The sequence below is a fragment of the Mobula birostris genome, chromosome 6 (assembly GCF_030028105.1).
Source record: "Mobula birostris isolate sMobBir1 chromosome 6, sMobBir1.hap1, whole genome shotgun sequence".
In the NCBI taxonomy this organism is placed as follows: domain Eukaryota; kingdom Metazoa; phylum Chordata; class Chondrichthyes; order Myliobatiformes; family Myliobatidae; genus Mobula; species Mobula birostris.
The window spans coordinates 137,221,303-137,458,353 of NC_092375.1; the positions used below are offsets into that span (position 1 = coordinate 137,221,303).

Consider the following 237,051-nt stretch of genomic DNA (forward strand, 5'->3'; position numbering starts at 1 on the left):
TTAATGCCTCCTTGCACCAGAAACCTGAGGTCATTTGTGATTTCAGGCGTTGTGTGTATGGGGTTTGAACTTTCTCCCTCTGATAATATGGGTTTCCCACGGGTGCTCCGGGTCCCCTGCACCCCAAAGATGTGCCAGTTTGTAGGGTAATTGACCACTGTAAGTTGCCTCTAGTGTGTGGGTGAGCGGGAGAGTCTGTGGGAGCTTGCTGAGAATGTGGGGCAAATAAAAAATGGATTAATGTAGGATTAGTCTAAGTTGCCCCTAGTGTAGGTGGGTGATAGAATTTGGGGGGTGAGCTGATGGGAATGTTGAGAGAATAGCTTAAGGGAAAATTAGTCTGCGAGCTAGTGCAGGGTCAATGAGCCAAAACAGACACCTTCAAGATCGCATAAGTGTGTGTTGGAGATTAGCCCTGATGGCATTGCGTGATGGAATGAAACAGAAAATGTTGTAAATGCTCAGCAGGTTAGACTGTATTATATGGAGAGGAAACATAATAAATATTTCAGGTGCATTATTAAAACCGAAGCAGTGAAAAATGCTTCAGGAATGTTCCAGGAAGGGGTGATGAGAACAGAGTGAATGTCTCTAATTGGATGGAGACTAAAGTTGTCCTAGTAACACAATGTCCATATGATATCGGAGCACAATTAAACCATTTGAGTCAGCTCCACTATTCAATCAGTATTTTTTCAACCACATTTCCTGTAACCTTTAACCCCTTTACTAATCAGGAACCATCAATCTCTGTCCAAAGTACACCCAATGACTTGGCCTCAATATGCCTTCCATAGCAACAAATCCCACAGGTTCATTAAATGGATGCCCCTTTATTCTGAGGCTGTGGCCTTGGCTCTTCAACTCTACCTGTCATGGGAACACCCTCTCGGCATTTACTCCATCCAGGCCTTCAATGAGTTCCTCGCTTATCATTTGAACTGCATCAAGAACAGTCCCAGAGGGTGTTAATCTTTTATGTCATATTTTAATATGATATTGAAGGAGCATAGTTAATCCCTTTAGGATTTTATACGTTTCAATCAGATCCCCCCTCAATCTTCTAAATTCCAATGAGTATAAGCCCAATTCATCCAGTCTTTCATCATATGAAAGTCCTGCCATCCCAGGAATCAATCTGGTGAACCTTCTTTGTACTCCCTCCATGGCAAGGATGTCTTTCCTCAGATTAGGGGACCAAAACTGCACACAATACTCCAGGTGTGGTCTCACCAAGGCCTTGTACAACTGCAGTAGTACCTCCCTGCTCCTGTACTCGAATCCTCTCGCTATAAATGCCAGCATACCATTCGCCTTTTTCACCGCCTGCTGTACCTGCATGCCCACTTTCAATGACTGGTGTACAATGACACCCAGGTCTCGTTGCACCTCCCCTTTTCCTAATCGGCCACCATTCAGATAATAATCTGTTTTCCTGTTCTTGCCACCAAAGTGGATAACTTCACATTTATCCACATTAAATTGCATCTGCCATGAATTTGCCCACTCACCCAACCTATCCAAGTCACCCTGCATCCTCTTAGCATCCTCCTCACAGCTAACACTGCCGCCCAGCTTCGTGTCATCTGCAAACTTGGAGATGCTGCATTTAATTCCCTCGTCTAAATCATTTATGTATATTGTAAACAACATGTTATTTCAGGCACGCCAGCCCTGGTGATTCTCCCTCCAGTCACTCAGGGAGGCCTTTGATCTCTCTTCCACATCCGCTTGCCCCTCCTGAGGTCTTCCAGCCTCTTCCAGGCCTCAACAACGTTCTTGATCTCCCCACTTTCCTTTTCCAGAGAAGCTGGATTGAAATTCAATGGCAGGGTCCAGACCTGGGAAATGGGAGAGTGTTAATCTATTGAGGGTGCCAATGTTACTAAAGCAGATTATTGGCCCTTCATCTCACTGCTGGTAGGTTTTCTATGTGACCCTACTTTTAAAGTACAGTACATAATTGCACTTAATACAAGTCCTATTATTTATTACGTTTGATCAGATTTAATGAATGTATTCAACATTGTCAGGGGAAAAAACCAGGATAGGAACAACTTTAAATTTTAAATAGTGAAATAGAACCTATTCTAATGGGAGGACTGAAGTAATCTTTTGTAAAATGTGGCCAGCTTCAGAAGAGGCTGCAGGAGAAAATCCATTGACCCCACTGAACAGTTTTCAGATAGATGCCAATCAGGTGTGCAGTGCTAATTTTTTAGGTGCCAGAGCTGACAAAATGCTTGCCGTTTCCTTTATCTTCTCTCTCTCTATCTCTCTCTCTCTATCTCTCTCTCTCTATCTCTCTCTCTATCTCTCTCTCTCTATCTCTCTCTCCCTATCTCTCTCTATCTATATATATATATATATATATATATACATGCCAGTCAGGTCACCTGTCTGAGTGCTACTGGTGCCATGTAACCCAGTACTACCTGTCGCATGGTCGGGCGGTCGGCGACTAAACTGGCTCCCCCACTAGGCTTGCCTGGTGAGGAGGGTGGCTAGACACCCTGCAGGATGAAAAACAAGACCGGTCAAAGGGCGGATGAACCCTTTCATAGGGTCAACGGCCATCTAGCAAACACGTGCGGTGAAGCGCGGGAAGGGCATACCTTGCATCGAAGCTTGGTCTGGCCATTCATTGCAACAGAACTTCCCTCAGCGGTCTTGGACCCCACCATGCAGCTGGATGGGGGAGGGGATGTCGAGAGGGTGGGTCTGGACCTGTGCAACCCCCTACTTACCTAAAATCCACTCACGCACACGCTGTTCCTTTCTGAGGAGTGGGGTACCACCCCACTAACTGACTGAAAGGAACCATCATCATCCTATGGGATGGATAGCCAGAGATGTATGTCACACCCAATTTGTGTACCTGCTCATTTCATGTACTGGGCAACTTCTTTGCCCCATTCATGTAATGAGCAGGTACACAAATTGGGTGTGACATATATATATGAATAGGGCTTCTTATAATGTCAAGCACTAAACCAAGATGAAAGAAATATATGAATTCCACAGCTCCACAGAAATATAGTGATAGTTAAGACTAACAAGATTATAGCCTATCACTACATTTCAGTGTATAACTGGTACAATAAAACATATAATACTTTAATAATATGACAAAGTATTGCACGGTTGCACTCACTAATTATCATAAAATATAATTATCAAGTGTGACAAAATACCAAGTTATCAGAAGATTGAGGCCGATAAGAAAGACAATGGGGGAACTTTCAGACATGTTAATGGGAGACGAGAGAGATTAACGAAAGGAGACACAGTTCCGAGACCCTGGAAGTTCGGTGTGCCCCCACAAGTTGGTGAGAGTTTTTGGAGGTCTGGTCGCGGGACCGACCATAGACGCACAGGGTGAGAAGGTATGATCGGTGGGAACCTGGTGTGCGTGTCCACCCTTGCCTGGGTGCCGGGTTCACCACAGAAGAACGATTGTATCCGGAATGGAGGGGTCACAGTCGGTGACCTCAGAAGACATTTAAAAGGGCTCGCGCCGAAAGCCAACTGCGAAGAACAAAGGTCGGTCTGAATCCGATTTGCATATCCATTCTCTCTCCCCAACGGCACAACAGTGATTACTGTGAACTGAGCTAAACTGAACTGAACTCTGTGTCACTTGAGACTGATCATTTTACCCCTAGACTGCGATAGAGCTTGATTGATTCCTATTATCCTAGTTCTGTGTACATGTGTGTTTTATCATTGCTAACTTGTTGCATTTATATCCTTATGTTTAGAGTACTGTGTTACTTATTTCTTTAATAAAACTTTCTTAGTTCCAGTAATCCAACTAAGTGGTCCATTTCTGCTGGTTTGGCAACCCAGTTACGGGGTACGTAACACAAGCAAGTAAAGAAAAAGACGATAATCATGTATTTTACCAATTTAAAAGTAATTACCTTCTTACTAAATGCCACCAATGAGAAGTCTCACAATAATTTCCACAAAGGGTCAGGCGTAATACGTGTTTGGGGGTCTGAAGCAACTCTTGACCTAGTGTCATCTGCTGATCTGTGGTACCGCAGCCATGATGTGACATATGGTTCAGGATTCCACTGAACTAGAGGAGGTCCGTGTAGTTTAACAAACATAAGTGCTGATACATGATTTATGAGAACTCTTGAGTGTGTTGTTGTTATTATCAGGTTCATGTGACTGAATCCTCTCTCACACTCAGCAGTACTAATAGGAATAACTTGTGAACAGCTCAGTAATGGGCGTAAATCTTGGGGGATGCAGCATCCACGATCCTCCACATAATCTCTGAAGGCATTTATTACAGAGGAAGAAGAAAGCTTAAACCTCTTACAGAGAGATGATATTGCAGCTTCTCCATAATTAGGCGGTATTTCAGCAGGCCAGTTATCTTTATCAAGGACACACATTTCATTTAGCATGGATTTATACATACTGAGGTTTAGAAGTTTGAGAACCTTTCAAGGATGTTGCCATGAACATACGGTGAGGCAATTTGTTTATAAGACTAGTAAGAAACTGTAGATAATTAATGGAGACAATTTTGTTGTTGCTTGTTAAGGTATTTCTCTGAACTTCCCCTTTCAACTGCCTCTTGAGCTTCTAGAGTTTTTGTACCCGGTTGCTCTTTCAGTCCATGCAGTGATCTGAAGCTCTGTTGGATCAGTTTATCTGTATAAGTAATCATAGTAGTGTGTTTCTGTAAATACTCTGACAGTAAACTAAGTTCATGCAATATGTCATACATTAGAGCTAAGTCCAATAGAAGCTGTTCTGAAGAGAGTTTTTTTCAACAGAGCTTTATAGGTTTTTCTGTCACTCCCAGATCTTGCTTAATCCTTCATTACTTTTTCAAAATGAAAACACAGCACCTCATAATTTTGCCATACTGCTGAAACTGTTCAAAACGAGTTAGCTACCCACCTGGTGCCCAGAACACGGCCTATTTTGCAAATTTGTTGTTCTAGTTGAGAGGCACATTCAGACAGTTCCTTTTGATTTAGAGGTGATCTACTGTAAACAGAGTATAATTTGTCCACAGATGATTGAAAATGATTTATTCCATGAACTTCTCTCACCGAATCACCTACTGCATATCCTAATCTGTGACTAAGACAGTGCTAAATTATCACATCAGGGTAATGTTCCTTAAGAATTGTAGCAACAACAGATTTGACACCAAGCATTACGCTCGCCCTATCACTAACAAATGCTACAAGGTTCTGTTTCAAGTAAGTGTCATCAAACCCATGGTTATTGAGACAGTTCAATAGATGATTAGCAATAGTTGCAGCTTTCTGATCAGGCAGTTAATTAGATCTAAAAACATAAAATGGGGATCACCTTCCTTATCACTTACACATTTCAAATAAACTGTTAGGGCAGTCTTAATGCTCAGGCTTGTTGATTCATCAATTAGAACAGAAAATTTGCCATTTATCTGTTTGATATGCTGGCAAATTTTCTTTTTCATATTAAGTGTTATGTGATTAATTATCTCTGTAGCACTAGTGCGGGAATGCAGTCCAATTCCAATGTCGATACCATTTTTTTAATATGCTTCTGTGACATGTCCTCTAGCCACACACTTAATGCTTTCTCAGTCTTTGCGAGCACTTTATCACAAACCAGAGAGACCATTTTTGCCGCTGTAGGGGTAGCACTAACACTTCCACGAATTTCAGCTTCTTTCTGCTTTATTGTGTGAATGCTCGATTCATTCTTACCGACCTTACGGCCCACTTCGGCAAGCGACATTCCACTTTTCAAAGGATCTAAAATTTTTATTTTCTTGGTGAACAATGCTCAAACAGGGAGAGAGACTGAGGATCTGTGAAACGGCAGGAGGTTACAGCAGGGTATGCTGGGACGACGGGTCAAGTGAGGAGGAATTTCACAAAACAGTCACAGCTCCAGGATTTCTCCAAAAACGATCAAATATTCTAATGTTATTAGTGGTATTTTTCCCACCAGCCACCAACCCTTCTCCCCAACCCCCGCTTCCATAAAATTCCCTTTATTTAATATGCAGTCGCTGTTAAATTCCCCGCTTGTTTATTTTGACTTTTTTTTACACAGGTGCCGGAGCACTGCTCCAGTGAGCTCCGGCAGCACTGCACCCCTGCATGAACTTTATCGTAAGAGTTATTTCAAATATTATTAGGTTGAATTGCATTCTAACTCTTTGTCTGTGTCTAGTTAATTTCCATTTAGCTCAAGTCTGCATCATCTGCTTTCAGATCAATCCAAGATACCCACCACCCTAGGTACTTGAAAGACAGATGGCACTAATCTTAATTTTCTGTCCCTGTAGTCCTAGCACCAGATTACAGAACTTCTACATAACAGGGAAGTCACCATGATCAATTCAGTCAGGAAATGAGCATACAAAATAGGAGTTGGTCTCCTGGCCCCTCAAGCCTGCTCTAACATGACTAATCTGACTGTATCCTTAATTGTGTTTTCTCATCTATGCACAGTATCCTTTATCCTAAATAAAAATTGGCAAAAAAAAATCAGAGAGTAACAGAAGACTCACATTTCAGGGAAAGTGGTTGGACTTGGTGACTAAAAACAACAGGAATTCTGCAGATGCTGGAAATTCAAGCAACACACATCAAAGTTGCTGGTGAACGCAGCAGGCCGAGAAACGTCGATGCTGCCTGGCCTGCTGCATTCACCAGCAACTTTTATGTGTGGGACTTGGTGACTAGTTGGAAAGGGGAAGTGGTTTATATTCCAATGTGTTTGGGATGGTCAAAGTGGGAATCCCAGGTTGAGGATATACAGATTGAGGGGAACTCAGCGATGATTTGTAAGGGGAAAGAGCGTATGCTAGTGAGAACTGGAAGTAATGGAGCAAGGTTAAACACACCTGTGCAAGGGTGAATAAAGGAACAGACTAACTTTGAATACAGTCTGTTCAACATCCCAATCCAACTCAAGATTTTAATCTGGTAGTGCATGAAGATGACAACAGTGCACACACATCTTGTCTCTTTCACCTAAGGAGGTTTGCCTGCTACTTGTCATTTTCACTCAGATGCTTGAGGAACTGAAGCTTCAGCAGACAAGATGCTGTTTTTTTTTTAACTTAACCAACCATTGTTTCTCCTTTATGCAAGTACAAAACAATATAGTGGTATGAAGAAAACCATATTTCCACTTTATTGCCACCAAGTAGGTTACAATAGTTCAATGTACTGTGAAGCACTCCAATAGACAGCATCAGTTCTAAACAGCTCTGTACATACTTCAGAATTAAATCTTTTTAAACAATTTTCACAATACAAAATATTAATCTTTATTAATAAACAGGATACTGTAAACCACTGAGGCATATTTTACAGAGATAAAGCACTTAAGACTCTCTGCAGGGTTCCTGTCCAACAGGCTTTGTAATGCTCTGCTTTTCATTTCCATCATTTATTTTTGGTTACTTGGTGCATCGGGTCATCCTCTCATTACCAAAAGTCTTTGTAAACAATGGAGTCATGTCAGGATCCAATTGTGTCATCTTAGAGTAATTGTCATTTTCTGGCAGTTGGGTGGAAGTGAGGCTACTTTTCACTATTGGGGAGGGAGAGGGGAATCAATGGAGAATACTATGATAGATTAATGTTATAATTCAGAGGTTAGCCAGTTTCCTGCAATACTTCATGCTCAATGCCAACAATACACAAAACAGCAAAAATTTTAAAAAGTAATTAAAATTCTTTGTAAACTCATGGTAAGAGAATAAAGCACATTCTACCCACCCATGCCTGTGTGTCAATTCTCCCTACAGCAATCAACACAGGCATTCAAGTAGGCAGAGTGTTATGGAGAGGAGACATCAGGCAGACTGCCCAAGGGAAGGCCCTGTGAAAATTGGAGCAGCCAGCTCGATAAGATGCTTGATCTGCTGCTGTGGGAGATCTCAGCCATCCTAGAAGGAGAAGCCCGTGGATCTAGCTGGGATGGAAAGGTTTCAATGACAAGGAACCAAGCGATGATTTCTAGGACAAGCACCCTGCAGAGTTAGAAGGACCAAGGGCGAGGGCATTCAAATGGTTTTCAGTCGAGATTAAAAGACACCAGCATTTATAGAACTTGTCAACACCAGGATACTCAAACAGGATGTCAGTCAATATTATGTTAAATATACATTCAAGGAAGCTTAGTCGTTTCAAATATGTTAAAAGTTGAAAGGTAACTCGGCTCAGTGAACTGCAACTCCCCAGGAGAAAACAGCAAAGTGGTAGAGACTTGAGGGTGGGGTGGGGTAAATGATGCTATGAGGGGGTAGACAAGAGAGGGTCATAATTGGGAACGTGCTGAAGATCCAGTGATGGTTAAGCACTCTTTGGCACTGCAAACAGGACAGATTGCCACCCCATCTGAGAAACAGATGGCAGGGAGAACTTCATCCTAGAGGGTGTGGTAAGAGGAATTTTGTACAGTGTTTAATATTCATAATCTACTTTCTCTGCAAGAGCTGTATCTGCTCATGGTTTAGAAGGGAACTAAACAAATAGCAATGGAGGTGATAAGGATGAAAAAGCAGGGAGACTAAATTAAATTCCTTCATCTGTTAAAAATGCCCAGCCTTGGGTTAAGATTGCTGTTACTGTAGTGTAATGTTGTAGGCAAGTTTTGCTAACCAGAAAAATAATGGTCAATTGCGCGCAGCAGCATTTTGGCAGATAAGCAAAATAAAGAAAACAGTTTGAGATTATTTGTTTAGCTCCTAAGTTTATTCTTTTCAAATTAAATATGTCTTAGAAATCCTCATTTATCTGAATGGTAGCATCAATTACATAATGAAATGCTAAAATTGACTCTTCAGAAACAGTGGGCTCCAAAAGGTAGTAAACTCTTCCTTTTTTTCCTTCTGTCCACTTGGTAAAAGAAGAACAATTCAACAAAATAAATTTCTCACACCTCTGGTCCAAAACCAGAGAGAAAAGTTTGAATTCTGCAGATGCCTTCACTACACCTGAAAGCATTAATCATCAGTTCATTAGTGTGAAGTATGGTCTCAGGTCTGAGGTCAGGAACCCAGCAGACAATCTGAATAGAAGTTCAGACAGACCAGTCCATGAGAACAAACCAGGTAAATCAGATTTTATGTTGACTGGGGGATGAACATTAACAAGAATATTGGAGAAAATGCTTCTGGTGGTTTTTGGTGCAATGCCACCAAAATTGTCCCACCAAAAAGGAGTTTACCATATCATCTTCACCTACAATCTACAAAATAGGTTCTTGATTGGACACGGCCTCAAAAGTTACGGGGAGAAGGCCGGGGAGTGGGGCTGAGGAAGGGGGTGGGGGGGCAGAAAAGGATCAACTATGATTGAATGGAGGAGCAGATAGATAGGTCAAATGGCCCAATTTTGCTCCTATGTTTTATGGTCTAACCCAAAACTTCCCAGACTAAGTGAAAGTGCCAATATGAGACATTGTGTGCTTAGACTTCTAGTGGGTTGAGGCCACAATCCTGCCTTAGAGCAAAGTGCAACTGACTGAGCACAAAAAAAGTGATACTTTGCTCCCGTGATCCAGTTTCTTCAATGGACTTGCAGAATTTACCCTTCCTAAGTTGGACAATGGAAGCACAGAGAAATAAAGAGTTACAGCATTATGAACCGCAAAGTATCTGGAAGTAGTTTGGGAAGACATGAGTAATCCATTCAGGAAGAATTAATTGCAAAGAATGATTACTAAGAATCAAACTCCTTTTTCCATTTCTACACGAAGTTGAGAATTCAATGCGCTTTAATCACTCCAAATCAGACATTTAAAAAGGGGGAGAGATGGGGGGGGGAATCATGCAAGGAAACAACAGGCCTGTGGATAGTGCTGAGGATATGAAAATCAGAAAATAGAACAGGAGGCCTTTCACTGTAGGGGAGAGTTTTCTTGCAGATATCTATTTCAGGGGCAGAGAAAGATGGCATCACTTGAACGTATCACCCCTTCCAGGATTGAGGAAACCAACAGTACTCTCACCCTCGCAAGACTCAGGGAGCCAGTAATTATTTTCCTCTTCAACATGGGGGTACCAGAATCAAACAGCATACCTTACTGAGACTACAGCAACTATCAAGCATCACTTTATGTTCATCCTCTTCTAATCCAATTCTATTTCTCACAGTTTGATTAACTCATCCCAGATTCTACCACTCTCTGACTCTACAGGCCAATTACCGACACACCACCATGGCCAATTAATCTACCAAACTGCACACTGATAGCAGAAAATCATGAGGAAACCCATGCAGTCACAGACAGCACCCAAGGTCAGGACTGAACCCAGACGAGCTAGCAACTTAATTGCGAATAAAAAGTAAGTGCTACAGCACACAAATATAAAAGTACAATATGGGTGCAATACAGCTTAGTGCTGGGATGTGAGGTTCAGCAGGGTCACAGCCTCAGGGAAGAAGCTCTTCCTGTGCCTGCTGGTGCGGGAGCGGAGGCTCCTGTAGCGCCTACCGGATGGGAGGAGAGTAAAAAGTCCATGGTTAGGGTGAGATGCATCCTTAATAATGCTTTTCACCCTACCCAGGCAGCATTTATGGTAGATGTTCTCAATGGTGGGCAATTGGGTGCCGATAATCCGCTGGGCAATTTTCACCATATGCTGGAGTGCTTTGCGGTCCGATACAGGACAATTGCCATACCACACTGAGATGCAGTTGGTGAGTATGCTCTCAATGGTACAGTGGTAAAAGTCAGTCAGTATCCTGGGACAGAGGTGAGCTTTCTTTATGCTCTGCAGGAAATAGAGGCGTTGTTGTGCCTTTTTGATCAGGATGGAGGAGTTCAGGGACCAGGTGAGTCCCTATTTCTCACCTAGAGGCAGTTCCTCAGCATCTTAAAATGATGTTAATTGCAAGCTGCTTTTTTTGGCCCCTCCATTCTCAAGTTATCACAACACTAGTGGGACTCTCTCTCCTGTCAGTGCTGCCCTCCAGTGTTCAATTGGTAGAATGACAAGTTGGATTGCACATGAATGTTTGTGCACTGCTGGGAATTGCACCATAAATTTGCAGCACTTGGGCTATACATTATTTTTTTTTGTATGACTACTTTTTTGCTTCTATTTTGAATATGCTTTGTATGTTTTGCACCTTGACCCCAAGAAACACTGTTTCATTCTGCTGTATTCATGTGTGGTTGAATGATAATTAAACTTGAATTTGATTTGAGATCAGTATCAGGCAGAAGCAGAGGATTTAACCCAGGGGTTCCTAACCTTTTTATGCCATGGACCCCTACCATATACAAGAGGTCTGTGGATCCTAGGTTTGGAACCCCTGGTTTAAACCCATTTGGCAGGGCAACAGGAACCAGACTGATAGGGCTGAGGATAGAGCAGTTGGTATACAAGTAGACGCACTGTATAGTGAGACTGAGGAAAGACAAAGCAAAGTTGCAGTTAGTGGCAGGAGTTGAATTATACCATTAGAGCAAAATCGAAAAGGGTGATGAATACAGGAATGAAGGCGTTCTACATGTTTACTGCAAACAGTTTACAAAATAAGGTAGATGATCTCGTAACACACATAAAAATTGCTGGTGAACGCAGCAGGCCAGGCAGCATCTATAGGAAGAGGTACAGTCGACATTTCGGGCCGAGACCCTTCATTGACTGTATCTCTTCCTATAGATGCTGCCTGGCCTGCTGCGTTCACCAGCAATTTTTAAGTGTATTGCTTGAAATGCCAGCATCTGCAGATTTCCTTGTGTTTGTGTAGATGATCTTGTAATGCAGTTAGAGATTGGCAGGTATGATGTTGTGGGCATCAATGTGTCATGGTTGAAAAAGATATTAGGGAGCTTAACATCCAAGGATACACATTGTATCAAAAGGACAGGGAGGTAGGTAGAGGAGGTGGGTGGCTCTGTTGGTAAAAAAAAAAAATGAAATCAAATCTGAAGGGAGGGGTGACATAGGATCAGAAGAATAGAATCTTTGTGGGCAGAGTTCAGAAAATGCAATGGTAAAAGACCCTTATGATAGGAGTTTATACACAGGCTTCTGAACAGAAGCCAGTATATGGGATACAAATTACAATGGGAGATACTTTGGTAAAGGCATGTAAAAAGGGCAATGTTATGATAGTCATGGGGGATTTCAAAATGCAGGTAGTAGACTGGGAAAATCAGGTTGGTGCAGGATCCCAAGAGAGGGAGTTTGCAGAAAGCCCATGAGTTGGCTTTCTCGATCACTAAAAGAAAAGTTGGATTGGGTGTTGTGTAATGAACCAGATTTGATGAAGGAGCTCAAGGTAAAGGGACCCTTAAGAGGCAGTGATCATAGCATGATCATCATCTCCCTCTGCAGGGTGAAATCCAAGTCAGATGTATCAGTATTACAGTGGAGTAAATGTAATTAGAGGCATGAGAGGGGAACTGGCCAAAATTAACTGGAAGGAGACACTAGCAGGGATGATAGCAGAACAGCAATAGTTGGGATTTCTGGGATCAATTCAGAAGGCACAAGATAGAAACACCCCAAAGATGAAGTAGTATTTTAAAAAGGAGAATGAGGCAACTGTAGCTGACAAGGGAAGTGAAAGACAGCAGAAAAGCAGAAGAGAAGGCATATAATAGAGCAAAAATTAGTGGGAGGTTAGAGGATTGGGAAGCTTTATATAAAAAAAACAATGGAAGACAACTAAAAAAGACAGTAAGGAAAGAAAAGATGAAGTATGAAGGCAAGCTAGCCAAAAATATAAAAGGATACCAAAGTTCTACCCCCACTTCCAGATATATAAAGAGTAAAACAAAGAGATGAGAGTGGATATTGGACTGCTGGAAAATGATGCTGGAGGGTAGTAATGTGGGACAAAGAAATAGCAGACAAGCAGAATAAGTGTTTTGCATCAGTCTTCACTGTGGAAGAACCCAGCAGCATGCCAGAAATTCAAGAGTGTCAGGGGCAGAAGCGAGAGAAGGTGCTATTACTAAAGAAAAGGTGCTTGGAAAGCTGAATGGTCTGAAGGTAGACAAGTCGCTTGGACCAGATGAATTACACCTCAGGGTTCTGAAAGAGGTAGCTGTGAAGGCATTAGTAATGATTAAGAATCAATGGATTCTGGAATGGTTTTGGAAGACTAGAAAATCGCAAATGTCACACCACTCTTCAAGAAGGGAAGAGCAGAAGAAAGGAAATTATAGGCCAGTTAGACCGACTCCAGTGGCTGGGAAGATGCTGGAGTCCATTAGTAACAATGAGGTTTCAGGGTATTTGGAGGCAAATGATAAAACAGGCCAGTGGTTTAAGGGGAAATCATGCCTGACAAATCTGTTGGAAATCTTTGAGGAAATGACAGGTGGAATATACAAAGGAGAGTCAATTGATGTTGTTTCCTGGGATTTTCAGAAGACTGTTGACAAGGTACTGGACACGAGGCTGCTTAACAGAAGAGCCCATGGTATTATAGGAAAGATACTAGCATGGATAGAAGATTAACTGACTTGTAGAGGCAAAGAGTGGGAATAAAGGGAGCCTTTTCTGGTTGGCTGCTAGTGACTAGTTCTGCAGAGGTTGCTATTGGAACCAGTTTTTTTTTTCCACTTTGTATTTCAGTAATTTAGATGATAGACTTGATGGCTTTGTGGTCAAGTTTGTGAATGATACAAAGTTAGATGGAGGGACAGGTAGGTGAGGAAGTAGGGAGTCTGCTGAAGGATTTAGATAGTTTGGGAGAATGGGCAAAGTAGTGGCAGATGGAACAAAGTGTAGGAAAGTGTATGATCATACACTTTGGTAGAAGGAATAAAGGTGTGGACTATTTTCTGAATGGGGAGCATATTCAAAAATCAGAGGTGCAAAGGGACTTGGGAGTTCTTGCATTGGATTCCCTAAAGGTTAACTTGCAGGCTGAGTCAGTGGCAAGGAAAGCAAATGCCTTCATTCCTTTCAAGAGGACTAAAATACAAGAGCAAGAATGTAATGCTAATGCTTTAAAAGACATTGGTGAGACCATAACTGGAATATTGAGGCCAGTTTTGGGCCCCTTATCCAAAAGATGTGCTGGCATTGGAGAGGGTCCAGAGGAGATTCATAACAATAATTCTGGGAATGAAAGGGTCATCTTTGAGGGCCAATTGAGGGCTCTGGGTCTGTACTCAATGGAGTTTAGAAAAATGAGGCGGGACAGGATCTCAATGAAACCTATTGAATATTGAAAGATCTAGATAGAGTGGATAAGGAGAGCAGGTTTCCTGTACTGGGGGAGTCTAGGACCAGAGGGCACAAGAGGAATGTCCATCTAGAAGAATGATGAGGAGAAATTTATTTAGCCAAGTGGTGGTGAATCTGTGGAACTTACTGCCACAGATGGCTGTGGAGGTCAAGTAATTGAGTATATTTAAAGCAGAGGTTCTTGATTAGTCAGGGTATCAAATGTTACAAAGGCGGCAGAAAAATGGGATTGAGAGGAATAAATCAAGGCAGACTGAATGGCCCAATTCTGCTCATGTCTTATGGTCTTATCAAATGATAGGCAATGTCTTCCAATGAACCACTCAGAAGATCAAAGTCATTCATCTTAGACACAATTCCTTCCTTGCCACTGGCTCCATCCCTCTGGAAATAAGCTGTATCAGATGAATCAAGCTGCAAACTGGAACCTAACATGAACTTTTGACTTTAGATGTAGATCCTTCTTTAGGCTACAAACTTCTACCTCCCCATCACTATTCCATTCTGCTCCACCTAAGCTCATCAGCTGCTATAACCTATCTTTGTTGTCTCTAGACTGAATCCCAACATACTCATCTTTGGCATTGTTCATTCTATTCCTTAAAAGAAACATCAATCGAAAGCACTGCAAAAATTCACCCATCACTTCTATGCTAACTGACCTACACTACTCTCAGTTGAGCAACACTTGGATTTTAAAATTTGCTCAAACCCCACTTATAGTTTCACACCTCCTATTCTGTTACCAAATCTTGTAGGCCTGAAATCTGTCAACGTTCAATTCTGGCTTCTTGAAAATACCTCAATGTGACTGATTCACTAAAAGGTACCCACGTCTTAAGTTACGAAATTTCCTACTTTAAAAACTCACCTTAAAAAAAAAAAGCAACTCAAACTCTATGTTTTTGGTGCACATTCTAAAGCCCCCACTCATTGGAGATGGCCTGTATCTGTCTACTTGGTTTCATTCCATCAACAGTCCTCCATTCTAATGAAAACAATCCCAATTCCTACAGAGCACGAACCACGCCGTCTCTGTAACACGTTTTCTATGATGTGAAGCTCAAAACTGCACAGCTCTCCAGATGTATTCTGTTTGATGGATTTTGTATAGATTAACTTAGTAATATCATGATTTTTATCTCCATTTGGGTCAGAGACACACACACACACACACACACACACACACACACACACCCGTATTATCCCAAACAGACAAGGAGTTAGGTGCTCATGAAATATTATTGGTCCAAGTGGCCAGGTAGTGACAGTACTTTCCATCCTTGAAGCACAATGTACTAGTGCAGAAAGTTTCTGACAAATGCTTAATTAATGTACTATTTCCAAAACAGTCCAGCATAATGTATATTTACAATACTTCAATCTAATGCATTTCCTTCTATACACCACTACATTCAGAACCTTTTATCCTAGAGTAACCATTTACCCTTTATTATTCAATTAAATACCAATTCCAAGTAAAACAAGATGTACATTCAAATATCCAGAATTAAAACACTGCAGAGCATGTCATCACTGGATTTTCATTTGTGAGACGGGTAGTTGCTGGCTGTTTAGATATGGAGAGGAGCAACGGTGTACAGGTATGATTTGGCTGAGAGTGGATGGGAATCAGGTATGAAATGGGGATGGGGGGGGAGAGAATGCTAAATGTGCAGGCTTATGTGAGCTAATACAAGAGTGTATGAGGTAATGTGTCTATGTTGGCCTGCACAGACCCGCTCTCCAAATTGTGCAAAGGACCATTCCATCAGCAAGAAGGGTTATTCTTCTATGTTAGCTTCTCATGCTGAATTTGATAATAACAGGCCTAGAAATTAAAAAAAAAAACTGTTAGTCATGGTTTTCTGTATTTCCTACTTAATTATTTGCACTTGTCTTGCACACACGACTTACCAGTAAATCATTACAGGCCGTAAAGGTGTGTATGCTTTACTCCTCCATCATCCTACACTTCAAACAAAACTGGCGAGCTGCCTTCCACTATCCTCCCCCGATTCTGCTTTCATGCTTCTCTCCTTTCACACCACCCAAATGAACAAATTCCCTTTCTCCTCCCCACCAGCATCTTGCTGTTGACTAGATTCCCTACCCCACTTAAATGCAACCGCTACCCCCCCCCATTCATCCTATTGATGCTGTCTCCATTCACCATGCAACCTCCCTTACAAACATGTGCAGATTCAGATGAGTTTATTGTCAGATACACATGAAACTCATAAATCAGTACACATGGTCATTACAAATACAGCTATTAGCACAAGCATGGTACAAAGTACGGCAGTGCAATAAGAAACGCTGTGAGACAGAAAAACCGAGAGGTGTCTCTACTTTTCCACTCCTTCCCCACTACATCACAAAAATGTGACTGGACTGTTGCTGTCACTCACCTTTAGTGTGGTGAACATAATGCCCTGTTCTCCATGTTGAACAGAAGGGTCCATCAGATCCTCAATAAGGTGAACTTCTGATCCCAGATTCCTGATCCTGCAAGACAATAATACAGGCTTAGGTTAGGAATTGGTGTTTGACATGGGTGATCAAACCAGCTTTCATTCACATAAGCAATTACAGGAGGTTTAAAAAGAGTATCACTTCAAGGTATGTATCAAACTATATTCCAACATCTGGAAAGAACTATTACAGGTAACCACAGTGAAAGGGGAAAGTACAGAAGAACCATTCCCTCACCTTGCCCGAAGCACCACATATAAAAAGACAGGGAACAGATCATCCATGGACCACAGGAAATCTTCCTGCAGCATTGTCAGCACCTCCTGTGTGATCTCCTCAAAGGTCTGCTGAATAACCTTCAGCTTGTCAGCTGGAGTGAAGGTAGTGCTGGTGGGGGAAGCATTGACACAATTATCTTACAATCTGATCCATGTCATCTCTTTATGGTACAGTCAAACACACACTTGCATGTGGGGGGGGGGCAGGGAAGAAGAGGAAAAAAAACACAGGATTAAATTACCTTGTTGGTATCTACATCAACATTGAGGTGCCTTCTCAGATTAAGGCATTGAAAAACAGGAACAGCACAGCTGTCTGTACCCCATGGACTGGGTGCAGCAGTTGATTTTGGCTAAATTCCAATTTACAAAATACTTCCCTGTCTGAAAACTATTCATTGCAAGTTGTTGCTTATTCTTTTAAGCAATGCAAAAATCATGCTACACATACCTCTAATCACACAAGCTTCAAGTTTTGCTCACAACTGCATTTATTTTCACTGTTCTAAAATATTTTGTACCCAAATTATCAACTCTGCTTTTCTTTCCTTAGATTCTGCTTGAACTGTTGAGTTTCCTGCATTGTGTTCAATTTCAGATTTCTAGCAAGTTTGTTTTTTTGCTTTTCTGTCATGTAACACTTTCTAAATGTCATTATACATGTTAAACCTCTGCATTTTTCTCCAAAGTATTGGCCTGTGTCTTGAACTGATGAAACACAGAGGGTCAAAAAGAGAAAAAAAAACACTAATAAGCCTGTGGTGTGTATTCTGCCAACTCATTTCAGCCAGTGCCTGCAAGGAGTTTGTATATTCTCCCCATGACTGTGTGGGTTTCCTCCAGGTGCTTAGGTTTCCTCCCACATGCCAAAGACATAGGGCTACAGTTAGTAAGTTGTGGGTATGCTATGTTGGCATCAGCTGTGTGGAGACACTTGCAGTCTGCCCAGCACAATCCACACTGATTTGATGCCAATGACGCATTTTACTCGATGTTTCAATGTTTTGACGTACATGTGACTAACAAAGCTAATCTTTTTTCATCTTGCAAACATACACACAACTGCAAGCATATCCTATTATACTCAGTGCTTCATACCCACAAGGGAAGCACATCAAACAATAAATCTGCAAAACAAGCCCCATTCCATCCTCCCTCCCACCCCCACACAAACAATTCTCCAACTCCAGGACAGGATTCCAGCCTTCAATGCCCGATCTAGTGAACAAAACTAAACTTTATTATGTGGACATTCATGTAAGGCCAAGGAAGGGGAACTGATAGCAGCCAGTAGAGACAGATGCAGAGGAAAATAAAGCAGATGTGGAACTTCCCCATTTGCTATTCTGCTTCTGAATGGTAAATGCTTTTCAATCTTCAGTACATTTCGCGCACCAATCTTCCTGTGCTCTAATAAACTTCACTGGCTTCATTGCTGAGACTGCCTTTGAGAGAGAGCTGCATTGCCTCGTTTGTGGGAGGACTAAACAGAGGCTGCTGTGTCGCCTGTTGCAGCTACCCAGGGGAGGAGAGCTGAGGCAGTGTGGGAGAGAGTTGGGTGTGCTGGAACCCACACTGGGTCGGGGCTGCCCCCCCCCCCCCACCCTACTGACGCTGCTCTCCGGAGTTCGCTCAGTAGAACAAACTGGACCAGGACAATGTACACTCATGCCACTCGGACTTCGGCTATTTTTTTCCCTGTGACTGTATGCTTTTATTTCTGAAATCTTAACCATATGTGCTGTGTACTGTCAGTACTGTGTTTTGCACCTCGGCCTGGATGAATGCTGCTTTGTTTGGCTATATTCATGCATGGTTGAATGATAATTAAACTTGAAAAGCAGAAGAGGAGTCATGAACCAAAAACTGCAAATCTGCAAGGGTTAGATTAAAAGGTGTCTGAAGATTTAAAAAGCACCCAGATTCTGAGTCTGCTTTTAAACTCAAGTAGATCCTTTGATCTGCTTTCTCAAACCTAAACAGCCTGGAATCAGCTAAAAATTAGCTGGCAGGAGAAGTAAAACTCATCTGGGACCAAGCTGCCTGCTCATATTAGATGAAAGTTGAGAGATACATATTAAGAGTTGGAGTAAACTGCATTTAACTACTTAAGGACCATTGTGGGTACAATGGTGATGGAATTTAAACACAGTTAATGCTCTGAATTTCAAAGAAACAAGTCATTAGCAAATGACGACCAATTGTTGAAAAATCAATCAGGTCTTCTATAGGAAGGAAATCTACCAACACGACATTGCCTGACCTTTATACAGATATGGGTGACCTCAAACTGGCCCAGTAAGCCAATTTGAGAAATTTATTATTTTTTTAAAATTTTATAGAGAAACAGCATGGTAAAAGGCCTTTCTGAACTACTGAGCCTGCGGTACCCAATTACACATGACCAATTAACCTACTAACCCCTGTGTCTTTGGAACATGGGAGGAAACCCGCACAGCCACACAAGCTGCTTACAGACAGTGGTGGAATTGACACAGGTCACTGACACTGTAATAGTGTTATACTACCATCTCACCCTGATTAAGGATAGGTGATAAATGCTGGCCTTGTCAACTGTAAAATATTTCATAAGAGTTTTAAAAATATCAACAAGGTCTCCCCAAAATCCCAGACGTTCTCCTTTCACTGAAATTAATATCAGGACAACAGTTGCTTTACCTGATCTGCTGTAAACATTCAACAGCGGAAGCATAGCAAACCTCCTTTGTGGTGGATTGAATCTGGAAGGATGAATCACACATTGAAAGAGATGAAAGGCTGATCTGTACAGATAACAACTTCCAGGTCATTGCTTCTCCCACCCTACTATTGTTGGGAGTTGGGAATAGACTCACAGGTAACAGGGATTGTTAAGTCCCAGAGTAATGGTGGGGCAAGGGTGGCCTTTGGTGGTTTTCAAATACTGATCCTACACTATGCCAACAGCATAAACTGCACCTTGGCCAAGTCTGGCATGAAACCATTTATGGAAACCTTGCTCCAAGATCCGTATCAATATGCAAAATTCAATCTCTCACTGGCCCACATTTGAAGATCTAGGAGACAGCCCCATGTTCTGTAGGCATAGCGTCCCTGCAGAGATCTAGATTTTAGATCCCAACAACCTTAGTCACTTGTAATTGAAAGGAAAAAAGAATGTCAGGCATTAAAATTAGTAACTTGTGGCATAGTGAAATTGTACCTACATTTTACAATTTAGCACCATATAGCAGAGTTGGCATTAAAAGGAAACATTGCAGGGATCAAATTACACCACTAGGTACTTGCAGTTGGCATTTTAGGCTGAAAGTTTAATACTGAAGACCAAGCTCCTAGTTTGCTTAGTACATTTCATATATTACTGCCAATGAATGCCACATTTCAGTAACATACTTATGTACAGAGTGACTAATAGAGCCAAAGCAATTGCAGATGTCTTAATCCACACCCAAGCTTAAAAGCACATCAGAGCACAGAAATTCGGAGTGCTATAGCTAACTTTGGAATTTTAGGACACAAGATTGGGCATGACTATTAAGAGATCTGCAGCACAGTAGTTTGCCACATGCATTATTTTTCTACAGGAAGAACATTTACTTGGCCAGACAACTGCAGGCTCTATGAACTCTCCTGGGCTCAGATGGAAGCTGAACAAATTTGGTGAAGGGAAAGAGTTTTGTTGGGTAAGTGGGTGGGTGGGTGGGAGGGATGGGATGGGATCAGTAGGGTAGATGGCGGGAGCAAGAAAATAGTAAAAGTGAAGAGGAGGGAACAATAAAAAAAGTGTGTACCTCAATCTTCTCTCCCAGCACAGAGACAGTAATAGGCCAGAACTTCCTGAAAGTCAAATCAAGAGACCAGTAAATGCTAACTTGATAAGGCAAAGATTAATGTGCATCTGATTCTGTGAGCACAAGCAGGCCAAAAAACTAGGCAGGTCAAGTAGCACCTGTGGAAAGAGAGTTAAATGTTTCAAGCTCACAACACTCCATCACAGGAAATGTTGATCTAAAATGTTAAACTCTTTCTCTCTGCACTAGTGTAACCTGCCAAGCACTTCTTGGGTTTTGTGTTTTTTTTTCATATTTCTAGCATATTCAAGATCTTGCTTTTAGATAAGCAGGAACAATGTCAGTGGGCTAGAGGATCTACAATAAACAAAGACAACCTCCGCAGAATCAGAAAACAAGCTTATTGTCATTGTCTTATATGATATGAAGTTTATTGTTTTGCAGCAGTACAGCAAAAAGGCAAAATTACTTAATTTACAAAATAAATAATGCAAAAAAAAAAAAAAGAAACAAATAGAGGTGGGATTCATGGACCATTAAGAAATCTGATGGAAGGGAAGAGGCTTATTATTGAGTGCGAGTCTTCAAGCTCTTCTACCTACTCCAGTATGGTATTGAAAACAGTGCACATCCTAAATGTGAAGATCCGTAATGATGGATGTTGCCTACTGAGGCACCACCTGTTGATGATGCCCTTAATAGTGGGTGAGTTTATGCCTACAATGGAGCTGGCCAAGTCTACAACCTTCTGTACTCTTGCAATTCTTTGCATTGGAGCCTCCATACCAGGCTGTGATGAAACCAGCCAGAAAGCTTTCCCCTGAACCTTTATAGAGATTTCCAATGTCTATGTTTGAGAAGATTTGTATCATCACTAAAGAGTCTTTAGTGACATACCAAATCTCTTAAGACTCCTAAGGAAGTAGAGCCGCTGGTGTGTCTTCTTTGAAATTGCAGCAATGTATTGAGACCAGGACAGATATGAGATGCTGACACCCAGGAAGGTGAAGATCCTAACCCTTTCCACCATTGACCTCAATTACCCTTTTGCCTCTTGCTGAAATCCACAATAAATTGCCTGGCCTTGATGACACAGAGTACAAGGTTGCTGTAACCACAACCCTCATCCAGCCACTGTCTTACTCCTACATGTGTTCTCACTGCTGCCTGAGATTTTACCAACTAATGTGTCATCTGCAAAATTAGAACCGGCATTTAAGCTGAGCTTAGCCACACTGCTGTAAGTGTAGAGGGAGTGTAGAGCAGTAGCCTAAGCATGCATCCTTGAGGTGCACCTGTGTTAGTTGTTAGTGAGGAGATGTTATCTCTGGCTGGACAGCCTGCAGTCTCCCAATGAGGAAGTTGAAAATCCAGTTGCAGAGGAAGGTACAGAGGACCAGGTTTTGAAGTTTGGTGATTAATAATGAGGGAATGATGGTATTAAACTCAGACAACAGCAAAACATACAGTGCACCAGGCTGCTGAATGTTATTGCAGTTCAATGTGCTCTAAAGCAGACCTGCGAGCCAGTAACACTGCACTTGCTATGACCCCATTGTGCTAGGCAAATTGTAGCAGGTCCAAAGTCCTTGTTCAGGTTAATTCTAGTTATGACCAACCTCTCAAGACACCTCCAAGGTAGATCTGAGTGCTACCATGTGATAGTCAGAGGCATTCACCCTGCTCTTTTTAGGCACTGGAATAATCGCTGCCATTTTGAAGCAGCAGTGAGAGAATGAATGCTCCAGCCAGTTGTTCAGCACACAACTGGGTACACCATCATGGTCTGACATTGCTCTCCAAGATGGAGATCACAAGTTGCCGGATGCTGCAAGTATTTGCATGGGTGTGGCGTTATTATCCCTTTTAAAGTGTATTCAAAGATGCTTAATTCATTGGGGAGTGAAGCATCACTGACACTTATGCTGTTGGTTTCAATTATAGAAAGTAACAGCATACAAAACTTGCCACAGCTTTTGTGCATCAGAACGGTGTTCTTAAATTCACATAAAAATTTCCCCCTTCCTTTCCTGTCCAGAAGATGGTCTGAAACATCGACTATTTATTTCAATAGATGCTGCCCGACCTACTGAGTTCCTCCAGCATTTTGTGTTTGTGCTTCACATTGAATTGCCTTTTTGCTCTCTCAATGGCCCTTCCATAGGTCATAGCTGGACTTGTAGGGTTTTGGGTCGCTGGTCTTGAACACCAAATCTAGCCCTCAGCAGACTGGACATCTCCTGCTTCATTCCAAGCTTCTGGCTTGAGAAAACTTGGTATGTTCTTAAAATGCTACTCACTCATCCGTGCAGATCTTGATGACATTGCTGACGACTGTGTATGTTCAAGCAGATCCAAAGATGAATCCCTAAATATAGTACAGTCCACCAATTCAAAATAAACCTGCAAGAACTCTTCTGCCTCCCTTGACTATACCTTTACTATCCTCCCCATTGCTGCTGTGGTCCTCAGTCTCTGCCGGTACGCCAGATGTACAGCTGATCAAACACTATAAACATTGTTGATGGTGGTGTAACAGTGATGATCTGGTTCCACAGTTGACACGCTGGTGCTTATTCTGGCCACTAGAAGCACGGTTCATTTTGTATGAACATCACTTCCTGCTGTTTTTTTAAAATATTATTTCCTGCATGGGTTAATTTTCATTTATTTTGTATTACATGGTGGAAAGATATCCATTTCCATTTGCTCTTGAAATAGCAATATCTGAGAGTCACGAGTTTTGTTAATATCGCTAAACATTTAGCAGGTATATTTTGAAATATTATGTTTATCACTTAACGTTGATATCGCTGCCCCACGAGTTTACACTTGTTTACAAGGGGTGTGAGTGGGGTGGGGTGTGGCACCTTGGTTAACAATGATTGCAGTAATTGACAGTAATAGTATCTTCAGGTGCACAACAACTCTGTATTGAATTTTATACATTTTATTTAACTTTCTGCAGTTTCACAAGTAAGATCACATTAAAAACTCTTTGAGAAGGTGTTTAACTCACTGCATAACTGTGTTTGTCTGCCTGCCCAGTTGGAAGTCCCTGCAGTGACTGGCAAGGCATCAGGGTGCACCGTTTCATGACTGCTGATCAGTGCCCAGTTCCTCCAGGGCCAGCTTGACTTTTGCCATTAGGATGCAGACTGCATCCAGGACTTTGACAGACAATTCCCTTGACAGATAGAGTGGATGACACTTGACAGCCAGATATTCCAGGTCAGGGGAGCAGGACTGAGACAGAACCGCCACATCTCTGCACAATGATGCATTCATCACAAGGCAAACGCTACCACTAGTGCCTTTACCTGACACCACTGTGGATGGTGAAGCTCTCAGGCTTCAGCACTGTGGGTGAGCCAGGTCTCTATAAAGCAGAGTACACTGAATTCCTTGTATCCCACTGGTATTGCAGTCTTGCTCTGACATCTTCAATTTTATTTTCCAAACACTGTATATTAGCCAGGACAATAATGGGGTGGGTTGGGTTGAGTTAGGGTTTGGGAACCTGTTTTATCCACAGTCTTCTCCCATAGCCACATTTTACAAGACAGGTGATGGTCTGAGCTTCCAGCTGCTGCTCTTGCATCAGACATCATGTGTTCCCCACAGGCAGTACAGCACGGCACAGTATTCACTGATATAGCTTAAATCCCAAAAACATGAATCAGAATAGCTCTGATTTCCACTAATTCGTTGAGTGGTAAGTAACTCTAAATAGATGATTAAATGTAATCTTATTTTTGTTAAGTAAGATGCAAGAATTTTTTTTTTTGCTTTAAGATGTCCAGTGTTATTAAACTCCCCTGGGCACAGGGCAGGAAAAGCACAATGAAGCCCCTTCTATGATGTTCTATTAGAAGCAGGGAACTGAATGGTGAGAAGGTCAATAGTCTATAACACTAAGGTCATCACATCACAGATGGTGCTCATGTTTCCCATTTTTATTTCAGGTTTTCTTGTACTATTTTTTCTTGCATTTGAGCTTTCTCCTGTTCAGTATCAGCTCTAACTTGGCTGCCTCAAAGCATTTGTAACAGGTAACATATGCTGCACCTTGGAAGGGGTTTGGTGCACAAAGCAACAATGAGGAGGAATGTACACAGAAGTACTTGGTGCCCTTTCTTTGGCTTCCTCTTAACAAACAGCTGTTAGGTCATCAATCACACCTTTCCACTGATGGAGTTAGTTTAGATTGGTCAGCACACAAGTTGTGGGCCACAGGGCTTGATCCCATATTGTCCTGTTCTATATCGCATGTGCAAATCCAACTGCACTGAACTCTGTATCTATCTATCTATCTTGGTGCAAAGATACTTTGTGGTAACACTCACTGCTGCACCCCAAGGAAGCCCAGTAACGCCAGGTCCGTTTGCTTGTTCAGTCGGAGCACACACTCCCAGTAAATGTCCTCTTCCCTCTCGTTGTCCAGAGCGTAGAGTGTGAAGAGAGGTGGGTAGAGCCGTGGTAAGAGAACTGGAAGGAGCAGACTGCAACTTGTGATCATTTGGCTCCTACAAGGATAAACAGAGGTAACCAATGGAGATCATTAGGGAGAGTTACCCTGCCATTTCTATTCACACTTGTAACCATCTCCACCCCAAATCATCTCTCCGCAACCTGAGTGCAAGGTACATCTGGTTAAACAAGCAGGAGACGTGGGAATGAGAATTCAGAAGAATGCAAGTCTACACTAATTGGCTCTGCAAACCTCTCTGATAATTCTGAAGGGCAAGCTGAGAATACCTCACTGGTGCATCCTTCCTTTGCAGGGGCTGGTGGCACTGGGGGCAATGTGGAATGACTTGGTGGCTGCTCCAGGGAAGCAACAGTCAATCTGAGGAGGGTGGGGAATGGCAAGACTATGCCCCACTGCACTCTGCTGCTGCACTAAAATTCCAACAAGGCCTGTCACAATACAAGTTTATTTGGAACAGGGGATGTTGAGCATGCTGCCAGTGCAAGATTTTCACTCTTGATCAACTGCGTTCATTGCTTAAACATTAAACATCTCATTCCCCACCCTTTCATTGCTTAAATTGCACTCCTCCTAGCTCCTTTGATATTCCATTCTACCAAACAAAGCTTGAAAAAGAGCAAATTATTATTTACCCAGCATCAGAGCATTCCCCTTCCTCACTGCCAGGAGCTTTCCTATCTTTTACTGGGATCAGACTGCCCCCATCTGGGAGATCTGGAAAAAGAAATCTGAAAGAAAGCAGAACCACATATCAACTATGCTATAACAAGTCTATAGCTTCAGAGCAGCTAAACTAGTTGAAGGCCACTGAATGGAGTTTTCCTTACCTGACCAGCTGAAAGATGCGAGTTAGGTATGACTTGATTTCGTTGACTGCTTGCTGGAGTAACCGCCGGTTAGCACCAACTCCCACATAAGTCATTCTATACACTGCTACCAATGTCTCCAGGAGATGCCCCAGTGGGTGTAAAGGTGTGTCACATGCCTGTCCAAGGGTACAAGTCAGGAACATGGGTCAGTCTGAAATAAGGTAGGTTTTATTTCTAAAATGTAGTGTATGCTGCTTTGGAATGATTGAAATCAAATGTTAGTATAAGAGGCAGGAGTTCACTTACACGCACACACGGAAAGAGAACTACAAAATTTATGTACAGGTAGTTCTGCTATAAATATCATAGTTGGGTTCTAAGAAAATTCACTTAAAAATTGTTACAGAAACAATTATGTCAATCAGATAAAAGGGTTTAGGGACTAGAGTTTCAGATTTGCAGTAACAAAGTTATCTTCTCTGCTTTTTTTTTTAAAAAGTAAAAAAGGTACTTTTAAATAGCAAACTTTATTCTGTTACTGCAGGCTAAAAATACTCAAGCCTGTACATTATATTGTTTAAGAGGATATCAATGCATGAAGTTCAATAGAAATAATTGCAAAGTCAATTTCCAATGGCTTCTCATGATGAAACTGGTAGCCTATGTTCTTAATGGATCAAAGTCAAATGTAACCAAGCTCCCTCCATCCCAAAACTGCATTTTTCTGCTTGTCAATTTTCAAAGTAACTTGCGAGGTCTCCAATTCGCAGTCAAAATCACATTATAATCAATTTGGCCCACATAATATATAGTGTTCTCTAATTTAACAACTACATTGTAACTAATTCACATCATAGCCAAGCTACCTGTACCCACTGCAATATTCTGTATTCTTAGGGAGATGAGTGTTAGGGTGGGAAGAGTGCTTTGGTATTTGCATTCTGTGTAGCTACCAGCATCAGATGCTTAATGTCTCAGAATTAGCTGCAAATTGACTGCACGATTGTGCCAATCCACAATTAATTTTAAAGCCTGACATTCAGTTGCTGCTTACACAGCTTGTACTTGTTCTGCTACTTATTTACTTCTCCTAAAAGCTTCACATAGTTTTGGACATCACACCCCAGTTTACCCGGGACTGTAATGTCATTAGGAGTCTCAACATTCAGTGGACTTCATTTGGTCTGTTTACCTCCAGGGAAGATGGGAAATTTGTGTTTAGTTATGCAAAAACAAGCTCAAATTTCAAGTTTCTTAGCCCATGTCAGCATTACAGAACCAGCTTAAACAGGTTCAGATTCAAAATGGAGTCTGAAGAACCTCAAGAGAATCTGAAACCATTCTACTTAGTCAGGATCAGTCAACACACTTGGCCTCCATTTTCTTCCCCATAAATTTCCTCATAACTTAATTTCCAAATAGGGCTGAATTTGCTTATATTCATTAATTCTGAAAAACAAACAACTGCGCATGCTGGAAATGTGAAATAAAACAGCCAATATTAAAATATTTAGGTCAGTAGTATCCATGGAGAAACAAAGCTGAGTTAGCCATTCAAATTAGTATTCTTTCATTGAAACTCTGATAAAAGATTAATTTATTTCTCTCTTAGGCTGCTGCCTTACCTGATTATTTTTAAACACCATTCACTTCATTCAATAATCTTTTTTATGCACATCTATCTTAATTTATTGCTGAAGGAAAAATAGCAAGTTTCAATACCTTCATTAAGTATTTTCTGATGGCTTCATACTTGTCCAGTGTGATAGGGCCAGTGATCTGAGGGATAATTTCCAAACTTTCCAGTGTTTGTGCATGAGATCGACTCCGGAAATCAGGGCTAAATGAGTCACAGTGTGGGGGGGGGGGGGGTGAAGAAGGGAAACAAGGAAACTGATTTAACAATGTTGTCATGTCAAATGCTGAGAACAAGATCCAATTGGAAGTTGCTTTAGATCACTCTCCAGGAGAGTGGCGTCAGAGTGGGAGAGCAGCAGTTTCCTGTCCTGAAGGAGAAAATTGAACATTTCATGAATTTATGGCAATCCTAAAAAAAAAAAAAAAAGTTATTTTCAGTGTTGTCAGGTCATAAGTTACCAAATTTGTTGAATATATTCCCATAGGCTGCGTGCTTAGCTCTCTGCTCTTCTTGCTTTATACTTAGGACTGTGAGGCCAAGTATAGCTTCAACGTCATATTTAAGCTTGCTGATGGCAACAGTTTTGTGGGAGAAACAAAGATGGTGATGAATCAGCATACAGGAGGGTGATTGAAAATCTGGCTGAATGGCGCCACAACAATGTCAGCAAAACCAAAGTGTTGATTATTGACTTCGGAGGAGATAACCTTAGGTCCATCAGACAGTCCTCACAGGGGATCAGAAGTGTAGAGAGTCAGCAACTTTACATTTCTCAGCATTATCATTTCAGAGCATCTGTCCTTGGTCCAGCACACTGCCATGCCATTACAAAGGTGGCACAGATAGCAGCTCTACCTTTTTAAATAAAGAATTTGCAAAGATGCGACATATTACCTAAACTCTGATAAACGTCCATAGATGTTTGGTGGAGCGTATACTGACAGGTTGCATCACAGCCTAGTATGGGAACACCAATGCCCTTGAATAGAACCACCACAAAAAGTAGCCCATCATGGTTAAAGTCCTCCCTACCAATGAGCACATCTACATGGAGTGCTGTCACAGGAAAGCAGTATCCATCAAGGACCCCACCATCCAGGCCATGCTCTCTTCTCGCTGCTGCCAGGAAGGTGGTACAGGAACCCCAGGACCCACAGATCCAAGTTCAGGAACAGTTATTACTCCTCACCATCAGACTCTTGAACCACTATGGATAATTTCACTCACCCCAACACTAAAATTGAGTCCATAGATTGTGGAATCAGTTCGAAGACTACAACTCATGTTCTCAACATTTGCTTTTTTTATGTATTTATAGAGCTTGTTGTCTTTTGCACATTGGTTGTTTGTTTGTCTTTGGAGTAAATGAAAAACTGCATACAACAATATGATTCTTTGTATTTAGTGTGAATGTCCACAAGAAAATGAATCTCAGGGACATACATGTACTTTGATAACAAATTGATCTTTTAAAAAAAGCATTAATATGCACTGAAATGCAACTTTTGAGATTGCAAGCATTAAACTGCTCAATAGGATTTACACATCAGTGTTCATGTTGTGACAAGAACCAAAGTATCCTTCAGCACATCAACCATCTTTGTAGTAAAAGCAACAGCCAGGTAATGCTGCAACCAAAATACACACCATAAGGCTCCACAAACAGTAATGTGGTAAACAACCACTTGGGTCTTGGGGGTAATGGCTGCAGAGGGAAACAGAAACAGAGGGGAAGGAAAGGGAACAAGACATGGACAATTGAGATTGAGTCAAACAGAAGGGATGTTAGGGCAGAAAGTGAGGACACATGAAAGGGATGATGGCACAAGTCAGAAGACCTTTAACTTCAGTGGAAACAATTAGAAAACTTCCTGAGGAGTTCAAGACATGCTTCAACAAGAATCTCTTTAAAATGGTGGCAGAGGCCATCAGTTCCTTTGGCTGTTAACACTCACCTATCCTTGTGCTGCCGTTTGCTTGCGGTGAGACACACTGCAATGTTCTCCCAGGCCCTGGGGACATCTCCCTGCCCAGCAGATTCACAACCAAGCTGACTCCAGCACTCCTCAAACACGGCCTTCCATTTCTCATCAGGATCAACTGCCAGTTGACCTAGCTTCCTGTAATTACAGCCATACAGCTCCATAAGCAACTAAATGTCAGGGATAGATAGCAAGGAAAAACAGTTTGTGCAAGGAGCACCGTTAATGGAACCTGGCACTTTATATCTCAGGAAAATATCAACCTCAATAAACACATGGGAATTCAGTGGTGTCAGATTAGCTTACATATTAATACTCCAACATACTTTTAATTCATTTTTTGTGTATACATTTTGAAAAACAGTAGAACAATAAACTTCACAGTAAAACTAGTAAACTCAGTAAGCTTCAAGGGAGCATGGGAACTAGGGCCCAGGTGAATGGAACAAGAGCTTGGCAAACTTTGCCTGGGAGATGGATACCAAACCATTGGGATTTTTGAATTGCCAGACAGTAGATTATCAGAGTTTTATTGTACAAGTTTTACTTCAGTCTAGACAATGTTGATAACGTTTTACTGTCCAATCTTTTGCAGTTTCTTTGTATTTAGTGTGAATGCCCACAAGAAAATGAATCTCAGGGTTGTATACAGTGACATACATGTACTGGCATAAGTAACATGGATGGCACAAGCCCAAGAACACTGAAATCACATTACAGAATGAGTGCAAAATAGGACAGTGCGAGTGAAGCATCGCTCTGTTACTCTGCTCACACATTTGGAGAGCAATGTGTTGATTCATGCCTGCCACGTCACTGCACAATACACATTTCACATCTCCGGGTTCATCTCAGACCAGACCAAAGAAACTGCTTCACAGCAACTGGAATGTGGTGACTCTTTGCAAGCTGCTTTCAGTAGATTTATTAAATCTATCATAATTGGTCTACTTTTAAACCTAAATTACACTATATTCTGCATTTCCCTTTATACTATCTCAATAAATGTATGTATTGAAATGATTTTTTTTTTAAAAGTATGAAAAATAAAGTTTTTCCACTCTATTTCAGTATGTGACAATAATAAATCAACGGTACCATGCATATTAATCAGCTGCAAGGCAAGGTGCTTGCAGGTTGATTTTAAATCAAACAGTCACGGGATAGAACATGGTAAATCCCCATTATAAATTAGTCTTCACTCTGGATGTTTGCACTGGTCTTGTGTTTCTGCTTTATTCCATTGGAAACTAATCATCAAGAGTTTCCCATTAAATAGTCATTCAATGGCATGATCTGGGGGTGTGAGATGGAGGCGGGGTCATAACAAAAGTTCCTGACGTGTGCAGAATTTGCTGGAACAGCCCCAGTAAAACTACCTCCAGAATGATAACAGAAAAATGAAATAGTTAATTAACAACACGATGCTCTTTAAATTAGTGAAACAGATACAAGGATGTTAACCTCATACATTTCTCTGGAATCACATTCAACATTTTGATCAGATGGGGAATTCATCTCGAGTGAGACAGCTTTGAAAGTTCCTATACTTTAGAGACTTCAAAGACAAGGTGAATATTGAGAACTGGGAACAAAAACAGAAATTGTTAAAAATAAACTCAGCATTTGTGGAGAGAGGAGTTAACTTTTCAGCTCTGCGACCTTTAGAATTGGAAAAGAAGAAGATGCAAGTTCAGTTCAAGTGGAAGAAAAGGGTGTGTCGAACAAAGAGTGTTTGTGATAGAATAAGCTTTTTGATTTTCATTTACTGGTGAAAATTGGGGCTGGCTATGACTATGCAATGAATAAATAAATAAATAGCTATCAAGGACATGATGCGCATGAACCCATTCCCTTTCCAAAAACTCATCAATTGGGGCAGCAGGAATTAGATTTGTCCTTGCATCCTCTTGTTATGGTAACTAGACAGAGTTTTGCTTAATTGACTCCCTTGTGTTACAGCATGGCAGCATTGAAATAGAACTTGAAAGGTTGCACAACGTGAAGAACCCCATTTGCTGGATCCATGTGGCTCGTAATAGAGTTGTGTACAGCTTGCTGCTCCTCAAAACCTGGCACCAAAAGTTAATATGAATGGCTATTTCGGAAAAATACCGCAGGAACTCCCACCAGGAGTTGATACTCTCTGATGGGGAAAGAGAAATTGATGGGAAAAGATTACTGTAGAGATGCTACTAAATGAGTTTTGTGCTACAAAATAATCACTCTTGTCACCACACGTCACTATCTGCAGCTGTTTCATCACTTAGTGAGAACTGAATAGATACACATGGCCTGCTCTGGGATTTATTGCAAGGCTTCAATTAAGACCTCAGGTCAACTTATCAGAAGAGAATCCAGACAGCGTCAGCTGGCCAATACAAGGCTTTTCCAAAACTGTTACTACTTACAATGCACGGGCTTTCTCTCTGTCACTGTCATATAAATTAGGTTTGAAGTACGTTCCAGCAACTTTAATTCCTGCTCCCCACTCTCCGCTGAAAGTTCCCTCAAAGTAATCACCATTTGCCATGGTCAGAACTCCCTGCAGGTAAAAAAAAACATTTTTTAGCACTAAAGAGGTCATGTTTATTTACAAGTAATCAGATTTTCAGGTACAAATCATAGTCTACCCTATATTTTCTCAGATTCGAGGAATAAAATCAAATATAGAATTTATTGGTAAGTTAATTCAATTGGTAAGGCAACATTCAGAAAAAGGAATGAGTTAAAATGTTCTGAAATGTTCAGAGACAAGAAGTTCTTGGTTCTGAAGTTTAACTTAGCCTTGAAATGTAATGGTTTCTTTTTCCACAGATAATGCCTAACCTGCTGAGTGAGCATTTCCTGGTTTTCATTTCTCAGACTCAAGTGACATCACTATGTGCACAAGTTAGGATTTCTTGCATTGAAATATTAATTAGACCTGGATTTAGCAGTCAGGTGTTTTGGATCAATGCAGACCTGCAAAATCCTTGCTTTTCTTTCCCTCCCATTCAGTATGGCACAATGCAAACTTAAGCATGTTCCACCATCATGTTTCAAAATTGCCCAAGCAAGGACAATGGTAATCTATCTCACCGAGTCAGAAGACTACCATATGTAGTCAAAAAAAAAATCACCCGGGGGCCTTACATACATACAGCTAGATCAATGTTAGGTCAGGAATACAAGTAATCTAATTTGCTTCTGGCCACTCAGCCCCTCAATCCCATTCCCACAGTTGTCATTTGCCTTCCATTGTGTTATCCATGTCGTGAACATAACGGAACACTGCAAGTCACTGCCTTCCATTTGGAGTTCATTGCCATTATCCTCAGTCTCTAGCCCTTAGTAAATGTCAACTCCTTTATATCTGCATCTATAGTTGATCATTTTACCTTTCCATTTAAGATCCAGTCATCGGAGAACTCTCCTTCAAAGCTGGTGTCATCCTCAGACAGCAGGATACCATTGCCCTGTGCAGGTAAAGTGAGCGTTCAATTATTGGTCAGTTTAAAATTTTAAAAAAAGAGAAACTCTCGATGGGCACTGGAATGTAGAACCATAAATATAGAATGAGAGAATTGTATCGCACAGAATTGGGCTGTTTTGATCAACTCCAATGCTGAACCCATTTGCTTCAGGCCCATATGCCTCTGAGCCCTTCCTATCCCTGTTTAAAAGCCTTTTACATGCTGCAATTGCCTCCACCACTTCCTTGGCAGCTTGTTTCAGATATCCACCACTATGTAAACTATACCCTCAAATTTCCTTCAAGTTTCTTCTCCCTCATCTTAAACCTGTGCCCTCTAGTTCCTCATTCCCCTCAGGTAGAAGTAGGTAACAACCCAAGAGAAAGGAGTGAAGCATAGATAGACTGACTGTCAAATACTCACTCATCCTGCCATGTTCTACCATAGAATCACATACATTTTTTGAGCTCAGATTAAAATATAGTTGTCAATGAATTGGCATGCTTCATCCCTCTGCTGTTTGCATCAAGAGGCAATGATAAAGCATGGGACCTACAGGCAACTTCAAACTTCATCAACCACAAGTCCCAAGAGCTCCTACTGCCACAGACTCCAGGCCGTTGGCTTAAATGTGATATTTGCACCACAAGGGGATCCTGTAATACTTAGTGGTGTGACTAACAGGGCAAATCATGGGTCAACATAAAAAAAACTTGACAGAGGAGTTTGACGGCACAGTCATTATATAGCTGACAATGGAGATATGATGCCAACTGAGCCAAGTCCAGTTTGGGTCAGGGTTCTATGCACCAAGGGTCACTTCCTCAGAATTCACTTCCAAATCTCAGACTAATTCCTCTCAAGAATAAGAAACTCTGCTTTAACTTTCCCGAAAGCTAAGATGTTTCCATCAATCTCTTCCTAACAGTGTGAAAAGATAATGATGAATCACAAATAATTTGTATTAATTTCAAAATTCTCTATCAATTTGAAACTGCTAAATAATCTTCAGTTTTTCCTACTCTATTGGAGATAACCCCAGTACCCACCTCAGCTTCCTTAATCTTGCAACCGATCCTGAAAATATTTTATACAATTTTCTCGTACTGCTTCAAGTTTTCAAAGTGGAGTACAAAAGTTCAAATATGCTAATGAGTTTCTTTGCAACTTTATCCATCTGCCCACATTTTCAGGAGAGTTTATATGTGAGCCCTTGCATTCTCCCTCACCCACACCTTTCAGAGAGTCAGAGATTAGTTTAATTGGCATCCTGGTTAGCACACAGTGGGCTGAAGCGCTTGTTCCTGCGCCATCATTTTTACCCCTCCATCAGACCCACAGACAAGGGGTGAGGGGAGGGGGAAAAGAGGCATTATTCTAGTCTAAAGGACTGACCTCTACTTTGCTGAGACTCTCAGACTCTTCTCTTACTTTCCCCACTGGACCCCACCAAAGAGTACCAGGCCATAGTCTCCTGCACTATCCCCACCCTCTGATTCTGCAGATTTCCCATCCACTGCCACAGTCCCACAGTTCCCATTCCCCAGACTCTTGTTTCTTTCTTACCCAAAGTCCAAAAACATGACTATCTGGATTGGCCCATTGTCCCTGGCCTGGATCACCTATTTCACAATGGATGTCCATCCCCTATACCATTTCTACCTGCCATCAGGAAGGCCTTCTTTCTGGACAACAGAGTTGACCTGTTCACCTGAACCACCACCACCACCCTTCTCCATTCTGGCAGAACTGGTCCTCACCCGCAACAGTTTAGACCATAAGATATAGGAGCAGAATTAGGCCATTTGGCCCATTGAGTCTGCTCTGCCATTTCATCATGGCTGAACCATTTTTCCTCTCAGCCCCAATCTCCTGCCTCCACCACCCCCCTCCAAATCCCCTCATGCCCTGACCAATCAAGAATTTAAATCAACATCTGCCTTAAATGTACATAAAGACTTGGCCTCCAGGCTGAAAGATTTTCCCTTTCAGCTCCTCCCACTTTCTCCAAACTGAAGGTGTAGCCACGGACTTTCACTTGGGCTACAGCTATGCCTGTTTTATCATTGGCTACATGGAAATAGAGGAGTCACTGCACAGGATTGGAAAATGCAGCAGAAAGTTGCAAACTCAATCAGCTCCACCGTGGGCAATAGCCTCCCCAGCATCAAAAGCATCTTCATCATCCTCAAGGGCATTACCTAGGGCATGCCGCCTGTTCATTGCTATCATCAGGGAGGTAGTGCAGGAGCCTGAAGACACAATGTTTTAATCAGCTTTTCCCCCCACCACGATCAGATTTCTGAATTGACACTGAACCCATTTAAGTTACTACCTCACTGAGACACATACTCACCACCCATAAGGGGTTTGGGGGGATGGGCTGATGAGTATTTTTCCCTCAATCGCAGGTCCTCTACCAGAGGCCTGCCAGCTTGAGGGTTTAGTGTAGTAACCTCATTGTTCCTAGTAGTTTGCTCTTCTGGACCGAGATCACAGATGTTCCCGCGATTTGTTGGAACCACTTTCCCAGTCCATGTGTCACAGCTCCAAGTGCTCCTATCACCACTAGGATTACTCTGGCTTTAACCTCCCATGTCCTTTCTATCTGCTCTTTCAAGCCCTGGTATTTCTCCAGCTTCTCCTATTCATCTTCCTGATGTTACTGTCATTTGAGACTGCCACATCTATTACTATTGCTTTCTTCTGGTCCTTGTCCAGTATTATGTCTGGTTGGTTGGCCAGTACCTGCATATCAGTCTGTATTTGGATGTCCCATCGGATCTTAGTTCTGTCATTCTCCACTACTTTCTCGGTGTTTCTCATTTGGATTTAGGAGTGCCCAATCCATACTCAGTGCAGATGTTCCTGTAACAATTCCTGCAACTTAGTTGTGCCATTCAGTGTATGCTGTCCCTGCCTGCATCTTGCATGCTGCTACTATGTGCTGGATAGTTTCAGCAGATTCCTTACAGTCTGCATCTTGGGTCTTGTCTGGTGTGATGGATCCCTGCTTCTATTGCTCGTGTGCTCAGCGCCCGTTCTTGTGCAGCCTCTGTGCTGTCCCTTGGTGCTGCCATTGATAGGACTTCCTTATGTCAGCTACCTCTGATACCTGGTGATGGTACATCCCATGCAATGGCCTGTCCTGCTATGACCTCTGGCTTCCCAACTTCACCCACTTCCATTTCCAGATCCCCCACCTGCTGTCTGAGGTATTTTCCCAGCAGGTCGTCCTTGGGGGCTATCTTCCTAACATACTCATGGATGTTTTATATTTCTTCCAGGACTGTGGCCTTGACACTTCCAGGTCCCTGTCCTCCTTTATTCGGGCAGGTGTACAGTGGCTCAACATTGGGCTTTGGATGGAATCCTCCATGTATTGTTAGTAGTTTTAATGTCAGTGGCTTCCAGTTTGTTCCTTGGCAAGAACACCATTCCAACTGGGTACCTGATGACTGATAGGGTGCATGTATTGATGGCTCTGATCCTATTTACTCAAACAGCTGGCTTTTTAGGACCTGTCTCACTCTTTGGAGGTACTTGGATGTTGCAGCCTTCCTTGTGTCCTCATCATGGCTTCCACATGACTGCAGGATCCCCAGGTATTGTATGTGGCCTTCAGGTAACTCGACTCCATCTGTCTCGACGAGTTTGCCTCTTTTCACTACCATCCGGCTGCACTTTTCCAGTCCAAATGACATCCTGATGTCTCTTCTGCACACCCTTGTCAGGTGGATTAGTGAGTCAATATCTCTCTCATTTCTGGCATACAGCTTGCTGTCATCCATGTATAGGAGGTGCCTGCTAGTCATTTCACTCTTGAAACTGTACCCATATCCACTCTGAGATAGTCTGCCTAAGAGGGTTCAAGCCTGTGTATATCAGCAGTGGAGATAGTGCATCACCCTGGTATGTGCTACATCTGATGGCCACCTGTGCTATTGGCTTTAACTTAACTTCTAGCATTGTCCTCCAATGGCCCATTGAGTTCTTGACAAAGGTCCTTAGTGTCTTGTTGACTGTCTACTGTATATATTTACCGCAATTCAGTCCTTTATTTATTGCACTGTACTGCTGCCGCAAAACATCATGACATATGCCAGTGATGTTAAACCGGATTCTGAACAGTCCTTGTTTCATGTTTTGTTACTATCACAAGATTAGAGTATGATATTCTCCCAAAGCATTTTCTATTGGTTGTACAAAGCTACCTCACAATTTTGACCCCTTTGCCACTTGAGATGGGACTTAATCCGTTAGGGTGAACTCCCTTAATGGAGAACGGCTTTGTGTGACTTTGTTGAATGTGGGCAGGCTGATGCACAGGCAGCCACCACAGACTTGACAGATTGGGCTAGGGTCCAGTGGCATGAAATGCAAGTCGACTGGATATCCTTCACTGTCACTGCCTTCCTCTACCTTCACTGGCATTGGGATGTATCAGCATCTTCTATCAGTTCCACCGGTGAGGTCTTTCCTGTTGGATCACTCCCATGACCTTACCACCATGGATGACCCCGTCAGGGGCTGGGCTCCGGATCGCATCAGTCTTGGGATCTCAGTAACTCACAATCCTTTCCACCATGACAAGGCGGCGGTCCTCAGAGAAGGTTCCAACTCTACAATGGCAACACTCTGACATTTTCTCTCCTATTGATGAATGCACCGATGCTGCTTCCTGCTGAGCTCAATTTTGCCTCCAACTTCTACTCCTTTCTCAATCTGTCTCCATCTCTGGATGGAGACTATCCACTGACATCTTCTACAAGCCTAGTGATACTCACAACTTCCTTGACTATATGCTCTTCCCATCCTGTTACTTGTTTTAAAAAAATGCTACTCCCTTCCCTTGGTTCCTCTGTCTCCACTGCATCTCTTCTCAAATGAAGCTTTCCATTTTAGAACATCTGAGATTCCCCCCCCCCAAAGAATGGGGTTTCCCTTCCACCATCATTGAAGCTGCCCTCATGCACATCTGCCTAAGCCCTACCCACCCGCTATCAAAAAAAGGGATAGAATTCCACTTGTCCTTGCTTACCATAAGACAAATGGCCTAATTCTCTCCTTTGGCACAATGAGTCTATTCCATCATTTCTCATGGCTAAATTTATTATCCCATTCAATCCCATTCACCTGCCTTCTCCCTGTAACCTTTGACACTTTTAGTAATCCAGAACCTATCAATTTTGCTTTAAGTATACCCAATGACTTGGCATTCACTGCCGTCTTTGTCAATTAATTCCACAGATTCACCACCCTCTGGCTAAAGATATTCCTTCTTACCCCTGTTCCAAAGGGACATCCTTGTATTCTCAGAATGTGCCCACTGGTCCTAGACTTACCCACTATAGGAAATATCCTCTGCACATCCACTCTATCTAGGCCTTTTAATATTCTTAGTCTTCAATGACGTTCCCCACCCCCCACCCCAAATTCTTCAACAATCCAGCAAGTACAGGATGCTCCTCATACATTAACCCCTTTATTCCCAGAATCATTTTTGTAAACCTCCTCTGAACCCCGCTCCAAATCTTTTCTTATACAAGGAACCCAAAATTGCTCACCATACTCCAAGTGCAGTCTGCCCAATGCTGTATAAAGCCTCAGAATTACATCCTTGCTTTTGTGCTCTAGTCCTCCCAAAATGAATGCTAATGTTGCATTTGCTTTCCTCATCACTGACTCAACCTGGAAGTTAACCTTTAGGGAATCCTGCATTTCCCTTTGCAACTCTGATTTCTGAATTTGCTCCCTATTTAGAAAATAGTCTGCACTTTTATTCCTTCTACGAAAATGCATGACCTTACCATTCCATCTGCCACTTCTTTGCCCATTCTTCTAATATGTCCAAATCCTTCTGCAGACTCCCTACCTCAACACAACCTGTCGTCATCCAAATCGTTGACAAAATGTGAAAAGCAGTCCCAACACTGACTGTAGAATATCACTAAGCACCAGTAGCCAACTAGAAGAGGCCCTTTATTCCCACTCTGTCTCCTGCCAGTCAGCCAATGCTCCATCCATTGTTACTATCTTTCCTGACATACCACGGGCTCCTATCTGTTTAGCAGCCTCATGTGCTTGTCAAAGACCTTCTGAAAATCCAAGCAAACAACATCACACTAACCATTCTGCCTGTTATTTCCTTAAAAAAGAGAATTGTCAAGCAAGATTTCCCCTTATGGAAACCACGCTGACTTCAACAGTTTTGTTTTTAATTATGTGCCTCGAAGTACTCCGAAATCCCATCTTTAATAATGGACTCCAATATCTTATCAACCACTTAAGTCAGGCTACGTGACCGATAATTTCCTGTCTTTTATCTCCCTCCCTTCTTAAAATCAGGACGTAACATTTGCGCCCTTCCAGCCTCCGGAACCATGCTAGAATCTAATGATTTGTGAAAGATAATTACTTACGCCTCCACAATCTCTTCAGCTACCTCTTTCAGAACTATGGGGCATAGTCCATTTAGTCCAGGTAATTTATCAACCTTCAAACTCTTCAGCATCCCAAGCACCTTCTTAGTAAAAGCAATTACACTTCTGCCCCTAACATTCTCAAATTTCTGGCATAATTCTTGTGGCTTCCACAGTGAAGACTGACTCAAAAGACTTATTCAGTTTGTCTGTCATTTCTTTGTCCCCCATTACTACCTCTCCAGTGTTATTTTCCAGCAGTCTGATATCCACTCCCTTCTGTTTTACCTCTTTATACATCTAAAACTTCTTATATCTTACCGTTAAATAGAGTAACATTGTTTTTAAATGAAATACAGAACAAATTACCAATACTAACAGTGCTATAAAACCGTATTAGTTCCCAATAGTTATTGATGGAATAATTCATCCAGTTTACACTGTGTTCTTTTGATTGACTGTAAATGAACATGATCAGTGCAGACATTTCGTTCAGATGATGGACTGCCTTCATACAATGTTTTCAATGATCACACTCTCCAAATTTTCATTTTCACTGTAACATTCAAGATGATTGTCGATAACTTCAAATTCTTCTTGGTTCCTAACTTGAAACTATTTCACTACCTCATTTTCACTTCTGTCCATTTCCAGCATCTCCAAGTCTGAATGTTTGAAACCAGTGAACTAAACAATTCTGAAGTGTCTTACTACGTAGTTCTCACCAACTATCAGTAACAAAAATCACTGCTTTTTGAAAATATGCACACGCAACTGACACCATTTTAAAAACTGCTCGCTTGAAGCACAATGTAGTGTCTAATGGCCACACAAGTGCACATGACTGACGCTAGTTAGAAACCATACAGCAACAGTCTCCTATCCCAATTAAGTGGCATCGTATCCCAAATAAACAAAGGGAAACCCGGCCATTTCCTCAATTGGTGATTGTCCTTTAAGAGTTGTCCCAAATAACCAGCTGGCCCAATTAACCAAAATCCACTGTATTATATGCCCTCCCTTTTGCCTTGATGCCATCTTTTGACTTCCCTTGTCAGCTGCAGTTGCCTCATCTTCCATTTAGAATATTACTTTGTCTTTGGAGTGTACCTACTCCGTGCCTTCCAAACTGCTCCCAGATCTACCACCTCTCGAGCCTCTGTATCTAGCAATAATTTATAACTTCCACAATCTCCAAAGGGGCCCTACTTCTAAGTACATCTTTCCCTGCCTTCTCCTCCTCCATTTTCCATAGGAATCACTCTATGTGACTCCCCTGACTACTCGTTCTTCCCCACTGATCTCCCTCCTTACACTGATCCCTGCAAGCATGGCAAGTACAACACTTGCCCCTGCTTTGGGGGTCTGCTTTGTCGAGCACCTTGGCATTATCCACCACAAAAGGCAGGATTTTCCAGTGGCTACCCGTTTCAATCCCACTTCCTCTTCCCCTTTTGACAAGTCTCTCGATGGCTTCCTCTAAAGATTAGCTTGATTTGTCAACATGTACATCAAAACATCCAGTGAAATGTGTGGTTTGTGTACTGGGGGCAGCCTGCAAGTGTCACCATGCTTCTGACACCAACATAGCATACCCACCACTTCCTCAACCTTACAGACATTGAAACCCGATCACCAGTGCTGCAAACTGTTAAGCTGGCTGCTGGGCTACCATGCCTCCCATACTGCCACGATGAGACTAAACTCAAGTTGGAGAAGCAACACATCATCTATTTGGGTAGCTTCCAACCAGATGGCATGAACATCAATTTTTCAAACTCCTCTAATTTTCCTCCCTCCATCCTTCTCTTTTCCATTCTCCATTCTGGTTACCCTCTCACCCCTCCAGTTCCACCCCCCCACCCCCTGCAACTCCCTTTTCTTCTATTGTCTACTGTCCTCTCCTATTTGATTCCTTTTTCCGGCCTTTACCCCTTCCACCTCCCACCTCTCAGCCCCTTACTTCATGGACCCCCTCTCCACTTCTGCCCTCACCTGGTCTCTGTACTCCTTCCCCTCACCCTATTCCGGTTTCTGCCCCTCTCCTTTCCAGTCCTGAAGGGTCACAGCCCGAAATGTTGACTGTTTATTTCCTCCCCCACACCCGAGGCTGACTGACTGTGTTGCTCAAGATTTCCAGCACCTGCAGAATCTCATGTTTTTGTATCATTCTGTTGTATATCTCATCCACTTCCCTTCCCCATTTTTCTTCCACAATGCATTACTACACACAATAAACTGTATCTGCCCCACCCCTGTTCATTGTACATTCTACTTTAGTTACTTTTGACATCAAATACACCCAACTTCAAATATTTATTAGAAGTATTGCAAATCAATTGACCATGCATAGCTACCCCATTGTTGGGGGTCAATGATCCAAATAATCTGTTCCTTCTCCACAGATACTTCCTTTTTATTGACCTCTGAGAATAAGAGCCTAAAAACTGAATCAAATATACCCCTTACTGAGATCAAGAATCTTTACCACATGGTTTGAGATGTGATGAGTTTATAATAAAAAAAAAAATAACAACTAGCTTGGATATCTGCTCTGGTAGGAATGATTAGGAATGGGTAGCTTGTTAACAGTGCACAAACTTTTGTCTATCCATGTAATACAAACAAATACTCACCATCATTTTGTTATTGCTGAAGGTGCCTTCATAGTACAGACCAAACTGAGTGACCACAACTCCATTCCCGTGGCGAGTGTCATCCAACCACATGCCCATGTACTTCTCCCCTCTGTAACCGGCGGGGGTGGGGGGGGTGGAATTTAAGCAAATTTGTGAATTGGAATTGAAGATGAACAAATTCTGGCAACATTCGGAAGGATTTCAATAGAACAGCACACAAGTCTATCAGCACATGAAAGAGGAAAGGTAGATGCACGTTTGGTTGAGTACTTTGAAAAGATTTAAACACTGAAAATCATGCAAAGAGAAGCAGGCAGCACAGGGGAAGCATGAACAAGCAATGCAAGCACAGAATTATAAGATCTATTTTATCTAGGTCTTCCTCTAATGCCAAAATCACCACACTTAGCAGTCCTTTACTACATAAAAACACGATTTCTAATTAGTGCGAGAATGAACCTACATTACCAAGGAAGCATCATTACATGGCCTGTTTTTACAATTTATTGCACTCCCCAATAATGAAAGTCTGATTTGGAACTCTAGCTGAGAAAAGCAGTGGTACATCATAATTCATTGTCACCCAAAGACTTGTAACTATAAATAGAACTTCTAGCATGAGAAAACATTCATCGTTACTTCACAAATTTGTAGCCTGCCAAATAAATGGACAGCAAGTCAAAAGAGGTCTGTCATAATTTAAAGCACAACTTCTAAAAAGGACGATCAGATCAGTGAATTTGAACTTTATGGTGAGTTCAGCAATGTCAGTGGCAGGGCAGAGGAAATTAGAGATGTTCAGTGATACAGAGTGACATCTGGGATAGGTGGTGGGTGTTGAGAGAGGGCAGAAAGGTAGGAAAAGTCTGAAATAAGCATTGCAGTGAGGGATCGGCTACAAAGAAAAAATACAAGTGTACTGACGGGAATTTTAGACAGGCAGAATTAAATGATAGAATAGGATTGTAGGTCAGTGAGGACAGGATGATAGAACATTGAGAATATACTTCGGACCTCTCTGGCACCAGAGTTTTGGGCAAACTGAAACTTCCAGAGCTTGGTAAATGAAATGACAGAATAGTATGAAATTGGAGATAACAACAACATGGATGACCTTCAGGAAGAGATCAGTTAATGATGAACAGATTACGAGCACTGTGAGGGTCATGTTTTTTTGACTTCTCCAGTGCTTTCAACACCATCCGCCCTGCTCCACTGGGGGAGAAGCCGACAGCGATGCAGGTGGATGCTTCCCTGGTATCATGGATTCTTGATTACCAGAGTGATCAGCAGCACTGGGGCTCCACAGGGACTGTCTTGTCTCTCTCTCACCACCATTTACACCTCGGACTTCAACTACTGCACAGAGTCTTGTCATCTTCAGAAGTTTTCGGATGACTCTGCCATAGTTGGATGCATCAGCAAGGGAGATGAGGCTGAGTACAGGGCTACGGTAGGAAACTTTAACACATGGTGTGAGCAGAATTATCTGCAGCTTAATGTAAAAAAGACTAAGGAGCTGGTGGTAGACCTGAGGAGAGCTAAGGTACCGGTGACCCCAGTTTCCATCCAGGGGGTTAGTGTGGACATGGTGGAGGATTACAAATACCTGGGGATACGAATTGACAATAGACTGGACTGGTCAAAGAACACTGAGGCTGTCTACAAGAAGGGTCAGAGCCATCTCTATTTCCTGAGGAGACTGAGGTCCTTTAACATCTGCCAGATGATGCTGAGGATGTTCTATGAGTCTGTGGTGGCCAGTGCGATCATGTTTGCTGTTGTGTGCTGGGGCAGCAGGCTGAGGGTAGCAGACACCAACAGAATCAACAAACTCATTCATAAGGCCAGTGATGTTGTGGGGATGGAACTGGACTCTCTCATGGTGGTGTCTCAAAAGAGGATGCTGTCTAAGTTGCATGCCGTCTTGGTCAATGTTTGCCATCCACTACATAATGTACTGGGTGGGCACAGGAGTACATTCAGCCAGAGACTCATTCCTCTGAGGTGCAGCACAGAGCGTCATAGGAAGTCATTCCTGTCTGTGGCCAACAAACTTTACAACTCCTCCCTTGGAGGGTCAGACACCCTGAGCCGATAGGCTGGTCCTGGACTTATTTCATAATTTACTGGCATAATTTACGTATTACTATTGAACTATTTATAATTCTACTACTATTTATTATTTATGCTGCAACTGTAACAAAAACCAATTTCCCCCAGGATCAATAAAGTATGACTATGACTATACTAAGGTCAAAATTTTGATCCTGAGTCTGGCAAGAATGGGGAAACTCAACACTGTGACTTGTTGGGATAACTAACACAAGTGAAGGAGAAAGGAATGCAAAGCTATGCTTGCAGAAATATTTGAACAGGAGGGGGAGAAGGCCAGCATGGAGCTTAGACAATAGTGTGGATAGCTGGTTGCTCTGCTATACTTCTATGCCCATCTATGATATTACTAAAGTGGGAGAATGTGATCTCTGTAATGGAGGGTCAATTGGTGCAGAAGGTGCAAATAATTAATCTCAAGAGGCAGTTGTCAGGAATGGGGTGCAATCGGATAAAAAGCCTATGTCACGGGTATTCTTTGCAATGAAGGCTCAAGATGCTGATGGGGAAAAACCCAGAACCAGATTTCAAATTGTGGCTTTCTAGAGCAAAGTAGAATTTATACTTGCTCCAAGTTGAAATTCCTATAAACGAAAGGGCATTTCTATTGCAAAGATAGCCTCTAGACCTCCCAAAGTGGAACCATTGCTGTAGGTTCTCAGACAGCAGTTGATACTCTGGGAAGATCCCACTCATCTGAACAATGAGTCTTACTGGTATGCTTCAAAAAAAGGGCAAGAAGATAATTTATCATGCTCAGAATGTCACATGTAACTTTGATTAGAGACATCTGTGTTTTGCTTAGAAACCCAATTAGCAGAGTCCCAAGAGGAAAGAAAAGATGGAGATGATTAGGTTGCCAGAATATTTTTAAGAGTACTTTTTAAAAAAAAAAAAAAAAAAAAGTTGAAAAGCTCTAGCTTCAAGTGCGTTTTCTTCCACCCTTGTGGGAATGCTTACAGTCAGCATCTCTTCCACTCCAAACTGTCAGCCAAAGAGATTCTTCAACGCATTGTACTTCCAGAGATGGTACAGTATTTTTGAGCAATGCTACCATCCACACCACCACTTCCTCATATTCTTGTTCCACTCCTTCTAAATATACTTCAAAGAATTTCAAATCCCCATTCACACTCAGTTTGGAGTCAGGACAATTAGCTAATACCCTCATGTGACAACTGATGCCAGAAGTTCACCAGTTTTCTATATTCCATTAATCTGGCATACTGGGATCTTTGTGGAACCAGGCTAGTAGATTTTATAAACTACTGGAATATTATTCATATCAAGATATTAACATTAAAAATGTTGCATTGCAAAATAATACATTTTCCAGTGACCTAAGTTTCAAAGGAGCAAGGGAACGGAGTGTTTAGGAGGTGAGCGATTAAGTGAAAGTAAGGACTTCTTTACTCTTTAGTTAGCCCAGTTTCATCCCACAACCAAGTAATTTAATTCCAACCACAAACTACTAGTTACATTCCCAAAGAGGACTTGTGTACTCAGGGCACCTTAATGTGAGAATTAAACTAATTGGGCCCAGCCAGCCGAGTGCAACTTATGTGAATGTTCTTCCTGCCCCAGGATGGTCCACGTGTGCATACACGTACGTACAAGTATGTACACATTACACCCCAAGAAATTCAATCCAATTTTTTCTCCTGCACCATCTCTCAACCACACAGCAACTTCCATTCATTTCCTGCCCCTCCCATACAAGATGCACCACTAGAAATAACTTGGAGATTCACATCTGTTGAGGTCATAGAATCACATTTTCAGGGCATCATGTCCAATCACTTTTTGGGAGATTCGTCCAAGTTAATTCCACAAAACCACATTTTCCTGTCACATTCCAGCAATTACCATTCCAATTTTACATGAGAAAAATAGAGTTACTGTAGAATTTGAAACATCTAACTTCTTATTCATTTGGTATCAGGATGAGTCCCCTCCTTAGAACCTCAACTCCTTTCCTTCCTGTAGCATTGGATCTTGACATCCCTCTCCCCTGTAAAAGGTTTTTCACTTGTTCATTAACATTGGCAACTCTGACATCAGTGTATCCCTAATCATTGAATGTGCTGTTGTGTGGTCTCCCATACCCACCCTTGGACTGTACATATAACTCAAGTTCAGACCTCCACAGTACAGGCATCCTCACCAGAACCAGTTTCTGCTCAAACTCCTGGAAAATCCCTCATTACTTCAAGATGCTCTCTTGCTGATTACACTACCAAATTTTGTTGTTGTAGTGCAGACACCACCTACAAAGCCAGACATGGAGACTTCAGTTGGCACACCAATAGATCCTCAAGCATGTGGGGAGCATTTCCTGTATGCAACTGTTCAGAATATAATAGGGGGTCACAGGCATCATACTGCTTACTCTGAACTCCTCTCTCACCCTCTTTTTCATTTCCAGCTCTTATTTCTGATTACTCCAAATCTCCATTTTAAAGCCTTCATTCAGTTTCCCATTCATTCCTTTAACCAGTTATACCCTCTCCATATACAAAGCATTACAGTAAATGTTTACAGGAGAATTTTTAATTTTAACTCTAATTTTATGTATTGCACTCTCTACAAAACAACTTTCACGACATACGATGATAATAAATCTCATTCTGATTAGTGCTTTTTTTTTTATTAAAAAAACAGTACTTGTACCAAAATAAATTAGAAAATTTGAAGCTGCATTTAAGCAGGTTCCATATGTATTTGCCTAATCAAGGGAGATGCAAATCTATGTTCCCAACAGCTTTCAAATGGTTTATATTTACAGACACCAGATAATAAACAGTGACCCATGGTACAGGTGATTAACATTGCCAGGAAGTTTAAGATATAGAAAATATCAATATAAAATGTTTCATTAAAAAAAACTATAACCTCTCAATACTCATTAGTAAATTTCCACTGATCATCCTCGCTTTAAAGTCATTACTCAGGATTGCAATTCAGTCCTCTCTGCACAAGAGCCATTTGGGAGTTCTTACATAAATTGGCTATGAGCTTTCTGAATCTACAACAATTACATTTCAAAATTACTTCATCACATATAAACTATACAAACACAACTTCATCTTCTATCCTTTGAGCACACTCAAGAAGTTAATGGACATGGGCTGGGAAGAACTAGCTTTGGCAATAATATTCCAGTTTTGTTAACATTCAACAGCAATTAATCTAGAACACAAGAGATGGACAGAGCTTCTTCCAACTCCCAGCAGTTCCTTAATGTTAAGCAAATACACTGGACAATAACATTAGATCAAGACAATCCTGCATATCAGGTATTTTCCACTGACCTGACATCATACTCTTTTTTTTTAATTTTATTTTTATTTGGATAAGGAATTCACAAATATCATGTACTTTTTTCACACATATAACCTTTTCCTTTTTTTATATGTATAAAACTATAATTATTTATACATTCTTAAGTACACATTGAGATGATATAAAAGGAAATTAGACACTTAAATAGATAATTATGTACTGTGGTAATTCTAATCGATTAGGCTAAGTAATGGAATTAGTTGTTAAGAAAAATGGTAATAATAGTTTCCATACAACTCTTCTGGACCATTTCCACTGGTCCAAAATGTTGTATATAAGCCTATGTAACAACCATTGTAGGTATTTATATCCTAATTTGTTCATGCTTGCTCCTGCCCGCAGACATAATTATCCAATCCCTATGTACTTATTTACTTAATTTTTTCATTTTTTATCCCTTTTCCAAATCTTTCCCTTTACTTGTGTTAATTCTCTATTTTCCAAAAGAAAACAAAAGACATTTAGACTAGGGGTGCTTACGTTAGCAATATTACTGTGTTGATGAGAAGAGCAGTATAAATCATTAGGAGAGTCATCTAAAGTCTGCTCGCATTGGGGTTATATATTCAATCCATTTATTCCAGATTTGATAAAACTTTTCTTTTTGAATTTTCAGAGAGTAAGTCAACTTTTCCATTTTAAATATTTCCAAGATAATTTCGTGCCAATCTTCTAATGTAGGTGGTATTGGATTTAGCCACTTTCTAGTGATTGATTTCTTACTTGGCGCTAAGAGGGCCTGCAGCAACTTTATATCTTCCTTCTGTTCAAGAAACAATACATGCCCCAAATAGAGCATCTCAAAGTTCAGAGGTATCTGGGACCTAAGTACCTTAACTAATGTTCTATGAATACCTTCCCAATATAGACTTAATTTAGGGCAATCCCAGAAAATATGAAAATGATTTGCCTCCTTGGAGCCGCACCTTCTCCAACACATCACATTTGTATCTTTATATTTTTCCTGATATGGGGTCTTGAAGTATCTTATAATGTTTTTCCAACAATGTTCTCTCCAAGACAAAGAATTAGTCGAGGACCATTGAAAGCTGCAGATTTTCCCCCAAGCCTCCTCTGAAAGTACCAACCCCGCTTCTTTCTCCCACTTCTCTTTAATATACAGTGTATTTACATTTTTAGCATGGGAGAGTGCATTATATAATCGAGAAACTGATTTACTAGGTATTGAACTGCAAGCCGAATTCAGAATCTTGAAAAATTCTAATTCTACTGTTGATAGGTCTGTATATCTACAACTCTGGTTAACATAGTTTCGTACTTGAAGGTACCTAAAAAAGTCATTATGTTCTAGGCCATGTTTGTCCTGCAGGATTTGGAAACTTTGTAATACTCTTTTATCTATAAATGAGAGGTAGGTTGTAAGACCTTTCTTTATCCATAGCTCAAATCTTTTATCTCCTCTGTTGGGAAGGAATTTGGTATCATATGCACACCATCTAAAGAGTTTTAACTTGTTATTAATTCCACATGAATTAACCACCTTCTGCCATACTTTTAATGTAAGATTTATCCAAGCGTTTTTAAATTTTTCCAACTGGGCCATCAATCCTTTGTCAGCTATTGAGGCCTGAAGAGGAAAACTGTCAACAAATCCAAATTCTATTTCCTTCCATCTAGCCTTATATTCCCTATTACACCAATATAACAGAGGGGTTATCTGTGAGGCATAAAAATAATTTCTCAGGCAAGGAAGAACCATACCTCCTCCTTCCTTCCCTAACTGCAAGGTGTTATATCGAATTCTAGGTTTCCTTCCTTGCCAAATGAAGCGGGAAACCCATTTGTCCCATTCCCTGAATTGATTATCATCCACCTCCACCAGTAAAGTACGGAAAAGATACAATAACCGAGGAAGAATATTCATTTTTATAGTATTTATCCTTGAATTTAAACTTAAAAAGGGGATAAGATTCCATCTATGCATATCTGCTTTTATCTCTGAGATTAATGGCCCATAATTTACCTGTGACAGTGTTGAAAGATCCTTTGGCAGGGTTATTCCTAAATATTTTAATGATTTAGCTTCCCACTTAAGATCGTATGTATCCTGCAATTTTTTGGATGGTGTATAATTTAGGGATATAACCTGCGTTTTCTTTACATTTATTTTATAACCTGATATTTTCCCAAAGTCATCCAACAGTGTAAACAATCCTATAAATGATTTTTCTGGTTCACTCAGATAGACCAAAACATCATCTGCGAATAACGCCACTTTCTGTTCAATCCCTGCCACCTTGATACCTTTTACGATTTCGCTCTGTCTTATTAGTTGGGCAAGCGGTTCAATATATAGCGCAAAAAGGAGAGGAGAAATTGGGCATCCCTGTCTAGTGCCTCTCTCTAAGATGAAGGAGTCAGAGAGGTCCCCATTTATCTTAATTCGGGCTGTAGGGCTGTCATATAGAGTCTGAATTACTTTAATAAACTTTTCTTGAAAGCCGAATCTTCCTAACACTCTGTATAGGAATGCCCAACTAACCGAATCAAAAGCTTTCTCAGCGTCCAATCCTACTACCATTGTCTCTGTCTCGTTCTTATTGACATCATACTCCTACACCAAATACCAAGTTTTCCTGCACGTGGGCAGGGAGATATCGACAATCACTGGATACAATTCTTTGGCTGCATGGGGTAGCAAAGATCAGAGTGTGGATATTCATACCGTTACTATTACCAAGAAAGAATAATCATATGTGAAGTGTATTCTATTTTAGGGAAGTTTCAGCTCAAGAGCACTGATTTTATTCTACACGAGATATTTGCAAATGAGCAAATTTTAACTCTTTGTCTGGCTCATGCATAAAGTGGCTGCTGACAGGGGAGTGAGTGAACTGGAAATATTACAATCATAGGAGAAGGATGGACGGTAAAAGAGATTTTACTGAGGAAAAATGAACATGTGCATTTTCTCCTCTTGACCAACAACTTTACCTGGTGTGGTGACAGACTGGGTTAGAACAGCAAAGATCACAACCATGTCCAGGATCCTGATTAGCATTGGATAAGGTTTCCACAAGACCTAGGAGCAGAATTAGGCCATTTTGCCCATTGAGTCTGCTCCACCATTCAATAATGGCTGAACCTTTATGCCCTCCTCACCTCTACTTCCCAGCCTTCTCCCTGTATTCTTTGTTGCTGTGTCCAATTAAAAAACTATCAAGCTCTGCCTTAAATACGCCAAATGACCTGGCCTTCACAGCTGCCTGCAGCAACAAATTCACCACTTTCTGCTTAAGAAATTTCTCCACAGCTCTGTTTTAAATGGACCCTCTTGTTCTAGGCTCCCCCACCATGGGAGACATCCTTTCCATATCTACTGTCTAGGCCTTTCAACATTCAAAAGGTTTCAATGAGATCCCCACACCCCCCCCCCATCCTTCTAAATTCCAGTGAGTACAGAGCCAGAGCTACCAAACGTTCCTCCTATGATAACCCTTTCATTCCCAAAATCATCTTTGTGAACCTCCTCTGAACCCTTTCCCAGCAAGTCTTCTTAGATAAGGAACCCAAAACTGTTCACATATTCAAGGTGAGGCCTCACCAGTGCCTTATAAAGCCTCAGCATCACATCCTTGCTCTTGTATTCTAGACCGCTTGAAATGAATACTAACATTACATTTGCCTTCCTCACCACTGATTCTACCTGCAAGTTAACCTTTAGGGTATTCTGCACAAGGACTCCCAAGCCCCTTTGCATCTCAGAGTTTTGGATTTTCTTCCCATTTAGAAAAAATAGTCTGCACATTTATTTATTCTACCAAAATGCATGACCATGCATTTTCCAACATTGTATTTCATTTCCCACTCTTGCCCATTCTCCTAATCTGTCTAAGTCCTTCTGCAGCCTACCTGTTTCCTCAACGCTACCTGCCCCTCCACCAACCTTCGTATCATCTGCAAACTTGGCAACAAAGCCATCTATTCCATCATCTAAATCATTGACAAACAGCATAAAAAGCAGTCCCAACACCGACTCCTGCAGAACACCACTAGTCACTGGCAGCCAACCAGAAAAGGATCCTTTTATTCCCACTCACTGCCTCCTACCAATCAGCCAATGCTCTAACCATGCCAATAACTTTCCTGTAATACCGTGGGCTCTTAACTTGGTAAGCAGCCTCATGCGTGGCACCTCGTCAAAGGCCTTCTGAAAGTCCAAATATACAACATCCACTGCATGCCCTTTATCTATCCTACTCAAAGAATTCCAACAGTCTCGTCAGGCAAGATTTTCCCTGAAGGAAACCATGCTGACTTTGTCCTATCTTGTCCTGTGTCACCAAGTTTCAGAAGGACTTTACCCACATCAAGATCAACCACAATGAATTGAGCAACCAGGAGACAATGCATTGTCCTGAACACACCTTCTGTTCATACAGTATTTTATGAAGAGGAGAGAAAGATTGGGTTTTTGCTTGTCACGTACATTGAAACATACAGTGAAATGCAGTGTCAAATCAAAAATCAGCAAGGACTGCACTGGGCAGCCCACAAGTGCCCTCATGCTTCCAGTGTCAACACAGCATGCCCCCGACTCAATAACGTTAACTGCACATCTTTGGAACATGGGAGGAAACCCACACAGTCACAGGGAGAACATACAGACTCCTTACAGGCAATGGCAGGAATTGAACTCCAATCTTCCAATTGTTGGTGTGTTGCTCTCAGACTGAATGCTTTAAAACTCAACCCAGTTGTCAGAGAATAAATTATGATTAAGTGTGGCTGTGAGATTCATTGTGAGATCAGGAACAAAGGATGTAAGAAAGGCACACTATTTCAAGTCTAGTTTAGCATTACAAAAATAGAGTCCTTCAAAAAGTGGCAATTATTCTGTAGAAAGGGGAGAAAGGTGGGAAGAAGTCAGTGACAAAGACCAGTGTGGATGCACTGTATAACAATATTGTTGTGTGCATTGTCAGGCAGTATCAATCTTTAACATGAAATGCAAATTTTAATAGCCATCAGTCAGTAGCAACTTCAGAGCCTGAGCTTTGTGGATTCAGGTCTACTCCAGCACTTCCTCAGTAAACGTTGCCTTGCATTCCAAGAATACACATGGTGGAGGAGCTTGTATGTTTAAATGATCAAGAGGTCACCTGAAGGCAATGCTTTTAGTGGTGTCTCCCACATTAGCAAGGTCAAGGGAGAGGCTGAAAACAGAATAATCCAAGAAGTGTTCACTGAAGAAGCAGAAAGAAGGTGGCTGTGACCCAGCTATGAAGGCGAGTGCAACGCAAGTAACATCAGTCATCAGTTTGCTCTGCCGCCAACCACGGTTGTGTGCAGTCAACTGTACGCTAGTGTTCCCACACTAAACCTGACTTATGTAGGCTTTTGTCAGATCCAAAGAGTCCAGATCAATGATGAGTTCAGGGCTCTGATACCTGGAGGCTCCTTGCCAAGTGTGCAGAAAGGCAAGTCTGTGATGGCTCTTGGGAACCAATTTAATGATAATTTCCAGTGCAATTTCCTCAGGAGCTGCATCAGAACTGAGTGGTCCTCTTCAAGAAACCTGGTTTGAGCAGCCTTTCTGCAGGTCCTGTCTCACCTGGAGTGAACATTGGCTGTCCTATTTTCCCTGGTTGGGAAACCGCATCAAGTTGCAGTAAAACATAGAAAGCTAAACATCAGGACTTGGTGTCAGAGGCTTGGCTGATTTCTCTTTCCAGAAATTGTACCCTCCACTGGTCTTTCTTGGCACACTGAGTTCTCTGAGATGTTAATGTTATTCTCACTAGCTCCTGGACCACAATGGCAATTTGTCTTTCCAGACGATAATTCTTCAGGTCATCAATGAACATTCACACACTCCAGGATGTGACTACCATGACAAACCCAGAAGGAATAAATAAGTAAAAAGATAGATAGAATTTCCACCCTGCCATCATGGGCAAGATCCTGAACCTCATCCTTCTTTGCCACCTTTGTTCCATCAGTGAGAAATCCAGTTCAGTTTCATTTATCCTGGTTTACAGAGGATATGGTTCCCCATTGCCAGGCAAATCCAAGCATCTAGAATTAAAAAAATAAGGATTGTTCCTTGTCTACATTGACTCAAACCAAGGCATCTAAAACTTTGTGGACCATCATCTACCCCTCCCCAGAAAACAGTATCAGAGCCCCAAGACCTCTGCACCATGATAAACATCCTAAATTGATGCCTTCCACAGCCAAACTTGGTGAAACAAGATTTATCATCTTCATTGTGTTCACTGACCATCACCATTCACCTGAACAGGGACGATCTACTGCCCGACTTCAGTCCTGGCATCAACGGGATGGGAAAATTTAAATCATTGACATGATTAAAAAAAAATCATAAAGACCCACCATAACCTCCAGCATGTAGATGATGGCTACGTAATGTCACCCGCTGCACAGGATCTGCAAGTAATATTAATTCTTCCATGTTGCCAAAAATTGTCTTGGTCCACCATTGAACAAAATGTCCTCCAATATCATCCCCAAAACAAGTTGGAAACTTCTCTTCCAATGCAGCATATCCTAGACTATTTACCAGGATCTGATTAAGACTTGAGCGCCTTCTCCAGGTGTTCAGGTCTAATCCTGGGGATCAAATAAGAGAATCTCTGGATGAATGAAGCTGTCCCCCATAAACTACGTCCAACAACATTTACGCCTTACTCTGGGGGTAATGCTCTAGCGGATAAAACCCTGTACTCTGATGCTCCCAAGATCCAGGTTCTCTTTTCCAGTTCTTGAGACAGCTTATAAAAACATTACAAAACTCACTCAAGTTTACATCAAGCAGAGAAGTATCAACACCAATGACAAGGAGAGCAATCTGCTAATTGATTAATGTCCACCCAACCATTGATTAGGAACCAGCAGCTCAGCACTGAGGTGGAACAACGAAGGTGGAGAAAGAAGGTTAAATCAAGGCTGCAAAACCCACCTCCCCAAACAGTTGCCAAAGAATGAATGCACCCAGACCTGGGCTCCCCAGCTGTCCAAAGGCAGACCGAGTCTGAAAGTTTCTTCTACCATTCTGAGAACTGTACAACTTGAAGTGCTTTTATTTGGGACTGATACTATACCCATGTTTTGCCAGTGCCCTATGATTAAGAAATTCAGCAGCTCTCAGAAAGCAATTCAAGGAGTGGTGTTCCCAACACATTCTCATTTGAATTATCAACATAACTAAAACAAAATATGCTGTAATTAACATAAAGTTGTTTCTGGGAGTTTACCATGTTGCATCCCTGACATAATCATGGCAAAAACTTCATTGTTCAAAAAGAACTTTGCAACAGCACGACAACCTAAAGGAACCTCCTTCCAACACGGTTATATATTGGGGATGATGGCTCTCCTTAGCGAGGCAGTGAGCCAGATTGATTCCTAAATCTGCAATAATAGTCAGCCCAGTTCAAACAGGCTGCCATTGGAGAACTTGATTGGCCCACTCACTTGAAGAGGATAACTGGTTCTTTTCTAATTTATTCTGGTGAGCTGTGATATTTTAAATGATTAAAGGGCTCACAATCACTTCTTAAGTTCAAGTGGTAAGATACTGGTTCTGGTGAGGGACAGAATGTCCATTCCAACAATGGGAATGAAAATGAGGTGGACTGCTGCTGCAGTTGTTGTGAATTGAACAGGATGTGCTCAAACCTGCGCTCAGTATTGAGGTTCTGGCTACACATGTAACCGCATCTATAATCACAGTGTGTAGAGTCAAGACCTATAAACTTAGTCACAATCCCTCCATGATTCCCTTGTCCATTCATCCCTCCTCACTAATCTCCCTCCTGGCATTTATCCCTGAAACCAGCCCAAGTGCTACATCTGCCCATTCACCTCCTCCCTCACCTCCATTCAGGGTCCTAAACAATCCTTCCAGGTGAGGCAACACTTCATCTGCGAATCTTTTTTTTTTGGGGGGGGGGTCTATTGTGTCTGATACTCCGATGTGGTCTCCTCTACAATGGTGAGACCCACTGTAAACTGGGGGACTGCTCTGTCGAGTACCTGCACTCCATCTGCCAAAGCTGGAACTTCCCAGTGGCCAACCACTTCAATTCCAATTCCCATTCTGACATATCATTCCATGGCCTCCTCTTGTACCACACGAGGCCAACATCAGGGTGGAGGAGCAACAACAACTTATATTCTGTCTGGGTAGCCCCAACCTGATGGCATGAATACAGATATCTCCTTCTAGTTAAAAACAAAAGTTGCCTCTTCTATTCTCCACTCTGGCCTCTTCTCATCCACCTATCACCTCCCAGGCCCCCTCCTCCTTCCCTTTCTCTACAGTCCACTCTCCTCCCCTAGCATCTTCCCCCTCCCTTTCCAATCCTGAAGATGGGTCTTAGCTTGAAATGTCAACTGTTTATTCATTTCTATAAATGCTGCCTGACCTGCTGAGTTCCCCCAACGTTTTGTGTGTGGTGCTTTAGCGGTTAGTTTTTCCAATCAGGACAGGCTGTTGGATGGGGTACCATGCAGGGGTGAGGTATTCCATGCATGGGGAAAGGGTAAAAGGAGATCATGGCTGGGCTCACCCTGTGCCTCCCACTGGCTGGTTATGGAGCTGCACTGATGATGACACCCGAGACGTCCATGGCCAGGACCATCCCACCCTCCTGGTGGAAGCAGGACACGAGAAGGCAGGTGTCCTGCAAGGGGACAAGAATAGTCAGAAATGTGGGCTAGAAATAAAACACAAAGAATGGATTCCTCCCATACTATCAAGTTCTCACTTTCCTAGCCTGCATCTTGATTTTTTTTTTTTTTTTTTTTTTTTTTTTTTTTTTTTTTGAGACAGGGGGAGGAGGGTGGTGGGGGATGTATTATACATGGCATAGGTTACAGCCCCACTGGTATCAACGTCCATTTCTTATCCCCAGCATCAGTGACCCTAAACATGCAAACGCAGAAGGACAATGTAGGAATTCCTTCTACAAGGAACACTGCAAGCAAGCTGGATCCTTTCCACACTAAATTCAGCAAGCATTTAGTTATAAGGAACCGATTTTTCACTATCCCTACATATCAAATACAGCCCTTTTGATCAAAACCACCGATGCCTCTGAAATAAAACAAGGGTCTTTGCTTCAATATTGTTGGATCCAACTGTTTAATTTTAATTGTTAAACTACTAAAGAAATAACAATCAATGATCTCCTTGTATTTTAAGTAGCCTTTATGTAGCTAATTTAATATGCCTCTAGTTGTTGTCTGAAGTAGAATTCTGGAAGCTTCTTTGTTCTGAATATTTTCTGATTGGCTGATTTTACTAGAGCATTAAATAAGTATAATCCAATTAGAAAATACTTATCTATGGAGTTTTCCTCAACTCCATATGGCATACGGGGAGGAAGGCAAATGCGATGTTAGCATTAATTTCAAGAGGATTAGAATATAAAAGCAAAGATGTAATGTTCAAGCTTTAAGCACTGGTGAGGCATCACCTGGAGTATTGTGAGCAGGTTTGGGTCGCTCATCTTAGAAAGGGTGTGCTGAAACTGGAGAGGGTTCAAAGGAGGTTCACGAAAATGATTCCAGAATTAAACTGCTTGTCATATGAAGAATGTTTGATGGCTCTGGGTCTGTATTCACTAGAATTTAGAAGAATGTGGGGTGACCCAATTGAAAACCTATTGAATGGAGAAATGGGTTGATAGAGTGGATGTGGAAAGGACATTTCCTATGATGGGAGTGTCTAGGACAAGAGGACACAGCCTCAAAATAGACCTCTTTTCAGAACAGAGATGAGGAATTTCTTTAGCTAGAATGGCTAGAGTGGAATTCGTTGTCACAGGCAGCTGTGGAGGCGAAGTCCTTTTGTATATTGAAAATAGAGGTTAATAGATTCCTGATTGGTCAGGGCATGAAGGTGGGGGGTGGGGGGAGGGGGGAAGGCAGGAGATAGAGGCTTAGGGGTAAAATAGATCATCCATGATGAAATGATGGAGCAGACTCTATGGGCTAAATGGCCTAATTCTAATCCTATATCTTATGGTCTTAAAAGTAGCTGTATTATGTTAGGCACCATCTTTTCCTTTGTAGTAGTAAGAACCCCATCACTGTTCTGTTTCTGTTCTATTAATTCTTAATAAACAAACAATCATTTAACGCCTCATCCCCAACTCCAAAAAGAACCTGGGATTCTAAATATACCAGAATCCTACAAAACCTATGACCTTTATGGCAAACTCGTGACTTTATACACTGGGACTCAGAACACTTTTACCACTCTACAAACACTCTTAGCTACTCTGCAGTGACTAAATTTTACCACAAATGTTGAAAGATTCCAGTCAGAAGCAAGGAGCAACGGACACTGACGGGGAATGAAAGAGAATTGGCCAGTATCTGATATGCCAAGGGCATGGCCTAAGAGTTCAGCTCTCCTTTGGAGGCCTACTATCTCGGGGCTCTGAAGGTGGGCAGATTGAAGGTCAGTGTCCCGGACCGGTGTATTGTGGGAGCTGTAAGATCTTTGGCTGAGATCTTTGGGCAGAGAGCTCAGAAAAAGCGATGCAACGGACTTTTAACGTCATAAGCCTGTAAGTTGTTTGTTTCTCCTCTCGCTATGAAACGGAGACATCTTTCTCCCTTACTGGGTGTGAGGGTGGGGATGAGAGAGAGAGAAAGCCTGTGGTATGTCGAACACCAGGTGAACACAGTGCTTGGAGTACTCCAAGTCTGTGTCTTTGCTGCTGCCTTGGTCACGCTTGAGTGTTCTGTGGTGAGTGCCAATGCCTTTCCACCCCCCCCCAGTGGGGGAAGGGGAGGAGGAAATCGTTTCTTGGTACTTACGCATGTGAGGGAGGGAAGCTGGTAGGACTAACATTTAACTGTCATTCATTTTTTGGGGCACTCCTCTGTTTTTGTGAATGGTTGCAAAGAAAAAGAATTTCAGGATGTATATCGTATACATTTCTCAGACATTAAACGTACCTTTGAAACATTAGAGGCTGTGTGTGATCTGTTTGGCATCAACTGCATCAAGTAGCAAAAAGACAGTGTGTCCAAGAGAAACAGATGCAAAAGTAGCTTGGGAGTTGGCAATATTGTTATGGGGAAGGTGCACGTGCAAAGTCAAAAATTAGGTCAATAGCTGCAGTTATTGACAGACACAAAAACTGCACAAATATCCTGTTTATCAAAAAATTGTTCAAAGAGACAAACTCCCCATTATACAGTGGACATAGTTCAGTGTGGCATGTAAATTTTCTCAAACAAACTTTAAGGGATGGGAATGCAGAGAGAACTGTTGCTGAAGGAGGAGAATTAATTATATATTTATAATGGATATTTCTGAATGGGCTTCATGTGATTAAGTTTGTTTTTCCTCCCATAGTGCAACTTCTACACAATCTCAAAAGATTTGTAAAATTGATGGGTCTGTTTAATTGTACATAGTTTGGAGACTCAAACTGGCTCAAGGACCACCAGACATTCCTTTGTGACAATTTGGGAAACATTAAGTACATCACTTAATGTAGATATCCAGAGCTGTAGATACACTGATTCTGACCACACTCTTCACAGATGCACAAACTCTCCAAGATATCCAACTCTTTTGCTCCGTTGTTTCACTTTTGCCATGGGAAGGTCAAGGTTCCAGCTTTACTTCAGAAACTTAAACTGCATAATTATAGCACAATGTCAAAATGGTATCAATTATAATCCGTTTTTAGATGAATATAGGGCACTATTCTTTTGTTTACTGGTGAATATTTACTTTCACCAGTGGGACAGGTAATTAATCCATTGTCACAATCTCTTTTTGGGTGATAGTCATATGAAAAGTTATCTTCTGTGAAGTTTACATCAGAAAAGAAAGTTACACTGCAGGAATATTTGATTGTTTGTAATTGGAGAGCACAATCAAGGTCCCATGGTTGCAGAGCACTGCCTAATTGTTGGAATTAATTAGAAGACTTCAAAAAGGAAATGCAAGAAACACCTATAAATAACAACTTGGGGATATGAACAAAGAATAAGAAATAGTAGATTGCTTTTCAATACTGACCCTGATTCAATAAATGAAATGCCTTACATCGTTTCACATCAATACACTTCAGAGTACTTAACCGGCTGTAAAATACTGAGTAATATCTCGAGAATGTCCAGAAAAGGTGGCAATATGACATTTATTCTGCAATATTGTCAAGTTAAGTTGCAAACTTCCAGAAAATAAATGAGTTAAACAGAAATATTGTTCATATTTTACTTTCTACTCCTGTGTAAACTTTTAATATTACACCATTTAACAATGTTTTCCAAAAATCCAATACACTCTAAACTGCACACTGGGTTGGTTTTGCTGTGATAGAGCTGACCCACCACATAAGAATTTGCTGTAACACACGTTGTATATTTTCATGTACAAAAATGTGTTACTTTGCTTTCCTCTCCCAAGGCTGCGTTTAGAGGTCAGACACAGGCTTGTAGTTGAGTGTTGGGTGGGGGGAGGGGGGAAATGTGCACAGGGTCAATGGTTTTGGAACTCATTTATGGGTGACAATGCATTCCAGAGAGTATGGCGAAGGATGGGAAAAGAATAGGACTATACATGCGGAAGGGACATGGGAGAAGTTGGCTCAGCATTTTAATGAGATAAGAGGGATTGGGAAATTGTAGTTTTAGTTGATATAGGGCATGTTTGAAAAACAAAGACTGTATTGCAGATTGGGGTATGCTGAACTGAAGGGATTTAAAGACAAGGATTCAGGTATTTACTTGCAACTCCCTAGTCAGTACTGCAGATCCAAAAATCACATCAACTTGAGAGTGGCCCAAGGTGGGCATCTGGGCCAAGTTCCCTTGCGATGTTCCAAAAGGTGCATTGTATCCAGAATGGTACTACTGCTTGGGTCCTCCAACACCAAAATGAAATGGGGATGTAAGACAGCTGAGGAGAGAAAACCCTCAGGTTGAATTTCACAATCAATGTATCGGCAAGTTGACAGTGCCTGGAGATTTATGGCAGGGAGTTTGTCCCCTTCTGCCGCCTGCTATCGGGGCTCGGGAGTTCGATCGACTCGGGGACTTTTGAGACTTTATTTACCGTGCCCGTGGTTTGTTCTTCATCAAATTATGGTATTGCTTTGCACTGCTGTAATTATATGTTATAATTATGTGGTTCTGTCAGTGTTAGTCTTTGGTTTGCCCTGTTTTCTGTGATATCACTCCAGAGAAACATTATAATTTCTTAATGCATGTATGCATTTCTAAATAACAATAAAAGAGGACTGAGTGTTCTCATAATCCAAACTAAACTTGGGTCACAAATACAGTTTATTTCATGTTCAGTCAATTATTATTTTTCTTTTTTTTTTAAAAAACAAAATCACATGCCACTGAAAAATCCTAGGGGCATCCAATTCAATTGCCAGGCAAGCACAAGAAACTTTACATACAGTGGCAGTGATGGAACACTGGGTGTTGTTACCTTAGTCAGCTACATTGTTCGGGTATTAATATATCGCTGCTTTTGGGAGTGAGCTTGCACAAACTGACAGCTGTATGCTCTGCCGCTCAAAAAGCGAATAAAATCCCTTCAGCCTAAAAGCACTTCAGAATATTCTGAAATGCTTACGACTGGTGCTATAGAAATTAATGTGTACCACTTCCAAAACTCACCTTTTGGTTTGATGTCCATTTATTTGGTCTGATTTTATTCATGAAGCACCGGGTCATATTTTGTAATGCAAATAGCAGTATTATATTAAAACCAATAGCTGTTGATGCTCCGCAACACAGACTGGTAAAAAGTGTTCTTTAAAAAAAAAGAACAAAAAATGGGGCGGGGGGGGGGGAAATGTGTTCAAAAACTATATGCACAAAGCAACAATCAATCTCCTTCTAGAAGGGTAGAACACCAGGAGGAAGCAGGGTCTTTGAATTAGCTTGAAGAGAATCCAACTGGCACTGGATGAATGGCCTCTGATCATTCCTGCTGAATACTTGAAGGTGGTTGGCTTGAACAAGTCCAAGATAAGAATGATACATGGATCTAACTGAACCGCTAAAGCAACCTGAAAAAAGCATGTGTCTAGGGAACAACATTGTTTTCAATTGGTTTCAGGACTCTATTCAACCTCTCTGGTTTCATTTAAATACGCCGTCTCCAGTGGATGACAGAATCAGCCTCTAAGTGTCAATGTCAAATGTTAGAGCTGTCAGCATTTTTCTAGTGTGAATATCAAAAGGCAGAGGAAATTGTACAGTTCAGAGCTCAATTTGCAAATTAGATAGAGCAAAGCACACATAAAACTGAGACAGAATCCAGACATTATTTCCAACATACTGTTGACTCACAAAGGGATTTCATGTTGCAAAAGAAAAGGAATCTATTACCTCGTGATATCATCGAATACACCATAGCCCATTTTTTTGTCTTGTGCCCACTGGCCAATGAACATGCTGGGACAGGATGATGTCAGCTTTCCACTTCGGAGCAAGCCATGCCCATGACGCATATTATCTTGAAAATTTCCCTCATACACCTCTCCTGTGGCATACCTGTGAGGAAAGTATGTTGGGGGGGGGGAGAAAAGGGGGAAGGAGTGGAAATTGTGGAGAAAGGGTGAGGTCAAGGTAGCCAAGAAAGGAAGATCAGAGATCACTCATTATAGAGCCACCACAGAAAAGCAATCAGGCGTATACAAGAGTAAAACATCACTAGACAGTCACCAATTTTTTTCTTCTTTCAGGTTTGGGATCTTCTTTTAAAATGTTGAATGTAGCAAATGAACATGAAGTTGCTATTTTATTATTTTAAGTTAATGGCTGAATGGATTCATTTACACTGTGGACATTGTGACAAAAGATCAATAGCCCAGGGAACTTCCACTGCTCCTAATCAGTACAAAAAGAGTACGCCATTCAGCTGTAATCTGAACCATATTTATGCTGTCCACAGTTGATCTGCATCTCTTGGTGCCTAAAGATCTGTCCAACCATATTATAACATTTATTATATTAAGGAACTAACGTTTTTTTTGCCAAGTGTTTCAAATTTTGAACACCAATCTCAATTCACAGACACTGGTAACAATGTTGCAGTTACACTACCCAATGTAGGGAAATATTTTTAAAAAGTGGACAAAAAGGGGCCATGAACTAGCATTAGCAGACAAGGTTAAAGACACGTGTATCAAGTGTAAAAAGGGTAACTAGGGAAAGAATGAGTCCCCTTATACATCACAGGGAACATCCATGTGTGGAGCCAGGAGATGTGAGCAAGGTTGTAAATGAAAATTAAAACAGGAAATACTTAACAGGTTAGGCAACATCTGTGGGAAGAGAAACACAGTAGTGTTTCAGATCGAAGTTCCTTCAGCAGAAATTAGAGGAATTAATATTTCTCATCTGTACTCACCAAGGAGAAAGATGTGGCAGATGGAAAATTCAAGGTGAGGTACTATAATATTATGGAGGATGTTAGCATTAAAGTGAAGTACTAGATGTCTTGCAGCATCTACTGTCTCCTTAATGCTGAGATGCTCCAAATCCACAGAGCCTGATGAACTGTGTCCCAGGCTGCTGAGGGAGACAAAATAGGAAATTGCTGGGGCTCTGTCATAGATTCTTGCATTTTCATTAGCAATAGGCGAGGTGACTGATGACTGAAAGACGGCAAGGAGGAAAGCAAGGAAACCAGGTGATGCAGGGGAGCAGGTCTTACATCGGTAGTAGGAAAACACACTGACAAAAGTAATGAAGGACAGGATTTATCTACATTTGGAAAGATAAGGTTTTATTAGGAATAGTTGGCATAGTTTTGTTCATGGGAAATGCTTCTTCAGTAATTTGATAATATTTTGTTTGGAGAGATAATCAAGCACATTGATGAATGCACAGCAGTTATTATCTACATGGATAGCCTTCAGCACAACTACTGACAAAGTTCTGCATGGTAACCTGATCCTCACATTGAATCCAAAGCAAGCTAGCAAAGTAGATCCAAAACTGGCTTATTATGAGGAAGGGAGTTGCTCATCTCATTAGAAGTCTATGATCAATGGTGTTGAGACCTTTGATAGTTGTGATGTATATTAATGATTTGGATGTGAACTCAGGAGGTTTGATTAATAAATTTGCAATTCACAAGCAAATTGATGGTGTGTGAAAACAAAAACACAACAGGGTCATCTAAGGCTACAGCAGGATACAGATTAGCTGGAAAGTTAGAGAGAGCCATGGCAACTGAAATTTAATCCTGACAGATGTGAGATAATGCATTTTGGGAGGGTATACAAGGGCAAGGCATATACAGTCAATGGCAAGGTCTTAGGGAGTATTTATTAAGAGGGGCATTGGAGTACAATGCCCCAAAGTCCCTGAAAGTGGCAGCACAGGTAGGAAGGGTGGTGAAGCCAGCATTCCGGACATTCGCCTATAATAAGACATGGGATAAAATACAAGAGCTGGAACCTCATGCTGCAACTATATGATACATTGGTTAAGCTACACAAAGTATCTTTGTATGTTCTGATCACCACACTGCAACAAGGGCGTGATTGCACTGGAGGAGATTCACAGGATGTTGCCTGGATTGGAGAATTAGGTTATGGAGAGATTGGATCCCTGAGGCAAAAGGTTAACTTGACAGGAGGTACAACATGTTTACTTCATTTTAAAAATTACATTCTGTATCATTTGCTCACTCATTTACTTAATGTCACTAGTTTGGAAACGCTTCCATCCACCCAACTCATACTGCTACCCAGGTTTGAAACATCACCAAATGTCGATTGATAACATTTACTCCCCTCATCCGAATCACTAACGTAGATTCTGAACAGCTAGGACCTGGTTCTCATCCCGAGATACAGCATCACATCTCAAAAATAACCTGTTTTTAATCCTACATGGTTTTATCAGACAAATAATTTTTAAATCTACACACATTCTCATTCAACAAAATTGGAGCATGTGGGATTAGTTTGTAACTACATTTTAAAATTCACATACAAGGCTTGTCTCCATCCATCCTTCTAGTTACAGCCTCAAAAAGAAAAAAATCAAACTCCAAACAATTTGTCAAAGACCTCACTTCCATAAATCCATGCTGACTCTGCCCAACGTTACAATAATGCCCTGTCACCACACTTATAGACTGATACTTCCCTATTACAGATACAGGTTAAATGGTCTTCAGCGTTTCCAGTTTTTTCTAGCCTTCCTGTTCCAGACTATGGAATTTTGGAAGATAATGACCAATATTTCCACTATGCCAAAAGCCACCTTTTTCAAATCCTTGCAGTGCAGGCCACTCAGTCATGAGGATTTTAAAAATTGACTTTCAAATCCACCAATTACTTCCACTTTTTCCAATCATGCTAATTTATTCTGGCTTATTTTCCTTTGGCTTGCTGTTCTTCACTATTTTGTTGCATCTTCTATGAAGACAGATGTGAAACATTTAACTTCCCTGTCATTTCCACTCTAGCTTCTTGCTGTTGCAATCTGTAAGGGACCCACGTTATCTATAGAAGAGTTCAGAGTATGATTTAATATTCTTACTAGATTCTTATATTTCACCTTCCCAGCCCAGATTTGCTAAATTTTCTTGTTTACTGCACCTTTGGTAATTTCTTTTCTCCCAAGACTTGTATTTAACTTTTCTTGATAGTCACATTTACACCATTTTTCAACTGGATTTTTATGCCTAAAGGGATGAATTATTTCTCTAAATATCTCTGCTTGCTTAGCTCTTAAAGAGCATTCTGTAATATTTAAATCCCAAATTTGATAACTTAAAAGAATCTCATCTCTATAATACCCTTTAGATCAGACCAATTTATTTCTATTTGCAGAGTTAATCTTGTCACAAATTCTTCACGCATTCCAATAAGGAGCATCCAATTTTTGTGTTCTTATCTTTCTTTCCTTGTACTGACCAAGATACAATCTGTTGTTTGTATGGGTTGTCTCTGACTCACATTGTCCATCATTATTCATTTCATTGCTCTACATTATTGTCTCATGCTTCATCCTCAACCTTCTAAATTTCACCTCACCCAACCCTCTCCTTCTACAGCTTAGTTCAGAGCACAATTATACAATTTGCTAGATCACTGGTTACAGCTCAATGCAGGTGAAGCCTGTCCAGCAGAATAGCTCTTTCTTTCCCCATCCCGGGTGCAAATGCCTCACAAGTTGGAACACAAAGTCAGCTAAGTTACTGGCCTAATAGCCTGGCTACAAATCCAGAAAAATAGAACATTTTTGATTTGGACTCCAATTGTTCAAATGCTTTTAGCAGAACCTTTTCATTCCTAGCAAGATCATTGGCTCCCAAATGGATCTTGACAATTGCTTCCCCTTCCTGTCCTGGTATCAAACAGGCAACACAGCATTTGGGACCTCAAGCACACTCTGCAGCAGGTAAACTTTCACTACATGGTACCCTATCACTAAATTATTCTTACTTACATGTTGAATGATTCCCAGGTACCATGGTGCTGTTCATCCTCCCTGCAGTCTTTGCTCTCACCCATACCAGCTTTAAGAATTTTGTACTGTTGGACAAGTGCAAGGCCAAGTTGCTCAGGATCCCCACGTTTGGCTCACTTGTGATCACACCAAACCAACCTTGAACACCGATGCTGCTACACATAATCTGGTGTGTGTGACTGCCTCTTGGATTGTTGTATCCAGGTAACTCTGCTCACCTCCGATGTATCATAACATCTCAATCTCAGGCTTACTCCTCAATTACTGCAAATGTGGTCACATTTAACTGCAGTGCTTTTCCATCAGTTCATGCATTACAGATGCAAGACCCAAGTTTTTTTAAACTAAAAAATTGTTAACAGGCTTTTTCTGCCTGTTAACTACAATAATTGAAGGCACCAAAGAGCTTCCCAAGCCTAGGACACTTCTTTCCCAAGGACCATCAGGTAAAGAAATGTAGACTAGCCAGCAGCAATTGTCTCTGTCAACGCTAAGGAACTGAGATTAAAGTTGGAATGGCGGAGTTGGGGGGGGGGGGGTACAACCATTATCAGTCTGCAGTTAACTCAAAATTCTCAGTGGAATTTTTAGTTGAAATCAGATGGAAGGTACACAAATTCAATCACCATGCTAAAGGCATACAAGGAACGAGTCAATTACTTAAGACATAACAAAGACTGAAACACCTCACAAAAACAGACAGCAGTCCAAATGTGACCAAACACCTTGCTAAACCGAGATATCAAATCAGGACCCTAACCATTCCCAGCTCACTACAGCAGCCAACGAAACAAATCAGATAATCCTTCCCCACATGAAACATATCAAACCAGACTCCAAAGCCAACTGGTGGTTGAACTGAGAACTGAGCTTACTTATAAATTCCATGGCCATGCATCTTGCCTTCTTTCCAGTGGCCCTGATAGTGGTTGTTCTTCTTGAGTGCTTTGCAGGGCACAATCAACTCTCCATACCTGATAAGGAAGAAATACATTTAAAACTTCATACTCATCAAGAAGTTTGTCCCAAATGTGAAGGGAACACTGCTCCACTTTGCAACACCTACTTGCTTTATAGACTGTAGAGTCCTTTCTATTGCACTCAGTCTAAACCAGCTTCTGCCTGGCAACAGCAGGACCATCATTCTCAACATTAGCACAGAACATCACCTGTACTACGCATTCCTCAGGGACATGACCAATCTAGTGTTAACAACCAAGCCCCCTTAAACAGAAACAAAAAACAAAAAGAAAATATGGACGCTTGGAGTCTGAAATCAGCACAGACAACATTGGAAATACTCAAGCAGGTCAGACTGCAACTATAAGGGAATATATTATTGTTGCAGGTTTGAAAACCCTTCATCAGAACTAGGAAGGAGACAGAAGATTGCAAGCTGCAAGGCAGCTGACACTACAACTAGCAAATAATAAAATTGCCCAGGAGAGCAGGTATAATTTCACAATAGCACCATCACTTGTATCAGAGAGGAGGCAGAACTTCAGTTTAATATTTCTTTCAAAGAACTGCTACTCCAATTGTATGGTACTGAAACAAAAACTTCTTTTGAGCTCCAATTTCTTCACAGTTGCCATCAAGTTGAAAAATGCTGTGACAAGGTGTCAGCATTTGTGATCAATAAGCACTTCTCTCTGCTCCTATTCAACAATCCATACGTGAACACATTTCGGAAAAAAAGGGAAGCAAGGACAACTCTGGCTGTTATTTTTCATCTTGCTCTTATCTACTGCCCTGCAGTTGCTGTGCCACATGAGGTCAGTAAACTGTACGATCACACAGAATTTTACGATACTCACCCATCCTCCAAACCATTTTTGAAATCGCCAGAATAGAATCTCTTATCAGGCCACCGCAATACACCCCTGCAATTAAAGGAACAAGGTTACAAAGTGCTGAGAATCAAACCAAAGTCTCAATCGTGGTGGTTACACTTTCTTCCCTGAATATTTCTAAGTTTTTTCTCCCAAAACCAACAGTTAGGATCTTTACAAATAATTCCTCAGGACTCTTGAAATGATGAGTGAGTGAGTGAGAATACACACACAGTAACACACAAGGCACATTGATAGTCCATGCACATTCTTTATATTTATATGGGAGGTGGGAGGTGGGAGGTGGAAAACAATGGAGCAGCATTTGGAGATGTGTAATGAAGGGGAAGGAGAGTGGTCTAGAGCGGCTCCCACTTTGAACCCTGAACTGTTTGAAGTGATGGACAGGCGATACCCCAGCAGGGGGATAAAAAGGGACAGGTTCGCTAAGGCAGGACACACACGACACCTGAGGTAACAAGACCCTGGAAGCGGTGCGTCTCTCACAAGTCGGTGGGAAGTACCGGGCCATAGGCGCACAGGGTGGAAAGGCACGATCGGCAGGAACCTGGTGTGTGTCCACCCTTGCCTGGGTGCCAGGTTCACCGCAGAGAAACGATCGTATCTGGAAACGGAGGGGTCACTTCGGTGACCTCAGGTGACATCACAAAGGACTCACCCGAAAGCTGACTGCGAAGGTCTGTGTGGAAGCCTTGAATATTCATTCGTTTTTGCTCTCTCTCTCTCTCTCCTTCCCCCACACTGTCCATCTCCCATGGCAGCGATTACTGCAAACTGAACTGAACTAAATTGAACTGAACTTTGCGTCACTTTGAAACTGGTCATTTACTCCTAGACAACGATACAGCTTGATTGATCCTGTTATCTGAATTCTGTGTACATGTATGTTTATCATTGCTGAACTGTTGCATTCATTATCCTTTTGATTAGAGTACTGTGTTGCTTGTTTCTTTAATAAAACTTTCTTAGTTCTAGTAATCCAGACTCCAACTGAGTGATCCATTTCTGCTGGTTTGGCAACCCAGTTACGGGGTACGTAACAATGTGTGCATACACAGAAGTAGGTGCATGCAAGCAAAACATGAAAATCTTTGCATTTACTGTAGACCTGCAGTATTGTGCCAATACTAACTTGCCATGCGGTCTTCCAGCCAACCAACGACCTTCATAGGTTGCCTCCTTCAGCCGTGGGTCCTTGTAGAAGGTGTAACTGGCAGTGCGAGAAATTGGAGGTTCTACTCGCATGACACCACCCAGTCCAAGAGCCACGTTATCTGAAGCTCCACTCAATGCCTGATCTACAGCTTGGTTAATTGCTCTTAGCCACTTTGTCTGCAATGGGATTACAATGAAACATTTTACAGTTTAACATTAGACAGTCTGAACACCCACCTACGTCAACCACTTTAGTCAGTTTCTTTGCTCCTGTGGACAACCCAACTCATCTTTCTAGTCTACGTTAACACAACTCAAGTTGGCAAGAGTCTGTTTGCAATTCATGATCTCAGATAATCTTTAACCTCTGCAGCTCTACATCTCTCAATTCCCTTATAGTTGAAAATTAATCGGTCTCCATTTTGAATGAACGTGACTAATCATCTGCAGCCCTGTTGGAGAATTTCAAAAAGTTCACCAACTTCCGTTCAAAGTAAATTTATTATCAAAGTACCTGTACGTCACCAGATACAACTGTGAGATTCACTTCCTTGTGGGATAGAATCAATGAAAGACTGCACTCAGAGTGGACAAACAACCAGTGTGCAAAAGACAACAAAATGTGCGAATACTAAAGAGAATGAGTGAAGCATGAGATTAAGAGTCCTTGAAAGTGAATCTATAGGTTTTTCAGTGATGGGGTGAGTGAAGTTATCTCCTCTTCAAGAGACAACTGTTCCTGAACCTGGTAGTGAGAGTCCTGAGGCTCCTGTACCTCCTTCCTGATGGCTGCAGCAAGAAGGGAGCACAACCTGGGTGATTGGGGGGTGGGGGGGGTCCCCACGATGGATGCTGCTTTCCTGCAATGGCAGGAGATAGGAAATGGGGAGTGAAGATTTCCCATTTGAGTCCTAAACAGGCATCCCCTTTTACTGCCTGGCCCTAAACTCCTTAGTTAGGGGAAGCAGCTTTGCAGCATCTCAATTAAATGCCTTTAGTGCTTAAAGAATGAGAGATCATCTCATTGAAACTTTCTGCAGAGTGAACACAGTTGTAATTTTCTCAGTCTTTTCTTACACAGCAAACCTGTAAGAACACCATGGAAAATACATCCTTTCTCAGGCAAGGAACCCAAAATCTGGGCACGATATTCCAGCAGTCTCTCACCAAGGCTCTGTACAGGACTTCCTCACTCCTGTAATCAAACCCTCCATGATAAAGGCTAACACACCACAAGTCCTCCTGGCTGCATTTCACACTTGCCTTCAGCCACTGACGTACAAGCACACCTGGATCCCTTTGAACATCAACAGTATTCAATCTCTCTCCATTTAACACATACTCTGCTTCATGCACCAAAGTGGACAACCTTAAACTTTTTCCATATTAGTGGGCATCAGTGGCAAATCAGTCCATCATTCCTTAACAAAATCACTGACTGCCGAAGCCCATCAAGTCCAAAGTGGCCATCAGAAAACGACTCTTTCAAAGCCAGGAAGTTTGGATGAATTTGAACAATGCTCACTATAAGAGTATAAAGTATAAATGTTTGGATGAATTTGAACAATGCTCACTTTACCTTCTCCTGTGGAGATGCCGCAGTGAGGATGAACTGTTCTTCAGGCGTAGTTATCTTCAGGGCATTCCTACACACAAAAGTATAAAGAGATAGCAGCTGGGGGCCGGGGCATTTTTGTTACTTAGAGATAAGTGATCTAGAGTATTAAGTAACCAGACACCAATACCAGTATTTTCAAGCAGTATCACTTGTACCCATTGACTTTCTAATATCTGCATCACTGCCTTACATGCCAATCTTTGCCTCAGCATGAATATTCATGAGGAAGCAGCTACAACCACCCTCCATAAATGTGATAAATATGCTCATTAAGCTCATATTTATCTTATTTCCACTACTTCTTTGATCGTCAGTTTGCTGCAAATGAAGTAGGTGGATCACTGTACCCTTAGATCTCTGGTGTGCCCAGGATAGATATCAACAAACATTAAAAAGGATAGTGGTGGTTTCCTTTCAATATAAAGATATCTTTCCAAAAGGAAATAAATAAAATAAAAGCACCTTAAATAAGTTGTTTTCAAACAGCTCAGAGCCATCAACAACCCATGACAAACAATCATTGTCCAAATCTAAGAAACTACTCAACTTCTGAGGCTGAAAAAAAAATGACAGAAGAAACCCTGGAGGATACTTGAACTGAATAATGTAGAGAAAATCCTAATAAATCACTATTAGAAGATTTCTTATATGAAAATGCCTACAAGGGATACAATCATTCCATACTCACGGGTTGCTGCTTTCTTCAAGTTGGGGTTCTATCCAGAGCGTGGTGAGGGGGAATATATGGTGAGTGGAAAACTGGGGAAACAGAAAGAGAATGAAAACTCACATTAGATGATGCTCATGGGAAGTAAAAAGCTCCAGGCACAACCAACTCCAACTAATCTGCGAAAACCAAGAGTTAAAAGACAAGACTCATCTTGAATGATGGAAAGAGGAACAAGTACAAGCACATATCAGCAAGACAATAACCCTTCTGTTGTGTTGGCAAGACACTGTGGAAAACGGGCTTCAGCTTGCGTTACCTATCTCTTTCATCATTGACCCAGAAATCACAAAGAAGTTAAAATAAAAATGTCCCACTTCCCACAAAGTTGATCTCTTAATAAATGGCCTTGGAGAGTACACATACGATCACTGAGGAAGGTGGGGTGGGAGGGAAGAAAGAGAACACCAAGCCAGGCTGAAAACAGAGGGAGGAGGCCCCTCCACCCACTGTCTTGTTTGCAAATGTGCAGTCACTGGAGAACAAAATTGAGGAAGTGAGGGCGAGACTGCTATATTGGAGGGAAATGAAAGATTGTTGTCTTCTACGTCTGAGCAAGATGTTGCTTTCTTCTGGCACGTTAGATATAGTGTTCCGACCCAAAAGGATTCTCAATTTATCGAATGGACCAAACTGCTGACTTGGAAAAGGCAAAATGTAGAAGCATTTCATAATGAACACTTGGTGGTACTCCAATATGGCAGTTTTGCTGAACTCATGCTCCCCTGATCTAGAACTCCCAACAGTCAAATGCCACCTATTCCATTTACCTAGGGAGTTCTCCTCCACAATTCTAACTGCAGCTTATATACTACCGGCAGCTGACTATAATCAAGCACTTCAGATGCTGCCGTCTCCAAACAAGAAACAGCCCTCTTCCACATGTCAAATCAACCAGACCTGTTTGAAGAAAACCCTGCCTAATTACCTGTGGCACCAGAGGTCCCAAGACACTAGACCACTGTTATACTAAGATAAGGAATGCCTACTATTCTATGCCTAGACAGCATTAAGGTAAATCAGATCACTTGACTGTCTTTGTCCTACCTGCATTCAGGTAGAGACTAAAAAGCAAGGCTCCAGAGATCAGAACAACAAAGAGGCGGTCATGGGAGGCACAGGAGCAGCAATGGGATTGCTTTCAGTCAGTGGACTGGGCCGTGTTCAAGGATTCATCTGTAGATCTGAATGAATACACCATGGTTGTCACAGACTTTCTTAAAACAGTCATAGATGATTGCGTCCCCACAAAATTATTCAGTCTTCCCCAACCAAAGGCTCTAGATGAATCATGAGATTCACAATCTCCTGAGGGCCAGATCAGAGGCATTCAAGTGTGGTGACCAAGAAAGTTACAAGAGGTCCAGGTACGATCTCCAGAAGGCCGCCTCACAGGTGAAGTGGTAACTCAGGACTAAACTTGAATCAACAAAGGATGATTGTGGCAGGGCTTGAATATTATCACCTCTCAAAATTAAATCATGTGACATAGGGGCTTTGCTTCAAGATGAGATTGATGCTTTGTATGCTCACTTTGACCATCAAAACATGGAGAAACCATCACAAATTAGAACAGCCCCTGATGATCCTATGATCATTGAGGCCAATGCACGAGCAGCCTTCAGGAGGGTGAACCCATGAAAACATCTGGCCCAGATGGGGTACCTGACCAAGTACGAAAGTCCCGTGCTGATCAACTGGCTGGAGTGTTCACTGAGATCTTCAACCTCTCACTTCAGCAGTGTGGGGTACCCACCTGCTTCAAGCATACCAGAGCCCAAGAAGAACATGGTAACCTGTCTCAATAACTATAATTGATAGCACTAACATCCACAGTGAAGTGTTTTGAGACGTTGGTGATGAAACAAATCAACTCCTGCCTAAGAAGTGACTTCAATCCGCTCCTATTTGCCTACTGGTGCAAAAGATCCACAGCAGATGCCATCTCATTGGCTCTTCACTTAATCCTGGAACATCTGGACAGCAAAGATGCGTACATCAGGATGCTCTTTATCAACTGCAGCTCAGCATTCAATACTATCATCCCCTTAAAACTAATCAATAAGCTTCAAGACCTTGGCCTTAATACCTACTTGTGCAAATGGATCTTTGATTTCCTCACTTGCAAACCCCAGTCAGTTTGGATTGGAAACATCTCCTCCACAATTTCCATCAGCACAGTTGCTCCACAAGACCATGTGCTTAGCCACTTGTTCCATTCACTTCACACTTATGACTGTGTGGCTAAGCACAGCTCCAATGCCATAATCATACAAGGGGTGATTGATAAATTCATGGCCTAAGGTAGGAGTCAATTTTAGAAAACCTAGCACATTTATTTTTCCTACATTTACACACTTAGTCCAATGGTCATCGAGCATATGGATCCCTTCTTTGTAGAAGTCGGTGTCTTGGACCTCCGGAAGTGGTCCACAGCAGGGGTGATTGATATGTTCGGGGTCTAAAGTAGAAGGAGATGAGTTATTAACTTCAAACTTTCTGCATTTTCACTCAAAGAGTTGAAGTGCACGTGCATGTAACAAGAGCGATATAACTCATCTCCTTCTTCCTTAGGCTACAAACTTATCAATCGTCCCTGCTGTGGACCACCTGGAGGTCCAAGACGCTCTCGTTACGTGCACGTGCTGCTCAACTCAGTGATTATGCAGAAAGTTTGAAGTTAATAACTCACCTCCTTCTACCTTACGCCACGAACTTACTAATCACCCCTGCTGTGGACCACTTCTACAAAGAAGGGATCCGTATGCTCCATGACCCCTGGACTAAGTGTGGGGAGGGAACTGCGCTGAAAAAATGTGCTAGGTTTTCTAAAATGGACTATCTTAGGCCACGAACTTATCAATCACCCCTCATATTTGTTGATGACGCCATTGTTGTTGGCCAAAACAAAGGTGGTGATGAGTCAGCATTTAGGAAAGAGATTGAAAATCTGGCTGACTGGAGCCACAACAGCAACCTCTTACTCAATGTCAACAAGACCAAGGAGCTAATTATTGACCAGGAGGAAACTAGAGGTCCGTGAGTCAATCGTCCGATTTCCCCAATGAGATTGAGAGGCTCTGCAATGTTAAATTCCTGGGTGTTATTACTTTGGAGGACATGTCCTTAGCCCAGCATGCAAGTGCAATTATGAAGCAAGGCAGTGCCTCTACTTCCTTAGGAGTTTATGAAGATTTGGCATGACATCTAAAACTTTGTCAAACTTCCATAGATTTCTAGTGGAGACTATACTGACCAGCTGCTTCTCAGCCTGGTATGGAAACACCAGTGCCCTTTGAACTGAAATTCCTACAAAAAAAAAAAAAAAAAAAAAAAATGGCCTAGTCCATCCCAGGTAAAGCCCTCCCTACCAGTGAGTGCTATTACACGGAGTGCTGTCACAGGACAGCAACATCCACCATCAGAGATCTCGCTGCCCATGTTATGTTCTCTTCTTGTTGCTGCTATCAGGTAGAAGGTACAAGAGCTCCAGTACTCACACCACCAGGTTCAGAACAGTTACTACCCCTGAACCATCAAGCTCTTGAACCAAAGGGGGATAACTTCGCTCAATTTCACGCCCCATCACTGAAATGTTCCCACAACCTATGGACTCACTTTCAAGGATAGTAGTAGTAGTCATACTTTATTGATCCCAGGCGAAATTGGTTTTTGTTACAGTTGCACAATAATAAATAGTAATAAAACCATAAATAGTTAAACAGAAATATGTAAATTATGCCAGGAAATAAGTCCAGGACCAGCCTATTGGCTCAGGGTGTCTGACCCTCCAAGGGAGGAGTTGTAAAGTTTGATGGCCACAGGCAGGAATGACTTCCTATGACGCTCTGTGTTGCATCTCAGTGGAATGAGTCTCTGTCTCATGCTCTCGAAATTTATTGCTTATTTATTCATTTTTGTATCTGCACACTGGTTAAACACCCAGCTGGTATGGTGTTTCATTGATTCTATGATGGTTATTAATCTATTATGGATTTATTGAGAATGCCGGCAAGAAAAAGAATTTCAGGTTTGTATATGGTGAGATGCGTACTTGGATAATAAATTTACTTTGAACTTTGAAATTTAAGACAAAAGGAGACCATGTAACCCATCATGAATGGATAACCAAAATAAGATCTATCTAGACTAACTACACTTAGTTCTTGGCCTTAGACATACTGAAATTTTAAAGTCTTCTGCTCATTCCACCTCAATTAAAGCTTCAAGTTCTAGAACTTCTTCAAACTTTGGATGCAAAAAGCCATTCAACTCTTCCACTATCATTCTTTCTGCTAACAATGACTTAAACATTTTACAGTTATGACCCCTCAGTTAAGGGCAATTCAGTTATATCCACTTTTTAGCTCGCTCTGTTTTTATATACCTTGATTGTAAGAGAAGAGGGCAGTTGCATTTGCAAGTCTGTTGATGGCCAGAAATCATCAAAAAGTGGGGAATATCACAGGTGGGAATAAGAGGACAAATGAAGTCAGTAAATGAAAGAAGTGATGTGAAAAGTATCCGGTCCAGTGGAGCCCCAGTTAAAAACTGGAATACGAACAGGATGTAATCAAAGTTAACTCAATATTGAAGACATCACAGCTTCAAACTCAGCTTTCTTTATTAACACAGAGAGGCTTGAAGTTAAGTGAACTAATCTGCAACAAGACCAAAAACTGGTACACTCAATTGCAGCTTATCAAGCAAAGGTGTTTCAAACTCACAAGTAATGACAGCTCACTAAAGAGATTTTCATTTGCAGAGCTAGAGAAACATATTGCAATCAGATATACAGTGTATCACCTACATTGGAACAGAGGTTGATTGACTACAGTCACCTGTTCAACCTCAAGCTTGTTTCACAGTTCAGATACATCATAGTTGCTCTCACCATCATTTTCAGACACCACTTCAAATACCTCAACATGTAGGCACAAAAGCTGATTACTTAAATTCCCAAGAGTTTAAAATGGATCCAGCAGCCACAACCATTTGGGTAAATTCCAAATCTACCACCCTTGAGATTAACTACTAAGTTTATGCAAGCTGAAATGTTTAGCCCTACTAGTCTTGACATCATTCCTCTGAATATTTGTGAGAAATCTTTTCCCAAACCACCCATATCCAAGGCCAATATATCTTTCCCCAAGATCTGAAATCAGTTGTAGTCTTCCAGATGGGGACTGGGCACAGAGAACCCTGCTGGTGACACAGCGGCACACTCTGCTGCAGTGGCCTCTCCAGGTCCAACCAATGTAATTGTCTGCCCTTTACGTCTTTCTTTTGATCACAAGGCACTACTGGATTTTAAGAACACTAAGTACCACACTCACTTCCAAGCTGCTGGATATCTATGGAGCTTCATAGCACAAGATTGTTGAGTACTGTGTCGTCACCTACAACAGCAACACAGGGAAGGTGGTGCAAATGATTGTTTTGGACTTCTTTTCGTGATTTCAAGACCTTGTTGGACATTGGTAATGCAGAATACTACAAGTCTGCTTCACAGGTGAGACCGATGGCGGGGGAGCTGTGCGACCTTGGTTGCTGCATTGACTATGCCCTCGTGAGGCAGCGTCATCTGTTGCAGACGCCCAGGGGATTGCACACCAGAGGTGGTATGGGAGAGTAGAAAGGCACGGTGGGTGTACTGGAGTCCATGCTGGATTACGGGGTTGTCCTTTCCCTGGGTGCTGCTCTCCAGTGTTTGCTCAGTGGAAGACAAGCTGAGTTATGATTGCTTGCCACTGCATTAGCACACGAGGAACTACTACACACTTGTTCTTGTAGAAACGTGGCTCCAGGACAACATCCCCATGCACCAATCTACAGGCCATGACACTTAGGGATTTGGCTAATATTACTTATTTGAGACTGTATGTGCTATCTTAATTATATGTGCTATTGATGTGTTGTGTATGTCTGCATGTACTATGTTTTGCACCTTGGCCCCAGGGGAACACTTTCATTTAGCTGTTACGTGCGTACAGTTGAATGACAATGAGACTTCATTACATTCCCTTACAATAAGGCCACTGGTGATTAACATGGGCATTAAACTCAATTTAACTGATTTTTGTGTTTGCCCAACCAATAGTTCTAGTCTTACAGTAGAAAAATATTTTGACTTATTTTTCTTGGATTCAAGGTGCTTCATCTTGTACTGGTTCTGATTCTGGGACTCAGCAACGGCATGAATTAGATATCTAGGTAGCTTGGCCACCAGTTGTTGTTACCACTTACAGGATGGCCAACAGCAATGAACGAAAGGGAATAGCCATTTCTGACTGACAACACCTGCAAGTACTGCAGTTCAGCACCACAACTGTAATCAATATTCCAGGTAGGCTATTTTAAGTAAATTGGAGATAGAAAATGACTATCCTTCTTCAAAAAGTGTTAGACAAAAGTAAACTGTACTCGGGCTCTAAAGATCCAACAGGTTGAACAGCCCACATCTGTGTTGGGACAGAATGAGAAAGGAGGACTCAGCTGAGAATTTTAAGTTTATTTAACTTTGCTTTAATTAATGTCATTTTGTATTTCATTTTTTACGTTTGTACTTTATCCCATTGTAAAGCATTTTTCATACAACATAGTACAAAGTGATCTATCAATAAGTTATTATTATACAAATATATTCCAAGTTCAGTAGGACCCTGTCTTCTCTACACAGAGAAATGATGAGATGACTGGGGACACCTTCCCACCAGTGAATGATCAAACCACTGCCATTCCCAACATGAATGAAGAGCTAATCTGCTCATTTGACTGACCTTTCCCTATTTGCATCAGATAGACTGACCTGAGCATGGACAAGTGCATCATTGAAGAGGATAAACCAGTTGATGGAAAATCTGCCAGCATGTTGCAGTGTCAAGCCCCGGTTACTGCTCTCACAGATGAGTCGACGTTCCGGTTTTCTCAGAGAATCCTTGGCAAAAAAGATTAAGAAAAAGTGATTGATACTACAGTCAAGTGTATTCATATTGTTGTAGTGTGGATGAAATAACTGGGGAGACAGAGTCACTGGTAGATACAAAGCAGCTTCTTTATTTGACACAAGGTACAGCAGGCATCATACAGACGGAGATGCTTTCGGTAGAAAGGTCTGCTAGCCCAATGTGGGCTCAATATTTATTTGCTAAACACCAAGGACAATTTTACAATGCTTCCTTTTGTATGTAGCTTCAAAATTTAACACCCAGTTACATTCATCCCACAGATGTCAGCAGGTCTGGGCTGGTATTCACAGTTTTTGGGAAATGCATTATTACAGAAGACTGGTGGCCCTAAGCCATTTGCTAAGTGTGAATGACCCAAACCCAAAAATTACTCTAACACATATCACCAGCGATCTCAACATAGCTAAGAGCAAAGATTGACTAATTACATCTCACACTAAATTGATGCAGTGAATGGTAATCATGGCCAATATCAGCTTGATGTTTTATCCTGGCATCTCGCCACCATTGTTAAAATGCTCTTTCTGTAATAAGGCAATTAATACCAAACATCGTAGTCAATCCAATTCAGTGATTGATCCTATTAAGAGACTACAGTCCAGAAAAGTTAACAACTGATTTCAGATTTTCAGCTTCTTGCTTTTTTAAAAACAATTCTTTTTGTTGCCATTAAGTTCCTATTAAACAGTGTTATTCTTGCCTTCATACTCCAAAATAATATTCACCAACTACAGCATTTCACTTCACTCTGCATAACAATCATATGAAAACAGACCTCCCAGTAGTTGCCTTTGGATAAGATTTATAAACAGAAAACCCTTCTCACACCCCAAACCAGCTGTGGAACAAGCAATCAAGAATGCCAAGAGTAGAGGGATCCAAAAGTCAAAACAATTCTCTGAAAGCAAAAAAGGACATAACTATAAAAACATTAGTAAGGGAAACGAATATAAGGAAATTATAAACTTGCACAAGGCAATGATGAGGCCAAAGTCAAAATACAGTGGATAGGAAAGTTATATTTGTTTGGAAATCCCAATGGTTCAGCAGCCCGCTTACTAGGAAATGTTCCCCATTCTCCCTTCCCACACTGGGGCACTGATTCACTGGTTCTTGATCAACTAATGTGGTTCACTGAAAAAAAATTGTTATAATTGACTGTAATCTCTAAAGATAGGCCAGTTAAAATTTTCTTGGTATATTAATAGAAATACCATCCAAAGGTCTAGAAAAATCTACAAGTCTCGCACTAAGTCCCAGGTGTTCTAGATTATTAGAGTTTTACAGTACTGGATTATTACCTACCATATGATATTAAAACAATTAAAGATTAACCAATTACCAAATCCCACTTTTGAACAGGTCACCTCTGGTAAATTCAACTGGACTAGCCACACAAATGCTACAGCTATAAGAGAATGTCAAAGGCTTTGATACAAGTCTTGCTGTGAGTGATCCACCTCCTGACACCAAGCCCTTTCCACCATCTGCAGGCCACAAGTCAGGAGCACAGGGCACCACTCGCCACTCGCCCAGACAGCAGTAGCTCCAACAACTCTCAAAAACCTTAAAATCACTTGTGGCGAAACAGCTCCTTTAAGTATACCCATCAACCACCCCGAACACTCACTCTCTCCCCTACACTGTAGATGATGCACACTGCTAAGTGCTTTGCACTTGCTGGACCAGGCTGCTATGGTAGTACTTCCCAGACATGACCTTTTCCACAAGGACAAGGGCAACAAGAACACTGAATACCATCATGTGCGGGTTTCCCCAAGGCAAGCAGCATCTTACTTTGAAACTATAATCTCTGGTCCTTCCCAATCATTGCATTAAAACAGTTGACCTTCCTACCCAACAGCACTTTGTCAGTACGTTCACTTGGAAAGACTGCAGCCATTCATGGCAGTGGTTTCAACACCAGAGAACAATAGGAATGAAAGCAAATTGCAGCTTTGCCAGTAAATGAATAGATTTAAAAATATCTAGGAATATATGCATTGAAGCAGAAGGAACTGAGAAAGTTAGTAATAGTTTCAATTTATTTTGATGCATCAGGGAAAATTTTTGGTTAACTGGCAAGAAGCAATTATCATATTAAAAATTAGCAATAGATCACGAAAATGTGAGAGGAAGAATAATTCTCAATAAGGAATGGAAACAGTCCTAGGTATGATTTATTCAGGAAACAAAGGGAAACTAGGTGTGGAGATGTTCAAGGGTTCCAAATCAGAATATTTTTGGTCAGTAATAAGTGAAATAGGAATTGTATTGCTAACAGATGCACACACTACTAAAAATCACAGAAAGCAAGTGGAACAACTCTGTAAACATACTTTAGAAATAGAGTGAGAGTGAAGGGCCTAATTACCCTAAATATGGGTGGAACAACACAAAGCATTGAAGTAGAAAATGGGGATTTCTAACATTTCCTAGATCAACACATTTCCAATCCATTGTAGGTATCAGTGCTATAATTCCAGGAGGGACACAAACTAACTGAGATCATATCTAATGTGAGGGTTAGGATAATTATTGAAGAAAAATGGTTAAAAGCAAAGTATTAAAATAGGTTAATGCCAGTCAGCTAAAATGTGATCAAGTCCAATACTGGAATCCAAGGTGAATGAATACTGTGAAGCCTTCCAAGAGGCAATGTTCAGGAATAGATGAGGTATAGTGAGGAAGTGACAAGGAATTGAAAGAGGCAGCACCTTGGATCACTAAAGTATGCTGATTAGAATGAGATAAATAACAAAGAAAGAAATTATTAGCGGGTGCCATAAAAGGAAACCATTACAAAAAAAGTTTTAAAGGAAAGGTGCAGTCAATTAGGGAAGAGAAAGTTACTGCCCCTGTGGAGGTAGAGGATGCTACACCACGTCCATCTTCAGCAGGGAAGTTACGATCAACGTATTAGTGAAAGAACAAGATCAAGAATTGTGTGTAATAACAATCGATGTGCAGTGCTGCAGCTGATGGAGCAAGCTGCCTCACCGCTCTAGCAGTCCAGGTTCCAATTTAACTCTCTGTGCAAAGCTTCCCTGTGAGGGTGAGAGTTTCTCCCTCGGATCTTCGGTTCCCTCCCACATCTCAAAAATTGTATTGGTTTGCTCATCGCCCTTAGTTTGTAGATGCAGGCTAGAATCAGACGAAGTGGATGACGGCATGGGGAGAACAGGGAAATTTAGTGGGAGAATGGGAATGCTCTACAAACTTCACAGAATGACTGGCCTCTATATTGCAAGAAAATAAAAGTAAAAACCACTTTAAACTTTATGCCAATACAAAATGTAAAAAGGCCTTATGTGGGATTCACTTGCTGTGGGGATGCACAAGAAACAAGTCACTTTGGATCTTCCTTGCAAACAGGCATGATTGTAGGGGGTCAGCAGAATTGCAAATTATATATAATCTTTTAAAAAATTGACTGCCGGCCAAGTGGATATTTTGGAAAGCTTAGAAGATCATACTTCATACAGTGGCAATTTAATATCCAAGAAACACCAGATTACCAAATGACAGCCCAAATGAACTTGTAAAAGGCAAAATAGTTTAATAAATGATAAAGTAGTAGAAAGTTAGAGAATTGTTCAATAGTGTTTTGTGTACAAATTTGAAGGTATGTGATAAAGTCAGATAATGAATGCTGGGGTGGGGCTGGGAAATAAAATAGAGCATAAAAATTTAAAGGGCCTGGTACAAAATAGGACAAAGGAACATAATGCAAAGTAGTGATGATTTATGGAAATATAGTGATAGTTCCCATTGTTCTTTTAATACCATCTCTTTAGTACAAGTTGAATATAATTTCACTTTACATTTCCTGTATATTCCTAGGTCAAAAACCAGAAGAAAAAAAGATCACAATTGAGTTCCTTCTTGTGGTGGATTGGGCTAATGCACAGCAGAAATAATAACTAGTTTCAGGGAAGAAAATGTGCAGGAAAGGCAGCCATTGTGGCTTTTACCAACTTCCTGACATTTACTGGAAAGTCTTGTAAATATCAGGTTAAAAGAGACCAGATATCTAGTCATGAGACCAAATCTCCACTGTTGAAGCTGCTGCAAGAAATAAAATTGAAGGGCATTTATGCTTGCTTAAAACAATTATCATAATATCTGTGTATAAATGAATCTATTAAACAGTTCCTAAACACAAGAATAGTTAAATCATAGAACATAGAAAACCTACAGCACAATACAGGCCCTTTGGCCCACAATACTGTGCCGAACATGTACTTACTTTAGAAGTTACCTAGGCTTATCCATAGCCCTCTATTTTTCTAAGCTCCATGTACTCCAGGAGCCTCTTAAAAGACCCTGTCGTATCCACCTCCACCACCGTCACTGGCAGCCTATTCCACACACTCATCACTCAGTGTAAAAAATCTACCCCAGACATCTCATCTCCAAGCACTTTAAAAACTGTGCCCTTTCATGTTGGCCATTTCAGCCCTGGGAAAAAGCCTCTGACTATCCAAACGATCAATGCCTCTCATCTTATGCACCTCTATCAGGTCACCTCACATCCTCTGCTGCTCCGAGAAAAGGCCGAGTTCACTCAACCTATTCTCACAAGGCATGCTCCCCAATCCAGGCAACATCCTTGTAAATCTTCTCTGCACCCTTTCTATAGTTTCCACATCCTTCCTGTAGTGAGGTGACCAGAATTGAGCACAGTATTCCAAGTGGGATCTGACCAGGGTCCTATATAGCTGTAACATTCTCTCAGCTCTTGAACTGAATCCCATGATTGATGAAGGCCAATGTACTGTATGCCTTCTTAACCACAAAGTCAACCTGCACAGTAGCTTTGAGTGTCCCAGGGACTCAGACCCAAGATTCCTCTGATCCTCCACAATGCCAGGAGTCTTACCATTAATACTTTTTATATTCTGCCATCATATTTGACCTGCTCTTGCAAAATCACTCTTTTACAAGAGCAGACCATGTATTAATAATCTGAATAGGTGAATGGAAACTAATTTCTCCAGTAGCTTTGCCAATTAGACTTTTGGATCAAGCAGGCTGATGGACATTGGGAGTAAAGAATGATACCCCTTTAACATTACTGAATAGTTGCTGCGGAATTTTTTTCCCCATTAATATGGGAAGTTTGGGTGAATCAGGCAAGTTTTGGTTTGCACAGCAAGACCATTACTACCAATCATTGTAACACCCTCACATTTTGTTACAATACAGTATAGTTATTTCTAAACAAAGAAAGGAGTTGAAGCACAAGACACTTTCTTCCAACATTCTGGTAGCAATGGAAAATCATCTTCTGATATGATAACCAGAACTGAGTCCAGTCCTGTAGCTTTAAATAAAGCTCTGGTTGAGCTTTAAGCAGCTGCTTTTGTACTCAATCCCTCATGAAATCCATGTACTTTGACCACAACTGTAACAATATCAATGCATTTTAATCCCAAAGTTCCTTTGTTCCTACACTTTTTATAACAAGAACTGCTAATCTTTAATCCATTTTGAAAAATTCTGACACCAATTCTCCTATTTCACAAGCCTCAATTTTGTTAAGATGTTGTTTATGTAGTACTTTATCAAATGCTTAAAAATCCATACATCTTCCGTTAATATTTGTCAATTTCTTTTCTCCTCCACTCCCTCCCCCACAATGACTCACAACTTTACCCATCTCCAATGTTTAATCAGCCAGCCAGTAATTATTGGGAACGTCCTTGCATCCTCCTTTGAACGATGGTATAATATTTGATCCTTTCCAATGCACTGGCAGTTCCCTCATGTTGGGGGACGATAGGAAGGTCAACTCCAACCCATTTCATTTAGTAGTTAAATCCACAGAGTCATGGAAACTGGCCCCTTGGCCTAACCCATCACGAGACAGATTTATTAAAAACATTAACCCAACCCCATTTTCCTGCATTAACCCACATCTCTATTTCTTTCCCACCCATACAATAGTCCAGATGTTTCTGCGATGATACATACTTCAACCACCTTCTGGGGCATCTTATTCCACATACTCTGTATCTAAAAAGACATGCCTTCATCACCATATTCTGCTCCTCATCACAAAGCCAACTTTGGGCCCAGTTTGCTAAAACACCTTGATCTCATATGCCCCAACTTTGACCTATTCAAAAGCCTTGCTCAAGTTCATGTACACCATCCGTCCCGGTCTCCACCTTTCTAGGTGATTATAAACCTATCCTCAAGAATGTTTCCCTACACTGGCACAAAGCTCACGGGCCTGCAGGCTCCTGCCTCATCTTTGTCACCCTTCATTAACTACACTCCATTCTTCTGCCACTGTTAGGGTGCAAGGAATGCAAACTGGAGGACACACCCACTCTAAGCACGTGTCAGATAAATCAACGCCCTGCCTTTAGCACTACAGGAGACCGGAGTACTGTCCCTGGAGGAAACCCAAGCAATGACGGGGAGAACATGCATACATCACACTGACAGCACCAGAATTCAGGGTTCAGAGTTTGATAGCCTTTTTTTTTAAAAACGTGGGTTCTTTGGGGCTTCTTTGGTTTGTGGCTGCCTGTAAGGAGACAAGTCTCAAGCTTGTATAGCGTGTACATACTTTTCAAAGTACATTTATTATCACTTTGATCCCGGGTTTCTGGAAGAGAGAAAGCACTGGTAATCTCTGTGCCTTTCATCATGATATTTTAAGTTAATATTGTTAACCATTTAGGGACTATTCCCATCCTTGCCTTCTAAGTAACTGGGCATATATCATCTTTGCCCTAATGAGTCCCAACCCATCTCTGACAGAACAAGAAAAACAACAGGAGGATGAGGTCATCAGCAGACCCTCCATTTCCCCTCCCCCACCCAAAAGCTCAATATTATCATGACTGATCTGTCCTGGGCCTCAATTCCTCCTCTGTACCCAGTTCTGAGCAAACACACTAATCTTCCCCCTTTCAAGCAGAGGAATTATATTGCCTCTTCCCAGCATTTCCCACTAACTTTAGACTCAAAAATGCCAACATATACTGTTGCTGTGAAATACGCAAAATCAGTGCCAGTTCGTTTCCCCGAGGCAGCATGCTTGGCAATGGCACGAGTTTGGAACTGTTATTTGTTTCCGTGTCAGTAATGGTCCAAGCCTCCTGTTGATTTACCAGAGGTTGGCATGTCAGATACTTTTCTGCAGCAGCAATACTCACTTGATAAACCGTGTACATTATAAGCAAGCTTCATGCACCATTCTCCCACTCTACCTCAACTCAATCCCACTATCAACATCCCAATGGCCCCTTTAGATTTACAAACTTTCCCCAGCCACAGAGCAGGAGTTGCTTCCTGGTTAGTGAGCAAGTTTCTGAGCCTAGCTTTGTCTTTGTAAGGTTGGTTCTTATATTTAAGGGAGATAGTAGACAGATTCACTCCTCAACTATTGTGGCTGGGGCTGACCCAAATCCAGAGAGCAAACAAAAACTCCCTTAAAGCCTTAAGTGCTTATATGACACAAGTTTTATTCTGTGGAATTTAAAATGGGAAGGTTACACAGAGCAAAGTATTCCTATTTCAAAAGCCAATTTTTTTTTTTTTTTTGGCAAAAACTTTAGTGAATCAAACCACAGCAACCATAGACAACTTCAGAACACACTATAGTGCAGTAAGTTACCAAACACAAGCATGTAAATGGAGCAACTGAATGGAATGCAGCTAATTTATTTGGTAGCAGTCAGCAAGGGAAGGGTCACCACTATGGAATCACTTGCAGAATAAACTAAATTTAGAACAGGGGCATTGCATTTTTATAAAGCACACATCCATTTCAGGCCAAACATCAAATACATACTTACACTCAGGGCAGTAATACATCTTGTCAGAAAACCCTAAAAAGAGTTAAACCCATATTAACCCTTCCGCTGCTGAGCAAGGAAACATCCAAAATGTTTCAAACAAACAGAATGTGAAACTTTAAACAGAGGTCTTTACACTCTGGCTTCATTTTACATTGAACAGAAGCACTGATGAGTCACTGCCATCTGTTGCTAAATGCGTTACTTCATGGGGTAATATATACCAAACAAATGCCATTGGCTTCTGTTTGTGCCCCTTCCTATGCACAGCACCATTAAATAAAAAAAATTTTCACAGCATAGTAAAGTGCTCCCTTTGCAAGTGCCATTGGTAGTTTGACAAGCTAACCTTTAATGTCACCATGGAGCAGAGATATACCCAATATAAAGAGACAATTCACATCATACACTGGACTTTTGCCATGTGTTGTAGGTCAATCAATTAATTCAGATTTGACAAATCATAACAAATGAGAGCCAGGAGAACTGATTAGAAACCACAACACTGCTCTGACAGCACTTCCACTGGCATCTCAAAGGAAGAGCAAACATGGCACACATGCTCAAATACACGCAGTCAGAATATTAGACAAAAGCAGCACAAAAGGCAGGGATGTCTACAAAACAAAGTAAAATAAGTTGCAGCAAAAAAACACAAGAAAATCTGTAGATGCTGGAGATCCAAAGCAACACACACAAAATGCTGGAGGAACTCAGCAGGCCAGGCAGCATCTATGGAAAAGAGAAGTTGCAGATTTGTTCTCCAACGAAAGGATTAATTAAGCAGCACCCAATTCATTAAATAGCATCAGGTACATTCTACAAAAGGCAAAGGCTTGTAATCCAAAGACAGTATAAAATATAATGGTCAACCTTATTAGTATCAAGCATACCGTCATTTTCCCTGGAAAAGTCTTCCAAAAGCTGTATGTGTATTCTGCTTCCTTCTGTTTCTTCTTCAAGTGTAGACCAAGAGCTTCACACTGGCAGCTGACTTCCTGCAATTTGTGGTATTCCTTGGAGGTCTACCACAGTTTAACAAACAGAATTGAATTATCCCATTCAGACCTGCTTCTCCTCTCTTTCATTACACTGACAAAGCTGATCAAATGGTATTCTACAGCTGCCAAGAATTCTGTCAGGTTGTTTCACACCGGGTGCAGAATACACATTTCAGCAGCATATTGATGGATATTTGGGAAAAGCAAGTCTCATCTTTTCAACCCACAAGGTGTGCAACAGTTTTCAACTCTGTTACACCTCAGTGCAAAAATTTATAGATCAGTTTTGGATTTGGGCATTTTTAGCAAGATTAATATTTATGGCTTAAACTCAAATAGATTTTTAATTAGATCATTTCAGAGGGCAATGAAGACTTAACCTTATCATAGATAGCCTTCTAAAATATAGTACAACCTTTTAAGATGTGTGAGGCATGGGTCAACTTTAATACCCAGGTTCTAAATGAAACTAATATTTACCCAAGTTCTATCTTGGATGTTGTTAACACAAGCTGTTTATCTCTAAAACCCTGACATAGCAAGATCGCGTAATGATTACCTGGTAATATCCTGGTCACCATGATCACCACTAACTTATTTGTAAATAGTGTTATTTTAGCAACACAATTGAAGTTTCCCAGTAGGTATGGTAGGAGCTGATCATGGTCAATAACCCAGAACTGAGGGTGCTTGACCGTTGTTCACAACATTGCCATACCCTCGAAATGACTGATGAGTTTCAGGTAAACAAGGCTTATGGCTACCTTACATGAAACTGAACCTTTGGAACAACTTCACCTTTCACACAGACCTCCAAAACTCCATACAAGTGACCAGCTTGACCTCATTACCCCAAACACTGACAATGACATCCATGATCTGCTGGTTCAAATCCAAAAATCGGGCTTCTTTCCAGCATCAATTTATAACTCTTTACTACTCTGTTGTCTGGACAACTATAATGAAGGCTTTAGTCAAGATCAGCTGATGTCATCAGATGCCCATTTCAATCTTGGGAGAAATTTATGATCTGATCTCATGACTCAGTGAATTAGGTCCCACGATTAGAGCAAGAAATATAGAAGGACATCACATGTGTGAGCTCCTACTTACCACTTCAAAACAGGTTGCAAGCTTTAGCAGCAAACGTGCATATTCATGCAAATGCCTGGTAGGTATGTAGAAGAGAATGTGCAAGAGATCAGCAGCTGAGACATTCTCATCCATCACTTCCGACAACTGCTGGAGGGTCTGAAGATTTCTGTTGAAGAGCTCCCTACGTAAGACAATAATTCATGAGTGAGCTGTGACACATTGTGAGCTTTACTTAAAGAATACTATTAACATGTTACTCAACCAAAGAAACGCACAGTGAAGAGGCATCTCATGCTGCCCATGAGAAGGTGCTTTCTGTACGCAGGATACTCACTGGAAGCCGACACCAACATTTCCTTCCTCCAAAACCATCACCAAGCAGGACAAGAAGTTCAATGTTCCAGAAATGGTGTCACCTGTAAGTACCCCCCACATGACCTTTTGACCTCGTCATTGCACCACTGTCTCTATTGCTACAGGATCAAAATACAAGAACTTTCCAATTGCCAGTATTGAAAGAAGCCTTTTGATGGTGGAGAAAGGCCTATTTACCATCTTCTAAGGGCAACTAGCTATGGAAATAAATGTAAGCTTTATCACCTTTGCCCATACACAAGATGAGATGAGATGTTCAGAATTGATACAAGGAAATAGGACTGGTTTGGAATAGACCCAGTGGGAAAAGTCACAGAGATTACATTATCAAAGAGAAAGCACAATAAGACATAAGACATATTTTAATATCCATGAGTGTAAGGTGCCAATTAGAAAATTGTTTTAAAGCATGCAGAAAGAAAATGAAGGATGGTGCTGAGCTCTAGGTGGAAACAGTCATGTTTACATCTCACAGAACATACATTCTCATGACTCTTCAGTATATCACCATCACCACTGGAGGTGATGTAGAGGAGGTTGATTCTGGAGATGAGGGGGTTAATCTGAGGAGAGATCGAGTCACCTGGGACAATACTCGCTAGAATTCAGAAGAATGATAGGGCATCTTACAGGAACATATAGAATTATGAAGAGGATAGATAGGCTCAAGAAATTCATTTCCACTGGTAAGTGAGTCAAGCACCAAGAGACATTAGCCTTCAGATTCAGGGAAACATTTAGGACAGATGAGGAGAAACTACTTTTCCCAGAGAGTAGTGAATCCATAGAATTTCTCTGCCCAAGGAAGCAGCGGAGGCTACCTCATTAAATATGGTTTAGACACAGTTAGTCATAGTCATAGATTTATGGGGAAAAGGCAGGTAGGTGGAGCTGTGTTCATGGTCAGATCAGCCAACATCTGCTCCAACTTCATACATTCTTATGTATCTCTACCCTCATTCTCTCACCATCGCTCCCTCACCAGAAATCAATTTAATCTTAGGGCTTATTCCACGATTGAACAAATTTCCCTTTACTACCCTTCTTATTCATAACTGGCTCGTCTAAGCCTTTCCCTAGGAAGCCAATTTTTCTGCATAGTGTCTTAATGTAACACAAGAGTATGCACTCATGGAAGCAGTGATTCTGAAGCTCAGAAAGATCCAGAACCCATGAATTTAATTGAAAATAAGTAACGTTTTACTTATTTAAATAACCTTCTCATTTTTCTCTGGCGTTTACCACTCCCTTCAGACAATTAAGGAATAGATGGACTGAAAGTGACAAACTAACCATCCAACTCACTATAGACAGATCTGTCGTCATCTATGTTTCCATCTATCCATTTGAAGCAGCATCCTTTACAGAAGATTGAGGACTTGTGCTGCTGGATAATATGGCCTTAGGGATACAAGATCGGGATATACTTACACTGTTGGTTTAGCTAATGCTTGGAAACCACCAACTACCACAAAGTTCCCCACCGAGCTGGAGTATCTGAAACCAGAGCAAAGCGCAATCATAAGAACTAATAGTACACAAGTGAACAGACACCTCCAATCAAAGATAGAATTGAGGTATTGGCACCCTCAAGATCTGACAACACTTAAGGATTCTGGAAGTATGGGGTAGTCTAACGTGTGCAGAAAGCAATTCAGTGGGTGCCTGCCTCTGGCAGGAAATGGGAGTCAAATTAGGCCACCCAACCTGCTGCTTGTCCTATCAAGCTGGACTGTACAAGATAAACATTGGAAGTGGATGGTGTTACAAACTAAAACATAGTCAGGTTGAGAAAAGTAAAAGGGATCATTAAGTCAGTTGGGGCGTCACATCTATTTGACTCTCACTATCTCAGAGTCATATTTTGGGAAGAAAACTTAATTGGAAATACCCAAACATGAAAGCACAAACTTGGAGTATGGCATGTGGAGAGGAGCTGGAATCAGAGTCAAGGACCAATGGGTACAGATGAAGCGTGCAAAGCTACAGCAAGCCTACCAAAGAATTACATACCTTCAGAAATGATGTGTCAAGTTGCATTATTGCTGGGGCTAGCCAAAGTATCTGGCAACTGTATCCTGAATATGGAGGGGTAAAGTGGAACATGCAGTCAAGAATTTAGTGCTAGGGTCTGTAGATTACATACACCTGGGAGGTGAAGCTCTGATGGGCACCAAACTAATACACATGTACTTTAGACTGACAACTGGTGAGGAGACAGGGTGTCAATCAGCTTCGGCATCACAGCATCAGAAAAGGAAAAATAGGACTGACAGGATATAGGGCAAGAATAGAGCTGATCAACTCAGCCCTCCTTTCCACACAAAACCAAGGATTCCATGAGTTATCATGGAGAATGACTCAAGTCTGGACCACTGAATGACATTACATTAAGAACTGGAAGTAGCAGAAAACTTGTTTAAAAAAAGTCATAGCCAGCATAGTAACACCAAGCAATGGCCAAGAAGATTTCCAGAACAAAACAGGCAAAAATCAACCTAGGGATTATTGTACTGATCGCAGATCTCCAGTCACGTACACCACGTGACCAATTTGAGACCAGAAACAATTAATCACAACACGCTTGGAAACGATACATTCCCTACTCCCCCCTAAATCCACCAGTCCAAACATGCGTGCCAACTGCCTTACTACTTTTTTTTTTAAAAAAAGTATCATGCTGTGCTAGGAACCCCTGCTACATGGGAAGCCTGGCACAAATCCCTGATGTTTGCCCACACTCTTGCAGCAATGAATTGCCCAGAGCCTGGGACAGAGGAACTACCCATGAAGGGCAGAATGAGTATTGCAGCCATTGAATATCACCATCACTGGGACAGGTAACAGGACCTCCCACCACTGGTAGCACTGCAACTCTAAATGCTACAATGATACCATGGGAATGCAGCTCAAAGGCTAATGTACCCGCATCCAAGTTAACATAGTAAACTTTTGTACCATTTCCCCTTTCAATGGGGTATCAAGTACACCCTTTCTAATTTGTATCCCTTGCAAACATTGGCACTACTCAAATAGTAACAGGGTTGTGTACTTGCTCTTTGAAAGTGTCCAGGAAGACCTTTGAATTCTCCAGCATGACAAGCGTCTTGACATCTTTTGAACTGTGAAGAAATTTATTCAAGGTGAAACTGTGTTGTCCAATCAGGTAGCACAGTTTACTAAATTTACTAGCAGCAGCCTGTAGTAATTGACTCAGTGCTGATCCCAAAGCAGAAGCCAAGTTATCTGTGGGGGGGGGGGGGGAGAGAAGAGAGGAAAAGTTGATAAATCAGTATTATTGACAATTTGCATTACAAAAAAAATCAAGATGATCAGCACATCACAAGATCCTCATTCACGCTTCACAGTTTTTAGTCTCACACATATATTGAAGGGTGACTTTGCAATGGTACTTCAGTCCACAAAGGATTTGTGGAAAATCAGATGAATAGGCTTCCAATTCCAAAAGATACCAGACAGTACAATGTTCCCAACAGATGAGCAACATTCAACTTATTTTCTTAGACCAAAAGATACTTTATTTTTAAATAAGTTCCTTAAGAAATCTCAAAACACAAGTTACCTCAATCTTTTGGACATGTTTAATGCATTAATGGTTGGTTACTTGATTTTATTTATTGTTTGTTTATTTTATTTGTTGTTTTATAGCAATGAATATGAGAGTTGCAAACTCATTTTCACTGTATTGGTGCATGACAAATTGTACTATGCAATGACAATATAGATATTTCATTACCTTACCCAGAACCTGGTTTCTTCAAAGAGTTTCTGGAGCTTCAACATCTCAGTGCCAAATACAACAGGAACTTTACTTCAGTTAGTTAAGGCAATGGTGTTGATAAGTCTCTATGACATACCCATTTCTTCACATATAGTATCAAGTCACTGTAGGTTATAGGGATTGTTTTTGGCTTATTTGTTATTTAATGGTGGGGCGCAGTACCAATGGACACAGCTCTATCATAGTATAACGCCAGGCTGCAACATTAGTGGTGCACATTTATTGGGATATAGTCGCAGTTGGTGCAGGTCTGACTGTGTGTAATACCAAGGCATACATTTCACTGTGTAATATTGCAAGAACAGTTCTACCATCATACAATATGATAAAGTCTAACATTATTCATCTCACACTATTCTATCTACAACCATTTTAATTTTCAGAACACACAATCTCTAATCATGTCATCGATTAGTTTTCCAGTTTAGATCAATATCCTACAAGTATTATCATCCTGCTGCATAAAATGTTAGTGAACAAGCAGTCAGCCATAAACAGTCAAAAGTATAGTTTTCCATACCTAAACCCAGCAGAGGTCTGAGAATCTGATTTTTCATATCATTTAGCTTGCAGTGGAATTTCCTCTCTGATGATGCTAATTCATGTAAGCTGGCGATATACCCCATGACATTCCTGTCTGCAAGAGCAAGGCACCTCTGCCCTCCAGCGAACAGACTGTTTATGTAGCCAAGCTGAAATCAGAGCACAGCATTACCACCATACCAGGAAAACAAGATCACAGGAAAGTAATAATCGCAACTTCGGACAGGACTTCAAGAATATTTGTGAACACCATACCCACAGCAAGAAAAAGAGCTTAAAAGACACAAAGACACACACACACACACTCCCTCTCTCTCTCTCCCTCCCCTAAGATTCATTCAGTTCTCAAGGAAATAAAGAAACTATTGTCCTTCATTCAGGGCACCAAGCTAGAAAAGAGTACATACGAAGTGCCATTCACGTTATTGAAATACTTCAGGTTTTTTTTCCTCTCCCGTTGGCACATTTTATTATTACTGTGTTTGCAATGTGCAAAGTAAGACTCTACAAGCAGTATGTTGGGATAACTAAATTACAGAAGGATTCAGCATCAGAATACCAAAGTTGCAACTGTAGCAGTAAACCACAAAAGGAACTGCTCCTCTCACATAGTTATTCATGACATACTATATACCTGAAAATGATTTTAGAAATCTTACCACTTTCATTTCTGTAACTCAGAACACACATAACACTCACCATCATACATACACAGCAACTTCCCATTAATGTTACCCAGTTGACAAAAACAAATCACTCCCAATAATTTCACAACAACAATCCTTTAACCTACTGCATGATCAAAATTCTGTAACTACATCAACACCCATAAACCTCCTGAATATTGCAATAGTATACAGTTACATAACAAGTATACTTACCAGCTACATAAACAGGAACCCATAAGAGTTTTAGAAAAGAGAGCAACTTTAAACATTTGCCTGTTCTTTATTAACTTGGTCTATAATTTCAAACTTCTGAAACAAGGTTTGTTTTAACACCAATCATTTTGTCATAAGCTTACATTGTTGTGAGAGTTAAAAAAATCAATTTAAAATACTGCAATTTTCTCATCCGATAAACTAACTTTTCTTCTCTAACTGTATATATTGAATAAGAGCCAGGTGATTAAGCAGTTGTAGCTTAAATATACTCAACTAACTCAACAAAATTTCATATTGGATAAATTAAAACTACCACCCAATGATTTAGGATACAGACCCAGATATTTTCAGTGAACTAAGCATACTATAAACACCAAACTCTTTTAATCAAGAAACACTTTTGCTCCTTCAACACATAATACAATAAATTATATAATTAAGAACATCCAAGTAGATTTAAAAAAAATGAACTTAACAGCAACAGAAAATAAGGAAGAAAAATTGATTCACAATTTAATGCATAACAAAGTTATGAGTCAAAATATCTATATGAAAGATAAAGGTTTGGGGAGTAATCAAAAGCATAACAACTATACGCAAATGAAAATAGAAACACTGCTGGTTCTTCAAAGAGGAAACCATTACAACGTTTCCAAATGCTTTCCTCAAAACATAACAAGTGATCAGGGCAAATCATGCTCAGAGACAGTCATCAATCCAATACAACAGCACAAACATCTTTAATACAACCAAAGATTATGTAGCTTATAAAATATCTAAATAGTTCTATGGTTCTAACTACTTTGAAAGGATGCGAGTTGAGATACTTCCATTCTCCCACCACTAGTGACATTGTAACTATGACATGATCCACTAAATGCCAATAAAAGGCTGATAGTTACCAAAAGTGGCTGCACCTGTGGCTGTATAGATATATCATTGGTAAACTCTAGCAAAGCAATCACTTAAGGTCAGAAGTAAGCATGCTTATTTGCTCTGGATGTGTATTTTTGTTGACAGCATCACCCAACCAGCTGGTCGTAATCTTTCAGGATTGAAGCAGCTATTTTTATTTAACATATAATTAGAGTGAAAGAATCCATTAACATTATGAGTTTAAATAGCTAAAGAGGACAAAGTGAAATGGGAAACAAATCTGGAAGTGAAAAGGAACTGTTTTAAGCAATAAGTACTTGAGAGTAGGTATCATGTTCCATGCTGAGTATGTAAACATGCTGTTTAGAGTTAGAGTTATAGAAAAGTACAGACAGAAACAGGCTATTTGGCCCATCTAGTCTGTGCTGAACCATTTAAAATGCCTATTCCCATCGACCTGCACCAGGGCCATAGCCCTCCATAACCCTACTACAGACATCCCACCCTGCAAAAACTCATTTCAGGGAGGTAGCACCATCAATTTGCGGGAGACTCCCGGAACTTCCGGGAGAGGTGGGATGTCTGCAATAGAGCAGCTCCTTAGCAGCTTGCCAGCTAGTTTAAATAATGTTAGCTATACTAATGAATGAATGACACCTGTTAAACTCACCTCAACATGTTTTTTACAGTCTTAACCCACCATGGGCAATAGAAAAGTCACTGTTGCAAACACTGCAGCGAGCAACACTGTCATTATTTTGACCCCTATTAGGCAGGGGTACACTTTAGTGTAGTCCGGGGTGACGTACGTTTTATATTTTCTTTTTTTGGAACACTCTGCCATGGCGCGCTCTCGCTTGCTTTCTCTCTCGTTCTCTCACTCGCTCGCTCTCAAAAAAATTGATTTCCCTGATATTGTATATAATTTGCGGGCATCAGGGAGCCACTATTAATATGCGGGAGACTCCTGGAACTTCCGGGAGAAGTGGGATATCTGCTACTATCCAAATGTCTCTTGAAATATGAAGCAGTACATCCATAGTCAAAGCCAGATCTGATTAAAGCAATATACATTTGTTCAAGTGAGCCCAGTCACACTCAACTGAACACCTTATCACACTCAGGGCTTTTTTACACTGCTCAAGAATTTTATTCACATGCACCTTCCATGTTAGCCTTGTGTCCATCCGCATACCTGGAAACCTTACTACTGATTATTGATTAAGATTTTTTACCATACAATTGTGGGTGCAATGTTCTTCCACCTACCCCCCCCCTCGCCATTTTATACTACTTTCTCTACAAGTACTTTTTTAAAGACATTGGTACCTTTTTTTCTCTAACCCAAGAAAATTCCCATTAAGTTTCTGAATCAACTACCATCTTTCATTAATCTTTCACAATATATGCATATTTATTTATACCGCTTCCCCTTGCTTTCTGTTTCAGTTTGTTTTGCCACTACTGATGAATTATTAACCCTAACTGACTTTAACTTAATTCTGTTTAATTTTAACATGTTTATCTTTTGTCACCTGGAGCATATTAACTTTGAAAGGAAATATATCCAGTCAATAACTATCATTTATAAGAAGGTCTTCCTTTAATCCTTTGATATTTCAATTCTCTACTCTATTCCATCTTGGTTGGATGCAACTTCACTGAAATGAAGTCTCCAGTAGTTTCTCTAGATAGGTGTCAGTCGTCCTCCCTGGTAAATTACTTTACAATGGTATATTAACTTTAAGTTCCTTTTAAAATTGGATTTCTACTTTAAAATCTTCGTTTATAACTTATATTTGATCATTTTAGTTTTTGAGTAAAAGCATTATAGTAAAATAATGTAATTTACCGAAAAATGAGGTAATGGGGATTTGTAAAATGAAATGACGACAACAGAATTTGGCTCGTAGTGTTGACTATGTCACACTGGCCCATTCCACTTTCCAACTGTCCCAGTTAAAAGTCCAATCCAGCCTCAAATGAATGTTGAATTTTCCCAACTTAGTCTGGCCCACTCACACATCTGAAATAAACGTAAGCATCTAACAGGCTTTCCCAGTGCAGGACTGAGCAACAGCAAACCCAGCTTGCCTTTTCCTTCATGTACCACTTTCTAAATGCAAACTGGCTCCAGTGATTCCAACATTAGAAATGTGAGCCAACCTCAAAATGTACTTCCTTTCCTTTCAAGAAGTTAATTTGTTTTAAAACTGGCATTCAATTACCATAACTTTCTTTTGACCAAAGTATGAGGTTCACTATTTCTAAGCTCATTGAATAATAAATAATATTAGCTTTACTTGCCTCATTGCATGCTGACAGAAGCACAGGTTGCTTGGTGTAAGTTGGACTGCAGTTAGTGTCCTTGGTGTCATGTACAACTTGCCGTCCACTGTAGTACACGTTAGGCTGGAAAAACTCCCCATCAGCCAAAAAGATCGTATGTCCCTGTCCTGCTGCCACATCCCACACGCACAGACCTTCAGGAAGCTGCACCAGAAATGCATTTATGATGTTGGGTGTCATGGTTTATTCAGTAATCAATAATCAGAATCTGTTTAATTCTTTCAAAATGGTTGTGATTTCTGTATCCAGACACAAATGTTTCTCAGCAGCATCACCTCCATCAAATCTATTTAAAGCTTTCTTCCTCCTGAAGCTGATCTAGATGTCCAATTCCATGAGTTATAAAGAGAATATGTTTAAACCTTCACTAGGTGAAAGGCAGGAGAACAGCCACTCAGCATCCCAATGGAGTTTAAAGGCATCCGTTAGTCTTGCGAGACCATGGATCTGCGCCTGGAAAGTCTTCAACCAGGCCTGGGCAAGGTTGTATGGAAGACCAGCAGTTTGCCCATGCTGCAAGTCTCCCCTCTCCACGACACCAATGTTATCCAAGGGAAGGGCATTAGGACCCATACAGCTTGGCACCAGTGTTGTCGCAGAGCAATGTGTGATTAAGTGCCTCGCTCAAGGACGCAACATGTTACCTTGGCTGGGGCTCGAACTCACGACCTTCAGTTCGCTAGTCCATTGCCTTAACCACTTGGCCACGTGCCCACACACCCAATGGAGTACTGGAAAAGTTATCAGCAGTTTGCTTGTGAATTTGTGAGGGGTACAGACAGGGTAGACCACGGGAATTTTTGCCCTTCTCAGAAGTGAATGAAACTAGAGAACACAGACTTAAGATAATGGAAAAGAGATCTAGAGGGGATCTGATGAGAGTGGTGAGGAACTGGAAGGCATTGCTTAAGGGAGTGGTGGAAGGAGAGTCACTGTATTTAGGAAATGTCTAGACAAACACTTGAAATGCCTAAACATTGAAAACTATGGACCAACAGCTGATTTATGGGATTAGTAGTGTAGGTAAGAGGAAGGATACTGGGTGTATTTTTTTGGATCATTTGGCAATCGAAGGATGAGGTTTAGACAACTGAAGCTATGAATATGCCCGTGTCCTTTCTCTCTTGTATCTTGAGTTAGAAGACGGGTAAGTTCAAGCTTCTGAGTTTGGAATTGAGGTTGAAGTCTTAAGTACTTATGGCGTACAAATGAGGGAATGCTGAACTCGCAAAGAGACTGTTTATCAGATGTGGTGTCAGACTACCACCATATCTGGCCTTACAAAATTCTGCCTAATGTTAATTCCTCAACTAACCAGTTCATACATCACTTAGTTTACAACCCATTCCGTGGGAGCTTAAATTTGAAATTAGTCTAAAAATACAAAGTTGATACCAACGACCGATGCTGAACTTTCAATAAAAAAGTAACTAGTTTGTTATTTTCAGAGAACCTGTTGTTCTTGTTTTATGTTTTATCCAGTGCCTAAATCTCCACAATCTCCACAGTCTAGAGAGAGCCTCTAGAGCACTGACACATTCACAGAACCTTCCTACAAGTTGCTTACATTATCCTGAGGAGTTTTGTTTTGTAAAGTTAAAACCAACCGAGTCAAAGATGTTTCCACAACTTGTGCAGATTGTCAATGCAAATAGTCTTTTTAAAATGAGCCTTGAAGTTGAAAACAAGTTTTCAGTTAAACTCCTGACCAATTAATACATCTTCATGCTTAATAGTTCTTGCCTCACTAATCTCCTCAAGTATCATCATTTTCTGGAATAATCTCTTCCCTGGATACTTATTTGGGTCGAGCCTTTCAACTGCTCTTGTATTTCCCAGAGTAATAAGACAATGAAAATATTTTCCCTTTCAATGTGCTCCTGATTTTTCTTTCCTTAAGGAGTTGATTTTGTTGAGTGAAGTTTCATGGATACCAACAGTTAATCCTCTGGGAACAAGGTGGTCAGCTTTGGAAGCTTGGTCAATTCTGACAGGTGAGAGCAGAAGCAAAGTCTGATCTTCCTTCCCCAACATCTGCACATGAACTTTCCAGCTGAGGAAGTATAACTCTGACTGATATTACTTTCTCTTGTCCAATATCTATTAAAGTCAACTGATTCAAAACTGTCTAATGCTTATTTCGGGGCCTTTTATGATCTCTGTGTAACTTGCTTCTTGTGTATTGAACAAGGTGATCCTCAAAGTAGGAGGACGATGGTTTACCTGGTTCACCTATGTTAGTAGTTTCTATGCATAGCTTTATAACTGAGTATTTTTTAAATTGTATTAAAGTTAGGTATCCTGTACCTTGACAAGACGAGGGACAACAGTTGGTGACTCTGTGTGGCCAAGTTGTCCAGAAGTATTACTGCCCCATGAATAGACCTGTGGGAAGAAATTTGGAGTCAACAGATACATCAATTTTATCCATTATGCGCTTATACCAGTACATATGATAAATTAGCTTTCGAAAAGGGAGGCCATTGAGATCTGTGCTCTTGAAACCAATGGTTGGAAAACAAAATCTTACCATACCACTGGTATGCTCTTCTGTCCTATCGCTCCCAAACTTTGATCATGTGGACTCTTCCGTGCATTCTGTGCCCGTGCTAAATTTGTGGCATGGGAATGGAGGAATTTTTTGTTTCAATTTCTATTTGTGATCTCCAGAGCATTCAATCTTCCAGGATCTCCTGTTTATTGAACATGTATTGTGGAAAAGAAGCACAAGTTTGCTTGGGTCTTACCTGTGACCTGGCAGTTAAGGCCAGTGAGTGATATGCGCCAGCAACTACTTGGACAACTTCTTTATTGTTCAGACTCTTGATGCACAAGGGTTGAAGCCTAGGAACAGTATTAAAATTTTGTTCAGCCCATGAGTAAGCAGCATTCATGTCATTCGATACTAATCATTACTAGTTAGTGATCCTAGATTGGTTGTTGAGTCACGGTAACTAAATACCCCTCACAATGCAGCCTCATCCCTGGTCAGAGTTATGTGAGCAGACTCAAACAGGACATTCACAAATTTTATAACTGGCCAGGGTACTTGGACTAAGGAATGCAGGTCGAATGCTGGTCTAAATTATTCGTTAATACTAGCCCTTTTTGTAATTATATATATTTTTAAAATAGACCTAAATGTAGATAACCTAAACGAAATCTGCAAATGGCATAAAAAACTGGCTATGCCATTGAGCATAAGAGGAAATCTTTGGATGGCAAGAAAAAATGATGATCTAGTCAATTGGAGGGAGTGGGGACACTGGAAAATTAAATTTAATCCAGAGAAGAGTTAGGTAATGCACTTTGGAAAGTGTAACATAGCAAGGGGATACGTAGCTAAAAAAAAACATAAATGGGAGGGTAATGAGAAGTGTGTAAGAACAGAGGGGCCTTGACATGTATCCCAACAGAAACAGCATGATGGGTCAATAAATTGATTAAAATTGCATAATTGACTACAGAATATAAGAACAAGGAAACTATGGTAGAACTGGATACAACTGTAGTTGAACCACAGGTTGAATACTTCATCCACCTCTAGTTACTACAGTACAACCAAAATACCAAAATATGACCACACTGGAGAGGGTTGGAATTGAGCAAGTACCAGAGCTGGAAAACTGGAGCTATAAGGAAGGATGGGATAAACTAGGATCATATGCTTCAGGGCAACGGAGGCTCAGAGGGAACTCAGTTGAGAGGCATAAAATTATGAGCCCTACAATAATTAGAAGAATAATTTCCCTGAGCAAAAGGGTCAAAACCCAGGAGGCATTAGTGGAATAAGAACTAGAGAGTATATAAGGAAAATATTTTCAACCAGAGGGGTGGTAGAGGTCTGGAAGTCATGACTTAAAAGGATGGCAAGTCCAAGCACAGTCACATTTAAAAAGTGCCTGGATGCTCGAGCCTGCAATTTTACAAACACAGTACTGGAAAGTGGGGTTACACTGAGTAATTCTTGAGTGGCACACTGCACTGGTCTGAATAGCCTCTTTCGGAGTCATGAATATTTGAATATAATGACAAAAGACAATTGACCAAAAGTAGATCAAGAGAAAAACAAGGTTATACAGAAAATGTTTAGGATTCAAACAAGCTTTAGGAAGATACAAGAGGAGTGGCACAAACTGCTTTGAACCATTATGAACCCAAAGGGCCAAATGGCCTCTTTCTGTATGTGTTTCTGATTTCTGACCGTTTGGGAAATACTTTCTTCAGTCCAAATTGGACACCCTGAAATTTCCCTAGCTGAGCTCTGTCTGTCAGTTTTCCCACTCCATTAACGCTCTTAACAGTTTTGGCTCCCTTCCCTCAAACTTATTGTGGTTTCTTTCTTGACCTCAGTAGCAAATTAAAAATATACATTTCACCTCCATTAAACTAAGTCATCATTGAATTTGGCGGAAATCTGAATGTGATGTTTTTGGGATGCATCAATACCGGAAAGCTTTGAGATTTGTAATACCTGGGAAGCACATCTCCATGACCCAGCTGGCCCTCTTTACCTCGTCCCCAGCTCCATAGCTCGGTCTGTAAGGAAGGAAGGTTTGTATCAGTGTCGGTTCCTGGCGTAGGAGTTAGGCTCACTCGTTTGATTCTGCCATGTCCTGCTTTTCTGAGAAGCCTGGGTGAAACTGGAAGGAAAAGATACAATGAAGCAAACGAGTTGAGTACCATTCGTTACCTGGCAACTTCAATATTGTCCAAGTATATTTGTGACTTTAATCCAGATATTTTGCTTAGTTTAAGTCCCATAGTCCAACTTCCATCTCTAGTATATAGAGTCTTCCTTTCCCAATCCAATGTCCAGATAAATATACACTGAACTAAACAGGCATTCTGAAATATTTCACCCTATCATCTTGTTTGTAGCAGTATACATATCCTAACAGGCTGATGGTAGTTCATTGTACAGTACCTAATAGGTGAACAGTCCACCTATTTTCCCCATCCCATCATAGCTATGTCCCTTCTGTAACAACCCAACATGATCATTCTTCAGTGTAGCACAATTCCCTTCACATGCTGACTGTCCATCAGTGGGGCTGAATTATGTTACCAACAAGTGTAACGTTATGGCAGAGTTTTATTCTGTAAGCTGCACGCTCACTTAGAACACTATTAAGAACGCTCAGCATGGTGAACTATTAATTCTATTGATGTGATGGAGAAAAATTGCAGCATGCTTCACAGATATATATTTGGACAAAACTGGTTGTTACACTCAAATAAAGAGGTTATAAACTAGATGGGAAAGAAATGGATTTAAGGTGATTAACTCCAGATCACAAGGACAACACAGCCAGAGATATGACCATCATATGTGAGACAGGAGTTTGCAAAAGGACCAGTGGCTGAAGTTAAAGTTCCTTCAAGTTGCCATGAGCAAAGACATGATCATCTGTCCTTCCCGTCACTGATTTATGAGGTGGAAAAGATCAGAAGCATTTGTAGGGCTGGGCAAAGTTAGGAGATATTATAAAAGTAAGTCACAAGATGCTTTAGAAATCATTATTGATGAACAAGAGCCTGGTATGAGACAGGATACAAGCAACAAAGTTTTGGATGAGTTTATGAATGTAGGATGAAAAGTACAGGGCCTCCGGAGCATCTGTTACATTACTTTAGAATACAGCAATTATACTGAGCTGAAGTGATTATGGCCCAGAGAGCTATGAGACTGCTGCTCGGGTTTGGGACGCTGCCTTCAGATCATGGGATAAGACGACTCTAAAGTCAGTAAGACCCGCACTCTCCCATGCCATCAGAAAGGCAGAGCAAGAGTACTTAGATAGATATACTTTATTGATCCTGAGGGAAATTGGGTTTCGTTACGGCTGCACCAACCAAGAATAGAGCGTAAATATAGCAATATAAAAACCACAAACAATCAAACAACAAAATGTAAACTATGCCAGATGGAAAATAAGTCCACGACCAGTCTATTGGCTCAGGGTGTCTGACCCTCCATGGGAGGAGCTGCAAGTTCGATGGCCACAGGCAGGAACGACCTCCCGTGCTGCCCAGTGTTGTATCTCGGTGGAGTGTGGCCGAAGTCCAACAGAAAATTTACAGCCACCTTTGCAACACCAGGCACATATGGCAGAGTACAAATCATAAAAGTTTACAAGTCCACCCTGCACGCCAATGGCAGTGACATCTCCCTTCCTGATAGGCTGAATGCATGATTTAATGCAATGAATGATGGACAGTGAGGAAAACCTCCTCTTCCCCCTGAGGAATTGGTACTCTGTCTGGCCGGAGCTGAGCGGAGGTGTTTCCTAACCAGGGTAAACCCACTAAAAGCCATGGGACAGGACAACATGCCTGGTCATGTGCTGAAGGATTGTGCGGCTCAGCTAATGGAGGTCTTAACGGACATCTTTAACATCTCTTTGCAACAGTCCACCGTCCCTACAGGCTTCAAGGTAGACATCATCGTTCTGGTGCCCAAGGGAGCGACTGTAACTGGCCTAAACGATTACTGCTTATTGTCATTATTCTCAACAATCATGAAGTGGTTTGAGCGACTGGTTATGGATCATATAAAATTCCACCTTCCGGCTACATTGGACCCTTTCCAGCTTGCCTACCACACAGAATGGTCCACTGATGATGCCATAGTCTCGGCCCTCCACTCCGTCCTGTGCCAGCTAGAGGACGAAGTCTCAAACACCAGGATGTTGTTTGTCAACTTCAGCTAAAGTGTTTAATATGAACATCTATCAAAGGCTGATGGGTAAACTGTCCTCTATGGGACTCAACATCCTGCTCTGCAGCTGAATCTTGGACTTCTTGACAGAAGGATCCCAGTCAGTCCAAGTTGGCAGCAACAGCTCAGGCTCCATCATGCTGAGCACTGGTGCCCCAGGTGCTGACTCACAACTGCACTACCAGATCCGCTCAGCAGCAGCATTGGTAAGTCAGCATACTGATGTAGGTAGAGATTCTTGCCAAATGGTGTGAGAACAACAGCCTTAGTCTCAATGTGAACAAAACAAAAGAGATGATTGTGGACTTCTTGAAAAGTGCAGGTTGACATCTCCCCATTATCAATGGCTCTGCCATGGAGAGAGCGAAGAGCACAAAGTTCCTTGGTGTGCACATAACAGACGATCTAACATGGACCCATGACACCTCCTCCTTAGTCAAGAAGGCACAGCAACATTTACACTTCCAGAGGAGACCAAGGGGTTGCAAAGCCTCCCGCCCCCATTCTAACAACTTTTTACAGGTACACCATCGAGGGTATCCTATCTGGCTACGTCATTGTTTGCTATGGAAACTGCAAGGCATCAGACTACAAGACCCTACAGAGAGTAGTAAAAACTGCCAAGTGAATCACTAGGGTCTCCTTCCCTCCCTATTTGTGACATTTACTCGGGGCACCCAGAGCATTGTTGAGAATCCCTATTGTTGTTGTGTGAATGAAATTGCCAGAGAGAATTACTGGTAGATTCAAAGCAGTTTCTTTACTTGACAAAACAAGGTACAGGAGGCATCGTATGGAGACGGTTTCAGTCAAAAAATCTTGCTGGCCTAACTTGGGCCTCAATATTATACGTGCCAAACATCAAAGGACAACCCCATATTTACGATGTATGAACAATGCTTTCTTTGAAACTACATACAACCTTCACACCTGCTGATTCACCTCCCAACCACAGACATCCAAATGAATTTTAGGCTACGTCCACACTACGCCAGATAATTTTGAAAACGAAGCTTTTTCTTTTCGTTTTGACCCTCTGTCCACACTAAAACGGCGTTTTCATCCCTCAAAAACGGAGATTTTCAGAAACGGTCTCCAGAGTGAATAAATCTGAAAACGCTCAATATCCATTGTAGCATGTACGGGGTAAATGGAGAGATTTAAAAACACTGTCATGACAACACCACAACACCAATGCTTTTTCTGCTTCTGCTTGGTACTGCACAAGCACTGCCGTACGGCTGTTATAACGCGCAGTCGGTGTGGACTGTGTGAGAGTCAAATTGTAAAGTGAGCTTTTTAGACTATTTAAAAACACTGTCATGACGTGCCAGAACAGATGGCGGCAGCGCGGCATTTCGTTGTTTTCTTGAACGCAGCCCCCCACATAACCTAACAATTTCAGAACAGACGGCAATGAGACTGGAGCCAGAAGAGTTAGAAATATACTCACCAAATACTTTGACCCATAGCTTACTGAATAAATAAGTATACTCACTTTGCCCTGTTTTCTGTCCCTGCTTGTATGAAGGTGGTTTACCTATTTATGCAAGTACTTCTCTGACAATAGATGTGTAACAGCCTAATGTAACATTGTATGGAAATACAAGATAACACTGATGCAGACATGTTTTATACATTTAACAAGGTGCTTTATTAATGCAACAGAGTTAGTCAGTTTTTCAATGTTCGTCGTCAGCCGGGTCATACTGTCCGTAAACTCCCTGTCGGTTGCCTCCATACGCTCCAGTATTTGTTTTTTTTTTAGTTTTAAGTCCTCCTGCGCGAGAGCCAAGAGCAATTCCTTTTAAATTTTTCTAGTCTGTAACTAGACAAATGCGCACCAAGTATACCTTTCCTCTTCACTTGTTTTCTGTGTGTCCTGCGCATGCCCAGTAGGAGGAGATTCGCCCAAATATCCATTTAATGTGGAGAGAGGTATTTTGAAAAACGCTTAGTGTGGACACCTGTCGTTTTTGCTCAAAACCGGCGTTTTCAGAATTATCCGGTGTAGTGTGGACGTAGTGTTAATCAACATTGTCTGGAATGAGGTTCACAGCTTTTAGGAACCCACTGTTCAGTGCTGCACTCCAAATTAAATGCACAATACATATTCAGATGTGAAGACTGGGAGCCAAAGTCAACGCTTTGGGCTGAAACCTTCGACTGTACTCTTTTCAATAGACGCTGCCTGGTCTGCTGAGTTCCTTCAGCATTTTGTGTGTGTTGCTTAGATTCCCAGCATCTGCAAATTTTCTCTTGTGCACAATCTCTTTGACCCATTACAGTCAGGAAGGAAGAATAGGAGTATCAGGACTCGCACTGCCAGACTGGGTAGCAGCTTCTTCCCTCAGGCTGTGAGACTACTGAATACCTTGCCAACACCAAGGTCTCATCACTAGGACAGCGAGTGGTTAACTATACTGTTTACCGTTTTCCTGTGCTGTGGACATCACAGACATTTTGAATTATATTGTATTAAATTATTTGTGGTAATATTTTGTTTTATGAGCTATGCCTGATTTATGTATTGTAGGTGTATTGTATTGTTGTACATAGGTACAGTCAGATTACAGTAAAATTGAACTTGAACTGGAGTTGGAAAATACTGACATGTACTACTAAAATTAGTTGAGAATGAAGGTCTGTAGTAGTGGCTTCACTTCGAGTCACACAGCACTGAAACAAGCTCTCTGGCCCATCATAAGCGCGAGAAAGTGTGGCCCATCATTGCCAGGCTGATAGTCAAGTAACCAACTACACTAATCCTATTCTCCAGTACTTGGCCCAGAGTCTTCTAAGGCTGGGCATTTCAAATGCTTGTCCTGATATTTCGTAAAAAGAATGATCGTTCCTGCTTCCATCAACCATTCAGGCCTGCATTCTAGATTCTAACCACTCTCTGGATGGAAAAAAATCTTCTTTAAATCTGCCCTAAATCTTTGCCCTCCAGTCTTGGGAAATTCTGTTATGGGGAAAAAAAAAATCTCTGCTTACCCTACCTATGCCCCTCATAATTTCATACACTTACAATAATTCTGAGTCCCCCTTAGCTTCTCTACTCCAAGATGGTTAAATCCAATTTCCTTCCTGAACTCAAATGCCTTGGGCCAGGCAAAATGTCCTGAGCACTTTTTCAGGGCAATCGTATCTTCCAGAAGGTGTAGTGACTAGCACTGCACACAGTACTGTAGCTGTGGCCTATGCAATATTTTATCAAGTTGTACCATAACCTCTGTGCCCTAATCTATGCCCTAGTTGAAGGCAAGTATCTAGTGTTTGTAATGGGGGGAGATTTCAAGTTCAGAACCCTAACTTTCACTGTGTACCTGAAACCCAGGTTTCCTTGGACTGTGTAAGTCTAGGGTATACACACTCCAGTTCCGCCAAATCCGTGAGATTGGAATGGCTCACCTGGTACAACTCGGTGCCAAGAAATCACAGACAGCACATGGCATACCATTGAAGGAATTATATTTATGAATGGTAACTTAACTAAAGGGATAGTAAAGAAAAAAAAAACAAGAAGGGCCCATTACAATTAAACAGTGCACAAGTTGGAGCTCAACTCTTCCAAAAGTCACATTCACCGATCCTGAGTAGACCTTCGCTTGCTCCATCAAGTCACGGTCCCCCACTGGGTTCAAATCCTACAACTGGTTCTCTCCGGCGTCTTCTCTCTTCATCGCCCACCAAACCAAGACCCCAGCTCACACTGACATCAGGCACACAAAAAAACCCACTCCCCCAATTGGATGGCTCACATTCCAAAGTACCTGCTATCTCTGACCATAACCCAAACACTACTTTGACAGAAAGACCGTTACATGAGCAGTCAAACCTTTATCAGGGCGTTACATACATTATAACCCTATTATTTCTCCCAAGACAAATCACCTCCAACTTATCAAGATTAAGTTCCATATGCTGTGACTTTTCTCTTTTTATCAACTTGTCCATTCGTTGAGCTTTTCTCATTATCAATGACTATCAATTTCTTGCCACCTGAAAACCTACTAGTCATACCTCCTACATTCCCATCCAAACCATTCAAATAGACTGTCTATTAGTAAAGGCAATTTCGATTATATTCAACTTTGTGATAGGAAGCAGAGGGCGACGTAGGAGGGTTATTTTTTGTAATAGGAAGCCCATGACCCAGGGTGAACCCTCTGTTTCCTATCACAAAATTGATTAAAATCAAAATTGCCTTGGGATCCCAAGGACTCTAGCCCGTATGAGAAGTCTCTCAAAAGTTTAAAAAAGGTCAAAGTGAATTTATTATCAAAGTAGATGTATGTCACGATATACTACCTGGAGATTCATTTTCTTGCAGGCACTCATAGTAGAACAAAGAAGTACAACAGAATCAATGAAAAACTACACACAAAGACTGACAAACAACTCATGAGCAAAAGATTGTCTATCTGTGTAAATGCAAGAAAACCTAACAACAATAATAAACACTGAGAACATGAGTTGTAGAGTCTTTGGAAGTGAGTCCATTGGTTGTGGAATCAGTTCAGAGTTGAGGTGAGACCTTGTCAATAGCCTTGCTGAAGTTCATGTGGATCAGATCAACTGCAGCTCCTCTCCACCACATTCTATTACATCTTTGAAAACTGAAGTCAAGTTAATCAGGCACCATCTCCAACCCTCCCCCCCAACAATACCACGTTGGGTATCTCTGACTAATCCTCACTTTTGTGTAATCCTCACTTAAGTGTAGATTAATCCTATCCTCCTGATTCTTTTCAATAACTCCCTATAATTAACATTAGACTCAAGTCTATATTTACCTGGCTTATCCCTACAAAGAGTATCATATTTGCTATCCTCCAGTCATGTGGCCAGTGAAGATTTTGAAAATCTGTCAGACCCAAAGCAATATCCTCCCTTGCCCATTAAAGCACCCTGGTTTATGTTTCATGCGGCCTTGGCAATAGTAGTTACTAACTATTAGGCCAACCACAACACCTAATACTACCTTTTTAATGATGACTTGTTCTAGAATCCCCCTTCTGAATTCTCCAATTATAGTGCTTAACTCCTTTCCAAATTGAGATGCAAAGTATTAATTTAAGACTGTGACTAAATACTCTGGCTCCACATACAGCTTGCTGGTGTCTGTAATAGGCCCTATTTTTTCTCTAGGTAACTTCTTGCTCTTAAAATGTTTATAAAATGCCTGGAGTTTTTTTAAATTGTATCTACTCATGATTTCATGTCCCCAATGCCATCCTAATTTCTTTAATTACCCCCTATACGTTCCAAATTCTTACGGGCTTCCACAATTCTCAGTTCTCTCTACTTGTCATATACTTCTTTTTGTTTTCTTTATCTAATGTTGATGTCCTTTAACATCCATAGTTGTTTGATTAGTTCCTGCTCTCATGGGAACACACTGACACCGAACTCCCATTACTTTATGCAAATTTACCTGCTTCCGATCTATTTTTGCCAGGTCCTGTCATATGGTACTGAAATCTCTCTTTCCCCAATTCAGGACCTTAACTTCCTGCCTTTTTCTTTGCTACGTTGAAATTTAGAGTATAATCAGTATCTTCAAAAGATCCAATCACTTGCCTAATTACATCCCCTAAAATTAGGTCAGGTCCAGGATCTATCAGTACACTGGCTTAAAACGTTCTCCTGGGCACAGATTTAGAAATCCAATCCCCTCCATGTCTTTCACATTAAAATGGGCAAGTTGAAATTGCCGACTAATGTAAGACCAGTAATCTTGCACCTCCTGGGATTTGCTTGTACATCTGCTATTCTACCTTAAACTGACTTTCAGGAGCCTTACTTGAAGAGATATCAAGATACCAAGTTCTACATTTATGGATTGAACTATGGACTTCTTCAGTCTTATGCTTTTTATATTCTGTGTTTTTGCCTGTTCTTTCTCATTTTTGTGTGGGGGAAGAGGATCAATGTTCTTATTGCGTTTTGAGTGGGGGAGGGGGTTTGGGGGGGTCGATGTTCTTGTATTTTGTTAGTTTTTTTGTGGGGGGAGGGGGTTGATGACTGTGTTGCCATTCTTTTTTTGTGCGGTGGGGATAGGTTTGCTGTTCCTCTTTAAACGACTTCCATGGTTTTCTTTGTTTCGTGGCTATCTGGAGACGATGAATCTCAGAGTTGTGTACTGCATACATACTTCGAAAATAAAGGAACCTTTGAACAACTTCCTTTTTTGCTGTAGTAAAGGACTTCTCTTTTTCATCCCTCACAGCACACCTGAAGATTCTACACTTTGAAAGGTTGAGCTCCGACACTGCCCTTTTTTCAAACAAGTCTCTGTGAAAGTATCAGACAGTGAACTACCATTCCCATGTGCCATTTGATATTCCAAATTCAGCTGCTTTACTCTTCAGAACTGTGCATTAAAGTCAATGCAAGCTAGATTTATCCTGAATGTATTGGACTGACTAGTGTGGGCATGTGGCCAAGTGGTTAAGGCATTGGACTAGTGACCTGAAGGTCGTGAGTTCGAGCCCCAGCCGAGGCAGCATGTTGTGTCCTTGAGCAAGGCACTTAATCACACATTGCTCTGTGACGACACTGGTGCCAAGCTGTATGGGTCCTAATGCTCTTCCCTTGGACAACATTGGTGTCGTGGAGAGGGGAGACTTGCAGCATGGGCAACTGTTGGTCTTCCATACAACCCTGCCCAGGCCTGCGCCCTGGAGAGTGAAAACTTTCGAGGCGCAGATCCATGGGTCTCGCAAGACTAACGGATGCCTTATTGGACTAACTTAGTTTTCCTCCTATGTTTGACCGTAAACACTTCCTCACCTCCATACATTGCACATCTACTGTACCTCATAGTCATAGTCATACTTTATTGATCCCGGGGGAAATTGGTTTACGTTACAGTTGCACAATAATAAATAGTAATGGAACCATAAATAGTTAGATAGTAATATGTAAATTATGCCAGGAAATAAGTCCAGGACCAGCCTATTGGCTCAGGGTGTCTGACCCTCCAAGGGAGGAGTTGTAAAGTTTGATGGCCACTGGCAGGAATGACTTCCTATGACGCTCTGTGTTGCATCTCGGTGGAATGAGTCTCTGGCTGAATGTACTCCTGTGCCCAACCAGTACATTATGTAGTGGATGGGAGACATTGTCCAAGATGACATGCAACTTGGACAGCATCCTCTTTTCAGACACCACCGTCAGAGAGTCCAGTTCCATCTCCACAACATCACTGGCCTTACGAATGAGTTTGTTGATTCTGTTGGTGTCTGCTACCCTCAGCCTGCTGCCCCAGCACACAACAGCAAACATGATAGCACTGGCCACCACAGACTCGTAGAACATCCTCAGCATCGTCTAGCAGATGTTAAAGGACCTCAGTCTCCTCAGGAAATAAGAGATGGCTCTGACCCTTCTTGTAGACAGCCTCAGTGTTCTTTGACCAGTCCAGTTTATTGTCAATTCGTATCCCCAGGTATTTGTAATCCTCCACCATGTCCACACTGGCCCCCTGGATGGAAACAGGGGTCACCGGTGCCTTAACTCTCCTCAGGTCTACCCACCAGCTCCTTAGTCTTTTTCACATTAAGCTGCAGATTAACTTCATCTTCCTAAATGCACTTGCAAACCTCAACTCAAGGATAGGCAAGTCGGATAGATTGCTCTTGAGCCACAGGTTGTATTAGTCCTCCCTTCCCAGAAACACTCCCAGTGATCCAGAAGTCTAAAACTTTGGCACCAACATGCTATCTCTTTAGCCACCCATTCATCTGACCTGCTCTCCATTTCCTACAGCTGCTAGTATGTAGCACCGCTATGACAAAGATACTGCACTCTAATATGCAACTTTCTCCCTTCAATATAAATTGCAAGATCTTGCCTCTTTTTGTACCTCTGATATTAATACTAAAGTTGTTTACTCCTCTCCTTTCAGAATACTCCATAACTACTCTGTGGCTTGCTTGATTCTAGTTCTGGGAGTTTTCCCAGATTCATGTTGGTGGCGTCATAAGTGCCTATTCTCCTCATTACTGTATCACTTATCATTGATGACTTTGTACTACAGGTGCACATTCCTTTATCCGAAACTCTGAAATCCAAAAAGCTCCGAAAACCGAAGTTTTTTTCGCCAACAGCTGATGTCACTCAGGTGTGACGTGGCAGCACTAGCAGAGGCCGCCAGACGTCAGTTGTGGCTCAGCGCTCGTACTGGTTACACATGCATTTGCAGTTCACTGATATTTTGTGTTTAATTTCACTGTGAAAATGTCAAAAAGAGCTGCAGATACCCCTATGGGTAACAATGAGAAAAAGAGAAGGAAGCATCTGTGACCAGTGGGGTACCGCAGGGTTCAGTGCTGGGACCGCAGCTGTTTACAATATATATTAATGATTTAGATGAGGGAATTAAAAGTAACATTAGCAAATTTGATGATGACACAAAGCCGGGTGGCAGTGTGAAATGTGAGGAGGATGTTATGAGAATGCAGGGTGACTTGGACAGGCTGGGTGAGTGGGCAGATGCATGGCAGTTGCAGTTTAATGTGGATAAATGTGAGGTTATCCACTTTGGTGGTAAGAACGGGAAGGCAGATTATTATCTAAATGGAGTCAAGTTAGGAAAAGGGGAAGCACAACGAGATCTAGGTGTTCTTGTACATCGGTCACTGAAAGCAAGCATGCAAGTACAGCAGGCAGTGAAGAAAGCTAATGGCATGCTGGCCTTCATAACAAGGGAAATTGAGTATAAGAGCAAAGAGGTCCTTCTGCAACTGTACAGGGCCCTGGTGAGACCACACCTGGAGTACTGTGTGCAGTTTTGGTCTCCAAATTTGAGGAAGGACATTCTTGCCATTGAGGGAGTGTAGCGTAGGTTCACAAGGTTAATTCCTGGGATGGCGGGACTGTCATATGTCAAAAGATTGGAGCGACTGGGCTTGTATACTCTGAAATCTAGAAGGCTGAGAGGGAATCTTATTGAAACATATAAGATTATTAAGGGATTTTACACGCTGCAGGCAGGAAGCATGTTCCCACTGATGGGTGAGTCCAGAACCAGAGGCCACAGTTTAAGAATTAGAACGGAGTTGAGGAAAAACTTTTTCACCCAGAGAGTGGTGGATATATGGAATGCTCTGCCCCAGAAGGCTGTGGAGGCCAAATCTCTGGATGCTTTCAAAAAAGAGATGGATAGAGCTCTTAAAGATAGTGGAATCAAAGGTTATGGGCATAAGGCAGGAACTGGATACTGATGGTGGATGATCAGCCATGATCACAGTGAATGGTGGTGTTGGCTCAAAGGGCCGAATGGCCTACTCCTGCACCTATTGTCTATTATCAATAACGCAGAAAGTGGAGTTATTGCAGAAGCTTGACCGTGGTGTGTCTTTGTGGCATCTAACTGAAGAAAACAGTGTTGGAATTACCACTGTATATGATTTAAATAAACAGAAAGACAAGTTACTGAAGTTTTATAGTGACAGTGACAGTGACATTCTACATTTATTCCAGTTAAGTCATTTACCATGTGTTTGATTTGGTTCGTTTGAAGCTGTATATTTTTACGTTTTATTGAATGTTTTTGTTGGAAATAATTTTTTTTCTTGTCATTATTCCCTAAACAATACAGTATAACAACTATTTACATAGCATTTACATTGTATTAGGTATTATAAGTAATCTAGAGATGATTTAAAGCGAGGGTCTCCAACCTTTTTTGCACCACGGACTGGTTTAATATTGTCAATGTTCTTGCGGACCGGCCGACCGGGTGGAGGGCGGGGTGGTTGTTCAAGTAGGGCTAAACTCACCTCAACATGTCTTTTACAGTTAGGGTTGCCAACTCTCTCACTCCCAAATAAGGGACAAAAGTAGCAGTCAAATCCCGGAACACTTTACCCAGGAAAGACTACAATGACCATGAAGCCTTGCGTGGGCACCTGTGTGCGCATGCGTGTACGTGCCGATTTTTTTTCCACAAATCGGTTTTGCCTTCATCTTCCCGACTATACTGTACATACATTATTTCTACTTTATATAGGCTGTGTATTTATCATATCATTCCTGCTTTCACTATATGTTAGTGTTATTTTTGGTTTTATGTGTTATTTGGTATGATTTGTTAGGTTATTTTTTGGGTCTGGGAATGCTGAAAAATTTTTCCCATATAAATTAATGGTAATTGCTTCTTCGCTTCACGCCATTTTGGCACGAAAGGTTTCATAGGAAAGCTCTACCTCAGCGGGGGAAAATACAGGACAAACCAATTTAGCCCAGTATAAGGGATGGCCCAGCAAATACGGGACAGTTGGCAACCCTACGTTCAATTTCAACAGTGCGTGACAGGGAACGAGGAAAGGTGCAGCAGACTCATATCGTTTCCTCACGGCCTGGTAGCACATGCTTTGCGGCCCGGTGGTTGGGGACCGCTGACTTAAAGTATATGGGAGGATGTGCGTAGGTTTGGTGCGCCGCTGGGTCCTAAAGTCATCCGCACCGAGTCAGGTTAAATAAGGGCCTTGAGCATACGTATTTTTTGGTATCGGGCGGGGGAGGGGTTTGAAATCTGAAAAATTCTGAATTCCGAAATGCAGCTGGACCCCAGGATTTTGGATAAAGGATTGTGGACCCGTATTTATCTTGTACTGTACTCTTCTTTGTGGCTGAGCCATTCACAAAGGCCATGATTTTGCCTCTGGTTGGACTCTCCAGAGATACGTTAACCTCCACTGAGAAACAATGGGTGAAATGAAGGAAGAAAGAGGTATATAAATGATAAATCTGCAGGCAATAAGGTGCTTTGAACTAAACGGACAAAGTACCATTAAAAGTCTATTGAGACATCTCAAGATATTCTTCACAGAGTGACTGACCAACATATGCTAGACAATCCAACGGAGCAGTGGAGCCAAAAAAGTTATGAATGAATTGAATACTGAAGAGTTTTAGTATTTCTGTGAATGGCCCTCAGCACTTGTAATACCTAACCCTAATATACCATAATGAGGCAGGCCATGAGACACTGTAGCAGGTTTTTGTAGACAGCTTGTGGTTATTCCTGCACCTAATTCCTGTGACACCCTGAATGACCTAGAAGCCCATATAATAGCTGTACACACAGGGTAAGAATAAGGAATAACGAGCAATAAGAAAACAGCATTTAAGCTGGAAGAAGACTAAATGTAAGACTGTTGAAATGAAATGCATTCACAATACACCTTGAACCCAACAATTAGAGAACTCACATCAGACACCATATAGTCACATCAGGCATAAAACAATGGCTTAGTTAGGAAACAATAAATCATCTTAAATTTCTGTAGCTATCGTACTGCCACTGTCCCTTATTCTAGCACTTTATTAGGTAGTGGCCACTGGGTGTATGTCCATGGTCTTTTGCTGTTGTAGCCCATCCACTTTAAGCTTCAATGTGTAATGTGTTCAGAGATGCTCTTCTGCATACCGCTATTGTACTACATGGTTATTTGAGAGAGTGTCACCTTCCTGTCAGCTTGAGCCAGACTTGCCTTTCAGTTCTCTTCTGACCTCTCTCATTAACAAGATGTTTTCACCCATAGAACTATGCTCACTGGATGTTCTTTTTTGTTTTTCGCACCATTCTCTGTAAAATCTAGATTTATGTGTGTGGAAATCCCAGGAGATATTCTGAGATATTCAAACGACCTTGTCTAGCTTCAACAATCATTCCACAGTCAGTCACTTACATCACATTTCTCCCCCATTCTGATGTTTGATCTGGACAACGACTGAGCCTCCTGACCTTGTCTGCATGCTTTTATGCATTGAGTTGCTGCCACATGATCGGCTGATTAGATATTTGCAGTAATGAGCAGGTGTACCTGATAAAGAGGTATGAGGTGATACATAATACCTGGGCCAGAGTAAAACTGAAATATACAACAAATGGGTCAGTGAGACTGAAAGTGGCGGGTGAACAATTGATCTGTGAATCCAAGATCACTCTGCAGTCTACACTTGCTTCTGCTGTGATGCTGAATGTTATCACTCCTATTTCACCTGCACCTTGATGATTCCTTAGATACAGTCCCCAACATGACTGAACCATAAACCTACTTGCAATTGTGCGTACCTTGAGATAGAAGTCCCGGTAGAGACAAGCGGCGACACATGCCCTCTGACCCTTGCTCTCGGATATCCCCCAAGCTGAAGCTTTTCTTGTCGGGCATGCACTCTTCACTTTTCATCCGCTCCTCCCTCGTCTCCTTGTGCTGGGTCCCACCACTTGCTGTACTGCTGCCACTGCTTTCTGGCAGACTTGGAGACTGGTAGTAGTAGTTCACAACCTTTCTGAGAGACAGGGCTTCATAAGTGGCTGCCACCCTCTCGCCAACCACTGAGGCGCAGGAAACCACCAGATTATTAAACGTCGATGGAGCTGCAGATGAAGGACTGGCGGGACAGGCATCCTCCAATGAAGGTGAGTGTCGCGAGCATGGAAGGTGTGTGCTTTTCATGGGGTTGTCCTGCTGGGAAATGTCCGACAGTTTTCTGAGGTACTCCTGCACAGCCTTCTCATCAGGGTACTGAGAGCTCCTGGGTTTCGAGTTATTCAGGGCTCCGTTAGGCTCCAGTAGTAAATTGGATGTACTGCCATCCTCAGTTTTGCCTGGATGTTGTGTCAATTCCACCTGATCGGCAACAGAGAGGACGTGTTCTGGCTGCACAGTCTGAGGTAGTTCAGTGGTGTGAGACTCTGTGGTATGATTGGGAGGGAGAGAAGGGGAGTGGTTTTCTAGGTCTGACTGAGAAGGTTTGGGATCAGACTCGGACAGCACCATACCCAGGGGGCAGTAGTGACTGTCTGATATGATCACATGGTCTTCTTTGTCAGTCATGGTCAGCAGCAGCTGGTGGCAGTGGTGGCACTTTTCAGAGTTCTGCTTCTCATGGGGCGAGGGTCTCTGAACTAGCGCCAGGCTGTGGTGGGCACCGCAGGCGATCTGTACCACCACCCGGCCGGCCAGGTGCTCCAGCTTCTGAGGCTTTGCCACGGGGAAAGTCGCAGTGATGAGTCCCAGCTGGCAGCCGCTCCCCCAGGCCCAGACCTCCCGCCTCGACGACAAAGCCAACGTATGGTGCTCTCCGCAGGCCAGCTGCACTGTTTGAGTCAGCTCAGGGGGGCTGGATTCAGGGTCAGAAATTGGGACCAGGGTGGGCTTGGGGACCTGTCTCTGATTCTCGATTGCACACTGACAGGATGAGTTCTCTCCCCACATGTACACTGCTCCATCCTTGGTCACGGCTCCACTGTGGTAGCTTCCAGCGGCCACATTAACCACGTGCAGGCCGACTAATGCCTGCTCCAGCATAGGGACTGCTGAATCTCTACTGTCACAGTCTGGTCTCCACGGGAAGTGCCCAAAACTGTAGACTTCGCCATCTGTGCAGGGAGAAACAATTTCAGCCATCAGTTCATCCAAATAATCTGCATTTAGAAGAAAAACTGCTCTTGGTAAATATTTGCAAAACTAAAGCAGGAAATGATGAGAGGGTTTAGGAGGTTGGGTTTGAAGATGTTTAAATAGGATGCAAAAGTGGATATAGAGAAATTCTTCAGTATGATACCTAGTTGACTAACGGCAATGATAGACCACAAGACCTTAAACCATAGAAGCAGAATTGGGCCATTAAGCTCATCAGGTCTTTTCCACCAATTGATCGTTGCTGATTTATTATTCTCTCTCAACCCCATTCTCATGCCTTCTCCCTGGAATCTTTTACGCCTTTACTACTCAAGAACCTATCAAACTTCGCTTTAAGTACATCCGATGACTTAGCCTCCACAGCAGTCAGTGGCAATGAATTCCACAAATTTACCACCCTCTAGCTAAAGAAATTGTTCATCATCTCTGTTGCAAAGGGAACCTTCCATTCTGAGGTTGTGCCCCAGTTTCTAAACTTTCCCACAACTAGAAACATTCTCTCAACGTTTACTCTATCCAGATCTTTCAATATTTCATTGGTTTCACTGAGATACCCCCTCACCCTCCTAAACTCCAGCAAGCCTTGGCCCAGGGCATCCTCACATAATAACCTTTCATCCCTGGATCATTCTCGTAAACTTTCTCTGTACCCTCTTCAACACCAGTACAGTATATCATATAACCATATAACAATTACAGCATGGAAACAGGCCATCTCGGCCCTTCTAGTCTGTGCCAAACTCTTACTCTCACCTAGTCCCACCGACCTGCACTCAGCCCATAACCTTCCATTCCTTTCCTGTCCATATATCTACCCAATTTAACTTTAAACGACAACATCGAACCTGCCTCAACCACTTCTGCTGGAAGCTCATTCCACACAGCTACCACTCTCTGAGTAAAGAAGTTCCCCCTCATGTTACCTCTAAACTTTTGTCCTTTAACTCTCAACTCATGTACCCTTGTTTGAATCTTCCCCACTCTCAATGGAAAAAGCCTATCCACATCAACTCTATCTATCCCCCTCATAATTTTAACACCTCTATCAAGTGCCCCCTCAACCTTCTACACTCCAAAGAACAAAAACCTAACTTGTTCAACTTTTCTCTGTAACTTAGGAAATGAAACCCATCCTTTTTTAATATATGAGGCTCAATACTGCTCTCAATACCCCAATGTGATCTAACCAACACCTTATAAAGCCTTAATATTACATCCTTACTTTTATATTCTTGTCCTCTCAAAATTAATGCTAACATTGCATTTGCCTTCCTTATAACCTGCAAATTAACCTTCAGAGAATCCGGAATGAGTACTTCCAAGTCCCTTTGCACCTCTGATTTCAGAATTCCCTTTCCATTTAATAAATAGTCTACACCTTTATTCCTTCTACCAAAATGCATGACTTTCCTACGCTGTATTTTATCAGCTATTTCTTAGCCCATTCTCCCAACCTATACAGGCAGACTTCCTGCTTCTTGAGCACCACCTATCTTTCACTTAGCTTTGTATCATCCACAAATTTGGCCACAAAGCCACCAATGCTGTTATCCAGATCATTAGTACATAACGTGAAAATTAGCAGACCCAACACTGAACCCTGCAGACCACCACCAATCACTGGCAGCCAAACAATGAAGCCCTCTTTATTCCCACTTTTTGCCTTCTGCCAGTCAGCCAATCTTCTGCTCATGTTAGTACCTTCGCTGTAATACTATGAACACCTATCTTGTTTAACATCATTGTGTATGGTCCCAAAGGCAATGGGAGTATGATGCATTCGAGGCCCATGCGGAAGAACACTAATGTCTGCAATTGGGGACAGGATGCAGGGTTTATATCTGAAGAAAGTTAAACAGATACAGTAAAAGTGTGATAATTCACTATCTGGCTATTATTACAGATTCTGCAAAGGAGTAATAATATCAGGATTGTTGTGATGGGAGATTTTAATTTTCCAAATATTGATTGGCATCTCCCTAGAGCAAGGGGTTTAGATGGGGTGGAGTTTGTTAGGTGTGTTCAGGAAGGTTTCTTGACACAATATGTAGATAAGCCTACAAGAGGAGAGGTTGTACTTGATCTGGTTTTGGGAAATAAATCTGGTCAGGTGTCAGGTCTCTCAGTGGGAGAGCATTTTGGAGATAGTGATCACAATTCTATCTCCTTTACCATAGCATTGAAGAGGGATAGGAACAGACAAGTTAGGGAAACGTTTAGTTGGAGTAAGGGGAAAATACAAGGGTATCAGGCAGGAACTTGGAAACATAAATTGGAAACAGATGTTCTCAGGGAGACATACGGAAGAAATGTGGCAAATGTTCAGGGGATATATGCGTGGGGTTCTCCATAGGTATGTTCCAATGAGACAGGGAAAGGATGGTAGGGTACAGGAACCATGGTGTACAAAGGCTGTTTGTAAATCTAGTCAAGAAGAAAAGAAAAGGGATGGGTTAGTAAATTTGCTGGTGATACAAAGGTTGGGGGTGTTGTGGATAGTGTGGAGGGCTGTCAGGGGTTACAGCGGGACATTGATAGGATGCAAAACTGGGCTGAGAAGTGGCACATGGAGTTCAACCCAGATAAGTGTGAGATGGTTCATTTTGGTAGGTCAAACATGATGGCAAAATATAGCATTAATGGTAAGACTCTAGGCAGTGTGGAGGATCAGAAGGATCTTGGGGTCCAAGTCCACAGGACACTCAAAGCTGCGACGCAGTTTGACCCTGTGGTTAAGAAGGCATATAGTGCATTGGCCTTCATCAACCATGGGATTGAGTTTAAGAGCCAAGAGGTAATGCGGACCCTGGTCAGACCCCACTTGGAGTACTGTGCTCAGTTCTGGTCACCTCACTACAGGAAGGACATGGAAACCATAGAAAGGGTGCAGAGGAGATCTACAAGGATGTTGCCTGGATTGGGGAGCATGCCTTATGAGAACAGGTTGAGTGAACTCGGCCTTGGAGCAACGGAGGATGAGAGGTGACCTGATAGACATGTACAAGATAATGAGAGGCATTGATCATGTGAATAGTCTGAGGCTTTTTCCCAGGGCTGAAATGGCTAGCATGAGAGGTCATAGTTTTAAGGTGCTTGGAAGTAGGTACGGAGGAGATGTCGGGGTAAGTTTTTTATGCAGAGAGTGGTGAGTGCGTGGAATGGGCTGCCGGCGGCAGTGGTGGAGGTGGAAACGATAGGGTCTTTTAAGAGACTCCTGGATAGGTACACGGAGCATAAAAAAATAGAGGGCTCTGGGTAAGCCTAGGTAATTCTAAAGTAAGGACATGTTCGCCACGGCTTTGTGGGCCAAAGGGCCTGTATTGTGCTGTAGGTTTTCTATGTTTCTCTATGTTTCTATATTCAGAAATCCCAATGTATCAGCCTGTGACACACAGTGGCTCTGGTTGCTGCATTGACTCAACTTCCAGGTTCACAGAAAAATATACTATTCCACTGGATAAGATTTTAAAATGGAGCTTTACTGTAGAAGAGTCATAGGGTTTGGTGGGGATAGTTAAGAACATGAGCACTGAAGGATGCAAATACTGAATTTATGTATTAGTTGTTGCTTAACCAGCAGTTTTGTACTTTTTGACCCCATGTAGTTCAGTGAGTACAGAGTTATTGATCAGCAAGAGTCAATTTCAGTTTGGATATAGAGATTTGGAAGAGATTACATTTGTCAAATGTGCCATTTGGGAGTCTGGTTTGAATTATATTGGAATAACCAAGACTGCAAATAAAAATGACAGCTTAAAAATCAAAACATATATCAATCACCAAACCTCTTGAACATATTCTGTTGTTTGCTGTCATTAAGACTGACACCGGGTCTCTCATCGTTAATACCTTTTGGGTTACAGAAATCTAGCAATATCAGATTTAAGATCTGATATTTTATCAAAAAAAGTGCAGAGGAACATCTGGATTAACTTCTGAAATGCCTGCTTTGCTGCCGCTGCTACTGTGCGATCGAGAATCTCCGGAGACGAAAGCCCCAAATCCTCGGCTTTGCGTATCGCCTGCTGCTGGGGCCGGGGTCGAAATGCTCGGCAGAGATGGTGCTCAGTGCTCAGTGCTGAAGAGGTGGTCGGAGGCTTGGAGTTTTTCAGACAGACTCGGAGTCGTACTGTGGTTGGATGCTTCCGGGATGCTGCATCAGCAAGTTGGCGGCGCTGGAGGTTTACCGTCTGCGTGAGATGATGGGACTTTCGAGAGACTCTGAGACTTTTACCGTGCCATGGCCTGTTCTTATCAAATTACGGTATTGCTTTGCACTGTTGTAACTATGTTATAATTATGTGGTTTTTGTTAGTTTTTAAGTCAGTTTGTCATGTGTTTTCGTGATATCATTCTGGAAAAATATTTTTATCATTTTTAGTGCATGCATTACTAAATGACAATAAAAGGGGACTGCGTGTCCTCATAATCATAATCATAATCATAAAATGAACATCTGGCGAAGCATCAATTGTCACTTGTAGAAGAGTTCTGCCATCCTTGAACAGGGAGGTGATTCCTAAATATATTACTAAAAGAACAGAAAATGCTCGATATGTTCAGCAGGTTGGCCTGCTTCTGTGGAGAAAAAAACTCAGTTAGTATTTCAAGATGATGATCTTCCAGTTCAGCAAAGTGTTTCAATTTTTAGCAGCTGCAATGTTCTCAGTGTCATGCAGTACGGAAACAGAAACTTCTGGCCACAATTTCCATGCTGACCATCAGCATCCTTTTATACTAATCCCATATTATCATTCCTGCATGTCCAGATTCCCTGAGATTTTGCCACTCTAGGAGAAAATTACAGCAAGCAAATTACTAGGAGCAAATCTTTGGGCTGCAGAAGGCAACCGAAGCACCAGAGGAAACCCACACACAGTTACAGGGAGAATGCACAAACTCCACACAGAGAGACCCAGACGTCGGGTTTGAATCTCAGTTGTTGGAGTTGTGAGGCAACAGCTCTACAAGCTGAAGCATTGTGCTACATCCAAAGCTTTACTTAGTGGCACTGGGAAGACCAGCCACCCTGTTATCTTGGGCAGGTAACCATAAACTCAGTTGGAGAGGTTAATCTTAAGAAGATCTTGAGAGGCTTAGGAATGTATCTCACAGTTCCAACATTGCCTTCTACTTTTCCAATCTCCTCATTCATCTCCCACTATCTGCATCTTCAAGCATTATTTAGAATTAACTACCTTTTACTGCCCTCTTTCAACCACCATTTGTGTCAGAGTCTTCCGGTGAGCAAAGGGATCAATGTTGAGGGTTGAATGACTCAAGCGGGAACATAAGACAATGATTTTGGTTTCCTTTGTGTGTAACCACTGGAATCTTGTCTCATCCAGGACTTAGAGACATGTAAGCAGTAGAGGGGTTAGAAGATGGTCAAGACGCACAACTGGGTATAGATTCGGTTAATGTTACTGAGAAGAGGAATTGCAACTTAACAAGAAAACCAGTTGTTATTTGTCTAGAGAGGCAGTGGAATAGGTGGAAAACAGGAATATTGGGGTAGGAGTGCAACTTACAATTTCTCAAGCCTTCACTATTCAATCATCTGTAAATCAGCTTCAGCTTTTGATTCAATTCCTTTGAAATCCCTAGCCACCAAAAATCAAAAAGAAATGCTTTCAAATTCAATGAACCATAAAACATTTAGGGAGGGAGCTCTGGATTTCCATTCCTCTTTGTAAGTGAGGCTGTTTCCTAAACCCATTTCTGAAAGACCTGTGCCTGTACTCAGAAAGGGTGGTGAGAGACAAAATGAATTCTGGCAAGAGACCACATGCTAATCATTACACATTATCTTGTCACATCACATTACAATTTCACAGCCCTGTCTATTGCATCTTGTAGACCAGCAAAGAGGTCAATGGAGGTTTGGCATGTCTGGTTCACATTTGCCAGCTTATACCCTTGCAAAGGTACCACCGCTGCCCACCACACACCCCCACCTCCCCAACACACCCACCCTGGAGCAAGTCTTACAACCTGCTGCATTGCATGTTCAATCACTCATGCTTGACCCACTTACCTTCGGTCAGGAATAGTCCGTGTTCTGTTCCCAGGGCAGCCTGTAACACAACCTTTCTGCCAAAACCAGGCAGCAGCTCCGGGATTCCAGAGTTACCATACCCTCTCCAGATATGTAGAATGCCCCGCTCCTGAGGATTCTCTTGCTCTTTCAGGCTATACAACATAAAATAGAAAAAAACATGCTAAAACACCTTTAAAAGCTAAACCACATTTTTATTAACAAATCTTCCCTCTGCATACATTGTCTCTGTATCTTTGATCCCTTCTTTCCTCCTGGTTTATTTTATTTGTATCAACCCGATGAGTTGAGGGCCAGCACATAACCTGTGGTTGTGTGAAACACTTCCACGTCAATCATTCTGCAACAACTTCTAACTGGTAGTTTAAACCAGCTTTGATAGGGATCCTGTCTGTAACCACACAATACTCAGCATAGTTCCTTTGCTGGAAGGAGTGATGTTTTTTACCTCCCCCTCCTAACCCTCTTCCTGTTCCTCTGTCTTGTGACAGCCTGTTCTAGAAGTTACTTGGAATTTATCCAACAGCATAGTTCGTAACCTTTTGCCCAATGATTTACTTCAGAAGTGTAGTCTCTGATGTTATGGTCACAATGTGGCAGCTAATATGCTAACAGCAGCTCAGATAAGCAGCAATAAGATTCATTATTTTTTGTGAAAGTGATTGTAATACAGAGAAGTGATTTGGGACATAGGAAGAGTTGCCCTGCTATTCTCTGAAACATTGTTGAAAGATCTCTATATTCAACTAAGGATACAGACCAAGAATCAGTATAATGAATTATATGTAAGACGGCTCCTCAAGAAGTGCACAACTCCCCAAATAATCAGAACATCACCAGAGATTATGTTTAACTCATCGAATGGACTTGAACACACAACTGGGTTGGGCAGGTTAAGTGACTGAATGAGCACTGGTAAATGGTGTTCTATGTAGAAAGTCTGAGTTATGAACTCCGCTAAGAGGAATTCATTATCAGAGGAATAATTAAATGGTAAAAGATTGCAGATGAGCAAAATACTGTGTCATGTCCATTCACCCCAGAGTTTGATACTGACTTGTGTTATCCCAGTTAGGGGGCACCATGGTAGTGTAGTGGTTAGCATGACACTATTACAGCTGGGGGTGTCAGAGTTTGGAATTCAATCCCAGTGTCTGCCAGGAGTCTCTCTACATCGTTCCAGTGGAACATGGAGGTTTTTTCCAGGTGCTCCGGTTTCCTCCCACAGTCAAACAATGTACCAGGTAGGTTAACTGGTCATTGTAATTAGTCCAGAGATTAGGTTAGGGTTAAATCAGGGCTGTCGGGAGGTGTTAGGCAACATGGCTCAAAGGGCTGGAAGAACTTATTCTGCACCATATCTCCAAATAAAAATTAAGGTACTTAGGAACTGGTGATTAAGGTACTTAGGAACTGGTTCCAGGAGCTAAGTTATCTATGAAAGCAGGGGAAGATGGGACAGGGGAATGAATATTAAATGATTGAATAGCTAAGGTTTGAACCTGATGCCATGTTGAAGATTGACACAAAGTCTAAGGTTGTTGGTGAACACGAAGGAAGATGTATTGACAGTGTAGGAGCCCTGTGTCTATTTTCTATCCATGTATATATTTTCTGTCTGTATTGTAGTTTGTGGTGCATTTATTATGGTAATCTGTCATGTGGGTTGGGCTGTAGTAGAAGCAAATGAGTATAGTTGTGTATTCCCGTTTTGTTGGTTGCTAAGTTTAGTCTAGTGAGAATGAGTAAGTCATGGGGTATGTTTTTTTTGTTAACTGTTAATTGGAACGTTATTAGGCCTCTTAAAACGCATATAGAATGCTAATTGGAACATTATTGGAATGCTAATTATGCTTAGTATCACTTAGTTATATCACTAATTTAGTTGAGTTAGTTCTTTTATCACTACAAGATCATTCGTGTTTGCTGGCTTTGTAATAAAGGATTGGATATACCTCTTACGATTTGGAAATTTGTTATTTGACAATGGGTCAAACAGTGTCGGTTACCTTGCGTAGTCTTTCAACGGTTTTGGTTTGTTTTCAAGTAACCGCTATATTTTGTTATACCAAATGAACTCCAGTCTACAGCAAAGGACTGCCTTGGATCCACTGGCAAAATGGGAATTGCAACACTGAGAAGAACACGTTGGAAACTCAAGCAGCTTACAGTAGGATTATCTGTGATTCATGCTGTGTATTTGTGATTTGAACACAGTTTTGAATGGGCAGCACTGCCCATCCACAGGGGACCATTGCTTGACTGTGTGGTGATTGCCTAAGGGATCGTCACTTCATTTTATTGAAGTGCTGAAATATTCCGGTTGTTGACGTTTGAACTGAGGGTTGTTTGTTCGGTCTGGTTTAAGCGCTGTGTATATGCGGACAGTTTGTTGACTACATTTACTCAATCGAATAATGCCAGTGCTGCAGGCGAACAAAGAATTAATTGCAAGTTGTGTAATGAGAGAAGGTATCATGAGTGTATCAAAGCATGGAATTGGCATCAACAACCCTACAGTTAGGGCTTGCAAAAGAGAAATTAAAGCTAGTCTTCAAAAGGAGTATGAAACAAATGTGAACAAAATTATGATTTAATACTATCAATTAATGATCTTATAAAAATTTTTAAAAATGCCTTTCAAGTGCAATCTTGTCTTGAGGATTTGACTAATCCTCAAGGGCAAACAAAAAAAACAGAACCAATATTTTTTCAAACATTGATTGCGATTGCAGTGCATTCGTAAAGGATATGAAACAATGGTGACCCATTGTTTGACTATGCATAGAGCAGGTGACCCAAAGGATGACGTGAAACTGAATGACAGTGTGTCTAATGTCAGCGCTTGAAGCTCTGCTGCAAGAAGAACATTATCTGTATCTACTACCTCCTCTGCATGCATTAAAATGGAGGCTGATCTAGCTGCATTAATCGTATGTCAATGATTATTCAAGGACCAACATGCGCTGGAAAGCGTGGAGCAGATGGAAGAGCAAGAAGTGTATCTACAGAAAAGAAAGAAACAGCTTAAGTTGGAGGAAGAAATTGCTGCACAAATGGCTAAAGTATTGCAACAAACGAGGCAAACCCAATCGCAGGACACAGGCACGGAGATTGAGTTAGGATGCAGACGCGGGCATGAAAATTGAACAGCAAACAGGAGGGAGTGCAGGAAAGAAGGAGGCAGGCAGAACTTATCTTGACATGGAGCGTAGAAGGGAAAACGGCAGACAAAACTTTTTTTAGCACGGAGAGACGGAGTTACACAGGTAAACCTCAGAACTGGAGTAGAACTTAGAAAACTTATCTTGACACAGAGAGACTGAGTTTCACAGGTAAATCTCGGTACTGAAGCAAAACTTAGAACGCACAATCCTAAGCGGCCAGGAAACGTTAATTACCACACTGGCAAAACCAACAATCTGGCAACTACTGGGTGCAAAACCGGGGTTCTTATGCTGCAGGTCTTGAGGAAAACCAGGTGTGCCGCCATCAAAGGAAATTAGGAGAAAATGGGGAATTAACGGTTGAAACCACGGCACAATCAAAGGGAATTAGGAGAAAATGGGGAATTAACAGTCTGGACCGTGACATAGAGTTAATAGGCTAAAGGCTTCAAGTGTGGCGAGTACCAAAGGTACTCCAGCAGGATGGTCCTATGATGTGAGTCCTATATTGAAAAGGCATAAAGAAAAGCAATAAACACCCAATGTGAATGCTGATTTATTCATTCACCATGTGTCTGTGAAACATGATCAAGACGGGTAGTTCTTGGTGTTTACTTTCATCCTGCATTAATGAGGCACCCTGAGCCAACGTCACATCCAACAGCTCGAAGTCCTCAAGGTGACATTACAGCATGGAAACATTCTTGTTTTAGATGGCAGGGGTCAAAATAGCACTATTGATATTATGAGGAAGCCAAATGACATAACAACCTTATTGATACAACAGCAACACATTTCATCTTTGCCTAAAAGAGAGATTCAAATCTTCGATGGAAATCCATTGCTGTATCATGCATTTATGAGGGCTTTTGTAAACAGTGTTGAAGGCAAGGCTAACAGCTATAGTGACTGCCTCTATTTCCTTGAATGGTACACTAGAGATTGCCCTAGAGAACTTGTCAGAAGTTGCCAGCTTGTTGATTCTTAGAAATGGTATCTAAAAGCCAAGACTTTACTACAGGAACATTTTGTATATGAACAGAAAATTGCACCCACCTACATGCAAAAGGTTCTTTCTTGGAAGACTTATCAAGTCTGAAGACATGAAAGCTCTTCAAGACTGCAGTCTTTTTCTTAGGGGCTGTTGCAATGCTATGAAAGAAGTGCAGTACGAGTGAGCAGCACATGCCTGCTAATTTGTAGTTTGTCGTAAAGTAATTGCCCTATTTACTCAGGAATAAATGGAGAAGAGTGGTCTGTAAACTGCAAGAAAGGCACAACCCTTTCTCTGACATTGATTTTATAGAAAGGCAAATAAGGATTGCTGCAGACCCAGTGTTCAGGAATATACTGAATGCTACATCACCAGCAATAAGCAAAGGTGTCAACAAAACTAAGTCACAACTTCATTCTGTGGCTAAAGGAAGCAGCTAAACCACTGCTGAAGTCACTGTGAGAAGTAAAGCTAAAACTGAACCTGAAACAAAAAGGAAGGGAAATAGACCCGTCAGCCAAAAAGGATAGTCTGTTCTGCGAGGGTGAACATAGGCTAAATTTGTGCCCTCAGCTGTAAATAAGGGCTCAAAGTGAGAAGGTTGCCTTCCTAAAAGAAGATAGTGTCTGCTTTGGCTGTGTGTGTACAGGACACATCAGCAAGGACTGCAGGAAGCGTCTTTCATGCAAGGTATGCAGTGGCAAGCATTCCAGCATGGTTCATATTCACTCTGTCGGAAAGGGTGCAGAATCAGAGCAAGCCATGAAAGAATCAGACACAGCAGTGAATAGTGCCCTGGTATCTAATGGCCTTACAGGGACTGGCGATCATGATTGCAAACTTCCCATAGTTCCAGTACAAGTGAAGTCTAAGAAGGGTAACAAGACAGTGGTTACTTACGCTTTCCTAGATCAAGGAAGCACGGCAATGTTCTGCACAGCTCAATCTCACAGGAAAAAGGACACACATTCTCTTACCCACCATGGGTCAAGAGAAGCTCATGAGGAGCTACTTTGTTTCAAGATTGGAAGTGGCTGTCTTAGATGATGAAAACTATTGTGAACTACCTAACATCTATACACAGTATAGTACGCCTGCCCACAAATAGAACATTCCACAACAGAGGGATTTCCAGGGATGGTCTCAACTGCAACATGTCCATTTGCCAGAGATTGAGCTGCTGATAGGGACAAACGTTCCTGAAGCATTGGAGCCATTGCAAATGATTCAAAAAGATTGCAAAGGACAAAATTGGTCCTCTAGAAGATCAGAATGGTAATCTATGTGTGGAGCCAAAACAGATGAAGGAGATTTTCAATGGAATTTTGCAACTGTATTTACTCAGGAGATGGATACAGAGTCTATAGAAGTGCGGTCATGGACCCCATACTGATTACAGAGGAGCATGTGTTTACAGTCTTGAGGCAAATTAGGCTGGAGGAATCCACAGGCCGTGACAAGGTGTTCACTTGGACCATATAGGAGGCAAGAGCAGAAATGCAGGGGCTTAGCAGAGGTACTTAAATCATCCTTAGTGACAGTTGAGGTATCAGAGGATTGGAGGATAAATAACGTTGTTTCGCTGTTTAAAATAAAGTCTCTAAAAATAACCCAGGAAATTACAGGCTGGTAGCCAGACATCAGTAGTAGGAAAGTTATTGGAAGGTATTCAAAGAGACCGGATATATGAGCGTTTGGATAGACATGGACTAATTAGGGATATTCAGCATGACATTGTGCATGGTAGGTCATGTCTAACCAATCTTATAGAGTTTTTCAAGGAAGTTACCAAGAAAGCTGATGAAGGCAAGGCAGTGGATGTTATCTACATGTACTTTTGCAAACTATTTGACAAAGTCCTGCATGGGAGGTTGATCAAAAAGTTTCAGTCGCTTGGAATTTTCAAGAAGAGGTAGTAAATTGGCTTTGTGGGAGAATCCAGAGAGTGGTAGTAGATGGCTGCCTCTCTGACTGGAGGCCTGTGACTAGTGAAGTGCCACAGGGATCGGTGCTGGGTCCATTGTTGTTTGTCATCTACATCAATAATCAATAATGTGATGAACTGGATCAGCAAATTTACGGATGACACCAAGATTGGTTTAAGATGCCGCTGGTGAACCTCAGTGACTTCTGGCTGGTTGCTAACGAAACAACAAAAACAACTAAATACTTCATTAATCACACTTTTTCTGGCAAATGATCATCACAATTAATAGGCTGTAACTTCCCTTTGGACATGGAGGCAATTCGATGTGGTAGAACCAAGGCAAGGTGAGGCAGTGGGCCCATCGCCAAAAGCAACGAAGACCCGAGGTTTGATCAATTTAAGCGCCATGCTGAAGGCGGCGAGATCCAGGCACCATTGACTAAACCTGATATTTGGATGGAGACTTAAGATGCTTGAACTCACTTTTGGACATTGATTTAAGCACCGGGCATAATCGGAAAGTTTAGGTACAGGCCAAATCAAAGCAGTAGGGCCAGGCCCCAGAGTGCATTGCGGTGATGGAACCTGATGTTCGGATTCCTATTTAGGCATCAGATCACTGCTCCATGACTCAATTCTGCGCTGGACTATAGGACTCTCCTTGCAGACTTCAGTTCAAAACGCTATTTGCTTGTGGTTACTGTTTGCATGGTGTGCTTTTTCTCTCGGTGCATTGGGTGTTCCATGGTCTTTTTTTAATTTGGGTCCTTTTGGGTTTCTATGTTTCGTGTCAACCTGTAAGGAGACAAATCTCAAGGTTGCATAATGTATATATATTTTAGTAATAAATGTACTTTGGACTTTAAAGGTTGGGAATGCAGTGGACAGCGAGGAAATCTACCAGAGCTTCCAGCGGGGAAAAATAGTCTGAAAAATGGCAGATGGAATTTAATGCAGACAAATGTGAGGTTTTGCAGTCTGGTAGGACCAACCGGGGTAGGTCTTATACAGTGAATGGTAGGGCACTGAGGAGCTCAGAAAAACAAAGGGACCTGCGATTATAAGTCCATAATTCATTGTAAGTGGTGTCACAGGCAGATAGGATCATAAAGAAAGCTTTCAGCACATTGGTCTTCATAAATCAAAGAATTGAGTACAGGAGATGGGATATTATGTTGAAGTTACAGAAGACATTGCTGAGGCCTTAATTTAGAGTATTGTGTGCAGTTTTGGTCACCTACCTACAGGAAGCATGTAAATAAGGTTGAAGGAGTACAGAGAAAATTTGCAAGGATTTTGCCAGAACTGGAGGACCTGAGTTATAAGGAAAGATTGAATAGCATAGGACTTTATTCCTTCGAACGTAGAAGATTAAAGGGAGATTTGTTAGAGGTATACAAAATTATAAGGGGTATAGAGAGGGTAAATGCAAGTAGGCTTTCTCCTCTGAGGTTGGATGAGACTACAACTATAGGTTATGGGTTAAGGATGAAAGGTGAAATGTTTAAGGAGAACTTGAGGGGAAACTTCTTCACTCAGAGGGTCGTGAGGGTGTGGAATGAGATGCCAGAGCATGTGGTGAATTCAACTCGATTTAACATGTAATTGAAATGTGGATAGGGACATGAATGGTAGGGGTATGGAGGGCTATGGTCAGGGTGCACGTCGAAGGGAGTAGGCAGTTTAAATAGTTTGGCACAGACTAGACAGTCTGAAGGGCCTGTTTCTGTGCTGTATTTTTCTATGACTCTACGACTCACAGAGTTAATGATGGAACCTATGCAATCAGAACAATTTTGGTTTGGACTGTGAATGGACCACTGATAGGAGACCTTTGTGATGGAAGAAACTGCACAGCCAGAGCTGACAGTTAACAGGATCTCAGTTTTCAACTTGGATGAGCTTTGGCAGCAGCAGTTTAAGGCAGACTTCCCTGAACGTAGTGAAGATGAACAACCTAGTTTGTCAAAAGAAGATCACAAGTTCACGGAACTGGTTATAAATTCTGCAAAACTGGCGTAAAGTCACTACCAGATTTGTTTACCTTTGAGAAAGAAAGAAGTTAACATGCTAAATAATAGCAAGATTCTGAACAGCATGCTCTAATTCTAAGGAAGAGGTTTAAGAAAGATTTGTCAGTTTACACTGACTACGCAGCTTTCATGAAGGATGTCATCTCCAAACGTTACACTGAAAGAGTGCCAGCAGAGGACCTGGAACTCAGTGATGGGAAAGTCTGGTATATTCCACATCATGATGTTTATCACCCCAGAAAAGGAAAACTGTGTTGTGTTTGACCGTGGAGCAACTTTTTAGGGAATAGCACAATGTTCAGCTTTTACAGGGACCAGGTATTAAATCAATGTTTCATCAGATTAAAGTACCAGCAGAAGATGCAGATCTATTAAGATTTCTCTGGTGGTCTAAAGGTGACCTCAGCCAAGATATGGTGGACTTTAGAATGGTGGCACATCTCTTTGGAGCAAATTCATCACCGAGCTGTGCCAACTTTGTTCTTGGAAAGTGTGTGGAAGACAATGAAGAAAAGTTCAACTGTGATATGGAGGATAAGGTTTTGCATTGCTTCTATGTTGATGACGGTCTTGTGTCAGTGTCCTCTGAGGAAGAAGCAGTATCTCTATATCATCATCTTCTTCCATTTGTGCTAGAGTTGGCTTTTGACTCACAAAGTGGATAAGCAACAGACATTGTGTTCTGATACCAGAAGAGCAAAGAGCAAAAGACATGAAGGATTTGGATTTGGATCAAGATATTCCTTCGATGGAGAGGTGGGCAATGGTGCATCCAATCTGATACTTCCAAGTTTAAGATCACGATCTCAGTCTGCTATTGCTATCTGCTAAGAAGATCCTACAAAATCTATGTAAGAAAGGGCTTGGCTGGGATGACACTATACCAACATCAGTTGCTAATGAGTGGACAAGCTGGTTGGAAGAACTCTGCCAGTTGAAAAGCTTCAACAGTATTAGGTGTTTGAAACCCTTGGATTTTGGAGTAGTTATTGTGGCACAGTTATTCTACTTTATAGACACAAGCACAGGTGGTTAAGAAGCAGTGACCAACCTATTGTTGCATAACACATGCTTTCAGATACACAGTATGAGGATTTCGGAAAGCTATTTTTGTCATCAGGTACATTTTCCCCAGTGTCTTTCCTGGTCCTAGACTCCCAATTTCCTCATCCAGATCCAATAAAAGCTTTCAGATGCAAATGTTACCTTGTGTCCTGGCCAGCCATTAATAGGTGTTTCCCTCACTGCTGTCCATTTCAGACCTTTTCAGCTCTTCATTAAATTCCATAGGGTGGAACCTTGAGACAAGAAAGAATTATTCAATTTACACAACAAAATACCATATCCATATCCATCAGACCCACCAAATTACTTACCATTCAAATTCTCATTCATGTTCCCACTTGACTTTGAAAGTAAGTACTGTTCACTCTCCCTTACAAGATCTGTTATCAGTAGCCATGCCTTCCAAACATCTACTCATGAACTTTCTCTGTCCTGAAGACTATTTCCTAGGTTCTGGCTTCCAGTCCTCATCAGATTGTCTAATGTTTTAATACTTCCCAATGCATTATGATCTTCTGGCAACTTCTCATTTTAACCTTGCCGTTTAGATCTCTGTCCCTATTACGGGACTGAAATGATCATTATCATGGTCCCTGCAACATGTCTTTGTGGCTCTCTTACGAGGTTACAATTCCTTCTCCTTTTTCTTGACTTAAAATGGCTGAACATGTCATCCCCCAATGCGCTGAATGATCAAGGATCCAGAGTCAGTCTACTTGCAACTGAAGTGTGCTATTTGAGTCTCTTACTAGCTCTTCTTTCAGTTAGTCCTGACAAAGGGTCTCGCCCTGAAACGTCCACTGTACCTCTTCCTAGAGATGCTGCTGCGTTCACCAGCAACTTTTATGTGTGTTGCTGTGCTACTTGAGTTGAGCTTTTTGCCCCATGCCTTCTCTATCTTGATAATCAGATTCAGATTAATTTATTTATCGAAACACACTCTACAGTGAAATGCATTGTTTGCATTAATAACTAACACACCCAAGGATGAGCTGGGGCCAGCCCACAAGTGTTGCCATATGCATCCGCCACCCACCACGCTGGGCAAAACAACATAGAATACAGCAAAACAAAACATACCAATCAACAAAGCAACACCAGCAAAACAAGCCCTGTCCCTCCCTCCCACCCATGCACATACACAGTCCTCTAACCCCAGGGGAGGCCGACTTCAGCCTCCAGCGGACTCGTGAATTTGCAGACATTGGGCCTTTGACTTCCCCAGCAGAATTACAGAGATTTGCAGGCTTAGGCTTCTGGCCATTGGGCCTCGACTTCCAGCTCCATAAACTGCTGATCACACCTAAGTCTCAGCCCATCTACACTGAAGTATTTATCCTTGATATGGTAAATTGAGACTCCATATTCTTTCTCTCACCATACTCATCATAATTCGTCTCTCGTTATACTCCACCATTGGGTAGTGGATAGTGGCTCCATATGTCACTACTACAGAGAGTAACGACCCTGCCTTACATGAGTCGTGGGCTCAGCTGGCTCGGACTGACAATACCCGGTATGGGCCCCTATCCAGGGTTACGGATCCCACTGCCTTGTGGGTATCTTCACGAGAAGAGAAGGCTAAGGAGTAAACCCTACACAAATCCAGAGTGGAGCCCCTAAGGCGGTTGGATGACGTATCACGTCACCTCCCAGCAGCTCCTGCAGCCAAGCTGATGCCAAATGTACTGCTTCGCATTCCTTTGGACCACATCCGCAAGGCCAAGAGGCGGATCTTGATGTCTGGGCAGCCCAGGATCTCCATATTCATCGCCCAGGTCTGCGCCCCGGAAGTAACCGGGCGTATCCATTGTCTACGTAGACAGATGGAGCCATTACTTACATTATTTATTATATTCTACCTGTAAATTTAACTTCATCCACAATTCTGCTGCCCATTCCCTAAATTTTTGGGGCTCATTAGCCCTGTGTTTATTAAACTGTGTCGGCTTCTGGTCATTGAACACCTTCATCTTAAAATTGTCGTTCATTTTTTTCAAATCCCTTTAAGTCCCCAATCCCTACATTTCAATGTAGATTCTTTAGTTCCACAACCTGCTGACATCTCTGCATTCTTCCACCTCCAGTCTCTTGTTCATCCACCCCCTTCCTTCCCACCACCATTAGTAGCCATGGTCTCAGTACCAAGGTTTGGAATTTCCTCTCTGGGGTTCTTCACCTCTCTCTCTCCCTCATTTGAGATGCTCTGTAAAGTCTACCCGAGTTTCTAGTTTTTATTTGGCTCTGTCATTTACTGTATGAGCTTGCTCAAGTGAAATGCCTTTGGTGTTTTATTATTAAAATGCAAGTTGTTCATTCACTACCTTCCCCAGACTTTTCCCATTCCATTAAAAACACAATTAACAACCTCTTCATTTCACAGTTGGACTTCTCCTACTCACCTTGAATGACCTGCCATTATTGCACTTTGAATCAGCTTGACGTCTTGCAAACTTCATGTTTCCAAGTCCCACCTTACATCAGCTTCAACTTGCTTATTACTCTTCCAATCACTGATCTACAGTGGCTCCTGGACCCCAAGTGCTTTCAGTTACAAGTTCAAATCCATACTTCAAGTTCCTCCAAGGCATTCATAACACCGTTATCTTCTTAAGGTGACAACCTGTTGAGGTTGTTTTCCATCAACTCCCTCTTCTTGTTTATCCAGTCCTTTCTACAACATAAAAACATAGAAACTAGGAGCAGGTATAGGCCACCTGCTATTCAATAGGATCATGGCTGATCTGTCCACCAAACATCCCCATTCCACATAACCCTCAATCCCCCTATGGTGCAAAAATCTGTCTAACTGTGTCTCTGGGGCAAGCAGTCCCCTCCCTGCCATCTGTCCTAAATCTACTCCCCTAAACATGATCAGTGCCAACTATGCTTTCAGCTATATACAGTACACTGAAGGCTTTGCAATTCCTTCTCTGAACCTTTTTAACCGTCTCCTCTATAAAATCCGACTCATTGGGTCACTTAGCCTGATCTGTAACTGTGTCAGGGTAATATATGCTCCAGTAAGTGTCTTCTACACAGGTGATTTTAAAAAGTGCAAACTGTTCATTGGGTCCCAATTAGAAACAGTTCCGGGGAAAAAAATTATCATCTTTCAGTTTCATAGTCCATTCTTAAAATAACACATTAGTTTAAGCTCATACCTGTCCTTCATGTGAAAAATAAAACTGGGCAAACCCTTCCCATCAAACTCGACCTTAATGCACCTCTAACCTCTAGCTAAGCTGTTCAAATACAGTTACAATACTGACATCAGTCTGGCAATGTGAAAAATTGCCTGGATATGTTCTGTCCAGGACAAATCAAAGGCAGATGATTACTGTCAAATCAAAGGGAGATGATTACTATCCAATCAAACTACTCTCCATCATCAGAGAGCTACCACACAGCACTTATTTACTAATAATCTGCTCATCGATCCCCAGTCTGTGTTCCCCTTAAAACAACTGTGCTCAAGACCTCATTAGACCTGGATGCAAATGTCGATCAAAGAGCTGAATCCCAGGGGTAAGATGAGACTGAATCCTCTTGACCTCGCATGCTGTCGTCACGGTAAAACAAAAGTCAATGCTCCATCAAGGGGAAAACTCTCCAATTCGTGAATCATATCTGCCAAGGGCAAGTCAAAGGCTAGGCATACAGCAATGGGTGACTGACTTCCTGACATCCCAAAGCTTTTCCATAATCTGCTTGGCACAAATCAGGAGTGTGATGGGATACTTTTCCCTTGTCTGGATAAGTGCAATTCTAACATTACACATGAAGTTTAACTATCCAGGACAAATTAGCCTGAGCTCGAGTGACATCTGGGAATTTCTGGGAGCAATGCAGAAGGCACAAGATACATCCCAAAGATGAGGAAGTATTCTAAAGGCAGGATGATGCAACTTGTGGCTGACAAGGGAAGTCAAAGCCAACATAAAAACAAAAGAGGGGACATATAACAGAGTGAAAATTAGTGAGAGGATTGGGAAATTTTAAAAAACTGACAGAAGGCAACTATAAAAATCATTGTGGCGGTAAAGATGAAATATGAAAGTAAGCTAGCCAATAATAACAAAAACGATACCAAAAGTTTTTTTCAGATAAAAAGAGAGGTGAGAGTAGATATTGGACCACTGGAAATGACGCTGGAGAGATAGTAATGGAAGACAAGAAAATGGCGGGCAAACTGAAGAAGCACTTTCAATCAGTCTTCACTATGGAAGATACTAGCAGTACGCCAGAAGTTTGAGAGTGTCATGGGCAGAAGTGAGTGCAGTTGCTATTACTTGGGAGATGGTGCTTGGGAAACTAAAAGGTCTGAAGGTAGATAAGTCACCTGGACCTTATGGTTCATAAAAGAGGAGGCATTAGTAATGATCTTTCAAAAATCAATAGATCCTGGCATGATTCTGGAGAAATGGAAAATTGCAAATGTCACTCCACTCTTCAAGGAGGGAGGATATTATATGCCAGTTAGTCCAATGTCAGTGGTTAGGAAGATGTTGGAGTCAATTATTAAAGGGTGTGGTTTCAGGGTACTTGAAGGAGAATTTCTTTAGTCAGAAGGTGTTGAATTTGTCACAGACAGTTGTGGAGGCCAGGTCACTGGTTGCATTTAAAGCAGAGGTTGATAGGTTCTGGATTATTCAGGGCACGAAAGGCTACAGGGACGAGGCAGGAGAATGGTGTTGGAAGGAAATTGGATCAGCCATGATGAAATGGTAGAGCAGACTCAATGGGCCAAATGGCCTAATTCTGCTCCTATGTTTTATGGTCTTATTGTCATGTCATCCACCACCTTAAACATTTATCCCCACATTCACTGTGCAGTGGCAGTGTTCATTCAGCACAGATCACCCTGACAACTCCAGAACTCAGAATCTTCACCACCAAGGATCTCAATGTCTACAGGTGGATGGGAACACTAGCACCTGCATGTTCTCCAAATTGCACACAATTCTGAATTGGAGGTACACACAGGGATACTTTATTAGATACCTCCTGCACCGAATAAAATGGCCACTGAGTGTATGTTCATACTCTGCTGCTGCTGTAGCCCAACCACTTCAAGGTTCGACATGTTGTGCATTCAGTGATACTCTTCTACACACCACTGTTGTAACACGTGGTTGTTTGAATTACTGTCAGCTTGATCCAGTCTGGCGATTCTCCTCTGACCTCCCTCATTAACAACATATTTTTGCCCACAGAACTGACACTCACTGGATGTTGTTTTTTTTTTAACTCTAGAGACTGTTGTGTGTGAAAATCCCAGGAGATCAGCAGTTTCTGAGAAACTCAAACCACCCTGCAGTTCCACAGTCAAAGTCACTTGGATCACATTTCTTCCTCATTCTGATGTTTCGTCTGAACAACAACTGAACCTCTTGACCAGGTCTGCATGCTTTTAATGCACTGAGTTGCTGCCACATGATTGGCTAATTAGATATTTGCAAAAATTAGGTGCTCAGGTGTTACCGCATAAATTGGCCACTGAGTATGTATCATCATGCCTTCAATGTTGTGATGTGTACATGCTGGAACTCCCTATCTTACAGTAAAGTGGGAGTACTCTCACCACATACTCACTACTATCTTTCTCAATGATATTTAGAACCATACAAAAAAACGCTGACATTCTCAGCAATGCCCATATCCTAAAACAGCACAGTATGAGGTATATTAAACATAAAAGTTATAACTTTTCAAAAAGCTGCTCACTGCTACTGTGTCAAATCAGGTAGAGGTGAGTGATAAATCCTGGTCTTACCACTGATCACTGTTAAAATAACAGACCAAATAAAATCATGATGTACTATTTCCTAGTGGTATTGAACACCTGAAACCACCTTCAAAGAGCAAAATTTCCCACTGCCCCTTCATGATCTGTAAAAATACTCCATCTTGTATTGTATCTGTTGATGCCATTGCAAGCCACCAGAGAGTCTTGGGGTGTATGAATAAAGGGAAGCTGAAACCCGGACTGACACCAAAATGAATTCTACACTTTGTGAACTTTCATCTCAAACTTCTAGTTCAAGAAAGTTATCACTTTGTTGCAAACCAGAGCAAAACCTTCTTCTGAAATTCATGATAATAGCTAAGATGTCAAGTTCATCAAAAGTTCAAAGTTCAAAGTAAATTTATTCTCGAAGTACATATATGTCAACAAATACTACCTTGAGATTCATTTTCTTGCAGGCATACACATTAGAACAAACAAATACAAATGAATCAATGAAAAACTATTTTGTTGTATTATTAACAGGAAACTTAAAATAGTTATGAGGTATTTTTTAAGTTGCCAATTTGTTCTGACTGCATTGAAATTGAGTCTTTATTTATATTATATTTATCACTTCTAATTTCAAGAAGTCTTTGATAAGATACTACATTGTAGAATAATGACTAGGTCATAGTATGTGAAGACAGGAGCCAAACAGAATCCAACACAGCAGCCATTCAGCCTGATAAAATGCATTCACCATGTTCACAATATATAAACACTTTGGACTCTGCAATTAGCAGCACTATTCCTCAAGTTGCAGGTGACATCAAAGTTTAAGTTTCACTCCTGAATATAGAAATATAAAAAGAACAAGAAAAAACTTTGCAAAATGCAATGGATAATTCCATGACAATGGATTATGGCTCATTGCAGGCAGGTAAGATTAGTTACAATTGGCATCATGGCTGGCACAGACATTGTGTGCTGAATGGTCCTGTTCCTGTAATGTACTATTCTACAGTCTGAGGTGTTGCATCTGATGAGGCAGAATAGGGAGGCGCCAGTAGTTAGGTTCAGCAGAGGAAATCTGGCTGTACAAATATACAAATAACTAATAGTGGAATTGGAAATTAATAAAGCCATATTTAAAAAAAAAACAAATGAAGCATTAGGGTTTACTTGTAACTGAACTGAATTAAAAAGTAGGAAGGTCATACTAATCTCAAGAGATTCTGCAGATGCTGGAAATCCAAAGCAGCACACACAAAATGCCACCAGAACTCATCAAGTCAGGCAGTGTCTATGGAAATGAATAAACAGTTGACGTTTTGGGCTGACATCCTTCATCAGGGCTGGAAAGGAAGAGGGAAGAAGCCAGAACAAGAAGGTGGGATGGAGTACAAACTAGAAGGTGATAGGTGAGTGAGGGAGCATTTTGAAGTAAGAAACTGGGAGGTGACACGTTAAAAAGGTAAATGGCTGGAGAGAAAAAGAATCAGATAGGAGAGGAGAGTGGACCACTGGTGAAAGAAAAGGAGGAAAGGAACTGAGGGGAGGTGATACACTGGTGAGGAGAAGAGAAGAGGTAAAGGGGGGTCAGGAGGGAGATTACTTGGGGAGGGATGAATGGACAAGGGAATCATGGAGGGTGTGATCCCTGTGAAAAGTGGAGAGTACGTGGGAGGTAAAGGTGTGTTTGGTGATAGGGTCCCATTGAAGACGGTGGAAGTTGTGGAGAATGAGGTGCTGGATGTGGAGGCTTATGGGGTGGCAGTTGAAGACAAGAGGAATTCTATCCCTGTTAAGGTGACGGGCAGAAGCGGTGAGCGCAGATGTCCAGGAAATATGGGTGAGGGCAACATCAATGGTGGAGGAAGGGAAACCCAATTCCTAAAGGGAGGAGGGCATCTCTAATGTCCTAGAAAGGAAGACCTCATCCTGGGAACAGATGCAACAGAGACAAAGGATCTGAGAAAACGGTCATACTAATGTTGTACTGAACTTTGTTTAAATCTTACTTTGGGAATACTTATAAACCCAAATTATAAAATATGGATTCATTGAGAAAAAAATTCACGGCAGTATATACTGGAATCAGAGATCATTAATCAAGATAGATTGAACAGGTCTGAATTCATTACTCCAGAAACGGAAAAAAAATCTAAGAAATTACCCAATAGAAGTCTTTCAATAAATTGCCAGGTAAATATAGAGGAGGTACTGTATTTTCAGACCATAAAACATAGCAGCTGAATTAGGGCATTTGGCCCATCAAGTCTGCTTTGTCATTCCATCAAGGCTGATTTATTATCCCTCTCAACTCCATTCTCCCTGTAACCTTTGATACCCTGACCAATCAAGAACCCACCAGCCTCTGCTTTAATCATATCCAAAGACTTGTCTCCACCGCCGTCTGCGGACATAGGCCAAAAAGGGAAGGGGGATGAAGAAAGACAGTACCAAATTAGAGCCTGTTAATATAAGATAATGAATACTCACTACTGTCATTACAAACTAGCAACTTCTGCTTTCTAACAGTAAATGGTCCTGATGACTCTACAAATGTCTTGGCTGTGCCAGTGATAACAGTGCTCCTATCCAATGAAACTGCACACTCTATTCAGTCCCTAAGTGAAACCTACAGCAGTCTCATATAAGCACAATTACTTCAGCACCCCCTGATATTCCAGTTAGAGCATTGCAAAACACAATTGGAAAAATGTTTGCCTGTTGCCCTAACATGTTGGTTTGTACTTACAATACTGCAATATTTAAACAACAGCTATTGCATACCAGGGGAACAAGTCATCATTGATATACCTCCACAGTCATTTCCAATAAGCTCAGGTTGTGTAATGTAGAGTACCAGGACGCAGTATTAGACAAGGTAGGTTTGATAGAGCAAAGGATGGCACAAGCAGCTGCAGGACTGTAAATATAAAACACTGGGATACTTAGTACTGGTAAGGTACAGTTCTGTTACTCTGTAAAAATGGAGTGTCATTACTCATACTGTAGGTACATTTCAGTGAGAAAACAAAATCACTGGATGGTCAATACAACAAAATCACTGGATGGTCAATACAAGACTTACTGCATAACAAATACAGTTAGGTACACCTGCTCATTAAAGCAAATATCGAATCAGCTAATCATGTGGCAACAAGTCAGTGTGTTAAAGCACGCGGACATGGTCAAGAGGTTCAGTTGTTCTTCAGACCAAACATCAGGATGGGAAAGAAATGTGACCTAAGTGACTTTGACCATAGAATGATTGTTGGTGCCAGATGTTGTGAATCGAGTATCTCAGAAATTGCTGATCTCCTGAGATTTTCACATACAACAGTCTTGAGAGTTTAAGGAGAATGACATGAGAAACAATCCAGTGAGTTGCAGTTCTGTTGGAAAAATGCCTCGTTAATGATAGAGGTCAGAGGAGAATGGCCAGACTGTTTCAAACTGACAGGAAGGCGACAGTAACTCAAATAACCACATATTACAACATTTGTGTGCAGCACAGCATCTCTGAATGCACAGCACATCGAATCTTGATTCAGCAGCAGATGAACACCAGCGTACACTCAGTGGCCACTTTATTAGGTACAGGAAGTAACAGATAAAGTGGCCGCTGAAGTACACACGATATTGATACATAGAGCCCTGAGACTATAGCACTGGGTAAATCACCAGTGGATGCACACTGTTATAATCTTGGGGGTTCAGGAATAGTCGCTATAGTACACCAGAATGTCAGTGAATATAGAGTCACTGCATAAAAAGGAGTAAGTTTGTTACTGTGACACTGTAATGTTGGAGAGAGTTCTATCATTGCCTAACACAGATGGCTTTAGTTGTGTTATTGCAGTAACAACACATTAAGTACATAGAGCCACACTCACAGACAATCTTACACTCTGACACTCACACATAATCCCACACTCCCTGACACTCACACACAATCCCACACTATCTGACTCTCACACTCAATCGCACTCTCTCTGGCATTCACACACAATCCCACACTCTCTTCCACTCACACATAATCCCACAGTCTCTGACAATCACACAAAATCTCACTCTCTCTGATATTCACACATAATCCCATACTGACACTCACCCATAATCCCACACTCTCTGACGCCACACATAATCCCACTCACCCTGACACTCACACACAATCCCACACTCCCTGACCCTCACACACATTCCCACACTCTCTGACACTCACACATAATCCCACACTCTCTACACTTACACATAATCCCAGAAACCCGCACACAATCCCGACATATTCCCACACTCTCTTCCACTCACACATAATCCCACACTCTCTGACATTCACGCATAATCCTACACTCTGACACTCATGCACAATCCCACACTCTCCAACACTCACACACAATCACACACTTTCTGCCAGTCACACATAATCCCACACTCTATGGCTATGTCCACACTAGACCAGATAATTTTGAAGACACCGGTTTCGAGTAAAAATGACAGGTGTCCACACTATGTGTTTTTTCAAAATATCTCTGTCCACACCAAAACGGATATTCGGGCGAACCTACTCCTACTGGGCATGCGCAGACACATCTACAAAAAACAAGCGGAGAGGAAATGGTATAATATTTACGTTCCTGCGGTGGCGTTGTGCTATTTCTATACAATAAAACTAGAGTACCAACAACAGCGAAAGAAAGTTTTCAACAATGTCTTCAAGGAATACAAAGAAAACCTCCGCTGGAAAAAGCAGACCGGACTTCTTCATTTAGACAGACAACGAAGTCGAGCTATTTCTGCGAGTTACAAATGACTACAAAGTCAGCAAAGCAGTAGAGATGTTTAATTCCAAACAAACTATTAACGTAGACAATAAAGTAAATAACACACGCATTAAGCTGTCCTCTTCAAGATCAACAAGGGATTGGAATCTTCTGCTGCCAGACATCTGCAGTATTTCTGACATTAATATTTTTAAAGATAGACTCAATCAAATCAATTTAGGGGAACTAGTCAAAAAAGCTCACTTTACAATTTAACTCTCATGCTGTTCACACCGACTGTGAGTTATAACAGCCGTCCGGCAGTGCTTGCGCAGTACCAGGCAGAAGCAGAAAAAGCATTGTTGTTGTGGTGTTGTCATGACAATGTTTTTAAATCTCTCCGGTTACCCCATCCACACTACAATGCGAAACAATTTACACACTCTGGAGAATGTTTTCCAAAATCTCCATTTTTGGGGGATTAAAACGCCGTTTCAGTGTGGACGGAGGGTCAAAAAAAAACAGAAAAAGCTTTGTTTTCAAAATTATCTGGCGTAGTGTGGACGTAGCCTATGACACTCACACATAATCACACACTCTTGGACACTCACACATAATCTTACAGTCTCTGACACACATACACAATCCCACACTCTGGGACACTTACACACAATCCCACACTCTCTAACACTCACAGATAATCCCACACTCTCTGACACTCACAAATAATCTCACACTCTCTGACACTCACAAATAATCCCACTCTCTCTGAACCTCACATATAATCCCACTGTCCCTGACACTCATACACAATCCCATACTCTCTGACACTCACATATTATCTCAAACTCTCTTTGACACTCACACACAATCCCACACTCTCTGACCCTCACACATAATCCCATACTGACACTGACAGATAATCCCACACTTTCTGACACTCACACATAATCCCACACTCTCTGACACTCACAATCCCACACTCTCTGACACTGACAGATAATCCCACACTCTCTGACACTCACACATAATCCCACACTCTCTGACACTCACACATAATCCCACACTCTCTGACACTCACAAATAATCTCACACTCTCTGACACTCACACATAATCCCATACTGACACTGACAGATAATCCCACATTCTCTGACACTCACACATAATCCCACACTCTCTGAACCTCACATATAATTCCACTGTCCCTGACACTTATACACAATCCCATACTCTCTGACACTCACATATTATCCCAAACTCTCTTTGACACTCACACACAATCCCACACTCTCTGCCCCTCACACATAATCCCACACTCTCTGACACTCACACATAATCCCACACTCTCTGACGCCCACAAATAATCTCACACTCTGACACTCACACATAATCCCACACTCTCTGACACTCACACATAATCTCACACTCTCTGACGCCCACAAATAATCTCACACTCTGACACTCACACATAATCCCACACTCTTTGAACCTCACATATAATCCCACTGTCCCTGACACTCATACACAATTCCATACTCTCTGACACTCAAACATCATCCCAAACTCTCTTTGACACTACACACAATCCCACACACTCTGACACTCACAGGTGATCCCACACTCTCTACATTTACACATAATCCCACACACAATCCTATACTGACCCTCACACAATTCCACACTCTCTGACACACACACATAATCCCTCACTCTCTACATTTACACATAATCCCTCACTCTCTACATTTACACATAATCCCACACTCTATGACACTCACACCTAATCCTACACTCTCTGACACTCACACACAATCCCACACTCTCCGACACTCACACACAATCCCACACTCTCTGCCAGTCACACACAATGGCACACTCTCTGACACTCACACATAATCTCACACTCTCCGACCCTCACACATAATCCCACTCTCTGACACAGATAATCCCACACTCTCTGGTATTCACACATAATCCTACACTCTGACAATCACACATAATCTTACATTCTCTGCTCTTACACATAATTCCCCCCATACTTAATCCCACACACAATCCCATACTGACACTTACACACAATCCCACACTCTCTGCCAGTCACATATAATCTCACACTCTCTGACACTCACACATAATCCCACACTAACTGACAATCACACACAATCCCACACTCTCTGACCCTCACACATAATTCCATACTGACACTGACAGATAATCCCACACTCTCTGACACTCACACATAATCCCACACTCTCTGACACTCACACATAATCTCACACTCTCTGACACTCACACACAATCCCACACTCTCTGATACTCACACATAATCCCACACTCTCTGACGCTCACAAATAATCTCACACCCTCTGACACTCACACATAATCCCACACTCTCTGACAATCACACACAATCCCACACTCTCTGACACTCAAACATCATCCCAAACTCTCTTTGACACTACACACAATCCCACACACTCTGACACTCACAGGTAATCCCACACTCTCTACATTTACACATAATCCCACACACAATCGTATACTGACCCTCACACAATCCCACACTCTCTGACACTCACACATAATCTCACACTCTCTGACACTCACACATAATCCCACACTCTCTGACACTCACACATAATCCCACACTCTCTGACGCTCACAAATAACCTCACACTCTCTGACACTCACACATAATCCCACACTCTCTGACAATCACACACAATCCCACACTCTCTGAACCTCACATATAATTCCACTGTCCCTGACACTCATACACAATCCCATACTCTCTGACACTCAAACATCATCCCAAACACTCTTTGACACTACACACAATCCCACACACTCTGACACTCACAGGTGATCCCACACTCTCTACACTTACACATAATCCCACACACAATCCTATACTGACCCTCACACAATCCCACACTCTCTGACACACACACATAATCCCTCACTCTCTACACTTACACATAATCCCTCACTCTCTACATTTACACATAATCCCACACTATGACACTCACACCTAATCCCACACTCTATGACACTCACACATAATCCCATACTCTATGATACTCACACATAATCCCACACTCTATGACACTCACACATAATCCCACAGTCTCTGTCAATCACACATCATCTCACACTCTCTGATACTCACACATAATTCCATACTGACATTCACCCATAATCCCACACTCTCTGACACGCACACATAATCCCTCACTATCTACACTTACACATAACCCCAGAAACTCACACACATTCCCAGACATATTCCCACACTCTCTGATATTCATACGTAATCCTACACTCTGACAATCACACATAATCTCACACTCTCTGGATCTCACACATAATCCCAAACTCTCCGATGCTATGCATAATCCCACTCACCCTGACACTCACACACAATTCCACACTGTTGGACACTCACACACAATCCCACACTCTCTGACACTCACACACAATCACACACTCTCTGCCAGTCACACATAATCCCACACTCTATGACACTCACACATAATCCCATAGTCTCTGACAATTACACATCATCTCACGCTCTCTGATACTCACACATAATTCCATACTGACACTCACCCATAATCCCACACTCTCTGATGCCACACAAAATCCCATTCACCGACACTCACACACAATCGCACACTCTCCGACACTCACACACTATCCCACACTCTCCGACACTCACACATAATCCCACACTCTCCGACACTCACACACAATCCCACACTCTCTGACACTCACACACAATCTCACACTCTCTGACACTGACAGATAATCCCACACTCTCTGACCCACACATAATCCCACACTCTCTGATATTCACACATAATCCTACACTCTGACAATCACACATAATCTCATTCTCTGCTCTTACACGTAATCCCTCTACACTTAATCCCACACACAATCCCATACTGACACTTACACAGAATCCCACACTCTCTGCCAGTCACACATAATCCCACACTCTCTGACACTCAGAGATAATCAGACTCTCTCTGACCCTCACACATAATCCCAGTCTCTGACCCTCACACATAATCCCACTGTCCCTGACACTCACACACAATCCCGCACTCTCTGACACACACACAATCCCACACTCTCTGACGCTCACACATAATCCACTCTCTGACACTCATACATAATCCCACACTCTTTGACACTCACACATAATCCCACACACTGACACTCACACACAATCCCATACTCTCTGTCACTCGCACACAATCCCACACTCTCAGACACTTAAGCAAAATCCAATACTCTGACACTCGGATTTCACAATTATACATAGATTCTGATGCATGTACTCTCTCTGACACACACACACAAACACAATCACAAATTAGCAGACACTGACACATTCCCACACTAACTGACATATACACACTCCCGTCACACACATTCATACATTCGATGACACACACATACACTCTCTCTGACACACACTCGCGGACACGCATACACATTACCACATTTTCTAACACACATACACATCCACACACTCTGATACATACTATTCCACGTTCGGACACATACGTATTCTCACACTCTCTCAGTCTCATTCGCACACTGACACACACATATTCTCGCACTCTGACACAAACAAGGAACCTGATTGATTCTCACACTGACTCACTCACAAAATCACTCTCACCGTGCTTTACACAGGACCTTCGCTCCTTACCAGATCCTTTTCGCCCGCTCCCTTGCCTTGGCCTTACCATTCCTCCCGTGGCCGGCGTCGGATCGGCTACAGGACCAGATTTCGCCCTGGAAGCACGGCCTACACAGGGGCCGATGCAGACCAGAACACGCGAAGACTGGTGGGAAACGCGTTTTGAAAGGAGGAGTGAAAGCCAGATTGACAGAGGAAATGAGAGATAAGCATCGAGGGAGTATTCGAAAGAGAAACAAAATACGTGCTAAGTGAATAAAGTGATATACTTTCATTTGGAGAGTGGGGCAGAAATAAGTGAAATTGATGAATATAATGAAAAAAGAAACTTCAGCGGAGTTAATATGCTGCTTTGGAGTTAGTCTATACCCGAGAACACATTGTTACCCAGGTCTCCTCGGTTATATTATTTCTTAGTTTCCTTTGCGTTTCGGGCTTACGTTGTATTCTTATATTCTCTGCTCATCAGGATTATAATATATTGTGTCTTTCGGTGCTGGGCTAAACTATAATTTAGGGTTACTGTATCCTTCGGCTATTCTACGCACTGGTCTGGGACACAAGTGTTTCATTTGATTACAGTGTCCTCTGATGTTTTCTAGGTACATTACCCAAGGGATTACTTTGTCCCTCTAGATTACACTGTACTCTCTGGATACTTTGTTTCTTTCAATCACTTTGTGTCCTATCCTATGCTCCAGAGATAGACTGATTCTTTAAATGATGCCGCTCTTTGAGTGCTGCAAGGTTATACTGTTTCCTTTGGTGAGATCGTTCTTTGGTATTAAGGTGTACTCCATGAACATATGCCTATCCCGGAGTAACCTAAGGAGACATGGAACAAGGCTACAAAGTCTCTTCAGGTACACTGTACTCTGAGGATGCACGGCACTTAGAGCTACCGTGTTTCTCGGTTGCTCTGGGCTAGTATACCGCGCTGTAAGGTTACATCATTTCCCGAGGTTGTGATGTGTCCTGAGTGAAATTGTTTCTTTAGGCTATTCTGTGCTCAGGGGGTATATTGTTTCTTTCCAATAGTCTGTGTTGTGGTTTGATTGAATCCGCTATGCTTTTGAGTTATATTGTTCCCCTAGACTACTCGGTGCCTTGTTTCCTCAGGGTACCTTACGCTGTGGGTTCGCATCGTTATACTAATTACTCTATCATGAGGTGACACTGTGCCTTGGAGTTCCACATTCTTAAATTGTCATGGTTTTGAACACACAACGATGGAGTAAAATAAAAGATTAGCGGGTTTCAATCTCTTTTTCTGTTGAGCTTGAAGCCAAATAGCTATCAACCAAATGTAATTTTTTTTAAACGGCTAGAAGTATGTGGTGGATAAAGATCTGTTACTGCCCAACTCTGTGCATCTGGATATCTCCATCTGTTTTATATACCAGATCACAGTGCAAGTGAGTTCACAGCTTTTCGCCAACTCGGTAAGGTATGAACAAGAGGAAATCTGCAGATGCTGGAAATCCAAGCAACACACACCCAATGCTGGAGGAGCTCAGCAGGTCAGGCAGCATCTACGGAAAAAGGTACAGTTGACGTTTTGGGCCCAGACCCTTCGGCAGGACTGTACTTTTTCCATAGATGCTGCCTGGCCTGCTGAGTTCCTCCAGCAGTTTGTGTGTTTTGCTCGGTAAGCTATACGTTGATTATGGTGCAGCCATCCTAACCAATGGTGAATCATTAGAATACAATTCTCTGGGATGATATAAACCATCACTTTGAAAGACACAGTGATCAGAAACAGTGTTCAGAAAGCAATACATCTGTAAATAAACCACATTTAATTTAAATGACGTCAGCAAAGTTTTTGATCAGGCTCTATTTGGTGGAAAAATACAGGCCCTTAGGATAGAGCAGACTATCTTATTTTGAACACAACACGAACTCAGTAGCAGGAAAGGAAAAGGTCAGTGTCAAGGGACTTCGGTAAGCTTCATCACTGGTTTCTTTCTTTTAACAATATACTTTAGCGCTATTTGTATAGACGGCACAATTAAGAACTTTATGGATCATACAGAAGTTGACTATGTGGTTAATAATGAGGAAGAAAACCTTAGATTGCAGAAGGACATCAAAAGACTAGTCAGGTAGTGAAAAAATAGCAAATGGAATTGGATACAGAGATGTGAGGCAATGTATCTGGTCAGGGAAAACGAGCGGATGAAAGTACACAATGACATTAGAGTTCTGAGAAGCATAAAGAAATAGAGGAGTCCAAAGATCCCTAGACCTGAAACGTTGACTGTACCTCTTCCTAGAGATGCTGCCTGGCCTGCTGCGTTCACCAGCAACTTTGATGTTTGTTGCTTGAATTTTCAGCATCTGCAGTATTCCTCGTGTTTACCTAGAAATATATTATTGTGATTAAGAAAAAGTATGGGATTCTTTTTCTTAACATTTTAACTGAGCATAAAATAGAAGAATTAAGAGGTTAAAGTGTAACCATTCAGGCCACAGCTGTGGTACTGCAGACAGCTCTTGTCACTGCATTTCAGGAAGTCCATTAGCACATGCTTATAGCTAACCCAATGAAGTTAGAATGGATCGACCATGTGCAACAGATGGTTACTGCTCTAGTCCAAAGTACTGTATATCTTGTATCGTTATCTCAGGATCAGATGAGGTTAGTTTATTTTCAGATACACCAGGATGCAATGACGACTGGCCACGTCCTGCTTTCAGTCATAGCCATAGACACAGTCCACCAAGCCTCATCACCTATCAACCACACATTGACACTCAGTTTACTTTAATCTCTTTTTGCATTCACTACAAGTTAATAGGCTCCCTCTAGATTCTATTATTCATGTGCGCAGCAGGAACAATAGGTGTAAACATCACGAGTAGCCTGTCTTTGTCAAACCATGTAGATGTCATAGCCTAAAAGTCCACACCAGCACTTCTGAATCCTCCAAAGTCTAAAGAAATTTGGTATATCTTCACTGACCCTCGGCAATTTTTATAGATATACCATAGAATGCACTTGGATGCATCAAAGTTCAAAGTTCAAGGTAAATTTATTATCAAAGTATATGTCACCATACACAACCCTGAGACTCAGTTTCATGCGGGCATACTCAATAAATCCAATAACTGTGATAGAAGCAATGAAAGACCACACCGACAATGCAGACAACCAGTGTGCAAAAGATAACAAACTGTGAAAATACAAAAGAAAACAAAAAAAGAATAATAAATAAGCAATAAATATTGAGAACATGGGATGAAGAGACCTTGAAAGTGAGTCTATAGGTTGTGGGAACAGTTCAGTGATAGGGTAAATGAAGATGAGGGAAGTTATCCCCTATTGGTTCAAGAGTCTGGTGGTTGAGGGGTAATAACTGTTGCTGAACCTGGTGGTGTGAGTCCTGAAGCTCCTGTACCCTTCTTCCTGAAGGCAGCCATGAGATGAGAGCATGACCTAGGTAATGGGGGTCCCTGATGATGGATGCTTGCTTCCTGTGATAAAGTTCTGTGTAGATGTGCTCAATGGTGGGGAGGGCTTTACCCGTGATGGACTGGCCACATGCATTACATTTTGTAGGATTTTCCATTCAAAAGCACTGGTGTCTCCGTACAAGACTGTGATGCAGCCAGTCAATAGACGCTCCACTATACATCTATAGAAGATAGCAAAAGTTTTAGACGTCATGCTGAATCTTCACAAACTCCTAAGAAAATAGCGGCACTGCTGTGTTTTCTTTGTAATTGTACTTACGGACCCAGGACAGGTTCTCTGAAATGATAATGCCAAGGGATTTAAAGTTGCTGACCTCTCCACCTCTTATCCGTGCTTGAGGACTGGCTCTTGGAACTCAAGTTTCCTCCCCCTGGAGTCAATAATCAGCTCCTTGGTCTTGCTGACATTCAGTACGAGGTTGTTGTTATAGCACCACACAGCCAGATTTTCAATCTCCCTCCTATATGCTGATTTGTTACCACCTTTGATTCAGCCTATGACAGTGGTATCATCAGCAAACTGAAATGTGGCCTTGGAGCTGTGCTTAGCCACACAGTGGTAAGTGTAGAGCAAGTAAGGCAGGGGTCAAAGCACGCAACCTTGTGGTGCACCTGTGCTGATGGAGCTTGTGGAGGAGCAACATACACAAAATGCTGGAGGAACTCAGCAGATCAGGCAGCATCAATGGAAAAGAGTAAATAGTCAGCATTTTGAGCTGAGGTCTTTCAGCAGGATGAAGGGCCTTGGCTCGAAACATTGACTGTACCCTTTTCCATAGATGCTGCCCGGCCTGCTGAGTTCCTCCAGCATTTTGTGTGTGTTGCTTCGATTTCCAGCAGCTGCAGATTTTCTCGTTTAAGCTTGTAGGGGAGTTGTTGCTGTAATGAGCTCTTTGGGCCTGTGTAGGGCGACGGAGAGTGTGGGCTCTGAGGTTTTCAGAGCAGCTGAATTGGTTAATTGTTGTTTAACAACAAGTCGTTAATCATTTGTGAGTTCCTTGTGTTTTTCTCCAGTGACTCACTCTTTGTAATGTGGTCTCCTGGTGCTTTCTGTTTAAGATTGCTAACTTTATTTTGATAGGCTCAAGGTTCAGTATTACTTGTATTATTTAAGCGGATGCTCGTTGCAGGGTCCTAGTTTTGAGAATGTTACTTCTTGCAATGTCGCATGGCTGAGCCACTGATGTTTTGTTGGAATTATGATGATTAAACTCTCGTTGTCGTGCCTACATCAGAGTCTGTTGTTACTCCACACTTGAGTTCTGATATTGCCAGTGCACTTCATGACAGAAGGACCGTGCTAAGTAATGAGCCCAGCAGTGTTTTGACATCAGTCGGCTTTAGGTGAGAATGCTACCTATTCTCAAGTCCTCATTCTGAGTTTCTCAAGTTTACATTCTGAGCTTCTTTAGTCTATGTTCTAAGTTTCTCAAGCCCATGTTCTGAGGCAGTGTTCTGAGCTTCTCTAGTCTGTGTTCTAAGTTTCTCCAGTCTCTGTTCCATGCTTTTCAAGTCATAAATACCTGGGTTCCCAGCTTTGGGATCCCCTGATTCAAGTCTGCACAACAATTGAATGCTTCAAGCAACACACATCAAAGTTGCTGGTGAACGCAGCAGGCCAAGCAGCATCTGTAGGAAGAGGTGCAGTCGACGTTTCAGGCCGAGACCCTTCGTCAGGACTAACTGAAGGAAGAATGAGTAAGGGATTTGAAAGTTGGAGGGGGAGGGGGAGATCCAAAATGATAGGAGAAGACAGGAGGGGGAGGGAAAGAGCCAAGAGCTGGACAGGTGATAGGCAAAAGGGGATACGAGAGGATCATGGGACAGGAGGTCCGGGAAGAAAGACAAGTGGGGGGGGGGCACAAGGTATATTCAGAGGGACAGAGGGAGAAAAAGGAGAGTGAGAGAAAGAATGTGTGCATAAAAATGAGTAACAGATGGGGTACGAGGGGGAGGTGGGGCCTTAGCGGAAGTTAGGGAAGTCGATGTTCGATTCATCGCATGAACATCGACTTCTCTAACTTCCGCTAAGGCCCCACCTCCCCCTCGTACCCCATCTGTTACTCATTTTTATGCACACATTCTTTCTCTCACTCTCCTTTTTCTCCCTCTGTCCCTCTGAATATACCTCGTGCCCATCCTCTGGGTCCCCCCCCCCTTGTCTTTCTTCCCGGACCTCCTGTCCCATGATCCTCTCGTATCCCCTTTTGCCTATCACCTGTCCAGCTCTTGGCTCTATCCCTCCCCCTCCTGTCTTCTCCTATCATATTGGATCTCCCCCTCCCCCTCCAACTTTCAAATCCCTTACTCACTCTTCCTTCAGTTAGTCCTGACGAAGGGTCTCGGCCTGAAACGTCGACTGCACCTCTTCCTACAGATGCTGCTTGGCCTGTTGGTTCACCAGCAACTTTGATGTGTGTTGCTTGAATTTCCAGCATCTGCAGAATTCCTGTTGTTTGAATTGAATGCTTCAAGCAACTTTATTGATAAAGTTGCTGGTGAATGCAGCAGGCCAGGCAGCATCTCTAGGAAGAGGTACAGTGGAAGTTTCAGGCCGAGACCCTTCGTCAGGACTAACTGAAAGAAGAGATAGTAAGAGATTTGAAAGTGGGAGGGGGAGAGGGAGATCCAAAATGATAGGAGAAGACAGGAGGGGGAGGGATGGAGCTAAGAGCTGGACAGTTGATTGGCAAAAGGGATATGAGAGGATCATGGGACAGGAGGCCCAGGGAGAAAGAAAAGGGGGAGGGGGGCAAAAAACCCAGAGGATGGGCAAGGGGTATAGTGAGAAGGACAGAGGGAGAAAAAGAAGAGAGAGAAAAAGAATGTGTGTATATAAATAAATAACAGATGGGGTACGAGGGGGAGGCGGGGCATTAGCGGAAGTTTGAGAAGTCAATGTTCACACCATCAGGTTGGAGGCTACGCAGACGGAATATAAGGTGTTGTTCCTCCAACCTGAGTGTGGCTTCATCTTTACAGTAGAGGAGGCCATGGATAGACATATCAGAATGGGACATGGACTTAAAATGTGTGGCCACTGGGAGATCCTGCTTTCTCTGGTGGACAGAGCGTAGGTATTCAGTGAAACGATCTCCCAGTCTGCGTCGGGTCTTGCCAATATATAGAAGGCCACATCGGGAGCACCGGACGCAGTATATCACCCCAGCTGACTCACAGGTAAAGTGTTGCCTCACCTGGAAGGACTGTCTGGGGATGAAGCCACACTCAGGTTGGAGGAACAACACCTTGTATTCCGTCTGGGTAGCCTTCAACCTGATAGAATGAACATTGACTTCTCAAATTTCCGCTAGTGCCTCACCTCCCCTTCGCACCCCAACCGTTATTTATTTATATACACACATTCTTTCTCTCTCTCTCCTTTTTCTCCCTCTGTCCCTCTCACTATACCTCTTGCCCATCCTCTGGGTTTTTCCCCCCTCCCCCTTTTCTTTCTCCCTGGACCTCCTGTCCCATGATCCTCTCGTATCCCTTTTGCCAATCACCTGTCCAGCTCTTGGCTCCATCCCTCCCCCTCCTGTCTTCTCCTATCATTTTGGATCTCCCCTTCCCCCTCCCACTTTCAAATCTCTTACTAGCTCTTCCTTCAGTTAGTCCTGACGAAGGGTCTCAGCCCGAAATGTCGACTGTACCTCTTCCTAGAGATGTTACCTGGCCTGCTGCGTTCACCAGCAACTTTGATGTGTGTTGCTTGAATTTGCAGCATCTGCAGAATTCCTCGTGTTTGCGTCATTGATAAAGTTTGTTTGATTCAATAAATCAACATTCAAGACGATAGCATGAAATTAAGAAGAACTTCCCCTTTCCTGATGCTTTTCCTTGCAAGTAACCCTATCAAGAATAAGCTACCCTATATTTAACCTTAATGAAAATCATGATACAGACTGTGAAAATTGAACTTTCATGTAATGAATGAAACAGCGATTTAGGTTTTCAACCTGAAGAAGAGCCTGTCTATGCTGTCCCAATCTGTAAAATTGAGAGTACAGCCTTCTGTATCCAAATTGCTCCTGGAAAATAGTTAAGAGTAAACAGTGTGAGCAAAATCCTTTCAAGCTCCTTCCCTAGGTCTTGAACTTCATGTTTTCAAGTCTCAAGTTTCTGGGTCTCAAAGTTTATTTCCAGGTCTAAGTGTCCCAGCCTAAGTGTAAAGGGTTCTCAAGGTTTCCCAAGGACTTAACAACATTTTTAATTTTTTTTTTCAAATTTTCCAAAGTTTTATCAATGCTCTCCCCATCTCGAGAACTCCCAAGCCTCCCTCTTGGGGCCCCACTCGAGGTTCTCCTTGAGGCTTCCTGATCTTGCTTGAGGTTCACCTCAAAGTTCTCCGCTCTTTCAGTCTCTCTGGGTTCCCAGGTTTCTCTGCCTCTTGAAGTCCTCAAGTTTCTTTGAGTTCCCTCTGGAGCTCCCCAGGTCTCTCAAGTTGTCCCTCGATCTCGAGTTTTCAGGTCCGCCCGGGCCATTAGGTGCTGTCCATAGGGAGGGGGTCCTGTAGGCTATGAGGTTTTTAGACCACCTGAATTAGTTAATTGTTATTTAACAAGTCATTAATCGTTTAGATTTCCTTGTGTTTTTCTCGAGCGACTCACTCTTTGTAATGTCTGTGAGTTCTGGTGCCTCTGTTTAAGCTTGTTAAATTTACTGTATTTTGATAGGCTCAGGGATTCCTTGTTGTTTGTATTGCTTAAGTAGATGCCCAAATAACGCTAATTGCATGATCCTAGTTTGAGAATGTTACTTCTTGCGGAATTGCTTGTCCAGTTCACCAATGTTCTTGGAATTATCTCGTTTCCATCTCTATATCGGAGAGCCTGTTGTTCCTCCACACTTGGGCTCCGATATTGCCAGCACACATTGTGACAGTTGTCAACCTGAAGAAATTTGGGTCTGCAAGTAAAGGAATCAAGGATTCAATTGCACGAGAGTGTATTGAGGCCAAGATCTTGAAGTGTATTGATTAGTTTTGAGGGAATGACGGTGACACACAGCTCAGTAATTGCGCTCGTGAATATACTCATGTCAGCTAATTATTATTTCATCGTGATAGTTTTTAACTCCATACTTGTCGTCATAGTGCTTGTTGAGACTTGGACACAGCACAGCAGCACTTCGCTGCCTGTTTGCATTCGGCCTTGCCTGAGAAATTGGACTGTCGAGTCAACTGACTCTGAAGACTAATGGTATTCGTTTTATATTCTAGTTGTTCTTTTCATCCGCAGCGTAGGTCTCGCTTTTCCATTTGAGAGTTTTAGTTAGCGGCCCTATTTGGCCTAGAGTTTATTGTTTTCTTTCCCCTTTAACACAGTTCGTATTAAAGTCTGTGAACTATCGACCTGCTTCAGTGTCTCTCACTCCACACTTGGGCCATATCTGAACCTGGTGACAGATAGTCAATAAAGAGCATCCTGATGTATGCATCTTCGCTGTCCAGATGTGCCAGGGTTGAGTGAAGAACCAATGAAGTGGCATCTGCTGTGGACCTGTTGTATCCCTACGCAAACTGAAGTGGATCCAAGTCACTTTTCAGGTAGGAATTGATAAACGTTTCATCACTGTGGACAATAGACATTGAGGCAGCATTCCAGTTTAGTATGGCAGCTGTTCTGCCCATGATGGAAGGAAACTGCAGAGAGTTGTGGACAGAGCTCAGCACATCATGAAAATCACCTTCCCCTCCATGGATTCTGTCCACACTTCTTGCTGCCTCATTAAAGCAGCCAGTATAATGAAAGATTGCACTCATCCTGAATATTTGTACAGAGGGCAAGGGTTCAGGTTAATGGAGCATTGGGATCTCTTCTGGGGAAGAAGGTATGACCTGTACAAAAGGAGTGGGTTACACCTGAACCCAAGGGAGACCAACATCCTCGCGGGCAGGTGTTCGGGTGGGTTTAAGCTAATTTAGCAAGGGGATGGGATCCAGAGTGATAGTGTTGAGGATGAGGTAGTTGGTTTACAAACAGAGGCAATGTGTAGTAAAACTGCTAGCAAGGAGAGACTGATGATAGGGAAAAGTTGAGTTGCAATGTAAAAGGAGGTCGAAATCAAAAAGGGTAAATACAGGACTGAAGCTGTTATATTTGAATGCACACTGTATACGGAATAAAGTGGATGAACTTGTAGTACAGTTACAGATGCATGTGCAACATTGTGGGCATCACTGAATTGTCGTGATGCCCACGACCACCATCCACTGGTGCCTAACATCCAAGGATACACATTGTATTGAAAAGACAGGCAGAGAGGCCGAGGGGGTGGCATGGCTCTGTTTGTAAACAATGAAATCAAATCATTAGAAAGAGGAGGCACAGGGTCAGAAGGTGTTGAATCATTGTAGGTAGAGCTGAGGAATTGCAAGAGTAAAAAGACCTTGATGGAAATTTTATACAGACCTCTGAATAGTAGTAAGGATGTGGTCTGCAAATTGCAATAGGAAATAGAAAATGCATGCCAATAAGGCAATGTTATAATAGACATGCGGGATTTCCATATATGGATAGATTGGGAAAATGAGGTTGGTGTTGGGTCCCAAGAGGGGGAATTTCTAGAATGCCTATGAGATGGCTTTTTAGAGTAGCTTGTGGTTAAGCCCACTAGTGGATCAGCTATTTTGGATTGGGTGTTGTTCAATGAACTGGCATTGATTAGAGAGCTTAAGGTAAAGGAACCCTTAGGAGAAGTGATCATAATATGATAGAATTCATCCTGCAATTTGAGAAGGAGAAGCTTAAGTCAGATGTATCACTATTACATTGGAGTAAAGGGAATTACAGAGGCATGAGGGAGGAGCTGGCTAAAATTCATTGAAAGGGAACACTAGCAGGGATGACAGCACAGCAGCAATGGCTGCAATTTTTGGAAGCAATTTGGAAGGAACATGATACTGTGTACATACATCTATTGATGCTTCTGGACACATCTTCAGTGATGTTCCTGGAATCATCGGGTGTTTCGGGTCTTTCAACATCATACAACCTCCTCCAGGTGACCCAGCCGGGGCTGATCAGTCCCCAGCTTGTGTCCAGATGGCTAGCTACTTATGACTCCATGGCTCCCCTCTTTTGAGCCACAGCCATCTTGAGGCCCTCTCTGCCGCATCGGTGGTACTGCGGATGGCTCTCCTCTTCCTCTCTCCCTCGATGCCCAAAATGCTGAAGGCTCTAACTGGAGAACAGGCTATGAATCCCCTACAACCAAAGAGGAAGAAGTATTCAAAAGACAAAATGACACAGCCATCTTGAGAATGAAGAGACAACGTAAAAGCCAAAAAGAGGGCATATTATAAGCAAAATTTAGTGGGAAGATAGAGCATTGGGAAGCTCTTAAAAACCAACAGAAGGCAATTAAAAAAGCCATAAAGAAGAAAAAGATGGAACACAAAGGTAAGATAGCCAATAATATTAAAGAGGATACCAAAAGATACATAAAGTGTAAAAAAAAAGTGGTACGAGTAGATATCGGACTGGTGGAAAGGTAGTAATGAGGGACAAGGAAATGGCAGATGAACTACATAAGTAGTTTGCATCAGTCTTCAGTGTAGAAGGCTCTAGCAGTATGCTAGAAGTTCAAGAATGTCAGGGGGCAGAAGTGAGTGAAGTTGCCATGACTAGGGAAAAGGTTCTTGGAAAACTGGAAGGTCTGAAGGTAGATAAATCACATGGGTTCTGAAAGAGGTGACTGAAGAGACTGTGGAGACATTATTAATGATCTTTCAAGAATCAATAGATTTTGGTATGGTTCTGAAAGAATGGAAAATTGCAAATGTCACTCCATTCTTCAAGAAGCGAGAGAGGCAGAAGAAAGGAAATTATAGGCAGTTAGTCTGACCTCAGTGATGGTGGTGTTAATTTTTAAGGATGTGGTTTTAGGATACTTGAAGGCACACGATAAAATAGGCCATAGTTATCATGGTTTCCTTAAGGGAAAATGGTGCCTGACAAATCTGTTGGAATTCTTTGAAGAAATAACAAGCAGGATAGATAAAGGAGAATCAGTGGATGTTGTGCACTTGAATTTTCAGAAGGCCTTTGACAAGGTGCCACGCATGATACAGCTTAACAAGTTAAGAACTCACCGTATTACAGGAAAGATACTAGCATGGATATAGTGGTGGCTGCTTGGCAGGAGGCAGAGTGGAAATAAAGCGAGCCTTTTCTCGTTGGCTGCCAGTGACAAGATGAGTTCCACAGTGGTCTGTGGTGGGATCGCTCCTTTTCACATTATATGTCAATGATTTGGATAACAGAATTGATGGCATGGCTTTGCGGCAAAGTTTGCGGATGATACAAAGATAGGTGGAGTGGCTGGTAGTTTTGAGGAAGTGGAGAGGCTAGAGAAGGACAGACAGATTTGGAAAGTGGGCAAAGAAGTGGAAATTGAATTCAGTGTTGGGAAGTGTTGTCATACACTTTGGTAAAAGAATTAAAAGGGTGGACTATTTTCTAAATGGAGAGAAAAATCAAAAATCTGAGGTGCAAAGAGACTTCAGAATCAGAATTAGGTTTATTATCACCAGTATGTGTCATGAAATTTGTTCACTTAGCAGCAGCAGTTCAATGCAATACAAGATAATATAGAAGTCAATCAATTACTGTAAGTATATATATGTATATTGAATAGATTAAAAATAGTGCAAAAACAGAAATAATATATATCTTTAAAAAGTGAAGTAGTGTTCATGCCTTCTTTATAGCTGCACTAATATGTTGGGATCTCAGGTTAAATCCTCTGAGATCTTGACACCCAGGAACTTGAAATTGCTCACTCCCTCCACTTCTGATCCCTCTAGGAGGATTGGTTCATGTTCCTTCGTCTTACCCTTCCTCAAGTCCACAATCAGCTCATTTGTCTTACTAACATTGGTTGTTCCTGCAACACCACTCAACTGGCTGGCATATCTTGCTCCTGTATGCCCTCTCGTCTCCATCTGAGATTCTACCAACAATGGTTACATCATCACCAAATTTATAGATGGTATTTGAGATATGCCTAGCCACACAGTCATGGGTATAGACAGAGAATAGCAGTGGGCTAAGCACACATCCCTGAGGTGCACCAGTGTTGATCATCAGTGAGGAGGAGATATTATCACCAATCCACACAGGTTGTGGTCTTCCAGTTCGGAAGTTGAGGGTTTTGTTACAGATGGAAGTACGGAGGCCCAGGTTCTGTAACTTATCAGTCAGGACTGTGGGAGTGTTGATGTTATATGCTGAGCTATAGTCAATGAACAGCATCCTGACATAGGTATTTGTATTGTCCAGGTGATCTAAAGGGCAATATGTCTGCTGTAGACCTATTGTGGAGATAGGCAAATTGTAGTGGGCCCAGTTCCTTGATGAGGCAGGAGCTCATTGTAGCCACGACCAATCTCTCAGGATGTGAGTTCTTCTGGGCGATAGTCATCAAGACAGCTCACACTACTCCTCTTGGGCACTGGTACAATTGTTGCCTTTTTGAAGCAGGTGGGACCTTCCGACCATAGCAATGAGAGGTTGAAAATGTCCTTGAACTCTTCCACCAGTTGGTTGGTACATGTTTTCAGAGCCTTACCAGGTTCTCCATCGGGGCCTGCTGCTTTGCAACGGTTCACCTTCCTTAAAGACACAGAGATCACAGGGTTATTTTCTTGAGAGTCTTTGTGCAGGATTCCCTAAAGATAAATTTGCAGGTTGAGTCACTGGTGAGGAAGGCAAATGATATGTTAGCAATCATTTCAAGAGAACTTGAATATAAAGCAAGGGTGTAATGTTGAGGTTTTATAAAGCACAGGTGAGGCCTCACTTGGAGTATTGTGAGTAGTTTTGGGCACCTTATCTAAGAAAGGATGTGCTGACATTGGAGAGGTTTCGAAGGAGGTTCATGAAAGTGATTCCAGGACTGAAAGGCTCGTCATATGAAGGGCCTTTGGTAGCTCTGAGCCTGTAGCCTGTATTCACTAGAATTCAGAAGAATGAGGGGTGACCTTGTTGAAACCTATCAAATGTTGAGTGGCCTCGATAGAGTGGAGTGGAGAGATTTTGCCTCAGAATGTGGATGTGGAGAGGCCACAGCCTCAGAATAGAGGGGAGTCCTTTTAGAATGGCGATGAGGAGGATTTTCTACAGCTAGAGTGGTGAATCTGAAATTCCACAGGAGATTGTGAAGGTCAAGTCATTGGGTATATATAAGGCAGAGGTTGATAGACTCTTGATTAGTAAGGTGTGTCAAAGCTTACAGAAAGAAGTTAGGAGAATGACCTTCGAAGTGTGGGGGGGGGGGGGGGGGGGGGGGGGGGGGGGGGGGGGGGGGGGGGGGGGGGGGGGGGGGGTGTCTATTTACACCCTCTGGCTAAAGAAATTCCTGCTCATCACTTATTTCCAGCAGCTTGTCACAATCTTTCTCCTTAAGTTCTTACCTCACTTCTTTTGTTTTTCCCTGAATTAGTATTTGCTTGATTGTTGAATCTGAGGAAGGTTGTTGAACTAAAGCACAGGAGTGACATGTATCACAGCTGTTAGAAACAATCCCTCTCAGCACCAGTGACCTGACTTCAATCTTGACCTCTGGTGCTCTCTGTGTGGACTTTGTACATTTGTCCTATAACCACACGGATCTTCTCAGGGTGTTCTAGTTTCCTACCATGTCCCAAAGAATTCCACATTGGTAGGTTAACTGGCTGCTGTAAACTGTGCCTCATGTGTAGATCAGTGGTAGAATATGGTAGAAGCTGATGAGAATATGGGGAGAATAAAATGGATTTGGGTCCAATGAGAGAGTTAATGGAGAAAAAAAGTGCTAAGTGGTTGACGGAGATTCAAGAGGCCTGTTTCTCTGATTCTCTATGACTGTTTCTCCCATCACAGGTGGTGCTAAGTGTTACTGCTTTTAGTTTAGATTTGTAGGAACATTTTTGTCTGTAGTCCCTATTCGCTAGCCTCTATTCCTTCTACACTCCGGTAAGTAGCTTTGAGTGTTAGTGAACAATGTATTAGGTAGTGAAGAGTAATAATGCACAGTTCGTGTATTGCTATTAGAGTACCAGCTATAAGATCAGGGTTCAATTTTCACCAAAGACGTACGGGTTAAGGTTAGTGAGATGCTGGGATGCTATTTTGGCGCTGGAAGCATGGCAACACTTGCAGGCTGCCCAACACAATGCTCGCCAATTTGTTTTGACACAAATGACATATTTCACTGTCTGTTTCGATGTACGTGTGACAAGTAAAGTTGTACTCACTGTACACCCATGATTGTGTAGCCAAGTTTCCATTGAACTCAATATATGTTTGCTGATGACACCACAATTGTAGGCTTGTATCTCGGGTAATGATGAGTTTGAGTACAGAGAGGAAATTAAAAACCTGGTGGCATGGTGCGAAGACAATAACCTGTCCCTCAATGTCAGCAAGATAAAGGAATTGGTTGTTGACTTCAGAAGGAGTAACGGACCGCACGACCCCATTTACAAACGTGTACATTGGTGGTGCGCAAGTGGAACAGGTCAAAAGTTTTAAATTCCTCAGGGTCAGTATCACAAATGACCTGACTTGGTCCAACCAAGCAGAGTCCACTGCCAAGAAGGCCCACCAGCACCTTTACTTCCTGAGAAAGCTAAAGAAATTTGGCCTATCCCCTAAAACCCTCACTAATTTTTATAGATGCACCGTAGAAAGCATTCTTTTCGGGTGCATCACAACCTGGTATGGAAGTTGTCCTGTCCAAGACCAGAAGAAGCTACAGAAGATTGTGAACACAGCCCAGCACATCACACAAACCAATCTTCCATCCTTGGACTCACTTTACACCGCACGTTGTCAGAGCAGTGTTGCCAGGATAATCAAGGACACGACCCACCCAGCCGACACACTTTTCATCCCTCTTCCCTCCGGGAGAAGGCTCAGGAGCTTGAAGACTCGTACGGCCAGATTTGGGAACAACTTCTTTCCAACTGTGATTAAGACTGCTGAACGGATCCTGACCCAGATCTGGGCCGTACCCTCCAAATATCTGGACCTGCCTCTCGGTTTTTTCGCACTACCTTACTTTCCCTTTTCTATCTTCTATTTATGATAAGTAATTTAAATTTTTAATATTTACTATCGAATTGTACTTCAGGGAGCGCGAAGCGCAGAATCAAATATCGCTGTGATGATTGTACACTCTAGTATCAATTGGCGACAATAAAGTAAGGTAATTCTATACGATCTTATCTTACCTTATAACACTGGTACTGCTGTCAGAATGCAGTAAGAAGAGTGGATGCTGCATATCATATGCACAAGAGATTCTGCAGATACAATACACATAAAATACTGGAGGAACTCGGCAAGTCAGGCGGCATCCATGGAGGGGAACAAGCAATCCACGTTTCGGGCCAAGAACCTTTATCAGGAGCCACACATACAAGGTGCTGGAAGAACTCAGCAAGTCAGGCAGCATAAGTGGAGGGGAATAAACAATTGACTGTTTATTCAGTCTTGAAGAAAGGTTTCAGCTGGAAACGTCAATTATTTATGCTGCCTGACCTGCTGAGTTCCTCCAGTATTTTGTGTGTGTTGATCAAGAGAAGAGACTGCAGCTTCTCACTAACTCTTGAAAGTTATGTACTGTCATATTTTATTTTCATATTAACAAAGTTAACACATTTACTGTATTTTGCAGTTTCATTGTTTCAGGGTCCCCTGAGTATGTTTTCATCAGGAGGAGTTTTTAGTAATGTATTAAATGTTGTATTCTAAGACATTGAGCTGCATTTCATGTTTGGCCCTTCTAGCAGACAGGTGATGAACAGTGATTAGTAGCAAACACTGAGGTTTTGTTCTGAAGATAATAACCAAGCTCTCAAAATGGAATAATAATAATGCTTTTTTCAGCACCCGATTAAATTGAAACATTCCAAACAGTTTTGGGCAATTAATTCCTACTGCAGTATTCTTAACACCATTGACTCTGTAAAGTAGGGAAATACATTCTCAATCAAAAATTAAGGGGAGACCTGAGAAGAGTTGGGTAATGAAGCAGAGGTAAAATGGGGGAAAATTTATTATAGGAAACAATGAGAAATCTCCTGGTTTTATTCACTTTGGCTTTATTATCGACCTGCATAGGAAGCTGTTCCTGTTTATTCCCCTTTATTTTGTGTTTTGGTGCCCAGAACTGCTGGAAGGACCTGTACAGTATTCAATCTTTAAATGTCCTTAGAAAGGTGGCAATGAGCCCTTGTCTATCTTGGACAAGAGCTCACTGGTTTTGGAAGTGCCTGCATAACCTGCATAATCTTTATTTAGAGATACAGCATGGAATTGGTGTTTCGAGCCACACTGCCCAACAACCTCTGACAACCCTGACTTAAGCTAACCACAGAACAATTTACAATGACCGATTCACCTACCTGATACATCTTTGGACTGTCAGAGGAAACTGGAGCACCTGAGGAAAAGAAAATTCCATTGGGAGGATATAGAGACTCCTTACAGAGGATACCGAGATTGAACCCTGAGCACTAATAGCATTGCGCTAACCGCTACACTATCACTTCAGTGCCTTTTGTAGATGGCACACACTGCAGCCACCATTCTTGAGTGTTGGAAGGAATAGATGCTTTGGTTGGTGGCTGTTGAGATGAAATCAAATGGGTGGCCTTGTCTGGTAGGGTGTCAAGAATGTTGAGTATTCTTGGTGCTGCAAATATCAAGGCAAGTGGACAGTATTCCTTCTAGCTGATGATTTACTCCTTGTGAAAGTATTTGGGATACTGAGAATGGCCAGACTGCTTCAAACTGACAGGAAGGCGGCAGTAATTCGAAGAACCATGTCTTACAATAGTGATGAGCAGAAGAACTTCTTTGAATGCACAACATGTCAAACTTTGAAGTCGCAGTAGCAGAAGGCCATGAACATACACTCTGTGATGATTTTATTAGGTACAGGAGGTGCCAAAATGGCCACTGAGAGTAGAGTTAAATATTGCACAATCATTACTGAAATATCCCTAACTTCTGAGCTTAACAAGGAAGGAAGGAGATTGGTGAAGCAATTGAAAATAGTTTGACATAGGAGAAACTGTACTGATGTCCTGTGACTGGGACAATTGTCCTCCAACAATCAGAATCATCTTCCTTTGTGATAGGTATAATTCTAACCATTGGAGTGTTTTCCTTTTGCTGCCCACTGCCTTTAGTTTTGCCAGGTTCAACAAAATTATGACTGCAAAATTCTGAATACTTCTGTCCAGTAGCACTTACATCCACTGTGAAGTGCTTTGAGAGGTTGGTGATGAAATATATCAAATCCTCCGATAAGTGACTTGGATCTGCTCTAATATGCAGGCTGTCACAACAACAGATGCCATTTCTTTGGCTCTTTACTCAACCCTGGAACATCTGGACAGAGAAGATGCATACACCAGGATGCTCTTTATTGACTACAGGTCTGCGTTCAATACTTCCACTCCCCTCAAAACTAGTCAATACGCTTCAAGAAGTTGGCTTCAATACCTCTTTGTGCAATTGGATCCTCGATTTCCTCACTTGCAGACCCCATTCAGTTTGGATTGGCAACAACTTCTACTCCAAAATCAGCATCAGTGCAGGTGCACCAAAAGGCTGTGTGCTTAGCCCACTGCTCTACTTTATATTTAGGACTGTGAGGCTAACTAAGTACAGCTCCAATGTCATACTTCAGTTTGCTGATGACACCACCATCATTGGCCAAATCAAAGGTGGTGATGAACCAGCATATAGGAGGGAGACTGACTATCTGGCAGAGTGGTGCCATAACAATGACCTCTTACTTGATATCAGCAAAACCAAAGAGCTAATTATTTATTACAGGAGGAGGAAACTGGAGGTCCATGAGCCAGCCCTCATCAGAGGATCAGAGATGGAGAGCGTCAGTAACTTTAAATTCCTCAGCATTATCATTTCTGAGAATCTGTCCTGGGACCAGCACATCATAGCCATTAAGCATGGTAACACCTTATAAGTTACCTCAAACTTTGACGAACTTCTGTCGATGTGTGGTAGAGTATATTGACTGATTCCTAGTGTGGAAACATCAATGCTCTTGAACGGAAAGGCCAATATAAAGTAGTGGATACAGACCAGCCTGTCATAGGTAAAGCCTGCATGGAGTGCTATCACAGGAAAGCAGCATCCATCAACAAGGACTCCCAGCATCCAGGCTGTGCTCTCTTCTCACTGCTGACATTAGGAAGGAGGTACAGGAGCCACACTACCAGGTTCAAGGACAGTTATTACCCGTCAACCATCTGGCTCTTAAACCAGAGGGGATACTGTAGATTCACTTAATTTCACTCAATCCATCACTGAACTGTGCCCACAACCAATGAATCACTATCAAGGACTTTTCATCTCGTGTTTGTTTATCAATAGTTATTGCTTATTTATTATTTTATTTCTCAGCTCAAGCTGGTAAAACCTAAGGTACAGGCATAGCCAAGCAAGCTCATTTCTCAATTGCTAGGAGCTTTCTGACTATCCTCGTGGTGTTCAGTATTGTGGCTTTCTGAAGATTTACATAGATATTACTGTGTAGTCCTAATTGTTTAATGCTATCGTGTAATGCCTTTGGGATGATACCAGTTGTAGAAATTGCCATCAGGACAATGTAAACCTGTTCATGTTCCAAAGACTTTCATTTTCCTCTTTTAATTCAGCATTTTTTTAGTGTTATTCAGTTTCTGATATCTGTATGTTATGTGGGTTTGGAAAAGCTATATCTATTAAGTAAGTTGTTCTTGCTTGTTCATCCTGTATTATTATATCCGGGTGGTTAACATGGATTGTCCTATCTGTAATAACTGATTGGTCATAATAATCAGTCTGTGGTGTTCTGACTCTAAAATCGGATCATGCTTGTATTTATCATAAGGTGTGATTTCTTTTATGAGTTTGTATTTTAAAGATGATTTTGATGAATGATGTTTGCCACTTGATTGTGCCTGTGCAAGTCATCAAATTGTGTTAAACTGTTACAGGATCCTGTAATGTGTTGAAATGTTTCTGGTTTTTCTTAGCATTTTCTACATTTATCATCTTGAATTTGTTGGTCTTTTATTATGTATTTTTGATAATTTATTGTGTTAACCACCTCGTCCCGTATTGTCACAAGGAACCCATCCGTTTCCGGGAAGAGGTCTCCAACTCTGAGCCAGGCATGGAGGATCATGCTCTTCCATTGATTAACTTTTACTTCAAGTGAAAATGTCTTCATTTTGCTGGGTTGTGGTCTCATTTAGGTTTAGTGGTGTATACTTCTGACCGGAATTGCATATGCTTGAGTGGAGTGCTGGTTTCTGTTTTTGTTGATGAAAGAATATCCTTCAAAGTTTTATCTGATTGTTGTGTAGAGTTTTAATGTCTATTATTCCTCTTCCTCGTTCTGTCCTAGGCAGTGTTAATCTAAGCGCATTTGAATGTACATGTTTTCTGAAATTTGTCATTTTAGTTCTTGTTTTGCTTCGTATATATTCCAGATCGGTTTTGGACCAAGATATTATACCAAAAGAATACAATAATATAGGTATAGCGAAAGTGTTTACTTCCTTTGTTATATTTTTACTATTGAGCTCTGTTTGGCAGACTTTCTTAAGCTTTGAAGTAAATTCTGTCAAAAGTTTTTCCTTTGTTGCACTATGATCTATTTTCTTTCCTTGTTGATGTGCCCAGGAGTGTCCTAACTCAATCCGAACGCGGGAACCTTCACTCTGGAGTCTGGCGCTGACATCACTGCACCACCAGCCGGCCCAGGCCTTGATATATGGAAGTGTATTTTGTGAAGAAAGAAATGAGCAATAGGACATAACATAAATGAAAGACATTTAATGGGATTCATCTGAGGATTCAAATACTGCAAAGAAAAGTAAATAGTTGTATTTTATAAATTGTCATAAAGAGACATAAATGACATGTGGCAATGACTTCCACAGATTCACCACCCTCTCGTTTAATAAGTTCCTCCTCATCACGCTCCAAAGGGATGTCCTCATATCCTGAGTCTGTACTGTCTGTTCCTAGTCTCTTCCACAATTTGAACATCTTCTCCACATCCACTCTATTGAGGCCTTTCAATATTTGGTAGGTTTTAATGGGATACCCCGCCCCCCCCGGCCCATTCTCCTCAGCTCGAGCGAGAACATGCCCAGAGCCATCAAACGCTCTCCATACATTAACACTTTCTAGGGATCAGTCTCATAAACCTCATCTGGGCTCTTTCCAATGCCAGCACATCCTTTTTAGATATGGAGCCTAAAATTGCACACAATACTCCAAATGTGGTCTGACCAATGCCTTATAAAGCCTCAGCATTACATCCTTGCTTTTATATTTGAACACTTATATTGCACTTGCTTTCCTTACTATCAACTCAACCGGCAAGTTAACCTTTAGGGAATCCTGCACTCAGATTTCTGAATTTTCTCTCCATTTAGCCCCAAATTGTCTACAGTATCTTCAGTCTGTACAGGGAGGTAACTCCTCTGTATGCGATAGCAGTGAGAAGAAACCTGAAATTTACTATTTTCAGCAGAGACTTGATTACAAGCAATGTTTTAAGGGGACAGCAGCTGGTTCATGGTTCCTCCCCATTACATTACATTTACCTGGATTGAATTCCATTTGCCACTCCCTCCCCAACCCCCTCAAGGGATCTGACCATCAATCTCATGACTTCACTGTCAATGACAAGATCAGCTTTGGTATCATCTGCAGACTTCTCAATATGCTCAGACTTTAAAGTCTAAATCAATATACATTGTATATTACAATCAGAAAGTGACAGAGTGCTAAGCTCTGTGGAACCCCACTGAATACAGTTTTACAATCACAGAAACACTCATCAATTTCGGCAGGGACTAGAAGGGCCGAGATGGCTTGTTTCCGTGCTGTAATTGTTATAGGTTATATGGTTATTGCCTTTTGCTTCTTGCTGTTGAGTTAATTTCATAAAACCATGCTTAATTATACTATGATTTTTCTGATAGTACTGTTACAACTTTAATAATGTTGGGTTTCTTCTTTACCCCTCAATAACTTCCGGGTAACTGGCCTGTTTCCCAACTTCTGTCAGCTTCCTTTAGAACATAGAATAGTACAGCACAGTACAGGCCCTTTGGCCCACAATGTTGTGCCGACCCTCAAACCCTGCCTCCCATATAAGCCCCCACCTTAGATTCCTCCATATACCTGTCTAGTAGTCTCTTAAACTTCACTAGTGTACCTGCCTCCACCACTGACTCAGGCAGTGCATTCCACGCACCAACCACTCTCTGAGTAAAAAACCTTCCTCTAATATCCCCCTTGAACTTCCCACCCCTTACCTTAAAGCCATGTCCTCTTGTACTCAGCAGTGGTGCCCTGGGGAAGAGGCGCTGGCTATTCACTCTATCGATTCCTCTTATTATCTTGTACACCTCTATCATGTCTCCTCTCATCCTCCTTCTCTCCAAAGAGTAAAGCCCTAGCTCCCTTAATCTCTGATCATAATGCATACTTTCTAAACCAGGCAGCATCCTGGTAAATCTCCTCTGTACCCTTTCCAATGCTTCCACATCCTTCCTATAGTGAGGTGACCAGAACTGGACACAGTACTCCAAGTGTGGCCTAACCAGAGTTTTATAGAGCTGCATCATTACATCGCGACTCTTAAACTCTATCCCTCGACTTATGAAAGCTAACACCCCATAAGCTTTCTTAACTACCCTATCCACCTGTGAGGCAACTTTCAGGGATCTGTGGACATATACCCCGAGATCCCTCTGCTCCTCCACACTACCAAGTATCCTGCCATTTACTTTGTACTCTGCCTTGGAGTTTGTCCTTCCAAAGTGTACCACCTCACACTTCTCCGGGTTGAACTCCATCTGCCACTTCTCAGCCCACTCCTGCATCCTATCAATGTCTCTCTGCAATCTTTGACAATCCTCTACACTATCTACACCACCACCAACCTTTGTGTTGTCTGCAAACTTGCCAACCCACCCTTCTACCCCCACATCCAGGTCGTTAATAAAAATCACAAAAAGTAGAGGTCCCAGAACAGATCCTTGTGGGACACCACTAGTCACAATCCTCCAATCTGAATGTACTCCCTCCACCACCACCCTCTGCCTTCTGCAGGCAAGCCAATTCTGAATCCACCTGGCTAAACTTCCCTGGATCCCATGCCTTCTAACTTTCTGAATAAGCCTACCATGTGGAACCTTGTCAAATGCCTTACTAAAATCCATATAGATCACATCCACTGCACTACCCTCATCTATATGCCTGGTCACCTCCTCAAAGAACTCTATCAGGCTTGTTAGACACGATCTGCCCTTCACAAAGCCATGCTGACTGTCCCTGATCAGACCATGATTCTCTAAATGCCTATAGATCCTATCTCTAAGAATCTTTCTTGCAGGGCATTCCCTGTCAGGCTTTCCAATCTGTTGTGACTATTGTGGAATCCACTGAATTTTGGAAGATCACCTGTATCGGCATTCTAGGCTACCACTTAATTTAACACCCCAAGATGCTGGCTATCAGGTCCAGGATACATCCATGCTTGACCTGTGATGCACTTGATCCCTTGTTAAAAAAAAAAGTGATTTCTCCCTCACTTTTGCCCATAGCACCCAGGTGAGTCACCTTCAACAAACACAACCATATTCTCAAAATTATTTATTATTATTATTATTTCACTTTGCATTTGCAGTTTGTCTTTGCATTTGCACATCGGCTGTTCTTGCATATTTGTGCGTAGAATTTCAATTATTCTACTGTGAATGCTTCCCAGAAAAGGAATCTCAGGGTAACATATGTACTTTGTTAAGAAATTTGCTTTGAACTTTGAATTCAACAGGATCTTTAACAAGAAAGGGTACAGGGCACAGGCCCCTCAGGAAAACAGCTCTCACTCCCTAACAGTTTCTCTTTCAGCTTCATCCACTTTTTTCAGACCCAAGCTGTAGCCATGGGCACCTGCATGGGCCACATGAAGCCTGTAATTCTGTTGGCTACGTGAAACAGTCCATGTTCCAAGCCTACACTGGTAATGCTCCCCAACTCTTTCTATGTTATACTGACAATTGAATTGGTGTTGCTTCCTGCACCCATACGGAACTCGTCATATTTCAACAACTTAACCTCCAGCTTCCACCCTGCTCTCAAATTTACATGGTCCATCTTTGATCCTTCTGGTCCCTTTTTCAATCTCTCTGTCTCCATCTCTGAAGACAGACTGTCTATTGATATCTTTTATAAACCTCCTGTCTATACCTCTTCCCACCCTGCCATTTGTAAAAATTCAATTCCCTTTTCTCATTTCCTTTTTCTCTGCTGGATCTGTTCCCAGGATGAGGCTTTCCTTTCTAAAACATCACAGATACCCTCCTTCTTCAAAAAACAGTGTTTCCCTTCCACCACCATCGATGCTGCCCTCACCCAAACCTCACCTATTTCCCGTACATCAGCCCTCACACCATCCTTCCACTGCCATAACAGGGATAGAGTACCCCTGGTCCTTACCTACCACCCACTAGACTGTATTCAGTACATTATTCTGTAGCTTCCACCATCTACAATGGAATCCTATCACGCAGGACACCTTTCCCTCCCCTCCCCCACCCTCCACTTTCCATAGGGTTCACTTTCTGCTTGACGCCTTTGTCCACTCATCCCTCTCCCGATCTCTCTCCTGGCACTTATCCCTGCAATCAGGGCAAGTACTACACCCAACTCTACATCTCTTCCTTCGCCATCATTCAGAGTACCAAACAGTCCTTCCACATGAGGCTACACTTCACTTGTGAGCCTGTTGGGGTCCTCTATTACATCCAGAGCTCTCAGTGTGTGGGCTCGTCTAAATCAGTGAGGGGGTGGGGTCCACTGAACCCATGGGGGAGGGGTGGGGGTAACTGCTTTGTCGAGATTTCCTGGTGGCTCCCATTTCAATTCAACCTCCCATTCCCATATTTCTGCTTCAGGCGTTGTCTACTGCCACGTTGATGCCGAACTCAGGTTGGAAGAGTAAAACCTCTTACTCTGTGAGGGTAACTTTCAACCTAATCACATGAACATCAATTTTCCCCTCCTCTTTTCCATTCTCTGTTCTGGTTCTCCTCTCACCCACTCTCTCCTCAGTGCCATTCAGCTCCCTCTGGTGTCCCTCCTCCTTCCCTTTCTTCCATAGTCCACCACCTCTTCTCTTTCTTCAGCTCTTCATCTTCACCTTCCAGCTTCTTAATTCACTCCCTCGTCCACCCACACACCTTTCCCCTCACCTGATTTCACCTACCATCTGCCAACTCGTACTCCTTCTCCAAATCCCACCTTATGATTCTGGCTCCTGTCCTGTCCCCTTCCTTTCCAGTTTTAATGAAGAGTCTCGGCCCGAAACGTCGACTGTTTATTCTCCTTTATAGATACTGCCTGACTGAGCTCCTCCAGCATTATGTGTGTGGTGCTCAAGCTTCCCAACGTTTGTTGAATCGTTTGAGTTTATCACATAGGAGACGAGACTGAGAGACGGAAGGGTTACCACAGCGGAAGCGTTCCACTCGGCCGGCAGAGGAACCCCCCCGTCACGTGCGCTGACGTGCGCAGCCAGCGTAGTATTTCCCTCACCACGCCCATTACGCGTTTTTACGTCAACAGTTAGGTTGCGTGAAATGACATCAGCCTTCAGGGCGACACTATATGCTTGTGCTTTATAGGGTGGAAATGAAAAGCACAGGGTTAACAAAAAAGTCTCGATTCACGGCGACTATATCGCGAAAATATTCATCTTCTGTAAAATGAAACGGTTAGGCAAAATAAGCAGGCGTGGTCCCATAACACTGCAGCAGTTTGCAATGTTCTGAATGACCCCTGGCTTTCTCCCTCACCTCAGCGGGCGGTAATCCGGTCTCTGACCCACTGACGTCAGCGGTGTCCCCTGTGCTGGGCGATGAGTGGAATCGTCCCGGCCGTACAAAGACCGCGCATGCGCACAGCTTCCGGGCTCTCACTGTAGGTCACCATTTGTATGATAGTCTAGTCCTGCGTGTCACTGACTTGTACAGTTGTATTTATCTCGGTGAGTGCTTTGTGTCCGGCCTCTTTCCTTTCGTCTTTAGAAGTTGTATGATAAATAGACGGGTGGGGGGGGGGTATCGATGCTAATTTACCGTAGCGCGGTGGCCGACGGCGCGGTGGTCGTACTCGTGGTGGGAGGGCGAAGCCCTGTTGGAAAGGGCGAGGCGGCGCTGGTTTGATTCCCCGGCGGCTTTGAAAGGAGAGCTGTTTGTTCCTGTTACAGCCGGTTGTGAGAGAGCACAGGCCCGATCAGCGCCTCGGAGAAGTGGGAGGGAGAGGGGTTAATTAAATCGTCTGTGGTGGTCCTCGGCGTGGTCGCTTCCTTCCAGGCCGGCCCGCTCGCAGTCCTACTTCTCTGCGGGCCTTCGTTTGAGAGTCACCTCGCCGAGTCTTGTAGGAGAACGATGGGCTGTTACTGTCCGATTTCCTTCCTTCCTCTCCCCACCCTCCCCGACGGGTATTCACTCTGTTTGGTTCTCGGCTCAATTTCTTTATGCACGTGTCTCCGCCATTACTGCAATTGGCTTTCGGCGGCCGAATTTACTGTCTAAAGGGACAGGATATAATCAGGTAGCGTCGTGTCCCCGGTCTATCTGTGACTGACAAAATAAGAAATTAACGTGACGGGGTGTGAGGTACAACTCGGAGAGTAAATTGGAGGCCACGCTGTAAAATCTTGAAGCGCACTCCTCGTTACTAGATCGCTCATTCCTCTAGAAACACATGCAATGCAGATGCTGGAATCTCGCCTATGGTTTTGGCCAGTGGACAATATTTTTATCATCCGCCAATTTGTTTTCTAGAAAAAAAATTATTGGGGGAGTAGCTGGTCTAGGACTGTTAAGTTGGAAGTTACTTCTATTAATATTATTAGGCCATACTCCACTTGTTGACAATTCTTTAGCTGTCATACTTGGAGCACATTTTTATTGATTCAAGATTTTGTTTAATGGAGGATCTTTTATCCCACAGAAACAAAAAATGTTGGCATGGATGTAATTCAGAGAAACAAATTATTCATCTCATGACTGTTATAAATTGAATTAGTTTAAATCAGTCCTAAAATCCATATATGCCTCCTGAAAGAAATAATTTTTTAAAAAAAAAATGGTAGGCTGGTAGTTTAAGGGTCTTTTGCTAAAGGTGTTCCAAAGATAATGATTTATTTTGAATTTTGTAGTAAGTGTATAAGATTTTCAAATAAAGCTGTTCCCTGCTCTAGTGATTAGTTGGGCAGAAAGGCAATGTACAAACTTCATTTTAGCATGAGCCTTTATTTTGAGCTTTTGCTAACTGACAGTAAACTTCATTGTAGAAAACTAAATATTATTGTTTTGAACTGTATTAAACTTCCCACATTTATTTGCACTTCATACCTCGTTCCATATTTTGGACTACCAGCTGCAAAAAAAAGTTAAGATTTGAAATGTTTATGTAGGCTCACTGCCACAGTCATGTAGACTCTTGGCTATAGTAATCCCAATAGTGATTGTATTTACAGTCCATTCTAATGGCATAGATGGAAATTCAAAGTGTAACATCCATGTTTGTTGCTGGAATATGACGTTCATTGTTGAGACAATGTGGAGTCTGAAAAGATAGGATTGAGAACAAAAGGGTGGCAGATGGTGAATTGTAAGATACCCACTTGCTTCCAAGACTTGGAGCCAGGTTTTTAAATCTATCTTTAAATCCTGGATGTGGGCTATTGGATCCTGCTGATTTTTCTGCCTTTGTCTTGAGTTTGTTTAATACTGTATCCTTGTGATTGAATTTTTTTGCAAGTTCCTCTTATTTAAAATGGCTTATCTGTTTGGGAATATTTGCATGATCCTCCAAAGCAAAGACTGATGTAAAAAAGATAATTTTAGCATATCTACCATTTCTTTGGTTTCTGGTGTTTATTCAGTAACTTCATTCTCTTTTTATGCTTATCTTTGCCACCTTCCTACTTGTATATCCATTTTTAAAACTTGTTATTTGAGTATTACACTTAATTTCAATCAATTTCAGTCTGTTACTTCTGGATCATAAAAACTCCATCGCCCTCTTGCCTATTATGAACCCTTGTCACTTTGTACTGTATAGCCTAGTTTTCAATTTAACTTTTGCTTGATCTTCTTTGCTAACCAAAGATTGATTCTGAGAGAATGGCAGTCTTTCTAATTAGCAAACATTCTTGATTAGTGCAATTGTTTGGCTATTTGAGTATGTGCCTCTGTTCACCTACTTACCAATCCCTCATCCAAGGTGGATTGGGTAATAAGCAAAGTCCAGCTTTGTGCAATTATAATTGCCTTTATTCACATCAAGGTTGATAGTTTTGATTATGTGATGCTCATCCTGAAACTGTATCTGGAATTCTGTAGCATTGTGATTGTAGTATTTTTTTTAACTACTAGATCTCTTGGTTAATCCATTAGTGGTGTCCAAAACTAAAATGGACTGTTTCTAGTTAGGTTCCATGGCATACTTGCTGTAAAAGGAAGCGATCCTTGAAATACTTCACAAATTCTTCTGATGATACTGCTGCCTTTTAGGTTCATCCAATCGATATGTAGATTAAATTCTCAATTGCGGTTCCCTTCAAAGATGTGTCCCTGTTCATGCTGTGCCTTATTGCGTGGACCCATTTTGGGGTCTTGGCTACTCCCATTGCTGCTTTTTCTGTTCATAATTTCAACCCAAATTGATTCTACATTTGTATCCACTGCCTCCATATCATGACACAGAGATCTTCCTTAACACTGCCACCTGCCATGTTCCCCTTTTGGCCCTTTCAAAGACACTGTGTAACCTGAAATGATTGCTGGCTATGCACCTAACAATACTATTAGATCATGTATGTGTTGATGTCTTGTCAACTCCTTTATTGTACATTCTATGTACATTCAAATAAAGATCAAGATTTTGTGTAGTGTTTACTAATTCTGGATTTGCAACTTTAGGGGCAAAGGAAGCAGGCCTTATTTTTTTGAAGGAAAGTATCAAAGATGCTAGTAATATGAAATAAAATTAGAAATGCTATTGGGTGTCATTCAGGGAGAAACTATTTGTATTTTGGGTTAATGATCTTTAATTAGAAATGCACATTTATTCTTGCCATTGTACTTCATTTAACTTAATTTTTTTCTACTAATTAGGCTCGGAGAAGTAATTCAGTGGTCAACGTACGTAGCTGTCATATCTTTAAATCACAGTTGTAAGCTTAAATCACAAAGGTTTATTTGAGAAATAGGGGAGCTAGAATTTAGGATTAACTAGACCATTATGGCCAATTATTATTTAGCATTTTGGTTTTCATTATCTTTGTGAATATAGGGATGTGTGACAATAAACCGAAAATAACAGTCTTGCTTGTCTACATTTCTGCATTTTGTTTTCAACAGTATATATTCTTTGCAAGTGTTGCTTTTGTTTGGAAGCTTGGATATATGGGAAGTGCATCTGCATCAGTGGCATAATGGTTTTTTACCACAAAGTACAATGTGGCTAGTACATCTCTAATTCACACAATGCTGGTGGAACGCAGCAGGCCAGGGCAGCATCTATAGGAAGAAGTACAGTCGACATTTCGGGTGGAGACACTTCATCAGGACTAACGGAAAAAAGGGATAGGAAGAGATTTGAAAGGGGGAGGGGGTGACCTGCAATGATAGGAGAAGATAGGAGGGGAGGGATGAAGCTAAGAGCTGGAAAGTTGATTGGCAAAATGGATACAAGGCTGGAGAAGGGGGATTATCATAGGACGGAAGGCCTAGGAAGAAAGAACGCGGGAAAGGAGCACCAGAAGATGGAGAACAGGCAAGGAAGTGTCGCCTCACCTGTGGAGATCGGTGGGAAGGGATGGGGGGGGGGTCTAATGAACAAGGGAGTCGCGTAGGGAGCGATCCCTGCAGAAAGCAGAAGGGGGGGGAGGGAAAGATGGCACTTACCCTTGTAAGCGGAGGATCTCCCTCCTGGCACTTATCCTTGTAAGCGGAACAAGGGCTACACCTGCCCTTACACTTACTCCCTCACCACCATTCAGGGCCCCAGACAGTTCACCTGTGACACTGTGACACTTCACCTGTGAGTCTGCTGGAGTGACGTACTGTGTTTGGTGCTCTCGGTGTGGCCTTCTATATATTGGTGAGACCTGATACAAATTGGGAGACTGCTTTGCTGAACACCTACGCTCTGTCCGCCAGAGGAAGCAGTATCTCCTAGTGGCCACACATTTTAATTCCACGTCCCATTCCCATTCTGATAATGTCAATCCATGGCCGCCTCTACTGTCGAGATGAAGCCACACTCAGGTTGGAGGAACAACACCTTGTATTCCTCCAACCTGATGGCGTGAACATTGATTTACTGAGTATGTGCCTTCAGGCTTCTGTACCTCCTTCCTGATGGTTATGTCCTGGGTGCTGGGATCCGTAATGGTGTATACTGCCCTTGAAGATGTCTTGGATACTATAGAAGCTAGTGCCCATGATGGAGCTGACAGCTCTCTGGAGCTTGCTTCAATCTTGTGAAGTAGCCCCCTCACATACCAGATGGTGATGCAGCTAGTCAGAATGCTCTCCACTGTACATTTGTAGAAGTTTGGTTTATCTCAAACTAATGAAATATAGCTGCTGTTTTGCCTTTATAGCTGCATCAATATGTTGCATCCAGGTTGGGTCTTCAGGGATATTGACACCCAGGAACTTGAAATTGTTCGCTCTCTCCACTTCTGATAGTTTCCCCCTGAGGTTTGGTGTGTGTTCTCCTGTTTTGCCCTTTCTGAAGTCCACAATCAGCTCCTTGTCTTGCTGACATTGAATGCAAGGTTATTGCTGCAACACCACTTGTCTAGCTGGTACATCTTCCTCTTGTACACCCTTTTGTCGCCATCTGAAATTCTGCCATCATCAAATTTATAGATGGCATTTGAGTTGTGCACAGCCACAGTCATGAGTGAGAGCAGTGGGTTAAACATATCCCTGTGGTGTGCCAGTGTTAATTATCAGCAATATGGAAATGTTATTTCCAATCTGCACAGATTGTGTTCTTCTGGTTTGGAAGTAGAGGATCCAGTTGCAGAGGGAGGTACAGAGGCCCAGGTTCTGTAGCTTTTTGATTAGGAGTGTAGGAATGATGGTGTTAAATGCCAAGCTATGGTCAACTAACAGCATCCTAACATGGGTGTGTATATGTCACCATATACTACCCTGAGGGTCATTATTACAGGAGATGCAAAGAAACGATAGAATTCCTCGTGTTTGCATTTTTAGAATCATTGAAGTTGGGCAAAGCCAATGTGTAAAAGACAAACTGCAAATACAAAAGAGACAACAAGAATAATTGTAAATAAAATTGAGCATGAGTTGTAGAGTGAATCTGTAGGTTGTGGAATCAGTGAAGTTTCCTACTCTGGTTGAAGGGTAATAATTGTTCTTGAACCTGCTGATGTCGGACTTGAGGCTTCTGTACTACTTCCCAGGTGGCAGCAGTGAGAGAGCATGGCATGGGTGATCAGGGTCATTGATGGATGCTGCTTTCTTGTTGCAGCACTCATTGTTTTTGTGCTCGTTGGTTTTCCTGTGATTAGTTGTTGAGGGCTGTGGGAGTTTGTGAAGATGACTCCATGATCTGTCAGTCAAAGCGAGCATAAAAAGCATCTGGGAGCAAAACCTTGTTTTCACATGTTAATTGGTTTTACTTTGGAGAAGGTGATAGCATTCAAGACTTATCACAGCAGTTGGGCATCTTTTCTGTGATTCAAGTTTGGTCTGGAATTGTCACTTCCTATGTGAGATGGCTTTTCAAGAGTTCATACTTGGACTTCCAATTTCTGTTTCTGATGAGAAATGGCCTCAAGCATTAACAAAAATCAATTGCATCTGATATAGTTTAGAGGATTCTGGGTCAAGAATTGCCTGTGACTGTTTAAGCTGTTCTTGCCCTATATTGCTAGCACTACTAACCATTTATGCTGACAGAACTAGTACATTGAATATGGCAATTAAATGACCTTTCAACCATTAATGATGCAATTGAAGGTCTTGGTGTTGTCACTTGAAACTTCTGAATACTCAGTTTGATTTTTGCCAGAAGTTAAATGACTTGTGGCAGCACATCTATGATATCAGAACACATTTGGGGGGAGGAGGTGTAATTAAAATCTGTCTCAAAGCATCTCGACCCGTCATGTGAAATGTTTATTAGTTTCCAACTTTCCATGGATGCTGCCTGACCTGCAGAGTTCCTTTGGTATTTTCTGTGTTAGTATGGATTTCCAGCATCTGCAAAATCTGTTTCGTAAAATCTGAAGCTTGAAATCAGGAACTTCATTGGAATTGTACATATCAAGGTAAATTAAGTGTATATGGAAATCTTGGCCCCACAACAACATGCAAGAGTTGCTTGTGGAGTGTCTTCACCTGTTTGATGATGGTCTTGACTATGCTCACCTATTTCATCATTAAGCATTAGGGCAGTGGTTATTTGACACTGATTTAGTTGCATCTGCATCAACTTTGTCATGTCTGGTGGGGTGTGGTAGGTTTTCAGTAGGCAAGGAGTACAACTGGTTTCCAGCAACCATAGATTTAGTGGAACAGGTTAAAGGTTTGCTTTCCTGCATAGTGGTTTGCCCAAAGGGAAGTTTGTTCACTTCCCATTGTTCATAACATACAGTAGATTCTGGTTAATTGGGACACATCAGGGCCAGGGCCAGTACTTTTTGGCCCCATTAAGTGGCTGTCCCAATTAACTGAAGTTTCATGGAAATTGTTAAAGTATTAAAAAGTCAAACTACAGTGTAACTGAGTAAAATTGTGTATTTAAATGAGATGCAGAACATGTTAACACTACCAACACTTCTACAGTACTATAACTGTATGAGTTCATGGTAGTCATTGACAGAGGAGTTCATCTGCTGTGCTCTTATGATTGACTGCAAATGAACTAAATCAGTTCAGACACCTGGTGCAGATAAGGGACTGCCTTCATACAATGCTTTAGATGATTGTATCCTCCAAGTCTTTTTCATTCCTGATGTTCTGGCATCTCCAGGCCTGAATGCTTGAAATCATGGTGAGCAAAACTGTTCCAAATGGCCTTGCTGCTTATTTCTTGTCAGCTATCAGTGGTATCACTGTTTTCTCAACAAAAGCACATGCAACTGATGCTATTTTAAAAACTGGTAGTTCGAAGCACAGTCTAGTGTCTAACAGCAACCCAAGTGCATGCGACTGATATTAGTTAGAACCTGTTCAAGTCCCCTGCCCCAATTCAGTGGCATAGTGTCCCAAATAAATGAAGGGAATCCCAGCTATTTTGTAAATGTAGTTTTTGTTCTGAGTTATCCCAAATAGAGGGCGGCCCCAATTAACTGGAATCTACTGTACTTAGACTATGTAGGTTTAAAGTAATTAAAAGGAAAAGAGTGAGGTGTTCTGGCATCTTCGTGTATCCTCAGAAGGCTCCTGCATAAGTAAAGGAGGTAATTAAAGCACAAACTTATTACAAAAGGTATGTGCAAGTAGGGAAACAAGGCTTCAGTTGTAAAGCATTATGATCACTTCTGGATTACGGTGTACAGAACTTTTAAGGATGGATGTCATTGTATGGAAAGTGATTTAGAAGATTTCCTGGATGAATATGGTTTGAGCACATTATTTAATCAGGAAAGATTAGACAGGTTGCTCTTGTATTTCTTAGCGATACATAAAGGAGCGGAGACTTGGTCTATAACATCTCCTGAAGGGTCTTCATGGGTTCATGTAGAGAGGTGTAGAAAAAAATTGACAATCAGGCCTTGTTTGTACAAAGACTAAAGTATCTCCCTTTAGGACAGAAATGATCTTTTGTCACTTCACCTGTCACTGAAGAGGAGTCTTTTGTGTTTTTAGACTCCTGATGTGCTGGAAGATTGCTGAGTTACACAAATTCAAGGTACATTGGTTATCAAAGTATGTATACAGAATACAACTGAGATTCATTCTCCCGCAAGCAGCCATGAAACAAAGAAACACCATGGAACCAGTTCAAGAAAACAGCAAACATCCAGTGCATGAAAAAGAATAAAATGCACAGAATATAGAGCATCTAACCAGGAGTCCAGTAATGTTCAGTTAAGCATTGTGCTGCGAGCCCACTGCAAGCAGCAAGGCAAAGCATTCTTCACTGAAGTGTCCCACCGCATTGATCACCTCCACTCAAAGATGGCAAAGAACTAGAATCTAGGAGAGCATGCAACATCAATCCCAAAGCAGGTCCATAGCCCCTCTGATTAATCCTTGCGATGTGGATCCTAAGACGCTGCACTTTTTTGACAGCTGCTAGCGAGCAGGAGAGGAAGACGAGTTAAGCGCAGGGAGATGACACTGGACACCTGTCTCTCCTCCGCTCTCATTCTCATCAAATTCGACTTTGCTCAACACCTCAATCAGAGAAAATCAGTGTTCATCATGGTCTCCAGGCTGCCAGGCCTCGAGGTTGCACACACTGCTCCAAGCCTCTTCGAACTCCCTCGGAGACAAAGTGCCCGATCACTCAATTGGTCCAAAAACAATCATCAAACAGCATGCAGCTTAGTAGTAGAATCATGTTTGATAGAAATGTAAGCAACACAAAATGCTGGAGGAACTCAGCAGGCCAGGCAGCATCTTTTGGTGGGTGGGGGGGGGGCAGGGAGTACATTCAACTTTCGGCAGGACTTTGGCCCAAAACGCTGACTGTACTTTTTTCCATAGATGCTGCTTGGCCTGCTGAGCTCCTCCACATTTTGTGTGTGTGTGTTGCTTGGGTTTGCAGCATCTGTAGATTTTCTCTTGTTTGTGATAGAAATGTAAAGTTTCATGAACTGTCTGCAGGATGTCATTGTTAGTCGCATTGTTCTCTGGTACCATCCTGAAAATACTACCACCACCTATATAGGAATGCAGAATTGGTATTTCAGTCAGTTTGGCTCTTTTAAAATGGATGTGAAGGGCTGAGTGGCCTCTTGCTAATATAATAGCAAAGCAAACCAGATGGTCTTCAGTTCACTGAATGAATTGCTGTTTGTGATTGACAAAGCTGATGGAGGAGTCCCTCTGGTCAGGGTTGACCACAGACATTGCACTCTCCTGGCTTAACAGCTAGTACTCAATGTGGAGAGCAAGCTGTTGCCTGTGTAGCAGCCCTACTCCACAGAGCTGGTGAATCTAAAGGAATGGCAGACTTTTGTGGTTTGGCATTAGTATGATCGCCAGACTGGCCAGTCAGTGTTGAACTTTACCCAGGACTGTCCTGGGGACTCCAGCTCTGAATTTTTCCTCTGGTTTACTCCTGAAGCCCTCCTAAGAGTGGGTATAACAGCAAGGTAGTGCAGGTTTGATATTGGTTTCCTTCTAGATGAGCTGCTAACCATAGCTGATGAATCCATCTGCCCAGGGTGACTGGTTTTAAGGTGCTAGTAACCTGCTTTTGCCCTTTCTGTTAGTAGAAACTGTTCCTGGTGGGCTTAATAGCTAAGCCATACGTGAAGGCTAGGAGCTGAATTTGGTTGTTGGAGGCTATTTGAGATGTATGCCATTGGCAGCATTTAGTGAATAGTGGAAGCTTGCCCCCATGGTGTCTCTTCTCCCCTTTCCCCCCTGCCCCCAGCCTTCCTGCATAACTTGTAGATTTTTGTGTTGTCTTGCCATTATGCAGTTTCCCAGTGGCTAATTCAGCTTTTGCTGATGGACAGTTTTATAACATTCTCTTTTTCCCATCTCCATTGGTATCTTTACAGCAATTTTCATTGCAATCAATTGTTAGTGCTGAGGTCTTAGCCCAAAATGTCGACTCTTTTCCATTGATGCTGTTTGACTTGAGTTCCTGCAGCATTCTGTGTGTATTACATTATTGTGTTAATACTGATATACGTTCATATATTTGCCTCCAGAGCTGCCAATATTACAGTTTTTGGATTCTGTGTATTTTGAAATTGGTGATTTTCATTTTTCACTAAATTAGTGGTGAATGTAATAAAATTGCCATAAAAGTAGCTGGATGACCTGGTATTCAGAGCATGTTTTCATGAAAAAAATGCAGTACTACAGTGCTGCAGCATTACAAATGCTTAATACATTGGGCATTGTCAACATTCTGCCCACTCTAGAATGTGGAACAGTAGAGCACAGTATGGGGCCTTTGGCTTGTGACGTTGTGCTGACCTATATAAAACTACTCCATGACCAGTCCAACCCTTCCCTCAACATTCAAAGCATAAATTAACCAGAGTTTTACAGAGCTGCAATGTTAGTTTGAACCTCTTGAAGCAAATTCCCTAACTAATGAAGGCTAACACTATATGCCTGCTTAGCCACTATCAGCTTTGCATGGCAGCTTTGAAGGACTGCGGATTGGACCCCACACTGTTTAAAAATCCAGTCACTGACCTTCCAAAGCGTATCACTTCACATTTTTCTGGACTGAACTCCACTTTAATTTTAACTGAATTTTACATACAGCTTCTAAACTATGGGGCAAATGTTTGTGTACAAACCACATTCCCAAACACTTGAGAAATGTGGAAATATTTTTGCTGTTTCTGCAAAGCCTTTGTCATGTGTAAGTTTTTAAGGAAGAATTCCAGTCTTTGGAGCACAGGTTGCTGAAAATATTGCTGCTAATAGTTCAGATCTCAAATATGTAAGAGGGTAGAATTTCAGAAGTTTGTGGCTCATGAGCAATAATGTTCTACAATTTTTAAATTCCAGGAGTTACTGCATTGGGAGCCAGTGTAAGAATATCAGGTAGTGAGTGTGGGATTTGATACAAGTTGAGCTACTGTGCTAGAATGAACTCAGTTTGTGTAAGTGATGGATTTGAAGTTGAACTGGAGATCATTGCAATAGAATGGCTTGTTAATTGCAGCAGTGTGTGAGGCTGTAAGTACTTCTAGTCCTATGAATCAAAAACTTAGAGCAAAAGTACATTCTTCTAGTTTGAAAATTACAATTAATTTGTTAATCTTAAATTTGTATTGTGGTGGATGCCTTTTGATTTGAATGTAATTAATTTCTTTAGATTAAGTTCCAGCATGTTTGTTTCCTACATTTTAGAATCATTTTAAAATGTGCAAATTGATCAAAGTATCTACACTGGTTGAGACATGATAAATGTATAAACTTTTTTCTCTCATGACAGGGTGTCTTTTATGAATAATCCAAAGCAGCAGAAGCCAACGCTAACTGGCCAGCGTTTTAAAACTAGGAAAAGAGGTATGTTTCAGAAGCTAAATGTACACTGTTTTTACAATGACACACTGGTGCAATCATTAAAACTGCCCTCTTGGCTTCACAGACTTCGGTTAAGTCTTATGTTGAGTTTCTCTACTCTTCCGTCATCATACAGGACTCTGGGTGGTTTAGTTTGCTTTGATTATTGAAAGACTTTGGATTGATAGGCTAATTGGCCTTTGAAAAGGATAGTGTATGCTAACAGAATTAAAAATGCACCTAGTGTAAATAATGCTTTGACTTTGAGTTGAAAAGCCTATTTCCGCTAGTTTAACTGCATACAAATTGACCTGTACTTTTTTTTGTGTAAGTGTGCATGCTTAATCATGTTTTCCTTCCTTCTGTAAGGGATATTAAACATTGCAAAATAGGGAAAAACGTTTGGGGAATATCTTGCATGTTGTGGTTTTCTTAGTTTGTATTTGGAGAAAATTAGTTTTAAACCAGTAGTCTTAGGGTAATTCAAGGGTTCTATTGAGAGCCCTCCATAATTTTCCCCTCCCTCTAAGTTGGTGCAGGTCAGAGTACACGATTAACTGAGGAGAAATTTAGGCAAGTTGGGATGTGAACAGCAGTAGGGTTTAGATTTAACTCAAAACTACAGTGCTATATTTCATACTATATTACAAGTGTATACGACTACCTTCATTCTGTTCCTTAATACATTAAAAAGGGACTTTTTGTCAATCCATTGCATTAATTTTGTTAATAATCCCACCGAATGATTCACCCATGAAACAGTTTCACAGAAATCAAGTAGGATTGGGAACTGGAAGCTATCGGAATAGGATTGTCCAAGTTATTAAATAGTATCAATTGTAACTACTTGTATTGTAGTGCTCTGTAATTTGATTGAATATTGTGTTCTCCCTAACACTGTCTTGAGTGGTGGAACATGTACTGTATCTGGTGATGAATATTGGTTTGCATTTTTTACTTTCCTGCATCGAAAAATTCAATTTATGGAGAATTTTATGTAAAATCATATTTCAGTTGGGTCTAACCCCAATCTCCTTTGAATTGACTGATATCCTTGTATCAGGAACTCAAAATGGCATTTACCTGGTATGGCACTGATCTGTTCCACTGTCACAAGTCAGCAATATTTGAATGAGGTGCTTGCTATACTAATCAAGATCACAACAGCATCTTGTCATTCTTGCTGATTAGTTAACATTTATAATGTTGTATATCTAAAGATTAAGTAGTAGGGTTTATTTGTAAGCTATAGGCATTTGTTTGCTAAATACCTACCATGCTGACAATGAACCTCTTGATATGCAGATGAAAAAGAGAAGTTTGAGCCTACTCAGTTCCAAGATTCTATTATCCAAGGTTTGAATGAAAATGGCAGTGACTTGGAAGCTGTAACAAAATTTCTTGATGCTTCTGGAGCAAAGCTTGACTATCGTCGCTATGCCGAGACCCTATTTGATATCTTGGTGGCCGGTGGGATGCTGGGTAAGGTTTCACTTATGGCTAACTTAATTTATCTCCTGGCATTTGAAATGAAGAATGACTCTCTGAATTTATTGATACTTTGGGTGGGGAAAATTTTAATCTTAATATGTTCTGGCATGCACTAATTGGAACAATGCTAGTATAAGTCTATTAATTTTGGTTATATCCTTTGATTTGAAATAATGAAGATGAACTTGGCAGATATTACGAACAGTAAGTGAGCTATAAGAAACAATTTATGAATGTTTTCCCTAGGAAAGTTAATTTCAATAGTGCAAATGATGGGGATGGGAAAAGAGTATGCCCTATCGAATATTTTTAAATGGTTCAAATTTCTGTCCTTTTCCACAGTCTTCCTAATCTCTGATCATTTTGTAATCTCAAACTTTGCAACTCCAGTTCTATTTTCACCATCTTGCTGTTGAGAGTTGGCCTTGTCACCCAAGTTAAATCAATTATAGCTGCTCTAGCTTTTGCTTGCAAGGATCCTGGGGATACCTGGATTAGAGTGAGGTTTTGTTGTAGGGAGATGGCAAGACTGGTTTGTTCCTTTTGTGCCCCTGCACCACCTAAGCATGCACCTTCTAATTAAATGTGCTGTGCACTTGCATTGTTTAAAGACTCTTTGAGACGAATGGCTTGTGGGTTACTGGGACTTGATCCCTGTCTTTTTCAAGTTCCTTTGGTTCTAGGATCAACAGCTGAAATTATTGTTCTGTATCTTATGTTTTTCATTTTTTTGTGAGTTCTTCAGTTTGTTGCCTGGACAGTAAAATAAAATTTGGAGAGACCAGTTATTTTGTATTAGAATCTGCTTTAGCTTTTGAATTTTTTTGTAGCTCCAGGTGGTACCCTTGCTGATAACGTGACCCGTACAGATGTCTGTGTGTTTGCTGCTCAAGAAAACCTGGAGACAATACGTGCATATGCTCAGGTAAATTACTGTTATGAAGTGGAGGGAAAGATGTTTGCATTGGATTTAACTTTCTGCTAAGAAGTAGTAAAATGACTATTTGAAACTTTTTTTGGTATGGCATTTGATAAGCTTTCTTGCAAGTTCTTTTGCTCCAGTTGCCCATTGCAGATTATTTTAATTTGCTAGGTGTAAGTAGTTGTAAACTACTAATTTAAAAATTCACAGTAACAGTTGTGGTCTAGTTTGAGTGTAGTTGAACAGTTGGAAAGGGGATGGTAACATAATAATGGGTCTATAAAAACAAGATGAAAGTAAAATATGTTCTGGAAATACTCTGATCAGTCAACACCTGAAAATTTGGCTTTATCAATTAACTTCTAAGACATTTTTGGCTTTTGGTTTAGATTTTAAGCACTTGCTGAATGTGGATGTAAGACTTCTGAGCCTTAAGTATGCTGTGAATATGAATCCTCAGTCTGCCTATTACCTGTCTTTTTCCTTCTCTTCCATACCCCTTTGCTACTTCCTGTAGTCTCTACTAAACTCTATACTGAAATTAGTGTTGCTTCCTTCTAGCTCTTACTGTTTTACAAAATCTTTTGTAACCACCTTCCAGGTTTTGGATGGCTGTTAGTAACTATTTGTAGTGATTTTAAGGTGCTTCATTGCTCTATTTGTCAATTACACTGTCAATGTAATTGTGTCATAAACAATCTTGTGGTATTTTGTGCATTTGTTGATGTTGAATTGCTGAATAAAAATTGTCTAATTTTGCACATTTTCCAAGGGTAAAAATGCTCTTAATTGGCTGCAACTGAAGTTTAGTAGGGAAACTGGGAACAAGCAATGTTGGGGTGGGGGAGGGGAAAAAAAGCAGGCAAGGGAAGAAGTAGACTGCATATTCATATTCAGACAGCCTATTTAAGATGAAGGATCTTGATCTGAAACAATATCACCTGTCCACTTCCCTCCTTCGATGCTGCCTGACCCGAGTTCCTCCTTCAGTGCTTTTAGTACTTTTTAATTGGTTGAGCTTCTGAATGAATATTCCATTAATGCTCACATGATTAAATATTAGTTGCTTACTAAGTAAGGACTGTTTGGCTGGAAAAAGTCTAGTGTTTTGTTTCTCTGTAAATTGTTGCCTATTGGTCATTGCTCAATGATCAGTCACATCTTGATCGACTTCCTAAAATTTTGTGCAACAGGTTAAGTTTCCAACATTTCCTGATTTCTGGTCATTTCTCTTTGCTTCACAGGTGTTCAATAAATTGATCAGGCGTTACAAATACCTGGAGAGAGGATTTGAAGATGAGATAAAGAAGGTCTGACTTTTTTGGCTGCCTGAAGGCTTTTTTGCTCTTGGTAATATATGGTTCAGTTTCACAGCAAGAATGAATCATGATTGCCCCATAGCCTGCTCTACCATTCAAGAACATGGCCGCTGATTTCACTAGCTTCATTTTCCTGCCTGGATTTTTCCTTCCACTTCCACCCCCACCTCTACCTCCATCCCCAATGCAATGATTTTCCCTGTACTGCACATCTTGCAAATGAATCTGCATCACTTTTAAACTGATTGTTGTTATTGATAAGGTATCTTCAGATTGAATTGAATTGTTTGCTTTGAAATGAAGCCACAAACTTGAATGGGTTTATCACAATGTCTACTTCACTAGTGGCTCACATGAGTAAAGCTGTTTTTTTTGGCGCTGAAATTGGAAATCGGTTAAAATCTGTTTCTGAGCTGCTAAAGGCAGTTTAGCACAAAATTGTGTCCTGCAGGCAAAATAAGTAACCCCTAAGAACTGAACCTACTCAAACTTTGTGAAAATCTAATGTGTCAAATGTGAATTTGTAATTCTACTTCTGTTTTCTGTATTGGGCATTTCCTGCTATGATTGCAAACAAAAGTAATTAACATCTGTGGTTTGTTTCAGTTGCTGCTATTCCTGAAGGGATTCACAGAATCTGAACGAACTAAGTTAGCAATGCTGACTGGGATTTTGCTAGGCAATGGAACATTATCATCCTCTATTTTGAGCAGTCTCTTTAATGAGAACTTGGTTAAGGAAGGTAAATTTTAATGAGTTATGTTATGAATTTTTCTGTGAGGTAACCAGTCATTTGTATCTACACTTGAATGTATTTTACAAAGTTGTTAATACTAAAAGCCACTTTTCAGTAGCATCTAGGGCTGAAGTTTGAGGTAATCCCAGAGCTTCAGATGATAGTAGCTCAGTTGCAGCCTCTTAAGCTGTTAGATTTCGAATGTAGCTCAAATATTAAAGCTGCTTAACAATGGAATTGAAGGCCTTGTTGCAACAAATTGAGCTAAAGTGCCCTCATTCATCTTTCTAATTTTTCTTTGGTTCACTTTCATAGTACTGTGAAAAGCCTTGTATTTTTTTTTTGATAAATGGTACTGGGTTGATTTAAATTTTTAATTAGAGCTCCAGAGTATTCTGCTTTTAATTGCATTGATTTATTTTGGGTCAATAAATTGTAACATAGACACAAGTGACAGCGACTCTTGGTAGCTGCTGGAATATTGGAATTGTACATGTTCCCCAGGTTTCAACAGACTTCTGCTCCCAAGAACAGTTTGTAACCCAAACAACTTAAGTTGGAAAAAATTTAGGCCGGTCAAGAGTACTGTGGTCAACAAGGGTGTTTAATTCAATATTGCTGTGAATACAGTTTCACCTGATAGAAGATGCCCACAGGCAAATTCATCATCCTGGTCTCCCAAACACGCACATAAGTAGGCAGTTTGTAACCTGAAGAGATCCTGTATTGCAAGATATTCCAATTTGAGAAAATTCCATAGTTTTAAGCAGTGCTTGTTTGGTGTAAGTATGTTTGTACTTAACATCCCTACTGTGGCATAGGCTGCTGACAGCAACTCACCAGAGCCCTCTGTCCTAAGCCAGTCTTTTAAGTTGTCCCCAGGTGTAGCCCGTCTTGGTGTATCCTTCCTCTCATGGGAATTAAATCTTTGAAGTTTTGTAGCACTTGGTTTTTACAGGACAGTGTTACTAGCCCCGTACCCAATCCTCCTTTTGCAGCAGGTCTTGAGACCATCATTAGTAGATTTTTGGTTCAAATAACTGGAGTATATCATAAATACGAGAGAGTCAGCAGATGCCCTTAAATCCTCCTTCACTTCCATGCAGGGTCCCAAACAGTCCTCCCAGGTGAGGCAACACTTCACCTGTGAATCTGCTGGGATTGTCTGTGTCCGGTGTTCCCAGTACGGCATCCTCTACATAGGTAAGATCCGTAGTAAACTGAGGGACTGCTTCATCAAGCACCTCTGCACCATCTGCTGTAAGCTGGACTTTCGGTGGCCAAACATTTTAATTTTGGTTCCCGTTCCAACGGGTCGGTCCAGGGCATCCCCTTGTGTCAAGATGAGGCCACCTTGAGATGGAGGGGCAACACCTTTTATTCTGTCAGGGTATCTTCCAACCTGATGGCATGAGTATTTATTTCTTCTGGAAAACAAGCCCCCTCTCCCTCGCCACCCCCTCAATATTCCTCACTCTGACCTTTTACTTCTCACCTGCCTGTTAGTTCCTCCTGGGCCCCTTCCCCTTTCCCACCCACTTGGCTTAACGTCTCTCCATCTTTTTATTCTGGTGTCTTCCCCTTCTCAGTCCTGGTGAAGGGTCTCTGCCTGAAACATCTGTTCATTTCCATAGATGCTGCCTGACCAATTAGAGTACATGCCAATATCACGGTTAAATAGAGTAAAACAATGTGTTTAACATTTTAACTTCTATTTGCCCATTTTATTTTCTGTTCTCATTCCAGGTGTTTCAGCAGCATTTGCTGTAAAACTATTCAAATCCTGGATATCTGAAAAAGACATCAATGCTGTTGCTGGGAGCCTTCGAAAGGTCAGCATGGACAACAGATTACTGGTGAGTATTTAAGGAACAATTTGAATCCTTTGTTTTCTCAGTTATTTTAAACTTTTTTTTCCCCTGGAAGTTATTCCCCCATTTCAAGTGTAAATTACTAAAACAACTTGAAATACTCAGTATGCCTGGCAGTATTTATTGCTTTGATTTAGTCATGTAGTTCCAACCTTGCTGTCAACAATTCAGTATTCTTATTAGCTTGGTGTTCAAAATGCCCAAGCTAAAATTTGATTGTAAAAGTGCAATATGAAAGAAATGCCAGCAAGCGTGTACATATTATAAGTTAGGTGGCTGATATTTTAATTGTGCTCTCCAAATTTAGCTTAATCTTCCATGTTAAGTTTGCATTGCAGGTGAATCATCAGCAATGCTTTGTCTGTTGCTTTACCTCATAAAATGGCTACATGAGTGTGTACTTGTGGTCTTCTGCTGCTGTGGCCCACTCATTTCAAGATTTGATGTGTTCATTTAAAGATGCTCATCTGAAAGCCACTGATATAGCTACTGTTTCCTTTCTGTCAGCTTGAACCACCCATGCTACACTGTCTGGCACCGACAATCATTCCATGGTGTTTAATCTGAACAACTGAACCTCTTGACCATGTCTGCATGCTTTCATGCATTGAGTTACTACCACATGATTGGCTGACTTGATATTTGCATTAACAAACTGGTACAGGTGCATCTAATAAAAGGAGTGAATGTAGATCTGTTTGCATGAAGATATTTCCCTTGATTTTTTAAAAACCCTTTCATTTCATACATGCAACTTGAGATTTCAGTAGCTGCACTTCTGTACAATTACACTGTTTAAAAGGCATTCAGACAGAAACATGGATTGGAGGGACTCCAGCTGAATGTAGTTCAAACTGGTCACTATGGAGAACCTGTGCTGAAGAGCCTACTTCTGTGCTATTTAATTCTATGGATCTGCTTTTGTGAATTGCTTTGTCTGCCATAGTTGTGGTCTTTTGCTATATTGTACCTCTTCCTTTACAGACACTTTAGGATCTTTTCAAATCTCACTTCCTGGGGATTGACTATATGGTACAGTTGTATCAATATACAGGGATTCATTTAAAAATGCATCACTTTGTCAGCTTTGTGTTCTAGCCAAAGAATATTATGAGATAGTTAATATAGTTTTAAAATATTTTTTTGCAGGAGTTATTTCCAGCTAACAAACAAAGTTATGATCACTTTGTTAAATATTTCACTGATGCTGGTTTAAAGGAACTTGCTGATTTTGTCCGCAACCAGCAATCTCTTGGTGCACGGAAGGAGCTACAGAAGGAGCTCCAAGATCAAATGGCTCGTGGTGATCCCCTCAAAGAGGTATTGCTAAACCTAAAAAGGCTGTTACGAATGCTTAAATAAATCTTTGCACAATTTCTATTATAACTTTTCTGTTTTCAGTTTGCTAATTTTGATACTTGAGGAAAAAACACAAAACACGAGTATCTAAACTGATGGACTTATCTGTAAAAATAATTACGCAAACACAAGGAAATCTGCAGATGCTGGAAATTCAAGCAACATGCACAAAACGCTGGTGGAACACAACAGGCCAGACAGCATCGATAGGAAGAAGCACAGTCGATGTTTCGGGCTGAGACCCTTCATGCGTTCCATCAGCATTTTGTGTGGGTGTGTGTGTGTGTTGCTGTAAAATAATTAGTTGTCTTGGGTAATTAAAAACAGTACCTGAAGGCTTTAATGTTTCCATAAGATGTGTGCATTAGAAGATGCTTTAATCTAGCTGTATTTCTGAAAGCGGATAATATACAATCATTTTTTAAAATGTTAACTTGTGTATAAAATGTTTAGATTAATTGCTTTCAAATCCTTGAGTGATAGATATGATAGTGAAACAGGTGTTTCTGATGTGGAGTCTGTATCAGTCTTTTTATGAATACTATTTTTCCCCCTCCACCCTCCACCCTCACCTCCCCCCCCCTCCCTCCTCCCCGCTCACCTTGCACATTTAGGGCAGTTCTGTTCTTAGCTTGACATGCGCCAATGAGGTCAATTCAAATTGGCTCAAATAATCTGCAAGCCATTCAAATGAGTAGAAATTGAGTAATAATGCTTGCTCTGTCAGCTATTCAATGTACCAGAAATGTAAAATGAGACCATTCATGTTGTATGGAAAAATCTGATGTAAAACTAATGTTTGAAGGATATGAATAAAATTAATATTATTCATCCATTTAATTAAGATTATCACATATGCCAAAGAGGAGATGAAGAAAAATAGCATCTCTGAACAGACTATGATCAGTATTGTTTGGAACTGTGTAATGGGTGCTGTGGAATGGAACAAGAAGGAGGAACTGCTAACAGAACAAGCCATTAAGCACTTAAAGGTAAATTCCATTTGCTTTCAAACAAATGATTTTTCTCATTTGTAATTAATGGAAAGTCCCAAGTTGGGAAATTCATTGTGCAGTTATTCCATATTTTAGTGTATGTGTGGTTCCAAGGGGGCGTTTGAAGCTGAGAACTTGGTCAGTTTTTTTTTTATAACTTTATGTAAAGTTTTGCTGTGGTGAAAGGAAGACTGCAGAAGAGAATGGCCCATTCTCCACAGATTTGTTAGTTTATTCATCAGATTTGAAGAAATAGAACTTGAAGTAAGCTGTTTGACACCTCTGCAGGCTTTTGTATTTTGTAAGATCAAGACTGACCTTCTGACTTGGTATCAATTTGCTGTTCTTTATGTGGTGTGGGGGTAATATCATCTTCTAGATGTGATTACTTTAGAAACCTGGGAGAATGTCATGTTGGAGAAGAATGAGCTGTAATTGCTTTTAAAGCATAGATTTTGCAATAAATCTATAGTCACTATAACCCACATAATAATGCAAAAGCATTTTCTATTCCAAATTGAAATTGGTCTCAATATGGAAATAACATTATAATAGATCACCCTGTACATAGTTAACCTTAATTTTTCTGCTTGATCCTGATCGTGCTTTAAGAACTTCTAGTTTACAAACTGCAAATTATTTACACCAAACATAACAGGCCATTCAGCTCTTCAAGGCTGCTTTCAATAAAATATTGGCTGATTGTATAGTGCCTTGAAAAAGTATTCAGTCTCCAACCATTTGGTCACGTTATTGAAGATTACAACCATGGATTTTGATCAGTTTAACTGAGAACTTTCATTTTTGAATCACATGCTTTTTTTCCCACAGAAGCCCAAAAACAGAAAAATTCCAAAACATGTCAGCGATTTAAAAGTATTCATCACCCTTTGCTCAGTACTTGAACCACCCCTTTCAGCTGTCACAGCTAGTAGTCTTTTTGTATAGGTCGGTTAGTTTTACACAACATGATGGTGCAAGATTTGCCCGTTCCTCCTTGGAAAAATTACTCAAGCTGTGCCAAGTTGGTTGGGGAGTGGCAGAGGATGGCAATCTTGAGGTCTTGCCAGATGTTCATTTGGGTTAAGATCAGGGCTCTGACTAGATCACTCAAGGACACCAATTTTCATTTGAAGCCAGTCAATGCTTACTCTGGCAGTGTGCTTTCAGTTGTTGTCTTGCTGAAGAACCAACTTCCTCACCATGAAGAACCAACTTCCTCACCAGTTTAAGCTTTCCAGCAGGGACTAGCACATTTTTATACAGGATTTGTCTGTATTTAGTAGCATTCCCATTGTGACTTGACCAACTTCAATAAATTTCCCAAGTAGCAAATGAAAGTAAAATGTGAAAATAATTGTGGGAGCTGAATACTTTTTCAAGGCATTGTATATTTCAAGACCATGTTTCTGAACTCATACTCTTTGACACTTCTCTTTCCTTTTGAATTTATTGAGTGATTTGTTCTTTATTCACCTCTGGTACCCCCCCTGAAACACTGGGGGGGTGGAGCAGGTACTCAACTAAAATATTTGGTACTTTCACATGCTCATCTGAGTGCTGAAATATGGCTACTGAGTTAGATGTGTTTTTATACCAAGGTTCAAATTACACATTTGTCCCTGCTCTAAAATCCCTTGCTCTGTGTCCTACTCTTGTTACCCATGCTCCTTTTTAGACACAATATTGAAGAGTAGCGCTATTTCCAGATCTGTACTTTGAATAAAAATTGTTTTCTGTATGTTTTAATGTTTCTTGTGATTATATTTTCCATTATTTTTCCGTTTTCAGCAATACAGCCCTCTCCTTGCTGCCTTTACCACCCAAGGTCAATCAGAGCTGACGTTGCTGCTGAAGATTCAGGAATATTGTTATGACAACATTCAGTTCATGAAGGCCTTTCAAAAAATTGTGGTGCTTTTTTACAAAGGTAAATTCTGTCTTATGGCTAGCCTAATAGAATATTTGATCCTACACCATCATTCAAAATTGTTGTTGATCTACGCAGTACCTTTCTTGACTACCCCCATAGTCACTGAATATCCCTTAATATACCAAAATCTATCTTTATTGAATTTGACTGAGCCTCCATAGATGACCTTCCAGTGCAGAATTCCAAAGATTTACCAGCTACCAAGTGAAGGTTCTCCTCTTGTTAGTGCTAAACTTTTGTAAATAAATCCTCTTTTTTAAAAAAAAAAATTATGATTATAGTTGCCTGTATCATTTGGTTTGTTGATGTTCAGTGACTGCAGATGTCTGTTATTTTGAAAATCAGTAATAACCAATCTCTGATCACTTTTCAGGTTTGTGCGCCGTAGTAACTGACTTTTTTTTAATCGTGCTGTATCCAGTCTGCCTTGATTTTTGTCTTTATTTCTGAAACTTCTTCCTCCATAATCCCAATTCCACCCAGTTTATTATTAGCAGAATCAAATTTGGGATTTGACCTTGCCAGCCAAATCACTAATATCGGTTGAATTGCTGTTGCCCAAACATCAATGCCTGTAGTTCTTCCACTAATAATGCATTAATCCAGGAAAAATCTATTTTATTTCTATTCTCTGATTTGCCAGACTAGTCCTCTTTTGTTCTCTGCGGTCCCTCACTTTTTGAGGTGAACAGTGATTTGGCTTTGAGATACTTTGGTGCAGCTTCTGAAAATAACATCGCTGGATATAACATGGCTGTTTGATTTTAAATAATAAATTTTAAAACCAAGTAATCAGTATTTTGGTTTCACTTTTAAAATTTCATGGTGTACCATTCAACAGCATGGAAACAAGACCTTTTGGTCCAACTCGTACATGCTTGATCCCAGGTGTCTTGGCACTTCCTGTGGCAGTTCAATCCTTAACCATCATCCTTTGGAGGCGGTAGTGGAACAGAGAAATTTGCCTAGTACCCATGAAACTTTTCCCTCCTGCTTTAAACCTTTCCCTTCTAAATATTTTTCCCTCTACCATGGCAAGAAGTCTTATCTACTCTGTCCCTCATGACTTTTACATTTTTAATCTATTCCTGTAGCCTCTTTCAGTACGGGGAAACAATCCATGTCTATTCAGTCTCTCCACTTTACTTCAGTCCTGGCAACATTCGTGTCAATCTTTATTGTATCCTTTGCGCGTAGCCAGATCCTTTACGGTATGGTGACCAGAACTACACACAGCTTAGATGTGTTTTTGTGAGCTTTTATTTTGTTCCTTTTGTTCACATTTGTAGCTGATGTCCTGAGTGAGGAAGCAATTTTGAAGTGGTACAGAGAGCCCAATATGGCAAAAGGGAGAAGCATTTTCCTAGAGCAGATGAAGAAATTCGTTGAATGGCTCAAGAATGCTGAAGAAGGTAGTATGAAGGTCCTTTTGTAAATGTAGGCACTCCTATCTATAATTCAGTTATGGGTAGGTCCTTTTTGGGAGTTTAAAATAAAATCCCATTCTTCTATTTGATTTGGTCTCACTAAGATGGCTCTTAAGCTCCCCTTTGAGACTTGAGCACAGTCCAGTGTAACATTTCAATGACTTGCTAGATTTTGGGCAAGATGGAAAATTGGTAGTCCCATTAACCCATTGAGATCTATTTGTCATCTTCCAAGATGAACAGCAATCTTTTGCCCAGCTTACAATCTTTGCCCAGCCAAAGAAGGCATGACTTTGACAAAGATGTTTATTACTTTGCATTAGAAGATTTTGTTTGCATTGTACTATATGCATTAAATTGCATTGGATAATTGGGTGAACTTTAAAATTGTTCCCTAATATTAAACTACCTGCCCTGAACCCAGGATTTTGCTACTTTTTAATATGGCACTATGGTTTGATGGTCTGAATTCCAATGGATGGGCAGGAAAGGCACCTCAGTTAGACCAGAAACTGTCACAAACTTTGCCTTGTTTTGATGCTGATGTAAAGCAGTGTTTAGCAGATGGATCAGCTGCATGTCTGCCATCACCAAAAACTAAATATCTGCTTAACTGGTTTTTATATATAAAAAAAAATGATCACTTGTGCCTATTAAATTGTTTTTGAAGGACCAGTTTGAGGAAGAAAACCATACAATGCTCTTACAAGGGTAGTGTCTTAAAGATGCAAACTAGATTAGATGGATTAGAATGGGGAGGCGTAATGTCCAAAAATTTGTCACAACCAATTGTAAGAATAAAGTGCTGTTAGATTAAGGGCACTGGTTAGATTACCAGCATTGAAAACAAGTTAGAACAAGCACAATTGATAATCAAGCTCTGATTAAGGTGGGGGTTTGTTAGGTTCAAAAATGTTGAATTGTAAAAAAAAAGTGCAAATTAATACTTGGGGGGGAAAAAAAGGAGAATCTACAAGACCTGGAATGCTTGAATTTGATGTTGAGGGAGATGCAACTGCTCTAATTCTTCACTACAGCATTCAATGATAAACAAACTTCAGCACTTTGCATTCATCCATATGTTAAAGCCACAAGCTTTTTTTTTAAAAGTGGGAGGCATAGTTATCCATTCTTTGGTTGTTTTTTTTTTCCAGGAATTGGAAGTATTTTTCAAAGGTAATTTTTCACCATTTCCCTGCCCTAATTTTAACTTTATTCTTTCCACAGAATCAGAGTCTGAAAGTGAAGAGGACTGAAACTGACTCAATTGAAATCATGTTCTGTATTTTTAATAAACAACAGGGGTTGTAGAGTTGAATTTCAGAGTTCAGAAATTGATTTGGCATTCTACCTCCTGTATTTTCTACTGTAATATCTAGATGTAAATTAAGGGCTTTACAGTGATCACACTGGTTTGTTTTAATTTCATTTTCTATATAATAAAAGTTATTGCTGGCATCATCTGACTTGAAATTTAGCTATAAAGTCAGTTGCAGTTACTTTTTGACCAATTGGATTGTTGCTGTTCATTTGGGAGCACAAAGAAAACATGGTTGGGGGTACAAGCTGTATGTAGCTTTCAGCAGTTAAGCTTTGGAGGACCTAGCACTTAAGACCAAGTGACAGCATCTTGTAGGTCTGGTGAATGAAATTCAAATTTAATTGTGGCATGTTGCTGACTAGGGCCATTTCAAAGTACAACTGTTAGTCCCCATGAAAGTTACCAAGAATTTACAGGAGGAGGAAGTTTTAAAACTAGGACAAGGTATATTGTAATCTCCCTTTAGCTGCACAATTGTATTTTTCCAGATCAAAATTGAGTGCTTGTTCAGTTCCAACTAACAGTATTTGAATTTAATGGTATCCTTGTGAATGGAAATGTGTGCATCTTTTATAATTGTACAATCCTAAAGTTGTGGTTCAAATGAAGTTGGTTCCTTTTTTGAGTGTACTTGGAAACTGGTTAAATTTAAAAGCACAGTCCAACTTGCAATATACTTAGTTCATTGGATAGTTACTTTTTGCCTTCATGAGGTACTTGATTCATGTGAATACTTATTCTTAAAGCATTTTTGCATCACACAACAGAAGAGGAATTGTTCTGGGCACTTCAGCTCTGCAAGTCCTTTTCTTTTGTTGGCATTCAAGTTTACAGCCAGTGAAGGATACATGTTTCCAGATCATGGTTCGAAAAAGCTGCACAGGGCTGATGTGTCAATGATGGTGAAACCTTCCCTTATTAAAAAAAAACTGTTAACTTCAGTTGTGTACCAAAAAAATTAAACTTTTTAATCAATCAATTTGCTTGCTAAACTGGCTTTTTGCAGTTAGGTTTCCTTTGCGTGGTAGGTTTGCAAATACAGCTGTAAATGTACAAAAACATTTGTGGTCACAAGATACAATGGACTACCAGGACTGAGTTAATTAGTAAATTAAATACTTCAAGTTAATCAAGCTGCCATAATCTCCTCACCCACCTGTCTTTTGGAAAATCTTGAATGCCCATTACACCTGTATGCTCTTTGTAGATTAGTTCCTATTTGTTGAACTGAGTGTAATTTACCAATTGTTTCATTTACAACTGTTCACAAGCAAAGTGCTGAACAGACGGTGGATTCTGGTTAATTGAGGCATACTTTTGCCCAATTGAGCAACTGCCCCAGTTGGCTGAAGTTCCATGGAAATATCTTTTTAAAGTATGAGGACAAATTGTTTAACTGAGTAAAAAAAATTTAAATAAAATGTAGAACCAATTATAACATTACAATACTATAAAACTATTAGTTCCTAATAGTTATTGGAGGAATTGCTGCCACATTCTTGACTGTGGTGCAGATAATGGACTACCTTCATACAATGCTATCAATGATCCCATCCTCTAAATCTTTTCATTGTAACACTGAAGATAACTGATACCTTAAAATTCTTCTTAGTTCCTAACTTGCTGTACTGAAATTTCATTTTCATATCTGGCCATTTCTGGCATGGCTTAAACAGTGAGCAAATCAGTTCTGGATTCTTATTTCTTGCCAACTATCCATGACAAAAATCACTGCTTTTCAAACACAACTGCTGCTCTTTAAAACTTAAGTGTAGTGTCCAAGGGTCATATAAGTACATGTGACGGACACTAGTTAGAATCTATTTGGTAAGTCTCCTGCATCAATTAAGCAGCATAGTATCCCAAATAAACAAAGGGAATCTCAGCTATGATTAGTTTTTGTTCTTTTAAGAGTTGTCCAAAGTAGTGGCAGTTCTGATTAACTGGAATCCAGTGAAATTAGTTGTTTTTTCATTGGATGTTCACACACAAGTGAACTCAACAAGAGAAAATTAGCCATTAAAAAACAGTACTAGATCCACAAAACTGTAGTCCCAGCTCACTTAAGTAGGAGGCAGATACATACGGACATTTACGAGACTCCTGAATAAGCACATGTATATGGGAGGGAAGGGTTTTATTGTGTAACAGTTATTTGTGCCTCTACCCAAGATCAATCTTAACCCTTCCCTCCCACATGTGTGCTTATCCAGGAGTCTCTTAAATCTCCCTAATGTATCTGTCCCTCTCTACCACCACTGCAAGCAGTACCACTCGCTACTTTGTAAAATCAAAATGTAGCTGACATTTCCCCTGTACCTTGCTTTGATCCCATTAAAACTGCTTCCATGTTCTAGGAAGTAGCATTTACTTGAATGTTCAAAAGGCAGTAAAAATCCACTAAAACCAACTTATTTAGAGATACAGTATAGAATAGGCCCTTCTGCCCCAAAAAGCCACATTGCTCATCAGTCCACCAATTTAACCCTAACCTTATCACAGGGCAATTTACAATGACCAATTAAACTACTAACCAGTACATCTTTGGACTGTTGGAAGGAAACTAGAGCATATAGAGGAAACCCGCACAGTAACAGGGAGAATGTACAAACTCCTTACTACTCAGGCATTTTGAGAAAGTCCCTCTTGACAGGCTAATCCAGAAGATTAAGATGCAGAAGCATAGGTTCTGTGGCTAATTGGCCATTTGGGTTCCGAACTGGCTTGTGCATAGAAGACAATAGGGAGGTTATGTTGCAACTTTTTATGTTGTACATCAACAATTTGGATTATGGAATAGATGGCTTTGTGGCTAAGTTTGCTGATGACACAAAGATAGGTGGAGGGGCCGGTAGTGCTGAGGAAATGGACAGTCTGCAGAGAGACTTGGATAGATTGGGAGAATGGGCAAAGAAATGGCAAATGAAATACAATGTTGGGAAGTGTATGGTCATGCACTTTGGCAGAAGAAATAAACGGGCAGACTTATTTAAAATGAGAAAATTCAAGTTGGGAGTCCTTGTGCAGAATATCCTTAAGGTTAACCTCCAGGTTGGGTCGGTGGTGAAGGCAGCGAATGCAATGTTGGCATTCATTTCCAGAGGAATAGAGTATAGGAGCAGGGATGTGATGTTGAGGCTCTATAAGGCACTGGTAAGACCTCACTTGGAGTACTGTGTGCAGTTTTGAGCTCCTTATTTAAGAAAGGATGTGCTGATGTTAGAGAGGGTTCAGAGAAGATTCACTAGAATGATTCTGGGAATGAGAGGGTTAACATGAGAAACGTTTGACAGCTCTTGGACTGTACTCCTTGGAGTTCAGAGTGGGGGGGACGACCTCAAATATTTTGAATGTTGAAGGGCATGGAGAGAGTGGATGTGGCAAAGTTTTTTCCCATGGTAGGGGAGTCTAGTACGAGAAGGCATAACTTAGGATTGAAGGGCGCCCATTCAGGACAGAGATGCAAAGAAATTTTTTTAGCCAGAGGATGGTGAATCTGTGGAATTGTTGCCACAGGCGGCAGTGGAGGTCAAGTCATTGGGTGTATTTAAGGCAGAGATTGATAGGTATCTGAGTAGCCAGGGCATCAAAGGTTATGGTGAGAAGGCGGGGGAGTGGGACTAAATGGGAGAATGGATCTGTTCATGATAAAATGGTGGAGAAGGCTTGATGGGCCGAATGGCCAACTTCTGCTCCTTTATCTTATGGTCTTGTAGACATTCAAGCTGGAGGTCTGTAATTAAAGTGGAGTTCCGCAGGGATCTGTGCTTGGACCTCTGCTCATAGTGATGTACTTAAATGACCAGGATGAAAAGATTACTAAAAGGGTTACTAAATTTGCAGATGATGCCAAGATTGGTGGGGTTGTGTTCAGTGTAAAAGACTGGCAAAGAATACAGCACAATATAGACTAGTTGCAGGTATGGGCTGAGAAATAGTACAGGGAGTTTAACCCAGATAAATGTAAGATGTTGCACCTCCGTATGACAAATGTAAGGAGCCTATACACTGTTGCTAAGTAGAGATCTTAGGATTCAAGTTCATAACTCCTTGAAAATGACTGAGCGGGTTGATAAGGTAGTTAAGGCGGCTTATGGAATGCTTGCTTTTATTAGTTGAGGCACTGAGTTCAAAAGTCAGGAGGTTATGTTGCAACTTAAATATTGCATACAGTTCTGGCTGCCCCACTTCAGGATGTTGAGGCTTTGGAGAAGATGCAGAAGAGGTTCAGCAGGATGCTGCCTCACTTAGAGGGAAAACCATCATGAGAGGTAGGATAAACTTGGGTTATTTTCTCTGGATTGTCAGAGGCTGAGGGGAGATCGGCTTAAAGGTTATGAGAGTACCTGTTTCCCAGGGTTGAAAAGTCTAATACCAGAAGGCATGTATTTGAAGGTGAGAGGGAGTAGGTGAGTTGTGGATACCTGAAGTGGTATTAGAGGCTTTTAAGTGATGCTTGCACAGGCACATGCATACAAGGAGGGAGATGGACATGATGTAGAGAGGAGGAACAGCTGCTTGGGTGTTTATTTGCTTGTTAGCTGGCTCTGTGCTATTCCTCATCATCAATGAAGTGATGCAAGATATCCTCAATGGTACTACTAACTTAAGCCCTTGAGCTCAAACACAGCCCTGAATTGGTGTGTTAATTGAAAATGAAAACTGACAGCTATCTTAAGGAAACATCCAATTGGGGTCAGGGTGCCTGCAGAGGAAGATAGTTACTGGCTAATTATTCCAACTGCAGGCCATTGCTACTGTCTTCCTATTGTTACCCAGATCATGAAAATTAATCAGCTTCACACTCTCCCAAAATGATTTGCAAATATGAAGTTGACTGAATAAGTTTGCTTTCTTATTAATGAGACATTTATCTAATTGATTGCAAATCTGTGGTGCAACAGTTTTTTCAAAAAAAATCTGAATGTACAAGCCCTCTGCTCCAAACTAAACACCTGTAGTGGGTATACTCCAGGTCTAATGCTGTACAGCAAGGGTATGTGGCAGCTCAGTTATGCAGGTAAGAGTGCCCATGCAGCTTTTGGAAGTAGAAATTCAAAGCATTGACTTGTTTGTGAAATGTCCTCAAGAATAGGGCTCAAATGTAACATTTACAAGACTGGTCTGTCAATTATGATCTGGGATAAACACACTTAGAAGCCATTTTCAACAAATAAATGTTGAAATTCACAGGCACGTTCAGTATGTCAGCACAATGTTTGACAACTTGAGAACATTTGTAGTTTTAAAGCCTTAACACTGACAGAAAGCTCAGACTTCTAGATAAGTAATTCCATACCTTGTACTTTGAAACATACGGTAGTAACAGAACAAAACCACCAATGATATTTCTGCAAAATACTCTAAAGCCATTAACAATGTTGGTGACTATCCCAAGCCAATATTCACAGCCCTGAGGCCCTAATGATACTAATCGGTCAGCTAAAATTGTTCACCTGTTAGACTTGAACTGCCATAAGGGAATGCTAGATCAGCATTCAAACTATTTCTAGGAACAACTTTAATTTTGTCCAACCATTAAAATTTTAACAGCTATTTGTTCATGTTATGTGAATGAAATCACTGGAGAGAGTGTTAGTAGTAGATAGAAAGCAGCTTCTTTATTTGACAAAACAAGGTACAGCAGGTATATGGAGACCCCTTTGGTGGAAAGGTCTGCTGGCCCAGTGTGGGGCTCAATATTTATTTGCTAAACACAAAGGGCAATTCATATTTACAAAGTATAGACAATGCTTTCTTTTGAAGCTACAAACAAAACTTCACACCTTCTGATTACATTCATCCCATCAGCACCAGCAGCGTCTGGACTGGTATTCCAGTATTCACAGCTTTAGGAAATGCATTGTTACAAATGGACTGGGATTCTGGTATTCACAGCTTTTAGGAAATTCGTTGTCAAGCAACAGAAGACTAGTGGCTGAAGCCAATTACTAGGTATTAATGACCTAAACCCAAACATTACTCTTAACAGTTCACAGGTTCCTTTCTGGTTTCCTACTGTAGCAAGGTGGTTGATGTTCTCCTTTTCACATCTGAGCCCTATACTTGATGTACATACTGTATGCTGATCTTAGATTCAAGTGCTGTGGCAGAGATGGTAATCCAACCAAGATGTGTCCTGTGCTACTGTACACTTATGTGGATCCAAACTTTGGCTAGATGATCAAAGCTATGTCTGACATAGTCCTTGGATATCTTGTCAATAGGTATTACCTCCACTCTAGCCACACATCAGTTCCAGAGTGGAGTGGAGCTCCTCTGAGCTCCTTTGTTGGTCGAGGTTGATATGGAGAACAAGTTACTGCCCATATAGCATATGAAGCTAAAGGAGTGGCAGAGACCGATAAAGTTGGGCCCCCGTGGCATTGTTGGGAGGTGGAAGTTGGCAGTCAGCGTTGAACTCAACTTAAGACTGCCTTAGGGACTTTAGCTCTAGTCTTTTTCTTTGAGTTTAATTCCAAAGTCATCTTTGGTATAGCTGCAAGGCAGTGGGAGTTTTTCTTCTCCTAGATTGGTTGCCAAACATAGTCCATCTACCCAAAGCAACTGGTTTTTAGGCACCAGTAACCTCTATTTGCCTCCATCTGACAGTAGAAACAGTTCTACCATGCCTAGTAGCTAAGTCACACATGAAATCAAGAGCTGGACAGTTATCAAAGGCCATTTGAGACAAAGGAGCAGCATTTAATGGGTATTTGGAGCTTATACCCACCTCCATGCCCATCTGTAGCAATCTTAAGGAACCTGGTACTATGCAAGAATTGAACTTGAGCTTCACGATCACCATTATTGCCACTTGAATTTCAACTCCTCCTTCAATTTATGTTTCCAGCACAATACTCTTGATATCTCTACTGTGCCATCTTTACACTGAGATTTGAAATGTAAATTTAGGCCTAGATTCAAAACTACTTCATTTCCACTAAAGTATTACATTGGGGCAGCTTGTAGAGCTGCTGCTGCACAGCTTCAGCAACTTAGATTTGATCCTAACTTTGGGCACTTTGCACGTGAAGTTTGCATTTTTCTGTTGACCATATGATTTCCTCTAGAACCGGGGTTCTCAACCTTTCTTTATGCCATCGACCAATACCATTAAGCAAGGGGTCCGTGGACTCCAGATTGGTCCTAACTTCCAATGGTTGGAAGGTTAACCGGCCACTATAAATTGCCCCAGTGAATGAGTGAGTGGTAGATTCTGGGGAGAGTTGATAGGGATGTGGGAGACAATAGGTTAGAGTAGCACTGGTGTAAATGGGTGCTTGACTGTTGGACTAGGTTGCTGAAGGGCCCATTTCCATGTTGTTTCTGTGACCCCAAAGCTTAACAGTCATCATATCCATTCTACATAATAAATTCTGCCATTCATCTGCACAAATTGTACATTGTCTGCTTCCTTCTCTATTTGCTGTCCTATCCAGTGTTATTCCATTCACTCAAGCCTTGCTGAATTTATAGCTCAAAGTACTCCTTGATAGATTTCAGCACATATCCACCTAAATTTTCACACTATCCCTTGATCATTCTGCCAACAATGGTCCAACTGAACTTTCATTCCTTGATTACCAACATATTTTTATTAGTGTCTTCCCTTTAACTCAACCAGTGGATTTTTAACTTAATTGTTACTTCACCACACCCCCACTGGCCAAGAAATGGGAATGCAATTTTACAGCAGATTGGAGAATGAATTGAAATTGGTTGTGATGACATAGGTACCATTTTTAATCCTAGGCTTCACATCAATGGATATCAAGTCTAACCTCATTTAGAAGTAATTAAAACTGTTTTATTTGTTTTCCTGTCATGGGATGGCTGTATAAATATGCTGTACTGTATCTGCTCTATGATATGCTGTGCTGCTTTGTTAAATAAGAATAAATAATAATAAAAATTTGAATAATAAAACATTGAACAAATCAAAAATTTCAGATTTACAGATTGCCCCCCTTTGTATCGGGGTAAACCTGACAGCTGTCTCTTCATACTGGGATAGTATTAAGCTGATGCTAAATTAGAACTTAAATAACAAACCTCACTAAATCCCCTTTATACTATTTAAGTTACAATATCCATTTACCAAAATACGCATTTAATGCCATTCTGCTCACTACAAGACAATGCAAGTTGGTATATAAAATGTTGAAAAAAATCATAAACACCATCTGCTACAGCTCAAAGTAATAGCACCTACCTTAGTGATTACAGCTGTAAAGTTTTCAGCAAGCCAAAAAAAAAAAGGATCCATTCTAGAGAAAGTCGTTCTACATTGCTTCCAGTTGCATTAAGAACACACAGGCTTTGAGATGAAGTTTCCAATATCTGTGTACATTTCCTACAGTGTTGAGCTGGTCAACGCTTGATGCTTATTTAATTAAGAGACTGCCATTGGAATTCACAGCCTTTAGCATTTATTTTAAATAAAGTGTATAGATTAAACACTGCTGTTTAATGCAACAGATCAAATTCAGGAGAAAAAAATTAAAATTGACAATGCAAAGAGAAAATCCAATAGCTGTAAATGTGAACAGCACTGTACTGAATTTCCTTAAGGCAAGTTTCAAAAGGGCAGGTCATGTCTCTTTAATCACACTGCCCGGTAAGATTTGATGTTGAGCCTTTAACTTCGCAATCATAGATGTAAACCCTCCGGGTTTTACCCAACCAAAAGAACTGTTAAGAGGAACTGTGGAACTTTCATTTGGTGCTTCCTCCCATGATCTAGGACCATGATATTGGGAATGTAAATGGTTTTCAGTGCAAAATAAAGTTGAAGTTGAAAAGGCAGATGTTTCAGGTTCACATAAATCAGGTGCAGGCTTATCTTGCCTGAAACAGGTGCTATTCTCATAAAGCACCGACTTACTGTCAGAGCTGCAAAACCCACTTTCGATGGTGTTCAAATCATCCGAAAAATCATCGCTGTCTCTCTTGAGCCTTGTTTCTCTGTTCAGGACAGCTGAGGCTAGCTTCCTTTTTACAGAGCCGACCTCCAATTCAAATCCAGAGTCTTCATTTTTTGAGAGTACATTAGCAGATGGAGGAGCTTCAGGAAGCATGTAGACAAAGAGATTTTTCTTCCTGGATCTCTTTCTTATCTTTTGAGGTGGTTTCTTTCCACTCTCATGAAGAAATTTGTCAACTTTTCCCTTACAGGACCGTAGATTCCTGAGATTAAAGTAATATATCTTAATTTATTTTCCTCATTTCCATCTCAAAAAAAGGATGCAGCCGAGAAATCACTGGGAGTTTTGTATTAAATGGCAGGAAGCATTAGTTTGATAACATATTTACTTAATCTTTCTTACAACCTAAACTAAGGTAGCTTGCCTTCATCTTCTCACACCCAAGGAGTCCCATACTTAGATAACCCGAGAAAAGCTAAACTCCCATTTCAGCTGGAGGCCCCTCAGCATTCAGCCGTCCAAAATCACATTGTATATTCTAGGCAGAGGTGGACTTTTAAATGCAGAAATTACATCATACGGTGACGCAATAGGGGACCAGCTTCACTTAATTTGGCCACATTCTGACTGGAAACAGAGGTCGGTCTTGACAGTTAATTCCAGTAATTATCGATTCATACCTTCTTTTCCAATTCCATATCCTTAAATATGTTTAGTTATCAAATCCATTCAAAAATAAATACATCCAGCAGTTTCCAATTGTAGAGTTCAAAATTGTTAGACGCTATTACACACCTAACTTCACTTCTGAAGGGTCTATTTTTCTCTCTTGACCTAGACTCAAAAGCCAGCAGGGAAAAAAAATAATCTCTTATCCCTTTAACTTCCTAGGGATGCATTTCCAATTTCTCTCAATTTTGCCCTTAGTTTCTCTGCCTGTCAACATGCCTCAATTGCATTCCTTTCAAGGAACATCCCACTTTTCTGGCTGCCCAGAACAGGTCTGATCAGAGTTTTTATGTACAGATTTTGATGAAAACTACAAGGAGGCAAAAACTATGAGATAACATTCCACTAGTTTTTGAATTTATGTATTTCTATGATACCCTAATGTAATGTGCAGGGAGCTCAAGTTTCTGGAATTGCACAAGCTTGTAAATTATAACTAATACACCATATCCGAAGCGGATGACCTCAGATTTACCATTTGAAGTGCATTTACCACAATCTTACCCTTTTGCTTCATTGTCTCCAATTCAACAGTCCGTTTGTTTCCCATTATCAATTGGCAAGATCCAATAAAGAGATAATAGGTATAAGCAGAGTGACCATAGTGAGAGTGGGGAGTTGAGAGTTTGGCGAGGAGAGGCATGGGCCATATGTATACATTTTTTCATTATTTGTTCTGTCTTTTTATGCACATTTAGAGCAATGGAGATGCTAGACAGGATAGTGGAATGCTCCTCTCTTGAACATTGTTGGGCTGGGGAGTGGAGGGGAGGTGCGGTAGGGGGTTGAATGACCTAGTCACAGCAGTCAGGTCTCTGGCACCGAGTCTGGCTCTGTGGTTCAGAAGGGAAGGGGGAGGGGGAAAAGAGGTAAGCTGTAGTGATAGTGGATTTCTTTGTAGGAGAAAGGAAGTTATGTGGATGAGAACGAGTTTCCTGGATGGTATGTTGCCTTCTAGGTGCCAGGGTCAGAGACATCTAGGATCCAGTCCACTGCATTCTTAATCGGGAGGGTGAGCAGCCCGAGGCCGTGGTCTGTGTCAGTACCAATAACATGGGGTAGGATGGCTGAAGAGGTCTTCAAATTTCTGGATCATTGGGCTCTCTTCCAGGGAAGGTGGGATCTGTACAGAAAGGATGGTTGCACCTGAACTACACCTCCGCTCCATCCACCAAAAGCAGAACTTCCTGGTGGCCAAACATTGTAATGCCCATTCCAACACGTTGGTCTATGATTGCCACTTGTATCAGGAGGAGGCTACTCTCAGTGTGGAGGAGCAACACCTTATATTCCATCTGGGTAGCCGCCAACCTGATCGCATGAATATCAATTTCTCCTTGCAGTAAAAAAAAATCCCATTCCCTCCCCCTCCCCTCTACTATTCCTCATTTTAGTCCCTTGCCTCTTCTCACCTGCCCATCACCTCCCCCTGAGTATTCTACTTCCTCGTCCTCCTCCTATGGTTCAATCTCTTCTCCTATCAGATTCCTTTCTCTCCAGACCCTCAACTTTCCTTCCCACTTGGCTTCACCTATAACCTTCTAGCTACTCTCCTTCCCCTTCCTGCACTTTTTTTTATTCTACCATCTTCTGGCTTCCGTTCTAGTCTTGAAGGGCCTTGGCCTGAAACATCAAACATTTATTCATTTCCATAGCAGCTGCCTGACTTGCTGAGTTCCTCCAGCATTTTTGTACATGCTGGAGGGAAACTATTATCATAGTGGTACGGTTTGCTACTGCTGCACTGGGGGTGGGGGGGGGGGGCCGGGGTGTTGTTAAACTAGAGTTGCAGGGAGAGGTGGGAACCTAGCACTAGAATAGACAGTGCAGTGGTTGTAGAGATAGTGTTAAACCTACAAAGTCAGGAATCAAAGGCGTGGTGGGACTAATATTTTGAGCTGTATATATTTCAATGCAAAGAACTGTAGGAAAGGTAGATGAGCTTAGGGCATGGATCAACACGTGGAATTACAACATTGTACCTATTAGTGAGACTTAGTTGCAGGAGTGACAGGACTGGCAGCTCAATTTTTCAGGGTTCTGTTGTTTTAGATGTAATAGAGCAAGAGGGACTAAAGGGGCAGGTGGCATTACTAGTCAGGGAAAGTATCATGGGAGTGCTCAGACTGGACAGACTGGAGAGTTTGTCTAGTGAAGCTAAATGGATAGATCTGAAGAATAAATGAGGTATGAACACGTTAGTAGGATTATATTATAGACCACCCAAAAGTCCACAGGATTTAGAGGAGTAAACCTGTACAGAGATCAAAGACTGTTGAAAGAAACACAAGGTTGTGATAGTAGATGATTTTAACTTTCCACATATTGGCTGGGACTCCCATACTGTAAAAAGAACTGGATGGCAAAGAGTTCGTCAAGTGTTCAAGAAAGTTTCCTTAATCAGTACATACAGGTCCCAACTAAGAGAGTGCAATATTAGAGGTCCTATTGGAGAATGATACAGGGGCGGGTGACAAAAGTTTGTGAAAGGGAACTCTTTGCATCTAGTGATCATAATGCTATTTATTTCGATGTAATTGTGAATATCCCTGCAACTGGCCAAAGTGCTGCATGCTTGAGTGCCTGATGGAGGGCCGCGTTGCTTTTTTCCTGGTGGTGGTGGAGGGGTCGTTGCCTTGCTACTGCTTATGTGTGGGAGGGGGAGTTGGGGAGGGGGGAGAGGTTTGGGGTTCTAACGTTTAACTGTCATTCATTCTTTGGGGCACTCTGTTCTCGTGGATGTTTGCAAAGAAAAAGAATTTCAGGATGTATATTGTGTACATTTTTCTGACATTAAATGTACATATTGAACCTGCCCATTCACCTGCTCCCTCACCTCCATTCAGGGTCCCAAACAGTCCTTCCAGATTAGGCAACACTTCACCTGTGAAACTGCTGGGGCCATCTACTGTATCAGGTGCTCCTGCATGCAACCTCCTCTACATTAAAGAGGCACATTGTAAATTGGGGGACTGCTTCATAGAGGAGCTCCTCTCCATCCGCCAAAAATGGAACATCCTGGTTCCCAGTTTAATTCTGATTCCCATTCTTGTTCTGACATGTCTGCCCATGTCCTCCTCTAGTGCCATGATGAGGGTACCCTTTAAGTGAAGGAGCAACACCTTATATTTCGTCCGGGTAGCCTCCAACCTGATGGCATGAATATAGATTTCTCCTTCTGGTTAAAAAAAATCCCCTCTCCCTCCCCTCTTCTATTCCCCACTCTGGGCTCTAACCTCTTCACAAATGCCCATCAACTTCCTCTGGTTCTCCTCCTCCTCCCCTTTTTCCTATGGTTCACTCTCCTTTCCTATAAGGTTCCTTCCAGTCTAGCCCTTTACCTTTCCTACCCATTTGACTTCACCTATCACCTTTTAGCTATCCTTCTTCACCTCCCCCCATCCTTTTATTCTGGCAGTTCCCCTTTCCTTTCCAGTCCTGAAGGAGGATCTCGGCACCATACGTTGACTATTTGTTATTTCTATAGAAGCTGCCTGACCTGCTGAGTTCCTCCAGCATTTTGTGTGTGTTGCTTTAGATTTCCAGCATTTGCAGAATTTCTCATGTTTATAATTATGGAAAAGGATAGGTCTGGTCCTCGGATTGAGATTCTAAATTAGAGAAAGACCAATTTTAAATAGTATCAGCAAGGACCCAGCAAGCGTGGATTGGGACAGATTGTTTTCTGGCAAAGGTGCACTTTGTAAGTGGAAGGCCTTCAAAAGTGAAATTTCGAGTGTACAGAGTTTGGATGTTTCTGTCAGAATAAAGCAACAACAGGTTTAGAGAACCTTGGGTTTCAAGAGATATTGAGGCCCCGGTTAAGCAAAAGGAGATGCGTACCAGGTTTAGGCAGGTAGAAACAATTGAGGTACTTGAGTATAAGAAATACAAGGAAAGAAAGAAGGAAATGGGAAGGCTAAAAGGCGGCATGAGGTTGCTTTAGCAGATAAGGTGAAGGAGAATCCCAAGGGCTTCTACATATATTACGAGCAAAAGGATAGAAGGGACAAAATTGATTCTCTTGAAGATCAGAAAGATCTAATGGGGCCAGAATTGGGGAGATCTTAAATAGATTTTTTGCATCTGTATTCACTTGGGAGATAGGCAATGCAGCAGAGAGGTTATGGACCCTATACAGATTACAGAGGTAGTGGTGTTTGCTGTCTTGAGGAAAATTAGGGTGGATAAATCCCCAGCGCCTGACAAGGTGCTCCCTTGGACCCCATGGGAGGCTAGTGCAGAAACTGCAGTGGTCCTAGCAGAGATTATTTAAAAAAATCGTTAGGCAAGGATGAGGTGCTGGAGGATAGTTAATTTTCTTCTGTTGTTTAAGAAAGACCCTAAAAATAAATCAGGAATTATAGGCCAATGAACCTGACATCAGTAGTGGGAAGGTTATTAGAAAATATTCCAAGGGACATAAGTATTTGGATAGACAGGGTTTGATTAGGAATAGTCAGTGTGGCTTTGTGCATGGTAGGTTGTGTCTAACCAATCTTACAAAGTCTTTTGAGGAAGTTATCAGGAAAGTTGACGAAGGCAAGGCAATGGTAGGCCTTGGACTTAAGCATTTGGCAATGTCCAAATTTTCCAGGTTTCAATGGTTGAAGGATTCCAGTTCAGTCTGAAGGCGAACAGAGATGTGATTTTACTTTTGTCTGTGTGCAAGATTGCTCAAATAGGAAAGAGAATTAAGAAATGCACATGTCCATTGAGGGTTGTCAAAATAGTTGATGGAGAGCAGCTTTCAAGAAGAATTAAATTTTGAACAGTGTAGAATACAAATCAGTTAAAGTCAAAGTGCAATAAGTTCTTGACAAAATGCATCTTGGATACTGAAAAAGACAGGTCACAGACAACAAATGGAGGCATTATAGCAATAGAGACAATAGAAATAAGAGCCAAGGTTAATTGATGTCACAAATGAGAACCATGGGGACAAGATGGTAGAAACCTTAATATTGCTGAAAAGTAACTGTCCAAAAAGGCAATATTGTCAAAATTTAAGACAGCTTGATTAAGCTAAATTCTAATTTAGGAGAGTACCACAGGATAACAGATCAAAAATCAGAGAAAAAATGTATTTTAAGTAGATATTAGGAATAATCAATAAATTAAGTTTTAAAGAACAGTGTAAGAAAAAACTTTCAGTTCATCACTTTACTGATACTGAACAGTCTACCTCAACTATAACCATTTTTCAATCCACAATCAGGAGAGATTAGGTTATTTAAAATATTTGATCTTGAATGTCATTGTATTGATACATGGACACCAGTTCTTCATTGAACGATACGCTTCCAAATCCAATAATAGCTTCACTGGAAAAATAGACCCCAGTGTAATTCTACAAAATGCACTGAGTACTGCTTTTAGAGGAGTGAATCTGGTAACAAAATACTTTATCAGGGAAAAAAAAGCCTAAAACTCATCTTTTGGAGGAACAGACACACAATTTTACCTGTGTAGAAACACATGCGGCCTGGAACACTGGGGAACCCATTTTGCTGTTTCTTTCGCCTGGGCAGGCTTTCCCAGTGATTGCAGGTGCTTTATCTCCCTGTAATTAGAATCACAACCAAAATTAGAAGACGCAACAATTTAAACTCAATTTAAATGAAGGCAGAATATCCTGGAGATCCTCTGGTCAGTCTGTATCAGGAGAGAGCAAGTTAACATTTCAGGTTGACAATATTTCATCAGGATAATTCTGCAGATGCTGGAAATCTTGAGCAATACACAAAATGCTGGAGGAACCCAGCAAGTCAGGAATAAACTGTCCCCTCCATAGGTGCTGAGTTTTCTCACAAACACGAGGAAATCTGCAGATGCTGGAATTTCAAGCAACACACAAAAGTTGCTAGTGAACGCAGCAGGCCAGGCAGCATCTCTAGCAAGAGGTACAGTCGACGTTTTGGGCCGAGACCCTTTGTTAGTCCTGACGAAAGGTCTCAGCCCAAAACGTCGACTGTACCTCTTCCTAGAGATGCTGCCTGGCCTCGCATTCACCAGCAACTTTTATGTGTGTTGCTGAGTTTTCTGTAGGCTTTATCAGGACAACTTGGTTTAAGTGGCAGGGAAGATAGGGAAGATTGCTGGGTGTTGAAAACAAATGAGATGTAAATGATAGAATAAAAGTGAGAAAATGAAGTGATCCAGACACAGTTGGTGCCAGGTGTATGCTTTGCAAATCATCTCTTCATTCCACGAAGCTGACCCTGGACTCTAGTTGCCAGTCACTTCATTTCTTCATCCCACTATGATCTCTGTTTTTGGCCTCTTGTTGTTCCAATGAAGTCACAAAGAACTAAGGAACTGCTTTCCACCTTCCATCCAGCCATGTTACTGACCTCAAAACTTAATTCTGAATTCAGGTATCTCATAAAACCAGCCATTCTAGTTTCCATCAGAACTGGCTATTCCTTATACAAAGTACTCAGCTTGCAAGTTTTCCTCCATAGAAGTTGGCTAGAAATACACAGCAGGTCATGCATTGTCCTTCATTTCAACACCAACACAGTGTGTCATCTGGTTTCCTCCAGATAATTGCAAATACTCTGTTCACCTCACCATCTGATTTGCCACTTAAAGCAGGTTTGTAACATTTCTTAGTCCGAATGAAAGCATAATAATTTGCAACATTATCTGTTTGTCTCCACCTTGGTTCAGTCCCTTCCCACCTAAATCCATGACACTTTACATGCTCTCGATCTCAACAACTTTCAATTCTCTGGCTCTGATCACCTCATTTTCACCAAGGCTGCTCAATCCCTATACAGTTCGATTCCCCAAAGGTCTTAAAGCTCTCCACTTTGTTCTCTGCAACAGACCTGACCAGTTCTCATTCCTCACCACACTCCATCCGCTGGAACTAGTCCTCACACTCAATTATTTCTCTTTTGATTCCTCCCACTTTCCCCATCTCAAGGTGCAACTTGGGCACACACATGGTCCCCAGCCTTGCCTGCCTTTTTGTTTGTTGCATGGAACCATCCATGTATCAAGCCTTTCTGCTCCCCAAATCTTTTTGCGCTACACTGACACTGCATTGGTACTGCTTCATACACCATTAGTGGGTGAATGAGTCATCTTTGGGATACTGCAAGTCTGTGTCTTTATTGATGCTTTGCTGCACACTTGAGTGCTTGGCGGGGGGGCACCAATGCTTTTTTTTTTGCTGGTTGCGGGGGGGGGGAGAATGCTGCTTTGCTGCTGCTTACGCGTGGGAGGAGAAAGCTGGTGAGGGGCTTTGGGGTTCTAACGTTTATCTGTCACTCATTCTTTGGGGCACTCCTCTGTTTTCGTGGATGGTTGCAAAGAAAAAGAATTTCAGGTTGTATATTATATACATTTCTGACATTAAATGTACCTTTGAAACCAATGCTGAGCTCATCAATTTCACCAACTTGCCTCCAACTTCCAACCTGCCCTTAAATTCACTTGGTACATTTCTGACACCTCTCTCCCCTTTCTGAATCTGTCTTCACCTCTGGAGATAAACTCAATACATATATCTTTAATAAGGCTACCAACTCCCATGGCTACCTTGACCCTACCTCTTCCCAACCTGTCTCCTGCAAAAAAAGCCATTCCCTTTTCTCAGTTCCTTCATCTGCATTCTTAGGATGAGGCATTTCTATTCAGAACATCACAATGTCCTCCTCTTTCAAAGAGATGGGGTTTCCCTTCCTCCACTGTTGATGCTGCCATCCATTTCTCCATTCCCTGGAGAACCACCTCGCCCCATCTTTTTGCCACCTCAACAGGGATGGGGTTCCTCTTGTCCTTACCTACCAACTCGAGCCAGCTTATCATTCACCACCTTCAATGGAACCCTACCACCAAAAACACTTTTACCTCTCTACCTGCAACCCCCCACCCCCCCAACAGGAATTGCTACTGCCATGATTCCCTCGTCTATTCATCCCTCACGGAACTTATCTCTGAAAGCAGAAGTGCTACACCTGCCCATTCACCTCCTTCCCCACCTCAGCTGAGGACCCTATAGTCCTTCCAAGTGAGGTAACACTTCACCTACAAATCTGATGGAGTCATCTGGTGCTCTCACTACAATCTCCCCAACATTGGTGAGGCCCAACATAGGCTGGGGAAAATCACTATGTCCAGCACCTTCACCTCATCCACAAAAAGCAAGATCTGCCAGTGGTCAACCATTTTAATTCCAATTCCCATACCAACTTGTTGATCCATGGCCTCCTCTTCCTCTATGATAGGGCCACTCAGGCCGGAAGAGCAACACCTCATATTCCCTATGGCTAGCCTTCAACTTGATGGCATGAACGATTCCCCAGCCCCCTTCCCTCTTCTTCAATACCCAACTCTGGTCCCCCTCTTTTCCTCACCTGCCTATCACCTCCCCTCCCCCCCCCCAGTGTCCCAGCTCTTTCCCTTTCTCCAATGGTCCAACCTCCTCTCAGATTTCTCCTTCTCCAACCCTTAAACCTTTTCCACCTATCCCTTCCCAGCATATTTCAAAACCCCACCCACCTAGCTTCACCATCACCTTTTAGCTGGTACTCCTACCCCTCCCCCCCACCTTCTCATTCTGGCTTGTTCCCTCTTTCTTTCCAGCCTTGGCCTGAAACATCAACTGCTTATTCATTTCCATAGATGCTGCCTGGCTTGCTAAGTTTCTCCAGCATCTCGTTTGTGTTGAACTGTTTGTCTCTTCTTAAATGCTGAAAATTGAGTATTTGACTTTATATCAGATTACCATCACTTTTCGCTTCTAAAATACAGCAAAGTTGGGTTGTCACTGCTGACATGGAAATAACAACTCAACTAAACAAACTGATGAAAGGAGCAACTGCAAATAGAGATTTGTTCCCTTTTGGAATACAGGTTCCCAACCTGCAGTCTACCATCCCTTCGGTTAATGGCATGGGTCCATGGCATAAGAAAGGCTGGGAACCCGTTTCAGAAGGTAACTGATGGAACGAAAAAGATAGATTTTTAGAAGGACTCCAACAATTTCTGACCTATTGTTTCCTTCAGAATTAATTGTAAGACTATTAAGAAAAGGCCATGAAGCCCAAACTCCATTCATTTTTGAAAGTTAAATTGAACCTGAAGATGGGTAACAGGCTGTAAGGTTTCACTGCTAATGTAATGGGCTCTCTGTAAGGTTTCACTTGAAGGTAATGGTTGCTCTGTAGCAGCAATGTTTGGGTTATGACTAGAGATAACAGGGGCTTTGGAATGTGTGTTATCCAATGAGAGGCATGTTGTTTTTTCTTGTGGGTCTAGGAGCAGGGATTTCACAGTCTTTTGTCAGTGAGAGATGAAGAAAGATGACGCGAGTGGAAAGAGTTGGTAGACTGCCAGACGAAATGGACTCAGAGCGAGGATCCGACAGTCAGCAACGCTCAGAGGAGGTCGATGGGGAACAAACGGACGAATCCATGAGCTCCAACGTGCACGTTAGACTGTTTCATTAAAATGGGCCCTTTTTCTTTATTTTCTTTCCTAATCCTATAGTCAGATTAAGATTTATAGAGTTCAATCGTTAAATTGCATAAGGTGTACTGTCTGATACTTTGCGTTCGGGTTTGTAACCGGACAACACATCCCGCAGCATCTACACAAACGAGATTTCTCAGTTTGGCTGGATCAGAGGCTGCCTTCCCTAGACAAATGCATGGTGGCCGAACCTAGGGTTATGTATGTTTGAGTGAGAGACCATATTCTTAAGGATGTCAGAACAAAGCAATTATTTTATCATGTAGTGGGGCAAGGGGGTATGGTAGACAAAAACAGGACATGGTAGGAAAAAGAATAAAAAGCATAGACGACAGTGATAATCAAGGATTCAACCAAAAAAACAAAAACAACAAAAGGCCTCCTTGGTAATAAGATTTTTTTCTTCACTGGTAAAACTCCATGCTGGCAATGAGTATTAATCCTGCAGGAACCACATTTTCTTTAAAGAATGCTGCACATACCTTTTTAAAAACCAGTGTGTGTGTGTATATGGTACAGACTGATACCATTTGTTTATGAGATTCACTTAACAGCAATGAATAAATTAGATGAATATCAAAGTATTAGTCATTGTATTTTGCTTTGATTCCTAGTGTGCAGTCTTGTTGAACCAGAGTTTATAAGGGCTAGTGTGAGAAGGTGGCAGTAGGTAGCCACCTCTGTAGAAAAAGTTGCCAAAAACAATAATCGTCATGGATGGAGAAATGAATAAACAGATTAAAGACAGATGGAAGGCCATAATTGCCCATGTCATATGACATGGCACATAATGATGATAAGGGCAAGAAATTGCTGGAGGAACTTAGTGGGACAGGCAGCATCTGCAGAGGGAAATGGGTAGTCGATGTTTAGGTCAAGACTGGAAGAGTAGAGGGGAGATAGCCAGTATAAGGAGGCAAGTGGAAGGGATGAGCAGAGTTAGCAAACAACAGATGGAATCAGATGAGGAAGGGCAAATGTTACTCCAACAATTTGTGTTTTTCTTCCTAAACTCTAGATTCCAGCACTTTCAGTCTCTTGTGTCTCCAATACATTGTATGTTGCTTCTGTACACAACAGTCAAGGTGCTGAAGGAACTCAGCAAGTCATACGGTATTTATGGAGGGGTATAAACAATTAATGTTTCAGAGCAAGATCCTTCACCAGGCCTGGAAAGAAAGGAGAAAGAAGCCAGAATAAGATGGGGGACGAAGAGTACAAGCTGACAGTTGAGACCAAGTCTCTTTTTGGGGGGGGGGGGGGGGGGGAGGGAGATGAAGTAAACAGTTGGGAGGTGACAGGTGGAACAGGTAAGGGGCTGAAGTTTGGCACCATTTGAAAAAATCTTGGGTAGTTTAAATTAGAGATAATTTGATTTTATATTACAGTAAAATGACTTTTGTACAATTCAGGAAGTTGAGAATACAATTATTTCTCCATGAGATGGAAGGATGACATGGTATTGGATCACCACTATTTGAAGTTCAGTTACAGCATGACAACTCAGCCATCTATAATTGCAATATAGAATGAGCTTTGTACCATATCATATCAAATTAGGCCCATTCTGACAAAGGGTAACTAGACATGTATCCACTGATGGAAGACCTGTTGCTCCCAGATAGGTTTCTTCTCCAAATTAGTGCCTGGAATCACAGGCTTGACTTGTTGCATCCCAGTCATATGTAGCTGACAGAAAATAATCCGGGATTAAAAATTGTAGGAAATAAAACTGAAGTGCTTGCTTTGCAAGCTGGCATGGACACAAATAGTCTCCTCTCCTGTGTTGTAAAAATTTTGATCTATACTAGATCGCCATTAAAGCAAAGTATTGTGGTTGAACGCTGAAATAAAAACAAAGTGGTGGTCAAACTGCAGACAGAGCGACATTAACCTTTCAACAAATTTAGCTTAAATATATATTAATTACATTTCTAATATTGCTGCCATGTCTTTTACAAACACTTGTCTACTGTAACTTCAAACTACACAGGCCCTCTATTTTGGTTAACACATGATTTACAGAAATTTCAAGCTGTTCCAACAGCAGTTAACCACAATTTTAAAAAAATCTCTGATCTGATAACACCAGGTTGACCATAGGAATAACCTGTAAAAATTGATAATCAGGTCAATGTGTGAATAGGAAAAGATAGTGTGAAACTAGATAGAAAATTGCAGGTGTTACAAAATACAGCATAGTAAGACTAACCTAGTCAGGTGAGACTAGGTTTGTCCACATCCAGTGGAAAGAGAGCAAAGTCCTCAGACTTAACAATATTAAAAATGTACTATTTTTGGAATTCAATATACAGCACAACTTTAGATAGTTTTCCAAAAGGATTCGTTATCTTATAACTAAGAATAGACACTTGGCATAAGAGTTTTAAATTATTTAAAATTTTACAACTTATCTACCAAGTTTCTTAACATCCAGTATCCTATGATCCTGATTTCTTTTTAACCCAACTTTCTATTCTATCCAATGCCTTAATCTTTTGCTTGCGATTTCTGGATGTATCCGTTCCCTTATCTTCCAATCAAACTTTTTGTTTAAAACTATCAAGCCGACTAGATAGTCATAATATTACTGTAGAGCAGGGGTGGCCAACCTTTTACATTCCATGCATCAATTTTTTTCCACGCACAAGTTCAGATGCACCATACCACTCTTGTACTCCCACAATTCTTGTAAAAATATGTTAATATAGAACTCGTGCGTGAAAAAGTTGACACATGGAATGTAAAAGGTTGGCCACCCCTGCTCTAGAGCATGACCCAAAAAGAATAACTCCCTGTTCTCAAATCCCAATTCTAGTGCCCTGCGATTCAAAACTTATCCTATGCATCACTCCTTTCAGCAACAGATTTGCACTTTTGATCTGTTTCTCTCCTTAGCACCTATATATTAAAACCCTCATGCTCTGTCTGTCTGTTTGTGACCTCCAATTAGCACAAACAGTGCATTACAGCAGCACTTTTTTTGGCTAAATCCAATTAAAATGCGCTAACTTACAGAATGCAGGCAAAGTTCAGGGTTATTTATTTATATAAAATTGCTCATTCGCCAAAATCAACAGGCTCACTTTCACCTGAGAGCCGATCCGCCATCATGGAAATCAGGACGCGACAGCCGACGCATGTGCACGGCCAGACTCAGCAGCGACACCTACCGGAACAAAAGGGTAGGGCAGCTCTATTTCGAGGGGTCACATTCTGCTAATCACCATCAGCATGTGCAGGACTGGGACAGATCTAACTGCCACCCATCAATAAGAGATAAATTAAATCTTATTGTAATGACGTACTTCGAGACATCCATAAAACCCTTTGCTGCAGTCAAACGACAGCGGTGACTAAATCACTTCCATTTAGGAGAGCCCCAACCACATCAAGAATAATCAGCACCCTTTGATGTTACTGCTTCATATCTTCTATCCAGCATTAGGGTAAAAAACGGTCAGCCTAATTATGCCGCGTGGAAAGGGAAGGAGGACACTAAGGTCAAGAGACAACGCCAAACGTCGTCGGGAAGCGGCAAGGAGAGGGAGAGAACAAGAATCGGATGAGGCCAGGGCCGCACGACTCCAGGATCAAAAAGTCAGGACAGAAAAAGATGAGAAGAGGCATGCATGTCTCCAAGATCAGAGACAAACAACAAACAGAAGAAGAGGTGAAGAGACAGGGGATGAAAGGGCTGCACGTCTGCAGAATGACAAAAAACAGGCACAGGAGAGAGGAAGAGACAAAGGAGCTGAGAAATGCACGTCTCCAGGATCAGAGACAAAGAACAAACAGCAGAAGAGATGAAGAGATGGGAGATGAAAGGACTGCAAGTCTCCAGAATGACGAGAGGCACAAGGGTGGCAGATAAAATAGAAATGATACTGTAGCGATATGCTATACACAGAGCTAGAAGTAACGAAGTAAGTTGCACTCGAGACTAGTTTATTCAAACTTCGCGGCACTGGCTTTTACGCAGTTCCGTTCCTGCCCTCTCTGGGCAGAAATGACGTCAGAGGTGCATTACAAGAGTTTCTTCCCGAGCGCGGGCTCTCTCCCCTTGCTGATGAAGGAGGCAGCCCAGCGCCATTTTGGGGTTGGCCTCTCCGCCGACCCGCGCGCCATTTTGCGAGCCGGTTCACCTGCGTAGAAAGTGGGTTGCCACAATACCATCAAAAGTGTCCTACGTTAAACGAGGAGGAGCTATATTTGCTTTGCTACACGTTGTTCTTCTTTAATAAACCGAGGTTTTCTACTTCAGTTTCTAAAGCAAAGCGATACCAATAGCATTCAGGAAAATCTTATGTTCACTCCAGTCACATCAGACTGCACTACCCTTCTCTCAAAGGGTGCCCCAACGGGTCACCCTGTTGTCTAGTTTTGTATGAAACTCAGGTAACAATCCAGAGATTAAGTACAAGGTTTTTTTTCAAAGCTTTAAAAACCATGTGGATGGAGACAGAAACAAACATAAAAGAAACTTGCAACACACATGAAAGTTGCTGGTGAACACAGCAGGCCAGGCAACATCTATAGGAAGAGATACAGTCGACGTTTCGGGTCGAGACCTTTCATCAGGACTACCTGAAAGAACTTGTTAAGAGAAACTTGTCCGTGGATGTGGCTGAACCTTTCAATTTCAAGGAATTTCTGCAGCACTTCATGTTTTGTTAATAGATTTTTTTTAAAAAAAAAATTCTTTCTTGTATTGTTTATTGCCTCTGCTCCAGATCAATTTAACAATTCTTGGGAATAGCTCAACTTAAAAAGTCAAAGACATTTTCCCAATAAATCAAAAACATGAATACTTGCCTTCTGTATTTACGCAGATTACCTCTCGGCAACAAAGGCTTTTTCAAGACCCATTGGTCACAGGATAATGAAGCAGGATCTGAAAGAGAAATCTATATGAAAATGGAGGTCACTGCAATTTGCAAAACCAAATTAAAGCTAGCAAGTTTTTTTGAGCTGCGCTCAGAATGCTCTTAGGATCTTGAAATCAATAGCAAGAAAAGTTAAACATCAATATCCAAGTACATGCAATGCACTAAGGAGTAGAATACATCATGATATTTTCCTTGTTGATACAGTACAAAGATTGTGTATGCAATGAGGCATAATAACACATTTTCACACTCAAAATACTAGAGGAACTCAGCGGGACAGACAGCATCTATGGAAAGGAATAAAGAGTCAATGTTTCCACAAAATGTTGACTGTTTATTCCTTTCCATAGATGCTTCCCGACTTGCTAAGTTCCTCCAGCATTTGGTGTACGTTACTCTGGACTTCCAGAATCTGCAGAAACCCCTGTGTGCATGTTATCACAGACATGTTCATTGAACCCCTCAAAAGAATAGTCCTTATTCCGTATATCTGCAAAACTAAAGGTATTCTTCTTTCTGCCACCCCAATGCACAATTTTTACACAACTCAAACCCTACCCCCTCCTCTGGAAAGCACCTGTTTTCCTATTTATCAGGACCTACTACCTACTCCTCAGTAAAGGCAAATATCCATAATGAAATTCACTACTGGCTCTACTACATCCAAGAATACAGAAGTTCAACTTATCAAAACCCCAAACCTAGCACTAAGTGTGTGGCCTACCAAGGTAAGATTCGCTTACCTTGCAGCAAAGATCCATGGTCTCCTGGTTTGGCAAAATGAACTAGTTGCAGCAGGCACCTCAAAGCACTAGGGAGACACTATTGCTATTGTAGCCCCTCGACTGTGGAACAGCATTCCCCTCCCTATCAGATCTGCCCTCTTCATTGACTCTTAAATCCAGGCTCAAAACTTACTTTTATTCACTGGCGTTTGAATCCCCCTGATGTGGCTGATTTTTGGCTTGTGCCTAGGCCCTTGTGTTGTTTCTTTTGTGCCTATAGGCTGTTTGCCTTGTCGGTTATGCCTGTGCTTCTTGTATTTTGCTCTGATCTGTACAGCACTTTGGTCAACGTGGGTTGTTTTCAAATGTGCTATATAAATAAATTTGACTTGACTATCACTTTAAAAAAAACAATCCTCAGATCTTTTGATGAATCAATATTTGCTCACTCTCCTTGGTTATCATTGGCATTAGGTTCCAATTACTCTCAGCTAATACAATTCTGGTTTTAACTTCAAAAGGCAAGTCACATCATTCATATATTTGATACCCAGACTCTTGAAGCAGTTATTCTATTCCATCAGTACAGGGGAAACAATTCAAAGATATTCTCAAATTCTCCATCAAAAAAGTAACACTTTTAGACTTGCTCTCAAGACATGAGCCCAGACTGATCAAAGGAGAAAAGACTCTGGGAAAGCAAGATAAACCTCAAAACACTTCATCAGAACACCACCACCTAATATTACTCAATCACACACTTGGCATATATCAAAGCCAGTCTAGGCCTTGGCAACTACTTCTGGACTGGAGTTGAAGCAGGTTATCCTTGACCCTGTGGAACGTTTGAGAGATAGCTATGAATAACCAACATGCATTTTTAAAAACAATTTGAAAGCAAGTTTTTAAAACTCAACTATAACTTTATGGGATTGCACCCATACACCACTTTTATGGCACTGGGTCACATATTTAGCTTAATAGCATCCATTTCTTGGCCAATTATAGGAAGCAAATATTTCAAAAATCATAAATTTAGTTTTCATTCAATTCTGAGTTCCAATTTAAAAAAAAAATTAACAGTAGAAGCAACTTTAATGTCAATAATTAATTTTGGTTAATCAGGCCCAATAAAAGAACTAGCATTGATTTATTTCTTACTCAATTTCCACACTTGTGATTCAATTTGTCCCTGCTTTTCATTAGGAAAAATGATTGTAGGAGGGTGCTTTGGGACAACCAACTAAATTGATATCAAACAATAAATCTCTGTCTTCACTGGGACATTTTAGTCTCCCACACCAGTACAAACACATTATAGCATACATTTATGATAAGGAAGAGCAAAGAAGAGAAGATCATATTTATTTCACAGCTGTAACACAATACCTAACAGAAGACAGAGCTGTTATTTTGTCATTTTAAAATGCTTTAGGTGTTTTTTTTTAAAAAAATGGCATGACTTTCAGGAGAGAGGACTAAAAAAAAGAAATCAGAGCTGAGAACCTAGGGACCTAGTGTCACAGTCAAATGCCAGAGTTGTGGAAAAAATATACAAGAGGCAGAGATCATTGCGCACTCCCCCCCCCCCCCCCAACTTACATAATAATCTTCCATCACTTTGAAAAGAAAATTGACACACACTGGTGTGGGCAATTCACAAGAAACAAATACACAGTTTATCAACTTCATTTTGGTGAAATTTGTGAAAAAACCCGTCCATTTAGAATGGAAGTCAGCATAATCACATTACTACAATAGACAATCATAAAAAATAAATTGAATCTTCAAATAACCTGTTCTGTGGAAACTTAATACCTATACACAAATTCTCAATTTCTAAATACTCTCATACAACTCCTGCTTATTTTGAGACCTTCCATTTGTTCATTGTTGGCAAAATCTCAGATGGACAAGAGGGCTTACAGAAGTGAGACATACCAGCTAGTTGAGTGGGGTTGTAGCAACAACCTTGCACTCAATGTCAGTAAGACCAAACAGCTGACTTCAGAACACGAACCAGTCCTCAGAGGGATCAGAAATGGAGTGAGCAATTTCAAATTTCTGGGTGTCAAGATCTGAGGATCTAATCTGGTCCCAACATATTGATGCAGCAATGAAGGAGCCAAACACGGTGGCTAAGCTTCATCAAGAGTTTGAGGAGATTTGGTTTGTCACCTAAAACACTCGAAAACTTCTACAGATGTGCCATGGAGAGCATTCTAACAGGTTGCTTCAATGTATGGTATGGCATTGGGGGAAGGGACTGCAGAGGATCAGAAGCTACAAAAAATTGTAAAATTAGTTAGCTCCATCTTGGGTCCTAGCCTCTGTAGTATCCAACACTGTTACTATCAGAAAGGATGTACAGAAGCCTGAAAGCACACAGGTCAGTGATTCAGGAACAGCTTCTTCCCCTCTGCCATCTGATTTCTGAATGGACATTGAACCCATGAACACTACCTCACTACTTTTTATTTTTGCTATTTTGCACTGCTTATTTTAACTATTTCATACACACTTAAAGTAACTCAGTTTTTTTCTCTTCATTTATTTATCATGCAGTTCATTGCACTGCTATGATAAAGTTAGCAAATTTCACGACAAATGCCAGTGATATTAAATTTGATTCTGATCTTCAAGGAGCAGTGCTTCAGAAAGGCTGCATCCATTATTAAGGACCCCCATACCCTGGACATGCCCTCTTCTCATAGTTACCATCAGGAAGGAAGTACAGCAGCCTGAAGGCACACAGTTAGTGATTCAGGAACAGTTTCTTCCCCTCTGCCATCTGATTCCTAAATGGACATTGAACCGATGAACATTACCTCACTTTTATTATTCCTCTTATTGAATTTCTGTTATTGATCTTACTGTAATTGATTTTCTTAATTTTTATATAATCATGTATTTCATTGTACTGCTGCCACTAAGTTAACAAATTTTATGCCGGTGATATTAAACCTGATTCTAATTTAGATTGTTGTGTCCCAGCTGTCTACATGATACACAAACCACAGCAGTAAAATATAACCACATAACAATTACAGCATGGAAACAGGCCATCTCGGCCCTTCTAGTCCGTGCCAAACTCTTACTCTCACCTAGTCCCACCGACCTGCACTCAGCCCATAACTCTCCATTCCTTTCCTGTCCATATAGCTATCCAATTTTACTTTAAATGACAAAACCTGCCTCAACCACTTCTGCTGGAAGCTCGTTCCACACAGCTACCACTCTCTGAGTAAAGAAGTTCCCCCTCATGTTACCCCTAAACTTTTGCCCTTTAACTCTCAACTCATGTTCTCTTAGAAACATAGAAAATAGGTGCAGGAGTAGGCCATTTGGCCCTTCGAGCCTGCACCGCCATTCAGTATGATCATGGCTGATCATCCAACTCAGAACCCTGTACCAGCCTTCCCTCCATACCCCCTGAACCCTTTAGCCACAAAGGCTACATCTAATTCCCTCTTAAATATAGCCAATGAACTGGCCTCAACTATTTCCTGTGGCAGAGAATTCCACAGATTCACCACTCTCTGTGTGAAGAAGTTTCTAATCTCGGTCCTAAAAGGTTTCCCCCTTATCTTCACACTGTGACCCCTCGTTCTGGACTTCCCCAACATTGGGAACAATCTTCCTGCATCTAGCCTGTCCAATCCCTTTAGGATTTTATACGTTTCAATAAGATCCCACCTCAATCTTCTAAATTCCAATGAGTATAAGCCTAGTCGATCCAGTCTTTCATCATATGAAAGTCCTGCCATCCCAGGAATCAATCTGGTGAACCTTCTTTGTACTCCCTCTATGGCAAGGATGTCTTTCCTCAGATTAGGGGACCAAAACTGCACACAATACTCCAGGTGTGGTCTCACCAAGGCCTTGTACAACTGCAGTAGTACCTCCCTGCTCCTGAACTCGAATCCTCTTGCTATGAATGCCAGCATACCATTCACCTTTTTCACCGCCTGCTGTACCTGCATGCCCACGTTCAATGACTGGTGTATAATGACATCCAGGTCTCGTTGCACCTCCCCTTTTCCTAATCGGCCACCATTCAGATAATAATCTGTTTTCCTGTTTTTGCCACCAAAGTGGATAAACTCACATTTATCCACATTAAGTTGCATCTGCCATGAATTTGCCCACTCACCTAACCTATCCAAGTCACCCTGCATCCTCTTAGCATCCTCCTCACAGCTAACACTGCCACCCAGCTTCGTGAATTCCACGAACTTGGAAATGCTGCATTTAATTCCCTCATCTAAGTCATTAATATATATTGTAAACAACTGGGGTCCCAGCACTGAGCCTTGCGGTACCCCACTAGTCACTGCCTGCCATTCTGAAAAGGTCCCGTTTATTCCCACTCTTTGCTTCCTGTCTGCCAACCAATTCTCTATCCACATCAATACCTTACCCCCAATACCGTGTGCTTTAAGTTTGCACACTAATCTCCTGTGTGGGACCTTGTCAAAAGCTCACTACTGCCTCTACTACTTCAAGAGGGTGACACCTCCTTATTAACCAAATTTTTTAAATCTCTGCAGAAAGCATCTAATCTGGTTGCATCATGACTAGGTATAGCAATTACTATGACTACAAGAAACTACAGAGTTGTGTTGAGCTGTGTCATGGAAACCAGCCTCTGCTCTACAAGTACTCATTACTTCTCACTGCCTCAGTAAAGCAGTCAGTATAATCAAAGGCCCTACCCATTGCAGACAATCCATCTTCTCCCCTACTTCATTGAGCTGAAGATAAAAGCTTAAAGCACAAAACAGCAGGCTCAAGGACAAGTTGTACTCTGCTGTTATACAACTATTGAATGGTTCCCTAGTACAAGATGTAAAGTTGAACTCATTCTTCCTCCTTATGATCTTGTTTAGCTATACTTTCCCTGCAGCTATTAAACTTTATTCTGCATTCTGTTACCATTTTACCTCAGTGCACTGTCATGATTTGATATGTATGAACTGAACACAAGTCTTCACTATGCCTCAGTACATGTGACAATAAACCAATTCTAGTACTATGTAAGATGTGCAGAAGTGAAGCAGATCAAAATAACATTAGAGATCAGATAAAGTGCTTGGACTTCAATGAAAAAGCAAAACTCTGACACATCATTATTGACACTTTTTCAGTCAATTCATTATTTTCTGTTTTAAAGCAGATTCATAACAAACTGACATTTATTGGATTAACGATCTAAACCTTCGTATTAGCAGCACAATAGCAAAACTACCTTCACTGTCATATATACTTTCATTGTATTTTGTGCAATCACTTTGTTAAAGAAGAAAGGAAGGATGGAAGTGCGAGAAAGGGAGAAGGGTTATGGTGTAATTATCCTACCATAAAGCTTCTTCTTGTTTGATCCATGTTGCTTTTTCCTGGGTTCCCTTTTATTTGCCATTTTCCAAAACATTTTCAAGCATTCTTCACAGGTAACTGTTTCTCTGTAATCTTCTCCAGAGCTAATGGAGATGGATTCATCATCATGCAAGGCTTCAGAAGTTTTTCCTTCATCATCAGGTGTGGGTCTTGAATTTGTGTGGAGAATTTGTGGCATTAAAGCAGAGAAGCCAGTTTCAGTGTTTGACTCTGCTTTATCCAAAAATGTGTCAAGTTTTACATTGTGAGTTTTAGCAGAGATTTTTTCAGTTTCAGTTGTGGTACTATAGATTCCAGCAATAGCCACATTACTGCTGCTGTCCTTCAGCATTACATGGTCAGAATGAATGGAAGGCTCTGTTTTATGGCTGTCTTTAGAAGGAAGTTTTTTGCTTATTTGGGGGAAATTCTGCAATGCTACAAATTTGCCCCAATCTTTATGTGTAGTAATGGAAGCACAGTATTTCTCCTTCAGTGTGACATTTTCAGCTACTTTCTCTTGGCTGCTAAGCAGAGACTTATACCTGTAACAAAAATAAATCACAACATAAATATACAAAGAAATCAAACTTTTAAACAAAAAAGCAGCATTGTGAATCGCTTCTGAACTGCTTCCAATGCTGGTATATTCTTTCTTAAAGGGAACTAAAACAGTCCAATAGTGATGTGGCCTCACCACAATGTACAAATGCAATACTTAACTATTTTCTAAACTCTGAGTTCTCTAACAATGCACCCTTTGCTTTCTAAAGCCCTTATCAGATGTAGCAAGTAATTATTTTATGGATAAGAAAATATAAGTCCCAAGTTTTGCAATTTTTCTGTTTAGACAAAATCCTGTCTTCAGATCCTTCCTACCAGTACATGACCACAGTTTCCTATGTTAAACTGAAATTTGACCATTTTCACCTGCGGACTCAACCTATCTGTACCCGATTGCAGTGTTCAAATATCCTCAAGCAGCGTGCCCTCCCACCTTTCATATTATCAGCAAATTTAGACACATCATTAATAAAATAATTGAATTCCTAGGACTAATCCTTAGGGCACATAGCTGGTTATTTAAATCTGTATGGTCTATTTTTTTGCTTTAATATTTTCTTTGACCACCTTTCTTGTTGAATTCTTCTTTCTGATTGGGATATAAAGCATAAAGAAACTTGCAAGAGTCACCAAAACCAACATTTACTTTGTAATTAAAAAAATGCTCCCTGGGAAATTAAGTCATATTGTAAATGAGAAACCAATGGCAGGCCTGCGATAATTACACTGTACCATTATTTACAGATGAACACGACAGCCAAGCAAATAGGATATCAACGACCAATTCTGCAAACTGAAATACGCTGTGAATGTAGACAAAGGAATAAAATAATTAACGTCTAAAGGAAAATATTTTTTGAACTCATCCAAATGAGATTGGAGTTTGGAGGTGGCAGAAGATTATTGCCTTCTATTTTTATACCGGTGAAGTTCTCTTTTGAAAAGAAAGTCGTGATGCTTCGTTTTGTCCTGCTTCCAGTATACTAAGTTGATTTTCACTCTGACTGCAGGACGATTTGAGTGCAGCACCGGTATATTCTATGGCACCGTGTTCAGACGAATGTTCCTAAAGCTCTGCTACCACTTAAACATAAAAAAAAGGAAAAATCAGATAAGCCTTGAGTTCAATATTTCTGATCCATTCGTCTATCCGGAGACAATGCCAAGGGTGGAGCATTATAACACAGCAGATATGCTCAGCTCATTTTTAATGCTTACTGCTTGCACTGACGTATTACAATAAAACATACAAAGATAACTCAAATTTCTCGTCACATAACCAGTAGGAACGCGGCTCAGGTCACCTACGTTCACACCACCCTGGAAATTACACGGTACGTTGCATCAAACAATGAACGGTACGCCAAAATTTTAAAATTCTTACAGTTCTTGAAAGGCGTTCTCAAACTCCGGCTGGCTCTGCTGCAAACGGCCAACGGCAGCGCCATGCCGCTTCTGCATCGTCCTTCGGATTTCGGCCGCCAACCGCCGGCCGTTCGGACAGCTCCTCGCGCACCGCGCCGAGCCCGAGCCATTCTCCCTGGCCGGACGCCCGCCCGGACCCGCTTCAAACTCGCGCGCCGGGCTCACCGATTGGACTAAACCGCTGTCCATCACACGCCCTTCTTCCGGCGAGGGACGTCGCTGAAAGGGCCAGCGTTGAGATATTTATTTATTTATTAAATCGCTCAGATTTGTCGCTGGGCGGCGATGGTTAATCAGCCTGAAAATTTCCGTGGGCCACCTTTCATTTTCCAGCTCACCCGAAACCCTGTACCTCTCCTCATCCGCTCGGTCTCTCTAGGGCGTCCCGGGCCTACACTGGCTCCTCGTAGAGCAAGACTTTCATTTTTAAAATGGGCCACGCCCCTTCGTATACACATTGCTTTAGAACCATGGGAATCTAAAGATAAATCAGCCCTCCAATAGTGGCCTTTTGCCCATCCTTGATTTTTTGATTGTCCACTGTTCATTGAATTAATCCACAACGCCAAGGAGCACCACAGTAGTTCAGAGATCATTTCCAATGTCATCTTTAAGGAGTCTACAGCTTCCCTAGGACAGCGGTCCCCAACCACTGGGCCGCAAAGCATGTGCTACCGGGCCACAACGAAACGATATGATTTGGTGATACCCATTCCCTGTCACGCCCATTGTTGAACTTGAACGCACGCAAGGTCATTATGCACGTATCATCCATATCACTGTGGGAAGGAGATCAACTCCTCGAGCTTGCAAATAACGGCGGACTGAAAAGTATGTTTGACATAACATCTCTGCCAGCATTCTGGATCAAAGTGAAGGCTAAATATCCTGAGATAGCCACGAAGGCACTGAAACGTAGCTTCCATTTCCGAGATATCTCTGCAATGAATGCAACGAAAACTAAATTGCGGAATAGATTGGACATAAGGAACCCCCTTCAAGTATCGCTGTCTCCCATTAGCCTTCGATGGCACCGTCTTGTTGCAGGGAAACAAGCCCAGGGCTCCCACTGATTCAGCGATATTGGTGTGTTGCAATGATTTTATATGTTCATACAGGGAAAACATGTGCTGTGTGTTTAATATCCAAACGTTACTTAAAATGTTATGATGCTATTGACTTATAAGTGACTTATATAACCATATAACAATTACAGCACGGAAACAGGCCATCTTGGCCCTTCTAGTCCATGCTGAACGCTTCCTCTCACCTAGTCCCACTGACCTGCACTCAGCCCATAACCCTCCATTCCTTTCCTGTCCATATACCTATCCAATTTTTCTTTAAATGGTAATATCGAACCTGCCTCTACCACTCTACTGGAAGTTCGTTCAACACTTACTTCAAGCTCCCTTGTCCTTCCCTGATAATTGACCTATCACTATATTCATACGAGGAAAATACGCGCTGTGTGCTTAATATTAAATTTGTTAGATAAACCCTTTTAAAAATGTAATTGAGTGTATTAGCCACTTATCACCTATATTCTGGTCGTGATTAACACCCCCCCCAAACAGAATCGCCAAAAACAATTTGTAGAAAAAAATCGGCACGTACACGCATGCGCACACGGGTGCCCGCGCAAGGCTTCATGGTCATGGTAGTCTTTCTCAGGGTAAACACAATGTATTTGACTGCTACTCTTGTCTGTTGGCAACCCTACCCCGCCCCCCCCGGTCCGCAAGAATATTGTCAATAATAAACCAGTCCGCGGTGCAGAAAAGGTTGGGGACTCCTGCCCTAGGAGAATCTTTAAAGTCTTCCTCCTTGGCCATTTTTTCCCACAACTGTCCTAGTATCTTATCAGCATAGCATTTCTTCCGCTGACAATCAATAACAAGGATGTGTGCTTAGCCCACTGCTCAACTCTCTACACTCAGTACTGCGCCTGCTAAAAATTTGCCAGTGACACTGCTGCTTTGACGGAATCTCAGATAGTGATGTGGAGGTGTGCAGGAATGAGATAGATCAGCTGGTTGAGTGGTGTCGCAACAACAACCTTGCACAGCAAGATGAAGGAATTTGATTATGGAGGTCGGGAGGGAAAGTCGGAAAAACACACTCCAGTCATTGAATATACAACAATTCAGTATGATACAGGGCCTTCAGCCCATAATGTTGCGTCGATCTAACTTACTCTGAGATCAATCCAACCCTTCCTTCCCACATGGCCCTCCAGTTTTCTTTCATCCGTGTGCCTTTCTAAGAGTCAGTCCATTAAATGCCCAAAATGTATCTGCCTCTACCACTACCCCTGGCAGTGGAACAGCTGGAAGTTCTTGGGCATCAACAGCTCAGAAGATCTATCCTGGGCCCAACATATTGATACAATGATGAAGAAGACACAGCAGCAGCTATAGTTCATTAAGAGTCTGAGGACATTTGGTTTGTCACCAAAATACTTGAGGAAATTTTGACACATGTACCAAGGAGAACCTTCTGACTGGTTGCACCTTCACTTGGTATGGAGGGTCTAATGCACAGGATTGTAAGAGGCTGCAATATGTTGTAGACTCAGATATCTCCATCGTGAGCACAAGCCTCCTTACCACCGAGGATACCTTCAAAAGGCCGTGCCTCAAGAAGATGACATCCACTATTAAGGGCACTCACCGTCTGGAACATGCCATCTTCTGATTATATCATTAGGGAGGAGGAACAGGAAGCTGAAGATGCACACTCAATGTTTTAGGAACAGCTTCTCCTCTGCATCAAAGTTCTAAACTGTACATAAATACCATCTCACTACTCTTCTTTTGCTTGATATATCTATCAATTTATTATAACTGAAAGTAATTTTAAGTCTTGCACTGTACTACTGCCACAAAACAACACATTTCACATGTTAATGATAATAAATCCAATTTTGAATTGTTTACTATAAACAATCCTTGGGCTATTTTGGGTACTAAAAGTAGAATGTAAACACAGGATGGCAACTAATTAGCCTATACCCACATTTGTTATATTCCTTTATTTCCTTCAATCATTTGAATGCCTGTCCTTACTGGTTTGTTTCAATCACTGACTTTAGCAGTGCCTTGCAAAGCTTTGGAACACATGAACTCTGGTTTCCGGACAACCATCGCCTGCTACAATTCACCTAATGCTGAAACATAACCCTCTCCTCTGGAGTTTCTGGGTAATAAAGATACCTACATCAATAAACTCCTGTTTATTGACTGTAGCTCTGCTTTCAGTACCATAATTACAAATAATTGCTAATTCCAGACAACCAGAAACTATCTTTTTTTAATCAGGGAAAGAGGAGGAAGTTAACTATAATTACTGGAGTGTTTAACTACTGAAATCACCACCATAAGAACAGCCCATAAATTTGAGAAAAGAGAGTGATGTATGAGACTTTAACTGTAAATTTCCCAGCATTCCAACAGATCATGTGACTATTTGGTCATGAGGGAGAATTTGGTCACTCACAAAACTCAAACTTTTCAATTTTGTGCAGTAAGTATATTAGTAGATGACACCAGATTCATTTGCTCCAGGTGACTCTGATCAGTTGATTCACAGTTTCATCAGCTCATCTGGCATTCTCAAATCATTAATCATCAAACACAATATGAAAATACTCCAACTAGCAATCTGAAATTATTAAATAAAGTATAAGATAATTCTTTAACGTCTGATAAGAGGAAAGAAGTTAATTAGGCCGTAATCTTTTTCAGATTTCCCGTAAGTTGATGAAATGTCAAAGCTGCATTTATTGAAACATATTACAAGCAGAGTGCACTGTTATTGTGTGCACTCCTTTTTTGTTAAATCAAGTATCTAGAACAATAGATTTTCCTCTTTTTAAATTAATGAATTAAAAACTCCTATTACTTTAATTTTTTGTAGTAAAGTAGAAAAATGCAGATGATGGAAATCTGAAATTAAAATTAAATGCTGGGTATATTCATCAGGTCAGACAGCATCACAACTGAACTGTGAACTGGTGGACGGCTCTGGCAAAGAGCCTGGAAATCTTAACCCTGTTTCTCTCGACATATAAGATATCTGATTTGCTGAATACCCCTGTAGTTATATATTTACCGTGTGTGTGTGTGTGTGTGTGTGTGTGTGTGTATGTGTGTGTGTGTTATCATATATGGAACCAATCTGTATACCTGCTACATAAATTAGACAAATTACTTCTTATCCTGCAGTTTTTGAGGATTTATAAATAAAATCTAAAATCAAGCTATTTTAATTGAAATACATTTACAGTCTGAATCTAGATAGATAGATGCTTTATTGATTCCAAAGGAAATTAGTGTCACGGTAGCATTACAAGTGCACAGATATAAATATTAAAAGAGAAGCAGACGGAATAAGAAAAAGGTACCGGAAACAGTCTTACAGGAGGGGGTTATCTGAATTATGACACAGGGCTGTGGGCACATAATTTTCTGTAAAGTTTGTAAGTTATTGAGAATATTTTTGATTGGTTCCTGCAAGTTGTTTGAATAAATATATTGTTCTCTGCATACATTATAGCAATATAAACAAATCTTCATTTCCTTTCGAGTCAGTCTAAGAGGGAGCAATAAGCAGTAAACATTGAAAGCGGCTGTTAGAGGCATTTGAATAGTAATTGTCTAAGGCACAGTATGCATTTTGGAATTTAGAAGGGCATGTATAAAGGGTGATAGAATAATCAGAGAACTTTGATATAAATATAACTAGGCAGACTATATTAGTAGTAATAATGTGGAAAATAAGTGCTTGAAATTTTTATAAGCTGGTTTGTTAAGATTCAGGGAACACAATATTTTAAATCTATTATTGTGCAATGAAGAAGTGTTTATTAATAATTATCTTGTAAAGGGACCTGAAGGAAAGAGCATCCTTAAAATGTCAAAATTTTATGTTAAATTTTAAAGCAGTGGACAGTTCTTCAACCAAAAACCATGGTTTCAATATAAACAAAGGAAACCAAAAGTATGAAGTACAGTACCAGGCATGGAAGCTATTTTAAAGAGCAAGACAGGGGCAGGCCATTGTTATCATTGAAAGAAGTAATATATTAATTGCAATAAATGTGTATTCCCCTTAAGGTGCAAACTTAACAGGATATTGTAACCAATCATAGATTATAGGAGAATTAAAATATGATATTAAATGTTAGGAAAAGTTAATTTTGCCAGAAAAAAGCTGTAAGATTGAGAATTAGGTGTATCTATTTTAGAGTGAGATTAGTTTATCTTCAAAAGTCTCTTCACTTCAGTATGGTTTGTGAGTTAGTCAGCATGGCATTTTGCGTGCAAGATTATGTTTGACAAATTTTTTGGAGCTTTCTGAAGAGGTATCTAAAAGGATAGATGAAGGTAGGACAGTGGATTTTGTTTATATGGACTTTATGACCTTTCACAAGATCCTGTGTGGCATGCTAATCTGGAAGGTTATGTTGTATGAAATTCAGAAGAAGGTAGCAAGATGGATTCAGAATTGGCTCGTTGATAGGAAGCAGATGCTAGTGGGGTGGTCCAGGGATCAGTGATGAGACTCTGTTGTTCATTATGCAAGTAAATGATTTAGATTTGAATGTTCATAGCATGGTTAGCAAGTTTGCTAATGTAGTCAAACAGGTTACATTGACTTGTAAAGAGATCTTGATCAGCTAGGACAGGGGTTCCCAATCTGTCTAATGGTAAGGGTCCATGGCATAAAAAGATTGGGAAACCCTGAGCCAGAGAGATAGCATGAAGAATGGCAAATGGATTTCAACTTAAGTGTGAGCTGACACACCTTGAACATTCAAACCTGGGTAGGACTTGTAGAGGGCACTGACAAGTGTTGTGGAGCAGAGGGACTTGAGAGTACAAGAGCACAGTTGTGCAAATAGACAGGATGGTGAAGAAAGCATTTAGGAAGCTGGAATTAATCAGTCAAGACATCAAGTTTAGGAGTACAAGCATCAAGTATAGTTATGTAGGTCATTGGTGAGGCAGCACGTAAGAGTAACACTCACAACACGCTGGAGGAATTCAGCAGGTCAGGCAGCATCTGTGGAAACGATCAGTCAACAGGACCCAGCCCGAAACGTTGACTGATCGTTTCCACGGATGCTGCCCGACCTGCTGAGTTCCTCCAGCATGTGGTGAGTGTTGCTTTGACCCCCAGCATCTGCAGATTATTTTGTGAGCACATAAGAGTATTGTGTACAGATTTGGTCACCCAGTTTCAAGAAAGACGTTATCAAACTGGAGAGAGTGTAGCAGGGATTTATAAGGATGCTGTCTGGACTAGATAATCTAAGTTACAAGGAAATATTGGTCATGCTGAATCTTTATTCCTTGGGGCACAGTAAAATGAGGGATGATCTCAGTAATTCATAAAATTGTGATGATTATGAATAAGGTGGATGCTCATAGTATTTTAGTGGCTTGGCTGTCTCATTTTTTCCACAACAATTTATCACCCCTTTGAACCTGGAGCTCTCTATTCACTATGAACCAGCACAAAATCTGCAAAAAAGGGTAGTACTTGCAACAAGGGTAATGCTGTTACCGTTTGGAGAACTGATGCATACGTACCGGAAGGCAAATACCAACTTTTTGACACCTCATATCTCCTTCAGGACCATAAGTCTACTGATGAATATCAGATCCTCGCTGCCAAGTTCTATTTTGCTCTCTCTTTTTTTTACAGTCTCTCTTTGACTTTTCCTTTTCTTGATTTATCCACCTTGAAGGATAAGTGAGTCATCGATATCCATATACTTCAGTCCCACTACACCCTTCTACTCTGCATCCTGAAATGACTTCACTCCATTCTTGCATTTGTTCCCAGTTTTGTTGTATCTGTTCTGATGAAAACATCTGCAACACCTTACTTGCTACAGATCTTCATTTATCCACAACTGATGTTTTTACTTCATTATGTCCTGCAGGGTTCTCAACTATGCCTTCTCAATTTCCAACCTGTGGTCTCAT

The 237,051-nt window shown here is 41.4% G+C and overlaps 3 protein-coding genes across 8 annotated transcripts; 1 reads left to right on the forward strand and 2 right to left on the reverse strand.

Moving 5' to 3' along the window:
- Positions 1 to 11,689: 11,689 nt before the first annotated feature.
- On the reverse strand, positions 11,690 to 147,911 carry als2b (alsin Rho guanine nucleotide exchange factor ALS2 b). Of its 6 annotated transcripts, XM_072261441.1 has the most exons (36): positions 147,802 to 147,900; positions 134,980 to 135,251; positions 132,719 to 132,810; positions 123,371 to 123,525; positions 115,980 to 117,290; positions 101,642 to 101,810; positions 99,915 to 100,011; positions 99,475 to 99,552; positions 97,126 to 97,311; positions 93,036 to 93,207; positions 91,770 to 91,959; positions 90,145 to 90,210; positions 88,357 to 88,519; positions 87,136 to 87,267; positions 86,243 to 86,275; positions 78,269 to 78,397; positions 71,422 to 71,492; positions 70,695 to 70,761; positions 69,093 to 69,292; positions 67,925 to 67,990; positions 66,983 to 67,081; positions 62,004 to 62,168; positions 56,195 to 56,308; positions 42,180 to 42,291; positions 33,047 to 33,124; positions 32,078 to 32,211; positions 29,640 to 29,804; positions 27,768 to 27,885; positions 26,064 to 26,221; positions 25,869 to 25,964; positions 25,091 to 25,270; positions 20,745 to 20,790; positions 19,633 to 19,694; positions 16,913 to 17,062; positions 16,612 to 16,708; positions 11,690 to 16,031 (listed from the first exon to the last, which is right to left on the reverse strand). In XM_072261441.1, the coding sequence occupies exons 3-36, from the start codon at positions 132,736 to 132,738 to the stop codon at positions 15,993 to 15,995; spliced, it is 5,118 nt and encodes a 1,705-aa protein (XP_072117542.1). In that variant the 5' UTR covers positions 132,739 to 132,810; positions 134,980 to 135,251; positions 147,802 to 147,900; the 3' UTR covers positions 11,690 to 15,992. The 6 variants fall into 6 exon arrangements, with proteins under 6 accessions (XP_072117542.1, XP_072117543.1, XP_072117541.1 ...); XM_072261442.1 differs by lacking the exon at positions 134,980 to 135,251 and having other exon boundaries at positions 147,839 to 147,911; XM_072261440.1 differs by lacking the exon at positions 134,980 to 135,251.
- A 25,335-nt stretch (positions 147,912 to 173,246) lies between these two features.
- Positions 173,247 to 198,917, forward strand: LOC140199405 (eIF5-mimic protein 2). Its single transcript, XM_072261446.1, has 12 exons — positions 173,247 to 173,346; positions 184,494 to 184,567; positions 185,870 to 186,046; positions 186,886 to 186,980; positions 188,222 to 188,287; positions 188,903 to 189,038; positions 190,779 to 190,888; positions 192,053 to 192,223; positions 193,108 to 193,254; positions 195,049 to 195,187; positions 196,480 to 196,602; positions 197,845 to 198,917. Exons 2-12 carry the CDS (start codon positions 184,504 to 184,506, stop codon positions 197,871 to 197,873), a joined length of 1,257 nt encoding a protein of 418 aa, XP_072117547.1. The 5' UTR covers positions 173,247 to 173,346; positions 184,494 to 184,503; the 3' UTR covers positions 197,874 to 198,917.
- Positions 198,918 to 203,537: 4,620 nt separating this feature from the next.
- On the reverse strand, positions 203,538 to 230,245 carry LOC140198726 (uncharacterized). The gene is made up of 5 exons (XM_072259741.1): positions 230,016 to 230,245; positions 228,050 to 228,612; positions 221,893 to 221,971; positions 213,059 to 213,157; positions 203,538 to 207,127 (listed from the first exon to the last, which is right to left on the reverse strand). The coding sequence occupies exons 1-5, from the start codon at positions 230,243 to 230,245 to the stop codon at positions 206,533 to 206,535; spliced, it is 1,566 nt and encodes a 521-aa protein (XP_072115842.1). The 3' UTR covers positions 203,538 to 206,532.
- Positions 230,246 to 237,051: the final 6,806 nt, after the last annotated feature.

Excerpts from the sequence above, each read along its gene's own strand:
- LOC140198726 (XM_072259741.1), bottom strand. The coding sequence starts at position 230,245 with ATGGACAGCGGTTTAGTCCAATCGGTGAGCCCGGCGCGCGAGTTTGAA. Across the intron at positions 228,613-230,015 it reads GAGAACGCCTTTCAAGAACT|GTATAAGTCTCTGCTTAGCA; the intron begins GTAAGAATTTTA and ends TTTTTGTTACAG. Across the intron at positions 207,128-213,058 it reads CCGCATGTGTTTCTACACAG|GAATCTACGGTCCTGTAAGG; the intron begins GTAAAATTGTGT and ends CTTTAATCTCAG.
- LOC140199405 (XM_072261446.1), top strand. The coding sequence starts at position 184,504 with ATGAATAATCCAAAGCAGCAGAAGCCAACGCTAACTGGCCAGCGTTTT. Across the intron at positions 184,568-185,869 it reads TTTTAAAACTAGGAAAAGAG|ATGAAAAAGAGAAGTTTGAG; the intron begins GTATGTTTCAGA and ends CTTGATATGCAG. Across the intron at positions 196,603-197,844 it reads GCTCAAGAATGCTGAAGAAG|AATCAGAGTCTGAAAGTGAA; the intron begins GTAGTATGAAGG and ends TTCTTTCCACAG.
- als2b (XM_072261442.1), bottom strand. The coding sequence starts at position 132,738 with ATGGCTGGCCAGGACACAAG. Across the intron at positions 42,292-56,194 it reads CAGCCAGTGGGAGGCACAGG|AGGGGAGAAGTACATGGGCA; the intron begins GTGAGCCCAGCC and ends CGCCGGTTACAG. Across the intron at positions 32,212-33,046 it reads ACTGGATCTTAAATGGAAAG|GGAGTTCTGACCATGGCAAA; the intron begins GTAAAATGATCA and ends TTTTACCTGCAG.